General features: G+C 43.9%; 21 protein-coding genes across 33 annotated transcripts; 12 read left to right on the top strand and 9 right to left on the bottom strand.

Moving 5' to 3' along the window:
* Positions 1-8,483: 8,483 nt before the first annotated feature.
* On the top strand, positions 8,484-8,980 carry LOC120893611 (26S proteasome complex subunit SEM1). The gene is made up of 2 exons (XM_040295604.1): positions 8,484-8,673; positions 8,796-8,980. The coding sequence occupies exons 1-2, from the start codon at positions 8,586-8,588 to the stop codon at positions 8,915-8,917; spliced, it is 210 nt and encodes a 69-aa protein (XP_040151538.1). The 5' UTR covers positions 8,484-8,585; the 3' UTR covers positions 8,918-8,980.
* LOC120893610 (snRNA-activating protein complex subunit 3) lies at positions 8,969-11,231 on the bottom strand. The gene is made up of 3 exons (XM_040295603.1): positions 11,118-11,231; positions 9,405-10,309; positions 8,969-9,341 (listed from the first exon to the last, which is right to left on the bottom strand). Exons 2-3 carry the CDS (start codon positions 10,224-10,226, stop codon positions 8,994-8,996), a joined length of 1,170 nt encoding a protein of 389 aa, XP_040151537.1. The 5' UTR covers positions 10,227-10,309; positions 11,118-11,231; the 3' UTR covers positions 8,969-8,993.
* On the top strand, positions 10,845-15,833 carry LOC120893609 (ubiquitin thioesterase trabid). Of its 5 annotated transcripts, none has more exons than XM_040295601.1 (6): positions 10,845-10,918; positions 11,510-11,855; positions 11,982-13,463; positions 13,523-13,979; positions 14,062-14,210; positions 14,291-15,833. In XM_040295601.1, the coding sequence occupies exons 2-6, from the start codon at positions 11,611-11,613 to the stop codon at positions 14,307-14,309; spliced, it is 2,352 nt and encodes a 783-aa protein (XP_040151535.1). In that variant the 5' UTR covers positions 10,845-10,918; positions 11,510-11,610; the 3' UTR covers positions 14,310-15,833. The 5 variants fall into 5 exon arrangements, with proteins under 5 accessions (XP_040151535.1, XP_040151532.1, XP_040151533.1 ...); XM_040295598.1 differs by lacking the exon at positions 10,845-10,918 and adding an exon at positions 11,056-11,172; XM_040295599.1 differs by lacking the exon at positions 10,845-10,918 and adding an exon at positions 11,057-11,172 and having other exon boundaries at positions 11,513-11,855.
* A 903-nt stretch (positions 15,834-16,736) lies between these two features.
* On the bottom strand, positions 16,737-18,575 carry LOC120897621 (neuropeptide-like protein 31). The gene is made up of 4 exons (XM_040302633.1): positions 18,401-18,575; positions 17,785-17,860; positions 17,118-17,213; positions 16,737-17,043 (listed from the first exon to the last, which is right to left on the bottom strand). The coding sequence occupies exons 1-4, from the start codon at positions 18,413-18,415 to the stop codon at positions 16,898-16,900; spliced, it is 333 nt and encodes a 110-aa protein (XP_040158567.1). The 5' UTR covers positions 18,416-18,575; the 3' UTR covers positions 16,737-16,897.
* Positions 18,576-21,208: 2,633 nt separating this feature from the next.
* Positions 21,209-90,853, bottom strand: LOC120898711. Of its 4 annotated transcripts, none has more exons than XM_040304917.1 (19): positions 90,767-90,853; positions 84,822-85,594; positions 44,685-44,841; positions 43,230-43,528; positions 38,833-41,759; positions 36,052-38,453; positions 35,301-35,964; positions 29,772-29,849; positions 29,518-29,700; positions 29,245-29,435; positions 28,798-29,148; positions 28,639-28,730; positions 25,214-25,436; positions 24,791-25,138; positions 24,176-24,726; positions 23,949-24,088; positions 23,756-23,877; positions 23,470-23,684; positions 21,209-23,387 (listed from the first exon to the last, which is right to left on the bottom strand). In XM_040304917.1, the coding sequence occupies exons 3-19, from the start codon at positions 44,753-44,755 to the stop codon at positions 23,104-23,106; spliced, it is 9,141 nt and encodes a 3,046-aa protein (XP_040160851.1). In that variant the 5' UTR covers positions 44,756-44,841; positions 84,822-85,594; positions 90,767-90,853; the 3' UTR covers positions 21,209-23,103. The 4 variants fall into 4 exon arrangements, with proteins under 4 accessions (XP_040160851.1, XP_040160850.1, XP_040160852.1 ...); XM_040304916.1 differs by having other exon boundaries at positions 90,627-90,807; XM_040304918.1 differs by having other exon boundaries at positions 24,791-25,135; positions 84,822-85,620; positions 90,627-90,807.
* Positions 25,472-28,617, top strand: LOC120898712. Its single transcript, XM_040304919.1, has 4 exons — positions 25,472-26,620; positions 26,704-26,898; positions 27,544-28,003; positions 28,090-28,617. Exons 1-4 carry the CDS (start codon positions 26,451-26,453, stop codon positions 28,540-28,542), a joined length of 1,278 nt encoding a protein of 425 aa, XP_040160853.1. The 5' UTR covers positions 25,472-26,450; the 3' UTR covers positions 28,543-28,617.
* Positions 90,854-95,367: 4,514 nt separating the features above from the next.
* LOC120893448 lies at positions 95,368-96,820 on the top strand. The gene is made up of 5 exons (XM_040295349.1): positions 95,368-95,547; positions 95,691-95,833; positions 95,928-96,188; positions 96,250-96,300; positions 96,373-96,820. The coding sequence occupies exons 2-5, from the start codon at positions 95,720-95,722 to the stop codon at positions 96,454-96,456; spliced, it is 510 nt and encodes a 169-aa protein (XP_040151283.1). The 5' UTR covers positions 95,368-95,547; positions 95,691-95,719; the 3' UTR covers positions 96,457-96,820.
* A 754-nt stretch (positions 96,821-97,574) lies between these two features.
* LOC120894268 (ubiquitin-conjugating enzyme E2-17 kDa) lies at positions 97,575-103,382 on the top strand. The gene is made up of 4 exons (XM_040296754.1): positions 97,575-97,874; positions 97,977-98,560; positions 100,984-101,269; positions 101,370-103,382. The coding sequence occupies exons 2-4, from the start codon at positions 98,517-98,519 to the stop codon at positions 101,493-101,495; spliced, it is 456 nt and encodes a 151-aa protein (XP_040152688.1). The 5' UTR covers positions 97,575-97,874; positions 97,977-98,516; the 3' UTR covers positions 101,496-103,382.
* Positions 103,383-103,876: 494 nt separating this feature from the next.
* On the top strand, positions 103,877-105,541 carry LOC120896646 (beclin-1-like protein). The gene is made up of 2 exons (XM_040300914.1): positions 103,877-105,183; positions 105,248-105,541. The coding sequence occupies exons 1-2, from the start codon at positions 104,024-104,026 to the stop codon at positions 105,360-105,362; spliced, it is 1,275 nt and encodes a 424-aa protein (XP_040156848.1). The 5' UTR covers positions 103,877-104,023; the 3' UTR covers positions 105,363-105,541.
* Positions 105,542-107,198: 1,657 nt separating this feature from the next.
* On the top strand, positions 107,199-123,414 carry LOC120893646 (proline dehydrogenase 1, mitochondrial). Of its 5 annotated transcripts, none has more exons than XM_040295657.1 (12): positions 107,199-107,323; positions 108,212-109,414; positions 115,290-115,411; positions 116,916-117,002; positions 117,094-117,284; positions 119,538-119,602; positions 119,689-119,867; positions 119,935-120,109; positions 120,194-120,355; positions 120,448-120,639; positions 120,717-120,894; positions 120,973-123,414. In XM_040295657.1, the coding sequence occupies exons 2-12, from the start codon at positions 108,956-108,958 to the stop codon at positions 121,176-121,178; spliced, it is 2,016 nt and encodes a 671-aa protein (XP_040151591.1). In that variant the 5' UTR covers positions 107,199-107,323; positions 108,212-108,955; the 3' UTR covers positions 121,179-123,414. The 5 variants fall into 5 exon arrangements, with proteins under 5 accessions (XP_040151591.1, XP_040151588.1, XP_040151589.1 ...); XM_040295654.1 differs by lacking the exon at positions 115,290-115,411 and adding an exon at positions 115,881-116,002; XM_040295655.1 differs by lacking the exon at positions 115,290-115,411 and adding an exon at positions 115,881-116,002 and having other exon boundaries at positions 107,220-107,316.
* Positions 123,415-124,255: 841 nt separating this feature from the next.
* Positions 124,256-126,152, top strand: LOC120893649 (peptide deformylase, mitochondrial-like). The gene is made up of 3 exons (XM_040295661.1): positions 124,256-124,565; positions 124,672-125,472; positions 125,542-126,152. The coding sequence occupies exons 2-3, from the start codon at positions 125,089-125,091 to the stop codon at positions 125,854-125,856; spliced, it is 699 nt and encodes a 232-aa protein (XP_040151595.1). The 5' UTR covers positions 124,256-124,565; positions 124,672-125,088; the 3' UTR covers positions 125,857-126,152.
* Positions 125,880-139,419, bottom strand: LOC120893645 (SH2B adapter protein 2). The gene is made up of 5 exons (XM_040295653.1): positions 137,997-139,419; positions 129,980-130,111; positions 129,653-129,886; positions 128,352-129,563; positions 125,880-126,804 (listed from the first exon to the last, which is right to left on the bottom strand). The coding sequence occupies exons 1-5, from the start codon at positions 138,489-138,491 to the stop codon at positions 126,487-126,489; spliced, it is 2,391 nt and encodes a 796-aa protein (XP_040151587.1). The 5' UTR covers positions 138,492-139,419; the 3' UTR covers positions 125,880-126,486.
* A 787-nt stretch (positions 139,420-140,206) lies between these two features.
* Positions 140,207-140,738, bottom strand: LOC120893651. The gene is made up of 2 exons (XM_040295663.1): positions 140,643-140,738; positions 140,207-140,561 (listed from the first exon to the last, which is right to left on the bottom strand). The coding sequence occupies exon 2, from the start codon at positions 140,530-140,532 to the stop codon at positions 140,302-140,304; it is 231 nt and encodes a 76-aa protein (XP_040151597.1). The 5' UTR covers positions 140,533-140,561; positions 140,643-140,738; the 3' UTR covers positions 140,207-140,301.
* Positions 140,739-140,802: 64 nt separating this feature from the next.
* Positions 140,803-144,023, bottom strand: LOC120893644 (gamma-tubulin complex component 3). Its single transcript, XM_040295652.1, has 3 exons — positions 143,854-144,023; positions 143,502-143,686; positions 140,803-143,428 (listed from the first exon to the last, which is right to left on the bottom strand). Exons 1-3 carry the CDS (start codon positions 143,936-143,938, stop codon positions 141,134-141,136), a joined length of 2,565 nt encoding a protein of 854 aa, XP_040151586.1. The 5' UTR covers positions 143,939-144,023; the 3' UTR covers positions 140,803-141,133.
* A 201-nt stretch (positions 144,024-144,224) lies between these two features.
* LOC120893650 (alpha-ketoglutarate-dependent dioxygenase alkB homolog 6) lies at positions 144,225-145,175 on the top strand. The gene is made up of 2 exons (XM_040295662.1): positions 144,225-144,439; positions 144,513-145,175. The coding sequence occupies exons 1-2, from the start codon at positions 144,410-144,412 to the stop codon at positions 145,164-145,166; spliced, it is 684 nt and encodes a 227-aa protein (XP_040151596.1). The 5' UTR covers positions 144,225-144,409; the 3' UTR covers positions 145,167-145,175.
* Positions 145,176-145,284: 109 nt separating this feature from the next.
* LOC120893648 (mediator of RNA polymerase II transcription subunit 28) lies at positions 145,285-147,513 on the top strand. Its single transcript, XM_040295660.1, has 4 exons — positions 145,285-145,482; positions 145,588-145,989; positions 146,060-146,294; positions 146,394-147,513. Exons 1-4 carry the CDS (start codon positions 145,420-145,422, stop codon positions 146,423-146,425), a joined length of 732 nt encoding a protein of 243 aa, XP_040151594.1. The 5' UTR covers positions 145,285-145,419; the 3' UTR covers positions 146,426-147,513.
* LOC120893647 lies at positions 147,510-149,762 on the bottom strand. The gene is made up of 2 exons (XM_040295659.1): positions 149,447-149,762; positions 147,510-149,364 (listed from the first exon to the last, which is right to left on the bottom strand). The coding sequence occupies exons 1-2, from the start codon at positions 149,504-149,506 to the stop codon at positions 147,601-147,603; spliced, it is 1,824 nt and encodes a 607-aa protein (XP_040151593.1). The 5' UTR covers positions 149,507-149,762; the 3' UTR covers positions 147,510-147,600.
* A 2,048-nt stretch (positions 149,763-151,810) lies between these two features.
* Positions 151,811-153,359, bottom strand: LOC120898267 (cytosol aminopeptidase-like). Its single transcript, XM_040303872.1, has 3 exons — positions 152,962-153,359; positions 152,351-152,875; positions 151,811-152,231 (listed from the first exon to the last, which is right to left on the bottom strand). The coding sequence occupies exons 1-3, from the start codon at positions 153,357-153,359 to the stop codon at positions 151,811-151,813; spliced, it is 1,344 nt and encodes a 447-aa protein (XP_040159806.1).
* A 111-nt stretch (positions 153,360-153,470) lies between these two features.
* On the bottom strand, positions 153,471-162,000 carry LOC120908565 (E3 ubiquitin-protein ligase COP1-like). 2 transcript variants are annotated; one of them, XM_040319726.1, is made up of 4 exons: positions 161,903-162,000; positions 161,575-161,816; positions 161,170-161,282; positions 153,471-157,864 (listed from the first exon to the last, which is right to left on the bottom strand). In XM_040319726.1, exon 4 carries the CDS (start codon positions 157,180-157,182, stop codon positions 154,726-154,728), a length of 2,457 nt encoding a protein of 818 aa, XP_040175660.1. In that variant the 5' UTR covers positions 157,183-157,864; positions 161,170-161,282; positions 161,575-161,816; positions 161,903-162,000; the 3' UTR covers positions 153,471-154,725. The 2 variants fall into 2 exon arrangements, with proteins under 2 accessions (XP_040175660.1, XP_040175661.1); XM_040319727.1 differs by having other exon boundaries at positions 161,170-161,285.
* Positions 161,935-163,485, top strand: LOC120908566 (THO complex subunit 7 homolog). The gene is made up of 4 exons (XM_040319728.1): positions 161,935-162,384; positions 162,450-162,570; positions 162,637-163,305; positions 163,389-163,485. Exons 1-3 carry the CDS (start codon positions 162,375-162,377, stop codon positions 163,223-163,225), a joined length of 720 nt encoding a protein of 239 aa, XP_040175662.1. The 5' UTR covers positions 161,935-162,374; the 3' UTR covers positions 163,226-163,305; positions 163,389-163,485.
* A 5,439-nt stretch (positions 163,486-168,924) lies between these two features.
* Positions 168,925-221,081, top strand: LOC120896357 (protein Optix). The gene is made up of 5 exons (XM_040300405.1): positions 168,925-170,357; positions 172,040-172,158; positions 173,244-173,493; positions 218,491-218,774; positions 218,926-221,081. Exons 1-5 carry the CDS (start codon positions 170,065-170,067, stop codon positions 219,771-219,773), a joined length of 1,794 nt encoding a protein of 597 aa, XP_040156339.1. The 5' UTR covers positions 168,925-170,064; the 3' UTR covers positions 219,774-221,081.
* Positions 221,082-274,295: the final 53,214 nt, after the last annotated feature.

Here is a 274,295-nt window from a genome sequence, read left to right on the forward strand (position 1 = left end):
GACCATTTAAAAAAAAACGTTTGGTCAAACCCGATGTCTTCTATCCGCAGCCAGCGCGATGGAAGGCATAAACCAATCGATCTTCTCATGTCGGGGTGGCGTGATTTGATTTTCCGATTCTTCTTCTATGCCTCTTTTTTTTTGGAACCGCCATAGCGTTGCAGCAATCATATATCCCATCGCGCATACACTGTTCCGTCCTCTATATGTATCTCCTTTCCACGCATGCACAGACCTAATCCCTCCATTACCACTGCCACTTTTAAATGGGATTAAAAACGTAAAGTTCGCTCTTATCACGTGAAGTGCACCGTGTGCATGTGTTGGTGTCTATAGAGGGTACGCGAGGGATTCCAATTAATAAGATTTATTTGACCACACTAACGGTACTCCGGTAGCCTTGTACGATTTTTGTTTTGCCTCTCTCTCTCTCTCTCTCTCTCTCTCTCTCTCTTTCTCTCTCTATCTCTCTCTTTCTTTTTTTCTCTCTCTTCCTCGATGTGTGTATCCCTTGCTGTTGCTTTCTTCTCGTTTCATCCTCCGCTGATTTATTTAGTAGCTACTTTTATCCCCGTTGGCTGGAATCGTCCAAACATCCATAGGGATAGGAGAAAAATCAAATGGAATGGATGGTTCGGTCGTGTGTCTGGTTGGGCCCACGAGCAATGGGCAGCTGTACGCGCGAATGTGATCCCTTTTAGCTTAATTGGAAGAGGTTGTTGTTTTTTTGTGTTTTAAGCACATGCTCCACGGATTTTTAGAATTTTGCAGGATACCTTTTAAAAGATTCCTGAAATTTGTACGAATCAATCAGAACACTTTAACAACATCCGGCTTGCTAAAAAATAAGGATTTAGAAAATTAAAGGTTTTAATGTTGTTAGTATGTAGTACTTTTACAACACAATTCTAAATCTAGTTTTTCTATTTTAAATGACCCAATTGGTACGCGAAACGACAAATAAAGTATAACCTCCACATTCGTTATAAACTATCGTCCGACACATGGAAATGTCAGCTGGTCTGAACTTTGGGATGGCATAACATAGAACAATCAAACACGGCGAAAACAACTGTGGCCAACCGTAATTTGTGTTCCATACGACGTCCTCACCTTCCTTCCACTCTCGGCTGTACTGCACGCTGTACTCTTACGTTGAAATTTTTGTGCGATCCTATCATACCCACCCACTAAGTTACCCACCGAGATGAGTGTTATTTATTATGCAGTGCATCATAATGCACATATTGTGTGTTTATGTGCTTTCACGCCAACGTTTGCCAATGAATAACATTTTATCTCCCATGAAACCACCGTGTGGTTAGTGGATTCAAAATGTTTCAAATGCGTTTCACTGCATTTAACCATTATGCGTATGTTTTTTTCGCCGTGTAAATAAAGCAACATTACCAAAACAATTTGTTTGATTCTTATCGTCATAGTTCTATTCCATTCTAAATTTGTTAGATTTATTTTTAGATAATAAATCAATTTTGTGAAAAAATAAGAAATGAAAGAAAACTACGTTTATAACAAAATTTGTAATAAAAATTAGCATTTATATTACAGGGTTTTCCAAGCCACTTCAATGTTGGAACTGAAGATTTCAATCACGTTAAACAAATGCTGAAGGCTGCACGGGCGATTTCAAGTCTGGTAAGCCAATTCAAAACACAAAGTTTTGTATTCAAAATCGTCAAAAATATTAGTCGTTATGGCCATAATTGGTACACTTACCCTAATTGGATTGTAAATGTTGAAGCTTGTTTGGTATGAATAACGAGCGATGCTGTCATACTATCTAATTCTGCATTTAATTATTGAATTATGTACGAAAGAAAAATCCCAATCAGATGTCTGAATGTATAATTATAATTGAAAGATAAAATCAGCGTGTTGCGGCCCGGGTGAACCAAGAAGCTCTGATTTGTATAACCTTATTACATTTATTACTATTATTAGTAAAGGTTTAAAAACACAACAGGAGCATCTGACGTTCTACGATAAGGATACCAGATAATCTCATTTCCTAATAAATACTTTCGTTAACGTCCTGTCATTCGTGGTTATAATTAAATGCTAAGTTTATTCGGGCTATTCCAGCACAACATTAGCATCAAATACTGTATTTTTGTGAGTATGACGCCTCTCGTGTATTACATTATCTGTATTTTGAAACAAATTCATCAACAGATTGTTTTTCATCCAGGGAAGCGGCAGGACTTCCTTTCAGAGAGTTTTTACTGCTTGCGAAAGCTTACATCATGTTGTTGAAACTAACTTGTTAAGCCACCGAGGATATTTTGCAGTAATAAATAAATAAATAAATAAATAAATAAATAAATAAGCACTTTTACCTCCACTTAACACATTTATGTATTTTCAGCTCTCCATCATATTTACTTCCAACACATTCCATCATGCGTATTCACAATGGAATGTAATATTAAACATGTTGTTTATTCATTTTTTTCATTTTTATTGGTTTCAAATCTACTACACGCATATGACATAACGTAATCTTTAGCCAATTTTTATAAACAATAAGCTCATAATCAGTTCAAAAATATTATACATTTTGGAATTGGAAAAATGAACATTCAAACCCCCCAATGAACATGCTATACGTGTTCCAAAAAAAAACATTATTCACCGATGGAGGCGCCCGGTACTTTTTGACGAATCATGCACACATGATTTATACGAACAATAACGCCCGACCAAACACCAAGCGAAGAATTAAATAAAATCCCGGAAATCCCCCCATCCAACCATGGCCAACCCCGTCTAGCTTCTAGGAGCACGGACGTGCCGAGATGTACGATAAACATGAGAGGATGCGTTTAAAAAACACCAAAGAACATACCGCGCTCGTCCCGCGGGCTCAATTTCGGAACATGAATTCGTACTTTCGCAACATTTGTGCCACAGTTCGTGTCTACATAATTCAGCGCGAGCGAATCGAGCGAACCGAATTCCCGCACAATACTGCCAGATACCCCTCCACGTTCACGTTCCGCAAGGTCCCGCCTCAAATGGGGCCATGTTGCCGGGTTTTGCTGGTTCCTCCAGGTCGGTCCGATTGTGCCAGTGGTGGGTTTATGATTGATGTCTAACATTTTACCGAGGACCCACATGCAGGGCCATTTTATTTGAAACTTTCACAACAACGCAAAGAGAGCGTGGGGCGAGGGGATAGATGGGATGAAAAATCTCCATCTTTCTACTCGGCCTTTTCGCCGGAGGGATAATGACACGTGGTCAAAATTGTTTTCCGTTCCCGCGGAAGCGCTGAAATGTTGGCATGTTTGCGCACCTCGGTGGCGGAAATACGCAACATTGTGAGTTTGTTCGAATTCCTGCGCGTGTCCACGCGGCACGTGATCTGATAGTCGATTCCAAAACAAACTCCATCCCTGTGAAGAAATCGGTTAAGCGAAGCATGTTATGAGGTGTATGTTGAGTGCACGTTCAATTCAATTTTTAATGCAACAACAACGCGAGGAAGTGCAAGCATCCGAGCAGTGTTGCTGCAAAATGTACATACCTTGTCCGACGTGAAAATGTGGTCCACGATCGATAATTAAACAAACGACAATACCGACATGCGATTTGATTGTATCTGATTCAAACATTCCTTTCCTCCTTTGTTGCTACTTTTCACTTGTAAAACCAGTCATCCTACAAGGCAACATGCTTCTTTCACACAGTGTTTTGGTTAATGCCCAGCAATTTCAATTTACCACTTTCAGTTTCTTTTTTATATCTTAACTGAATTAAAACAAGCAGAACTCACTGCTGCTACTTGTATGCATTGTGTATATTCGCTTTTCTTCTTTTCGCTCAGAGGTTGATTTAAAATCACTCGATTCGACAACATAATGGAACTGTTTGGACACTTAGAAAAAGGAGGATTTTGTTTCGGCGTACATCTTAATTTATTATCAGGATTGCTGTTCTGCTATAAATATTGCTAGCGTGGAGGGACATTTTACTAGGCTTTGGTTTTGTGTCTACTCAGTACGGAATATGTACGGAAATAAATAGGATTTTGTAGATAGATATGCTTTTATCAAGTATGTCAAAGATGCATGTTTTGCGTAGTAAGAACGGCATAATTATATCTAATAGAAATTTCAGAACAAAAATAATATTTAGACTTTTGTTTAAACGAAATTCGACGAAAAAAACATTTTCCCCGCGAGTTGGCCCAAGTTGGACTGGGCTTAAAAAGTAGTCGTCATAAAATGTTTTAATCATACAATTTTTTGTCTTTTTCACTCTATAATTATATTATAAAGAGGATCCTCGCTTAGTAATTTTAATGCGGTCCATCGACTTACTCGCACTTCAACGAAATATCCGCTGTGCGGAAAAGCTTTTTCATTAAATTTGCCTGAGTATTTGCAAAAAAAATCGTTTCCGAGATGAAAAGAATGCTAGTGCAAAGTGAACATATTATTGTTATAGATGTAAAACATCAATCTGACCACTCAACTAAAAAAACCATTTATACATTACAGCAGCTGTTGAGAGTATACTCCGCCATTTTCTGGTTTGTATTCTCAACAAACTACTACACGATCATACCATACTTATTCAACTAGAAGAACCTGTCAAGTTCGTCAAAGGAAGGAACTGTTAAATTTAGAAAACCTCCTTTCTCCGAATCCACGTATAAGAGGTACCGCGTATCTCGGGGACTAAATAATGATTGCAATATGGAAAAAAAAACTTGCATAGAATACCTTCTCTCTCGCTTTGTTTCCTCTGCAATACATAAAACCAATTGTTAATAGGATAAGTGTTGCGATAAACTTGTATCAAAACCGTACAACCTCCTGTTTGAAAAAAAGCAACTCGCATTTCAGCAATTGCCCCGTCTCACTTATTTCAAAATGAACGGTAGAGCAACACCGGATCGGTATAATTCCTGCGCCATATAGGAGTGAACCGTTTTCGCGGAAACACATTGCTGATTGCAGGGGGGCTGGAAAAATTGCAATTCGTACGTCCGGTTGGTGGCTAAGAAAAGGCCAGAGTTTGGTCGTAAACTTTTATTGAGGAACATAAAACAATTAATACCATACCGTTGCCACGAGGTCGGCTGCCCGCTACACCCCTGGCCAGGGTGGCTACGGCAATTGGGAAATGGTTGATCATTTTTCGGAAATGAGTTTTTACGCTCAATACGGACAGAGAGACTAACCGCTGCCATTACTCTAGCAGCTTTCCGTGCGCGACGGTGTGATTTGCCACGGGCACCAAGTTTGTCGATTTCGAGTTCCGCAGTCCGTAAAACCTAAATTTAGTTGGCGAAAGTTGTTTCTCGTTGCGGAAATCATCTGCCACCATGCCGGGAATATGGTTGCTTCGTACGATCGGTTCTACATCAGGCATATGGAAAACAATAGTTTCCGGCGAGGTATGCAGAGCCCCAGGTCGGCAATTGCATCGCAAAGTAAAGCAAGATTCACTACGCTTGACGCACCATATCCCATGCTTGCATGGAACCTTTATTCCAACATATCTGTGGTGATATAGAGCGATTGAAACAATTCGATTATGTGCTGAAAGCTGTTGATTGGGTTTTGGTGTATAACAGACAATTCCTGCTCCTGATGACATCTTAACCAACGGGCTTTAAGAAAAAAAAAGATAAACATGAAAGGTGATTAGATGTTTCATGATGATCAGTAGGGTCTATTATTATTCGCCTTAATGTTTGATGCCATATTCTAAATGGTTTAGAAACATGATAGTTGTGTAAGTACAACAACTAAAATTTTATTGCTAGTGTAGGTAAGTAAGAAAAATAAAAATATGGTAATAATTGGACTATTCTCAGTTTATATTTCAACTTAAAGTGGCATTCCAGAAGGTCTACAGCATATACAAGCTTATTCTATTCTTTACTAGATTGATTGAGATGAGTGGAGAAATTTTACTAGATTGCTCTTTGCAATATATGCCTAGACGAACTCTCAGAGATGTCCTTAAAATCTTCTTCTTCTTTTTTTTTGGCACAACAACCGCTGCCGGTCAAGGCCTGCCTGTACCAACTAGTGAAGTGGACTTGGCTTTCAGTGACTTTTTGTTACCGTAGCAGGATAGTATGAGGACACGGTTTATTCGGGGCTTGAACCCATCACGGGTATGTTGTTCAGTCGTTCGAGTACCACCAGACCGGCCCAAAAAATATACCTATAAAATTAGAATATTAGCCAAAAATTAAGGAATTCATTATAAATAATCAAACGAAATTATTTATTCTAGCCTAATTTTATTTAATTATGTATTGTTTTCATATTGGTCCATCAAATTCGGTTGCACTGGCATTTAAATGATTTTATTTAATTAATTTAAACACATATTAGTGATTAATGTTTCATAGCAATCAAACTGAAATATTTTACTTAAAAACTTCAAACCAAATTATCCCATTCAATCCATTTCCCGCTAGTGTTTTGATGTCGAGAACGAAAGGCTTGAATCAACTTTGGAAAATATCAAACTGCAATAAGAAGTGGTATAACTTAGTTACAATGTAGCCTTGATTTCTTTAGTAATATTCAACTCGATGTTGAGACATCTTGATTGCAAGAATATAATAAGCCTGATATATATATATTTGAAAACATAATTGTAAAGGAAAACTGATAACATTGCCTGAGATAAAATTTATTTACTGTTGAATTATCCTAATTTAAGGATATTTTGGGAAAACTGCTCATTTTGCATGTTAAAAACATGCACTTCTTTAAATTTTAACAAAGCTTTTCTGACAAATTTCATACTTGATTTTTGCAGAACGGTTTACAGTTCATCTCACATTCAGAAAAGGATATTTTGCTGTTCGAAAGATGCTATAAGCTGCCCATAAAATATTTTTCGATTGGTTTTATAGCAAGATAATTGTCAAAAATCCTTTTTATACCAGCAGCACAGGGTAATTTTAATGTCACTCACAAGTAAAAACCCCTTTAATGTTATGTTATACGATTCCGCATAAACTTTATGTTTACAAACGTTTTCAGAGACACGCTGTTTAAATATTATTCGAGAGGTTTTGAATTTCCGCTAGTTTTGGTATTCTAATTTAGAGATTGATTTAAATCGATGTTGTTTATTTGTTTATTTGTAAATGTTAAGTGATTGGCCATCATTGGCCTTATCACTGATCTTATAAACTAAACTTATGATAACATAAAGCATCACGGTACAATGTAACATCAGCACAAAATAAATAACACAGAGTTTCACAGCAACAAAAACAGGTTAACTTAGGGAATTCCAGTCAAAAGAGTCATAATGTGCATTAAATCTGATAGCCATCGCAGTTAAAGGTTCATTATCGCTATATGCACGTCTAGTTTGGTCAACTCTTAGTAGCCTAAAGTTTCTTAAAATACGAGCAGGTACGTGAAAATTAACTCTAGCTAAAAGGTCCAGTGAATCTATCTCTCCTAGGATGATTTTTTTCATGAACAAGATTTGCGCCGTTTCGCGACGAGTAGCGAGAGACTCCGCCCATAAATTAAACACCGGGCATGATAACTAGGTCTCGCTGCTACGTTACACCAGGGTGTGAACCGTAAGATATTAGAAAACACGTATATTACGTATATTAGAAAACAAGTACAGGGTTTCTCCAGATACGCTATTAATGCCCCAAATAGCCAAAGTTGCTTAAGCAGCCAATTTTGGCACGCTATAAATCGATGCTTGAAATTGAAAAGCATTTCGCATTGAAGTTATGCATCGCTAGAACTAGAACGGCGATACGATTGTTTAAATACCCCAAGTGCCACAAATCCACTAAACGACCACTAAACGGCTTCTAAACGACTCAAGTTCTCTACCTAAACGGAATATAGAAAGACTTCGTTTAGCAGACGGCAAACGACTCATGCATTCTAAAAATAGCGAAAAAGCTGGTGGCACTCTCTGTTGGTGGGATATTCCAACCAGTTGAGCTTCATCGCTTGGAGGAGACCTTACTCATTTCCTCTGTACTGTTGTATGGTTTTGCATTGAAGTTATGCATCGCTAGAACTAGAACGGCGATACGATTGTTTAAATACTAAACTCCAATGGAAACCACCAGCACTGAAGCTAGTGAGATTTGAGTAATCAGGAAGTTAGAAGGCTTATAGGTCATGATAAGATGAAACTTGTCGAAACACATTGCAAGAAAAGGATAGCAATATAATGATGAGTTGTAATACGCCATCTATTGATCAAACCAATGAAGCTGTGGAGCTTTCATTTTTTTTTTCTATGGTTATTGTTGATTATATGGTGTCTAATTTATAATCTATTCCGGGGACTAACTGTAATTTTATAATTGCAAACAAAAAATGTTATGGCCGAATTACAGCTATTTTTCCCACTATGCAAGTTTGAATGAAATCTTTCCTCGGTACAAGATATATAAAGAAACGAATGAAGCCAATCCTACCTTTCCTACCAACCTTGCAGCAAGCGTGTCACAGCTGTCAAATTTGTGTACGCCAAAATACGCAACTTCATTGTACCGTCTGAGTCATTTTGTTGTTTTAATAAAATATTCACCAAAAAGCATCATGTCGGACAAGGAGAACAAGGATAAACCTAAACTTGATCTCGGTCTTCTGGAAGAAGACGATGAATTCGAGGAGTTTCCCGCCGAAGGTACGTATATAGTTGGTTGGTTCGGTTCACAGTAAGCGCGATTTGGGTTGGTTGAGGTCACGATGGACTTCCGGAAGATTTATCATTGATTGCCTTCGGAACTCGTTCTTTCCCATCGACAGACTGGGCCGGTAACAAGGAGGACGAGGAAGAACTGAGCGTATGGGAGGACAACTGGGACGACGATAATGTTGAGGACGATTTCAATCAGCAACTACGAGCCCAACTCGAAAAGCATAAGTGATTACTGTTCGGTCGTCTGTCTCGATAACGCCGAAAATCAATAAATGTTAAATTAAATCTCCAATTTGCGTTGCAGTTTATTGTGAAGTAGATGCTTCTTCGCTGTCTGCGTCCTCGTCAGTACGAACCATCGTGAGGGTGTACCGGTGTAGCTCGAAGTCTCCTATTTTCTCTCCATCCTCAGTGTAATGGTACGTCTCGAGGCAATTTTCACAAATGTAGGCAGGATCAAAGATGTGTCGAGTGCTGTTCTGTACTATATATTGCGCCTGACAGTGGCCACAGATGTTGCAAGGGACATCTCGAGAAAATCCGTAAGAGTTCAGCCACGGATATCGGGATCGCGTCAGAATGTCTGTCGCCGCCAACAATCGACAATCGCTTATCACGAACAGATGCTCGCAATTTCCTTGGTGCTGATACATCTGAAATAATAAAACGTCATCGTCAGTGTCTGGTAAGCAATGAAGCAACCAAGTGGAGCTTACCTGTGGATATCCCAAGCGAAATTTTAAATCTCCAAAGCGTGTATCTTCCATTCGTGCCGTCTTCAGCTCTCCGATCAAAGATTGTCGATCGGCCCACTTCCGGATCACCCCCGAGTAGTCATGATTTGCATCATCCCGGAAATCATTGTAGAACGTGTCGTGGACGAAAAAGAATCCCGATTTCGGTGGCTTCTCGGTCGGTTCCGCTGTTCTATCCCCGCTTATCTCATAGAACGGCCCCGCATCGCAGTGGCAGAATATTTTGTCCTTCAGTTCTGTCAAGTACTGTGAACTAAGCACGTAATACTCTTGACTAAACTTTGGGTGGCCCAATCGTCGTCCTGCTTTGTATTTGAAGGGCTCGTAGAACCGTACAACCAGCACCATTTCGCGGAACGGTGTCAAATCCTTGCGCGTTTCCAAGTCCTGCTTTCGCTCCATGTATTTGTGCCGGTTGTATCGCAGCTTCACGTCTATATTGCGCTGATCTTTCACGCTTTTGCGAGCGGTTACCCTTTGCACACAATTGAAGCGGGCGGCTTTAGCCGGCGTTTCCGCAGGTTTCGGCCTCGAGCATACCTTGTGCGGGAGAAACGTTCTCACGGGTACATCTTTCGAGCTGGACAGTTGGCCCACGTCGACCGATTCCAGCAGCTTATCGAACTCTGCAATATTGCCGTCCAGACCCATCGCTTCCATTATATCGTGATCGGACTCAACTATCCTGTCCAGACGTTCAGGATGCAGTTCGTTCTGGAATTCAGCCAACGCATCCCATACGGATATCACTTTCTCCGTTCTTGGACAATATATATTTTCCATCTTGCTTCACTATTGTTTGCGGAAGGATTGCGGAAGCCTCGCCAACAGATTCACTTTTCCGGGTCGATTGTTCTGCAAAGAAGCTGGCAGGCAGCAAAAAAATTGTCAAAATAGTTGAAATGTCGGTTTGTTTACATCTGCATCGAACTTTGCTACTTCCAGGGGTTGTCAACCCTTCAACAAGAAGTCGAAAGTTGTAAAAACGATTCTTTGTTTGAATAATAAGCATGTTTTGTAATACAACATAATGGGCGAAATAAACGACAAAAAATTGAACACATCACCATTATGTTTTGTTTACTCAACAAACCTTTCCCGACAAAAAAAGCCTAAAACCAATAAGAAAAACTATATCTCAAAACATTGAAGGTGTTTTAAAATTTTAATCTTTAATTGTCAATTATTAACTTAATGATTGAAAATAATAATCTATTCGCGAGGAAATGTAAAACACAAATCCACAAAATATTATAACTAATTTCACCCGTTATTTTGAACCGGAAAAACAGCTGTCCTACACACCGTTGCCTTGAATCGCTCGCTGAATTGCAGTAGCATTTGCACCGGGCCAAAATTACGTAAACTGTCAACCAAAACCTTCAACAAACAGGAAAAAGTCCCAAAGCAGAATGAATACGATGATTTCGTAAATAAATCATCGGAATCGCAATAATACTACATGGATTCGAGGTGTTCGTGAAGTTTCCCCTTTTTTCCTTTAACCAGTAGTTCTAGTGAGCGCAGTACTTTCGTGTGCTCGGTGGTGTGTTTTCTGCTGGCAGTCGAATCTGTGAATCGTCGTAGTGGCGCAACCGTGCTGGGCGCTGAATGGCACAATAGCTGAACGAAAAAGTGTTGGCTAATAACGCTCGATATTAGCGGGTTACTTACTGCTGGTGTCCGTACGTTTAGGTGCTATTTTTGTTCGCTACGCCAAAGCAAACGGGTCAGTTGGTTCCTCCAAAGCCATACGTGCAGCGATGAACGGACGCATGGCTTACTGAATTTCACTAACATTGCACAGATTTTACTTTGGTTGGTTGTTTTTTTTTATTCTGTTTACTTGCAAACATCAGTTGTTTTGAGCTTTCGCGTTGTCAAGCCAGTGTTGATGATGTTTACTTCCCCCCCAATATAAACACACACGCTGCACCAGACATAGATCACACGCACTCGTTCTTGAAGCAGCTGATTGACCCAAATCGTTCCCGTGCTACCCAAATTGTGTGTGCAATCTTAAACCCTTCATATTCGGTACTATTTCTCTGTTATATTGATTGCAGCAGCTGGCAACCGGTTGGCAACGTACGAACGACAGCATCCGCGAACGAACGCAACTGGCTGCTGGTGAGGAACGCTAGTACGTGCTTTTTGGCTTACTAGTATGTCGGGTTCGTCGTCTACGAACAAGCTAGATCATCAACAACAAGAGCAGGAAACTGAACAGCAGCAACAGCAGCAGCAAGAGCAACAACAGCCGCTAGATGAAACACAGCAGCAGGAGCAACAATGTCCCCAGCAGCAACCGAAATGGGTGTGCGAATACTGTACGTACGAGAACTACCCGTTGTCTCTTAAGTGCATCATGTGCAAGGGTCCCAAACCACTGCTTAAGGAGGACATATTTCGGTACGTATCGATGCTAACCCGTGCGCCAAAGCGCGTTCCTCCATGGGAGACCTCCATGAATGATGAACTTTCACTCCCGCTCTCACCTCTCTATTCCATTCTCTTTTCGGTTGGTGTTGTGCGCAGCCTTAGTCCAACGCAGCAGCTTAGTGCGACGAGCCGATCGAACCCAAATCTCGCCAGCGGTGCTGTAAAATCGCCTTCGATCACCGAGCTCGACTCTAATCAGCGATGGCCATGCTCGGCGTGCACCTACCTGAACCTACCCCACACCAGGCGCTGCCTGCAGTGCGATACCGTGCGCAAGGAGGACCAGCAGGATCATCAGCAGCAGCACCACAACCACAACCACCAACAGCAGAAAGTGATAAGCGAGTACGATAGCATTAGCGAACATTTAAACGCAATGAATATTTGCCGAAGTGGTCCCAGCCCCGGAGAGGACGGTATTGTTTCAACTAGCGGCGCAGGTAGTGGCAAGCGCAATCGGAACAATTCGCCCGCTTCGGGCGGCTCGTACGGTTCCAGTTCGCGTCTGGGGACGAACGCAAACGATGGCGAACCGGCGACCGGTAAAGGCTGTGCGAGTGATGCCAAACACTCACCCTCCCCAGTGTCCTCCTCGCCCGTCAGTACGATGAGCCGAGCGGTGGCCAGCTCCCCGGTCAACGCAGGGAAGTGGTTCTGCTCCGTGTGCACGTACGAAAATTGGCCCAAATCGCTCAAGTGTTCGATGTGCTTGCATCCCCGTGATTCCACCACCAGTACGGTGGGCAGTAGAAGCAATCAGGCCGCAGCGAAAGCGTCACCCGAACACGACGAAAACACCATCAATGTGGCTAGCAACATTATGGTGAACAACAAGCGCAACCAGCAGTTCGTGGGCCATGCGGACTCGATCAACAATATGGATGCGTGCAAGCAGGAACGCTACCTGCAGCTGCTGCGCCGGCAGCCGGACTGGGATTGGCTGAACGCTTGCGTGGGCATTGCGGAAAACAATATCGGCGCGGTGGAAGCGTACCTGGAGTGTGGCGGCGATCCGAGCCGAGCCCTCACCTCGGCCGAAGCGTTCCTGATCAGTCGCAACAACTGTGCATTCGATGTGGGCCACACGCTGATTCATCTCGCTATACGGTTCCATCGGGATGAAATGTTACCGCTGCTGTTGGCGCAGATTTCCGGCTCGGGACCCGGCATCAAGCGGGTGCCGGCCTACGTGGCGCCCGATCTGGCCAGCGACATACGCCGCCACTTTGCCCAGTCCCTCCGAATACGGAAGGCTTCGTTCAACTGCCAGTTTGTGAACGAGCATGCGACGTTTTCGCTGCCGGCCGACATCGAGGAGCTGCCGCTGGTGCTGCAGGAGCAGCTGTACGAGGAGCTGCTAGACAAGGATGCGCAGAAGCAGCTGGAAATGCCACCGCCCGCCTTGAACTGGTCGCTCGAAATCACCGACCGGTTGGGTTCGCGGCTGATGGTGCTGTGGAATCGCAGTGCCGGCGACTGCTTGCTCGATTCCGTCATGCAGGCCACCTGGGGTGTGTTCGATCGCGATAACACTCTCCGGCGGGCGCTAGCCGATAGTTTGCATCAATGCAGTCACATGTAAGCTGCGGAAATAGCTCCTCTTGCATCGCACTAACACCAAACCAATGTAATTGCAGATTTTATCCGCGCTGGAAGGAGAATGAACTGTTCCAGGCGGCATTGCTCCAATACACCGTGGCCGAAATGCAACTGGAGAAGGATTGGAACACGCTGCTGTCGCTCGCTAGTCACCCGGGCTCGTCGCTAGAGCAGCTGCACATTTTCGCCCTGGCACACATCATGCGCCGACCGATCGTCGTGTACGGTGTCAAGTACGTTAAGAGCTTCCGCGGAGAGGACATTGGATTCGCCCGCTTCGAGGGTGTCTATCTGCCGCTGCTGTGGGAGCAAAGCTTCTGCATCACTTCACCGATCGCACTCGGCTATACGCGCGGTCATTTTAGTGCACTGGTTCCGACCGAACCGTACTCGCGAATCGATGCAACGCGCGACGACCGGGAAGACATTACCTTTCTGCCTCTGATGGACTGTGAGATGAAGCTACTGCCAATTCACTTTTTAACAAAAAATGAGGTAACATCAGAGACCTGCTTGACTTTAACAGAGGCGTGTGCGCTTACTAAAATGTGCAATTTCCATTTCCATTTTTTTACAGATTGGTCGCGAGGAGATGTTACTCCGCCAGTGGCTGGAGGTGTGTGAAACGGAGGGCGGACTGCTCGTCGCTCAGCAGAAGCTCCACAAACGTCCACTATTAGTCGCTCAACTGCTTGAGGAATGGCTTAACCACTATCGTAGAATAGCGTACGTATGATCTTTGCTTTCAGTCTAAATGAAACATCATCCTTAAAACATATATCTTCCGTCGTTTGTTCCCGTTGCAGGATCTCGAGGCTGTTTTAAATTAGAAATCGTTTACATGTGCTACTGTAGTACATTATTTCGGTACATTGCCCGTATGTCCGGCTAGCGTAACGGATGAGTGCAGGCTTTAAAATGTAAAACAACAACAACAGCAGCAACAAAAAACGCTTACGAGCTAATCTTTCCCTAGTCCTGTTGCACGGGTCATTTTGGAACTGCTTATATCAGTGATTCATCCACCATGGTGAGTTAGTTGTTGTAGTTTTGTGTTTGATTACTTCCCCCGATTGCTTCCGATGCTCTAAGCGGGCGCAGTACGCAGAACACGAATGCGTGCATTTGCCCGCGCGGCGGCAAATATTACTTTCAAGCTCCTTTCGGTGCATGGTTTTGTTTGGTTTGGTACAAAGTGACGCAACACGGCAGCAGAATGTGTTCGATTGTCACTCGTGAAAAATTAACGCTGTGAAAACAAAACAAACGCAAATCTATTCGTAAATCGTTCCGTTGTGAACGCTGAAAATATCATGTTACGACAAAAATATCCAGCACGTAAATAGCTGGCAAGGTTACTACTCTATTCTTATCCAAATCGTATAAAGAGAGTATATTTTTGTATCCCCTTTTTGCTCCCCAGCAATAGTAAATTCATTCCTATTGCATGTTGGCGTGATGGGTCTTTTAATCTTGACCAGTGTTTAACGTCCCGTTTTAACATGTTTGTTCAAGCTACTAAAGTATCAAGTAATCCCTTCATGTAATCGGTTTGGTGGTGCAGTTGAAGCATCCTTTCATCTTACTTTTGTGGCACAACATAAGCCCATTATTTGCAACTGGTATGAATTTTTAACTAAGTTACCGGTTTGAAATCTAAATGATCTACGTTTTGTGGATGGCATGTTCCAACGGAGAAATGCATATAAAAGTCCTCCCTGCACATTCTGCATTAAAGTCAATTTTCCAGTTAAGAAAGAAATCGTGTGCGTGTATGCCAACGAAAAGAAGATGAGTTTTTTTTGCATCTAATCAAACAATGTCGTTTCCCTTTACGGTGCGTTTGGGAGAGAGGAAGTATAAAAAAGAACTGTTAGTTTCCGTGCGTGCATGTTCAATACATTATAATAACAGTAGATAAGCTAATGGAGAACGTTAAGAAGCCGAACAATAATATAATGGATTCATTATTCTAACGAAATCATAAAGCGAACGGCAGTGTAACGGTGAAGTATAACGTAGCCCATGATATAGTTTCGCTTAGCACAGTGAGTTATTACAATTTCGAGCGGCTATAAACGTGTAAGGATGGCAGAATAGATCTAATCTATTTGAGGCGACAGTTTTCTTTCGTACTACCTATTAATGCCTATTGATACCACAAACATACATACACACACACACACACACACAGATTGTTGAATATTGTTAAGTTTCAAAGTGAAGTTCGTTTGCTTTCTTGGGTTCAAAACTGGTAGAATGTGTATATAGTTACGTTTTCAGCTAAACACGCAACACCTGTATGAAGCATATATTTTAAAATAAATTATTGTTTGCTCACAATGTAAACCACAATGTCTGTTTTGTTGCGCAACCGGTAAGGATGTATGATGTTAAGAAACGTTTTGAAAGAAATTATGATTGTTGTTTGAATCGACAAACAACAAATAATCAGTGAACACTATTCAGTTTAATCTGGCACTAAAAGTATTTCACTAATGAGTATTTAATGATTTTCAGCTATTATAAGTCCCTCCCATTGAAGTAACCCTTACACGACTATGAACAACAAAACGATGATCTTGTAAATTTGTTCAATTGATAGGATTGAATAAGTTGAGCTATCTATATTGTGAGTGATATTATAGATTAGCACCATGTCCGCTGGAAAGCCTGGATATAGAAGAAATTTTATCCATTTTATGTAGACGATAAAAAGACTATTCAGTGTTTCCAATTCTGTTTAATGTCATCAATTCTATATATCTGTGATGTTTAATCCTCATAGTAATTGCTAACAATACTTATCTACTAGCTGGACACTGCAGTAACAGCAATCTTCAAATCACTTATTGAAGTAAGGAATAGGCAATAGGAAACATTAACTGTAAGGCCAGCAGCAACCACAGAACCGAACCGTAGAACAACCAGAAATGTGCGTTTACTTTTTCGTTTTGTGTGTTTTTATTATTGAAATAGCTCTAAACCAGTTCTCGTCCAGATTTCATCGTGCCAAATATTTGTAGCAAATCTGCTAAAATCTCAGAGCCACGGTTACTCTCAAATACCGCAAATCCCGTCCGTCTGTCTGGCCTTGCGCCATTCATGATCGAGCGACCTTGACCAACAAATTCACCCATTAAACGGATCGCCCCCGCATCAAGAGCAAACTTGGCCGAAACCCGTTATAGGTAACATTACTATTAAGGAAAGTGGTTCCCGTCTTTTGAATCGGCAAGTGGACAAAGCAAGTTATTGTGGCGTTTCGTTTGAAACGGTACTTTATTTTAACTCAGTGAAAGACGTACAATAAACTACGAAAAAAAGGGATTCGATTTATCACATGTTGTAGGCAACCAGGGAACCTAACACACTAGAACGCTTAAAGATGTAACGATACAGTGATCAAACCTTTATCGGAAATAGGGTCGAATTCCTCCATAGCCACCATATCCACCATATCCACCGTATCCACCGTATCCGCCGTACCCGCCGTAACCGCCGTATCCACCGTATCCACCGTTGTATCCTCCATAGCTCCCATATTTACCAGGATATCCTGTGTTGTTTTTTTAGCAAAAAAGTTATTATAATGAGGTTGAGCGTACCTTATGTCTAATGCATTCTGCTTACCGTAACCATAACCGTACGGCTGATATCCACCTCCATATCCTCCGTATCCTCCATACCCATTGTATCCGCCATAACCTCCATAACCGCCATTATATCCTGGGAGTGTTAAGTAAACAATACAGAATTTAATATTAACATTAGTTAACTCGATTCATTCGATTGGTGGATTGATTTGTTTCTATTTTACTAAGTCGATCCATTTCAGTGTTTAGTGGGATCGGGTGGAATTATGGCAGAGAACAAACACACATACAGGCGGTCCCCGAGATACACGGTTAATGGGGACCGAAAACGGTCGCAAAATACCGCGTAAGTCGAATGTCGTGATTTCCAGCCAAAATGTAACACTAAAATATACACTAATTTTCGTGTAATTTTGCAAGTAAGGGGTGATGTTAGCCAGTTAATTATTTGATATGATTCTGAGTATTTTCCTATGGGAACAAAAATACCTTCAAGAAAGTTCTGCAAATTTGTATGCGTTAAATGACACACTAGGTTTCATAAAAGGTATCAGCTTACACAATACAACACACAAGGCAGATCAAACAACAACAATTCCGTAAAAAAATATGCCACCGTGGGAAATCGCTTTCCTACCGAATTCATCAAAATACACACAATCGACGGAGATACGAATTCACCACGGTGAATCAATCAATATTACCTGTTCCACCCAGCAGTCCGTATCCGAAGGTGGCGGCCGCGCCGGACACAATCGCAACCAAAACGAGTAACACAACCTGTAAGCAAAGCAATCAATCGAAATGAATAGCAAACAGTACCAAATGGTCAGTTTAATAATTTCAATAATGGTTGACTTAAAGCGCCATGTATGGTCCATTGTTGTTTGTTATACCCGTAACGGTCGTTTTCTATAGTTAAAACCAAATTTAAAATTTTAAACCGTCCAGGTTGAAATGCAGAAACTGATGATGTGTTTCAGTGTTTTTATTTTTTTTATTTTTGTTAAAATACAATTTGAGTTTCTTAATCTTGTGCAAAGAGTTTTTTCGGTGTACTTATTGACTTACTGACATCACATACTACACTACTTGTAATTTAAACAAAATTTATCTTGTTGGACTGACGAAAATCCACGGTGTTAATTTCTGTATCTCTGTTTTAGTTATTTTTTTATCATTCTGAGAAAAGTTTACTGATAACAAAAAATAAAAATTTGCAAAAAGATATTTTAACCAATTGCATTACATAGAACAATGCTTTTTCGTTACATCACGCACAAACAATACTACACATTCACTACACCTAGCAACACTTACAGAAGCTCGTAGCATTTTGTACGTTTCTCTTTGTCCTTTTGCACACTTAACACTGTTTCAGTTCAGGGAGTTTAGTACAAGTATGGGCACTGGTGCCGACACGCACAACGGTTCGACGATTCTACTTGCGATCGCAGTAGTAGCTCGATCTCGACTACGCACCCGTTGCTGGGATGCTTTCGCTTTTTATACACACCACCCATCGCAAATCTCCCATCATTGTGTCTCGTGCAGAGAACGCGTTTAACACTAGAAGCTGGGAGAGATGTAAAGCGCGGTTGGCGCATGATCTGGCCATCGTAGTGGTGTGGCGTGGCGCGAAAAGCAAAAATTCACACATGGATAGGGACTAGGTTACATTTGGGAGCATGTCACTGTTCTCCCAAGACGCAACAAGCGCTTAAACACACACAGACACACACACACTTCCGTCCTCCTAAACCGTGGTCATCCCCTTCAGACATCAGTAACTTATGCGTGTAAGGTTCGGTATCATTTGCCTTCATAGACTACACCACCTTCTTTCCTTTTCTCATTGCGGTGTGCATTTGAATGGTGCCAATTCAAAGCATTCAACACGTGCGGACACTCAAACACCAACTGCGTTGCGTATACGCAACAGGTAGCCGATGCTTCCTGCAGCTATGAATCATGCGTTGAGCATTGTTTACGGCCCGTGCTCTACCAGGTGTGTAGTAGTCAGACACAGTTGGTCCACGGTGATGTTACGGTCCAACTATTGGTGGGTCAAACTTTCAGTAAGGCGGAACACAATGATCACAAAAAAAAACAGGCGACCAACCACGATTGGAACACAAATTGGTGTCCAGGGTCAGTTCGTAACCTTCAACACCAGCACTACTCTTCGGGCATAAACAAGCCGATCTGTTCCGGTGGTCTGTCCCAATGCCCTGCAACGAGTCTTTTTGTAATTGTCAAAAAACAGGTGCAAAGTTTAACACGGCCTCTTAACACCTTCGGTAAGTTTCGGGGAATATTTACTGAAATGACTTCGACACTAATCACACACGATGGTTCTGCATGCCTTCTGTATTAAAGATGGCTCTTTTGGAGATAAGAGGTGAACTCTAATTCAAGGACTTTATGGAAATGTAACCAAACACTTAGGTACGTGCAGAGGCTACGTAAATTACATCCTCCGGGAGGTGCTTCTTCATTAGCAGGAGCTTTATTCAATAGAATGTATTGTTAACTTCTGGCTTGTCTAGATACACTGTCCCACACATTTGTACACTGTCCTCCACATTTGTTAAGCCATAAATCATAGTTGGTACTTTTGCTAATGAATTGCATGTTTTCACACAAGTGGTTAGAATAAAACACAAACATGTTGAACGATGTATGTTGTTAGTTGTGTGTATTATAGGTTTTATTATTATATTCTTTCAGTTGTTAAACTCTTTATAAAAACTAAACTACGTGCCAGTCTACACCTAACTTAACTGTGTATGGTCTTATTTATATATTTTTAATGTTTTTACCCGCAACATGATCTTCACTGCATATAGATGACTGATTATCGAGTGATGAACACTGAGTATAGCATGTATCATGTAATTCAACCAACAAACTTGTGTGCTTTTGTCAATGTTCCAATTTTTTTTTCTGGAAAGCGGTTTGATCGAGATGTTGTTCTTATTTCATATTCGAGGCATCACACAAGTTATGCTTATCCTCCTACAGAAAGTAAAGAAATGATAAAACGTAGAAGAAAGAAGATCAGGATTGTTTGGGTTAACTGCATAGCAGCGCCAGGTATAAATGTCGATAAATTCGATCCTTCAAACCACACGCAGTTGACGATCTACCGTGCATGATGATACAGTTTTAATATCGTTGTACATATTGCTAATACTTTTATAAAACTATTTGTTTGCCTTCCTCATGCAGCTGCTTACCTTTGACCCAATTCATCTCACACCATCACCACCTTTGAAGAGACGATAGACAATTATTAAAACACCCACGCTTATCAACACCAAACCGGCAAAGTAAGGTAAGCATGGCATCTGTTTCGTGGTATCCAGCGCTTTCGCACATGGTAATGTTCAAAACACGAGACGTCCAGTGTGGAATGAAAGCTGGTAGTAGTAGCGCGTTCTTCATACGGCCAAGGTCGTGGTGGGTTAATGACATTAAAATTCAAATACCTCACACCCACTGGTATGGTATGGACAATAGCGCCCAGATACATTATTAGATGTGGTTGTTTGGGGGAGCTTTACTAAACCATACTGCAAAAGGAGTTGAAAGCAAAACTTATGTTAGTGTAGCGTTAGTGTAGTGTAGCGTAGCGTGTAGGTGACACACTATTACCATAAACTGAAAAGCCTTGATAGTGAAAATGTTCCTCAAAACTGCACAAAAACTCTAATATTGCATCGAGCGACAAATAGTGCTGGCCACCGGCTGCAACCACAATGCAGAGAAAACAATTACGCTAACGTTGCATTTTCACACGCTTAAATCTTCGCGCACAAGAGTGAAGCATTCGAATGGCGCGGGTACGTGTCTGCGGGCAGGGGGTGTATATTTATGACACCCCCGATGGCTGATGGTTCTAGTGACGCTTTGACCTCTCTCACACGGCCCAAATGATGTCACGGTAAGCGCGACCGTCGCGTTCTTATTGAAGATATATCGCAAACGCTTTGTACGACTCAAATCGAACATGCAAAACGTACATGTATGCGGTAAAAGGTAAGCTCAAAGTTGATCATATTTTGGAAAATGGGTCATCAACGGATTGTCATCATTTTTCAAATATTCACATTTCAAAGCTCTATGCACAAAACGAAGATCAATTTCGACAAAATGTATTTCGCCGCCCTTTTTCTTTTTCTTTCTTCACTTTTGCTGGTCAAGTATCGGGTATAATTGTAGTATAAATCGTACTATGGTGCTGGCTATTTCACGGAGGGGGGTTTCTTTATAATATTCCTTCAAGTTTCTGTTGCTTTCGCCACTTGGTTATGGGTGACACTGTACATTAAAAAAACACGATACAAGAAACAAAAGCTATATATCGCACAAGTAAACGTAGGATTTCATATCATGTTGGCTAATTGTTCGGTAACGTAGCATGTTTGTTGTGTTTACAGGTGAGTGTTTAAATTACTCCAAAAAAATAAAAATGATAATAAATCTCCACACTAGTGCTAGGACAACACTACTACTGACGGAGCAAAGCAGTTTGCAAACACTAACAGTCAGAATTACATTTTTTTCTTCGTCACAATAATCTTGTGAGTGTATTGTTAAAGGGAGTTTTAATATAATGTGTCTATATCAATATGTTTACACATCGCATTTGTTTACTTTTTAATTCATCTATTCATGCTCGAAATTGCAATCGGTGCAGTTTTCGTGTTATTATGGCGTTACAAATGAATCATCATTCTGGAATACTTTGTATGCGTAAGCAAAACCCCAGCAGTGGGTAGTGGGTAGGGCAATTCTTTACGTGTGCAAACGCAGCCATGCTGCTTGCCTTCACCGCGATGCACTGCTACTCGTACCCCCTTATCCAGACGTGGTCCGTCATGACTTGATTTGCTGGGTTTTTTAAATAAAGAGCTGCGTGTAACAAAAAAATAACGTAACGCACAGTACGAATGTTCTACCTATATTTACCATTACATTTTACTTCGGTTACGAATGTATACACACATTGGCCAGTCCCGTCTGGCCGGGTACAGGCTCCTGATGCTGCTTGGGGTTTCGGACTAGCGGACTCTCATATTTACACCACACCCGAGCTGAAGTGCAAGGCTTCTTCCTACACACTTCCGAATTGGCTGTTAACTGATTCAATTTTGGATTGGATTGGCGCCTATGACGCTCATCGTCCATGTTTCTTGCTACGTTCCCAAAAGCACGTACGATTACTCATCGGGCCGCGTATGTGTTTTTACAATTATAAACATGGTTTATAAATAGTCACGGTACAGTGTTAGGTGCTAGTATATATATATTGATAGTCTTACACACTGTATTATGTATTAGGAGGGAGGGTATGATCGATAGTTAAAATTGTGCACAGATGACGCTCGATACACGAAAGAAAAGAACGGAAAAGGCTTATTAGATTATAGCAGCGGAATATCTAGCGTTGATGCCGGTAACTTTTATCTGTTTGCAATAGGCTACAATAATACGAGGAGGATTCTATCTTGGCTAATACACTCAAAAATAAAACGGGCTAAGCACGACGGTGTACTTGGGCGTACGGTAATATTCGCACAAGTACACTGGAATAGTGCAGTCAGCGCGTGTGGCTAACGAACAGGAACCGGTAACCTGGTGCGGGGCGAAAGCAACCCGATGCACACACCTTTACCTTTGCCCCTTGGGTGTTTATGCACAGTTAGTTGACATCATCGTGTTCTTATTGTCTTGTGGCATTAGCAACTGTGCTTGCTACATGCACTTGGTTTCAAAATCGTTAAAAAAGGCTCCACGTACCGCACCGTGTGGCGGTTGGAACGGGACCTAAGCAACACAAAATGGCAAAACAAATCTGCAAGACCAGCTTGCAGCACAACAAAACAACAAATTGCATCGTCACTGATGCCACCCGGAGATACCTTTTTTGGAGCCTTCGTAGTGCTCTGGTATTCAAACAAAGGTTACAAAAGAAAAACAACAAACTAGTGGAACGAGTCACTTTTCAGCGCAGGATTTCACACCTTCCAGAGCAACAGGTGATTGGTGCTGTCTTCGCGACCCGCCACCTCACTCAGCGTGTTGTTCCCTGCGCTTCGGAAATCCTCGTACCCGTCGCCGCCGGATATAACCAGCAGGTCTTGCTGTTGGGACGCTTTGTTCGACTTTCCACCCGGCTGAGTCGATGGTCCACCGCCAGACGGAACGCTTCCTTCCGATGCCAACAGCTCCGCACTGTCCCCGTCCGGTGATTCGACAAACGTCAAAAACCGCACATGCCCCGTGTGGCCGTGAGGAAGACCTGTGGGAGAAAAATAACACCAGAGATCCGTTTAGTCACTGACAGAAAACCTTGCAATGGTTGGTACAAAAAACCCGCGCACCTGTCACTGCCGGCATCGACGATCCTTTGGCAACGTTGTGAGCGCCTATCGTGAGCAGTACACCGGCACTGGTGCCGACCCAGATTAGGTCCTTGCAAGCCAGCAGCGAGGTCACCCGCAGACAGGCTGCTTTATGCTGCCGGATGATGTCATCACAGTTCGAGAGCATCTTGTTCACGGAGGGGGCTAAGTTTACCTCAAAAATTATCTCAAAGCTGCAAAAGAAAGGTTAAAGCGGGGAGTGAGAACATGGACAGAACTTTGCAACGGTCAGCAACCGCTGTACCTTTCGTGATGGCAACATTTGATGTGGGCAGAGTTCTGCACAGAAATCCACACATAGTCGTTTAATACTGTCATATTTGTGATTGGCTTGGAGTCGTTCGATATTTGAATTTGGCTGTCGATCTGAGAAGTAACAAAAGCACCGTTTAGTACAAGCACACTTGTCTTATCCTTTAAAAAAACACCTTACTTACTTGTAAAGTTTTCGTGTTTAATACTTTTATAGTTCCCTGTATTGCGCACCACAGCTTCCCGTGTACGTTAAGCAGCTTCACGACGGGATTGCTCACTGTGCCGACTGTCACCGTCAGTGGAGATGAGACATTCCAACCAGCTGCAAACAAAAGGGGGAAAGAAACATTTCAACCCGTAAGATATCAGTTACTCCCATCACTTTTCCAATTTCTACGACGCTACTCACTTCGATCCCTGGAATACACGCAAATATCACCATTCGCGAGGGATACAAAGACACGATTATCTAGGTACAGGATCGAGTACACTGCACTCACGTGCGGTATCTTTATCTTGTTCTTCTTGATCCGAATGTTGTCGGTGCAGTTGTACACGTGTATGCAACCATCCTCGGTGCCCAGCCACATGGTCGATTGCTGATTTTCCGTCTCCTCGGCTGCGTTCGTGCTAGCCGTCGAATCCTGCTGTCGGTGGTTTGGCGTTAGGGAAGCGCTGGTAGCGCACGACTGATTCGACGCAACACGTTCCGGCTGACTTTCGGCGTCCGATTCTTCACTAGAACTGCCGGAATCGAGCTGAACGTTGGAGTCGTTGTTCGTTAACGCCCGTGGTGTACTGCTGCTACTACTGTCGGTCGATTTGAACGAACCCTTACGTTCGGCCACTTTGGAAGGGGAGCTGACAACGGTGGCGTTATTCGGTCTGTTCGATACGCCGCTGTTAACCGATGCATCCACGATTGCTATATTGACGTTCAGCAAGGATGAGTTTGGTACACTGAAATAAATAACAGGATCAGCCTTACGTGTTAGGCTTTATCCAGCAATCCTCATTCGCTTACCGTTCTTCACTTGCCGGCACCGACGAGACGCACAGTATGCGTGCATTGCACACACCGTTACAGCTCGTTACGGACGGTTCTGGCACTAGGCTGAGTACACACACTTGACCTACGTATCCATCGCTGTTGCACACCCACACGTCCTTCTGCACGCCGAGCGTCGGTGAGGCACAGGTGAATTGCAGACCGGCCCGTGTCTTGCGGATCGGCACGGATACGAAAAACTCCGGTATTTGGCATCGCTCCACACTGTTTGCCAGTTTCTGCTTAGCCTCCGCAAAGATCTCCTCCCACTGGGTGCGTTTTTCGGGCTTCGAAAACACTACCGTCATGTTTTGGATACCACTGCTGCAAGATCAAATTAGATCAGTGAACGTCGATAAATAGGCTACGAAGGCTGTAGACTAGTTGCGCTTTACTTACGAAGTGTTCCACGTCAACTCCAGCACATTCAGCTGCGCATCGTTGGTTTGGCGTTCTGCGAGCTGGCGCTGAATTTCACGCTGCAGCTCCCGGATTGCCTCCTCCAACGACCCGTGGGGACATCGTAAGCTGGCGGTTAGGTCGGAAATCTGGATCAGCTTGCTACTATCCTCGGTGAGATGTTCGATCTCCTTCATGATGCGTCTGACATTCTCATCTTTAGCTAAAATGATTTAGGATGATAACATAATTTAATAGTTGTTTTCTGTAATTTCCAAAACCTTGACCTTCTTTTCAAATGTATTTGAAGTTCTATTCGATTTTCGATGCCTGACAAAATCAAGGAATTATCAAGGATTTAGTAGTCACTCAGCGATGTTCAGTCAATCATATAGAGGCATATAGCCAGATGCCAATGAAACGAAATATAAACTAACTTAGATAAGTTCCAAAGACGATATAGAGCCGACACCACAACCTCTACCACCCCATGTTGTATATTAGGATCATGTTTAATAACAATCATCTTAATTTCAAATTTGAGACCAACATTTAAAGAATTCAACGGTATCCACAACACCAGATGTGGTTCAATTCATATACAAACTATGATTGAGAAACTGAAATGGACAGATGGTGGTAGAAATATAGCAAAAAATGATTTCAACTGAGATTTTAGTGTCAGAAGAACAATAACACAAAAACTTCGTTCCGCAATACGCGTATGTTGGATCTATTGTTTACGCTGAGAGTAATAAACTGCTGAAACAACCAATAGACGTGGAGTCGTACCACGTTCGGAGCCATAAATCATCAATCCAAGAAATCGGACCTGTGTTAGTACATTCCATGCTGCACTTTCTATCGTTACCAATGGAACACCGCATATCAAGATGCGACGATATACCGCAAACGCAAACAGTATGCACACAACGCACGTCATGTAAACGGCGCCGTGAGTGCCGCAAAATAAGCCTTATCAATTCCATTGATATGACCACGTTCGGTACGCCACCATACCGGAGGGTGGCAAACCGCTTTATCTAGGTCTAGTTTTTTATAGTATTCTTTAGCCCCGTTGGACCTACGGCTGCAGCAGCCCCACGATCCAGCGGCAGTTCGTCTGCAACGCTCCGGCCACCATCACCTGGATCGTACGAATCTAGTGCTTAGCTCAGCATCGGTTTCCCTCATCCTGCACTCCGCTCTGTGCCGTGTTCCGTAACGCGATTCCGACATGCCGAAAACCGCCGAAACTAAGTTTGTCAACTCGCTCTTCCTGACCAACCTCATCCAAACGCAGTACGGTGAGACGGAGGTGAAAATCAAGGCATACGATGTTGAGCCAGCGTCGGCGGACATTAACGATCCCTACGCAAGATCGTCCATGAACCGGATCCTCATTAAGTGTGTACAATTTGTGTGCAAGACATGAAGCAGCGTTTTCTTCCAGCACTGACATGCCCCATTCTTCTACACCTCCTTCCCAGGTACACGTCGAAGGAAAACCCCACCGAAACGGTCATTACGTTTGTGGCGAAAATTAAACCCACCGAAGGGCTGCTAGTCGAGCAGTTCAAAAAGGCCGATGTGTTCGAGAAGGAAATTCTCATGTACAAGTCGGTACTGCCCAGCATGGTAACGATGATTGCCAAGCTCGGTAGTGTTATCGAGCTAGCGCCACAGTAAGTACAGACACATAGAACTGGAAAATCTACTGCTTACCTTCCTCGATTGATTTAGATCGATTCGAACGCTCTACGTGGAATGGTCAGCTGATGCGTTCTGCAGAAGCCATTATATAATATCGTAGACTTAATGATTAGACAAACGATATGGTCGCGTGCATTCAGTGCTTACGTTTGAAATTGTTCGCTCCAGTACAACCCAACAGGCGAACAGGTCATAAACCGTATCGGCGTGCCATTGAAAGCAACAACAAAAAGAACTCTATACGCGGACAATCTTTTATTTTGGTTTTGTGTGCTTGGTACAAAGCATATCGCTATCTAGCAACAGATAGCCGACAATTCACAACTACCTCTCACTTGGTGATAAAGCGGCCGTTACGTTATCGGATATCGGGAAAATGAATAGGCGCATTTTTGGAGCGCACTGCCCAATTGGCAATATGATGACTAATCATCACATCAGATAGCAGCTGCCGAGAAGGATTGATCGCGAATGTATAGCTTGGAGCATCGATATGTCATGCTTCAGCCCTATCAAGAGTGATAGATTAATGAAATAATTTATTTTGTTAAGAAACGACTATCCGTTTCTATAAAAATATCCATTAAAATTTTAAAATTCCTTTTTCCCTGTCACAGACTTATCTACTCATCGGAGACACCGTCCGATCTGGTCGTGCTCGAGGATCTTACTGCGCGCGGTTACAGCGTGGAGAACCAAACGCTCGGCCTTTCATACGAGCAGAGCAAGATGGCGGTCGAAAAGCTGGCCTTCTTCCATGCTGCCAGCGCTATGATGCTGTCGGAAAATGGACAAGCGTTTCCCAAGTTTACCAAGGGTACGTTCCACGCCGAGCACAAGGATAAACTGAGCTACTTCCCCGATACGATCCGTATGGTTGGTGAAATGGCTGCCGAGCTGGACATTAGCCAGCCGATGGCGGACAAGCTTCTGAAGCTTCCGGCAAAAGCGCTGCAGAAAGCAATCGAAGCGTACGAAAGTGATTTCAAAGGATTTAAGGTGCTAAACCATGGTGACTTCTGGACCAACAACATTCTGTTCAAGTACCAGGGTAACGAGCTGGTGGATGCAATTTTCGTAAGAGTCGTTACCTTTTACTTTCGGCTAGTCTCTAGGCGACTTCTTATTAAATTTTTATTTTTTTTTTTTTGTTGGCAATACAGGTGGATTTCCAAAACTGTGTCGTCGGGTCGCCAATCATCGATCTAGTATATTTCCTGGCTGCCTCACCCGCACACGAAGTGCTCGAGAAGCATCGGGACGAGCTGGTGTACATCTACCACGAAACGCTCGTACTGCTGTTGCAAAAGATGGGTTACATGAAGTCCATTCCCTCCTTGCTCGAGCTGCAGGTGGAGCTGCTCAAACACGGCTCCCTGCAGGTGATCTACGCCCTGACTGTGTCGCCGTTTATGCGTACCAAGGATGCACACAATACGCCTCCGATGCAACCGACCCTGCATAGTCCCAACCAATCCACCAACGTAAAGCAGGTTCTGCGTGCCCATGCTCCGAGCACTGTAGCGCAGCTTAAGGCGTACGAAATGGTTGGCTTGCTCGATTGGGGAGCCAACGAGAGCAAAATTAAGGGCCTTATGTCGCGCTTCCAACGTTAAGACTCGCGAGAAATGGCTTATAGCTTGTCATTCAATACAACGGCGGAAATAAACGCAAAGCTTTTTAGATGTGAATGGCGTTGGAGTTTTACTTACACTTCACAATTTCCAAATCGTCCAGCGAAATCTTCGTGAGATATTTATACTTGTTCGTATCCAACGTCGACGCAACGCTACCCGGACAGGTCCTGGAAGAATAGTGTTAGATCGGTGTTTATATTTTATCCCCCACAATAATCCGCTTCTACCACTTACATATTGGTTTTTCGTATCGTTCCACTCCTTCGCTTGATGCTCGTTATCACCAGAAGGTCGTTGAAGAGAAAAAAGCCACGCTCTTTGCGCGTCACCTGCCCCGAAGGCATCGACACCAGGTCGAACAGCAGGAAGGCTCGCTCGGGCGTCACCAGGTCGTTCATTCCCTCAATCACACCCTCCAACTCGCGCAGTGCCGTTTCACGTTGCCCATTCTCCAGCGCTTCCTTCTCCTTGCAGTTCAAAAACATAAGTATGTCGTGTACAAGCTTTAACGCTTCCTGCAGCGGCTTCTGGTCCGGGTGTGTCACATCCGTGTGCTTAATCAGTCTTGTGAAGATAAGTTCGTAGCTGCGCAAAAAACAACAAAATAAACGGAGCAAAAAGTAACGATTGTTAGCCGCAGGAATTCTTACAGAAGTCGACCTTCCCCGAAACGTAACATACTTTGGAAACTTTTGCACGGGTTTGATCAGCAGGTTGTCCAGCGAGAGTTTGCCCTTGTGTTCCCGGGCCATGGCTTCCAGAAACCTTGCAAATGCGGGACACTTTTGTCGCGCGCTACGGATTGCATCCTTCGCTCTATTCCAGTTGTTTACGAACGAGGTGTACGTGTCGAGTATTACCGGTCGGGAAAACTGGTGTATGATGTGTATCGAGAACCCAAAAAGTGGTTAAGAGTGCTGCCCATCCTACTCGCGTGAAACCGATCACACTTACCACGTCTACGAAAGCGTCGCCAATCATTTGCATCTTGTCCCAGGAGTCCAATCGGCGTCGCAACTCCTCCAAAAATCGTTCGTGGATGTTCAGAATCGCTGGAACCATAAAGAATATCTCGTCCACCGTCTGCACATCTACTAGGCCAGCATTTTCCGGAGACTTTAGTTGATTAAGGTATTTCTGCAAAGCGCAACGAATTAGTTGAAATAGGTTATATGATACTCAGTGAATCGATTGCAGCCGCTACTTACCAGTACGATCGTTTGTAGCGATTCTACGTACGACTTTTCGGTGTTGAACAGCTCCACCACCACATGAGTTCGTGTATCCTAAGAGAAGAATGGGGAAGGAGACATAGAGTGTGTGTGAGAGAGAGTGTGTAAGAGAAAATAATAAGCACACATCACATATATGTATTAGGTCAGGCTTCCTGCCTTTATTTACAACTTGACAAGCCGAACGATTTGGTTAAACTTCGCTCGAGGACCGATTCGGATCCGAGACTGAACTACAACAGTCTGTCGACCCACCGATATGAGGAACGGTAAAATCGGTAACTGAATTAAAATCTCATTCCTGTTAAAAGCTTTTCATGTAGCAGTAATTGAATTTCCTTCACAACTTTTCGCTACGGCTTGCACACGCTCGGCCAATGACAATGGGGCGAGATTGGAGGTGAAGGGATCGAATCGGTCGGACGGATTGATGTGTAACACCGGGACCCGCTTTGTACCGGGGAACGTAACGAGGGCAGCATCCAATCAAGCAAGCAAAACGGAAGTGGTTGAGTGAATTGATGTATATGGATCGATCGATGGATGCATTAAAGAATGGGTGCATGATTTGGATGTCACACGAGAGAGCAGCACAATCCAGGGCCACTAAAACAGCACCACGATCAAACGGGCCGCTGGCTATATGGAGCGACCGTTCTATTGCACATGAATGGTTGACAAACAACAACAAAAAAGCATGACCACGGGTCAAGCTCTTGCCCGTGTAGCATGACGGGTGAGGTTTTGTTTTGTTTATTAATGATAGTAAAAAAAACCAAGCTCAACGATTGCACCACGTAACTGCAGGCTATTATAAATAGCTTTAGAAAATCAATATGAGTAAAATTCAATTACAAGTTGGTTCTTTCGTTGCATACACGAAACCAAAAAATCCAGCAAGAACATTCAAAACACTTAATTAGCGTTTCAATTATTCACTTATTTTTGTCTCATACAGACTTTTCTCAGACACAAATTTAAATCAATTGTGCTTTCCATTACAGTATTTTCCATTGTTTAATCCATTTTGTCTTACTTACAGTTGTACAGGCCAACAAGCAATACGTAAATTTATTCATAAAACAAATGGTTAAAAGACTCATTTATTAAACAGCTTGAATATTTCTTCAAGATAATATCATGCTTTAAATTGAAGGATTAGAGATACAATAAACATTCCCATCATACGAATTGCAATAACACGTATCCAGTACGGCAGCCACTTGTTGATACCGTGTAGTTGCGACTTGCCATGTCCCATATTAACTTCGAACCCAGCGTAGCGATGCATAAGCCTGTCTGTGGGGGAGTGCCTTGGGCGGTGCATCATGACCCCGCATGGTTACGGTTGCTTGTGGCGACAAAACGTCACAACGGGCGTTATTATTGTATAAATAGCGCAAACTATGTCAACCACCCCTTCCATCCTACTGAATTTTACCACGACCTTCGCCTGTCAACGTTCAAGTTTTGAAATATATATATGCTCCGAGAATGCACCCGTTCCCAGAAGTTGGCGCAGGTTGTGGGACAGATGTGAGGAAATGTGTTTACTGGAATAACGATCACAACAAGTTCAACAGTCACAACCGTCCATTTGCGCTTCTGAGACAACGATTACAATACATCAGCATCCGCTGTCCTTGGGTTCACTTACATTATAGCAGCTGATAACGTTGTGCCACATGGTGTTTTCCGAAGTCGACTTTGGCGTCCGCTCGGGATCATCCTCCGAATCGGAACAGAAGTTGAGTGGCATCATTGTGTATAGATGTGTTACCGTCAATGGTACTATACGAGCAAAGCATCTAACGTGCAATATCGATACGGATAAAGAAACGGATACAGAACAAACGATGCACTCAACAATTATTTCTCGTGAAATGGTTGGTATTTAAGAGTTCATTGAGACGTCAGACACAACTGTCTACACACTAACAAATCGGTTTTGCATTTTAAACGAATGGTTTCAGTAGTCCGCGTAATAGATGTTGCACCAAACCTTGGAACAAAACTGTTATGTTGAATCAACAAAATTCAACAACATTGTGGTATGCTAGATGGACATGTTTTCGTATCGCGGTTCGCTAGCTGCTGGAAGCACTGAAACACACGCACATACGCACAAACGAACGCACCCACCAATATCGACTAGCTTTACCCCCTTGTACATGTCATTTTGTTTGTATCGGATCGCACAGGTGTATTCTATCTCGGACCAGCTTCATCGAACGCTGCTACCTAACGCTAACGTAACGCACAGCTAAATTTCACAACACACGCTTAATCTTGCCAACAGTGCATCTCGTTAGGGGCGAGGGAGAGTCATAGGAGCCAGTTTCCTTTTAAGCCATTTGCACGCTAGAATCACACTGGTGCTTTGGAGCACTTTGAAGAACGGCACATTGTGATAGCTCCTATTCAGGAAAAGCTGTTTTGCCTATGATCAGTCACAGTGCCTAGACTTTTTACACTGCTGTGCACTGGGTAGAGCGTCGGATACGATCTAGTTTGTAGAGTGTTACAGCGTAGAGCAGCACAAACAGCTCCATACGATACGTAGCGTCAGGCTATTCTAGAAGATGACCAACCCTTCCCACTACTACATCATCGTACAATCGCTATGGTAACGGTTCGGTTAGAACAGCAAATAGAAGAATAAAACGACTGGTCTCCAACAGTTCCCTTTGTGAGCGGGCCGCTCCATGATGGAGCGCAATGACGATGGCCTTGGCTTCCAGCATCCACCGACTGCCGACTAACTGCTGTCAGGTTCGATGAGATACGTGGACGCGACAGTAACAGGAAGGATTTAAGGATGTTCGTCCCAGAGCGTCCCTTAAGCTTTTCCATCAATGATGCCATCAATGGATCGGAAAACTAGGCACCCCCTCTTTTCCAGGGAGTTGCTGGACGTTTTTTTCCTTCGACAGGGAATTGTTTCACGCCATTTTTGCACCACACTACTTCCGCCTGGTTACAACCGCGAAAGTAAACACACGTTCCCTCGAAGCAACTCGTGAAAACTGCGTTGTATGGTACGCCGAGACACTCGAGAGTCAGAGACTGGCTGGTATGCTGTGCGTGAGTCTGAACGTGTGTATGTATGTGCGTATGTGTGTGTTTCATCTTTTCCCTCTTACCAGCTTCCCACAACATCCCGACGCATGGTTCGCTCAACTCCCACTTTATCTTTCATATTGCTTTCTCTTCTCCTCCTATCATGCCTGTAATCTCATGCTCTCTCTCTCTCTCTCTCTTTCTTGCTCGCTCTATTTATTTCTCTCTCATTCTCTCTTTTTATTTTCTACCTTTTTTTGTTTTTTTCCTAGCACACCCTCACGCATACGCGCGCACACACACACGTGCTCACTTCCCATCCCGAGACGATCGGTTTTTCTACCAATTTCCAATCCCACAGTTTTCTCCCCTCTGTAGTAGTACCAGCGAACGAAACTGCACAGTGGGCATAGTAGTGTAGCATTCCTGCCAACCAGCAGCGCGCTCCAACCTTCAACACGCGCCAAACGTTGTGGCTTCGCTTGTTCAATGTTCAACTCCATCCATCAACTGTCCCGCAGGCCACGCCGCCGCCTCTACGTCCACTTCCCGGGGGGCACCAGAAGGGTTCGCGCTTATTGTTCAAAAGAGCGCTGTACCAACTCGAGTTTTCCATTCATTTGCTCTTCTCTCGCAAACACGGTGGTCTGTGCTCTATATCTCTGTGCTGGGGGAAAATCGGCTAGCAATGGGTTGGTGAATTTTTCATCGAAAAACACATCACGACCGGCTCGGTCTCTGGCGCTGTTTGTCGAACTGACAGTTGATGCTTCTGATGCTCGTGCAGCTTCTGCCTGTGCACGGTACCAATACAAATCGAACCATTGGTATGTGTGCGTTTGGCTAATCTATTGGCTAATGGTTCATTTTGGAGCTCGGAAAAATGGAAAATAACTCTGAGGGAAAAAGCGGCACACAGCTAAAAACACTTGACATTCAAGCCATTCCCTTTCTGTACATAAATCACACGCTAAGAAAAGGATAATGACCAACTTAATTTTAAAACTATGAATAGTGTACCGAAAATGTTATGATATTCTAAAAAGTATAATTATGAACAGAAAGCGTTGGGCATTCAAAAATATTTTTGAAGTATTTTTGAATGATCAAATAAACACACCAATCCTAGAGAAGCCACATACATCTCGTTGGCGATGACAGACGTTTCGTTAAAAATATCTGCAAGTAGTAGCGCTCGAAACCATCAATGAAATGTAGCTTGTTTGCTTTTTTCACATTAGAAAGAGAAAAAAACGCCGAGGTACTTTTCTGCGTGCTAACTTTTCCATCCCTCCCACTTCTTATGGTGTGAAAATGAATTAAAAAAAAAGAAGCACACAGTCATCATTTCCCTACATCGTCGCACATCGTACACATGGCGGCTCAGTCTAGTTTTTCCCTCGAGCGAAAAAAAAACCTACCACTCATTGTGAACCCTCACCAGACAGCTACCAAAATGTCCAGACAGCTGCGAACACAGAGACAAAAAATAGTTGTGCCGTGCCGAAGCCAGTACTTGTTGATTGGAACTCAAACAGCAACCTTTCTTCATCGAACATGAAAACATTGCCATTGCGCATGACCCGCGTACATGCTACAACACCGACACACGCATACGCCCTGAGACGTGCACACATTCGCCAATGGTGGTATGTTTGGTGTGTGCAGTTTCCCTTATTCTCCCGCCATTGCGTGTCAGGTGGTTCGCAAACGTGGTGGTAGTAGTGTAGCCGAAGCGAACCAGGTTGGAACTGTTAAACGACATAGCATTAGCGTACTTGCGCATGAAATACCAACACTCTGCGTTGCACAAAAACTTACTTTTGTTTTGCGTACGCGCGCCATCTACGCCAGAGGTAGTAGCGACAATCACGCAACCACTTCTTACAAACGACCAAGCGTCTCCATCTCCATCGCGCAACGAACGATGTGTGAATGATAGGCGTTGGTAAATGGTGGCAATAATGATGATGATGCTGATGACTAAGACTGATGCTTTGGTTAGGATGGTGTTTGTGTATCTGCGTGTGCGACTGTACTGAATAGAACGTTACGATCGCTCGTGCCAATGTCCTTCCTCTTGGGTAAAACTGACCACAACTGCCATTCTGTGCCGTTACGCAATTATTCATGAACAAAACATGGTTCAACGATCCTTCAAAATGTTACTGTGTGTTTGAGTTATTCACTATAGTCAACATAAATCACTATAAGTGATTTAGATAGAATCTAAGATGAAAAATAAGAACCTATTTTGCAAAAAAATGAATTTGATAAGATAAGATTTTGGAAGCAAAACATGAATTTACATAAACTTTAGAAACTTTTTTCTACTTAGTTCTTCTACATAGATATTTTCGCCAATTTTTCAAAAACCTATGGTTCATGTGCTTAATTATTTCTGTTTTCCACATTGTCCCATAATATAAACCAAAAAAAACTTACCAAACAATTCAGCACCGCCGACGGTAAGGCATTGCTGGCATTTCCTCCACTACTTCCACGACCACCGCCGCTGCCACCACCACCGCCCGTTAACTGCTCCGTGATGAGCTTTTCGCTCGAGCCTTTCAGCAACTCCGCCAACAGTTCCGGCGACGCAGCCAAACCTTTCGGCGTTTCGGGCGTGTTCAGCAGCGTAAAGCTGCGCTCCGACGGTGTACGACTGTTCTGTGACAACCGGACCTCATCCAGGCTGCGCTTCTGCTGCTTATCACTTGCACTCGAGACACTGCGCTGCTTGGTCGGCTTTTCGTGCACGTCCGAGCCGCCGCGCTTCAGCGACTTGTCCGTGAGATGGCTGTCGAAGGAGAACTTTTTGCTCTCCAGCTTACCCGCACCGGTCAGGGACTTGTCCGACTTGTCCGAGTCCGTGCTGCGTTGCTCTATATTGCAAAGGTAGCGCTTCGACGGACTGGCGGAATACGAGCTGGACGAGTCGGACAGCTTCGACGGGCTCGACGCGGTCCGTACATGCGTTGGCACCGGTAGATTGGCGCTTGCTTTACGTGGCTTGGAGCCGGCCTTCCCGGAATGCCGATCGTTCGTTTCGTCCATTGACTGGCTTCCGGCGCCCCGATTCCTGGCCACGCTTGGATTGCCACCTTGGCTGTTTGTAGACATTGAAAAAAAGAGTAAACATCGTTAAGAATTTTCACATCTGCTGGCATCAGTCAGAACTGAGTCCTCGACTTACCTTTCGTTGCGTGTTAGCTCTTCTAGGATTTCGTTGTACTGCACCTTGCTGGTCGGTTTCTTCATTTCCGCTTCCAGCATCTGTCCGTACGGTCCACGCAGTGGTCGTTTGGAGTAGCGGCGCAGATCTGCCTCGGTGCCGCCCGGTGCCGGTGACGCGCTGGTACGATCACGCGACGAAGCACGATCGCTCTCATTGTCCGACACCGAGTCCGAGCGCAACAGAAGCGTTTTTAGCGTACGCACCGGCAAAGCCGGCACGGGCAATGTATCATCCTTCTCGTCCGAGCTCTGGTACGTTAAGCTCTGCCGGCGGTTGCTACCCTTGGGCCAGATCGGTTTGCCCGGATCCGAATCGGGTGTGGTCGGATCTAGCAGATAGCGCTCGGGGGAATGGACGGCACTCTCCCGATCATTCGCATACCCAACAGCATCCTTCCCGCTGAGATCGGTAAAGCTTTCGCCGCTCAGATCCAGGCTGGAGTCTTTCTCGTTCACCTGCCCCAAATGTTGCGGGTTCCAGCTCACATTGACGTCCTCACCCGCCGTCCCACCGGCACTATCGTTGTTGTCCGACTCCAGCTCGTTGTTAGCATCGATTGCCGGCCACTGGATGTAGATACCTTTCCGGCGCGACTTTCTCGACTCCAGGCGTCGCTTTTCATCCACATCGTTCGATAGGCGCGAGTTCTGCGGATCGCCCATATCTTCATTATTGCTGTGCCTTTTGCGTACCTCCACTACCTCCACCTCGTTACCATCGCCCAGCACAACGGACACCTTGTGCGTCGAGCCGCTGCCGTCCACGATCGTGGTAAACTCGTTGCTTTCCGGCTCTGTACAAATGATAGACACCGGCGGAGTGCAGATCATCATTCCCTCGTCCGACCCATTGCTTCCTTCGTTTGTGTCGGCAAGGTCAGACCCGGCGCCGTCCTCGGACAGCTCGACGCTTTCCTGCGGTTCAATGATTTGGGGCGGACTCTCCACGGTAATCTTTTCCGCGTGAAAGTTTTCCTCCACCAACGGTTCCGGCTCGGCAGTTAAAACTGGTTCGTTCACTGCGTTCTCGTTCACTTCCTTAATGCTTCCCAGACAGTCGGAAAACTTGCCGTACTCCGTCGTGGAGGCATCTATCCACTGCTCCGACGGCCGTGCCGTGCTCCACTCGCTCACCACACAATCGTACACTGGCACCGGGATTAGGCAGGTTGTGGCCTGCTGCAAGCACTCGTCATCCTTGGACAGGGACGTAGGCGTGATGGGAATGCCTTCCTCCACCAGCGGCTCCAGGACCATTTCTGATGCCTGCAGCACACTCAAGTTGGCCTGCTGCTGTACACCGCTGCCCTCATTTTCCACATTCTCATTGTGCTCGGCTACCGGGTCTTCTACGATCGTTTCAATGTCCGAGTTACGATTCGACGCAAGATCCTTACCCCCGTCGATCCTGTCCTCATAGTACCGACCGTAATCGTCCAGCGGAGCTAGATTGATGTTGAGCTCCGTCTTTTTAATCGTCAACTTTGCCACATCGGTATCTTCTGGCTGTACCGATGCTTGTGGTTCTCGGTCCACCTGGCCTCCACGAAGCTCCGTAGGGCTGCAGCTTCTAGCCGCCTCGACCACCTTGCACGACTGGCGCGGTATGGTGTTGCTATCGACGCTGGTCTGCTGCTGGTCCTTGCTTTTCAGGATGCTGTTCTTCAGCGCTCCCAGCGCCGACCGGATGTACTTGCCCGAGGAATAGTCCACCTGGGAGAAGGAGGCACTCCGAAACGGGATCGTTTTCTGCGTGTAAGATCCAACTATCGTACGAGACTCGGGCCGTGACAGCTTAGCAAACAGTTCGTCGTCATCTTTTGGGCCCGCTTCCGATTTGCACTCGTCTGCGGCAACCGATACCACCGGAGGAAGCTCGCGTAGGTTTTCCAAGTTTGAAGTGCTCACGTTCGCCCGCAGGTTGATCTGCTTGTGCTCAGTCAGCGGTGAGCTAGGGGTCGACATGCGCTGCCCACTGCCGTCTCCGAAGCGATACGGTATGTCGACGGAGCGTGATTCTTTCGCCTTGAGCAGCTGTGATTCCGGTGCCGATTCTGAGCCGTGAAGGAAGCCAGTATCGATAAGACTAGACGTTGACAGGGCCGTGTTCCGCCGATCCAGGGTGCGCTCCACGCTGTGAGCATGCTTCGAGCGCCGCGGAGGTGGCACTGGCGGTGCCCGATTGCCCTTCAGCAATTCCGTTAGCTCTCGGAGCCGTTCCGTTTTGGTTGCGCCCGTCGCAGCATTGCCACTGGTGCCTGCTGCTCCACCGCTGCTTGGCTGCTTGTCCGCTGAGCTCGAAGTGGTCTTTTTAACTAACCTTTGCAAACGATCCAACGTATTGTTGCGTTTTTCCATTATCTAGGGAAAGTAGCAAACGAGAACAAAACATACCAGAATTAGAAACGATTTCACCATTCCTCAGTGTTATCCACACGGTGCTAAGACACTCTCAACAACATCAATAAATTACACACGACACAACGCTACAGATTGTCCCGCAGATTAGAGGTTCTTACATAATACAACGAATATTGCACTGTCAACGCACAAAATCATCGGTAAAGATCACTTTTACAAACTTTTTTTCATCTGCCAGCTCCACTTCTCCGGTAAGAGGCGTCTCCATTCATAAACTATGTAATACTTTCACCAAAACACTGGTAAACTGTACACCAACCGTTTGATCCGTTTTCAGGCAATCACGTATGCTTCAATCACGCCCGAAAACACAACTTACCGATCTGTCGTTTGTACCGCCAGTCGCAACATGGAATTGGGTATTGCTTCTTCCAAAGCAGTTTAACCCAGCGTGGTGTGCAGGCGAACTGTCCGGCGATGAACAGGCAGAACCGTACCCCAGCGTCCTGACCGTAGCATAAGACGACGAGGGCGGGTAGCAATCATCCGTCACCGCGCGGTCATACGGCGTCTGCTCGCCGATACCACCTGGTCGTCCGGGTTCGCCACCAACACCACCACCGACACAGACACTTTTCACAGCGCTATTATTAGACAACACTGTAGTATATTTCTGCTGCTGCTGCTGCTCTTGGTGCTGTTGTTGATGCTGTTGCTGTTGCTGCTGTTCGCTATCACCGTTACTACTACCCCTATGGTAATTGTTATTACTATCACTGCGTCCACTACTGCCGCCTGTTGCGCTCAGCCGTCCACTCTCACTGCCAACGCAAACTTCGCCACCGTTTTCCGAACCGGGGCACACTACCGCCGAGCTGCTGGCCGAGCTCGTATGCAAAGCGCCACCAACACCAGCCACTCGCAGCTGTTCACCGTGCGGTGCCGCTTGGTAGTCGTCGCTGGCGTTACTGTCGTGGCGGTTGCACTGCGTACGATACTTGACTGCCAGCGGCTGCTGCGATTGCCACTGCTGGTCACTATTGCGTCGGTGCGATTCGGCACTGTCACAGGCGAGCGCTAGCGGCTCCACGCCACTACTACACACACTGCTCAGCTCGTCCGAGGACGAGCCGCTGTAATTGTTACAATGCGCGAACCCGACAGTGGCACCACCAACACCAACACCGCGCGCGAACGGTTTGCGACCGTCCGCTACGGTTGGCCGTGTGCCATCACCCGCCGCCCCGACGGCTGGCGGCGTGGTTGGGTGGGCCGGTGCGCCGGCGATGATCGACGGATGCTGTTTGCGCTGTTGCGTCCTACACTCGCGCTCGCAATCGGTGCCGTTGTTGATGTGGATGTCGTCCCCAACCGACGACAGATCGGACGAGTCAATGAAACTAAGATCCTCCAGTTCATCGATCGGACGCCGTTGCGTGCGGCCGTGGGTGCCGCCAACGGTCGGCGTCCGGTTGGCGTCGGTGCTGCCGGTGCTTGTCGCACCACCGCCCCGGTACGATGGCGAGGCGATGACGGCCGCCGTACCCGTGGCCGCGCTCAGCAGCTTGTTGCAGTACTTGTTCAGCGATTGCAGGCGGATTTCGTTGATCGCATCACTGCACTTGAGATTGCGGGCGCTGCCGCCGGGGCTGTAGCTGCCACTGCCGCCCAGCACCGGGAGCGATGATTTGCGCGTCACGTTCGGTCGAAAGTATAGCGCTTCTCCACCTATTTCGTCCCGCACGCACCCGTTCTGCCTCTCCGCCCGGCCCGTCTCGTCCAGCTGGCCGTACTGCAAGCGTCGCGAGTGATTTGCGTTGCGAAACGATCTATTTCTGCCGGGACCGCTCAGCAGCGGACCGTCGAAGAACAGCTGACCGCAGCCACCAACGCCGGCGGCGGCGGCAGGCGATCTGGACGCGCCCTTCGTCGGCGAAGCGTACCCGATCGCGTCCGACGGGACGCGATGGAAGCTGTACGATTTCACCACCGGCAACGAGGACGGTGGCTGCAGTACGCGACGCCGCTGCCCGAACGGCGTCGAAATCGGTGGCGGATGGGGCTGCAGCGGCGAGGACGCAGCCGGAAGCTCGCAGGACGCAGGAACATGCGTCACAGCGCCACCGACAGGCGCGTGCTGCGGCGAGGCAGCCCGCGGCGACACCGACGAGGTGGAGGAAAGCTCGTCAGCACAAAGATCACCAGCGACGCTCCCGATCTGCGCGAAGGAGGGAGTTTGCTTTATGCTACTTCTGGCACCACCACTATCACCAACACCACTGTCCCCGTACCGTGAGCCAACCACAGTTCTGGTGGAGCTCGTTCCACCGCCGTGCAGTTCGGCGGATATTTTCCTTTTCTCGAAATTATTTATGTTCACATCGGTTCTATCGCCCTGCCCCTGCACCTGCCAGCTTGGCTGCGGCACCGGACGCTGCTGCTGCCGTGGTGCGTTTTTCGAATTTAAATTTAAATCATCACCCCCGTTTCGATAGTCACTGCCACTTGATATTACACCGCCGTACGGACCGATGTCGAGTCTGCCGTTGCCACCAACAATAACCAGCGCCGAAAGATCATCATCAACATCGGCATCATCTGCATCGTCGAGCTCGCTGCTTACGTTCGTACCGCGGGCAGCTTCGTGCCGTCCATTGCTGGCCCTCCGATGCTCTGGTCCATCGTGACGATCTAGGACGGTGGCAGCAAATCGCTGCTGCTGCTGCTGCTGCTGCTGGTGTGGCGACTGCTGACGACCACTGCCTGCATTTTGATACACTTCACTCGATACAGGCGATTCGTGCGAGTTTTCCTGCCTTTGCGGTTGCTGGTTCTGCCTTTCCCGCCTTTCGCGCTGCCCACCGTGCTGTTTCTTGTTACTGCTTCCCGAGCCAAAGCTGTTGCTGTAGCAGCACACCACTGCTGAGCATCGCGGTGAGGTATCTTGCTGCTGAAGCTGACCCACCGTATCCTCGAACAGTTGTTGATGATCGCCGTTGCTTTCCCGTTCCGCCTTGTGGTGAATGCCGTTGCCGTTGTTGCTCGTGCTGCGGCCGTTGGTGTTGTTGCTACTGGCGAGTCCACTCCCGTAGTTTGGTTCGTGCACCGACTCTGTCCCGAAGGCGTAATCGTCACTTCCGCGGTCGTGCGATTGCGTTGACTGACTGAAGCTGTTCCCGTTGGTTCGACCAGGCGCCAACGGTGGATACCTCTGCTGCTGCTGCTGATGTTGCTGTTGATGGTTGCCCTCCACTCCGGCCAACCCAGCCGATGCCGATGCGAAGGGAGATGATTTTCTATTCTTAGCTGGAATAACAACCAGAACGGGAGAGAGAGAGATTGTGAGCGAATGGGAAAGATAAATAGAAAAAGAGAGTGAATGTGAGATGGGGATGGAATGAAAAATTGAGAAAATTCTACACCGCTGACGTGCTTTTCCACAAAAATTTCACTGTGCGCGTGTGTGTGTGTGTGTGTGTGTGTGCGTGCCATGCATTTCGTACGTTGGATCCTTTTCTAAGCGGCTCCATGCCGGCAAACGTGGCGATTTAGCATGATTGACCGACTGAACTAGCGCTTCGAAAGAATGTTACGGGGAGGCTGCTAACCATGACGAAACGGAGGACGGGAGCCGGTGTAAGCGGTGCTCGGATCACAGAAGCCAGGAGTAAATGATCTTCCACCGAACTTCCGCTGGAAAGGAAAGGTCGTGCATCATTATTGGCTCGCCTGCGCTTCACTGCACGCGCTATATTTACACTTCAATGCCACGCTGAAGCTGCATGTAGCGAATCTTTGACCGGACACGTTCCGACACCGACTTACATGGTGCAGCTGTTTCGGCCACCCGATTCCGTGAAACAATGTCACACGCAAATGGGCCAACTAGCGGCCACTTTCACGCCCCATTGCCTTCAGTGTTGCAAAATGGTTCAAACGGGGGCCGACAAACCACGGTACACATTTTTACTCAATTACTGAGTGTGTATGGCTGTATGAAACGACATTTTGAGCAGATCTTTTCAGCACCCTACTAATTTACCCTCCCAACAACTCACCACCCGATGGCGTCTATTTGTAATCTTTGTCTGGTTTCGTGTTTGAAGTTGTGTGTATAAATAAGAGAAGAAAAAAAACATACCACCGGGAGCGCATCTCGAACGCGCTGCGCACTCTTCAAATTAAAAATAAAGTAAATTCACCCACTGGAATCATCAGCATACACCCGAGCGTACACCTACACCAATGGTTCGCCACACGCACGTTTCTACACACATTCACCGTGCAAGCCACGCTAGTAGACACAGCAACGATCCAGCGATTGGAAGTGGTGGTATAGTATTTCCCGTTCTGCCGTTCTTACTCACCAAGACAATCATTACTTTTGCCAGCTCGCTTTCCGCCCGTGATCGAAGAAGATAAACATGCCAGCGATGGAAAGCGAACGGAAAAAAATAAATAGAAACCGAATCGGAGCGATGGGCGGAGCGGCATCGTTTCGACGCGCGGTCAGTGGGGTAGGGTCGACGTTTAGATCGTAAAATTTAATTTTAGTTTTTCTTCCATCCACTGTGATACGGATTTTCCATGTGTAGACCGGCAAATGGAAGCCAAACGGTTCACACCGTTAACGGGCGCATCGTTGATGATTGGCGTCGTCCCCGATGGCGTTGGCGGCATAAAAGCATCCTCTTTAAATCGTTTGACCTCGATACGATCCCGCCAAAAATCCCAAACGCACCCTCGCGTGCCTTCTGGGAGGCCCATCTTACTCACCTATGCTACTAGGAACTGGCAATTTGGTACGGGTGTAGCTAGTAGTCCAAGGCATTTCCACGCCGCCCGAACCGATGCAGCAGCAGTTCGGTTTGTCTCCATTGCTGCTGATGCTGCTCGTTCCGGCTACGCTGTTGTCACCGTTCGTGTTCTCGTACGAGGTGACGGACGTGCGGGGGTTCGCGTCGGGAAATTCGGCCATCGGGCTCGGCTTTCCACCGTCCAGCAGTCCGGCATTGGATAGGCGAACACCATAGCGTAGCGTGCCGAGCTGGATGTAGTCATTTTCCGGTATCGCTCTGTTTGGGAGAGAGAATGGGAAGCATGAAAGTACGCAGCCTAATGCATGTAATTACTCCGCAAAGTATGCAATACGCATTGCAGCTTGATCAGTATTCGAGCTGTTCGTCTATTCGAGTACACTTTGCACCGCATGTTGGCATTATGCGGAGTTTTTCAAGACATTTCGCAATGTATGCTGCGTATTTTGTCGTTCATGAAACTTACTTGTGAAGCTAATGTGAATTTTCAAAAACTAATTATTTAGTGCATAAAACGAGTCGTGTGTCAAACAACACATTATTGTTTAGTTTAAAATTCTCCCTTTAAGGCTGCGTTAGAGCTCCAGTATTATTGAACATGAAATTTTGAGTTTTTTCTGCTATATTTCATTATGTTTTACCAGAATATTGCTTATCACAAAGGAAACACAAAGGAAAGAATATTCAATTTCCCAACTATTTAGTCTGTAAAACATATTAAAATATTTGAATAAATACATTTCCTTGTGATTCCCCGCTGACCATTATTTTTTCACCGTGAACAAAACAGGTTTTTTGATGTACGATAAGCCATATTCTGATAAATATTCAATGAAATATAACAAAAATCAAAATTTCACGTTCACTTTCACGCAAGGTCTAAAGCGACCTTTACCATTTTTGTACATGAAATGTGAAAAAATGTGTACAATAATGTAGCAAACTTGGACGGGTAAAAATTTACATAAAACCAGTCCAAATACCTACTAGGTGTCTAAAGTTTCGTGAGGGACAAAATATGCAGCCCACATTGCAAAATCACTTGAAACCCCTTAGTATTGTGATTATTTTACATTATCTACACTTTAATATTTTCTATTGCAACACAACATGTAGTTAATGTAGTAATTGCTTATATAAGGCTTACATTGCTTAGTATAAGGAAAATAAAGATTTTTAAGAGAGAAAGCGCCACATCTACAGTTAAACCATGGTGTCACTTCCCACAACAATTGCGTTAGTTATGGATGGAACAACAAGAAAAACTCTATTTAATCATGATAATTGTCATTAAATCGTAAACATTTTCCATTCTACTACCTATATGACTACAAAAGTTTCTTTGCCATTCGATAGCCATGAACACTTGAAAGAAAACGCCAACGACGCTCCTATCGATCAACAACACACTCACCTGTTCCACATAGTCGATGGAAGCGCTTTCATGTTCCTTCCCAATTTGTCTGGTTGCGGTTGGCTGGTCATATTTTAGGCGATGTTGCATTTTGTGTCATTACGGTCTGGAGCTGCGGGGCGGTTTCAAATTCTGAATGCTTCTTCAGTTCTTCAGTCTGCAGATGGAAGAAAAGAACAGAACAAAAACAGTCGCACCGGTTAGCGGGATTGTTGAATTTATTGCATTTCCGTAGGTTGAATGCAATTATTGTGTCAGATGGTTATAAAATATGTTAATTACTTTTGCAAAAGTCGTGGAAATGTAATGCAGAAGTTATTTGTGGATCTGTAGAATATATAAACTATATTTTCAATTAGAAAACAGTCGGTGTAGTTCAATTTTTGAGACCATAATTCGAATTTATGTACACCTAATACAAGCTTTCAATATTCACCAAAGAGCAGTAAAACCAGTAAGTGTGTTGTGTCATACAGTCAAAGCATTTTTAATTAATGAAGCTCTTGCACAATCAGCACAAAGCTCCATACCGAGTGAACCTCTAACAAAGCTTTCAACAATTGTCATTCGTGTTGTTTTCATTTTAACAAACGAACCAAAAACCGATCGCCAAACGAATTTACGCCCATTAAATAAGTCCTAACATTGGACTAGACAAATGAAACAACGGCAACAAACAAAATCCAACGGATCATCACAATTCTTCATCAAATTTCAAACCCTTCTGGCAGAATTTTAACACCACGTATGCCCCCTTTCCCCGATCGTGCCACGAAACTGCGTCACCAACACTGACTGTTTCTCGTGGCGGCAGTGGAAACGACTCCTACGGGCGAGAAACCTGAATCCGTCAGCAGCCACCGAACCGCATCCAAACGATGACCGAACGCTGGTCAATATCCTCCACCCGGGCTGTACGCTAACACACGCTGCAAACCGGCCCCGGATTCGGATTTACGCCATCTGACCCAGCCACAGCGTTTGCCGGTTGGTCCTACAGGTTCAGAAGCACTCACTACAATTATTAATTTCATCTCAGCCACTCAGCCCCAGCGCTCCCTTTCTCCACCGGCGCGCACTGGGTGTGTCGGCAAAGCTGTGCACATTTCGCCCGCCTGTAAGTGAAAGAAATGCTCCACTTACTGCAGCACCTTGTCCATATTTCCATACGTCGATCGTGCCTTGCGTTACCGGCTTCACTCACTATTCCGGCCGGTGGTAAAAAGATGTCCGCCTGTCATGTTGATAATCACACGGTGCGCACATGCATAATATGGGATGCAAATTTTATGAATTATTGCCTCCTTCCTATTGCGCACCCCGTCATCAACAGATCATCGGTTGCGGGTGCGCATGTACCTCTCTGTGTGTGTGTTTATATATGTGTGTGCTGTGCGTGTACACACCCGCACTCCACGTGCTGCGCTGTGTGTTCAACATGCGCAGAAAGAAATACTTTCCGGCGAACGAGTAGCGGAAAGGACCGAGGCTCGATCGCTCGCTCACTGAAAAGATCGCACAAAAAATTACCCCTCCACCTCCTGCACTACCTACACACTTCTCCTCTCACCATCGGCATTCGACAAATATTGAATGTTTGATTTAATTGAAATTAATGGCCCCACTAAGCGCCCCTGCTACGATGATGGAATGGTGTTGACTGCTCAATAAAAATGACCTGCCGAGAGTAACGACGCGACCACGGCGATGTTGTCGGAAATAATCGGTTCATTATGGTGGAGGCATTGCTTGCGCACCTTCATCCACAATCCCCTCCGGGATGCCGAGTACTGCCCACGCCTCACCCCCATCCCCAACAACTCTTCTATTTCAGAAGTGGTGGATCGGGGGAAAATGGAAAATGCGCCCGAGCTGATCTAGCCGTCATTTGCCAGGTGAATCACGGACTCTGTTAGGTATGCAGTTTTTTTCTGTTTCGCTTTTGGACTGTTTAAAGCCTTCTTTCGCGATACCACTTGATCGTATTTTTACCGGATCCCAGGCTGCACGGACGCGAGCGATCAAATGAACCATTAACGGCCACCATTTCCAATCAGTTGCGCTTTCTTCTCAAATGAAGTACACTGCTTAATGTCCCATTCTGGTTGCGGTTTCAATCATATTTTATTCTGCTTTTGCTGTGACGAGGTGGAACGTGTGTTTACCATTGGTCGTTGGTAATCGTTTTGTACAGGAGATGAGTTATTTCATGAAACCACTGTTGCCCGCTTCATGGAATGTGCAATGATGTTAACACAGTTATCGAAGTTTAACATCCGAAAGGTTGAGATATTTCTTGATAATTAAATATAGCTCTGAAATTTCTTTGTTTCCGCACGGTCAACTCATTATGCCACCTAAACTAAAAAAAGTGGAATGAACTTAATGAGCCACATAATGTAATAAAATATCATAACAAACCAAGGCATGCGGCAACATCTTACACAGTTTTCCAGCTAAGTTTGTAATGTGAACGACATCATTCAAGTTTGCAAGTTTTTAATAATGCTGTTTACATTGAAAACTGAGCCGGAAAGCAGTGTAAGAAAATAAGATTGAACAAAGGGCTATGTGTCTACATTTTCCAGTAAAGTGACAGATTTTTGTATGTCGTGGTCAAACAATCAGTTTTCGAATGACGCTCTTTTAAAATAATTTTCTCAAGAGATCAACTCTTTTCTTCATATGACTGCATGATACGTTTGACGAACACACATGTACATCACTACGATTGTGAGTATACTTTTTGGATCGTTTACTCATATCCATCAGATACATGTAGAGCAGCTTAGTGCGATCATCTTCATCGCACACTACAACCTCATGCCTGAAAGCATCATGAACATGTGTCAGCTGAATATCAAGTTAGAAACTCTGTACCTTCTACCAGGCGCAATGTTAGTCTCCATCTTCATCAAACAGCTTAAAACGCAAAACTAATTGAAACTACTCACAGAAAGCATTCTCATTACTCTCAACAATGCTTCCGATGATTGAGACATTTAGATACGCTCTTTTTTTTACAGTAACAGTGTTATGACCACCGCCTCCAGGCGTTGGCCTGGTAACATCCGATCGTCACCTCACACACCAAAACAGCCGACCAGCTACCGGAGTATCGTGATGGCTGCGATCTCATCGCAAAACTTTTTCGGCTGGCAGGTTCGAATGCTTCGATCCCACTCATCCGATCGTATGAGCTCATGCAATACGGGACGCCTGTTGCGTAACGCTTAAGTAACAATGTAGTGAACATTTGGCACTAAATCGCCGATAAAATTAATCAATCTCTTGCCCATAAACTATAAATCACCTTAGCGTGCCCTAGACGCCACTTTCGCGCACATAAATAATGGGAAACTTGCGCGGGCTGCGGGCGGTTGCCATCCGCTTGCGAAACCTCACCGCCGGCTGCCCAATGTTTTGCTGTGCATCAATGCAACGGATCGGCGGAGCATAGGTTTGACCACCTCTAAGCTTTCATGTTGAACCGTCACTAGAGCTGCCACCACACACCGTGGTCGCCGCCAACGAGTCGTCAGGCAGGCAGGCTGCCTTTTTGTTTACCGTTGCCGTTGTGAGGTGGTAGTCGCCGTTGTTGTGGTTGTTTGGTGTTGTTGTTATTGTACCTTCATCTTTTACTCCTCCCGTACGCCGCGGGACCCACACCACTGCGTACGAGGGGCGCGAGCGCAAAAGGAACGGATTTGTTCGAGCCGAGCGTTTACAAGTTGTTCGTAAGTTGTTTTATGCTGGCACGAACCTTTTGTTATTGCGATTTTTTTTCTCCCTGTTTTGTTTGTTTCCTTCACTCCGATCGCTGGTACTTCCCACGTAACCACGCGGAGGAACGAGACGAAGGGGTTATAAAAGTTGGCAAAAAAATGCATCTCACGAAGAAAAAATAAACCTGATAAACCTGGGTGCACAGTTTGGAGAGATTGAGTTTATTTGTTGTGTGTATGTGTGGGATAGTGAAATTTTGGGCAATGAAAACGTTAATGTTCAACGAGCACATTAAAATGATAGTCAATAAAACTACTCATGATGATACAACGGTTTTGGTATTTTATTTAGGAACTAACATTTGATATAAGTCTTAGTTTTGTAAATCCTTAAAACACCTTCCTTAGAATCATATACGTAAAGTAGCCGATAAGGATTTTTTTTAAGAATGTTTAAGTCTTATAATTTGTAAATCAAGTTAATCAATAAAGAGTAGACATATGTTCAAAATGGTTATGATAAAAGCGAAATTTTATATTGCCCGTGGAATTCACAATGATCTTTGGATAGTTATTCAGTGTAATAGTTATTGATAAAGCGCTAAAATTCACTTATTAGAATTCTCTTATCGTTTTTGAAAGAATTTATTACAATAATTACACAATATATTGCATTATTTAGCCATTATTTAGACATAGAAACGTCTTTAACATCACCCAATATTTCATCAACCAATGATCAAAATGTAATTTCAAAATAAGATTAAATTACAAAATGCAAAATTCAAAACCCCAATTGATTTACTTATTCCACAAAATGATGGCAACGTGCACAATAATTCAAAAAAAACAGAATGGCACATGCGTGTAAACTGGCGCACTTTGTTTGCCCAGGCAGACCCATACAACCCTCCCAGCACGGACCAACGCTCGGACGGAACATCTGACACGAATCTGTCAGCGCAATCGTTGCACTTCAATTAGTTTACTCCGGTGCACACCCACCATTCACCGGCACTCATCATTGTAATCCTAACCCGGGGCGGTCACTGTTCGTACAAACGACTGCTTCTGCCTCAAATCCCAACGTCCCTTTCCCTAACAACCCCGGCATCAACTCGAGTCACCACATCAAAATTCCGTACCGACGATGCAACTTTGTTTATGAGCTCGCAGTAAACGCATCCACCTTAGTAGGTTCGTGCGATTTCATCACAGTTATAAAAATTACTTCTTCCCTCCACATCCTCATATAGCTGACAAGATTCCACCCAATATAACATATTCTCCACGGCATTACACATTGCCGCCCGCTGTTACAAAATGTATCCTTCCTAACGACAAGACCACGACAGCTGCGCTTGTTCAATGTTTTGTCTCTCCGGGTGAATGTATGTGTGTTGTGTTACCGATCCCCAACAACGCATAGGAATTTTGACAATTACACCACAAACTATCTCACCCTGAAGGTAAACATTCTTACAGCCGCGGACGGGAGGAAAATCAAGATCCGACGCAGTGGTACGGAACGTCATGGCAGATCGGGTTACACACGCGCGCTTGGCAAGGTAAATGGCATTTGGAGAGCATTTCCATTTCCATTTCGTGCACTGGTACGGCGGTGACGGATGTACTTCGAAGGGCTCGTATGTAAACTGCTTTAAACGGGATTTTTCTGCCTACGACGGTGGGTACAATGCTTCGCCCTTTCGAGCCTGCAATGTTTGCTGACGGATAGGTTTCGTGCTTTATTTCCTTCCGAAGCAAATGGTACCTTTAAACGGCGTTCACTCGTGCTGCGAGGGCGTTCGATAGGACCTGGGTGATAAGAATACGCTACCAACTATGCGATTCTTTGGCTGTTCATTAACAGAACAAAGCGCTGGTCTTCTCGAGCCGGTCGGGAAGGGACGGGTTGGTCACGATTTAGAAGAAATTGCTCATGTCGACGTGAGAAAAGCTCTAATGAGCATTAATGAGCTGGTGTGGAAAAATGAGGCTATTAAGCTCGGCAGTAACCGAGCGCACTAGATAGATGGGATGAATTAAACGCCCCAATTTGCAATTATACAATAACTTTGGTTTTGAGTTAGCTATTATCCTTTCTTTACTTGTTTAAGTATCACATCTATTTTTTAATCAATTACTATCACGCACAGACATTACATTACAACTCGTACGACTTAACAACATGCCCGTCATGGGTTCAAGCCCCAAATACGCCATACGTAGAACTGACTATCCTGCTATGGGAGGTTATCCAAAAGTCACTGAAAGCCAACACGACAAGTGGTACAGGCAGGCCTTGACCGACAACGGTTGTTGAGCCAAAAGAGGAAGAAGAACTATCACGTACAATGCACGGAACTACTTCACTGCAAGCAAATAATGTTTTTAAGGGTGATGCCAATACCAAACAACCACTTCTATTCAACTAATAAAATGTCAAGTGGCGCCTAGGTAGGAAGCACGTCAAGTATTGTGATAATTATTGCTTAAGTAAATATCGATTGAGTAAATATGTCTCAAACCAATATACAAGCGTGCTGTTCTTTGATCAGACCATAACGAAGACCATGTTACCTTCTTTCGATCATGGTGGTCAGGAAATTGATGAGTAATGGGAAATGATTCATAAAACACATTCATTCTCACCCGAAATTAGGCCCAAACATCGATCAAACGTCATGGGTTCAAGCCCCGAATGGTCCGTGCCCCCATATGTAGGACTGACTATCCTGCTATGATAATAAATAAGTCACTGAAAGCCAAGCAAACTAGGCAGGCCTTGACCGACAACGGTTGTTGTGCCAAAGAAGAAGATCGATCAAACCATATGCACAATATGCCAATGTTCGCCATGAACACAAATTACGAAAAGATTGTTCTCTCCAAAAAAGGAAACCTTATCTGATTATTCTCAAATGGATGAACAAGTAGAAGAAGAAGAAGATACGAGAATTATTTATTTGTTCATCGAATATGCGACATAGCTTTTAATTTCTTTAATATTTACTTTACTCCTACCACAAATTTGAAACATATCAAAAACATTTCTGCATTTTCATAATGCATCAGCTCTCATATTGTTATACAATAGACTAAATGAAATATCTTTGACACAATACAAAATAATATGCTTAGTTTCTTCTTCCTCTATCTATATGTTTCTCAATTTTATCTATAACTAGACCAGTTTTATTACATAAAAACTGTATTACATGCATCATTGTGGCGAAGTATTGAGTAATAAGTTGTACACATCAATCATACGATTCAACAGTGTGATGCTGCACCGCTTTGTTTTGCATAGGTCCACACCCAAAGGAAAAGAAAAACTCACCCCACAAAACAAAAAATGGCACACACGAAATCGATATAAAATCAATTCGAACCATCATTTCACCGGGCACGAGCCTTCAGGGGCGAGCTGGGCTTTTAAACTTAACTCTCGGGATGTTTTGCGCCGCGTAGCATCCATGCCCGCAAACGAACACTCCAGCACAACATAAACAGTCGATTTTTTTTTTGCTGCCATCGTTGCTGCCCTCTGTTATGCACCAATAAATTACTAAAACTAGCCCAGGCGTGCAAAACCTTTCGAACCAAATCACGGTCGAAGCCGATCCGTCAAGAGCGTGATTCGCTAAACCGGAAAAGCTTTTTACCGAGCTTTGGCGCGTTCGACTGTTTTTTTTTTCACATCCCATATTTTCGTTCGATCGTCTAACAGGCTCTGGCTGTCTTTTAGCAACAGCTTTATCGTTCGCGTCGTGTCTTGTTCACACGCTCGTCATCTGCTTGCTGTTTCTCTTCTCTTTCCTCTCTAAACATTGCGCCGTTTGTGCCCCCGGTGGAAGGAACCGGGGGGAGACACCCCATTCATCCTCAACCAGTTTGTCTAGTCCGTTTAGGAGCAATAAAAAGAAGCAACCCGCGAAGGAAACGCAGGGCTCCTCAGCAGCAGGAAAGCGGGCAGATTAGGGAGGGGCGGTAACAAAGTAATAACCGATCCGGCCGACCCGAAGCCGGTGAAGTCGTTAAAAATTTTCCAAATGAGTTATGTCGAACATCTATATGGAGGGATATTAATTTTTGAACTGTTTCTTTTCACCTGCGCGATCCGTTGACTGTTTTTGCACACGAGCAGCAAAAAAAAGCTCTCTATTTTGTTGAATAACCATGGGCGGCATGGCTTTACAAGCATGTGTATTAAAATCACCCTCGCTCATCACCTATGCTCGTTCGCGGTTCGTGTGGTACATACCACCACGCTAGGCGCATTGCGTGGAGCTTCACTTACGGCCACTTACGCGCACAAATAAATTGTGCTTACGATTTCACTACTCACAGCCACATGATCAACATGTCCATCGGTCCCGTCACTGTTTTGATTAGCCGCGGTTAGGTGTGTTTGTTGATTTTTATTTAACATAACTGACCTCTTCCGGCTGCTTCACAAAATTCAGCGCAAATTTTCCCCCATTGCTTCCACTTTCCACTTCCACCTTATCTACCACCTGATATCGCCTCCGTGCGTTTGATTGGTTTTCCGCTGGCGGGTAATGAAGTTAAAAATCCGAGCCCGGTCCGCAACGAACGGGACTGGCCACGTCGAAAACATCTATTTCGCCTCGGAACAACCGTAATAAAGATGTTTTTGCTCCAGTAGGTGCCCTTTTCATTTGCCCTTGACCGGTGGGTGGGGTGGATCACCGGGGTCAAAAAGAGTTATTTATGCCCGGTTAAAAAGAGGGGACCAGGGTTGTACCGGTTCCGTCGCAGAATAGTTAAACTCACGGATACGATGACAACACAGCGTTCCTGAGTTCAAATCAAGCCTTGGCTGCAAACAAAGAGCTCTGGACTGTTCGTAGCCAACAAGCCAACAGCCAAGTAGCTGTTCGTCTTATCGCAGCATTGGTGGTTTTAGAAAAGAGTAAGTAAGAGAAGCAAAGAATCTATACAGAAAGAGGCGAAGTTCAATGCACTTTGCTTACTTCCCTGAAGGATTGTCTAGAACAGGAAAATGCTCGTAAAATTGTATCAAATCATACCACACCTATCACACAAATGATTTAATGACATCCCCTACCCGCAGCGACACTAGTTCAAACAACATCCTGTAGATGATGTTGTTCGTTTTTTTCAGATTCGTTGCCAATCCCCCCATTCGCGGTCAGTTTTAGGAGTTCATCGTAATCAAAGCTCAAAGAAGCAAACATTCCCGACCACCAACGAAATGGGTCAACCGATAGGGATCCGGTTAAAATGGTTTAATTTTTACTTTTATTTTGTTTTGCGCTCGCCTACGCCTACGCTTTAGAGGCATCGGAATCATGATTGATCGCCTTCAATCAGCATCATATTGAGCTATTAAACCGAACCGGGTGATGGATTCGATCAAAAGTCATAAACGTCGGTGCCTGATCAAACGAAGCAGAATCGCCTTGGGTGAAGATCAACAGCAGCAGCAGCAGCAGCAGGATGAAAAAGGTTCGCCATCATATATTGGTTAGATTTGCCGATCGACGAACAACTATCTTTGCACGGCTGATGAATAAAAACTTCAAAGGCGAAAATGTTTGAAGCGATGCGCGCAGGTAAACGCTTTGTGAAACAGATAGCTAGTTTTATTGCGGCTTTTTATTCGTAACGATCTATTAGGGTTCTTTTTTTGTGCCACCGAAACTATACGGGGACTTGATGTGTGCGATCGAGAAATAAGTCATCGAGAAATGGTAAAAAATATGTCCAAATGGCGGCTTAAATGTTTCTAACCGTTATTTCAGACTCGAGGAACACATTTATGGACAATTTTTTCTTTCAAACTTGCTGATAAAAACAAACACTTAGCTATTGGCCTCGCCATTAAGAACTATAATTTCCCGTTCTTGTCTTTTCGAATCTCCGACACAATGCTTTGCACTCAAAGGTGACGCTTAAAATATAGCTCAACCTTTCAACGGCATCGGAAACTGATCACTTAATCTCATTCGTGCTTTCTGCTCCCCATGGCAGCCACTATCGGCGAACTACTGGAACGATTGTGAGCAACAGCTTCCAACACAAAACGGTCGCACACCATTACAAAACTCTCCCCCAGCACTCGGATTGATTCACGAAGCTGGCCCCGTTTTGAAAAGCTTCTACCGCGCCACAGGCCAAGAGACACACACACACACACACACACACACATACACACAAACACATAAGGAAATAATAAATCATTCCATTTACCCGCCAACATTGCCTTAACACCGATAAAAATCGAAAAACATGGTACATAAATAAAACCGAAAAATGAATCGTACCCTTGATTCCTGCTCGCCTGCCCCCACGGTAGCATACAGCATATTTACGACAAAAGTGAAGTCAATTCAACGGTAGGCAAGCAGCCCGCCAAAAGCCCTCAACTTCCTCCCTGTACGCGGTTGGCAGTATCTTAGGAAGTGGCGGTCGCCTGGATTCGCCCCTACCACAGCCTCACCCCGGAACCGTGTATGTTGGGCCACAAATTTGGCTAACAATGCGTTTCATTCGCGCAAACGCCTCTCGATTCGCGCGCAGACAGAATGCGTGCAAAAGGCCAGAAGCCAGAAGCCGTTAAATGATCAGATTCAGGTCTCCATTCCACGATCGTATGGCTCCGGCACTTTTTTCCGTGTTTTTTTTTTTGTTGCCGTTGTGCTTGCTTCTGTATCTGTAAAGCTGCCAGTGGAAAAAGGTTCGGGTCCCAATGAATTCGGTGCCCGACTTTACGACCAATCTGGCGGGCGCACCAAAATCGCACAATGTGGAAGAGAGAGATAAAAAAGCGAGCAAATAAATGCTTGAAAAATGCCACCCAGCGACTCGCGTTACCCGTACCGGCGGCGGCGGCGGCGGCCAAGTACACGCGGTGGACTGAATTATCATCACTCGACACGATGCCCCTTCAAAGCGGCTCATTTTGCCAATTCATCTGTGCTACTGTGGCATCGAACTAGACCAATTTCCCTTGGCGCATTATTTTCATACCTCCCAGTGTGCCATTAAAGCAAAAAAGCTCTCCCAGGTACAGCAGACGCCGATAACTGGGGTTTGAAGGGTCGCGAAAGACATCAGAGGCGTAATTTGGCCCACAATCGCTGCCATTGAGTGTCGATGCGTTTTGAGTTTCACTGAGCTCTTAATAGGTTTACTTCATCTCTTGCACATTTTTAGGGAATAAATGAGAGCTTTTATCAGTGCAGATGTTGCTTATTGAATGAAATTTAGTAACATTTTTATGTTTACGATTCACATATTTTACATATTTTACAGTATGTTCTGTTCCACCTTCAATGGCACCTTGATTCATCTTAAATGTTATAAACAAGTTCTCTTTATCTGTAAAATAGCATCAAAGCGCAATCATACCATTGCCCCTGCAACAGCACAAAAATCACTGTGAAAAAAATATCGCCCAACATTATGCTCTCCTTTCAGCACGAGGAACCGCATCGTATTTCCATTGCTTCATTTGCGGGAACCCAACATCCGGTGGCCACACGCCGAGCCCATCGACAGTACCATTCCGGGCACACTGTTATTAAATTAGCATATGTAGCGCGTACCCATTTAGCGTTGCAAGCCGTAATCAAACAAGCATAAAACATAAACATAAACTTCGATAGCATTTTTGCTGTCAGCGGTTGCGACACCGGCAATCTGCCGCGTCCGAAAGATCGCGCTAACGGGCGGCCGGTATTCCGGGGAAAAGGGTGAATCGAGATGGCAAGACCACAACCAAGCAGAAAAGAAACTGCAGCGAACCGATGGTTCTACGCGAGCTGCACTCGATTCGGAACGGATCGGTACCGGGGTAAATTATGAGCGGGAAGGAATATCGCCATGTACGGGACAGGAACAGGATACGATGCACATACTTTATGCATTTATAACAATTAATACGCACCGTGGCCAGTATTGGCTGCGCAAGGCAATCACACAGCCATCCCGCCCCGAACCGTTCCGATCGGTGTCCGCCGCCAGAGGTGACAGAGAACAGGACAGTATGCATTTCTGCAACACGGGGACACTTTACGAGCCTCGAGTCGTTGGTTGGGAACGATCCGAGCAAACAGGCACCACCCGTGGATAGCCAAAATTATGTATTTCGTTTAAGATTCATATTCATCTCCCTGCTCTCTCAAAGACGTTCGTTTCGTTGGCGCATGTTGGGCCGGCAAGAGCAGTGGCAAGAGGTGCGTCCGTGGTCAAACAAGAAAATGAGTAAATTTCATCTTTTTACCACCATTGTCGGACAAGGCAGCCTGGCGGGGATGTACCTCTCATTACACCGCACTACATTGCATCCAAACAACCGACATCATCAATACTGGAGCGACCCCCTTTGCCTCTGGCCCGCACTGTATGCCGTGTCAAATGCAGCATTGCAATTGGGCGCAATATTTCACCGAAACACAAACTTGCACCAAAACCAGCAGTGCCAAAATGGAGGGAAATGCCGCTCGTTGCTGGCTCCGAAGACGATAGAAAGAGAGTGAGAACAGAAACATAGAGAAAGATAGCTCTACAGCCAAACAACAGCGTGATTACATTAACCGACGAGCCAAACCGCCGGCTGAATGTGCCGTTGATGTATATTGAACGGCAAGCGGGCGGTAAGATGGCACACGGCCAGAAACAAAAACAAACCCAACCAAAACCAAGCAACCAGATACGGAGGCCCATTTTAAGCCCTTGCTTTCTGTACATATCACCCCGTGTTCCTTACCCCACCGGGTGGTTTGGGCAAGGACATAAATTATCGCGCACCCCAAAATGTCTTACTTTGCACTTTTTTTTCCTCGAAGACGTACGGGCGGGCAATGGCACATGGGCGCTGTTTTCTCCCTCGATGTTCTTGTTTTTTGGGGCATATTCGCCGGTTGCTTTACATTTTATGTAGTCGCTGATACTTCATGCACTTTTTGGAGGTCTACCTTTTCTTTCACTTTGGTTGAGCTGAAGCTTTTTATTCGGTTGCATACAATTGTTCCGTTTTGGATTTTTTTCTCTCTCTTTTCATTCTGATATAATGGCCGTATTGGTTTTTGTATCGGATTGTTCTGTTAATGATCATCATGGGCAACTCCGGTTTCATGCGATTCGTATTCAAGGCAAAGTGAAAGCAAAAGCAAAAAGGGAAGACATGCACACAATTTTTTATTACATTTTTTGAGAAATAAACATCAGCACGAGATATTTGTGTTGTGAGTATGAAGGACTTTTTCTTAAAAGTGTATTAATGTTTCAAACTTAAGCGTGTTGTCAAAAGTCATTCAATACGAATTAATAATTGACAAAATCATTCACGGAAACAGCCAAATCTACTCTCTATCGAGCCTTGTTTTCGGCAACCTACAAGCTAGTTTTAACAACCTTTGTGAAATATCGACCACATTTATCAACTAAAAATAAGCCAAGCTTTGGCGCAAAGCAGGAGGGCAAATTGTTCCCTCGTTCCCGCACGCAAAATCACAGCACAGATATGGCTACGCAGACGAACGCGTCTGTTAGATTTCCCTGTGGAACGCTCGGCTCCCACGACCGAAGGAAAGCAACAACACATCCACAGCTCTTCCATTGTGACCACCCTGCCGCAACCCAACCAAAACGGGACGGCACATTTTTAACGCACGCAAACACATCGATACTCCACCGCACACCCGGCACTGGAGATCGCGATAAACCGATACCGAAGTCGCTGGCCCTCGAAGGTCGCGGTTTGCCGGTTTGCCCTTCCCTACTCACGTTTGTTGCATTTTTGTACAGATTTCGGAAGGCGTCGCCGGCAACTAATAGGTTTATGGGATGTTTACACTAAATCCTCTCGCGCACACTCTCGCCCCTACCAATGCGCAGAAGAGAAAGGCGCGAGCGCGCGAAGGACGTCCCCGTTGCTGCTTTTCTTTCCCGCGATCGCAATCACGATCGTCCGTAAGCAGGCATCGGATGCGCACAATAACGCGCCCTTCGGTCTGAGTTCGGCGTGAACATGAACGCGCTCGAAACATGCACAACGCGAGCAGAGATGCGCACATTCGCTTGCGAGGAGCAGTGCGTGTATGCATAACCGTTTTATGGGAGGATTACCCGTGACCAAAGTGCGAAACCTGTAATAAAGTAAAATAAAATAAATTAACACAATCGATTTGTCAGCCCGCGTCCGCCGGCTGAGGAAGCGGTTTCACACTGGCCACGGGGACGGGGGAAGATGAGATTTCAGAAGTGATATAAAACACACGCCGCTCGTTGGTTCGCACGGCGCAGCCCTGGTTTCGATAGGGCTGCCTAACGCAGAAAAGGATTAATCCGTGCATCTCAGCAGAGGACTCGCTCCGTTACCGTTAGCGAGTCGGTGGCGGAAAAGACATGGGATCAACGCGATCAACTGCATGGAAAATAGAAGGTGTTCAAGAGGCCCCGTTTCGTGCGGCGTGCACTGGTGGAAAACCATGCTCATCCGTAACGATCCGGAAGGGTCGAACTGCCTTTCAGAAGGATCATCATAATTTATTAGAATCTCCGTCTCTTCCCCTATCCCACGGATACCTCGAGTCCCATTGTAACAAGCCAAACGGGACGCAAGCGGTGATGGTGATGGTAGTCAGGTGAATCCCACAAACCCACACATAACTCAATCGAGCGCATTCAGTCAAACGGAAACGTACTCGCTAACGGCATTCGCATCCGGGAGTACCATCCAGGCAGGGTCGCTCACGTGGGTGCATATATGCAGGTGAAAAACAAGCGTTACATCGGCATAATCAATTATGGTACTGCTTGTTGGAGCCCGCGTGCTTCATCTTGCTCGCTATCTTACTTTCCACAGTTAGCAGCTCCCACACACTGTGTGCCGTGCCTTGCTGATGCTGCTGTTGGTAGCAGCAAAGGGAAAGATGTGCCAGTCGATTTCGATCAGCTTCACCTGTGTGACTGTGCATCAAGAATCACCTGTCCGAAAGGGTACAGGGCAGCTTCCACAATCCGTATGTCTGTGTATGTCACAATGGAACACAGCCACCACCGAACGAACGAACGAAAATGCAAATTTAATCTACTACAGAGGAACTGGAAATGCCTCAGTGCTGTATTCTTCAGGGTTTCTCAGGCCTCCTTCTCGTTCGGTTGGACCGCGGACAGAAGGGTTGCGGGATCGTTTCGCGGAATTCTCGGTACAAGCTCGCCAACATCATTCCACGTCCTCTTCGGGGAGAGTTTAAATCCATCGTCACACGCTGGGCCAATATTGCTGTCCAGTTCACGATAGGATCGATTGTAACTATTTTTTATTTCCTTTCCTGCCGTTTGTTGTTTACTTTATTCCTGCCGGTGGTTGGGAGCATCAGCAGAGCAATTAAATGTGAAGTGAAGAGGACAACAAGCACCACAGCATGCAACAAAGAGTGCATTGACGCAAGTTTCCATCCCGCTTAGTGGAAGTGGTTTTAGCTGATTGAAGTGGCTAGGGCTGCTACTATGTAAAGGAAGCTGGATTGGAAAAGGGTGTAAGGAACATACTTGTAATATGTATCAAATCAAGCTTGTCAACATACACACTGTTTATGATAAACAGTTCAACGAAGCAACCGTTATGTAAACACACCTGTCACCTGATTGTGCCCAAAAGTCATCGAAAGCCTCAAACTCCCATGTCGCTGGCCCCTACAGCGTTGTAAAGTCCGATTTGTCTTGGAAGAATCTCGTACACCTTACGTAGCCCTTAATCGTGTTTGCCTTTACATTGCCTCCATTCTTGTGGTTATTTATGTCTGCTACCACAGTTCCACATGCACTGCAATTTCCTTCACTTGAACTCTGCGCTATGGAGGCAGAAGAAAGAATTGCACAACTCATGCATGACTGGGCAGATCGTTTGGGTTGATGTTTATTTTATTTGGCACCGTATTACAGCCCAACGGGCATATTCATTGGTATTTTTTTTTAATTCTAAGCACAATTTACAGTCAAGGTAATGACGTGTGTTACTGTTCAGAAAGTACACTAGACTTAAAAAAAACCTTCATTAATTTGCATTTTCTCGTGTATTTGTGCATTGTGCACGCCCCGCAGCTTGACAGGTACTTGCAGTTAGCAGTGCTCAATTTTGCTGCTGCTTTATTTATTAAATGATCTGACAAGTCAGGTTGCAAAAGCTACAGCCTGAGTTTTTCACAATTCCACGCTACCGCGTAATGCCACCCGTACCCACTTGCCACTGGATGCATCTTCAAATCAATCCACTCCAGCTCAATCGATCCATCAATCAATCAGTGCGGCTCTGATTGAGTCGTAATCTACGATCTACACAACAGCACACCCCACCGATCGACAAAACGATCGATCGGGGGAATTGATACGATTTTGCTTCCCTCATTAAATTCAATTCCACCTGTTTTTGGTTCTACTGCTGGCTACCATCAGGGCCGGTCGCGGCTTGTGGTCCTCTTCCGTTTTCTCCTATCCAGCACCGGGCGCACGCTCGTACGCAACAACCCCGATCGGGGTGATTTGAGTTGCAATAAAATTTCAACACTTCCCCGATTGGAACGAGCAGTTCGGGTAGCCTTAAATTGAGATGTAGTTTGGTGGTGCATTCAGTCCTGTCAATAAATTTCTCCCCCGGGCATCAGACGATTAGGCCGGTTGGCTGATGGAGTGCGGTGTGTGTATGTGTATAGTTTGTATTTCCTCTTCGGGCTTGTTGTTGTTGCTTTGTGTTTGGTTTCAGTTTCGTTCCGTCCCGAGATACAAGATAAGCGGTGTTAGCTGTAAGGAGCGTTAAATTTAAGTGTTAAACATCGAGCGTTGGTGACGCACTTTTGGAACGCGTGGCCACACTTTCCTATCGTTAACGGCTGGCGGAAAGGTGTGCCCCGGGAACGGTAATCGGCTGTAGGATTCACAGACGTCGCCCCCCAGTGGTTTGGTTTGTGTTAATTGGATAGGTTTAAATAATTTCTTCCTTTATTGGGTGCTGAAAAATGGAACCGCAAGTTTTCTGCCTCTGCTTCGCCCGGCAAAGGCGAAAGCCACGAAACCATAGGCAGCCGCCACATAAATAGGAGCATCAGTGTCGATCGTCTGGAGCTGGGTCAAAATATTATGATCGTTACCAGCTTTGGCACGTTGAAAATGTACATACAAAAACGTGGCGCAGTACTTAAATGATTTAACAAGTTTATGACCCTACAAAAGTGGGTACGAAATAGTCAGTTTAAATTAATAGCGGATGAATTTGCTGCAAAATTCTTTTCTTTCCACGGCCCTTGGATAATGCATCATAAAAATGGAAATCATAAACACAAGATCTTGTCTAATCTTAAATCTTTAATTAAACTAATAAGGTCGAGTAAGACTTCATTGAACACAAATCGTTTCTGGCTGCTACAACAAATTATATTTCTTGTGTGCACATAAAGAATAGAAAAATATTTAAAAAAATAAAAACATTTAATATACATATTATATATATTTAATAATATATAATTATATTTAAGACTTTTTAAAACTGTCAGTAAAGGAATCGAACCACTTTTGACTATCGAACTACAGGACTAAATCCTTCTATAAGATTTTAACTTTAACTTTAAAATATTCTTGCAGAAGATCGTTTATAAACGCACATTAATAATTTAGGTAAAATGTTAATAAGAGAGCTGTCGCTAGTTAAATAAAATTGGAAAAACTTTTTTTGTACAGACTTTGATATTATTGGACTTTGATCCTTTGATACAATAGTATGAATTATTTTTCCTCCAAATGAATATGTATACTAATTCTCTATGTTCTTGCATTCTTCTTATCCGTTAAATAATAAACTTTTCAACGCCATAAATAAATATAAATATATAGGTATTCCTCGATATATGCTATTGATGCAGACTAGAAACAATCGTGTATCTCTAATATTCGTGTACATCAAATATCGAGGTTTTTAGTGAAATTTTAAAGAGTTTTTGTGTAGCCTTTTAAAAAGGGTTTTGAAATATAACCAAAAGTGAAATTATTTCGTATTTTATAATTGATGTGTCAAGTCAATACAATTTGTTCAAAGAACTGTCAAATGTAGAATATCGCGTATAACGAAATCTACATTTATCAAGTAGGTTCAGCTGTTGAAAAATCTACAGATTTTATCATTTTATTCACGCCATTTATGCATTAGTACAGCGCCTGCCACAACTATATGGACAGTCGCGATTTGGGGAAAATCCGAAAGAGATAGATAAAAATAGTGAATGTATAAGTTGTGCAGCGTACTATATAACATCTTCGTATGTTTTTTTTGAATTTTTTAAAATATATTTACACGTTTTATTACGAAAAAACAAATTTATGGTCGTACCATAACTATAAACGCACTTCAAAAAACAGGTAAACCGATCTTTAGTTGTACTAATTATGAACATACGGAAAAAGGGAAATTCTCGATAAAATGATGGTAGATGTTGATGTAAAGTATCTTGTAAGTAACATGTGATAAATATGGACTGTCGCGTTGTTATGAAGAGTAAGAGTTGAGATTAAGGGAAGCTTTAGCATCTTTAGGGGTGGCAGGTTGATCGAAATGCCTAACATGATTCTAAATACCATATGGATTGCACATTGTGATTGAGAATAAATAATAACCCATGAGAGAATCCAAAATGGACATTTTGAGAAACAGGAACAGGAAACGAATGAATATGTATCACTGTACTTTTCATACTGGAACGCATACGCATACTGGAACAATCCTGGGAATACAGAATCAGATGCTTTTGGGTAAGTATACTCATCCGAAACTCTCTTGCGTAGCCTTGCATCCGGGCCATTTTAGCCATTTTCAAAAAGTGACAAATCGTCAACAAATTACGCGCTCGAGCAAAGCGCAACAAGACATTTGCCTCGTGACATTACAGCCCTGTTTCCTTTCCCCATAGGTGTGAATCAATTGGGATGCATTTGTAGCGCGGGGTGGCAATTATGAACGCACCACTTCTATCAACCCTACCCCTAATCATCCCAATAGTAGGTAGTCGCCGTCATCACATGTCGACCCGGGTTGGCGCCTCGCTCTGCGCATTCACATTCACTTAACCAGCGCCTGATAAATGGAACGTTGCACACCCCTTGTGCGCAATTGCGGTCGACAATAAATAGCGTGTTTACTCTGCAATCCATCCACTCCTTAGGCACGCATGCAAGCACACACACACACGACAAAGCAACGAAGCAACCCGACTCATAAGTCACCCCCTCTCCACATTGCGTGTGGGTGGTCAGCGCACCGGAGACAAATGCAACAGAGGCCACAGAATGGATTGTCAGGGCCCCGCAGCGAATGTGATTTCACTTTCGGCAAATGGGCCCGGCGAACAAGAGTTCGATTCTCCCGTTGGTTGATGGTTGATTACAAACACCCGTATGAGGTGGGGAAAGGGCGCGAGAAGGCTGGCAGACGGGTGGTATTGCATGCTGCCGCCACACATCGAACCAATCAGCGGACACCTTCGATGAAATGATTCAGTGGTATGCAAATAATGTTCGACCACCGGACCCGTGCACCGAAGTCGTGGCTAATTATTACTAATTCAGTGACAATTATTTAGATCACTGCCAATGGAAATAGAAAGTACGTGTGTATCAACGATCATTTTTCTCCCTGCCCTTCAACTCGCTCTCACACGCTGGTTCCATTTTCTCCTGGGTGGAACTATTTGCATGTTAGAGATTTTTTTTTGCTTTTTTTAGTTTGTTGTTTTGCGGCTTTCTGTCTCTTGCTTCCTCCCTTGTTGCTTCATTTATTTATTTACTTACGGTATCGAAATGCTTTGCCTCTGCCGAGAGCAGGCAGCGTACCTTCATCAAACAAACATTGGATATTCTTCATTGATCTTTCTTAAGGCGATTGGCAAATGCTCCTAGAAAGTTGCGCTAAAACTTTTGCACTGTCCCCGGGGTTGGGACAACCGAAGGAAGTAGTTTCCTCACATGCTTTCTGATTGCCACCCTCCGGAGCTTTCCACCGGCAGCACAGCCGGCCTACATCCGTCACACGGTGCGCGACAGTGCAGCATGCAAATGCAAAAGCACGAGCACCACGCTGGCCACGATGCATGTCACTAGGGAGGTCGCATAAGCGTGTACGTACCAAATGATTGAATTATGATTTTATTGGCATGAGTGGATCGCACTGCTTCGAGCGAGAATGGGGGTTATATATTTTGTTAGCATTTTATTCTCCTGCCAGCGCATTTCTGGGGGACTTGGCGTACCAAAGCGAGCGTTTTGATTCCGTTATTGACAGTCCGGTGGTACCACATAAACTCAGGTCACATTCTGCACTCATACACTCTGCCATGGACCGGTAGATGCAGCTCTTTGCTCCCATCGGAGCATAATGGCAGCAGTACAGGGCCGGATCTGCATTGCTTACGAACGAAAACCCATAAATTACATACTCCGCCTGTGGAACGCGTTCAGATTGCGGGGATCGCCTTTTCGAACGGCAATGTTGTGAGCGCATTTCTTGTGGGGTACAAAGAATAAAACATCAAATCAACCTGACGCCGACCGGCGCATCAGGTTGTGTGCATGGTTGCACAAGTGTGTTGTACAAGGTATTCGTGCTGTGCCATGAAATAAGGCATACCAAATCGGTTTAAAGTATTGTGAGGAAACTTAGAGTTTTTTCTGAAGTGATACAGGCAAATTTCACGTTCTTAGAGACAAATCGTATATATTTTTAACCACCAGCGTGTAGAATTACCACCCTTTGTTTACTGAACTGTGGCAAAACCGAATCAGTCCTCAAACTCCTATTTATTTATGCTCATCTTGGCCACTAATCTCATCCACACACCGTTTGCCGTCGTCCACCGCACATCCTAACCGCATTTCGTCAGCTCTATGTGTTTTTTTAGTCTCGTCCCTTCCAAACGGCTCTCGTAGTGTTAGAAATCGAAGGAAATAAATTTTCCTCAAGCCCTCGCTGCACCGAGATGCGAGTCGCATCGCCGTGATGTGCTCTGCAGCACTTCGGCCGAAGAGGTACACTCCGCTTTTGGCTGCCATTTATCGTGCAGTTGTGAGACCGTGGCGAAGAACGAACCGCGGGAGAAAACTGCAGCCCTTGGTAAGCCTGTTCGCCATGGCCGCATGGCATGGTAAAACTTATCGAGTGATGATGTCAGTGCACTCTTTCCTATGCCCGGACTTTCCTGTTCTTTCCGGCTCCCGGTTCCTAGAGTTGTTGTTTTTTTACTCATCACAACACAACGGGCGCGAACGAGCGAGCGCGAACGAAAACAGTATGTTTTCTCAATTTGTAGTAAAATTTATTTTTCACTTTCTTCCGTAATTATTTTCCATTTATTTTATCTTAATAGAGCTATTAATTTTATGGACAGATAAGCAGCACTGCCAACGCTCCGGTCCTACCAGTCACTCAGCTCGCAGCGCAATGCAAGCTGCGGCTCATGGAACGCATCGGGGATTGTCCATTTCTTCGTTTCTGTTTCTGTGTGTAAGAAAGTGTGTGTGTTTTTATTTTGTTCATTTTTGCACACATCAGCTATCCAGAGTGCAATCGGTAAGAGAGAAGCCAATTTCGCCAAGTGCTGCTTCTGCTGCTTCAGTGTGCAGACACAAACACGGATCGAAAGGTATAAGGGTAAGAGGCAAACCGGAAAACGACGAGATCGAACGGAGCGGAAAAATCGGTACATTTTTATTTTCGATGCTTCTACTGTGGGTTTCGGGAAGTTGGTGATATTGGTATAGAAGGATCTATAGCGACAACGTGCCCTGAAAATGAATGTCAAGAGATCAAATCACGAGATTTTTTCCCCAGGCTTGTTGCATTTTGGTGCGGCATTGCCCTAGCGTTATTGTTATTGGATTTAAAATAGCTTTATAGAGTGTATTAATGAAGCAAAACACAATATTTTTATGGTTCTTGGCTATATCCATAATTCAGATTTGATAAATATTGAAGTTCCATTATCCAAATTATTAACAAAATAATTCTTTCCATAGTTGCATATTATTCAACAACATGTAATGCTATAATATAACATAGACATAAAATATTTCATTTACCCTAATAAAAACCCAAGAACAAACCACTTAAAATTCTTCGTCTGTAGTAGGTGGAAAGATCTACCCATACCTCACCATTACCGAGCTGTCCTGATTACTTCCTCTTATCAACCGCCTAATAAAATCGCCTCCAACTACTGTCAGCTAGCAGTAAAATCTACATCAAGCGTAATCCCTGAAGTTGATTCTAATTGAATGTGTCAATCTTAACCGGCAGACCTCCTCCAACCAGGTAATTCAAGGCTTGCGGCTCCGTCGTGTACTTGCGGTTTGGGTTTATTTTGTCTTTCTAGGCATGGCCATTCCTTCATCCTTCGCGAGAGCCTCCTTAACCCACAGCCCCAGCTGAAATCAATCCTCTCTAGCGCTACAGTGAACAGGGGCCTTCTGATTCGCCACTTGTTTCGCGACGTTACGGATGCAGTTGTAAATCATCGCACGACGAGACATGACGCCACAGAAGAAGACTCCCTCAGGCTGCAATCGGTGATGTGTGTCGGGTAATGTTTCTTCTATTTATTTCTATTTATTGCGGATCATAAAAGATTTGCTCTCGCACTGGAACGTGTAAAACATCATGATGTGATTGGATTGAGTGTGAAATTTTACACATTAAGAGCTTAAGCTTTCCGGACGAGGCCGACGCAGGATGAAGGCTTCCCAGATAGTGGAGCTTATTTTTGTCCCTAGGCGGACACGCAGTCACAAAACATCCGCACAGCATTACGGCAAAGATAAGATACCCCAGTACGCTTGATTGATTCACAATGGCACACAGTTAATGAAAAATGTTCCATTCCGCTAAGGAATGCCACCACCGTCACCATTTATTGTGCAGCCCATCCGAGTAGCTCAAAAAGCCAATAAGATATGCAACGATAAGCTGACAACGGGATACCACGACAGGGATGCAGCGAGGTTTGCTAAGACCGTAGTATCAAACGTACTCATTTCTCTCAGAAGTTTACCACAATAGTAGTGCAATTCTGGTTCTAATCTGGTTGTCACTACAATAGCACATTGCTCTCCGATTGCTAACGCATCTTAGTCCATACGTTTTTTTTTTTGCGGTCGATGTTCACCTCAGTACCCTTCCCTCACCGAACGTCTCAAGCTTACCTTTTGTAACCTCAAACTCAATACGTTTCATCCGATGCAAATACGCAGATTTATCTGTTGTTACGGGGATTTTGTTACATCTAAGTAAAGCACTCCACTTTTACACGCGTGTTACTTGCCCGAGGTTTCCTCCGGTTTTTCTTCTTTTATTTGGATGACGAACAAGCCACATGAAAATAATACCTTTTGTCAGGGTCATTGCAGAGCATGTCCGTAAAATACCCTACCTACACCATCCATTCGTGCACCCATGTTCCAAAATAGGACTGAAAAAGGTTTATTTCAAATTAAAATTACATTCTTTTTTCGCGCTCTCCCTTGCGGTCACCCCATCTAAGGCAGGTGGATTGCATTAATGTAGAGTTTTTTTTACTTTCGTTTTTCGGTAGAGAGTAAAATGCATACTGTTTCCATCCGATTCGTAATGAACATTTGTGTCACTATTAATTTCATTGTCGCTCCTACTCTTTTCTCCATTTCAACCACCTCCAACCAAAACAGATAAGGACGGTAGTGATTTAATGTCGTTAAAGAAACATCATTTAAGGTGATAAGTGTGGTGTAAACTGTGCTTAATACACTTTTTACAGCTCTGTTAAGCAAAGCATAAACGTTTTACAGATCTCTTATAAAATTTAGCTGCAGTGTGAAATGAAGATATATTACCTTTCTTTGCGTAACGTATTTTATATCACAATTGTTCTCGAAAGTTGTCACATCGCTGTACAATAAACAAGAATATTTTTATCCTAATATAGTGAGTCAGACATAGTCACTATAGCAAGTTGAAGCAAATTCGTTTTGCAAGCAATCTTTGTCATTGTAAGATGTCACATGAGCTTTGTATTTTGAATCACTACAATTCCTTTGCAATGAGCATGGATGTACCAGCGGGACGGAAGAGATGTGTACGGTACTTGTATCACATCACTTTACTTTTACGTAATACTTTGCCACAAAACAAGCAAAACCACTTGCCGGTCAGAAAAGGAAAGGCAACCAATGCACGCGCGCAACAGTTGTCAAGCAACGCGGTGTCATCGGGAAGCAAGTAATGCGAGAGATAGTTTTGCTCAGTGTTTCACTGAATTTCATTATGCTCAAAAACTGGAAAATACTTGCTGTACGTTTGAATAATTTGTTCCCTTATTATTAAAGTATCTACTAAATATTACAAAATTTACTCAACCCATTTATTTGTAAAGAAAATCTTAACGACAGGCATCACAGTGAGTAACGAACACATTCGCACTGTGCTCTCAATTTCTCTGGACGGTAACAGCAAACGGGCCAACACGATTGCAGGGATATGATGGTGTGTACATGAGGAAGTTCGTAACTGTAGCTTTGGGCATCGATAGGCTTTGAGGCATGCTGTCAGTACGCTGGAACCGACCCGTTTCTCCCAACCGAACCATCGTAGCCATCGAAAAACGAACGGCACCGCATGATCATCGTGCAAAGGAGGATGCACTGAAATTCAGCCAGTGCATGGCTCCACCACCACCCGGTACAAGTGTCATTCGGTCGCCGTCACTTATTTCCCTTCGCTACAAGCGCACCAAGAACAGCGTTCGTAACCGAACGAATGTACTCTGGCTCACCATCATCATGTCGTTTCATGTCGGTTTTTTCCCCTCTGAGTGCTCACCTCCCTTGAGCATCCCTCGCCCCCTGACCTGAAGGAGCTTGGCAGATTGAGCGGTTTGTAGCTGAAAGCCATTTTGCACTAATTAAAACATTTTAGTACTTTTGCTGATTTATTTCAGCCTCGCTTCGGGTTTCGCCGTCGAGGGCGGAAACCGGAGGTAGACAGTAAAAACGTCGTCCTCCGCCACGAGGACGCACGATGATTAAACACTATCGATGTTACCGTTAGCGAATGGCCATGGTTGCGCCCCGTCCGAGATCGTAAATTCATAACGAAATGAATATTACTCGACGGCTCGTTTTGCATTTTACCATTTCGGGTTCGTTCGACGCCCGTGCCCCATCGCATCGTCCTTCGGCACCTTATTTTGCGTGCACTGGTGCAATGGTGCGTTGCGTTCGAGCCAATCTTAAGGTTTCATGCCACCGATATCTTATTTGGGTCGGTGTTATTACTCAACGATACATTCGGCCTCTTGCTTCCATCCAATCCAGTGAGTGTGTTAGATAAGCGTTGATTAAATGTATTCAAAAATGGTAGAGCTGGGAAAGCATTCCCCTCTAAGTGTCACGAGACTTTTAACATACGCCTCAAGGTATGTCGGTATTAAATGACTACAACAAAAAAATCATAATCAAAATTACAAGTCAATCAAATGCTCATTTGCGTTAAAATACAGCGAACGTGCGCAGACCGATACACATCACGCATTCTTCAAGAAACGTACCAGCAACAACACGCCGGCAGGAATGTAATAAATAGTAGCAGTATCGTATTTCTGGCGTACCAGCAAAAAAAAAGCGGACAGTTTGCTGGCAGCAAACGGTCAGCATAAATCAATCCCAGCACCCAGCATACCTAGTGATTGCGATGCCACTGTGCCCTGTGTCTGTGTCTGAGTGTGTCCAGGAAGAGGCCAGGAAGAAGATCGCGGCTAAAGTTGCTGCTGTTTATTTCTCGCAACCACCACCAGCTGTGCCGGGTGAATGCACCCGTTTGCTTCATTTGCATACATGCTTCTTGTGTGATTGCTTATGCTCTCGAGCTACATGTTGTTAAGAGGTTGAAAGAATAATGCTATGTTTTGCTCATGTGGCTCACGATAGTACATTTTGGCGATTAGCCGTGTGGCACATTTTCTTTCGAGATTGTTATCCGTGAACGATTATAAATGGGGATGAAGAAGGTTTGCATAAAATTCTTATCAAAAAGTATAAAACACATACACAACTAAGTACAGAGTTCAACGCGTAAGAATGGGACCGCATTACACTTATTAGGTTCCATAGGATATATCCTCTCGATACTGCTGTCTAACGTAGTGTTAAATCACCAACAAGTCGCAGAAATGGCAATCTTTTCTTACACGAAATGCATACACGATAAAGTGGAAAACTATTAAACTCCTTTTACCAAAATTACCCTCCAGAGTATTGATGTAACCTTAGCAGCTGTTGTCATTATGAGGATACAATTTTTTCTATACCATTCGATCATGCTTCGAATTAAACCTACATTACCCTTTTGACAACGTCTGGCTCCATACCGTGCTCCATATCAAACCGCCGGAACACTTTCTTCTGCATGACCGATTAGAACGATCATTGAAAGGGACGGCGGATGGCATTTACTGTTCCGCACTAATAACACAGGCATGCTGCCGTACGGAATTCAGTCGAACCCTGTGACCAATCGGTTGATCACAAATTCGACCACCAAACCAGCAGCACCCAGCCCGGCTGCTACATGCGGCGTGCAGGAACAGAGCGATCATGAACTTCCAGCACACCGACTACCAAATCGCCGTTGCGAATTGAATTGGTCTCGCGAATCTTTGCCAACACGCGTCATTGTCCGGATGGAGCACCTTCCCGAGCAGGCCAGTTCATTTGCTGGAGCCCGGACGAGTTCCCGGCACCTCGGGCAGGGGCCCTCCCGTAACCCCCGTCAAACGTGCGGTCAATCAAGCTGTACACACGCGAAACACGCCTGCAGGTCGCACAGGTTCGCAATGCACTACCCGCGGGCGTGTTTGCGCGTCTTGATGCACCTTAGATCACCGAGGATTAGGCACACGGCGCACAACAATAACGCCCGCAAGATATTGCAAACCCGCCGCCGCCGGTCGAAAGGGCGGAGAGTGTTTAATCGGATTGGTACCCAGTTGGTGCCGCCAAGGCGGTTGCGGTTTATGCTTGTGCAGCCTCGGCGGTTCTGAGCTGCGGAATGACTAGAGTACCCTCGACCCCAAACTATACCTCCGGTGGAATATTGGCCAGAGAAGGAAGAAAGCAAATTGCCTCGTTCGTTCCTTGTCGTTCTCTCTCTCCATCTGTTAATGTCACACGGTATCCTCCGGGTTTCACGGGATGGGGGCCAGATCCTGCACGCGGACCGTTCTTCCCTTTTCACTCTAATTGGCAAGGAAAGAAGATTAGAGGAAATTGCTTTTGACACGCCATCGAAAACAGCAGATGAAACCAAATCGTTTAGCCGGACACATCTCTTGGAATGCGAGTGTGATGTTGAAGAAGTGCTTCGCTTGTTTTGCTTGTTTTTCTTATGCGGATCGAAGGGTGTTGTTCATTTTTGGAAAAGGTGATAAAACGGCTTCTACACTCACAACCACATCAGCCACGCGGGGTGTGCGCGCGCCCCAAGTTTGCGTATTTTTGTTATGTTTTGCAACGCCGGCAAAATTATTCGCGTATTTTTAGCATACCGCAGACAGATCTCGCACACAATCATGCTTCTTCGGGCGTTTTTTTTTTTGTTTTCGTTTTCCTCCACCAGGCCCCAGCCGGATATATGCTTTGTTGTGCGGCGTACATTGAGACAAAACCGTGTATTTTGCATACCATTTTCCCATGGTAGCAAACGTGCTACCCGGTGTTACTAGAGAATGGAACGAAGCAAACTGCTTTGATCTTTCATCACCTGGTATCACGTGTTGTTCGTTTTCCGCCCCGTTTTCATCTATAAATACCATAATTTATTCGACTCTGCGTACCGCCAGATTGTGAAAGCATGTTTTTTCTACTTCTTCTTAAAACTCCCCACAGCATCGGGTTACTTTTCCCTATCAGAATGGTCCGCTTTTTTGCATTAAATTAACCAGCTAAAGCACTATCCACTGCACTCACGATCCTTGCATTTGTTGACGGTTGGGTTAAGGGGGTACAAAGCTCATTGGCGATACGCGGTGCAAATGTCACGAACACAATGCCATTCCATGGCGGGGACGCGCTCTGCTCGGTAGTTAATTATGACTCTTGTTGTGGCCATTTTCGGTAGCGAACACCAAAAACCCCTGTTCGTACCAGTGCCTCCATTTCGTGTGTAGGGCTGGTTTTCCGCATCCTTGAATATGTATGAGTTTATGTGTGTATGTTTGTATGTACCGTTTGCACGGATGCACAAATCGAGAGTGAATTCACCGGCCACAGGAACACGATATGTGTGTTTGTGCCGCTATGTGTCTCTGGTTTGAGAAACAACATCTCCAACAGCTTTTGACATCATCGAGTCTGAATAACAGCCCGCGCAAAGGGGTATGGGAGGCCTTGAAGACTAATGTCCCGCTCATAGCCCTACAATTGCACCGAAGGAGACATTCCGGCGCGTACACAAGCAGAGAAGCGTCCCGCTTTCTTCACGCTGCTCTGTTTCTAGTGGCCATTTGTGTGTGTGTTTGTGTGAGTGTATGCGTGTTTTCGGTATCTGACGACAAATAAAGCAACCGGATACCAGACCCAAAATAGTCACCAGTCGTTACGTCGGCTCGAGTCCCACACCTTGCCCTCCTGAATGCCGTACCTGTCAGGTCCACGGCGAGACGTCCATCGCAACCATGCGATCGCATGCGTTGAGCGGTGTTGGCGTTGAAGAGCTTTGAGTAGAGCAAGATTTGCCGTGCTCTGAATTAGCATAAAGATATGTCAACTGGCCGACATTACAGACTCCCTATTTGGGATCGATTGGTTCGCGATCGGGCGTTCGGGACGTTTCGTCATGACAACAACGCTTCACTACAACGCCACACATTTTGGGAGGCGCCAGCCAACAATCCGACGAGGTCGCTTCCGGCTCCAAAAATATGCTCCAAGTCAAGGTCTTGCAGCATTCTTGCATACCAACCGTAACACGCACCAGCGAGCACAGGCAAATGCCATTTTACACACAAGATTCAAGAGATTCGCCCATCCGAAAAGGGGCGACTGTTTAGCACACTATTTGTCACCGCCCCAGGCTACACAGTCGCCACCTGAGCACACTGCGTGGCTGCGTCATGTGCAAAAGGGTCTCCCGTTGGGTGGTTTAGAAAAACGGCAGACCGCGCTTCTAAAAATATACAATCTGCGTGTTTTATTTAGCACTCAAAATTATTCCCCCAAACCCCTGTGCCGCTCCGTGCTGTCCACGAGCGAATGCAGAAACATGCTCTAAATTAACCTCTTAAATAAAGTGTGTTAGACGGTGTCACGATGTACCACAGCATCCCACCCGACGGAGCATATTGCATCCGAAGCACGATGACCTGCTCTGCCTCTGCTAGGTCGAAATTCCTGCACGGGGCGTGGAGACGCGCTTCATTCCATCTCACCAATATGGTGTGGATCAGTATGGCAACTTCACTTCGCCAGGCGCGAGTGAGTCGTGCGCGCACTCATTTGCCTGCCAGCCGACGGACAGCTCACATCCGGAGCCGTATCTCCGAAGCCAACGCAACAGGGCGAAGGAGGAGCACGGGTGGCGCGTTTTGGGCCGCGCGCTTGCGTGAGCAATTATCATTTTCATCGCCATCAACCCATTTGCTGCCGTTCCATTCGGACGGGTGTCATAAAAAACACCAAGCTGATCGTCAAATGGGACGCAACGATGTCTTAATGACCGAAATGGTTCTCTGCCCTTCCCTTTGCGTACCACGGCGCGGTATGTTCCCACCTTTTGCCCACCGAAAGGTTTCTACCACCACTTGATCAACCGGTAGGACAGATGGACAACTGAGGCCGCTTTTACCACTGCCTGCCTGCCTCCACCCGTGTACGAATAAGACTGGCGATGCGATGCTCGTTCCTGGCCTGAGCTGGCTGTGGAGCATGCAAATCAGGAAGCGACCGGCGAAGAAACCAGAGGGTAACGGCGACCAGGGCGCCAGAATCTGCCGCGACTGTTCAACGCAGTGATTCGAGAGCTCTTCTTACTAGCAGGTTGTCCTCATAAATCATTCGCGTGTTCATCGGTGCTGTCAGATTTGAACATAACTTACACCCCGGTTTTCAGGTCGCGCTCGCGCTGGAACGGGCAGGAATCGCTGCAGCAGCCACTGACCGCGTTCGGTGGCCGGCGGAATGTAGCCATAAAGTCACCACCTTGCCATGGGCAGCATGCTGCCCAGCAGCTTATTAGCTCCCCGCCGGGTCGGCATCCGAAACCAGCGCTCCAGTGCGTTCAGTCCGGGGCCGTTAATTCAATTGCGACGCTCATTCATCAATCAAACGGTCACCGGCGGTGAACCGTCGCACAAAGTATAGGTCCCGGTGCCCGAACGGGAACAGAACGAAATACACACACTCGGGCACTCCAGCTTGCAGTGAAGGGAAGTGCGGCTCGCCACCGCATCCACTCTATTTCGCACACACCCGCGCCCGCCCATTGGAGGAATTTGTGGATTGAGGGAACGAAATTCTTGCCCCAAATGTATTGCACTCCGCGCGCCATGTTCTAAAATTTATTACACGCTGCACCCTGCCCAAAACCGGACCTGTGCTAGTCGCCGTACAGCAGGGTCAGCTAGAGCACGCGTAGGGCCTGCATCTGAGTCATCATCGCCTGGGACAAATTGCATAAATATTTGGTAGATCTTTTAACCCTTTCCTACCCACTACTCAATCGCTGGTTACACTCTCGACCGAGCCGCAAATATGGCAGGGATGTGGAAAGGAATTAACGTATGGTCAAGTTATGATCTTCAGCATCAACAACCTCATCATCATCATCAACACGAAAAAACAAACAAATAGTTTTTGGACGCGGGAGACAGAAGGCACGTGCAGATGAGACAACATGCAAAAGGAAAACAAAAACCAACACACTGCGAGAGAGAATTGATTGAGCGCACGGTTCAGAAAACAGTTCCCTTTCGGGTGATTAATAACCAAACGCGCGGGTATTGAAGGCATCTGGAACGTAATGCTGCTCTAGAGGCTGAAGAAGAAAAAAAAACAACGCGAACTCTCCCGCATGCCTGATCGTGGAGATCGGTTCGATATGTTGTGATATGCCGTGTCATTAAAATATTCTTATCGCTCGAAGCGTTTTTTTTTTGGTTTGAACACGCTGGGTGTCGTTAGCGGTGTGATGCGGCGAATTGAAACAGGACACGCCTGGTCATCGACACGAACCTATAGTGATGATACTGATCGAGCGCAATAAATCATAAACATCAGTTCGATTAACCTACACAGCCGAATGGTAGTTGTGTTGCTGACCGATTACTGCATCGGGCGTCGAATAGAACATGCTCTAAACACGCATGAGCATTTGTACTGGGAAAGATCGATTTCTTCTCCACGTCGTTCAGCGGCTAATAAAGGGCAACTTTCATTGGATATCATGCACCTGATCAAGATGAACATGATGTGAAACAGCAGGGAACCTGCTGTTGTGAAGCATCAAGCATGATACGCAGAAAATGATCACCTTCATTGCTGTCGAATAAGAGATAAATGAACTTATAAACGGACGACTAGTACAGTGCCGGACAATTTGAAGCTTTTTGGTCACATATGTATCACACAAGTTCTAAAATTCTCACGGTTTTCTAGAATAGACCCAGGTTTTAGAAATTATAATATAAATAAATCTTATGTCAATTTATATATTTAAATTAACATTATTACCGGTTCGCATTTTCACATTTGATGTCACGTATTGGTAAAAATAACATTTAAACTTTTTTAAATGAAATTCAAATAATAATATCTGACAAAAAAGGCCTAATAACATTTCACTGCTACCTCCTACCTACTGCTCCTTTTTGAAGATCAGATCATATATTGAAGGTTTTAAATTATTTGTTATGTATCTGCAATGAATATCTCTTTGTGGAGAGTCAAACCTGAAGAACTGTAACATCAATGTTCTGTTTATTTTGTATTACTTTTTTGCAAGAAATTAAACTGATCTTGTAGGCTATAGTCGGTCTGTGACCCGTACCCAGCACTAGATGCATCGCCAGTTTGCTTACTCGCCACCTGATCGAAGTGTTCCAAGGCTAAGGGTGTACCGTCAACGTCTCGCGAATACTTTAGTGCATCTCAAAAGCAAAGAAAGCCCACCAGGCAAACACTGATAAACTGGACAGGACAATGCATTGCACATCTCGCAAGCTATTCCACCAAGTAAACTAGCTTATCAGTTACTGCCTGTACTAGATACTAAGTGACACTGAAACACCCCTAATCACTATTGTCCGCAGCTAGTTTGTGATAAAGATATCCCTTGCTCCGCTTCATCCGACCTGTCTCTGTGTGCGTTGCTAAACGTTCCAATGTGTGTTTCAACAAGTTCACGCTTCCGTTAACTTCTAGAATAAACGACTATACAGAAATGCATTGAGATGTTACAGCACCCATCAAACTACAGACCATCCACACAGACAAAGGGCTGACAATGCGGCTTATATGACCCTTTGCTGGAATGTGGTCGCACCGCACCAGGTTCCTTTCTGCGTGCCAGGCAAATGTTTGTGCATTCCAAAAGTTACGACCCGCGTCACACCGCTTTCAAGGCTTCGCGGGGCAAAATAAATATGTTTACGCGTGCGAAACAAAACGTGCCTCATCGCGCACACTTTCAACGTTGCGCTCTGATCCGAAGGTGTTCCCGGTGAGGCTTCAGTGAGGTGGCGGATTGCACCGACCGATCTGATAGTGTATGGTGGAGGCGTACCGCTTACAGGAAACCGAGAACCACAGTCGATCGCGCTAGGCGCTCTCAACATCCAACACCCAAGGTGTGCACGCGAATCTTCTTAATCACGCTAGCGAAACGTAAACGTGCCTACCCGGGTGCGCCTCATTGCCCAAAGATCAACCGAACCCGACGATCCAGCTACGATGACTATGTGATGCAGTTTTGCTATCAACTGCCACACTTCGCACTCGTTAGCGGTACATTCTTTTTTCCGGGTGCCGCCGTCCACTCCCGGGGCCCATTAAAACCGAAATCTCCGCACCGGTGGGGGCGGTATTATTTGCATTAAAATGGTCGTCCCCAGGGAGTCCGGAGGTCCGTCTGGCGAGCCTGGCGAGTTTCGCTTGGTGCGCCTCCACCCGATCCGTCGTCACGTGTTGACGTGCAATTGCGCACAGATTTGTACGAGGCGCGGATACTCTGCGCACGGCAGGATCTGGCACAAAAAAGCCCAAGCCTGAACGTGCCAGATGAAACGTGTTGTGAATCTTGAACCAGTCATTTTAAAGTGGCGGCCCGCCGTAAACGATCGACGACAAACCTGAGCGGCGGCAGAGCGAGGACAAGTGCCTTTCAGGGCCCGTTCCTTTCTTCGATGGCCTTCACAAACTGCAGCCAGCGCAGGGGCTCCTCAGCTCGGGGGGAAAGGACCCGAAGCGACACTCGAACTGTTGCCGACGTGGTTCCTGATGTCAGGCGTGTGTCGGCAGGCGCAACTCCATCCACGATGTACTAACGAACTCAACCTTACCTCACGCAGCTCACAACATCAAAGCTCTGTCACTAGGCTGATATGGAGGTTTGGTGAGGGCTCATGCACTTTTTTTGTTAATATATTCCTTACAAGATCACCGAGGCATACTTGAAGAACCTCTCGCATAAAGAAAAGCCACATTCTCCTACTGGCGGGGTTCAGCCATACACAACTTCACGCTGCTGATTAATACATAAAAACCCGTCCGTGCCCTTCCCCTTCCCATGCAATCGATAGTGCATCGCACAAACATGAGCAAACACACAAACACACCACCCCCGATATGGCACACTTTGCATTCGAAATCGTGAAAGGGCCCCGGCTCAATAGCAGCCACTCGGCGCTCGGTGTCAATTACTGTTCATTTAAAAGCAATTATTGCCAAACTACGATGACATTCGCAGCGAAGGTGCGAACACCCGTCCATCCGAAAGGCGTACACTGCACCAGGACAGACACTCGGCCGGAACGTACGCCAGGGACAACTCTCTCAGGGCGGCCAACAACACCAGCGAATCCAAAGACATCCCAGACACCTCAACACCAGCCGGACGCGTGTAAACGGAATTAAACGATGCATGTTATTTAGGAGCAACCAAACGCACCGCCAGTTCAAGAGGAACCATTGCAGAAGTGCAACAAACAAACAAAAAACACGACTTGAGCGCTTCCGGCACACACTCAAGTCCAGGCGGGACAGACAGCCGATGGCCGATCCTTGGACAGGGAATATGCAAACTTTCGATTTCACATCGGGATGCACTTTTGCACCTCGTGATTGTCGGGCAGGCCATGCAATTTTCTTCTTCTTTTTTACTTACTCCCCCGTCAACTTTGTCTGCAAATATATGAAATCCTCTCCTCATGAAGGTTGAGCAATGAAGAAGGCTCTCAAGACCCATACCACTAACTCCCTTCATCCGTATCCAAGCGGCCTCTGAAAATCTTTTAAGCTACAACACAGTGTGTACTTGGCTGATGTTTTCTCTTGAAGAACCTTACACGAAAAATAAATCTTCCATTCCCTACCATTCCCGGCACCACCCGCCAGGGCTTCACAGGCAAGAGCTGCAGCAGGTAACATTCAGATTGTGCACACCACATGGCTCGATCTACAATCCCACCGGCCGTGCACTCCATCCGCCGCGCCCCACCGAAGATGATCATTGTTAGATTGTTTAATAAACAAATATCAATACTAAATAGACGTGCCGCGGGATGTAACAGATTTATGCACCACAGCGATGCGCCTTTTACCTATGGATCGGCAACACAGTCGCACAGATAAAAATAATAATGATAGCGCATACACGGCCACGTCCCTCCGCTGCATCGTGATCATATTTCATTCGGTGCAGTTTTATTATTATTACTGTGGCTTTTCTCTTAGTTTCGCATTGCTTTTGCCCTTTTCCCCTCTTTCTTTCCCGACTCCCCATTTCCCTTCGACCTTAGCTGTTACGGTCCTAAAGATCGCAGCGACAAACATTTATACGCACACACTCACGCCAGCTACGTTGGCATCTTTGCAATAGTTGCAACAGTCTCTCATTCCGTTCCGGCATCTTTCGCGTATGCCCCTCTGTGAGCCCTGTGGCAATGCTTTGTTTTAGCCCATCGGTTGCTTCTCGCCTTTTGACTTGCACTTTATTTACTGCGACCATTCCTGCTGTTCCTTCTGTTTTCAATGGGCTTTCGATGGCCTATTACTTACTTGCAGTTATGCTACTTCTTCACTGCACTACCGCTGCTGCCGCTAACGAAACTACACCAGATATAGCTTGAACGGTAGAGTTAGTGCAGAGGAATTATATCCAGAAACTCCATTGAAGGGCGAAACAGGAATCTAGTGTTCATCAGCCCCTATGCACAGTGTCGTCTGTATGCAGATTAATGCGTACGGGGCATGTATTTTGCAGCAATAAAATAAAATAATACTTATCCGAAGAAAGTGTGCAAAGATATCAAACAACAACTGTGGAATTGGCTTTGTGTAGCACCAACAGCGGAATGAAATTCCATAAACAATTATTCCAACTTTTGCAGTCACAGTTTAAAGAAAAAACAACGAAACAAACAAACAAAAATTAAAATTATTATAATGCAAATAGTTCCTAAATGCAACATTTCTCGATTGCATATAAAACATGAACTGCACTGTTCACACAGGCAGATATGAAATCTCCTCCAAACCACGGCGTCTGCAGGCCATTTTTTCTATGCTCTTTTTTCTCTCGACACATCTTCACGTCCTCCCTCTCCCCTCTTGTCAAGTAGCTAAGCCCATGTAAGCGGAGATTACTTCACGGCGGAGAGGAGAGGATAATTTATTTATTTATTTATTCAAATTTACTATTTATGACTTCGTAATGATTGCATCCCGATCTAGTGCTGCTGCCGGTGCAGCCATCCACCCCAGTGCAACGAGTGCACTTTGTGTCTCAACGACCTATCGTGGGACGGGGTGCGGGTCTTTCCCCTCGAGCGCTATCTCTGGTGCGTTTTGTGGGAATTCATGTTCGGTTGCATCCTTCCGCTTCCTTTGCTAGCCTTTCCCGTGTATCGCATAAGTGCCCATTGTTGCACCGTGTACCTAAGGCACTGAGGCACTACGAACTACCATGATCCAACATTACCGCCCCCTCGTCCGCCACCGCCCTCCAGCAAGTCGGGGCAATATGCAATTTTATGCAATAGGCCACCGTTTGCATTCCCGGCATCGGCTCGCCAGAACCTGTACGAACTATATGCGGACGATGCTGACAGGCGGCAAATGCAGCCAGCATCCTCCGCGTGGGCCGCACACGCTAGAGAAGCAAAAATACACGGACCCGAAGCGGACACCTGAATGTCGCTGACTGGTGCTCCTGGAAGCCTTGCGGGCTTGGAAAAGGGCGTCATGTAGGCGTGATACATCGGTGCATGTACACACTAATGTGGCAAGTGTGGTCCGGTGCACTGTTGTCCGGTAGGTATCAACGTGGCCCCACCATCCCCACCATCGCCAATCCATTCTCAGGGATCTCACGTTGCACACACATATACACACACACACACAACCGTGTAAGCGCGCGAGCATAGACACAAGGATGGAAGCCCGGCTGTGCAATTGATAGTCGCCGCGAGCAGCAAGATTGCACATTCGGTGTGGAACAACAAAGGCTGCGATTAAAATATACAATCACACACCGCAAGGGTAAGATAGTATGCATCGGCATCGTGGCCGCGCAGCAGTGGGCTTTTGCGTCCGTATGTCTCAATAATTTTGTTTATTTTCTTTCAACTGGCGCCCTCCCGGTGCCGGCTCAATGTGTTGGAGCTGAAGAGCGGGAATAGTTTGCTGCAGCAGACCATCCTGTTTCAATTACGAAACAGCGGCGGTTGGCCAGAAGAATAGACTTTCTGTAAGCTGCACTACTTTGTAGCAGGTCGGCCAGGCACTTAGCAGCTAAATTAGGGGTTGCAAGAGAATAAACGCTTTACTTCATGAGCAAACTTATCTTTTTTAGGATACAAGATACAATACAAGTAGATACGAGTACAAGAGAAGTCGAATAACTTTGTAGTGGGATATCTTAATCTTAACTTTAATTTAGTTTAGTTTAATTTAACTTTAACCAAGCAATCTCTAAATTTCTACGATTTTTTGCCGGAAAGTCCTATATTTATCAAATAACTTAAGCCTCGCCGCTAATAAGTTTTCAACTTCTTTAAAATCTTCATATATTGACATAATAATTACAAATCTAAAAATATACTCAGAATTTCGACAGTAACAACCCAATAAGGATAAGTGCAATTGGTATCAGAATTTAAATTTAAAAGAACCATTTTAATATTTTGGTTTGAGGAATATATTGTAAGTAAAGATCTACCCAATAACAAGTGCAATGGGCAGTAACAACCCAATAAGGATAAGTGCAATTGGCATCAGAATTTAAATTTAAAAGAACCATTTTAATATTTTGGTTTGAGGAATATATTGTAAGTAAAGATCTTATTTTTTTCTGCTCCGAGCAACACATTTTTTTTTTTTCAAAATTTGGCAAAGAATATCTTGGAGTGCTCCAGTGATACTTTATGGCTCCCACGGTCACATGGCAGATCGACACGAACGCTACTGCTCCGGCGAGGGTAACGCCAAGCCGCACACAAATCGTCCCAGATGACACTGACCGCAATAAATAAGGATATTTACCACCATGTCTCAATGCCACCCGCCGGTACCGCATCTGCTCGCCCACCCACACGGTGTCGCGCTTTTACGCTGTGTCTCTGGTTCTCTCTGTCATACCCAAACAAAATGCTCCGCACTTAGCGCCTCGGAACACAGCCACTGGCAGCAACGCGGTAGCCGACAGTTTCTTTCTACTTCCTTCACAAAACCCCTCTCTTGCACACAGAGCACGCACTACAGGGGAGGTCTGTAAATAACGTTCTTAGTTAAAGATTTGTCAGCATTACCACGGACGGTAACATGCCGCGTCGGCAAACATTGCGATCACGGCCGGGTCCGCAATCAGTGGCCGCTGGACGCTGGGCTGGACGAAATGTTGATGAATCGTGGCCTCACCGAACGCTGCACCCGAAGTGCAATAACATTCAGAAGTTGAGTGGAGATTTCCTCCCGTACGCTTTTGAACAAAACGGTAAACACCCGCGTGCACGTGTCCCGCTGATTTCGAGGAGCGGGGAAGGTTGTGGCAATTTTGAAAACCAATGTTAAGGTACCTTCCAGTTAGTTCCGGAGATAAGTCCCCAACCCTGCCTCCCTGAGCGGAGAGGGAGGAGCTCTTACGCTTTAATTCGACGTAGAAAATTAACCGTTAAACAAACAGACAGCTTCAGCCCCGAAAGGACCGGATCTTCTAGCCGACCGATTTGCCAACTACAAAGCGGGAGGGGAAAAGGGGAGCAAAACACCCCGCATCCTACTGCCACGAGCGTGAACATCTTGTTTTGATCGATATCCATCGGTTTTATTTGCTTACAAGATCTTCATTCCCCTCCTGTCCCGTCAAGCAGCGCCGCACAACCGCTCACCTTTGATCTGCGTCGGGTGTGACGTTGTTTGATCAACCGGTTATTAATTTCTTTTATGCTTCGCCCGAGTGCGTCGTTCATGCGCATGATGCTTAGCTTCTGCTTAGCCATGCTTTCGAATGTCATTCAACTAGACATTTCTGCCCCTTCTCCGCTGCCCGACATTTCTCGAGCGTTACCCCAATGTCCGCGGTCAGGCTGCTACGCGGCACACAAACAAACATCCAACTTGCTTCTTGCAGCAGTTTGATGTAACGAATGAAGAAAGGGAATTAGAAGCATAATCCCTTAAACCATTTCGTTCCGCAGACCACACGAACACGGCAAGAGTGGCTCTTGGAGATTTTAAACATTTCGTTAAATGATGTCCCAGAATGTCTGCAGCAACGGTGGATTCCCTGAAAAGTCCGTACAACTTGAAGAATGTGTTAAAATTTTACGTTTGTTAGATTTTGTTTGTTTTGTGGATTAAAAGAATAATGATTCTACTGTTTGATAAATCCAATTCTCCCAATCACCAATAGAAGAAAGAGGGGTATAAAGGTTTATAATCTCATTACGGATATGCTTTATATCCATTAAAAGCCACTTTTCAGCTACATAACAGGTCTGAACACGTGAGCACAAACAGCAAAAGCTACTCAAATCGGAGCAGATCAATACTAGGCTCCGCTCCATGCACACACACACACACACATACACGAGGCAATCGTCAATCGTAATCTCCTTTCCATTCGAGTGCATAATGAACTTCCCAAGATACGATTTAGTACCTTACTTCTTCCACCGACGTCCCGCTCTACATACGCAGGGCTCCGATTGATGGCAAACGTGAAACGATCAAATGGAGTGAGGGCATAAAATGCCCGCCAACACAACCTTTCCTAGCCAGAGCCTGTACGAACCTTCCACGCAAGCCAATACGCTGGCCCGAAAGAGCGGGATTAGGCGGCCCTTTTTTTCGTGGCAAATAAAAGCAAAGCTAGATAAACATATCATTGGGTGGAGAAGGACGCAGGCGGACTCTACACTGGGATGTAGATCCGTGGAATGTGTCTCGCTGAAACCCATCCAACACACCCGGAGCAGCGGCCACGGCTCGATCAATCCCGGGCAGCAAGATCAGCTCACCGGAGGTCGAACGGATCGAGTCCAGTCAATTCAAACTCAATCACTACACACACTGGTCCATTTTGGGACGGTTCCATACCCGGCCCAGACAGGCGTGCTCCCCGTGTGATGCAACTCATCGCCATGATCATCATCAACACCAGCAACAGCAACAACAATAACAACAACAACGATGCCTGTACACCAGACGATGCTCAAGACAGTTCGTTTGGAGCGGTTGCGAATGGGCCGATCGCGTTACGCATCGTCCATCGAACGATCGTGGCGCACCGGACGGGAGAGTGTACGTACCCGGCACATGAAATGGATCACATAAGCAGCACGGTGACGCGCTAAGGTCAGGATTTTTGTGCTGTCTCACGATTAAGCCATTTCAGCTTCACCATGCCTGTCACTGCCATCCCCACGTCCCTGCTGTCGACCGGAATAGCGAAAGGGCCAGCGCGAGGGCGCACGCGCTCGCACTCATCTGCACACACGGCCGACCGACCCGGCCAGCATTCGCCGGGCGCATCCGAAAACGTGTCGAACTGATCTGGCCGGGCCGATAGTAACGTATCAATTAATATGAATTTTCAACCGCGCCGCCCATAATTGAATATTAAAATTAATTATCCACTTACCGGACTCTCCCGCGCGAGCCGTTGGGACCTTTGGGTTTCCAGCGAAGCTGCTCTTAGTCGTGTCGAATACGTTCAGCAGGAGAACAAAAAAACTCTTTCTCTCTCTCTGTCATACACACACACACATACACACTCACACGTATCTATAAGGCAATGGGCCAAAGCAAAAAGGGTAGGCATGCGCGTGCCAGTGCACCGTTAGGCGGGAGACTCGGCGCGCTCCGTTGAAACAATCCTTACACCTTGACGCACTTCCGCTTCCAAAAGCCGCACTGCCAACCGAAAACTCCACACGCCAAAGACAGACGCCACACAAACACTCACACATACACACGGTTTTTTTTTGCGCCTATGGTTACTTTGCTTCACCTTTGAGCCCTTTCACCGCCTGTTCACACTCTGCTCACTGGCCGTGATCTTTCACTCACTCACTCACTCGCGCCCAACGGCTATTCCATCAATACAAAAACACAAAACCAAAAAAGCTTCGCTTCTCTTCACACACGCACTCGCTGCCTAGGCTCACTTTGCATGATACTCAATCATAAAATCATCACCATTTCATGCCCACCAGCGCCCTTCGCGTGTGCGGATCGAACCGACACATCACTTGGTGCGGGAAGAAATTCTTTCGAAATTGCCTCCGGGACACGGCACAGCATTCCAAAGGGTCACCACCAGCTGGAGGTCACCTTTTTTTTGTTCACCCCGAACAGGATGATACACGATGGAAGCAAGCGTTGCTGGAGTTAAACGTTACTGCACGCTGTATACTGTAAGAATGCACAAACTGAGTATTCTGAAAGGAACATTTAAGTTAAACGGGTATGATGATAAGGTCTGTAAATTGTTTTAAATAAATTGGTTTTTGCTGATAAATTAGTCACTCCTTTTACTCTTTTAATAATATTTCTCCAGAGCTCTTTGTGCGGCCATTTACTGTTGCGCATTAATTCATTTTCTACTCAGTTTATTTATCGACATTGCTTCTACTTTTCCACTTCCCACAGAAGCTTGCTGTCAAATATTGCTAAATCCGGATATCTTTTCTTCCTTAACCCGGCTTAAGCACTCTTTACACTTCAACACCATATTTCTCTTTCGAATTCAAGTCCTTCTCGCCGGCCAAACAGCTACTTTGCCCGGTGCAAAGCGACCCCCATCCGGCAAGCGAACCAAACAATGAGTGAGAAATCGTCGACCAAAACATGTTGAAGGACACACAACAGCCGCTCCCTGCCAGTGTAATTCCCACACACCACACTCGACAACCAAACGACAATCCGCCCCGACTGTGCACAAATAAAAGAGTGGCCCATTAATAATGTATATGTATTCATCAGCCAAAGGTCTATCGATGATCCAACCAAAGCGCCCAAGGGTTCGTTGTTTGCCGCTTTGCCAAAGTTTGTTCTATATATGCCCGACCCCCGACTGTCTCCTAACCCGAACCCCTGTGGAACACTTTGGATGTTAGGGTCCAGGTTTTGCTCGGCATACATGTGTGCGCAAATGCACGACTTACGGACGAGAGCTGTCAGAACTCCCAGAAAGAAGGATAAGTCGGAGGGGCTCGGTCTACCCAGTGTTCCAGCGTCAGCGAATCGGATCCATCGGGCAGCGGAGAGGACACTCCACTCGCGAAATAAATCCGGCTCGAACCGGGCTATCACGGATTGCTGTCAGGATGTGTTCCTCCCGATCCCGATTCGGGGGATTTTTCCCTTACTCCACACACACTCCATACTACCGGGCCAATCGTTTCGCCAATTCAGCTTTGATCTTGCGCAGCATCGCGTTGATCGGGTTTCTCTGATCGAGTGTGTCCTCTTTTTTTCATGCCTTTTTTTGTTGCTTCTTTTTGCTGCTCAACTCTTTTCACACGTCTTTTATCATCATTCCTCCCAACGCCATCCCGGTTGGGCCACCCAGCCGCCCTCCTCCATGGCGTCGTTTCGCCCGGTAGACAAATTCTGGCAGCAGCTTCCGATCGATCGATCGATCGACCACGACCAGCTTGGGACGTTTTGGGATTGGCGATTGAAATTTATATCGCGATCAAGATATCAGACTCCCGCTTCCCGTCACTCTTCATCAGCCGATCTCTGGCGGGGTGAGGGGAAGCCGGGGACGGCGGGATTTGAGTTGCTGATTGTGCTTCAGAAGAATGCCATGCATGTACTTAATCGCTTTAACGCGCGCGCCTGTGTTCCGTCCCCTTCGGTTTCACTCACCCCGTTTTGGACTGAACGATTGATTGGCAGACGTTAGTTCTCATTGATCTTTTCTTTACGTTGCACTGTTTTCACCTTATTTGTTGATGGCTCATGGTTTTCTCCACTGCTTTGACGTTCCAGTTGCCCCCTCTTCGATGGGGCTCAAATGGATTTAACTGCTAATGAGAGCGCGATTATTATTTGCAGCCAATAGGTTTAAGCACCCTATGCTCCCGAACCAAGTGCCACCGAAACGGAGCTGAAAAAGCGTGGTAAGCGACAGGTCCGGGAAATTGCACCCAATGCGCCAGTGCGCGTCAATTGCTTCCGGCTGCTGCCGGCAATGCTTTCCGTTCGTTCGCACACCGCGCTCGGGCAAAATTTGTATGCAATTGCTCCACTTGATGATGGCAATGATTAGAATAAATGCATCGAGCGAAAGGGTACTTACGGGCTAAACGGTTTCCAAAATGTTGCTCCCACTACAAAGCCCACTCCCTTTTCGCCTCGCAGTAGCAGGTGAAAACCCTTCTCCGAAAACCCCACTCACACGGTGGCCACAATTACACGATGACGTAGGCGACGTGTTGCCGCGTGCTCGCCGCAGAAGAGCAGCGATATTTACACTGATTTGGCATGACGCCAATATAAAAGGAAAACACATTCCAACCTCGATCGAAACACCTACCGAGGAATTGCGTAAGCACGTGATCTTCGGTTCGGTTCTGTGCGCTACCTTCCCTGTCCCTTCCCGCCCACTTTGGAACCATTTGATCGCGTACGAATTTTCACAACTCCACCCAGATTTTCCGCACCACTCGTACTCGCACTCGTCCACTCGACCGTCCGCAGCAGACACGCAAAACCTTCGCACATTCGGGACCACGTAATTACGCGTCCGCTCCATCCAGGTGGTCGGTAATTACGAGAATAATCAATTCCCAACCAACTTCTTTGCCCCTCCCCCCTCCTCCTCTTCTCCTCCCCCCGCCAATCCCGGGGAAGACTTTTCGCTGGCCCAAAGGTACACTGTTCGGAAATATTAATTCCAAACTTTCTTCAACTGGAAAGCTTTATGAGCGGACGGGAGAATGGAAGATGATGTAGGAAAGCAAACACAAGCGAACCGGGAAGATCGTCTTCTTGCGGGCAACGGTGATGAAGCTACCGAAAAAATTAACCACAATTGCAAACCATTCCGAAAACGCCGTGGCACGAACGATATCCCAAGGGCCACGCGGGGTTTGATGCCGCTGGAGGCTGCACCATTTCGTGCACCTTGTTTTTGTGGTGTAAGTCTGTTCTGGGACGGCGTGGTAAGGTGAGGCCAGATTTGCCAGGGTGGTGATTTGCTTCTGTGATTCGTCGCTCTGTGTGTGTGTATGTGTACTTCTTCCCCTACTGATCTCGCGAAGTTACCCATCAATTCCAACCGCAACAGCACTGACGGTCACAATCTGCTGACGAATGAGATCAACCCAGATTCGGTTTCGTCGACGTGGAAATTTTTCTCGTTTTTTTTTGTGCTTGCTTTAGGCTTTGAACGTTGAATTGCTATGGCTTCTACTGGCCCTGTTTCCACTGTACGTATTCTAGTGCTTCTGTTGCAAGGTAAAGTGGCGACTATTTGAGTCATCAAGACAGCACATCAGCAGGTGTTGGATTGGATGTCAAGAAGTTACAGATTTTTTTTCCAAGGCACACTTTTTATAAGTTTTACCAAACGATACGATGCAGCTTAGCTAAAACCTCCATTTCCAGCTCCATTTCGCACCGGCATCAAACACGATCAGCAATGTTACCACCAATATTTAAGATCACTACTTCCAACGCCCATTCCAGAAACTGGGGCAGTTAATCACCCACGTTTTGGTCATTTGACATCTACATATTCACGTTACAGAGATCGTTTCACACGAACGGTTTGATTCGTTTCAGCAAATCCACCCAGCAAAATCCGGGCGCAGAACACTCCACCAAGCGTCACTAGAAAAACGAAAACATCGCGTGGACCATGCGGTTCTGGTTGTTTCCCTTGGAGCAACCACCGAGCCCTACACAGAAATTGGTGCCCGCACGCGAATACGGTGCAAAATGGATCTTAAGAACGCCCCAAGGCAACGATCAGCCATCGCCATCATCAACATTTTCATCAAAGTCACCAGCTATTCAGGCCTGAAGACCAGCTTCCTTCCTGAAGCTTCATCGCTCCAGATCACTCCACTGTTGTTTCGGATGCCCATGCGGTCGGTCTCTCAATGAGCCGGACTGAAATTCGGTACAACACACGTAAACAGCAAGAACTTCAATCCGTTGGTAGAGAGGGAAAACGAAACGACGACACACACTACCAGCAACGGCACAAAAGGCTCAAACCAAACCGGCACCGATGCAGTTTACCTTTAACGCTGCGGCACGATGTCGAAGGCGAATAAGAAAAACGAGCAACCTGAGCGTCGGCCCGAAACGGCCTGCACTACATAAATCTTAAAACCGACGCTGCGAAAGATGCTGCTGCAGCACTGCCGCGTTTTTTTCCCGCGACACGGTCCCGCGCCGCGGTCCGTCGGGGACCGTCGGGGGACGCCGCGATATCAAGAATCGTTCCGTGGGCACAGGCTGTGTGGGGCGACGCACAGCAGACGTCGATTGTTTCACTTTTATTTTACGGACGGTTTCGGGGAGCTCGCGCGAGCCCTGCGCTCTCTGCAACCTTACTGCCGGTTCGTTTCGTGTGCACTGTTTTCGACTTAGTTTTTGTGTACTTTGGTTTGTTCTTATTTTTGTACTTCAGATCTATACAATTCTTATGCTCGTGGTTTTTTTTTCTTCTTTTTTTGTGTTGCTCCCTTCGTGGCGGAAAACCCCGGCAGTGGTTTCTCTTTTCCTGCTTCAAGTTTTATTCTTCTCTTTTTGTTTTGTCTTGCGTTTTACTCTCCGCGAACAATCTCTATGCCAAGTTAGGAGCTTTTATGCTGTTATGTATGAGTAGATTTTCCATCAAACAAAAAGAGATCATTTTTTGCCCTGATGCTCCAAACTGTGTGTTGATAAATATTTAAAGAAGTAAGAAAAGCCCTAAAAGTCCTCGTTAGCTCTGCATAAATTCACGATTCGTCACACGCAAAGTAATTCGACCATAAAGGTCCGTTTTTGTCAAAACCGGCGTACGTTTTATTGCATTTTGAAGCGCGCAAAATTTATATTCAGCCGTTTGTAACACACTCCGCAAATCACCGCACGCCACCAGGGAAGTGCTTAACAAAAGCTCACACCAGGTCGAAAATAAGTACGCACAACTACACGTGTGGATGGGCCGCACTAAACACCATAATTTACAATTAACGATCGCCTTTTGCACAATCACTGCGACAGAGGGCGCACAGAACCATCACTGGGATGTGGGAGGAGGAGAGGGTGGTACCTTTTTCACCCACTCCTCCCCCCGACGGGAACACTTCTAATCGGTGGTGCGCTCCCTGTGTGTTGCGATATTTTTATTTGTTATGTTTCGTGATTTTTTCGTCTGAGCAAACCGGGAGCAAAACTCACTTACACACACTGATAAACACACAAATACACAAAGTACCAATCAATTTAAAGATGCCCCGGCATGCTGCGTAGTACCGAAAACGCACATCGTCTCCAAGGTAGAAAGCAGTGTCGACGCGAAGAGGTGAACGGGGAAAACGGTGTAGAGAACATGAAAACGACGAACCGGCAACTAACCAAACCGAGGAGGCGCATAACCAACCGCAACGAAGCGTTCGATAAAACTGGCGGTTCGATCGCGCAGAGCTAGTTGCGGAACATGCGCTAACGGCTGGTTCGCTCGCGAGATCATTTTTGAACTGCAGCGATTCGTCTCTTCACGCTCGCCGTATTGCGCGTTGCAGGGTTCGTTAGTTGATAAACGGAGTAACATTATGTCATTAATCTAAGTTACTCAACTTTCGGACCTGCGTAAGTAACAAATATGTTTTTACTTTAAAATCTGTGAAGAGTGGCTTCGTAGAATTAACTAGTGACACATGTACTATTTCAATAATAGATATCTTTCAAATCTCAAACCTAAACTCAATTATGCGGTGTGGGGGGGGGGATATGGAAAAACCAGCAGGCGGCTTAACCATGCGCATGAACTTGACGGCTGTTAAATCGCGGGGAACATTTATCGCGATAATCAGAATTACAAAAACATTAACATTTCTCGAACTATTATCAGTGGAAATTGATAAACCGACAATCATCCGATCCCAAGCATCGCGAATAATAGACGCTCTACTATATTACAACATATTTTCATCTTCACCGAAATCTCATGTTTTGAACCGTGGTATAGCTCTCATATATTTAAGAGAACTAATATACGATGTGGAAGAAATAAAAAAATATGGTAATAATAAAACTATTTTTGTTCCAATTTATTGGTTTGAGTTGCGTATACAGTCTTTCCCCGTGTCCCGCACACTTGAGCTACGCGGATTAGAGATACATGATTTTTTTCAATGTTTACAATTCTTATGTCAAATCGATGCAATTTTTTCCGACAATTGTCAAATGAGAAATAAATTGCTTTTATAAAAATGGAGTCGCAATAGGATTCGATGCAATGGAATGCAATTAACAACTTTTTTTGCTGAAAACGTGGTATTTGACTTACGCTAAAATCGTGGTACGAATTAACATTTCCCGTGAAAGATTTCCCGTCAGCTAAATAACGGTATTTAAAGATTTATAATATTATTTTTCCGGCACTGTCAGCCTGATCTTATACATTAAAATATCAGAGTCATATACATTAAACAAAAATTAAATTTGAGGCTACTGGGTATGGCGACACTAAGCTCGAGCTACATGGTCCGTGTATGTCCTGTAATGTAGGATCATGTAGTGTTCATCTATGTAGCATTTTGAGAGACTGGGGATTTTAATATCCTCTCATAAAAAACCGTATTTTTCTATAAATTTCGACGTGTGCAAGATAGGGCACGTTGATTTTGACTCTTTTTCTCAACGAATACGAAAGGAAGTTTACCAAATTTACAATTTACATGTTAGTACAATTTGGACAAAATCAAAGTTTACTGTAGACATTCGACCAACACCAACAAAATTATGATTTTTTTTTATTCGATGCGTGCACCTGTAAAGATGAAATCCCCTGTAGTAAAACTAGTTAGACACAGAGAGCGAGCGAATGAGAGAGGAGAGTGAACAGATCATTCACGGTGAGCAGGTTACCAGCTTGCTCAAAAATCTTTTTGAATTTCACTCTTTTTGGTTCAACTGCATTGCCGGTGGAGAAGAAAAGCGAACGCATCACAGTGTGCAACACCCAATGCATTTGGCGACGGCACGATCATAGCCGCTTAGAATCACTCCTCTATCTACGTTTTCCTTCTACCTTTTTCTGCTCGTGATATACAACTGTGTAGAAACGGATTTTTCAAACCACCATTGGGCGCAACGTACACATATAAATCTCTCAAACATGATTCCAAGAGGTGTCAACATATTACAACCCATGTTTTAATTTAAGCAACGAAATTCTAGAACACAATTATCTTAAAAGCAGTGCGTCATATCACCTCAAAAAAGGAACGATAAAATAAAGAACATGGGTAAGCTACATCAGTTTGAAAAAAAAAAATAAGTGACCTGTATCAACATCATTGTTAGTATCGCTGTTAATGGGGAGTGGGTTCATTAAACAAATGGATCGTGATCATTAGTATGCAAATGAAATGGTTCAATCTTAAACCAAATTTCGATTGTATTCTGAGCTTCATAAGCTGCTTCGAGCGCCAGCCGACTAGAGCTCATTCTTTCATATTTATCCAGCACTTACAAAGGAATAGATGATATAAATTTACAGACTAAATTTCAGTCTGTAAAATATAGCATTACATCGAGGAATACATGGTAGGACAAAATTAGCAAACTGCGCAAGAAAACCAACAAAGCTTAAAGCAAAAAAACTCTAGCAGATGCATTAGTATCGACTTACCCAACGCAACCATTAGCAGTAAAGGTGAGCACGTTCCACTCTGCGAAGCTTGCGCATACATTGGTGCTCTTCATTTCGCAGTATACGCAAAAAGGGCTGCACCACACGCAATCGCGTTCTTGTGCGAATATTTTATGCTTCGCGTCCGATCATGCGTTCTGGCGCTATCCCTTCACTGGTCGACAGCGCTGCTACTTTGTAGTGGCGTGGAAGATCTAGACCTCGATTGTCCTTTTTGATAAAGGCTCTAGACGCGCATCAATGATATAGGCCAAATGTTAACTGATACTTGCTGATCGTACTGCTGATCTTTAGCATTTGCCAAATATCCCCTAAAAATATCTATCACTACCTACCAAACCACGGCTAAACCTGTGGTAAGAAGGAAAAGAAATACGCAAAAACATGCTAACCGTATCATTATGAGTGCCCAATTTTGGGATGCTCAGGCGGTAGAGTTTAGCGCCCGTTGGCCAAAACAACACCGCTATAGCCACCGTGACGTGGTACAAACCTTGTGGCACTAAATGGAGAACGGAATTTCGTTTACGATAATGACCGGTCGCAAACCTGTGCTTAAAGTTTGTTCGGGCGGACTTCAAATATTCAAATTGCTTCCCACTCTTGGCACCCGTACCCGATGCCGTGTAGTGGCGACAGAGGTGACATGCACACCGATTAGTCGGATCGGATCGAGCCGAAGGGTTTACCTTCTAGCAATGGCAACTCCCGAACTGCTTCCAAAATCTATCCCTATCTTAGTGATCCATACATACCTTGCCGAGAGAGTCTTGAGGCGAACGGTGATCGGATTGTCATTTCTTCTTTGTACATCACCTTTTATCGTCTGCGGGACTGAATGATTCGTGACTTTGTAAACATATAGAAAATGGCAGTAAAGCATACAAATGGCCGATAGATAACAATAGTTTCATCACATCATCTCCACTGTTTGTGAAAGCTGAAATTGGATCATGACACAAAATTCGACTTCTATGGAAAAGGGTGAACCCTTGGGAATGTTGCACCTCCGCCCACACGCGATGGGACTTCACAGTGTATGATAATTAAATCTAGCGTACAAAAAGTTCTCAGGGTTCGATTAATTCAAATAGAAAAAACACACACACATCAAAAGAAATGAAGTGTATTATTTTCATTTTTAAACAATGAGTGCAAAAATTGTTACTGTCAACAATTGTAGCGCATAGTATTGTTTTGGATCAAATTGTTTTGGGATATATTTTCTTGGCGTATATACATTTACCAAGCCTATCAATTACACAAATGTGACCATACGAAGAAGCTCACATTCTTGAAAGGATGGGAGCCAACGCATTATGAAGCGAAAGCTATCCATATCAAGATCGGCTTCACTATAACAATTCAGCACTTGCAGCAGTGACGGGGCTACAAGAGAAGACATAAACACCACAAACATGCTATTGCAAAGAAGGAAAGGCAGAATAAAATTATTTTCTATATTCTCATTCTTTTCCCTTTGCCAATAAAATGTTTTATCACAAAATAGCGTAAACGAAATGCGTAAAACTTTGTCGTTGGAAGTCAATACTAAGTCAATAAAGTCATAAATGTAATAAATATCATCCAGAGGGTGACCAAAAATTCTAATCAAAGGCACTGGACACTTTCCTGTTTGTTGATGCACATTCATGCTACGCTTGTGGTCTTCTGGAATACGAGCGGCTCCCTGCTCGGATCGATTATCTTACAAGATTGTCACAAAAGGAACGCGGGCAACGGGTTCAATGGCTAGATACAATGAAACAGGAACATGAAACTGTCTAGAAACATGTAGATGTCGACCGGCGAAATTCGTTTCAAGAGAATTGCACAAACATCCCAAAGAACTATCACAGCTTTAAGTTATCATACATCCTAGTTCGTCGTCATAAATTGAGTCAACAGATAGGGATTTGTTAAGTTATCCAACGGATGCATCATTTAAATTTACTAATGTTGAAAAAATTTCAAAACTGTTTATTTAGTTTAAGTTGAAAAAGGTACAATTAAGTCAATTGATTAACCATGAAATTTAAATTTTTTTAAGATACTATCATTATCTGTAACCAACAATGTCATCATATTAAAACGTTACTCAATTCTTTATCAAAATATAAAATATCAAAATAATAATGCAAATAGATTTTATTAATTTCATGATTCAACTGAATGTTTTAGATTTAAATCGAACGAAAAATTACCTCAATTCAAAAGATCCGAGCAAATAATTACCCGAGTGTCCTACCCCTTGTCCTACGGCTAGGCGGATCTGTCAAACGGAGAAACAACATGTTTGACAGCTTCGATGCAGTTTGGTTGTTTGTTTGCGTTGCGCTTTCTACCTCCGTAATTACGTCTGTTAAGTTGCTAAATATTGAGCAAAGTTAAAGTAAAACATAACTCCTGTACACCGGAAACTATTCCTACCTAAAGATACCAGACGCTGCCGGCAACGAAACACTCTCCTCATCCTTTGGTAAGTGTTTGCAATGAGCGTCCATCGGTATGGGCGTGCCTTCTCGACGTGCCATTAAACGCGTAATGACGTCTGGCGCTTGGGAAGTTATTTTCAAACAAAACGTAACTTTCCAACTTGTCGCTCTGTGTGTTTGATTTCAGATCACTTGCTGTATCGTAAAGTTACAAAAATGGTCTGGCTAGAATCTTGCTGGTCTCCATTTATTTGGACAAATTCCGTAAAATCGGGAAGCTACGCAGTGGCCGCTTACACCGTGGCTACGTCCATCGTGTTGATTACAATGGTAAGCACATGTTGGTTTTTGGTGGTTGTATGGTTTTATGTAGCAGCTTTCATTCTTTGTACTAAACTGTTTCGGTTTTATGTCCCGTTTAAAGACAACATACAACTTGCTCGGAGGGGATTCATCGCAATTATATTCTCCACTGTTTGAGACGGACATACGCGATTCCATGCAGGTTGTCGGAGGATTTTTTATCCTGTATTTTATTCTGCTGATTCTTTCCGCTGGAGGAGTTTGCTACTCATTGAAAACCACAACCCGTGGTTGGATGCTACCATGGCTGGCACTATTCGGGATCGCCATTCTGTTCCAGTTTGTGTTCGGCCTTTGGCTAATCGGAGGCTATTACATTTATGTGAGTAATTTATATCACAAAAGCAACGGGCAGTACGTAAAATTATGTTTATTGTTTACAGCTGCAACAAACTTTATCGAGCCTTATTCTTTGGGTATGGATGGCCTACAACGTAAGTATAGTTATAAAGCTTTATCAGCAAATCAATCTGCTAACGTTGCTTTCTTATTCCTTTATCCTACAGATTTACTGCTGGATGTGCGTTTACTCACAATACCAAATATTTGAAAATATGCAATCTCCCAACATCGAACTACTGATGCCTTAAGTATTCCAAACTACGACCACACAAAGGTGGACAGAATCTCCCAAATGATTTACCTTTTTCTAGTTTTTTTTAATCATTCCAGTAAGAACATGCATGTGCATGTTGCGCCTTAAAATGAACTTTACCTTTACTAGTGCAGTAGTCTACATTTGACGATTTTTTTTGCATTTGTGTGCACCAATATTATTCCATTTACGTAGGTACAAACGTATTAGGAATATAATAATGAACGTTAAGCCCTTGACAAATTAAGAAACACAAACTAACGTAGAACTAGATAGTCGACTGAGAAGAAAAAGTACCGTCCAAGTATAAAAACATACACAAATCTTTTTTAAATAAAGAATTTTTTAAGAACACAAAACCGATGCTTGTTAACTTTAAATGTATTCTGTTGTTGCAACTTTTAAAATTGCCGAACAGAAATAGCTGAAAACGATGCATTTAAGGATTCTTTAACGTTTGCCCTTTCAAATATTTTGTGTAACGTATGTAAATATGGATATTGTTGGACCAACTGGGGTGGTCTGATGCTAAAAAAATGGTTGGAAAACATTACAATGGAATGCCGTTTATCCGGGCTCATCAGGACTCCACATCGCCGAGATACTCGAATAATATGGATTCAAGTATGCTTTTTAATATCACAAATTGTGTGTTTTTTTATTTTCATTATGTTTAGGAAAAACTTAGTTAGATTTTTTTAACTTTATGTAACTTAAAAGAAAATATTTGAAATTTGAGATTAATGTTAATGTTTTCAGGTATGATAATGTGCTCTGATGATAGTTTATTTTCCTCAGCAAGCAATGTCACTGTTTGTGCAGAATCATTTTTCAATAACGCGGATATACGGACAGCCGGAAAAAAGATACCCAAATAAAAGGCGTTACACTGTACCTCTTTTTTGAATAACATACAAATGTATTCTTTTTGAAGTGTTCGAAACCTATACTGTGGCAAAAACTTCTTTCTTGTATCGCAATTAAATTTACTCGCTCCTTTAAATTCTTTTCGATCTCCTATGTCATCCATAGACAGCCATCGCAAAACAGTCTGTCATCCCGTCTGACTCAGCCTGTCAAACGCCTATCCAATATGGCTTCGTGTGAAACGCCATGAGTATTCCTTCTCCCTCACACAGCGAACTGCAAAAAACACCTCACTTGGCAAACAATTTACGCGTTTGTGGGGTTTTACGCAAAAATTGGGTAGATTCTGTGTGTGAGCGATCCACGGTTTGTTTCTGCCTTCAGTTTGCCTACGAGTGCGCGTACACATTGTGATATTTTAGCGTTTAGGAGCGAATCGGGCAATAAAGTCGATGAGTTTGGGGGCAGCGCAGCCAGCAGCAGTAGCAGCAGCAGTGTTCATGCAAGTGTGGCATATATGACGACGGTTCAAAGAAATAGAAGCTGGTAAGCGCTGCGACGGCGGGTCGATGATTAACCCTCCGCCACGATCTGGCCATTGACTTCTCATGCGTGTTTCCGTCTCTCTTCGGTGTGATCTTTTTACAGTTAATATTTTCGTTACCTCGGTGCAAGATACTGTCCCTTTGTAGTGCGAGAAAGCTCCCCCGTGAGTTTCACAGTGCTGGTTGTCCGATACGCGAAAGCCAGAGCTTACATAAATCTATAAACCCGCACATTCGGCCAATCTAGACATCAGCCAGCAGAAAGTGTACAAATTTTCCCGTTTTGGGGACGTCCCGATTAGAGTGGACCAGCACAAAACAAAGCGATAAAAAGGGATAATCCAGACATCCACCCCATTGGTACGGAGCGACGGGAAGTTGCGGGTAAGGGAGCCTCGCCTAAATAGGAAGAAAATATCCAACCAAGCAGCATTACACACGTGTGCGTGAAAGAGACAGAAACAGACTGTTCGAGAAGCAGCAGCAGCAGTAGCACCGAACCGGAAAAGAAACACAGCACCACTTCCAAGCAACAGAGCAGCACTAAGGAAAAATACTAAAGATTTTCTTTCGGTAAACACAAAGATCCTGCTGGGTTCATAATCCTTGGTTGGCTTTCTCGTAGAGCGACCCCGTCCAGAAAATGTCCACGCCAGCCCGCAGACGTCTTATGAGAGATTTCAAAAGGTAAATTTGCTAAAGGTTTCACAATGAATGTGTGTGCTTGTGAGTGTGCCTGTATGCGTATCCTGGTTGACGCAACAAATCAGTCCATCGGTTTAGTGGAAGGTTTAAGAAAAAGCAAAATAGAACAAGTGCTAAACAGTGCCGAAGATGTGCAACCAGAAACAGCCAGCCCCTGTTTCAGCAGGACAAACGATTCGGTGTGCATCAAGGGGCTTGGGCAATACATGTGGAAGTGAAATCGTGCCACATACAACTAAAAAATAATCGCGTTTACCGTTGTCATAGCAGTATTACCGTTTATTATCCGGTCTACTTTGGCCTGGCAGTTTTATCCTGGTTGCCTCGGCAAAATACGGCTGACTGTGGTATTGGGTATGTACGGTGGGTGGGCGTTGGAGAGTGGATGGAACCGAATCCTTGTTTTAATGTGAAGGGGACACATTTTGACTTCTTCCAAGGAGGTAGTATTCGATCCAACGCGCGCCCCGCGTTTTTTTCTGTGTGATATAAATATCCACTACAGTCGAACGAACTCAGACAAGCAAAGAACGGTGCGACCTTGTAGTAACAGTGTGTTTTTTCACCATCGAATCCAACACACAAAAAGGATGCCCTTGGGTTGGGCAAATGAACGATGAGCATCGCGCACACCGTACCAGAAACGGATAAAACAATACACGATGGCGTTTACGCGAGTATTTGTGTATGTGCGCTAAGCGCATAAGCAGCTGTTTAAAAGGGCATGATAGTGTAGTAGTAGATAGAGATGCATTTGTATGAGATTGATACTATTTCACTAGATATCATTATTGACGATGCAAACAAACACGTCTTTATACTTGGCTCTTTATACTTGCTAGGGTCATGCACTTTTATCGATATTATTCTATTAGGCGTATAGTCCCGTCCTAGTGCGAACCGCGACAGGGCCCTTCGAGACTTAATGCATTACCAAGCAGCCGGATAAAGTCAATACTAGGGGGGGGGGACGTTCTATCTTAGGTTTGAACCCATGATGGGCATTTTATTGAGTCCTTCGAGTTGACGACTGTACCACGGGCGATTTTATCGATATCAGAGGCAATTAGGGACTACATTTGGGTGGTCTTACCGCGTGAGGCTTCGTCAACTCCAATCATTACTTATCATCTTGAATCATGAATCAACCATTCTTATTGTTCTAGAAGTATAAATGTCTTTGTTTATGTTTGTTCCCGCATCAAAATTAGTACTAGATGCCTCTGAAAACAATAACCAACCATTCACTTTGGCAAAGACATACTGACACCAAAACCAAAAAATCAAACTAATTTCGGCACACTTTGGGTGGTGCCGGTTGGCATAGAAGAAAGAGGGGATGGCTGCGGAAACCGCTGAGTCAAGGAAATGCGATGACGCGGATTACTTTTTTGCCTTCCCACTCACCGTCTTGGTGAGATAGGTTCAAACCATCGCGTCCGTGCGGAATGACCACCAAGCTAATCCGCACACGCCATCATCTTCTGCAGATTCACTCTCAGCGCCGGAAAGCGGTGAGAAAAGATGCTCACACGGCAGTTGCGGTTGGTAAAAGTTTATTTTCGTAGTGCACATACACATAGGCCTGCAGCAAATAGGTGTTCGGCTGACAAAACGAAACAAAGCGCGAGTGGGAAGGGAATGATGTACAATAAAGCGGCCAGGGAATACGCTGTTCACACACCGCGCAGCAATTAGCACGAGAAATAGGAAATTTCAGATGTAAGGAAAAAATATATTATTCAAACAGTACCTAGGAAAGGATACATCCAATGACGATCGGACTCTAAACAACTTGTGGAAATGTAGAGCGAAAGTGCACGCGTTGTAGGTTGATGGCAAACATAATCGAGTGAAGAAAATTATTCCATTACCTACCCGTTATTCTTTCATTACGCAACGTAGCCCAGAATTGGCGACCTATTCTTGTGGTCAGAGAATGCCGATTTGTTTACGTTCTGGGTCGGAGAATGATGGAATACAAGCGTCCACGATGCTTATCGGCCATAAGATGCATCGTGATGGTTATAGTAGTAGATTACTCACTCTCACCCTCACCCTATGTCCCGGATTTCAAGTTCAATTTCTATCAATATACAATGTGCTCGGCTTGTATAGTATTGCTGGACCCACTACCACATTGAAGTCGGTCGCGTCATTGAGACTGTGTCAAGGAACAATTGTTAAGCCCGATCATGCCCTTCTGCGTGCAAGATCGATGCTTTAATGCTGGCTGATAAGCGCCTGAGTCCCTCTGACCATTCTTGCCTTGATCCTAAGAGTCGTTGCATCATTGTTGTGCAATTTCGAGCGATCTAACATGATACAATGGCTATAGAAAGGCATACAATTTTAGGAAACCCTTGTATATGGCACGGAGTAATTGATGTTTCTATTCATTTCAGGCTTCAGGAAGATCCACCTACCGGCGTGTCCGGTGCACCGACCGATAACAATATTATGATTTGGAACGCTGTGATTTTCGGACCACACGACACACCTTTCGAGGACGGTACGTTCAAGCTAACGATAGAGTTTACCGAGGAGTATCCCAATAAGCCGCCTACGGTGAGGTTTGTGTCAAAGATGTTCCATCCAAATGTGTACGCGGATGGCGGTATCTGTCTGGACATTTTGCAGAATAGATGGAGCCCTACATACGATGTGTCAGCTATACTAACATCCATTCAGGTACGTCCCTGGTCCACGATGCATGCATGAAGTGGGAAGTTTCCTAGTAGCGCGTTATAATTCATACATATGCTCTAACTGTATTCGCTTTGCTTTGCAGTCTTTATTGAGTGATCCAAATCCAAACTCACCGGCCAATTCGATGGCAGCGCAGCTCTACAAAGAAAATCGCCGGGAGTACGAAAAACGAGTGAAAGCCTGCGTCGAGCAAAGCTTTATCGACTAGCCCCGTTCCCATTGCTGTCTTTGTCCTCTTCGTCTTCGCTATCGTGTCCATCATTGTCCTGATCGTGTCGCCCTCCGTTTTGAACCGGTGTTCCGAGATCATCAGCCCCGCTGCTGTACGCCATCCGATGTCAGTGTTGTGGATCGTAAAGTGGGTACTTTAGTGGATCTCTCCCTGAAAACTGCTCACAGTTCGTGGCTCCTTACACCGACGATGATGTTTCGGTAACTTTTCTTTGGCAGTAGATCACGTTTCTTCTCCGACAGTGCTGTCCTGAAAAACGCATTCTCTTGCCCTACGATGTCATGAGTCATTGCATGTGTAACGAAGCAAAAAAAAAAGAGAGAGAGGGAGTTATCAAACAACAGGCGTAGCTGTAATATCATCATACCTCCCAATGAATTGCTAAAACACAGATACAGATTCCGAGTCTACTCTGTAGACGATGTGAGTTGCTTTCATACCTGCTATACGTAAAGCTATATTTTCACGCAATATTGAAGCAAAAAATTAAATCATACAGTTCATCAAATCTATATTGCGCATAATTTTGTAACAAATCATGTTAAAAATGGGGAAACAGAAATATACATTTACCCGTTGGAATACAATCCTCGCCGATGGTAGAATGGATCTTCCCCTCTCTCTCACACTCACACAAACACTTTGATGTGCGGCAATGCGACTAATTATCAGCCAAAAGAAACCTTTACTTCCATTGTTCTTTTCTCCAATGTTGGCTGTAATTAAGCTATGATTATTTTGGAACAGTTAATGAATCTTTCCAATGTCACAATATACCCAGTTTAGCATATGTTTTGTTGACACATGCTTTGATCTTCTATCGGCAAAATTTACAAAAGCACAAGGGCCATTGTGAATGTGTATGAGGGTGCGTGGAATAAAGTGAACGTAATTAAGTTCGAATCCTTGCTGGATAAGCGAGAGTGAAAAGTGAACATGTTTTGCTGCTAATTACGATACCTTTAATTTACAAAAGATAATATATAAATGCAAATTGTACTAATTGAACATTATTGGAATGAATCATCAAATACCTGGTGAAAGAAGGTTTAAAAAGTGTTAGTGAAAAATTGTCGTTACGGCAGTAAATTTATCATGGAATAAACTACAGAACACGATTAACAGCTTTGCCACCGTCGGCAGATGATGACAGCAGTCGTCGGCTGGATTGGAATCGCATCCGCAGTACACTTTTTTAATTTACAGATTCATTTACGCTCTATTACACACTGGTGTTATGCATACACATGCTCGGAAAGGGTGTACGCATATACTACGACATACTACTGCACATAATACACTTACCGATAGGTAAATATCGGCTTCACGAGTGGTAAAAACGACGGAGACAGCGAGGGGAAGCAGTGAAAGGTTCGCGCAAAATAAAGGTGACCTAGGATATGTTATGGTGAAATATTATAGTACTGTCTAAGCATTATTATATACGCGAGGCGCGAAAACACTCGACGAACAAACCAGGGAAAGATAGCAATGAATGAGCTCCGAGCGGGTTTATATGAAACATAATAATTACATTGAAGAAAAGCATAAAAGAACGCAACTTTACAACTATCGGACACTCTCACTAGAACTCGACCTGATACTGTGTAATAATAATAATAAATAATGATAAAGAAAAAAATAAGAAACACAAATTGAATAAACGAAAGGAAAACATGATGATGCTAAAATAGTGCATACAATTAGTAGCTGACGATGAGAAGCGTACAAGAGAGCACGATATTGAAATGTGAAGCAACATAACTCTTAATAGCAATTGTATGTGAGAACAGCCGCTGGGATTCAGAAGCCAGCAAATTATAACGAAACTAAACAAAGAAAAATAAAGCGTATTAAACCTTATCGACGATGGGGGGTTGGTCTTTTCTTAGAAATATGGCGAAAAATTTGGAACTGAATCGGTACAGCATATTTAAGATTTGCGCTAGCACTGCATTTTTATTTTCATCATTTCACAATTTGATTATATGTAATACATTTTGTGTGATTCAAAGGCTCTATCACAAAAAACGATGAGTGAGTCATCCAGTTTTGTTGTTGAAAATTAAATAATAAATTATTATGATGAATAATCGCTGATCTTTCGATTATCTTATTTCTAGCAATATGTACTTCAAGGGAAGGATTGAATAGCTCCTGGTGTAGAGCTGGAATGCCAAGCTCTTAGTTAAAAAGCGAGCTAAACGGGGATTATTGAACTGGCGAGTTTTTTCTTTAACGGGCAATTTGAAAGATTCCATGAACATCCGTAGAAGCAAATCGAACAGTAAGTATTCAACTGTGCGCTATATACATATTTTTGCTTTGTTTTTATTTGTAGTCAAAATGTCAAACGAAAAAGGCCAACAATATTTTCATTGCAAAGAGAAACGATAAAAGTATCCCACATATCGCAAGTCCCCTTACTAAACAAAGAAAGGGTGCGCATATTTATACAACCTAGCCATTTCCATCAGTTCCGCCAGAAAGTGTTCTTTTGTAGCATGAATGACGCAAAGGTAAGCGTTAGCTTTTCCTGCCAGCGATGCATGCAGCCCATTCATGTCGACGATACATTCGCCAGCCTGGGCGAGCATACGCTGGCGGAGCTGGCGCTACCGATCAACTCCCATCTGGAGGTTGACCTCGAATCGCAATCGGTCAGCTTTGACCACTTTGTGCCGCCGTTCCGTGTAACCGATTCGACAAATGATACCAACGGGTTCATGTTGCTGTCAGACGGCCAAAACAAGGAGTCGCTCGGCCACAGCTTGCGGGTGAAGGCGGAACTGTTCGATGCGCTATCGAACAACTCGGAAATCGATCATCCCCTGTGCGACGAGTGTACCGATACGTTGCTGGAACTGATGGACAAACAGCTCAAGATCGCCGAGGATGAATGGAACGATTACAACAACTATCTGAAGAAGCTGGAAATGACGGACGATGTGCCAAACATTGAAGAGCTGGAGCAGGAACTGGCCGGCCTGAAGGAGGACGAAACACGACTGCTCGAGGAGCTTAGCAGCTTGTCCCGCGAAGAGCAATCCATTCGGAAAGCGGTCGAGGAGCAGGAAAAGGAAAAGCAGCGGCTCGAACGCGAGGAGAACAAATACTGGCGCGAGTATACGAAGCATCGCCGAGACGTAATAACCACCGAGGACGAGTTCCGTTCCCTCGAATGCCAGATGGCGTATGCCCAGAGCCAGCTAGAGAAGCTGAAGAAAACAAACGTCTTCAATGCAACCTTCCACATCTGGCACTCGGGACACTTTGGCACGATAAACAACTTCCGCCTCGGGCGGCTACCATCGGCTCCGGTCGACTGGTCGGAGATAAATGCGGCCTGGGGTCAGACGTGTCTGCTGCTGTCGGCCTTGGCACGCAAAATGAATTTCACCTTCAAACAGTATCGCCTGGTACCGTACGGCAACCATTCCTACATAGAGGTCCTGGGCGAAGGTAAAGAGCTACCGCTGTACGGGAACGGAGGATTCCGTTTCCTATGGGACTCCAAATACGATGCGGCGATGGTTGCATTCCTCGACTGTTTGCAGCAGTTCAAGGAAGAAATTGTCCGCCAAGATCCAGACTTTTGCCTGCCTTACCTAATGGAGAAAGGAAAAATCGAAGATGCATCGACCGGAAGCAGTTTTTCGATCAAGTAAGTAACGAAACACCAGCTTTGCAAACACTCTTTACTATTCCTGTCCATTATGTTTTTGCAGGATCCAATTCAACTCGGAAGAGCAGTGGACCAAAGCGTTGAAGTACCTGTTGACGAACTTAAAATGGGTGCTCACGTGGGTATCGTCTCAGTTCACCGAGGACAAGCAGCGGTAGAACTCAAAATACCTTCCCTTTGCCCCGTGCAAGTGCGAGGCAAACTGCAGAACTTTCGTGATATTACTTCGTTGGCGATGGTCCTCGTCGTGTATAGATAGAACAAAATACATCCACTATGTATTGCATAACTCTCTGTTGCGTTAGTGATAAATAAAAGTTAAACCATGAAATTATCATTGGTCTTATTATCAAAAGCTTATTTCATTTCATTTCATTTCATTTCAAGTTTATTCAAATTGTCAGCCTGATGGTTTCACAATTCCTAAATCTAACTAATTCCTAACTTAACCTATCTAAATTCCTAAAACTAAAGCGAACTTTTGAGCACATGAAAAACAAATATTAGATTAAAATACAAACGTAAGAAAAGAAGAGTAAATAATATTAGATATGATAGTCGGAAAAAAGAGGATGAGAAAGTTAAGAGAATAGGGAAGAGTATAAGGGAAAAGGATTATAAAGAATTATAAACGGGGGTGGGGATGATCTGTGCTAGTATTAAAAGTGCGAACACATAGGAGAAGAGGCTCGTTGGAACCAAATGTGGTGTGACGAGAAACCATGTTTAGTACCACTTATGACAATACATGTCGCGCGATTTTTCCCACAATCGCGATTAAATTATCGATAGGCATGTTTAGAGTAAGATTTAAACATATGTTTTATTTAAAAAAAAACGTTGAACTAAGTCTATAAAATGTTGTCCTTAATAGATGTGGTCTGCGGCAAATGTATTTTCAAAACCAAGTGGTCCACGATCCGAAAAAGGTTGGAAAGCACTACTCAACATACAAAAAGTCAGTGTTCGAGCTAGGTGAACAGGTCTTCGCAGTTTTGCCCTTCACAGCAGTGCTCGGGCTGTCCCAATAGGATTCTTACAGGAAATATCTCATTTGTTCTACATCCTTCGCTTTGAACGCTGCCATGTATTTTTCTGTAATACGTATGTATGCAACATTTATTTTCAACAATTTATAACAATTTTGCCAATTGTTGATAAACTTACAGAGACCTGTAAGATGTTTCAATTGATTTTTTTTAAATTTTGACCAAAATTATGATTTTACGAATTTTTGTTTTTTTAACGAATCGAAAACAGAAATAAAAATGAGTGTAATTGGTTTTGTTCCAAATTGATAGTATGTATGCTATATGGTGGGAAAGATGCACCTAGAATAGTTGATTGCTTTTGAATTTTCTAAATATTGCCAAAATGTGTCCATCAAATGAGTGAAGCGATTTTATTAAAACTGATTTTCAAAACAACGAAATGACAATGCACAGACAATCCAACAGTGAGTACACCGAAAATAAACACAATGCATTTTTTTGGCCACTTAATGTTGTCCACCAACACAATCGCACACCAGCGCGAGCTCTTTGGCGGCCATCTTGAATTCTCAAAACCCCTCACAACGCCTTTCAAAAACGATCGCCAGCGAGGGAAAATCGCACCGAATTGGAGCGTTGGCGAACTCGCGAAAACCGGTTTTTGTCCTACGGGCCGCTCTGTCAGTCTGCTGTCCCACGAAATGAACGAACATTGCTCAGCGGATTGATTTTGCCTCGTTAAGGCAGCGCTCTGTGAGCTAGCGATAATGGCACATGATATCGGTTTGGATATTGGTTCTTGACAAGTATTTGTGTAATTTATTAAATCTTTTTTGTTCACTTAAACACTAAAAAATCTTAAAGTCTAAGCCAATTCCTTCATTTTTCACAAAAATATTGTTTTTTATTGCAATTAATGGCTGTTCTACAAGACAAGAAACTGATGCCAGAGCACAAATCGAACAAAGTTTTGCTTCTTGCCTGACAGTTGTCGTTCGACAACTGACAGAGCGCTGCCTAAGCCACCAGCCGAAAGAACGAAAGCGAGCGCACAATTTTTCCTCGCGAGTAGAGCACCGAGTCTGCCCAGTCTGGACGGTTTGCAAGTTCTACTTCCTTCGTGCGTGGTAAATTGTTAAGCTTTAAACTTGAGCCGTTTTGCTACAAAGGGGGAGAGAAAACCAACTACATTAGTGCACTACTGCAGCGAAAAGTTGCCCAAACGGTTCTGCCTGAAATATTGCCCTAATCGGCACGCTGGAACAGGTGGCAGTGAATATAAAATTAGACACTCGTAAATTTGCTGACACCGATGGCAATTCGGTTGCCGGGGAGTCCGTTTCTCGCATTCGTCTGTCGATAATCTACAGCTGAGGTTTAGTTGCAAAGTTGTACTTACTTTTCGATGTGCACAATAGAATAGTAATATTTTCTTTTAACTTGAAAAGGGACGAACAAACACCAACGTCCCAACAGTGCGAAAACGAATATTTGATCCAGACGGGTTTATTGCCAGTTTTGCACTGCTCGAATGAAAATTCACTCTAGTTTTGTGGTCTATTTTCATACGATGCAGCAAATGCTGTTAGTTTTCCATCGGCACGGAAAAGAAATATTGGAAAATTTGTTTCATTTACGTAATTCCGACGCTGGTAGTGTGCGTCGCGTATAATTGCGCATGTGTGCACGTGCGTCTCTGCTCGACTGTGTATATGCAGGCGAGCGGATGAATTTGCACGCGATTGTGTAATCCCGGTAATAGTGAGAATATTCTTGGCCGCTCCATTGCCAATTGAGCGATTGCCGCCGGCTGCCCCTCGTCCCCGTACACCTGCCGGCAATTGTACCCCGCGTTTCTTCCCGCAACAACCGTCCGTCGCGAAAAATGCGTCGCCCTTCGCCACAACGAAGGACGGCGCTTCACGCATTATCACGTGCTATTTTCCGTTGGTGGACGAAAGATGGATTGAGCAAGCAATGTTCCAATGCCTTCCTTTTCCGTCGTCTCTTTACAGGATTTACCGGGAAACAACAGAAAGCAGATTCGGGGCTTGCGTTAGCACTTGCGAAAAGAAGGCTAAACACCAGGAAGAAAAATCGTCCTCGCCGTCTTGTGTCGTCGTCGTCGTCCCCCCACCAGTTTTCCAGTTCGCCTCCGTTGAGTGACAGAACAGTGTCAGTGTATTGGTGTGTGTGTGTGCGCGTGTGTTCGTGTGTGTGACAGCAAGGATCCGTCGCCTACTTCGCCGGTATTTCGCCGTCTGTGTGTGTGTGTGAGAGAAAGAAAGAGGGAGATAGTTTTGGAGCACAGAAAGTGTGCTCTACTTGCGACGTGTGATTGTGTGGCGCTGCACATCCTTGGCTGGGTCACATTGGTCCGTTCGTCCTGTGACGCAAAAGCGAACTGTGTGTTGTGTTGTGGCCCTAACAGTACACACGTGCTGCCCGCGAGTGTGCTCCCATTGTGTGTGCGGTGTGTCAATATCCTTTTCCTGCTGGTGCGTCCAAGTCAAGTTTGTTTGAGCTTGTGCAAAAAGTGTCCAACCAAAAAAAAACCGACGTGTGCGCGTGCCCTTTTCAGTGTGTAAGTGAGTGCAGCTGCTGCCGGTACGAGTAACACGGGAATTATAGCATCCCTGCCTCCTCCGAATACCATCTCAACTGCTCTTAGCCCAACAAACTACCCGGTGGGGTAATTTCGGTGCAAGCAGTGCTCAGTACGTACGCAACCCATCCATCCGGCCTTCCTCCGCATTACCATGGCCTTTCTCCGTACGGTTTCGCGCTGTAACAGCCTGGTGCCGCGCAAGGTGTCCTCCCCGTCGTCGACCGGCACGAACGGATGCTTGTCGCACTCGCGGTCGGAGCAGTTCCTGCGACAGTACGGTATTCATGCGGCCAGTAACCACCGTGGCCAGCTGTCGAGCGCTTTGCTGGCGGCGCTCAACCACCGGCTAACCCTGGAAGGACACCCGTCGCTCGACGGAACGCGTCGCTGGCGGTCCACTACGGTGGCGGCTCCCTCGCCCGTCAGCACCGGTGCCCGCCAGCGCCAGCAGCAGGACAACAATCCCTCCACCCCGCAGCGCGATCCGCTGGACGTCAGCTTCAACGATCCGCATGCGGCCTTCAAGAGCAAAACCACCTTCGAGCTGATACGGGCGTACTTCGTGTACGTGCTGTGCTCGTCCGAGTTTTTGGTGGAAAACAATATGAAGGTAAGGACGCGCTTTTGGGGACCGGCCCGATGCCCAGACGAGTCCAGTGTTCGGTGTGGCACTCTTGGGAACGACCCCCAAAGCCCGCTGCCATCCCACGAATGTAGAAGAGTTTGCAAAAGGCGACCAGCTATCCTTCATAATCTGTACGATTTTAACACCGGTCTCCCCCCCCCCCCCCCCCTTTCCCGACACCATGAATGCCGTGCCAGAATCATTTCCCTTCGATTTCCTTTCCACAAATGCTGCCGCTTGAACACGCTCTGTGTGTCCCGTTCGTGTAAGCTAACAATCGACCAAACAGAAGTGAAAATCCGTTACGTCAAGAGTCACTCGAAAAGGACCGTCTGGTGTGCTCTGGGGAACTTCAAAACGAAGAAATACGGTTTCTTCGCTGTCAAGTCGGCTTGAATCATAATCGATTTCAGCACACATGAATACCAACAACGAGGCGGACCATCCCTTCAGCACACTTGGCCCCATCCTAAAGATAGTCCATTACATCCTTACACCGGATCGTTTCCCTTTGGCGGTTATGCATGTGATCAATAGCGCGATATTCTGGCACATGCACAGCCGCCGAGCGTTCGCGTCACATTTAGAACAAGCAGCAACAGAATGGGACTGGCTTGGCTGTGTATACAAGCCCCCTCGCGTTCGGTCATTTCCTTCCTTTGTTGCTAGGGCAGTTCAATACTGCACCGAGGCGTTGCATAATCGTCCTTGTTGTTTTGCGATCGTTTACATTGCAGCTAATTTGAACTGGTGCCCATTATGCAAGTTACGCTACAATGTTGCACTGCTTTACAAAAAACAGCCGGTTACTAGTAATCAGTAGCTGAAGTACGGGTTTTTTTTTAAGAAATAGCTAACAACTCGAAGTATTACTCCAATAAATGTGGCGAATGTCAGCTATGAGACTCAGGACATTTGAGTACCTGTACACAGTAGAAATTCGGCCAGGCTCTACACATCAACAACTACCTCCCGGTGAACGCGTGGGTCAGGCAGGAAGATTTGAGTGGCACCGCCACTGAAATGTGCTAAATTTATCCAACACACACTCTGGTGTCGGTTGGATAGTTTAAAGAATTTTGCAAGAAAAAAAAATACGAGAAAAACACACAAAACACTAGCTAAACAAACCCAGTTTCTCACGCGGTGGAGAGGGTTTGTCTTGCTAAGATGATCTATCACCCTATTCTGTATAATGTTCACACACACACACACACACACCAAGTCGACAGTGAATGAGCAATAAATAAGTGCTTCAGACGACCGGGTAGAAAGAAGGCGACCTGAACACATCGCACAAAACATTGCCCGTGCACCAGCTGCAAAGTTGGCAAGATGTTGGCAAGCAGCGGATCGCCACCGTGTATTGCTCGCGTTTGAAAGTCTCGTGCTCATGTTTGGCGATTCGCATGAGGTGTGCGGGTTGACCTTTTTTCTCAATCTGCCACAAGTCCACTACACATTCGTGAAAGAATACCCACCGGCGGTGTATTTTTGGCACACCGTTGGGGTGTTTCCCATGCCTGTAACGATGGGATCCACGAAGCACGAAAAGCAGGGGACGCGGACAGAACAGGCTCTGTGCTACTGGTGGGTTTAGGCGCGTCACGCGATTGCAGAAAATTGCGAATCATGTGAGTGGACAGCACAAAATTGTAACGGTAGTGATGTTTTGCTATTTGTTAATTTCATTAATTACATGAGCTGCACGATGGATTGACATTGTCCAGCAGAATGATGAACGTTCACTCAATCGGTTCTCTTTTTTACGTTCACTTCGGAACGAACTCAATTAAATTCAGCTCCGGCTTTCGTGCAAAATTGATCAATTTTCCTATCATTCAACGAATGGTATGGCTGTATGCGACACACTTTTATTCCCTGGCGCACGGTAAACGATGGAAAATTGCTAAATGAGCAATATCACATGATAGTGCCGCGACTGACGGCTGCTTGTAACGGCTGCCGCAGTACACCACCCGCGTGTTTCACTGGTCACCAAACAATCCTGCCATACGCGAACGTGTGTAAACCCATCAACGTGGCAGCAAGGGATTGATAGAAGCGGACGTACAATTATGCTAAAATTATCATTCACTTCTAATGCCCACATTCGGTTTTTTTTGCTTCCACGTCACGCAGGTTGTCTGGCGCCTTGGGCTGGCGACGCAGCACACCGGTACGCACCGGTGCTAGGACGACGCACAATTAATTTACATGTGTCCCTGGATCTCTCACCAAAACAGTCATTCAGCTGTGTGAAATGGTGAACCCGTACACACACACACATTGTAAATGTTTTTCGTCAGCCCACGCGCGTGTTGTTGTTACCCCGGGTTCAGTTTTGGCACAGGATATCATGAAAATGTGACAAAACAACCACATCTCCGTCCCATCTCCCCCGTCGCCCCATTTCACAGAAGGGATGATACGAAATGGTTGGTTATTTTTGTTTAGCCGAATGAATGAACCATATGGAAAAGCGATATTACTGCCAGCGATCACGCGATTAATCCATGCTCCGGAAGCCATACTACAGTTTGGATAATAATGAAATTTACTTCAAGGAGCAGGACGCATTCGCGGAGCGATTTGATTTCGTTCAACCAATTTGGATGTATTGCCCACAACCGGCAACACACACGTACGTAAAGATACGTTTGATAACGAGTTGCATTTTGAAATGTAAAACATAGTTGCTGGTAGTAACACTCCGTACACTAAACATTATCTAACGGTGCCAACTAACCTTCCCAATGATCGTTTGCAATAAGGAAACGTAGCTGAAGAAGCATGTCAAGTGGTGTTGGGTTCTATATTTAAACCTGGTGCAGTCGACGGGCAGGGCATCACTAGGCAGAGACTCTTGCCAACAGCTGAGAAACGTTCAAAGTTTGGCAGTTTGTATTGTTGCCGCCGCCGCCGCGCTACACATACCGTTCACCAAAGTGGAGAGGTCAGAAAGACCAGTGAACCGGAACCACCTCAAACCGGTGCGAATTCGGCCCCAAGATATTAGTGTTGCTTAGCACAATTAAAGTCACTTTGCGGTTGGACGCACGTGAGCCGTGATCACATGATGATCATCCATTCCTCGATGCAACCATTATGGCAGCTTTAAGGCTCTGTCAATGGTTTTGCAAACTCCAAAGTCAGGCCTGAAAGACTGGACGTTGAGCGTTAAACGTTTCGACAAACAGGGAGGTGGAATGTATTAAGTTGTTCGCTGGTAGCCGAAAGATATCCCCGCCCCCCTAAAGACAGCTTCGTGACCACGGGCCATTATCATTTCACAATCAGTGCAAGGTCTCGGTTGCGACTTGCCGATTACCCGGCCACAATGCGCTAGAGTTTTATTCCATGACGTGTGGTGTGTTCAAGCTTAGGACGACAGATCGTCATGGCTGCACACTGCGTACTCGGTTGTATTAATGGCGCTAATTAAACGTGTTTAACGTGCCGTCGGTAAAAAGGGGTATAACTGACTGTGTGGCGCACATCACACCTTCACGGGATGTGGAACAAGAAATTCTTGGCAAACCAGTGAGGCCAGTATGGTGCTCTACATACAATGTATTGGTGCTATTTACAAAACTTTCCGCCCGTGACCGTCATCTAACCGCGAATGCACAAGTTGATGGACATCTAAGTCGGAAAAGCCTGCCCAAACGAAAGTATTCGTATGATGATCTTACATGATCTTACTGTATGGTCAAACCAGAAGCCAGATCTTTATCTTCCAAGATTTGAAGGGTAGGTCCGATAATGGGGCCATCCGCACCCGCATGGATAAGAACATGAGAAGCGCGTAATAAAATAGTGCTGACCTTGGCAATGCACGCGTTCCGGTTGGTGGCGTTAGTGATGCGGAACCTTCGCTACTAGCGCTTTTTGCAAAGACGCATGCGGTCTCTCGTACTATTAGAGGCCGGGGCGGACGATCGACCAAGCAACGTGCCAGAGTAGCTGTGAGCCGCACGCGCTAAAGTAGTATTTGTCAACTGGCCCGGTTAGTGTTTGTGCAACTGGGCTATAGTTCCTTTAGATCGTCCGCGTCACTTGTGCCGCCGGGTGCCGCCAGCCCGCACCAATCGCCCCCGCATAGTTTGGATCCCATCCACTACAACTTAGTTGCATAACCTCGCGATCGGTATTGCACTTTTTGTTGCAATGGGCAGTTTCGCGGGAGGAAATGTGACGTGGGAGGATTTTTTATCTGTCATCAGCTGGCAACTGTAAATGGTACGAACACATATCACTTCCACCACACCCATCGTTGTGGAATATTGATCGTCGGACGGAGTGAACTGCTAAAGTCTCATTACTAAGTGCTCCATAAATTCCTAACGTCGGTTCAATGATTCATGCACATAGGGCTGGGCTGTGCTCTAGCAGGTTTCGTATTGTCGGGGATTCTAATTTTGAACTATATGATAAATTGAGAATATGCAAAAAAATTACAAATAATATTTGCAATACCTACGCTTAGCTAGAAATTATTGTTATAATAGTTACTAAGCAATAGTTTATACCTGTTTCTAAGCGGTGAGTCAAAACATTAGCAGAATGCGTTAGTCTATTGGTGATGACAATCGTGTAAGCGACAACTGTTCTTTGCCGTCGTGCTATATCTAACAACAACCGTTTCCAGCCAAATGCTGTTCAGTTTATTTTACGAGCTTCCAGAATTTGCCTTTACGATCGTGTCGTGTCTGAGTGGCGCGCATTGTCCAAATGGCCAAAATCGCTACGGATTGAATGCAAATTGTCCTGAACTTGAGATGACATTGAGGATGGCACTCTTGTGGCTTGATAAAATGAAACTACCGTGAGTGTGGACACGTTTGCGCGAATGGGTTGGCAAATTCTGGTCATTCATTTTATGTCCTAATTAAAATGATTCGCGAGTTGACGAAACAGGTATCAGTAAATCTCGGTCGATTGTTCGCCGCTGCACGATCCCTAATCTGATCCCAATTTAACAGCTTCCCTGTATCCTTCTTCTTCACACTACCCGAACTCTTCATAATCTAACCGACATGCAGTGATGTATTGTGTAACTAACAATTGACCAATGTCTCTTCCTTTCTTTTTCTTTGTCTCTTACTCTCGTTTCATTATGTATGTCACATTGGGCTTTTGCCTTTACTCTTCATCGAATCTTGCTGCACGAATTTCGGAACTCAAAATTATACCAATTGGAATGATATGATGGCAAAATTCACCGTACCTGTGTTACAATGATCCTTACCCCGCATGTTCGGCCCAACTATCCCTGGGAATCGCTCGAAAATTCAAAATGATTCGATACCAAATTGTGCCGCGCATGTCTATCATTCTGCATCTCCGAACCCCGATCATCGTTGCGCTGCCATCATACGAAACACACAATTACGCCATTACCAAAAAACGGTCGGAACGGACCGATTCTTCCTTCATGCGATACTAAACCTCCTCAAACGAATGGCGTGTTGGTTATATATTGAAAATTGGAAAAATTATATTGGAAATTGAACACAATACGATTTGGGCATTGAAATTGGCGTAATATAAAACAAAAACAACCAAACGAATGATTTGGCAATGCGCAAATGCAATGATAACCAATAAATTGGCAAAAACAAATGCAATATAAAACATTTAAAACAATACACACAATCGTCGACCGTTTGCGTGTTGTGGTTCGTGAATGGCGACCGTATCCTTGTTGCATGGAATACACTACTACCACCAAAAACCACCTGCCACTTCCGACTCCATCTGCGCACGTTCTCACGCTCATACGAACCCAACGGCCAATGTGTAACGATCATCACACCATCCCGCGCTCGCCTTGCGCAAATCGCACGTGATTTTACAGCTGATGAAAGTCGCGCAAACAATTCTCGGCGAAAAGCTCTTTACGCTGCTGATGAAGTATACATTCTATGGCCATTTTGTGGCCGGTGAAGATCAGCAAAAAATTGTCCCAACACTGGAAAGGTACATGTAACCGCTAGCGAATAGTTGTATTTCTAATGGTATTATTTTTTCTTTTGTATCGTTTTTTTCTTTCTTTTTTCATTCTTCACGTTTGTTTTCGCTTTTATCTTTTGTTCAACGGGATCGATGGTTTACCATTTACTTTTCGTCCTACAATATTTGTTGTTAAACTACAACATGAAAAACTTGTGTTCGCAAAATTTTGTCTACAAAAATCTCATCCTCCCATTCGCTTTTTGATTGGATTTAACAAACAATTAAATATAAACTCACACATATGTACACAAAACTCGCATCCTCGAACGCGGCAATGTGTCTCTCTCTCTCGCATCTGACTGATTGTGGATCATCAACTCCCCCGGCGGCCCCGACCAACCTGATCGTTCCGGAATCCGGTCGTATCGGCGGGCTCCCTCGATGGTTCCACCCGAACGGTTCTGCGTCCCTCTCCCCTCTTCTGGCCCGATAGATCATGAAACTGATGCGAGCCATTCTCGGCGACCGGCTGTTTGTCTATCTGATGAAGCAGACGTTCTATGGGCATTTTGTGGCGGGCGAGGATCGTATCCGGATCGTGCCAACATTAACAAGGTGTCTCTATTCCTACCAATTTCTATACGTTTCCCGTTTGTGATTGCGACCTTTTGTAATGAGAAAACGAATGCATTCAGGCAAAACATTTCCACTTACACGACGACCCGAATGCGTTGGATGCGCGTTTATTGTTGGCTAACTGACTTGTGCACTTGTTCGTGATTCTTTCATCACACCACACCTGTCCCGCACTTTCCCTTCCACGTGCTCCGGAAGAACGCCTTCTGTGGCGTGAAGCACACGTGTGCGTTCCATCCCAAAACTCCTTGTTTAGTGTAACCATCTTGTGTCTTTACGTCTGTTTAGTACATGTATTGTTTACCATCAGTGCCGTGTTGATGTTTGGACCATAATTTCGTCTGACGATGCAATACGATTTTTGACGCTCACAATTATTTATTTTCCCTTCTGCATCGTTCTTCGTTCTTATATCGTTTTATCCATATACAGACAGTACAGAACATGGCTGTATGCCTTTCATTTTATGTGTATAAATGGGCACATTGCGCAACGTAAAGTGTTCAGCGTGTTTGTTACAGTTTAATTTTCCTGAAATAAATTATTTTTCATCTAATTGTAAAAAGTCATGTACAAGACTCTGGTGGCAAGCTCGAAGAAAATAGTATGTTTTTGAACTTCGATAACAGTTTGATAACCTCATGAATTTTATGTTGATTTCAATAGATATTTTGTAAGAAAAACACCCGGAAATTTAGTTTTCATTCCATGTATAGTTGTAAAGCATCCATCTTGAACTTATGTACATATAATTTCTGATTACATAATTTTGCATAGATGTTTTGTTTTCATAGTACTAACAAAGATTATTCACGGAAAAATAGGCCCACCCGAAAATTCTACCACAAGTACACATATGCTAATCGTTAGTTTCCTTCAAAACATATTTTAGATTGCGTTCGTTCGGTGTCAAACCGATTCTTGACTATTCGGTAGAGGAAGATCTGTCCCAGGAGGAGGCAGAAAAGCGCGAAGTTGAGTAAGTAGATCGGGCCTGCTCCGGGACGTCTGTCTCGTGTTAAAGGTGTCACACCTTTCTAATATCCAATTGCATCGTTCGCCACTTTCAGAGCTTCAGTGTCGTCCGCGGGAACCAACCTGTCGGAGGACAGTGCTGACTCGCTGCCACAGTACAGCGTCGATAAAACGTTCGCCGATCGGCGATACAAGGTGCAGAGTGCCAGGACGTACTTCTACCTTAATGAAGCCACCTGCGAACGCAACATGGAAACTTTCCTCGAGTGTCTCGACGCGGTCAAAGGTGTGTATAATGGTCACGAAGACAAGGGAAAGGTTTACTTATGAAAGCCTTGTTCATAATATTTTGCAAATGTGATAGACGCTAATAATAACTTACACAGACACACAGACACACACTATAGATGTGGTGCAAAAATATTGTACCTGATTATGCAACAAAACCCTTTTTACCTAAAAATATAACCCTTCCTTGGTGTCACATGATCGCGTTAGCCTATCATTAAAATCGATTGTCCATCAACAGGTTCGTGGCGTACGATTTGGCAAACCACAGGGTATTACAAAAAAAAAAACTAACACAAATGAGAACCAACTTGTGCGCACATGGGCTCAGGGCTTAAAACATTTGCTGACCGGCACCGAATTTGCAACGGTTGCATAATGAGTGCTTCATTTTCTTCTTGAATCGAGCACAGTGCGATGATGCACTCGCGGTCCGGTCACCGCCCGAACGGGTGCACAGCTGCAGCGAGAATATTACTGGTCTTACGTACAGCCGAATGCTCGTCGTTTTGTTGGCCCGAGAAGCAATAAAACAAACAGGAAAAATAAACTGGTGCATGCTGCAGCAAGAGAAACCTGACAACCGAGTCTAGCGCAACTTTTACCGATAGAAGAGATGACCACGTTGCATTCAGCAGCGGGTCGCTCTGCTCCGCGGATTGGAATTTTATTTATTGCTCCACCTGACGGCACCGGAGCGTGATCCAGCAGATGGGGAGAATGTAGCCGGTGTGGTTGCTTTCTCAGCCGGTCGCTCGTGATTTTCTTACGCTTCACTTCCTTCCGGTGACTTCTGCTTCTGCTGGAACGTCAGGGGCGGTTGCCGAAAATGGAACAACAGTAATGGTGCGATCGAAAATGCTGCACATCGCGCCCCTATCGCTGCTTCGTTTTGCTGAGAAAACGACCAAAATTAATAGGCTCTGCGTGTTTGCGGTGGAAGCCATTTGATCGCAAAATTCAGACAATGCCCTTGGGCGATGGCGAAACGTATACTTTTTTAGAGCAGGACAAACCGGCCAGGGTATCTCAACTTTCTTGTTGTTACATTTTTTGTGTTCTTCCTTAATCAAAAAAGAGAAACACGTTTTTTGTACGTCTGGACACACGGGGCCCGCGGTGTCCGGTTGGCGGCGCATAAAACCTGATTTTGCGATAGTGTTTCTGCCACTGACCTTCTGAATTGCCATTGACCGGACAGTGACTATGAGTGTGCGTGTGTGCCAGTGTCCCAAGCAATTATCTTTTGCTTCTTTACTTCTCTGCAGAATTTCGTACCATCGCTTCTAAAATACACTTTCAACGTAGATTTCATAGGATGAAGAAGTGTTTTACGAGACGAAAGTTTATTTGTCTATATGTTTGATTTAAATTTTTTTTGTTTATTTATAATGAATGTTTGAAATGAAATTTACAAAAAAAATCATATGTTTCCTTGACCCAATGATGGATAAAACAACATACCAAATACGCTTGTTGAATATTTGTATTACAGTTGCACAAAATGTAACGCAAACTACAATTCCAACAGAAAATGTACACGTCACGTGACGCCGCTAGATATGTTGCCCAGCCCACCGTATAAAACAGACAGGCTTTACGAGCGATATCGCGCCACCAACCACTGTCTGCACCTGCCTGCACGCTGTTGGAAGAAGGAAAACCATGTTCACGAGGGGCTCGGCCATCATTACGTAGGGCCGTTTTTTTGTTTGACGTCATTGTAGAGCAGATATGCAGCATTGGTCGGGAATGTTGGTTGCTTAATGTTGGATCACGCGCTGCAAATTATAGCCGAATGATTCAGAACGTTTTGCGTTGTGTATTTTCTCGACTGTCGATGGCCTATTTCAATCCGGCGGTGTGTGCGAGTGGGCAGAACATGCCAAGCAGTGTGCAAGCATGACATACAGGGCACGGCCGGGGACAGAGTGATGGAAAATCGGGGGGAATTTTCCCATCATGTGTGTGAGTGTGTGTATGTTTGCATGTGGGTGGAATTGAACGATGGTCACTCTCGTAGTGTCACTCTTTCGCTTCTTCAGCTTGTAAATTCTGGTGAGTTCCATGAGTCCCATCAACACGGTGGGTGCGTTTGTACTAAAACGCTCTAAAACAGTTTAGAACGAATGTGATGGATGTCGATTAAAACATTTAATGTTAATAATATACATATTCTTTTAATTTGAGTCATTTTACTATCTTATTTAAAAAAAATTCAATTCAAATTTGTTTCCTCATCCATTTACAGGCGCCACATTCGGTACTGGTATTACTGCTATTAAACTTACTGCCCTCGGTAGACCACAGCTGCTAGTACGTATTTTGCACTCAGAGACGAGCTCTCTGAAATCCCTTCAGCATGCAATTCCTTAACGAAAATCCGATTCCGTCCATTGCAGCTTCAAGTGTCGGAAGTAATCATGCAGGCTCGCCGCTATATGATGGATTTGGCCGGAAGTACCGGGAACATTTTAACGCATCACAAAACCATTCAAGATCTCGAACGCTATCTCGGCAACGTTTCCGATAAGGCGGAGGTAAAGCAGTTTTTGGAGAAGGTGACATCCGACAAAGACGGGTAGGTGCAGCGAGAGCCATTTTTGTTTTTTGCAAGAAATTGTATCAACCATCATTATCGTCCACAGCATTCTGCATCTGTTCCCGTGGACCGGTATTATTAACGAGGACTGTCAGCTGAGCGAAACCTTCCGCGTGCCGGACCCGGTTACCGGTCAAATGCGTCGCTTGATCTCAAAGATTCCACCCAAAGAAGAGGAGATGTTCCGTAACATGATCAGACGATTGAATACTATTGTTAAGGTGAGAATTGTTTGTGGCCGAAAGAGGATGTACCGTAGCGGATGGGATAGATGTAATTTACTATTTTCTCGCTTCTGTCTCCAGACTGCCCAAGACCTTGACGTTCGTATTATGATTGACGCCGAGCAAACCTACTTCCAACCAGCCATCTCTCGAATCACACTCGAAATGATGCGAAAGTATAACACCGAAAAGGCCATAGTGTTTAACACCTACCAGTGTTATCTGAAGGACACGTACAAAGAGGTAAAGGGACAGCAGCAGCATTTGGATGCTTCTTTTCTTTCTCTCTCTCTGTCTCGCTAAAAGATGATATTTATGATACTCTACCTCGTTAGGTGTGCACGGATCTGGAGCAAGCCAAGCGTCAAAACTTCTATTTCGGCGCGAAGCTTGTGCGCGGAGCGTACATCGAGCAGGAGCGTGCCCGCGCAGCCGCACTGGGCTATGAGGATCCAACTAATCCCTCCTTCGAAGCAACTACCGAAATGTACCACAAGACGTTGACTGAGTGTTTGAGACGCATCAGGGTATGCACAAAGCAGCTCCTTCTACAGGAATGAGGTTGAACTAACTAAATCTGTTTCTTTTACGCTAACCATTGCAGATTCTCAAAGATGCAAACATCGATCCGAAGAAGATTGCCATCATGGTTGCATCGCACAACGAGGATACGGTTCGGTTTGCCATTGAGAAGATGCAGGAGATTGGCATCCATCCGGAAGATAAAGTGATTTGCTTCGGTCAATTATTGGGCATGTGTGATTACATCACGTTCCCGCTCGGTAAGAACCCCCCTGTCTCGAACGAACCTTCACCGCTAATCTGCTATCCTTCCTCTCCTACCATTTGCCACGTGCCAGGTCAAGCCGGTTACTCGGCCTACAAATACATCCCGTACGGTCCAGTCAACGAAGTCCTGCCGTACCTGTCGCGACGAGCGCAGGAAAACAAGGGCGTGCTGCAAAAGATCAAGAAGGAGAAGCGCCTGCTGCTGTCGGAGATCACCAAGCGGCTAGCCAAGGGGCAACTGTTTTACAAACCGAAGGGCAAATACGTTCCTATCTAAGCAGGTGCGTGTGTTGTATGCTTTCGCCGTGGTGACGGATGGAGCCGACAGTAGTAGCACTCTACCGCAAGGCAGCACACCTACACACGACGCGCGAACAAGGCTCGGTTAGCGGTAGCAGCAGAATTGAATTTAATAACCCTCTGAACCTCCTCACATCCCCTTTTCTCACGTGAATAGTTATTCGTGCTGTTTTTTTTTTTTTTTTTTTGATAATAATTGCGAGCATCTTTTAACAACATCCCTTACGTAAAAGGAAAATAATGGAAAAGATGCAAACACACACACACACGCACGCGCGCAGATACATACAAGGGTGATGTTTTATACTGCCAAAGTATTCGCCCGTAGTAGTTATGGCAAACGTAGGAACCGTAACCAAAATCATCCGAGCCCCGCCGACAATGTGATTTTTAAACCGTTTGACACGGAACAGCGGTGTAAGATGTTTACGTTTACGTTTCTCGTTATTTTTTTGTTTTGCTTCAGCTACTTTCCCCACAACACTTGACCGATGTGTGTCGTTAGATCGTGCACGTCGTGATTTCGGTTCAATGTATAATGTGCTCTCCAAAATGTGTGTGTGTATAGGTTTGTTTGTTTGAATGACGAACACAGTAATGTTTGCCCGAAATTGATTGACTACGTGCTATTTTTCATCTTTCCTTGCTTTATGTTTGGGGAAAGACTTTTGCCGATATGTGCGTTGGCCCTTCCTGAGTCTGCTACAGTTTATGATATTGAATCTGCCGTACACAGCGTAACTTTGGTTCAGTTGAGCTACCGAACGGTCCTCACTTTAGCATACCTATTTTAATATTTCAAAACGTAGTAGATTCGAACGCTGCACCATAATGGCGGGTGGAGAAGGACGCGCTCAATTGTTCGATCTACTCCGATATATTTCTTGCCCAAAATCCGTAACTATCCGTAACAATTTGCTCATGTTCAGTGCTGCGACATCTTACCGCGAGCGTGTGTGTGCGTGTGTATGTGAGGACCGTTTTTGCGGCAGGACTGGCTTCTTCAGGACGTAATGCTCCGGTGAAGGCATGACCCGGCTCGGATGATCCCTGTGTATTCTGGTGAACATCATCATTGAATGTTAGTATTATATGCTTATTATGTGAAGACAGGAAAGACAAGAACGCGCAACGGTAGGCAAATTTTAGATACTCTAGAATCCAGTGATGGTTACAGTGCAAACCAGCAACGCAAACACTCACATTTACAACCACCAAACCAAACGTACATGCACACACATACACACTTTGAAAAGTGCTGACAATAAACTGAGTATAACAAATTCAACTAAATGTGAAGCAAAGGCATTCGCCAGAGTAAGCTGAGTGACAGATGTGCGCTTCGCCCAAACGCATGTCCAACTGGCGAAAAACACCCTCTCCCCTCCCAGGTAGTGAGTGTGTGTGTGCGTGTGTATGTTGTATGTGATTGAACCAGTCAACGGCGTTTTATCGAGAAATAAAATCGACCTCCTCTCTGGTGGAGTTGGCGAAATAATAGAGCAAAATGTTAGGCGAGAATTGTAATCATATTTAAATGTGTGAATCAAACCACTATTACAACAACAACAACAACAACAACAAAACATACCAAACAACAAACACGAAACGAATGCGATACAAATATTTCACAACATGTTCTAAGTAAATGTTTGCATGTTCCAATATGTTCCGTCTATACCGAGGGAACTGAAGCCGATGAGGGGAAAACAAAACAAAACAATTATGGTAATTACCGATGCTAGTGATGAATATTATTAAAAGGAAAAGATAACAAAGAACAAAAATGGATCTGAATAATGAATAAGACATACTATCGAGAACCTATGCTAAATGTGCACACAGCAGCAGCAGGAGCAGCAACAGATACAAGGAGAGAAGGAAGGCTTGGGATGTTAATGTTCTCACGTATTTGAATGTGTTTGTAAGGTTTGAAAACAAAAAAAAACAAAAACAGAAATGGGCATATTGTATCGTGTGTATTAGTCCGACGAAAGTGGGAGTTAAACACCCACAAACGTCGCAAACGTCGTTGTCTCTCGGAGCGTTGATACTCAATTTAAAATCGAAGGAAGAAACCCCCACCCTTCCCAGAAGGGGGGCGCATGGGTGTAACTGACAAATGTCCTGTTAATTAATTGCAAACCTCTCTGATCGTACGATGTGTAAAAATTCTGAGACAAACAATAAACATACTGAATCAGAACGAGCAACCGGGGGCACCGCGAGATGTGCTGTAAATTTCATCCGAACATTTGAAAATTGCGCCAAACGCGTTGAGCATGTTAAATGTTGCGCCAATGGTGAACATTTGTAGTGTTCCGCTTGCAAAAGGGCTACACAAACTGTATGTGGTAAAAAAAAATCATGAAACTAAAATAACACCATGGTAACATTTGTTATTTAGCTTTGTGCAGTGAAGTTGATGACTCGTGTTACAACTGCTTTTTTTAAGTATTTTTTGTTAAATATAAAACAATGGCTAAACATCGACGCACAAAAGAAAGATGAAAATCATTATTCATGTATCATAACTTTCTTTCCTTTAAAAAAAAATCATATCTTTCTCAAGTATGTAGATTTGCAATACAGAGCACATATAGAAAAATATTAAATTATATAATGTTGCAAAGATACAGCGCTTTAATTATCCGCTTTAAAGCGCCACCCATAGTGCGATCATAAAATAATCCACCATGCGTTCCACGCGTTCGATATCTACGCTCCAATTGGAGTTCATGTGCCGGATCTATGAATGAAAATTTGCCACTCCATCGTAGCGGAATATTTTTCAAAGAACAGCAAAAGCTTTAAAACCCAATTCCTGCAATTGTTCTCACACACCGGCAATCAGCCCTCGACGCATGGTTGATCAACGTTTGTTTACAAAACAAAGCAATGCGGTATTCTTCGAATGACGTTTAGCCATGCCGTTCTGCGAAACCACGTGTATTGTTAAAGTGTGTGTGTGTATGTGTGTGTGTTCTAACGAAGGGAGATCGGTGTTTGAACATCGCTAGAGCAGCATGCACGCTGGGCAGACAAAAGAGGGTCGAAGCGGTGTCGGAAAGTTGCACAACATCAGTAGGCCGTAAGCTGACGGTTCTACTATTAAAAGCCAAGTGATGAGCTGTAGGTTATTAGTGAGAGCCCTGTGCCCTCTCTCTGATTATAACTTGCTCGTCCGCCTTTACCTCGCCAAAGGAAAAAGGAGGATTCGAAGATCTGATGGCTTTCTTTTTAACACCTTATAATATAAATACAAAATATGTTTCACATTGTCCATGTGCATTACCTAGGAAATGTAATATCTGACGATTAAAATGCTCAGTTCCATACTAATTTGTTTCAAATTTTTGCCGAGGTAACCGATGCTGTATTAATTGTTATATTCACGTAATTCAGCGCACTCTTGTTGAATCGTCAACTAATGCAATTGTGATCTATTTGCCTAATAATACATTAAAAAGATAGTGCCCGGGTGGTTGCAGATACCCTGGTCCCGAATAAAGGTCCTAATGCGCTTCGATTACGGCCATGGAATCTGTTTATTGCATGCACAAGGAGTGTAAGTAAAAATAACGACACCTGGCCAGCTCTTCGACCTTCGCATTCCCGGGTCAAATTACGGCCAAATTATGCCGAAGCCATCACAGCAACCATAGCTAAAACACAGAAATTGCGCCTCTCCATTGCGAATCCATAGAACAATCCCCACAGGGTGCAAATATCCGTTTGTCAACAAACGGCCCGGCACCCACGGAACAGATGATTTTGACAGCTAGCCCCTCGAACGGCTTGTCAACCCGTGTTGTCTCGCTGTAAACATTATGTAAACAGTTTTGTGCCGCATTCGCGCACCGGTCGCACCCGCAATTGCACGCAAAATGGTAACGGTCCCGATTAAAACATGCATCCGAACACTCAGCACCACCAGCCGGATGGACAAATCGTTTGCCAAGTGGTATCGAAGTTTGTGGCAACCGAAAGGCAACGACGAACCACCGTACGATCACATCGTGCAGCTAGGCGATCCCGTACTACGCGTGCCGGCCAATGCAATCCCCGAGAAGGAGCTCCAGTCCGCCGAAGTGCAGTATCTGGCCCGACATCTTACGAAAGTGATGCGAGCGTACCGGTGCGTCGGATTGGCCGCCCCACAGCTGGGCCTATCGTTGCGCGCCTTCGTGATGGAGTTTAAGGACGAGCTGCGGGACCAGTACACCAAGGCGGACTACAAGCTGCGCGAGATGGAACCATTGCCATTGACGGTATACTTTGCAGTGCTGCTTTCGAGCTAACCTTTCCTAGTCAATCGCTCAATTCTTTTTATTTTTTAGATTCTTCTCAACCCCGAACTGAAAGTGCTCAACTACGAAAAGGTGATACACACGGAGGCGTGCGAAAGTGTGCGCGGCTATCGTGCGGACGTGCCCCGGTACCGGGAGATACTGCTGCAGGGCTTCGATGCCACCGGCAACCGGCAAGAGCTGCGACTGAGCGGCTGGAATGCCCGCATTGCCCAGCACGAGATGGACCATCTGAATGGGATCGTGTACACGGACATTATGAATCGGAAAAGCCTAACCTGCACCTGCTGGCAAGCGGTCAATGCTAAGAGTGGGCGCATTCAGCTATCGTTTGCCAGCAAATAAATCGGCCACTTGTTAAGCATGTGTTCTGTTTGTATGTGTGTGTATGTCTTCCTTAAAAACACACACACACGCACACCGGTTAGCTGTTTATTATGGTTATTGCACTAACGTATGAAACGAATGAACTGTGGGCGCACACAACAAAGCAACATGAATTAAGCCCCAGAGGTTAAGGGGGAAGGGTTAGAGATTTGTGCTTGTGGTTAGCATGGTTTATGGTTTGGTAACGAATGTACGATTATCTAAACGGTAACCACGGCTACCAATTTGTCAATGAACCAATGATGTAGCGTCAATGTCTTTGCGCTTTATTCATTTCCCAACGATGGCGATCGCCAGTTTGCTCGGTTTGATCGATCCCGCTCTTGTGCCACGAGCGTTTTTAGGCTGCAGTTAAGCTAAACCAAATGAGTAGAAACACTACAGTAAGAGGAAATTGTTGTTGGCTGTTAGTGTAAATTTAGCAAATAATAAAACCAACAAAAACCACTGCAACTACGCAAGGTGCTTTATAATTGTGGCGAAAACAAAAACAAAACATGAAACAAAAGAGCTAAGAAATCATAAAACCATACATCATCTGGTAGAGTTTCGACTGCAGCCTAAAAACAAACGTGGACAAATTCACGTTCAAACGTAGCTGTACTGATTATCCACGGCCCGTTGACCGTCCTCGCTAGTGCCGCCGCCTGCTGGCTGCGAACCGGCGGCCAACCCTTGGTTCAATCCGCTCGTTCCTGGCTGTTGCTGTAGCTGCTGCTGCTGTGGCGCATGAACGTGAATATGCTGTTGCTGCTGCTGCTGCTGTTGTTGTTGATGTTGCATCTGCTGATGGGAATGGTGCAGATGTGAGCTCATCTGCTCGACCGGAACCGTTTGCAGCGACAGCTCTAGATCGCACGTCTTGATCCGCACACTTCCGTTCAGCGTGATCGCTTGCGTTGGCAGCTGCGTAAGAGCAGTGGGGCGTCGTTTGAAATTAAATTAAGAAGGAAACAACCCAAAGCAAACCACCAGACAAAAGAGAAGGAAAGAGAGAGAGAGAAAGAGAAAATATGATCAGCAGTATGATCTCTGTAGTTCTCCGCTTGGTGCCGGCAAACCGGAAACCGGGAAGATATCACACTCTCTCCATATAAACTTAACGTTCGTGTGTGTGTATTGTAAAAGAGTTTTACATCGGAAACGGTTAAACGTTTAAGGAAATCTTCCAATCATGCTTATGCTAAAGCACAACCCGCACAGAAAGCATGCTTCTTCGCAGAGAGAGAAAAAAAAAGCGCAAATACATTACCATGAATGCACATTCACATTCACAAGCTACGGACATGGTAAGGAATGATATATGCTCTAACTACACACGCATGAATGTAAAACACAGGTGACAGAGTATTGTGATGAAGACAGCGAAATGGAAAACACTTACAAAAATTGAACTAAGTTGGCAACATTTTAGTAGAAACCGAATGCGCAAACTCTAACTCTACAAAACATTGGGCTAATTAATTTAATCAACCCAATGCAGAACGAAACATAACCAAGTTTGGAGTTTAATGATGAGCTAACGTTGGGAACAAAAAGTTGCTAAATTCCTCTGTTTTTCGTATATTTAATTTTATACATCGTTTCCAATCTGATTCGACTTTAGAAAAGGTTGCATGAAATAAAAGCAATAAAGACGAAATGCAAGTATAATAGCAACGTCCATAAAGATGGAACGACAGAGATAAAAACGGCGAACGAACGATACTGTGAACGGATTGTTAAAATATGTACAAACAACAGTAGAACAAGAACATTTACGGCGAGAGAAGACCTAAAAGAGATAAAAATAAAAACACACAAAAAAGAACTTCTACAACGAAAGAAACCACATACAACATAGTGGAGCATTGCAACTTAGAAGATAGAGACACCAAAGAAACGAGTGTGTTGGCCCACGCACATGTCATCGTAGTATTGGACCGTAGAAGTAAAATACAACAGTAGAGCGCAGCAAACGGAAATACCTCTGAGAAAAATTGCACATTCCAACATAAAAAAAGACAAATAATACGAGCAACAGCAGTACGAGCTAACGAGAGATAAAAAGAAACGAGAACAGCTCGAGATCAGAAGCCGGATCAGCAAATGGACACACATGTTCAAAGCACAATAGTTTTGTTTAGAACGTTTTTGTTTATGGTTGTGGATTTTGGCTTCAATTTGCTTCAGTTTGCGCTTTTCACTGTTCCTAGCAATGAAACTGTAACTTTGTTCTGGGATGTGTGTGTGGTTGTGTGTGAACCGTTTGTATGTGTGTAACCGAGTGTGTATGTTTTCGCATTTATGTTTTGTTTTTGTTTTCATGATTTATTCGCTTTCCGAAGGATCGATTGGCTGGCTTTCTCCGTCAACTTTAAAGGTAGGGCAGGTTTGGCTGCTGTGTATGTATGTGTAATTGTGTGTGTGAGTGTGAGAATGTTGCCGCTTTTGCTGGGTAGTTAATATCTCACATGTCTTGGGCTGGTTTGAGGATTGCTGGCCGCCGTGCTACTGCCGCCGGTGGCCCCTGTCGCCCCGGCCATCCCGCTGGACGCATTGGAGGAGGAAACGTTGGAGGAAGCAGCACCGCCGGTCGCGTTATTATTACTGCTACTGTTACTACTGCCGATCAGCGTGGTCGAGTAGTTGTTGCTGGCTGCCGTCTGCGGACCGCCCTGCAGGCCGATTACCGATTGCTGCTGTTGCTGCTGCTGTTGCTGTTGCTGCTGCTGCTGCTGCGCGGCCTGTTGCGTGAGCATTTCCTGGTGCAGCGGGGTCAGCACGTACCCGGTGAGCGTCACATCGGCAGTGCCGCCCGATTCCAGCGGTATCGGGTGCTGCCGGAAGTGCTCGAGCATCTCGGTGATCGAGGGAAACCAGAGGTGCTGCACCCGGCACTGGCCCAGATCGTTCAGCGTCATGCGCAGATGCTTCGCCTTGCCCTGGAAGTTGAACGTGAGCACAAACTCGCCCTTGCGCGTTTCGCTCTGCCGCACTAGGAACACGCCGTGACTAGAGGTGCCCTCGCGCAGCACCAGTTGGGCGGCATCGAACCGGGGCAGCGTGCCGTGGAACCACGGGTACTCGTGCATCATCGCGGTCAGGTCGGTGTCGTGCTCGTGCGACACGTCCAGATCGTTCTCGGTCAGCTCGAAGTTGCTCGACGACGATATCCGGTCGTCCGGCCGGCGGGGAGGCAGCTCCGGTGCGCTGGCAGCCGTTAGGGAGGAGTTGTTCGCGTTCGCTGTCTGGCCGGTGGTGGTGGTGGTGGCAGTGGTACCGGGTACCGTTCCGCCACCAGCCGCTGTACCGACGTTCCCGCTCTGGGCCGTGAGCGATTGATTCAGGCTGAGGTTGTTGACGTCCGCGGCCAGGTTCGATGTCAGTCCGGTTCCACCACCACCACCGCCGCCGCCGCCGCCGTGCGACATTGAGGTACTGAGTGTGGCGATCAAATCCGAGCCAGCCGCCGCATCTGACGGTTCCGAGTTTGGTTGCGTGCTACGCATGCAGTAGCGTATCGTGGCCAGCCAGCTGCGCATGTCGTCCGTGTCGCGGGCCTCTATGACGTACTCCAGGTTGTTGCCGGCCTTCAGCACGAACGTGTTCTCGTGATCCGGCATCTCGAGCGCCGTCGTTTCGCGGGCCTCCGTTATGAGAAAGCAAAACACACCGCTCCGGGGCTGAAAAGTAGGACCGAACGGGTGTACGGGATGGTATTAAAATCTCCACACTCAGCCCAAAACTTCCCTTCCCCCTTGCTAGTTAGTACCTTTTGTGACTTTGGTGGTGAGTAAAATTCCAGCATGTACCCCGAAACCGTTTTCACCAGCACCAGCTTACACTTTTCCCACTTCTGCGAACCGGGCTGGTCGAGGTTTTCCGGTGACAGGTAGTTGACGGTGCCCTCCTTCCGGCATTCGACCACGATCTTGGCGAGCTTGGTTTTGCTCGCCCGCCGTTCCGACAGTTCCACCTCGTCGGAGTGTTGCTTGTGGAAAAATGCCTACACGGGGTGGAGCGGGGGAATACACGGAAAAGAGGAAAAGAGTTATTTAAGAGCGATGGTCGAAGGACCTCGATCGACGGGAATACTCACATGAATCACCTTGCCCTTGCGGAGCCCTTTGAACGATAGTCGGCGGAAGAACGGTTTGTGGTTGGTTTTTGGCGAATCTGTATCCTCGGAGTAGTCGCTTTCCTCCGGTACCGTTGCGGACCCGTTTCCAGTCTGGAGAGGGCGGTGATAAGAGAGAACAATCCATGAGGTGTTTATACATACGTAGAACGTTTGTTATTTGTTACTATGCATTTTCGTACAATTCCCTCCCCAGGTCATTAGTAGTGGTGGGAGTTCGAAATCAAACCTACGCGATTTCGATTCCGTGTTCGGAATCAATTCCGGAGCCGATTCCAATTCTGAATTCCGATACCGGAGTTGACTCCGGAGTCGATTCAAATGTTGACTCCAGAGTCAATTCCGTAGCCGGGTTAATTCCGGAGTCGGCTTCGGAATCGGAATCTAGCAGGGAATCGCAATTTGCTCCGGTGACGAAATCAGGATTGACTCCAGAAATGGAATTTACTTCGGAATGAGAATCATTTCTTGAATTGAAATACGAAGTTTCAGAAGCGAATTCAGTCCAGGAATCTCCATGAGAATGGATCGTTTATAAGTAAATTTTAATTCTTTGCAGCTAGCAATACGTAACGTCATTGGACCCAAACGCCAATTCTTATGGTGATGCCAAAACCGGTTTCGATTTCGAAGCCAATTCTGATTTCGGAGCCAATTCGGAGCCGATTTCGATTCCGGAACCGATTACGGATCCGCTCCAGAAACTGATTCCGGACCTACTATCCGGAATTGAAAACTTTGGAGCTAGCTTGGATCGATTCCAACGAAAACTTAATTTCTCCCATCACCGGTCATTAGAGCCCCTGTGGTGTCTTGGTTCTTGGCCCAATTGGAACCGTCACCTTCTTTTGTTTGTACTGGTAGGCCGCAGTGGCAGCCAGCCGGTTGCATAGATACCCCACCACCCCGCACAAAGGTGGACGGGGTGGAGCTGCTGATAATGCATAGAAACGTGAGTCTCTCGATAGAGCCAGAGTCAGAGAGGCAACCAACAAACAGGCAAACCAATAAAATCATCAGCTTCAATTTATTTCAAGCTCCTAGCTGTGTCCCACCCGCCAGCTGCGTCCAACGCCCAGCCCCGGCGGCCACTATACTGTCCGTCGCCCCAGGGAGCAAATTAAATCAGACAAAACAACAACAACAACAACAAAACAAACAGCGGCAAACAAGACGCTTTAACATTTGCACTCCACTCGTATAAATCATTTGTTGAAGGACGTGTATGGGTTGATTTTTGATTGAGCTGCAGATGCGATGATTAAGGTTGTTTAGCGGCGGTGACCCGGGACGGCGGTCCAACAACACTGGTACGAGATTTGTCTTTTTTTGGGGACCAAAACGCTTTTAGTTAGCTATTCTAAGGTTTCGCTCCCTCGTAGCTTGTGCATCAGCATCATCGTCGCGCTAAACATGAGATCATTTTAACGTTTTGCTTAGTTGTGTGTTCCCATCACAAATGTACTGTCGAGTAAATAACTTTGCGAAGATTAAAGATAAGCTTTTAGATTCACTTTAGAAAAAAGAGCAATCAACCGTTACGGGACAGACAGCACGCGGGTCCTTTCCGATTCCGACCAAATACTTTCTTCTTTTCAATATGCAAATTAAATGCGAAAGATGAAATTTCCCGTAGTGAAACGGAATTCCAAAATAAGTTCTTCCACATAACGGTTGGAAAAACCCCAAACTCTCTACTCTCCACTGACCTTGTTATCATATTTAAAAATGCAAAATAAATATCCGTCATGAAGGTGGCGCGCGATCAGCACAGCCATTCAGCAGGTGATGACCACGAGATCGGATTTCGATTGTGTCCCAACACAGAAAAACGCTGCGCTGGATGATAACATTCCTGCACGCCCTCGAACGACCACCAAAGGCCCCGAACCCGGTACGATGGCCACGAATCTTCACGTGTGTTTGTGTGTGTGTGTGTGTGTGTGTGTGTGTGTGTGTGTGTGGTGAAGAGGATGCATAAAGCGTAAACAACACCCCACTCGAAGTTCATTCCCATCGGGGTTCGGTGTGTTTGGAGTGGGTCGAGCCGAGAGGCGGCTACTAATCTGAGTGTTGGTAGGCCCACTTCACCAGCATTCCTCTACACACACACACACACACAGACACACCCGAACGAAGGCGGCAGCAAGTGTAGCGACGTGAAAACCACACCAAATCAACACAGCCACAACACCCGCGTCTTCCCCCCTCCCTCCATTAATTCATTCATTGGGCAAAGGTGGGTAACGGACTAGAATGGGCCCACCGTGGAATAGCGCGAAACGAACAGCCGGCGGACACGGGGGTTGGGTGTGTTCATTGGCGTTTTGAAATTTATGAATGAAGTTCCAGCGAGCCGATCGAGGCGGGAGGGACGGCTGGGAACGCTCCAACCTGTCCGTTTTAGTCGCGCCAGGTGGCCATGTTTGGGATTTGGCGCGTAGTACAGTACCCGCTGCTCAGCGAGCGTGCGCGCGCGTGGTAAACATGCAATACACGGTAAAGCGCCAAGGCCGGCAATGCGGGACACAAGAGGGGAAACCATCCCATAGGGGTTACTAATGTGCTGACCGAAAAAATCGCGGACAGGAATGGGAGAGGTGCCCGTCAACGGTCACACATGCACATACCAGCACGAAGTTCAGGCTGTGTTGATGAGTCTATACCCCCTTGAAAGGCACATTATTGGTAGGTGGTGGCGAGAGACTAAATTACTGAAATTACTACTGAAACACAAAACGATCTTCAATTCTTGCTTTTATACAAATTGACTCGAGACGATGATAAAAATTAAAGAAGAAATACAGTGTACTTTTTTTTAAATGCCTTTAGCTTGAATGTATATTTGTGTTGAATCATACAACAACGTTGTAGTGTTGTTGACTAATCGGCTTTGAAGTGGAAGTGCTTACCAAAAGGCAAATATTTGTGCTACGATTTATTAACAACAAATTATAACTAAATATTGTTTCTTAGCTAGATCAATAAGACTTCGGCTGTAAACATGTCCAGGATGAGTAAGAAATGAAATAACGATATAAATCAAAAATACGCATAGCTTTGCATCAACAATCTCCAAAACAACACAACATTTGCAGCGAGCAATTAGGGGAAAGCGGGGCCAAATCGCACTGTTAAGGATTTTGCTCTGTGCCTCACTGGGTACACAACCACTTTGCTCAGATATTTTGACGACAATCGATGCTTCAATGGCTTGTTCATGAAACAAAAATAGGAGTAGACGTATTAACAAAAAATATAAATATATAAAACGAAGTTAAAAAAATCAACTTAAAAAGTCGTGAAAATGTTTAGTGCTGGGTAGAATAATCTTGCTATGGGGCAAAATGGACCACAACATTGAACGTTAGGCTTTGGTTTAAGCTCTTGCATCTAGGTAGAATTGCAAGAGAAGATATTTAAGTTTTACATGAAAGTGTTTTGTTCAATAGTTTAGGAAATTGCCGGAATATTTCATAATTCACGTGTTGTCAGTATTTTTACTTCTCGATAGATTATACATATAGCACAGGTTTATTTATGTAAAACAAATATATTGTAGCGAACTTTGCTTACACACCTTAGCCACATCAGCCTATCAATACATACCGACCATTTGGCCCCAACCTGGAACGAACATTTTGCTCAACATTACATTAAAATGATTACTTTTTTCACGTAAATCATAGAAAGACATCATGTGCAGGATACACATCCTTTTTCTTCTTCAATTACAGTGAAATCTGTAATAAGATAGATGTAGTCTCTTCAAGATAAATTGTTTCTTTAAGATGAACATTTTGACGGTCCCATCATATTCCATACATTTTATGTATCTTCATAATGAATGTCTCGCTAATGCGACTATCCTTCAAGCTGCATATGTGATTTGGTTGAAGAGGCGAAAGAACTCCGTTAGAGCCAAAGCCTCTATAAACTGTACAAACAACGATTTGGCAGCCAAAAGTCTCTTAGATGAATTTTTGGACGATGGTTCATAAAAATATTGGTCTAAGGAGGCCATGTTTTTTCCCGTAGTTTTTTGGATACTTCATAGCCAAAGCTTCATCAGTTTTCCTCAACGTGAATATCTCTCTATGGCCCGGGTCTATGAAAATGTTGCGGGAACATTTGTTGCCAAATCGTATGGACAATTGACAGTTCGTCATGTTGCTCATGTTGCGGGAACATTTTTGTTGCAGAAGAAACAAATCGATTTGTTTCATGTTTATTTGTAGCATGAAAATTTCCAAACATGTTTGCATACCAAAACGGATAATTTCTTATTTCTTAACGGAGATTTCTTACGAAAGTTTTTTTTCGAGACGGTCAAATTAACATCGTTTTGATCAATTATTTTATTTCTTAATTTATACATTTATTCATAAGTCTTAGGTTCATAGTGTGCATCTAACATTGCATTTGATGTTTTTCTGCCATCAGAAGACATTTTCAAAGTGTTAATTTGCCAATAATGCAGGTTACCATTTCGCTCCACCTAACCAGTTTGCCACGCTTTCACTTACATTTGTCATGAGCTGTTTTCTTTTCCCCAGCGTGTTACAATCGTTGTGTCAATGTTGTTCCGGCATACTGTTTACGGTTTTCCTATTTGTACACCCGCCTGGAAAATTACTCCACCGGTGAAATATCCAATTACATTTCATTCAAACCCGTGTTAGCAACAGCACACACACACGCCGGGAGTGACGTGGAGTGCATTCTCCGAAATAAATGCAACAATGATAAGAAGACAAAAATAGACACTTTGCTATACCCATCGTCATATCGCATCCGTGTTTGTTGCTTTTCCTTCCCTGTGCTCTTCCCCTGTGCTTTGGCGTGATTGGTGGTGGATTGGCTGGGGCGTTGATTTGATAACTGGTCCCCCGACCGTGAGCAGGCACATGCGGGCAAAGTGTGGTAAACATTTTTTTTTGTTGTTTTTTTTTCGAGTGTTTTTGTCGCGGATGATTTCGTCGCAGCATCCCAAGAATGCTGCAAATTGTTCTGTTTTTTTTTTCTTTTTTCTATGTAATTAGCGTTACAACAAAACGCTTTGTGTGTTCAAATGCACCGTCAGGTTAGCGTTAGCTCCAGCTGGTAGATGTAGATAGGCAAATAATTAGAGATAGTTCTCGGAAACTGTATCGCTTTGCCGTTATCGTCGCACGCCAAATAACACGTGCCTACTACTACTCGTCGCTGGTGCTTTGAGGACATGTGTTCTCTCCGTGTGTGTGTGTGTATTTTGGAGAGGATTAATGGAACAATTATTTGAATTGTAAATATTACAACCAAGAGCATCAGGTAGAGAAGGCATATCAAGTTGGATTTGTTTTAGGCAAGTTTGATGAAAGAATGCCTCAATTTGATAATTAGAATAACATTAACTAACCGCCATAATGCCTTGGGCCAGTCTGGTGGTTCAGTCGTCAAATCGTACGACGTAACAACATGCCCCCGTCATGGGTTCAAGTCCCGAATAGACCGTGCCCCCATACGGTAGGACTTGATTATCATGCTATGGTAACAATAAGTCACTGAAAACCAAGCTTACTTCACTAGTGGGTACTGGAAGGCCTTGACCGACAGCGGTTGTTGTGCCAAAGAAGAAGATCCGCCATAAACTGTCAATGATTAAGCTGCTCTACGATTACGAAAGTGACTGACTGTTTGCATTCATCAATTCAAACGTAATTGATTTGAAGAAACTTGTACCATTCGAAAAGCGTCAGTTGGCTAAAGGACGGAATTTGAATTTAGATTATTATTGTAATTGGCAAAACAAAAAAAGAAAACAAAAACGAACAAACTGTTTACCCATTCTTCTCGTGCGAGGGAGTCAGCTCATTCGTAGGAATCCATCCACCACATTCCAGACAACCGCCCACTCGAGACGACAATGCTCTGTGTATGTATATGGTCGGGTTGGGCGTAAGGACACCCATTTTCGGTATTAAAAAAAGCTCCACTCCACTTGACATATTTCTCAGTCCCGTATCCGTATACAAACAAAGGGCCCGGACATACACTTCTATGCCGATCCTGTTTCGGTCGATAAGAGAAGATGTGTAATCTATTTACACGGCCCACCTTCGGCCCCAGTCGACGTTTGCTCAAACGGAGAGTGAGCGATAAAGACAGAGAGAGAGAGAGAGAGAGAGAGAGAGAGAGAGAGAGAGAGAGAGAGAGAGAGAGAGAGAGAGAGAGCTTTCTTCGCACACAGAGGTTGCGTGGGCTTTCCTAGAAAGATGGGACCCGCGATGAGAATGGGTTGAGGATGGGCTATTAGTAGGTTCTGCAAATGCAACCACAGCCACCCCGATGACGTTAGCGGACACACCCTGATGAGAAGGTGGCAGGCGGACACGGAGTGAACAAATTCCATACTTCAAGGAACATTAATACAAAGGAAAAAAAGTGTAACATCCCCCCCCCCAGTAGGAAACGAGCAGGAAAGCTCCAAACTAGTGATGGGTAAAGTTGGTAAAAATCCGGAGTCGACTCCGATCCGACTCAGATAATTTCGGAATCGACTCTGGAAGGTAGGTCCGCCCAGCATTATCCAGAGTTGTTCGTAGTCGTTTGGAATCTTTCGGAATCGCTCGGAGTCGTCCGGAGTCGGCCATAGTCACTGGGAGTCGGAATCATCCGGAGTCGTTCGGAGTGGTTCGGTGTCGTCGGTGTCGTCCGGAATCGGTTGGAGTCGACGTCGTTCGGAGTCGACCAGAGTTGGCTTTCGAAACAAAGGTCTGTATACGAAGTGCATGTGAGAAGTGAACGACAAAAAACACAACGAAATGAAATGCCTGATCACAAGCACATTACATCGGACATTAGACGACTTCGAATGACTCCTTCTACGATCGACTCCAGCCGACTCCGATCGACTCTGGACTACTCTGACTCCTGTCGACTCCGGACTCCACACGACTCAGACTCCGGACAGAACTAGTGGTTCGGATTTAGCCGGAGTCGGAATCGGACTAACTACAGCCGGAGTCGAAATCGGATTCGTGGGTGCTCTCCAAAGAGCACATCACTACTCCAAACCAAACCGTTTCCAGGGAGCGGAGATACCGCCGGGCAGGCGGTTGTGGACCGGGTTGCTTTGTTCTCAAAAGCGGCGTAGGAGATTAGCTACGAAAATGTTATGAATGAACCCCGGGTACTATGTAAAACATTCGAGCCTGGGTGCTGTCGGCCGGGGTTACTGCCTCCCGGACATAGCCCCAGGTCAAGATGGGCAGGCGTATAGCGTCAGTGTGTGGGTGCGCATTGATTACAGTCAGCTCTGCTCGTGTGATCAATGACGTAGCGCGGCACCGTTTCGGTGGAAGTTGGCGGAATGTGGGGGGTATTTGTTTTGCAAGTTCGAATAAAAAAGCACACACACACACAGACCGTTTAAATGCTTGATAAACGAACTGCAACACAGTCTTAAAGCAATTCGCAGGATGGAAATAACAAGTAAGGCGAACAATCGTTTAAAAAGTTTTCACAATTTGGGGACTAACAAATGGGTTGGCAAAGAAAAATAAGCCCCATTCGATGGAAAGTTCGATTTGGCGATGGTCTCCACTTTATCCCCTTCCCCTATCTACAATGACGCATTCCGATAACGTGCTGAACGTGAAGCTTTGCTAATTGTTTTTTGCCTGAATGTCTTCGCCTAAGGGTAAGGGGAGATTAGTTGTTGGGCCAGTGAGCACACGTCACGCTGTGACAGTATCCTGGTTACGGTTGATGTATGTGTTTGTGTGTCTTTTTCGTATGTGTCACAGACATCCTTTCGGCTTGGGAGGCTGTGTGCCTTGTTAGCTACGATGGTCCGCGACATGTTACGATTTTTGTACCATCTTTCGCTAATTGGACGTCACGTAACACTGCTGGGGCTAGCGCAGGGAAGTCTGGACGACGTTGGTCCCTCCCGAAAAAGAAACCCTCCGATCCCCCCATCCCCTCCCCCACTCACCTTAGGTTGCGCTCGGCGGCGCTGAAACTCGTCCTCGAAGCGAGACTCGAAGCACTGCACGAAGCGCCGCATAAAATCCCGATGGGAGATCGTGTGGCGGGCCACTTCCGGCAGATTGTTGGTGACGTAATTTACGCACGCCCGGGCAAAGTCCGCCGAGGCCGCCCGTGCGTGACGCTCGCAAAATTCCGACCACGTACCGGCGGTCGGCGCCGCCGTCAGCGTCGTCGTCGATGCGGTCGGCGTCGGCGTCATCGATCCCATCATCGCCGACGACGATGCCGTCCCGACGGTAACCGTGCTGCCCAGTCCGCTCTCGCCATCCTCCGCGCCGGTGACGCCTACGTGCGAGGCGTTGCCGGCATGCGACACATTCCCAACACCACCTCCTCCTCCTCCACCCACGCCACTTGATATTTGATGCTGTTGCTGCTGCTGCTGAACTGTCACTGAGCTGCAAAAACTTTGCTCACCATCTGTCAGATTGGCCATCATTTTTGTTTATTTTTCTCCCACGCTTCTCTGCTGCGCCAACCAAAGGCTGACACACGCACGCACCTACACGCCGCACGCTCTCCTCTGCTGGGGTGCTGCTGCACCACCCCCGGGGATATAGACACGCACACACACACACACACACACGCACTAGCTTTCACACTTTTCACCAACAACATGCACGGCGCCACCCTTTGGCAACACACACCTAGCTAGCCAGCCAGCCAGCCAGCCAGGATTCTGGCCCTTCTTTCCCAGTAGGCTCCGTGCGGATGATCTCAGCCCTTCGCTTCACTTCACGCCCCAGACCGCACGCTGCCTGCTCTGGGGCACCTGGACATAGGCGGGAATGTGGGCAACACGAGGAAAGAGAGCACCGAGTCGGGTGGGTGGTGCACGCTAGTCGTAACAGATTGCTCACTCTTTTCACTCAACTGCAGCAGCAGCGGCAGCGGGGAAGGTGATGTGGCTCACAAAAACAAGCTCCGCCCGATGGCCATCGTCGTACGCACAAGAGCATTCTTCCGGGCCTCCCCCCCGACACAGCGCGATAGTGCGTATTGACGATGACGGCGATGATACGGCAAACCACTACGATAGGCGGTGCAGCATCGGGTGGCAAACGAGTTACAAGAATATGCTCTGCTGGTACTGGTGCTGCGAAGCGGCTAGATTCTTTCGCTTTCGCTGCGAGAAGCACTTCAATTTTCACACCAACCAACCGACTGCACGCACTTGCGGCCAGTAGACATGTGTTCGCCCACTTTAGCTAGACGACACCACCGCGCCACAACACTGCATGCATTCAACTCGTGATAGAAATTTTAATTCGATGTAGATTTTTTATTATTCTGTCTATTCCCGTGATGTTGTAAACTTTTTTTTCTAAGCCCGTGGCTACACCGCACAGCGGGACGCCTGTCTGGACCGTTCTGGTTGACGGTTTGTTACAAAACATCACCCACGGTTTAACTAACCCTTGTGGCTGTGCACTCTATTGCAGTGAAAATGGTATCCTAGCAGCTCTCTCAAAACTTTTTCAATGTTTCATAAAATTAAGAGTGTCGTGCAAATGTTTCAAAATTTCTTGCTGTGATTTTTGAACATTTTCCCACAACCCAATACATTTATATATTTATCTTGGCATTGTTGGTAGCTTGGTAAAACAATTGTTTTGTTATTTTTTTTTAATGCGTTAAATACTGTTCAACATTTATGGACAATTGTACAATTTATTATTTAATAAATTGTCAGCAAATTTGGTTCATCACTTCACCAGCGTGCATCGCGTTTGCTTCGGCGGCTGTCAACAGTGCGAGATTGTTTTGGGGGCACTGTTTTTCCTTGCATTTAACATAAATAAAAATGTCCTATCCGGCTGGAACCGCTCTGCGCTTTCCCATCCTGTTCGGGAGTATATTGGTCGGGTTTGGAATGGCGTTCTACAACCGGTAAGAAAGACCGTCTCGTATCGTACCCGCGCACCCACGTTTGCGACACATTATGAAACGCTAGTTGTTTGTTACGTTCTTCGTTTTTTCATCAGCGATAAGTTCATGACCGGGCTGGAAGAGGAGCGTGATCGGCTGAACAAGGAAGATTTGGAAGCGAAGCAAGTGCTGCTGGACAAGATCGACGCGGTCCGAAAGGCGCGCATGCAATAGGTGTTACTTCGAGCTAGTCATTTCCCATCGCTTCACACAATAAACGCTATGTACAGATTTTTACATCAGTAAACACATTTATTTAGATCTAACCGAGCCGATGGATGGCATGTGTGTGTGTTGGTTGGTTGGGTTGGTTTGCGGTTCTAATCCTGGCGGATGCGCGCCGCTCGGGGATCATCCGGACGCATCACAACGTACGTCAGCTTGTACCGGCGGTTATCAGCGTCCTTGCGGTAGTAGTTGGTCAGTCCCACCACGCTGAGCCCGATTCCGATTAGAGCGATCACTGACGAGCCGACCACCTCGGGAATTTCGTTCCACCCGCGCTTGAAGAGTGCCGTCAGGCCGCGGCTAGCCTGAGAAGACGCTGCCATTGTTGCGTTCCGGTGGAAAACGAGCCGTTCTGGTGGGAATTGGAAGGATGTTGAATTCAGAAATGCCTATTTTTGCACCCAATTTTCAGCTAAAAACATTCGCCACTCACTCTATTCACGTAATCGTGTTTTTCTTTGCTCGATATTTCACACCTTCTGATGTGCTGTCAGCGTGACAGCAGGTCGCCTTGTACCAAGGTGCATAGACAGCTGGTGTTCAAACTCGCCCATTTCGAATTTTAACGGACATGTACAATGAATTTGTATAAATATGGGAAATTCTAATCCATTTATTTAAACTGATCAACGAAAAACTGAGTTAAACACAAATTGGCACCACTGAACGGAACTGTAGCGTGAGGAGAGATATATAGTACAACGGCCGAGTCCAGGCCATCTATGCCCGCCAACACGACCCCTACATAATATCGCAGCAATTATACGTCGCTAGCCAGGAAGAGTGTTTATGGATAAGCATTGCGAATGCTTGCTTTCGAGGTGGTTCTGCAACCCGCAGGTCGGGATCGGGCAGTTCCGGCCGGACCAGCAGCTCCGCTGATGTTGTTTCGCTCGCTGACCATTCCTGCCATGCCTCGCTAGATCATTTGCGTGCAAAATTGTTCGCCATACTTTTGCGCATATGCTGAAACGTGAGCGGCACGCTCAATCGCTCATCCCGGTGCTTGTAATACTCGTTATAGTCCAACCGCATGCACAGCTGCGGTAAAGATTCGATGGGCGACACCGCCAGCTGGTACAGGAAGTGGCCGACCGAGTTTTCGTACTCCACCCCGATCGCAATGAGCGCTTTCTGGCAATGCACCAGCTTCGCCTCAAACTCCTGCTGCGCTTCGTCCCGCTCCAGCGCACGTTCCGCGTTCACGCCGTACGTTCCCTTCGCTTCGCTCGATTGGATGTACTCGTCGAACTCTTTGCGCGCGTCCAGTTCCCGATTGCACAGCTTGTAAAAGTTCATCTGCCATTCGTCCAGCTTGCGCACCGAGCTAAATATCTGCTCCAGGCAGCTGCTGAACAGATGCGTCGACTGGTCCAGGAATATGCCGGTGCGAATGCGATCGAGAAATTTATCGTGCGCTTCCAGCACGTCGTCCAGCGCTTTCGCCTGCTTGACCCGTGCGCTGAACTGCACCCACGAGCACTCGATCACCTCGTACAGTATGTAGTACTGCATCTGCGTGATGATGTTGATCATTTTCGAGCAGTAGCTCTGCAGGTGCTGCTTTATCAGGCCAATGTCGCTAGCGATGGGCTTGAAGCAGCGCGTGCTGAGCATGTGGTTGCGCCAGATGCCGTACAGGATGAACTGGAACCGCTTCATGTTCCACAGCTGCTTGAACAGGGCTCGGTAGGTGCACTGGACGGGCTGGAAGATCGTCCCCAGCGGACCCTGCACTTTGTACGTCAGGCAGAACACATCCCACCCGGTATCGCCCTCGCAAGGGCTGAGGAAGTGCACGTCGAGATAGCTCAGCACGGCCGGCTCCTCCTGCTCGTCGGCCGATTTTCGCACCGCAGCGGCCACAATAGAGAACAGCTCCTGCTGGTAGATGTCTTTTGCCGGACGGTCCAGTTCCTCCTTCAAATTTTCCATCAGCACATCCGCAAAGTGGCCCAGCCCGAGCAGCAGATAGTCGCGCATTGCCTTTAGGTGATCGTAAAGCTGATGGGGACCGAGCACGATGTCCAGCACGCGTTTCGAGGTCTTCAGGTACACGCCGTCGATCAGCACGTGCAGCTCGGTATTGCTGTGCGGACTGTACAGGTAGTCGAGATGCTCGTTGAGACACTTCTTCAAATCCGTCCGCTCCGGGACGGGCTCTCGGTCTTTGCACACTTCGCGCAGAAAGTTGATGCTCTTCCCGATCACCAGTATCTGCTTTGCCAGCGTGTCCGAGATGAAGGACGGCACCATTGAGCTGCGCAGCCGGAACTCATCGTGCCAGAGCCGGTTGTACCCGACATCGGTCAGCTCCTCGATGAAGAACTCACAGTGCGGATCGACGATCTTACCGTCCGTTAGCCACTGCGAAAGCATCTGCTGCAGCGGTATGCAGGCCGACTGCAGCAGCTCCCGGGAGATGGTGCGCACCATCGGGTCGCCGTGCCAGATAAACTTGTGAATGGCGGAAGCGAGAGCGCCCCCCTTGACCTCGCGGCAAGCGTCCGAGATCAGCGCCAGCCACTGTAGCCGTTCCATCGGCTCTACGAGCCACACCATCGTGCGCATCAGCGTCATCCGCTCGGCACCATCGCCCGCCTGCCGCTGGCGGTCGAGATTCTCCTGCAGGTTAGCGATCAGCCCGTAATAGTTGGTCAGCTCCTGCTGCAGTGCGGTAATGTAGCCCTGGCCAAAGTTTCCCATCAGGTACGAATCGCTTTTGGGGTTAATGAAGCGGGACACTTTGTTGTAGAAGAAGCCAACCTCGGCCAACCGCAGCAGCATACCGGCATCGCAAGCGTTCAGATTTCGGCCGTGTATGTGGTCGAGCTTAAACTCCCCCGAAACCACGTTCTTGCGCAAATACTTTCCCTCGATGCCAGTGCAGGCGTAAATGACGTCCTGTATTAGCAGATCCTCAAGCTCGTTGCGGTCTGCAATCTGCAGCTGCGCATCGTCCGCTACCAGCGCTTTGGCGTCACAGAGACTGCCGGTGGATCCGGTTACCGTGCCGCCGGACCGTGATTTCATCAGCCGCTGACTTCCGCCAATGCCCGAGTCCACGCTTAGCTTCGAAAACACGCTGTCCAGCGTTCCGGACGCGAAGCCGGCATCGTTGCGCAAATCTACCTGAAGCCCGCTGCCACTTGCACTTTTGTCCGAATCGGCCAGATGAAACAGGAATTCCAATATCGGGGTGCGCTGTTTGCTCTCGGTCTGAAAACGATTAAGAGTGTAAAGCGTTTCACTATCATATTCTCCACATCCTCGTTGGCGCCTAGAAAGTTACCATCGATATTAGCTCCTCGTAGAAACCATTAAACACATTTACGCTTGCTTGACTCCTGGACGCCAGCAGACGGTTAATGCGCGCCACTATCGTCGATTCGTTCGCCGCCGCTGAAGTACCGCCATGGTGCGTAATTGAGTTTGGTTTGTTGGCAATCAGCCGAGTAACTTCTTTCAACACATCGTCTGTAAGAAAGCAACAACAGAAAGAGCGGAATCGTTAGCTTTCTCCCGCTTGGCAAGCGTCACCAAACAAACCAGCTGCCAACATGACGCTCCCCGGAGAGTGTTTGGATCGTGCTTGGAAGCAAACAACCTCGACAGCTAGGTGGGAAACGCTGGAAATAACTTACTTGACCGGTCTCCGGCGAGATTCTGGCACAGCTGTTTTAGCAGTTCGTAAATGACCGGGAAGTTGGGCTGATGGTTTCGGTTCATTTTTGCTATTGATCGGGTGCGAAACACATCCGCGGCGCCCTGCACTGCACTGCTTTATTTTGCTGCCAAAGATGTAACAATGGGATGCCTACACGGTAATCGTAATGACAGTTAATAGGAATTAATTATTTTTAACTGTTTGCTTCTCCTTTCCTGTCATGGTTGTACCAAAAGTAATCTATTTTTTTACATAGTTACAGCAAATAATATCGAAAGACACATCAATTTGTAAAAATACACAAAAACTGATATATTTTTTGAATCGTAACGGTCCATTGGGAATCCCAGTGTGAAGCAGCAAGTCACAAAAAATAGCTCACTTTGTGCAACCGTGTTGAGATAGAAAAAAATTAAATGCCAGTGCATTGTTTTGAATTCACTTGTTTTGGAATGCCTGCCTGATTCTCTCATTGCGAAAGGATTAACAATTTGTTTCAACTGGCAACGCGGTATCAAATACGCTAAAGCAACATGATTTGGCAGAACTTTGCCGTGCAAAATGTAAGTGTGTATTTTTGGCTCCAAGCGCTTTCATCACTTTTCGTGTCTTATTCTTGCTTGCAAATGCTTTCAGTGTCCACCGAGTATTTACTACCTGCCCGACTTCATTACAAAGGAAGAAGAGTGTGCGATAATGCAGGCGGTCGACAAGACACCGAGGCCCCGGTGGACACAGCTGTCCAACAGACGGTTGATAAATTATGGTGGAGTTCCTCATCCGAAGGGAATGATAGCGGAAGATATTCCGGTCTGGCTGCATCATTACGTCGAACGCATCAATCAGCTGAATGTGTACTCGGAAGGCATCAAAGCCAACCACGTGCTGGTCAACGAATATCTTCCCGGCCAAGGCATAATGCCACACTTGGACGGGCCACTGTTTTTCCCCACCATCACAACGATCTCCTGCGGCTCACACACAGTGCTGGAGTACTACGAGCAGACGGAAGATGCAAGTGGACAGAGCGGCAGTGGATCGTTAGTGCGGCAGCACAAAACGAGCATCCTGCTGGAACCTCGAAGTTTGCTGGTTGTAAAAGACGATATGTATCACAAATATCTTCATTCGATAGCAGAGCGGGAAGAGGATACAATTGATGCCAGAGTAGCAAATCTTTCGTTGGTTAGCAACGCTCACGCAGGGGACGTCTTAAGGCGAGACAAGAGGATATCGCTAACAATCCGCCATGTACCGAAAGCGAGTAAAATGAAAATAAAAATATTTTAACTAAAGTTAACTCGGATTGTGTACAATTGGCCTCCGAAGCAGAAACGTACATGGTCCAACGTCACACCATAACAGTATAAACCTTGAAGGTAAAACAACCGTCAAGATACCTTGGGGATGCGGACGTCAACAACACAAACATTCATTGTTTTCCCCTGGTTGTTTCTTGCCGCTGCTCGCAATCGATAAAACAATATTCCCATAATTTAGGTTCCTTTGCTGACCTCGACCTGCCCGCAGCCGGGTCGCAGTAATGGCGTCCTCGTCGAACGTTGGCAGTGGCAATTTGGTGGACGAACTCGAGGAAGCATTTCAGGTGGGTTTTGCGTGCCTCAGTGCCGCCAGGCAAGGCATGGTGCCGATGAAAATTATTGTGAAAATTATTCAACTCCTGCTTTTTCCTCCGCGCAAAAACTTGCAGTCGTGTATTCACGCGCTAACGAAGGAAGAATCAGCCACTGGAATCGACAAGGATGAAATCAAGGTAGAGGTGGATCAAACCACGCTCAAGTTCATCGATCTCGCCCGGCAGATGGAAGCGTTCTTTCTGCAGAAGCGGTTTCTGCTGTCCGCCCTCAAACCGGATCTGCTGCTGAAGGAGGAAAACTTCGACCTAAAGCAAGAAATCGGCCGAAAGGATGAGCTGATACGCAAGCATTACGAGAAGATTGAGTCCTGGAAGCAGTTGCTCTCGGATCAGCAGAACTTTAACAAACCGATCCAATCGATGCCGCCGGACATGCGTGGCAATCTGGCCGGTGGTGCACCCGGTGGTGGCCCTGCCGGGATGATAGCAAGCGGCGGCATGAACCTGCCCATGCAGGTAAGCACTCCCGGCACTACGCGAGCTTGATGTTGCAGCACTAAAAAGGGCCATAATCGTAACCTTCCAGATGCAGAGCCAGCATCAGCAGCAGCAAATGCAGCAGATGCAGGTGCAGCAGCAACAGATGCAACAGCAAATGCAGCAATCGATGCCGATGGGCGCCTCCAATGCGCAAATGTTTCAGCAGGGTGGCATCCCGCGGGGCGTCGGACAGGCGGGTGGGGGCCCCGGTTTCCCCCCCGGCGCTGGGCCGAATCTTCAGGGCCCGCTGGCTTACTTGGAGAAAACGGCTAGCAATATAGGTGAGCCAACTGTCCGGATCGGTCCTACTGGTGGTGTACGCGAGTTTAGGAGACGGGCGGTGGAGTTAACGCAATTCTCGATGCTACTTCTAATTCCAGATCTAGTGGGCCTGGGAGACGGTCGAAGGTGACGCGGGCGGGGCAGGGGACGCGGTAGAGGTCGAGGCCGTGGAAGAGGCCGTGGACGAGGTAGCGTGTCCGAGTTTCACAGCGGCTCACTCACCTGAGACTGGCGCGAGCGGTGGCGCTTCGTGCCCTCCCCTCCCCTCTCTCTCTCTGAGTTCGATTGCTTCTTCGTCTACCGTTTCGTTGTATGGTTAAGGCCCTCGACAGACATCAACCGTTGGCGATAACACAGCTAGGAAAGAAGTTAAGGCATCAAAGAAAGTACAGCAACAGTGCAGCAGTATTTAGCAGCGAAAACAAAAACAAAAACAAAATCAAAAAGGTTTCCCATTATAAATTACAGCAACTACTAGGCAAATCAGCAAACCGTACTTCTACGGGTAAACGTGTTCGTCGGTAAAAAAAACAGAGAGCCAGACAACGTGTAACACCCAACGAGCTCACCCGCAAACCTACCAGCACGTTTGGCATACACCCACCAGCAAACATTCCTCGTTGATCACTTGCGCCAAAATTGTCCCTCTTTGTTATCTCCATCGCTCCCCAGTCCCTGTAATTATGGTGTACAAAAATCAAAACTAACACACATACTAAACGGTGCTTTTCCCCCGGCGCTTTCACGTGCCACAGAGGACAGCGCCCTTTTTCTTCCGTTTTCTTAAGTATAAAACATGTATAGGAAAAGGACTATTATCAGCAAAAGAAGATAATATAGCGATCGTGCCTTGGCATTTGCAATGATCGTATGTAAAATGTGTGCTCGCTTTCTAATCGATCTGTTTCTTTCCCCCCCCTTCCTCGCGCAATCGGACGGATCGCTCACGTCGTGTTGACAGATTTCCTCAAAACACGGTTTTTTCCTTTTAACCTTCATTCAACTTTCCCCCAAATTATTCGAATGTAGTGTTTCGTTCTGTTTCCCCGTTTTTTGGTCCACCCGTTCCGGAGTCTTTAGGACGATCCTCGGGGTGTAGATCGCAAGAGATGCGCTGCGAAATGGAAAATAGAACCAACGGGTTTCACTGCTTCCTAAAACCCTTAGCACGAACAAGAACATGGAACAAGCCAAAATAATAAAGGAGTCGGAAATGATCGAAACGTGTTTGATTTATTTCGGTGCTGCGGTGATCAGCGGGTAAAGGGGTAAATATGTTCTCCCAAAAAGAGTGCAAAACATGGCTTAGGAACTCTGCAGCTGGCGATGCTTTGGCAGTGTGGGTTTGCGCTGTAAACTGCGATCACGCCGGATCATCTGCAGACGTTCTGGCGTGGTAAAGTTTACGAATATGTCGTGCAACCGGTCCAGACAGGAAGCAATGTGCTTGCCGGCATCGCGACGAAGGGCTGCAGTAGCCAGGTTCGTGTCCCTGCTCCGCCCCGTATCCTCCGACTGTAAGCTGATGATGAAGCACACAATATCGGCGATCGTGCGTTTGATGCTTTGCACTTCGTCCGTTTTGAACAGACGTCTCGTTAGATAGCCCCGAGCGTAAGCATTGATAATGGTAGCCGCCCTGTGCTGCTGCAGCTCCAACATTCGCTGTGGCAGAAGACTAAACTCTTCGTTTCCATTGCGGTCCGGAGTGCGGTTTGCTGTACGGCGGACGGATGAACGGATTGTCCTTCCAGCATCGTTGGTGCACGATTGATTCCCGGTCAACGTAAGCTCACTGTTGTTATTAACATTCTCCTCCGAAGTTCCGTTTGCCTGGCATGTTTGGTAGGCGGCGTCGTCCGTATCGGTACACGAATCGTAAGACACATCGCACAGCGACAGTTGGCTTACGCTCGAGGCCGTATGAAGGTCTGGTGTTTTGGTGCGAACGGTCCCGGAAACCGACATGCTCAAGTGGTTCTCGCCGTTGCCTGCCAGCATACCATTGCCTTCGTCGATCGTGAGCGTTTTCGCGCACAGCGCTACCAGTTCCTGCGTTTTTTCGCGAAAACTTTGCTCCAACATCAGCCGTTCCTCCTCCTGCCGCTTCAACAGCTCCAGCATGCGCTGCTCGTGCGTGGTAAGCGCTTGCGCAACACTCTCGAATGCGCGCTCGGAGACTCGTCCGGATCCAGCCGACGAGTGGCTAATCCGGCGTGAGGCAGTTTTTCGTTTCGGGCGGCATTTTGCCGGATCCGTGTCCGGTTTCTTTTGCTCTCCGATTGATTGATTAACCCCCTGCACTACAGATGCAACGATTGCGGATTTGACGGGTGTATTTTCTCTGTCTGCAAATGCATTACGGGCTGCCTCGATTGGTTTGCTTTGATCGGGCGGGTTTTGATGCTGTTTGGGACTATCCGTCGACTGAACGACCGGATTGACCCGGGGACGATCAATTGGCGTGGAATGACCGACTCGTTGCAGATTCATCAAATCTACACTGGGCTTCTCCAGGTTGAAAGTGTTTGATCGTACCAAAGGAAACCATGGCAACGCTTCCTCGGACGATGGTGTAACTGTTCTTGTCGGCGACTGCCAGGACGGTTGCTCTGGATCAGATTGAAACCTTTGGGTGGACAGTGAGTTGCAATTACTTGTATCCTTCTCATCCGTTTCCTTTGTTTCGAGGGTTCCTTCTTCTTGGCCGCGCCAAACTTCATCCGGTAACAATTTCGGCGAAGGCGGAATCACAGCAGACGTACGTTCCAGAACATTAAGCGATGCAATTGGACCAGCATCGTTTGCAACTTCTACAGGAGTTATTGTTACACTCTCACAAGCTTGTGCTTCGGCAGTACTTTCAGATGTTGGACTGTGTGCAGTGTTACTCGCGTCTAGAGTCGATACCGCTTCTACATCCTTGGTCGCACTGTTGTTTTCATCGACAGACTGGGAAACGACACAGTTGTTTACGGCCGAGGCCCTTCTCTTCTCCTGCAGACGGTTTTCAATTTCCATTGCCTTCTGCCGGTAAATAGCCACAGCAGCACGCACCTCATCGTTAACCTGTTAAGCGGCAGCAGTGGAAACTTACATATAAGGACCAATCTGTAGGAACAGTGCAAAGCGAGCAAAAAACTATTCTTACCAATGGTGGTAGTATGGGGACACCATCCAGCTTAAACACCGACACAAAGTTACTCTCCATGTTGTAAACTACAATCAAAAGCGACAAAAAAGCAACGGAACACGATAAAGCCGAACAAAGTTTCTTTCCAGCTCTTCAATAAAGTTTTGGCCCCGGGGAGGAGACACGTTTCCCGGACAACGGTGTGTAAACAACATAAACAACTTTTGACTGCGCTGCGGTAACGACAACGACAACAGCATATTGGCGGGAAACGGAAGACTGATGACAAGCGTGGTTTTGTGAAGGTGCAAGCGAGGCCAGCTGGGTTATATTTTGATTGTTCAAACAGTATAGAGAGATAGAGAGAGAGTGGAGTATGATGGTTGCCACAAAGATGCAGATCAGAATATATGTTTGCTGTTTTTACTATTTTTCTTTTAATTTCATAAATACATTTGTTTTGCGAGATTTTGCGTAACGCTCGATTTGATTTTACCAGGTTTGATTTTGATTTTAAACAGAACGGTATTAGGCCTAGAGCCCTTTGATTACGCTAAATTAAACTAAACTAAAATTAAACTTACTTATCTGCTTTACACTATTAGAGCAAGAGCAGAAGATAAAAGAAGAAGAAAATCAAAAGAAAAGAAAGAGAGAAAGAAAAAAGGTGCTAACAATTCAAGAAAGTGCCCTTAGAAGGGGGAAATCTGATGTTGCGCATTTTTCTTTAAGGCGACCTGTTATCTCATATATTGGATGTGTACTGGTTTTATCGTACAACTCTTCTAACCTGGTCCAGCGAGGGGCATCCGCAATGGATTGTTCTTCCTCCCACAGTTAGTTGGTGGCCAATCGGGTTTAGTAGCTGATACCTTAGCCAATGTGGGACAATCATGGCTTGGGTCTTCGCGTTGTTGATGCGGATTCTCCATTCACCAGCATAACCCTGTAGTATGTCCAAAGAAACGCTGAGCGCCGCGTCTGAGTTCTGCTGGTGTTCTACCCTTCGTAGCGATTGCCGTGTCGTCTGCGAACAAAAACAACTGGGCACCGTTAAAGTCTCTATAAAAATCAATTTAAAAAACTGGGAGCCCTTCTGGGAAAAGCAGGAAGGTCCGCCGTGAACAGCAGATGCAGAAACGGACCCAGAACGCTGCCCTGGGGTACGACCGCCGTATCATGCTGCACTTCCAAAGTATATGGGCCGATGACAACATGGAAGGTGCGCTGCTGCAGGGAGTTCTTGATCAGCTTGACCAAGAATAACGGGAGCTTGAACTGATACAGTTCATGGACAAGCCCATCAGGCCACACATTTTCAAATGCTTTTCCCACGTCAAGCATAACAACAGCGTTGGAACTCGCTTGTTTTGCAGTCGAATCAGCTGGTGCGCTGTTGAGTGCCCGGACCGAATATCCAAACTGTTCTGCCGTAATAATTTGAAGATCGTTGACCAAATTGATATGTTTTTTTTTTTTTTTTTTTTTTTTTTTTTTTTTCTAACAGTTTGTTGAACTTAGCGCGCTTAGCAAGCTTATCGGTCGATCGGTCACTGGATAGAAGTGTTGGATCCTTTTCGGGATTCTGGATTGGGATCACTTTAGCGCGCTTCCAGGCTTGCTGGAAGATGTTGAGTAAGAGACAGCTGGGTCATTTTGCAGATTTTTGATGAAAATATTGAAGATTCCATCCAAGCCCGGGGCCTTCATGTTTCGAAGACATTTGATGGTACCTTCAACCTCCGCCACGGTGACACGCTCTTCGAGTGGTAGAGTTGGAGGTGTATTGTATGCATTATACTGCACCGTATTTTTTTTTTTTTACCGTAATATGTTTTTTCCCCAAGTTTTACGCTAAGGTTGTCACAGTATTTTTTTTAATGAACATGGTAGCGCTTTTTAAGCTCATTCAAACTGTTCTCAGACTTTTTGTTTCGGATATGAATGTGCATGCCGGAAAATGAAATAAACGAAAAAACACAGTCCTCAAGTAATTATGCATTGACTATTTATTAACCAACAACCTTTGCCACATTTCTAACAAATAAAACAAATGGTTAGCATGTAAACAAAAACCAAACGGATGTATGTTGGGTGCTATTGCTGAAAATACTTCGCTTGATCGATTGAATAATATTTAATGCTGAAAAAGAAGTGATGCTAATGTTAGCTCGATGGCAAAACAAAACCGAGTGCGGGTAAGAAACTACCACAGCGCACTGCGTAACCTTAAAATGCATACGGTTTATAGAAGTAGTCCACCGGAAATGCTATCCACAACACTGGTGTTGTACAAAGTCAGTAAGCCTGTAGAATCGTCACTAAATGCAACGAAGAAAAGAAAAACAAACAAACAAACAAACTGTTGCTTCATTGCCTGCTTTAAGCGCTACCCGCCTTGGTAACGAACTCGACGAGCGTACGCATCGGGCGGCCCGACATGCCCTTCGACCCGGTGTAGCTTTGATCGCTACAATCGCCCATCACGCCGGCGATATCTACGTGCAGCCACGGTGTACCCTTCGGCACGAACTCGCGCAAGAATGCAGCGGCAGTGCAGGATCCGCCGCCCTTGCCCTTGCCCAGGTTGTTCAGATCGTAACCGTTGTGGTCGCACATCTGGTCGCTGTAGTGCTTGAACAGTGGCATGCGCCACACCCGATCACCGGTCTGCGAGCCCGCCTCGTGGATCGTCTCCCACAGTTTGTTGTTGCTGGAAAACACGCCCGACACGCAATCGCCCAGCGCTACCTTGATGGCACCGGTCAGGGTCGCAATGTCCAGGATGAACTTTGGATTGAAGCTGCAAAAAGGGGAAAACACATGCGAAGCACACCACACACACCAAGTGGTTTGTTAGTCGAGATGTTGACAAGAAACCAAACAAAAAAATGGTTTAAATTTAAACCAGTTTAAACTTACGTCGAGGCGTAACATAACGCGTCCGCCAATATAAGACGCCCCTCGGCGTCGGTGTTATCCACGCAGATGCTCTTGCCATTCATTGCGTAAACCACATCGCCCGGTTTGGTGGCCGTGCCGCTTGGCATGTTTTCGCACAGCGGCACAAACCCTTTCACGTGCACCGGTGCCTTCAGCTGTGCCAAGGCCAGTATGGTCGACACCACGTTCGCTGCACCACCCATGTCGGCACGCATCTGGTCCATGTTGGCGGACGGCTTCAGGCTGATGCCACCGGAATCGAACGTGATGCCCTTGCCTACCAGCGCCACGCACTGTTCATCCTGGGATCCACGATACGTCAGCTCCAGGAAGCGTGCCGGTTCGTTCGAACCGTTCGTAACCGAGAGGAACGAACCCATCTTTTTCTCCTTCGCCCAAGCTTCATCGTGCACGACGACCTCGACGTTGGCAGCGCCGAGCCGTTGCTTGACGGTATCCGCGAAAATGGTGGGCGTCATATGGTTGGCCGGTGTTTCCATCAATCTAAATGGCGACGATTGCGAAAGCGGATTCATTGTTTTACAACGCACAAACCTATTCACACTTCAAACGAGGATGCTAATACTCACACGCGGGCAAAGTTTTGCGCCTCGGCAATGATGACACCCCGATCCCAATCGGCCTTCCCGCTGGCATCCTCCGCGAAGCTTACCGCGGGCAGCGGCGTTTGTTTTTCCTTGCTCTTGAACGCCTGAAACTTGTAGTTGGCCAGGGTGGCCCCTTCGGCCGCCTGCTGTGGATGCTCCATGTCTTCCACGGCGATCTCGGCGATCTTGTTCGCCGACAGGGCTCGGACACCGGCCGCGGCCGCAATGCGCACGTTTTCCTTCGCTCCATCGATCTCGTCCAGCTCGTCCCATTTGGAAGCATCGCCCAAACCGGCTACCGCTACCGCTGGAAACTTACCGAGCTCCCAGAAAATTCGCGTTTGGCCAGCTTTTACCGGACCGCAGCTAAAGCAGCGCATGGTAGCGGGGGGAGAAAAGCACGGAATTGTTAATCTTAGACAATGTTTCAACATCTCCGAGCGGTCGGCGCGTTATGGTTCAACAACGAAAAAACAAACAGACGCTGCTCATTTAGACCGCTTGAAGTACGAAAGAGATTTTAACGGACACTTTATTTCGCTTGGTTAAGGAAAGAATCAGCTTCAACTGTAATATGAACCTAATTAAATTAACTTAAATGGACGAAATAGATGTTAACAAATTCTAAAATTGTATCGCTAGATTCTAAAACATCAATTAATCCGGAATAGGAGTTGTCTACTTTTTGTTGCATATTTAACCCGATCGCATTTCCAAAAGCCACGACGTTCGCTACACATCCTTCTACATGTATTTCCTACTGTACAAAAATAGCAAGTTCTCTCTTTGTTTTCTCTTCCCTTACTCCTGCCTTCCGGTTGCTCATGCAACAGTAAATACGTCCTCATAGTGACTTATATTCTTGGAAGTATAGTTGTACTGAAAATAAACTGTTGGCACCTCTACACAGTAGTCCACCGCAAGACTAGGACGCTATTCGAACGAGTTTGGTTTTGGGAAGGACGCAGACGCATTAGCAAACCACTTTCGAATAATTTTAAACAGCCTTAGCAATAAACTGCCTAAACTATCAAATGTATGTCTATCTTACATATTCAACTAACGCATAACAAGAGCACTGCAAATAAATAGATGAAAAGAAAGAAACTATTTGCTCACAGAACCGAATGCTCATCATACGATACTGAATTTATGTTTGTCTAAATTGGTATGCTCGAAAAAAAGAGGAAAGGAATGCCTGTGCGCTAACCATGGAAAGCAAGGATGTGTGCTTAGTCTTTCTTGAACGGTGTCCGAATGCATTGCTGAAATGAAAACGTCATGGCTATCACACACTCTTACACGACGTTAATTGCACTGGGTGATGCGTGTTAGCTAGTTTGCTAACTGTCTAAGAACAACGATCTAAAATGGATTTTCTCTGCTTCTGTGCGTGCTGTGGAATTAAAACACGGAACACGATCATGGTACAGGGCGCACCTACGGCATTTGTCTTATTTTCTTGCTACGAAAAAAACAAAACAAACAAACAAAAAACAACCCACGCTTGGATTGAAACGTGTCTATTCACTAAATAACGTTTACCTTTTTTATACAGCTATTGCAATCCGTTATATAGTAGTAACCTATCCTATTGCATTCATCCGCTCCGAAGCGCGCCTCAACCGTTTTCGCTCGCGCGCTCGTCTGCATCGAAAATGAAAGCTGCTCACGCAAACCCACCCAACTTACTGTACCACCCCCACACCCAGAGCCACCATCCTTTGGCAGCGAAGCAGTCGCGGTTTACACTATTTCCAGAATCTTAATCACGCCCTCACTGTTCCCGGCAATGATGATGTTGCTCTGCTTGCGCCAGCAAACAGCCGACACAAACTCGTTCCCCTCCGAATTGCTGCGCTCCATGTCCGTCGACTGGAGGCCGCTGGTGCGCGAGCTGCTGTTGCCAATGCCACTGCTGCTGCCGGTGCCGGCGGCGCTACTTCCGCCCGTACCGCCGCTCCCGCTCGTGCTGCTGCTGGAAAACTTCAGGTTAAACAGCTGCTTGGACAGACCTTTGTAGTACACGCAGAGCGAGTTATCCTCGCTGCCGCACGCCAGATAGTCGTTGTTCGTCGCCAGCCCGGCAAAGTTTTTCTCGTTAATGTGTCCGGTAAAGGAGCGCAGACAGAACGGCGGCGAATTGATGTTCCACAGCTTCAGCTGGCCGTCCGTACTGGCCGACACGATTTCGTCCGTGTTGAGAAACTTGACGTACGACACCGCCTTCCGGTGTCCCTTGAACAGGCAGAGCGGCTGCTTGAGATTGCGCAGATCGTAGTAATTGACGCAGTGGTCCGCCGTCCCGAACGCCAGATGGCAGGAGCTCTTTGGATTGAACTTGACGCAGCACACGTTGGCGCGGGCCTCGATCGTCGCCACGGAATGGTCCACGTTCAGCGACCACAGCTTCACCCGCGCATCATCCGACCCGGACGCCAGCAGCCGCGTGTCGACCTCGTTGAAGTCAACGCACCAGCAGCGCTTGTCGTGCTCCTCGAACGTTTTCGTTCGCGTGCGCGTCAGCACATCCCAGATCGTGACAATGCCTTCGTAGTCGCTGGACGCCAACACCTGCTTGAAGTAGCTGTTCCAGATCACGCACGAAATTTTGCTATTGCAGGTCATTTCGTTGATCGGATAGTTTATGTCGACCGCGGCGTCCCGTATCGCGGTGTAGTAGTCGAAAATTTTGATCCGCTTCGTAACGCCCGCGATCGCAAAGTACTCGCTGTCCTTGTCGAACTCGATGCTTGACACGATCGTCGAGACGTAGTTGGAATCGTTCGAGTAGTTCAGCGTGGCCAGCGGCCGCAGCGCACTGTACTTGGAGAACTTGATCAGGCTCTCCCGGAAGGTGTCCAGCGACGAGCGGCCACTAGACCGCGTGGTGTCTAGATTGGATTGGCTGGACGCGTTCGATGGCGCCGCTGCCGCCGCCGCCGACGGATGCACTCCACCACCCATCAGCCGGTCGGAGCTAAAGCTGCCACCGCCGATGCCTGTCCCCGTGCCGATGCTCGCCCCACTCGAGGTAGACCGCTCTCCTACGCCGAGCGAATCGGAGCTGCACGAGCGATCCTTGCCGAAGTACAGGTCTTCGCTGCGGGCCGCAAAGTAGCATTGCACGAAATCATCAAAATGCTGATACATTCGCTGCTTGCGGGCCAGAAAGGATGAAGGGTTGGACGAAAGTGATCCACCTGAAATCGAGCCACCACCACCATGGCCACCCCGGCGAGCCCCGTGCAAATTGAATCCCTCGTACGATTCGGTCACATTCGAGCACGTGTCGTCGACGAGCGACCGGTTCGACGGTACCGTAATGTTATCGATCGTGTCTATGATTTGTATGATTTCCCGCTTGATCGCAACCACGTGCTCGTCCTTTTCGTCCCGCACGCTCTGCTCCACCTCCGCCACCGTCGGGCAGCTGCTCTGCACATCCTTCAGCACCTTCTCCACGTCCAGCAGGTCGCTTCGAATGAGTGCGATCTCGTTCGCAATTTGTAGCTGCTGCTGCTCCTTCTGCTTTAGCAGATGCTTCAGGAATTCGTGCAGCAACCGGTTCTGGGCGGCGCAGGATTCCGCCTCGAGCAGCGTTTTGCGCTGCGTCAGTATCTCGAGCATCACGTTCACGTCCGAGAGGGACAGCTTTTTCGATTCCGTCGCCAGAAAGTGCTTCAATGTGTCGCCTTCACCGCCAGCGTTCGCGTCACCACCACCACACGTACCGCCCGTGTGGAACTGGGGGGAGTTGTCACCGGGCTGGGAGGACTTGTGCCGATGCAGGAGACCACCACCACCGCCACCGCCCCCGCCTTTCAGCCGATGCTTGGTGATGAGCTCGTTTAGCAGAAAGTTCGGCACAATGTGCTCGTGGGACGCGAGCGGATAGTTGCACTTGGGGCACTTTTTCGCGACGTCGATCGAACGCGCTATGCACTGGTGGCAGAACGTGTGTCCGCACCGCGTGATGTACGCCTCGTTGATGATGTCGAAGCAGATCGGGCAGAGGAAGTCGTTCGTCTTGTCGTCCACGCTGGTCGGGATGCCGTTCAGGGTGGCGAGCCGTTTCTTGTTGTTGGTGTTGCTGTTGCTGCTGCTGCTACCGCTGCTGCTACCGGCACCGCCGGGCCCACCGCCCGCACTACTACTGCTGCCTGCACCGCCTCCACCACCACCAACCGTTCCTGAGGACATCTTGGTTGAATCACTCTGTTTGAGGTAGCGGCACAGGCGTGGATACTAACAACCATCCGGCAGAAGGCAAATGCAATCGTGCGCGGGAATCGTTGCCCAAAAAAAATCACAGCGAGTGATTTTGTTTTTTTTTTCACTGATTTTCTTCTCCCTGGTACCGCATGAAAACCTTGCAATATGAACGATTAATCATTTCACCACACTCACTAACGCACTAGACAAATGTTGTATAGGGTTAATCGATAGGATAGATTAGAGCACTCAAACACAACTCGCCTACAGATAGCGCTGAACAGAAACGATTGTTTCTAGCCGGAAGTCACAGTAAAAGCATATCGTACGTAACTCAAACCCGAATCACACCAATAAACTTTGAAACATTTAAAAAAACTGAACTTATTAAGACGATTAAGCTGTGCAGTGTGTGTTTTTTACAAATAAACAACATCATCTTCGAATGGACAAACTGCGTTACGCGCGACGTGTATATCCGTCGTACAGTTGAACTGTCTGTTATCTTTTCCTATACACTTTCACTATATCGTATGCGTGTGCTTTAGAGAAAGTCGAGTTCTCTAAAATGAATGTTTGCATTTTTCTCGCGCACTGTGCTTATTCGCTTTGCTTTGCTATCGTTTGCAAAAGTGTGCACCAGGTTGGGGCTTAGAACATAACAGTGGATCTGAAACGAAAACACAAAGGCGAAAATAAAGGGGAAAAGTATTGAGCTGTTGCTTGCACGTCTGATCTTTTCAAAAAGGGAGGTTTGGAGCTGCGTTCTAGAGGAAATGGAATAACACAACGCGTGGCAAAAGATATGGGTGATATATCTCGAGTGATTCTACTACAGGAGAATTAAATACAACCGGAATGATGGCTTTTGAAAGCGATTAATTTAATGTCAAATAACATTTCCACCGGCTCATACAGCATCCATCACACGCTGCAAACATGTGCGCTGTAACGAACCCGCCAAACAAAGATAGCGATATCCTCCACCAGTATAGATAAGCGTGTTGCACTAATTAAGAGTAGTTGCAACGCGACACATCGGTAACACCGACGTCCTAAACAGGAACCAATCTGTGCTCCATCCGCCCCATTCGAAGGTCTTTTAGAATCAAATTAGATAAAAAGATAGAAAAGAGAAGAGCGTTCTTTTTTGACAGAAAGAAATAGATAGCAGTGCAAAAGCTCAAGAAGTTACTATTTTCGCTGTGTTCACATTTTCGCTGATCACACTGTATATACTTTACTTATGGGCCAACATTCTAATCTTCATCAATGCTTAGAAAGGGAAACATTTCTCCTCAAAAGGAACGATGCTGGTAATCGGTGCCATTTTTGTAAACAATTGCCGAAAGCTCATTGCTGGCAAAAAGATATTCGATCACAAGTATTAATTGGAACAATAATCCACAACTTTCTAGCTTTCTAGCTTTTAACGAATGTCGAGAAGCTTCAGTCGACAAATGCATTGCTCTGTGAAGAAATAATATTCATTATTGTACTTTTGTACCGAATCCTTCAATCAGCAATTGTATTCAAATTAAAATCAGCCAATCGTACATCAAGACGCATTGACGCAGCAAAGAAGATGCTACAATATAGACATACAGATAGGATATAGTCAGTACAGACAGGACAGAACATTAAAGACAACGGAAACAGATTTGGAAATGAATTTGGCAAAACCTATACCGCTGCCGGATGAGCCGCAGCATCAGCCATAAAAAACGGTGCTCGCCATGAGCCACATGTTTGCTGAACAATTTGCACAGCACAAATAGAGATCAGGATTACGATCAGGAGTAAATATGGATGGCAAACTACCAAATGTGCTGGAGTATCGAATTCTTTTCTACCATTTTTAAACCATTCATCAGCCAACCCCACACAGTGGCCCGAAGCGTGCGAAGCAAGCCAGGTAGATAAATAAATGAATTTGCAGTATCCTTTTATCCACCCCGGAGGCTACTTTGGCGCACATCATACACATGCTTGTCGACCTTAAAACCGATACCCTAAAAGTGGTGTTGTGGGGATGAGGGGTTGATTTGAATTGTTTCCAAAAAATTGACCCAGCCTCTGGAAGATACATTACCACATGCGACATACACTTCGCCTGCATCAGGTTTAAACCCGGCATTTCATTTCACACATGCAGATAAAAAAATCGATTCGGTACGGGTACGCCAAGCGGACCTTCACCGCCACCAAAATGTGATATTTATTGTCGTACTGTATTCAAGTGCAGTGGATTTAATAATGCACAAACAATACGTAGCACAATTGGGCGAGGGATTATGACTTCTGACCCATATGGCCGGAAATGCAAGATACGGCTTTTCATGTTCACATTCATTCTTGTAGTGCTTGGCGAACTTTAATAGCCATGACGCGGTACTAATAACCGTGCACCGGCTGTATGTCACACAGGACAAAAAAAAACACGGAGAAGAGGAGAACACAGCAAACAAAACGCTGTCCTCGATTTGAAAATTGAAAAAGCCACTTTGTTGTTGCCACTCATTGCGATTTTCCAGCAAGTCACGAACTGTCCTTCAACTGTGACTTTTCCCCCAACGCGCTATGAAGCAGAAGGGGTTGGGTAGGAGAAGCGACACAAGCAGCCCGAGGTGTGTGTAGGGAAAGCGTCTGCTGGAAGCGGAAATTTGCCAACGAACTTATCGATATTAACAAGCACCAGGACATTGGCGGCAATTGCACAAGCCGGGAAGACAGAACAGACGATAAAGTCTCTGCTACCGGGTATATGGTACGCTTACACGCTGGCGTTACTAACACACACACACTGGCCGATTATGGGTGGTAGTGGCACTGAAACAAAGCAGGCCCGTGAAACGACTCGGCAACGATTTTTCGTCGGTGTGTCGCGTAAATGCGACGACGATGGTGCACATGATGCTAATGATAACGAAACACAAACGGAATAATGGAAGGAGAGTACGAGTGACAATAACGATTGCGCTCTGGTGCGCTCGGGGTAAGCAAACTATTTTTAGGTTTGACCCCGGACACCCGGCATATGCCCGCTTGGCGATCGATATGCGACGAAATAGCCTGCATTCCCTGCCTTTTGGCAGGATGATCCCACGCGCTCGAAAAGTGATTTTCGCAAGGATAGCGAATCAGCAGCCATATGTGTAAAGAAATTCAGTGCATGCTTGTGCACATTGTACGTAATCTTCAAAGGCGTGCAAACATTGACACTGTGGGATAGATTAAAAGTCTGTTACCAACCATCAGCTACCATGATGCAATGTAATCGCAATGCTTGAAGTTGCCCACTAAAGTATCCTCCTGGCAGAGTGACTTTCTTATCATTTGCACGTTCACTAACGCAAAGACAAGTTTGAACTGGGCGGGAGATTAGATATGGCAACACGATTCTTTTACCAGACCAGCATCCCTTGTAGCGGAAAGATAGAGCGGCGCTAGGTGTCAACGTTCCAAAGCGCATTATTTTAAATAACACCGTTCAATTCTGCATTTGGGGCTCCATCACTGGCGGACATATGCCGCATTATGAAAAGAAGAACGAGGTCACACGATAGCGATTTTCGGTATCATAAATCCTAAACCTAAAATACATTCGGCAACTTTGCCCAGGAGAATTGGAACGGTTGTGGCGGTGCTGCCGTATCGGAGCTTTTGTTTTGAACAGTAAACGACACTAAAGGGAATACGGATGCAACTCCATTGTGCACTATTAGGGACAGCTACACAACAGTGACGTTTGAGGGGAGATATTTAGGTAATGCAACTTTACACCAAGCAATAGGAGAATGAAACACATAGCAATAAAATAATAAGGAATGAAGAGCTGACAGAAAAAAATGTGCGATAAGATAGGAAAAGTGAAGAGCGATTGGAACACAGAACAATAGGAAAGTGTTATGGCTAGCGCACCAGTCGGGACGGGGAAACTCAACCCCAGCAAACATGCATCCTCCATATACTTACATATTAATCTGCTCCAGCAACTTTCCAGCTGTTGATTCGTTGTACTTTTGAGCGTACGGCGTAAACTTCACCTCATCCTTGCCCTCGGACGAGTAAACACCCAAAACCAGACCCTGCTTCGGTGGTGGGTGATGCGTCCGCGGTTAGCACGTTCGCCGTCACGGGCCCCCGGGATTGTTGTTGCGTGTCCGTGGCAACGGAAACAGCAGGTGTCGACGTCGTCGGCAGTCGTCGGAAGCGCCCGAATGCCACAACCGGATGGGTTGGGTGGGTGTCGATGGTACAGCACGGTACGGTTGGAGAGCCCGGGTGGAATGAACGAATGAAGGAGAGGAAAGGTTGAGAGGTTAGCAACAACGCGCACTGCCACTGGGCCGCAATAATCTTCTACCACATGATACGTACTTTCTTCGACATTGAAGCGTAGCTGCGACTCCACGACCGTACCGAATTGATGCTGCCTCGAACTAAAAATGCCATTTAACAAAATTTTAGATAACAGCAAAACAGACTCATCCAATCTAGTCTTCTTCTTCTTCCAAGCGAATAGGTTATATCTTCCTACGGTACCGCTACAGGGGAGAGATCACACTCCACAACCCGTACAAATTCTACTGCACATACACTGATACTAGCTAATTGGATGGCTGTAATTACAAAAACATTACAAGGATTTGTTATTTGCAGCACTTTTCCTAACTATTATACAATTAACAAGCTGTATTTCGTTTACCTGAAATGTACCGACGAGGGAGATGGGGTGACTCTGTAATCGCGTGGACAACTCGGTTGGTCTCTTTTTACCAAGCTCGTGCTGTCACGCGACCGAAATGTCAAACCGGAGATCGGCTGTCCTCGAAAAACGTCTAAAATCAACGGTCATTATACCAGTTCATGATGGGCGAAATAGAAACAACTTCTTATATTCATATCTACAAATTCTATGCAGTATTCGTTCTGAAGCATTCAAATTGATGTAAAAAAATCTTTCTTCTGCATATTTGCCAACGAAAATCGTTTGAACGAGCCCACTTTCCTTGGGCCAAAATTCGACGACGACGACGTTTCTGAAGGGAGCAAAGGGTAAACAAAGTTTGACATGTTTGACGCTGTACACAAACAAAAGCAAGCGCGCTGGTTCCGTCCTGCTAATAAAAATAGTTTTGCTAGTAAAAATTGTAATATACGCTCGTAACGCTGCTATAATGTCTGATGGTAAGTAATTTGTGATTTTGTTACTCAACAGCATATTAACGTTTTCCTTCCGTATGGCATTGCAGAAGAGGTTATCAAACGCCGGCTACAAATCGATGGTGATGGAACCGGCGACGACAGACGCTTGAACGATTTGCTGAAAACGTTTATCAAATGGTGTAATTCGAACGATGCTTCAGACAACAGGTAAGCAGCGTTGTACAGAGCGGAACAGAGGGCAGGTACAAATAACTACACTTTCCTTCCCTTTAGTCAACCAATATACGATCGGCTGCTCGCCCAGCTAGCACAGTGCGAGTTTGACATGAAAAAGTCCGACTTTTATGCGACGGTGATGCAGCAGGAGCTGAAAAACTATGCCACCATCTCGGACACGATAGAGACGGGCATCGAAACGGCAAAGGCACAGATCGTACAGAGCAAGCAGAACCTGGTGCTGGCCAAAAAGATCCGCAAGAACCGGATGGAGTACGACATGCTGGCGAAAACGATCAACCAGCAGCCGGATCGTAAGAAGACGGTGCAGGAGCTGGAATCGTTGAAGCAGAACCTGGACCAGCTGAAGGAAAACAGAGCCGACCTGGAGCGAAAGCTGGAGACGAAGAAGAAAGACTTCAGCGTGCTCATGCGCTCGATTGCCGAGCTGCAGAACAAGCTGGATCCGACCATGTCGGCGACGAGTACAAGCGCCTGCGAGGAGGAGGCGATGGACGTTGCTCCGGTACCGATCGTGGAGGAGAAGATGGCGTGCGACGAGCCGCTGGTGCTGGAGGAGGAGGACGATGCTGCCAGTTCGGATAATGACGAGGTGATCCTATCTTCGCCTGAAAAACTCACTTAATAAGAAATGGGAATCAATGTCGGTTGGAGTGTATTGTCGTGTTGTGGCATTGTAAGAAATACAAGAAGTATGCAGATTTTGTAAGTAAATTGTAAACTACAATTCCATTTCGTGATGTTGTGTTTCTCAATGTAAATGAAATCCCCTTCTTTTGATTTACCAGAGGTCCGAAACCGAAACGCTCCGATACTATTTGCTTTAAATTGTTTGCATTGCCTTTATCTTTTCACCAAAAATTCGGTGACTGCGTTCGAAGCGAGCAAACAGTAGTTAAAAAGGATTATTACATCTGAAGATACCACTTCAGAACCGGTTTGGAAGGGGTGAGCGGAGTGCTTCCGCGAGCAGGATACGTATACGGATGGAGTAGCACCTGCAAAACCAGCCCGACGTACCCCATATATGGAACTGGTAGTGCTGTTGGTGATATTGGTGCTGCGTGCCTTCATCCACACCGGAGTGGGTCGGTCGTATGTGCCCACTCGTGGAACTTTGTAGCAAGTTGTTGAATGAAGTGGCCAATGGGGTTCGTCCCGGTCGGTCGCCCGGTCATCATCATCATCATCGTGCTTTGACGCTATCCGAATCCGACTACTTGATTCCGGCACGATGTTTCCGCTGTGATGAGATTTCATCCCTCAAACTCGTTTGTCGGTGTCCGGTGTGGGTAAGAAGAACTTAGTTGAAGCAGTTTGGTTGAAGCACTTTCTGTGGTACAAAGATTTCTTGCTGGTCGTTTCTTCTGGCTACTCTCCGTAGGACACAGGAGAGAACGGCAGGGGGAGCTGTCGGTGTACAAGATGGAGTAGTGTTTCGCTGTAAAAAAAGCTCGATAACTTCGGGCAGCGAAATCGATTGGCTACGGAGATCGTGTCGGAAGTTTCGCTTTGAACGTCCCACTTGGTGTTGGCGCGTTTTTCTTGCGCATTTGTATGCGACCCGTACTAGTAGAGAGTAGGTGATGGGGAGATGCTTGCTTGAGTGGTACTTGAGCCGTGGACGAGAATCTGTTGCGTCGAGTAATTGTGGTGCCCGGTTCGTGGAAAATGGTAGCCGGTAGAATATGTTGCTCGAGTGCACTGGGGCAAGTTCTTGGAAGGCGGGAGCGTAAAAGTTAAACCACATCCAACGGTAATTGGTCATCGATAGGTAGACTTTCTTTATTTTATTTTCATGTCGTCGTTCATCCACCTTTTGCACCGCTGGGCATTAAAGACATAATTATTGCTAGCAATTTTATCAAATGTCGAAACAAGTGCTTCTTATCACAATCAATACTGCCGTAATATCTATTAAAAATTACGAAAGAAAGATTAAATAGTCATTATCGTTGGTTTCCCGAACCGCCGTGTTACACCAACAGCTTGTCGTTCTCGCATAGTCTCCTCTCCAACCCCCGGTACAGATGTTTCATGTCGCGGTGACTACTTTTTGCTGGCAGCAGGAGTCACCCATCCGTGCCAGGCTGACTTGCAGCGCGGTCGGGCCGGGGATCTTTTGACCTATCCACTTACCGCGGTACTGTGCCGCACGGTCGACAGTGTCAAATTGGAATAGGAAATGATGTGACAAAACCAAACAAGCAGCGCTCGTTGACGCCTTCGCTCTCTGCTGCCCACCCTCCCCACTCCAACACCAGCAGTGTTGTTGCATTGCCCGTGCGTTTTGCTGTCGAGATTCTACGCAAGCTGGCTCATCCCAACTTTTCTCGTTCAGTCTACCGCCGACGGTGGTATCCAGCCACATTGGGCACCATTGGGACTCTTGACTTGAAGAAAAACACTTTGAAATTCGATACAAAAGTGAGAAACACGGCAGTGTCCTCAGCATCACCTTCCCGACCTCTTCCACCGCCGAAGCCGAAGAGGTGAGATTGGATTGCGAAGCGAAAGGTTAAAAATAACTGATCGTCCCAACTGTGCGGCAAGGGTTATGACACATTTTAGAATGATTGGTCGTTCGGCGCTGTCGGCCAAAATGTCGGACGCCCGCATTGGGCTGAAGGGGTGTAAATAATGGCGCCTGTGAAAAGGAAGCGAGTTTGAATTTGAGTATGAACCGAAAAAGCTGAAGCTGGTGATAATTTTATGCCCTGTCTCGTTTACAGTTTGGGGTCATTTGGATGCAGCGCGGTGGAATGGCAACAGGGAGCAAATTAGTACGAATAGATTGGAGTTTGCGTAATGCTGATAGGGTGCGGGAATTTGATAGTGGTATTTGTTAACGGGGAAATGGCTACCATCAACCAAGATCAACCAGAATTATATTAAGAGGCGAATGTCAGCCAAAAGGCCTAAAGCCCCTTCAAAAAAGAATGATATACAGTTTAGATAGTTTTTGGTTGATTTTTCCACGAACATATTTTCTCATTGTTTTTATTATTTTTTTTTCATCAATGTGTGTATTATTGTGTTAGATGAGGTAGATTTATTATTTAAGAAAGAAAGGCCAGTAATGAATTCAAGTTTTGCATTACAATGAATTTTTAGAGAATAAATAAAAAACTGAGATTCTTGGGAAATATTTTGTTAAAGAGCATTGAGTGCTTTTCATTCTATGCTTTTATTGTCTTAGTTAAATTCTTCATAATTCTTATTTTTAGTACAAATTCAAATGTTAAAAAAGGAAGCATATAAAAGTGCAATCCAAAATAATAAATTGTAAAAGAAAGATCAGATAAAATGTACAAAAAAACTCAGTTTTCAACCCTCCCATCTTCTAGCCCGCTTCAGATTTAGTAGCAAAATAGCTTCAAATAGTGAATAGGAATCGTTCCTAAAAAGCAATGTAAGCCGTAAAAAACTCTTCCTGTCTTCAGCTACACAGCTACTCAGTACGGTGTAGTACAGGCAGACAGAGGCCATAATGAAAACATAAGGCCACATTCAACACTAACTCAACCCTATTTTCGAGAAGCTTGAGAAAACATTTTCAGAAGTACGTGAAAAAAGAAGCATCTGATACGGCGAGCATGAGAACAGAGCCTCAGAGTGTTTGAATGCAAAGAGCAATGAAAGAAAACATCACTTGCTTTGGTTCATTGGAGCTTGTATAAGTGTAGCTGTTAGTGTAGTACGCTGGTGTGTGCGGTTGCTTCCTCCGTGCGACAGTGTGATATATAGGTACAAGCTTGCTTTATTAAAAAAAGACAAAAAATATAATCTCAACATACCAAAAAATGGGTAACAATATCCTTCCTTTACAGCTCGCAACGACCAGGTGGCGTAGTACCGTATATACTAAGACCCGGATCGCTTTCCGAGTACGCGTATCCTGTTTGCCTCTCAGCTCTCCTTCGTTTCGTGCTCACTCGTGTTGTATGAATGCGTGTACGTGTGTGCGTGTGAGAGAGTTTGTAGGGTTTTTTTTGCCATTTCGTTGTTATCCTGACACTTAAGGGCTGGTTGAAACGGTGGCAAGCTTTCACTATGTATACGCTGGGAGGCGTCCGCTTCATCGATCTGCTCACTTGTACATGATCCACGCCGACGGGGATGGAGTGCGATGGCAGGATATAGTTCGGTCGTTCGCACCGCGCTCGCCTTGATTGCTACGGCGATGTATATGCTGGAGAGTCGGCCCAACATGATACTCATGTTTTTGCTATGTATGTGTGCTATTCTTTTGCAGTCCCTGCAGGGCATAGCACCTCCTGATAGGGAGGTAACGAAACGGAACGCATCCCCATGTCCGTTGTGTTTGTATGAGCTGATGAACAGGAAATCAAGGACCCCCTTGGGAGTGGAAGCGCTGAGCCATCGACTGCACTGCAATACGGAAATGCCGTCGCCCTTTTTCGGGGACGCTCCGAGGGAAGGGTCGTGTGTTTTCTTTTTCGCTCTGCCACGGGCAACACGAGCGAATTGGTAGTGTATGGTTTCATGTGGCTCCTGCTTCCTACCGGAACTAGCGTAGCGTAGTGAATCCGGCTCTCCGGTGGGTATTGAGCAGAAAAATGATGGTAAAGTGGTACTAAATAATAGAGCTACTTTGCAAAAGATCGTGTAATTTCAGCATTCTTTACCGTAGAAAGTTTTGCCTACCCGAACTGGTCTGCACTAGCTTGGGTTTTTGTGGAGGTGATTTCGCTTATGGATCCATTAGCCACCGTTTGGAATGAGTTTAGTGAATTAAATTTCACATTAAATGGCAGGGCATTAAACCATTTGGAAAAGTGAAATGCATGAAATGTTTGAAAATAAACGTATAAAAGATCATTTTATGTAAAAGATCAACCACATTTCATGTACCATGGTAATAAATATATGTTTTGTGTAAGAATTTAGCATGATAAAACCGTGATTGCCTCGGTAGTATTGAATAGATGTTAAAATTGTTATAAATTATGAGCTCTTGTTTAAAAAGATTATAACATTAAACAAAATCTTTTTTATAAATCACAAATTGTTATAAAAAATTGTTAAATTTCTAAATCAAAACCATATAAAATTATTTATCTTATCTTATGCACTTTTGTGCTACAGGTCCCAGGGCTTATTTTTCCTAGTATCATTTTCCTGAATTCTTGAGAGGCATATTATAACCGCAATTGTCCTTTCCCGATCTTCCCTGTGTGTAGATGTGTGTGTGTGTGTGCGTGTGTATGTGAGAGAGTATTGGCTAATTTCAACCGTGTCACTATCCCGGCAACGGACAATGTGTGTCCTTTTGATGCTCGCATTCCGAGGCTCACCGGTCTCGTTGATGATATTGATCCGCACTGTATGCTTTGCAGGGATAGCACGGGACCAGACGCAAGGATACTGCCACAGCCCAGGCCAACTATCGGTCCAAGCTGTAAGCGATCCATTGTGCCGGCGCTGCTTTCCTCCGCTGCGGCTGTTCCAACCACGGTGTGACACTTTTGACCGTCGTTGGCACATGTAACAACAACTGTATATAACCCCACTCCTCCTGAACACACGCGTCATACTACTAACATGTTTAAGCCTTCTATGTTTTTTTTGTTTATTTTATTCTTTCTACTCTTTTCTCAACACTAGGCCACGCCTACAACGATGTAATTTGAAAGAAAATACTACGCTTATGAACAACCCTCACAGAAATGGGTAAGAAGCTTGCATGAAATATTTCACTGCACAGCGTGTAATGTTTCAAGGAAACGTTTCAACGGCCCATTGGTGAGCGGTGATTGGCTTGTTCGTTGGGCTAATCAGCGTACGGCAGCAGCACCATTTTTCGTTGCGCGATGTGTGTTTGTAGGGGGTTGTGCGTTAAGCAGGGTGTAGAAATCGAAAGGGTGGGGAAGCTTAAAACAGAGTTTATGTACTGAAAATCAAATAAGATATCAGTAGCTTTACAAGGTTCACTCGCTTGTGAATGATAGCGTGTGTCGCACATACATACACACACACGGAGAATCGGATCGCAGTCCAGCGATGCACGGATAGAGTGTGTCAAAATAAATACACCCTATTAGAGTGCAGCCGAACACAATAGAAGAATAGAGACGCATGAGGCGAGATGTATCGCCGTTTCGCCGTCGACTCGCTTCCAGCCAACAGCATCCCGCACCACACGTATTGGCGACGTAAGCGAGTGCGCTAGATCGCTCTCTCTTTCTTTCCTCCTCGCTCACTCGCTCCGCCGGTCGAGTCGTCGACGAATCATCTCGCACCGGAGCCCGTTTGCGGGACCGTTTCGGGGTGTGTAGTTTCATTCTCATTCGCTCACTGCACGGGAAGGTGATTGCGTTGCACGCGCGTCTGTTCTGCGTTTACGTAGTGCGTATACCAACAAATTCGATCGGTACGGCCGAGAAGGTAGTAAAGCAACTGTAGCCTGTTCGAAACACGTGCTGAATGGTGCGCTTTTCTGGTTCGGCCTATTGTTTGTTTCATTACACAAAAATACGGAAGATAGATGCGAATCTTTCTGTAACATCGTTTCACGTGCGCGGCCAGGAATAGTGTGTTGGTGGAATAGTGTTCTTCTAGCATACGACCATCCGATTTACGGCAGAACTTTGCATTGCGGTGGTTAAAGTTCAAGACGCAAAGATAGCAATGGTTAAATGATTTGTAGAAGTATAAACAAAATTGTGTGTTTGTGTAGTTTTGCCGGCGGTACTTTGCCGCTTTACTCTGGTTTCGGAAGCAGAGAAATGGTGTTTTATGTGACAATAACGATGCAAGCTGTTGCTGTATACCAAAAAGCCCTCAACGAGTAGCAAATGTGTATAATCCGTATCCATGCCTGTTAGTAGTGTAGATCGCAACCAACTAACTCGTCGGTGTAGAAGAAAAACCTCAAATGAAAAACGCGATTGTCATATCGCTAGTTGCGGGCAGATAGTGCAAGCAAGTGTTTTACGGATCGTGCAAAGAGTTAATGGAAGTGCGGAGGTTTCGTGTGTGTGATAGATCCGGCGAGATGCGCGTGAGGTAGTGGTACATCACATAGATTCGACAGTAGTCAACTTTTTGTGAGTTTTGTCGGTTGTTGTATGTGTGTTTTGAGTGTGATTTTATTCAGCCCCCTCCACTATGAGTTGGTATGAGGAAACGGGTTACGTTCAATGTACCTCTACAAAGTGTTGCTGATTAAAGTGGTTCTAGTGGGCAAAGGGCAGTGAGAAAGTGTCCGTTCGTGCAATGTTGACCGATTAGGAAAACCTACAGAAATATCCGAAACCGAACATCACCTCAGTGACGGAAGGAACCGATAGGGAACGTGGTGGGTGGAACCGTATTTCCCGTGGGAGAGGCGTGCTACCTCACCTGGGAAGGAGCAACGCACAACCAGCACGGCGGGCCGCGGCATAACGCGCCAAAATTGCGCCAAACACAAACAATCTGGCGGTGGTCAGACAACCATCCATGGCCGTCGGGCCACCGACGGGAGGATCTGGCAATCCTCCGCACCCGGCACCACCGGTACAACCGCATCCGATCCTCGCGCCCAGCCCGCTGTTTGCCTTACCGACGCTTAACTTTACCGCGTCGCAAGTTGCGACCGTCTGCGAAACGCTGGAAGAGTCTGGTGACATCGAGCGGCTGGCCCGGTTCCTATGGAGCCTGCCGGTGGCACACCCGAACGTGACGGAGCTCGATCGCTCCGAGGCGGTGCTGCGTGCGCGTGCTATCGTCGCCTACCACACCGGACATTTTCGGTAGGTTTTGCGGCACAGTAGAAGAGTTAAAAGTTAATAGTAGAGTTAATCGTTTGAGCGAATTGAGACACTTAATATCATTCTTGTCGTTTTGAAGTCAATTTTAAACTTTTGACATTAACGGTCACTAAATAAAAACAAAAACCATAATATTTTATAATTTCAAACAACAATGCTTTTAAAATTGCTCTAAAACAATTTAAAAAATCCTTAGCAATAGTTCGGCAACTTTCGCAAGCAATTGTTCGGAATCTTTCGTAATCAAAAGTGATAGTACACTGAAACCCAAATTGAAATTATGAAATGATTTGAAGCTTGGAAAATAATATTCATTTGTCAATTTTTTTTAATAAAACAAAAGTAAAGCTAATACATATGCATCAATTTGTAATATGTGATGCAGAAAATTAAATAAGATCTACAAAAGAAACGAACAATTAGATATATTTGAACTTAACGTGAATTCGCTTAATATGTGATGCACTATTATAATATGCACATACTGGTGTGTAAGTTTTTTGGGGTATGAATATTTCTCAACCTCAACCTATCTCGATTATGTTTTCACTACGGTTTGCTCGCAAACCAGCAAGCTGGGGGGAGGCAAATTAAATCATTTCACCCATCGTCCGGCCATGGCGAGTCCGATCATCATGTGCGAGGTATCATATCGAAACGCTAGCTGGCAGCAACAAATTAAATTCTGCTGTAAACTCGCATCCAACTGCATTGTTTTCCTTGCCTGCTTGCCTTGTCCCTCCTGCTGTTTGCTGTGCAGTGGACAACGCACGAGAGCGGATAATTTACGCGGGTGGAAAAATATGGCATATGTGCGTGTGCTTGTGTGTGTGTGTTTCTGTGCGCGTGTGCTTGTGCAGAAGTGAAAAACTCGCGTCTCGATAATCGATCAATTTCGTGCTCCAATCATTTCGTTTCGATCGATCGATCTTCCGGAGGAATCCAAATCCGAAGAATGAAATTTGTAATAATGATCTCCAAATCGGAAGATTACCATTTCCTCCCCCGGGCGCTCAACGAGCTAATCGGGTTGACTTTTCGTCCAATATTTGGCTATGATGGACCTACAAGGAGAAAGAGAGAAGAAGAATGATGCTGTGCAGAAGGCCGAAAGGTATGGCAAAATGCTAGCGAGCTACGGGCTTCGGTGTAGAGATCGCGCTAGGTTACATGATTGACGAGCGAAAGGTGCTGGAAGAGGCCTCAATTTTCGATAAATAATTTAATTAGCCTGTTATCCCCGCTTGCTGAAGTGTGTGCCTTGTGTGCGATTTGCAAATGATTTGTTGTTTTTCTTTCGTTTGTTACAATTTCAACTGAAATGAATGGTGGCTAAATTGAACTGTGTGTGTTTTTTGCCGGAATGAGCTAGAAAATTTTTCTTTTTTATCATAAAAACATAAAATAAAATGATACACACAACACAGCCGTAGTAAACAGGCTTCGTAAATGATGAGCTACAAATGCAAAATACAGAAAAGTAACAAGAGAGCTTCATACCCTACCGCTATTTCTTCTATTATTATTGACCAAATTAAATCGATGAGCAAAGTTTTTTTTCTTCTAGACCTGTTAACTCCAGTAGGCCTCCAAAAAACATCGTTTCTTGTTTCGTTCAGCGAATACGATAGGTCCTGCTTATATTCTACCTTTTTGTCTTTCAGAGAGCTCTACTCGATACTGGAACGACATAAGTTCACGAAAACGTCCCATGGCAAACTACAGGCCATGTGGTTAGAGGCGCATTATCACGAGGCAGAAAAGCTGCGGGGACGACCGTTGGGTAAGCATGATCGTGTGTATTCATGTTGCAATTGTGCTAGTGTTTGTGGCTGTTGTGTGTCGAATGTCTTGAAATGTATGAAATGGTGTCAAAACAATGAAGCGACTAAATTTAATACTAATAGCATTGGTATTAGTGATGATCTCTTGTGAAGACGGTAGAAACATAATGGCAAATGATTAAGGAATTGTAACAATTGTAATAAGCTCGAGAAGTTTTATTAGAGTTAAGTATGTTTGAATTGAAATCTGTAAAAGAGTCTAACAAATTAATTTTCGCTATATATCATAACTTTCCTCCTGAAAAAAATATATAATAACTTTCATTTAATTGTTGCAATGTTTGTAAAACACATTATTTCATGTTTGTTTCATATGTTCGTAGAAAATGGAATTTTACATTTATCATTCCTTTAGTCTTTATGCAAGGCAGTAGCAAGTTGATGATGAGCTATTTTCTCTTTTTTAAAGAACAGAAACGGATATGCTTTATTAATTGATCTGTCCGATTTCCTCCAGCTAGAGTGTTAGTGGATATCGATATGACACTCGACTCTTGTCCTATGACACTGTCTGCTACCTCCTTGGATTTGCATGCATAGAACACAACAGCTCCCAACGACTGTATTCCTATAGGTAGATGCAAATAACTGGATAATCGACGAAACAAAAAACAAAATCCACCAGTAATGAAACCATTTGCATACATACACGAGCGGTTAGGGTTTTTTTGTGGTGTGTTTGCACATTTCATGACATTCAATACAGACACACGTCTTGGCAGAAAAAGTAATAATTTGTCGATTTTTTCTCTTCCTTTTTTGCTCCCGCTTTCCCTACGGTGGACCGCTTTCCATTAATCGACTTCTATCGGAAAACGTCGTCAACGTGGACTTTGGCCGCGACGGATTTGATTGCTACTGGCAAATGGATTTCTCGTCCATTCTCGTCACCGGTCACAAAATCGCTTCCTTTCACGTGGCTTCAATATCCGCTCAAACCGGATGCGGCTATCCTCGATGGGGTTGTAACACATACAATTACACACACACAAAACAACTCGTTTTTGCCGTTGGCAACGTCCAGGACCAGTCGATAAGTATCGCGTCCGGAAGAAATTTCCGCTTCCACGTACGATCTGGGACGGCGAGCAGAAGACGCACTGCTTCAAGGAGCGAACGCGCAGTTTGCTTCGCGAATGGTACCTCCAGGATCCGTATCCGAACCCGACGAAGAAGCGCGAGCTGGCCCAGGCAACTGGCCTCACTCCGACGCAGGTGGGAAATTGGTTTAAAAACCGACGTCAACGAGACCGTGCGGCGGCAGCGAAAAACAGGTAAGTCGCGAGTGTGATTTTTTTGTTGTTTTGTCTATTTGGTTGAGGTTTCTACTTTCCATCTCTAGTACACCTTCCGCGCAAGATTCATTCGGTATGGTAATGGTTCTGATGGATGGTCGTTTGTGGGCGATGGAAATCCATTTTTAGTGTACGAGTTTCCTTTCTAACCCGTTGTCCGTTTGACGTTGTGTGTTCGTCTAGCGGATCAGTGGAGGATACGCTTGTAATTGAGCGGATATGTAGATGAAGTTCATCGTCTCGCTTGTCTGCTTGATAAGGATATTGAGGGTTATACTCGATCCATTGGCACAAAAACAGTATGGTCGGTTTATGTTATGAAACAGTGCGACCAACAAGAGAAATAGTAAAATAATTTGTATCATTTAAAACTATACAGCAAAATGCTTTCAAAGCAATATTTTTTTCTCGTTGCTATAAAACAATCATCAATCTTGGGAAAGGAAAAGTGAAACAAGAAGACTTGCAATTAACATGTAAGGTGAATGTTTAAATTTCTTTAAAAAAAAGAAACCCATTATGCATGGGAAAAAATTAAATAAAGCTTCATTATAATTGAACGTCCTATTGTTTGTCGCATTTAGTCACTCTGCTGGGGAATGGGGCAAAAAAAGAGGAAACCAAACCAAACCAAAACACCATTCAGTGAGCGTGTTCTGTCAAGTATGGGTAGAATATACCGACGACCCATTATCCGTGTCTCCTTCGGCACAGTTGCAAAATAGACCAAATGTGCAAATGAGTATAATTGAATTTCATTTCAATCGGCCAACACCGTCTAAGCTATCGTTGCCCAGTTGAACTCGCTCATGACAGGGAACGGTTTTGATGATGTACTGTCTTGAATCAAGTCCTTTTGCTTTTAATTCGTTTAAAAAGAGACGAAACACAACTTCTAGATGTAAGTTAATTTTAATTAATTTTTTTAAGAAGAAATGTTTTACGTTCGATTCCTGAATGTTTTAAATAACACAAACATTAGTTTGGCACAATTGTTGAAAGCCCAGCCGGAGAAGGCCATACAGCACGGGCGTGTGAAAATGAGCACCAGCTCTGTAAATTTGCATAATTATTCACACACATTAAAAAAAACCAAATTGTTGACAGTCGCGTGCAAAACAGACACTCGCATTGGAAGTAGTGGAAGATGTAGTAGTCATCGTTTGGTCAGAAAGTCCAAGGTGGACAATCGACCGTTGGACTAGGTAAACAAATCAATGAGCAGTTTAAACAACACTCGGACGAGTGAAATCTTCATTATCACCTTGGAGTGGGAAACGATCGCATTGTGCTTCTATTTTTTAAACCATCAACCCAAACTGAGTCTGAGGGATTGCTGTTTTTGTTCGTTACTAAGGGCTGGTAATGAAGTGGCAATAATGCCTCCGCATTAATTTGATGTGGCGTTATATTCACAGTGTACATTCAAATGTGTTGAGCATAATCTAAAGATGCAAGATACAGTAAGTAGGAAATGGAATTATAATACGAAATTTAAAAAGAGAAATTTAAATAAAGGTTTACTATTTGCAAACAGTGCAATAATGTAAATTAAACTTCGTATTCTCAAGCGGACCATGGACGGGTAATGTTATCTTCCCTTCCGAATTGAGCCATAACCAGAAGATCTCCATCTCTCGGTATCAGGTACACCTGCAAATCGTACTCTCATCAGCTACCAGCTACCAAAAGGAGTGTAGAACTGGATGCGCAAACTATACAAACGACCACATCCGGAGTGGACCATTCCCGCATGCGAACGGGTGGTACCCCGAAAGCTGTTGTTTATTTATGACTTAGAGGTGAGGGTAGGGCAGAGCTGCCGAAAAACCGCAAATCATTCACACCCCCTTTCATTCAATGGGGAAGTGCAGTTTTCCTCCTCTACCTTCTCTGACTTTTACTCAGTGTGCCATTTGTTAATCTCGGCTATTATGCTGTTTCTACCGGTGCTTCTACCTTAGTAGGAAAGAATTTGGCACCGTTCATTCTCCGTGTTCCCACTTCGGTAGCTTCTTCGGATCAAGAACTGGAAGAGATTTAGAAACCTCAGGCAAAGGGTCGGCTGCTTATATCGGCAATCCTCAGGTCAGGGTGTCTCGGCTGGCGATCGCAGCGAACGGGGTGGAATGTTTTGGGAAAGTCCGGATTAAGGTTAGTTCCTTCCTGTAAATATTGTGACTATTAGGGCAGCTTTACGGCTAATTACCAGGCACTCGGCAGCAGCACGGCGTATCGGTCCCGACGCATGGCTGACCGAGTCACCAAATCGAACGACACCCAGTACAAAGGACAGCCCTGGTGTTTGTGAATGGTTGAACGGTTGTAGGAAGTAAGTCTGTGCTGGGTAGGCAGATCGAATCCCGTCTGGAATTGGTCTGGAATGAGTGGTTGCCGGTCTACCTGTCCACCTTGGGGCTAGGGGTGTTTTTAACGTAAAGCTAATGATGATGGTTGTGTGCAGCAATGGCAATGTTTTGATTGTGCATTATTGTGGCGATTTGTGGTTTTACCCTGGGGACGACACTGTCGCCTAATGGTAGTGGTGAACATTGTGTGGAGGATTATCGAATTCCTTCCACCTATCGCAGTGTCTCGATCGTTTCGTTATCGATCGGCAGCCATCCCTTCGACTAGACAGGTCCGAACGGCAACGGTGAGGTAAGGTAAAATTATATGCTTCGTTGGAGTCATTTTTATTGTAACGGAAGGGATGGTTGGATACTACGACGAACGAAAATTTCACATATTACTGATAGTGAAAAAATGAGGTGACAGAAGCGTATTGCAGCATGATGTTGAAGTTGGTTTAAAGGATAGCAAAATTACTTTAGCTTTCACTTTTGATTACTATCTCATTTAATGAATCAAATTCGACAAGAATAGACCATCTAATAATATTGCGAAATGAATTGATCTGACCAACATTGGATGGATGGATCGTTGGATTTTTTTGCTACAATAAGCTGCTTCGATCTAGTAGGTACTTCATATTGATGAGTTGCTTGTCAATTTATCATTATGATCATTTCAATCATAAAGAAATGCGAAGAATGTTTACTGCGTGTAACGCACTGTTTGCGAAAACGTGTTATTTCATTCGTGATGTCTCTGCATTGGACTGCATGATGATGAGACTTTACATCGATAAACTTGACCGTTGTGCTTCTTCTCATCTGATAGTTACGATATTATCACAGATGATAGATATTGATGTGTTTCATTGAGCAATCGCGATACGTGTGCGTTAGCGTGAACGCTTTTCACTTCCCAACCCTCGCCGATACTGGTAGCTTCCCGTACGCCGTAAAATGGGATGGTTCACCAATGACAAACGGTGGCTGCATGGGGCTGCATGGGCTAGCCATGGAGCCGGTGGCAACGGTGCCATCCCGGGAGTCCGTCTTGAAACGGCTGGCATCACGAGCTTAATTCACCTTTTGTTTGCTTATTTGTACTCTTCAACAGCTCAATTTTGTGTAACATAATTGATTGGAAATAGCTTCTGAATTACTGGCAGATCCCCATCATCGTCCCTCCGCCCCCTCCCTTTACCAACTTATATCCCATGAATGAGGTTCCACGCGAACTCGTTCCTGTCCATCTCTTTCGAGCGAGATGGTGCTCTGGTGTGTTCGTGATCGTGATGATGCCATTGAAGGAAACTAGAGGCCAAACTCCTGCTCGACCACAGCTCGAACGAAATGTCCGATGAATGCTTGCCCGATGGTTTGATGGGTTTGGCAATTTTGGCAGCCAGCCAGCCAACCATCCATCCATTCCTAGTTGGGTTTCCCTCTGTGTGGCAGTGTTACGATACGAAGATGTTAAAATCTTGAAACTCATCTGCCCCGGCAGCGCGAGGGGAGTCAGCGGTGAAAAGAGACGAAAATGGTTTCAAGGTGGAATTCGACTGGGAGAGATTTTCGATATCACAAACCATTGGTTGTACGGTGTGTGCGGAGTAAACGGTTGGGAAATTGAATGAGCCATAGAGGGTACACGGAAAGTGTACGGTGATTCAACCCCGCTAACGGATGTGGATGGACGCGCGTGACGTGAAGGGAGGTGCGGTCCATTTCTCGAGCTTGTTGGACACACCCGCAGATGTGTAGAAGCCAGTCAAAGTTGAAAGGCCGTGCTGTGGGTTTCTTTTGCTGATGATGCTGATCGTAGCGGTAATCGTTTGGCAATGATTCCCGATCGATTTGGAACTGGTTAGAGGCTGATTAGGATGAGCTAATCTGATGTTGGTTGGAACTATCATCCTATCCTATGCTAGCTTCTTAAAGGAGAATGAGTTGTTTGTTTGTTTGTATGGCATTGTTTTATTTGTACCGATTTGTATCAATCTCGTCCTATTTTGTGGCAACGTTAGTTTACACAAGCGTATTGCTCTCTTATTTTCCTTTCATGTAACCATAATGCATTGGAAAATATCGTGCAAGATCTTTAATATCAACTTCGATGAAAAGTTTAGGCAGCTTAAAGCTCACTCAGGCTGGAGGAATCTATTCTTAGAAACTATTAGGTGAGCAATGGACCAAAAGCAACGAAAAGACTCAATCAATTATATGCTTACGCGCGTTTGTGTGTGTGAATGTTGAGACGGACAACACTCGCGCTATCTACGGGCGGGTGTCGAGGGAAACCGATGACGCGATAATAACGCGATCGACGATGACTGTGGATGTTTGCGTTGTGTTGAAAACCCGCGCTCATTAAATGCTATAATCTAAACAAGCTATCGTTTTAAGAGATTTTTTCTTTCAACCCAATCCCCATTTCAACTTAGTGGACTGGGTAACCTTGCTACCAGTCGTGTTTTCTATCTGCCGAGCCCCATCGAGACGTTTCATTTAGGTTCTCGCACTACAGATGCGCGCTACTGTGTTGGCCTGCTGTGTGTGAGCGCGTATACGATTGTTCCAACTTTCCTTCCGGCCATTCACAGGCTAAAGGCTGGTGCAGATAGCGAATGACTTGTGGCAATTTTCTCATGAAATTATTAGTATTCAAATGCATGAGGATAGACCGTTAACTGTATTTCGTTCGCATGGAGGATTTTGGAAAAAGGCCATTTGCCTAATGCTTGGGCAGTAGAAAGTGTTCTTGAATGAGTGAAGGAGGGCGATGGGATACAATTTTTTAATGACCATCAATGCTCTGTGCAATCATTTGGTCGATCTCAGCAGTTGTAAGCATACTACATCGGATATTTTTCGATCTGTGGAGTATCATTAATCATCGGAATGCTAGCTACTGGATCACAAAGTTCGTTTTCCCAGGAAGTAGTTGTCATCTGTTTGAAATAAAGTTGAAATGTGATTAACAACAGCTGATTTGAATCTATAAGTTTTCTGTAAAGATGTTTATCAACGAATTGGGCAACATAAATCGAAAAAGGGAAATTTGCATAGCTGTTCGCTTCGTCCCATTTGAAGTAGGGCGCTCGTTAGTAATTGAGCGATTGAAAACGGCTTCAGCTGAATGTTGGTTTATCGTGTCTGTGTTACAATCGCGAGCAATCGCCTCTTGTCAATTGTACATAACAAAGTTACGACGCAGTGAATGCGTTCCTTGAACAGGATTGCTTTGGAGTTTCGTTCGTAGACCAGTAGTAACCATACTGTGCACACTTTGACATTGATGGTGGGTAAGTTAATTAAAATGGCAAACTCGCAGAGATGGGAGGATGTCTGTGATTGGGCACGGTGCTCGTCAGCGTAACCATTGCAGCGTCGCTGGTTGGATGTCTGCGGCAACCGGTGATCTAAGTTTAATCGAGCTCAATTGGTAATTTAGTAGTTTAAAATGTGGGATTGCTGCCCGGTTCGCGAATGACGAGATCAATTGGATTTGGCTTAGTTCTGGGAACTACCGGACAATGGTGGCGTACACAGTAAATGCATGCTGGATCGAGAATCGAGTAACACATGAAATTCATTGTCCGTGAATAAGGATCGCTTTGGATATGGTTTCGTATGGGCAAGAGTGCAAGACATTCGTTTAAAGTTTGCCGCCGGTTGTAGCTATCGACAAGCTTATCGTTATGCGCCGTGAGTTTGTCGCAGTAATCAGAGTCTGGTTCGTAGTATCCCTGTTATGGTCATAGGGATAAACACCGATTCTTGGGTGGCATTCTTCGGCAGTAAAGTGACGGCACGCCCAATTACAAGGCAAAATTATGCTGCACCTCTCTGTTCCGATACCGGTTTTCTGCTGTACAAATGAATGAAACTGTCACTACTAATTATGCGACCGTTAGGGATCGAACCACGGGTTAACAGTTTTCCTTCCTTTGCAAAATGCTGCCCAATGAAGTGATCAACTGCGAACTGAAACCGCGTACACACTAAACATGGCTCGGCATGGCAAGTACACGCATTCCGGGGTGCCGAAAGTGTCGCAAAACATCCTGTCCATGTTTAACGGCGCGTCCCGAGCTTTCCGAGCAATCCGTACCATCGCTGATGCTTCTAAGTGACGCGGTTTGAGTGCGCCCAGGTTCAGCACCACACCGTGCAAATACTCCTAATGAGGTAAAAGTATAATTGCTCAACTTCTATAATTAACAGCGTTTATGGTCAAGCGTGTGCTGCTGTGCGCTGCGAGCGGACTGGCTGGCCACCGGTTACGGTAAAATGATAATAATAATAACAATAATCGTCGTCATAATTCTGGTCCACCTAGTTCAGTTGTGCCCGCAGTTGCCCGCAGCATGAGATGGAGAGCTTTCAGGCCTGATTTGGCGCTGTGCTCGCGTTACTCTCGTTTCGAGAGGAAATATCAACACTCATGCATTATGCATGATGTTAGTCATGTGGCCATGTCACAGGTTCGCGTCATTTTTATATGTTCTCAATTATTTTTTATTGTGCCGAGCTGAAACCGCTCTGGCGTATGGCGCCCGGTTCAATCGGGTTCTGTAGCACGGGATCGTTTCTCATTTTTCTCACATCCCGCGTTGTTTTGCCGATTGTCGGCCGCCCGAGAGTGGAGTGCGAATAGTGTCCTGAAGGGCTAACTGGCTATCCAGTGGTTATATGTGAGTCGTTAACTGTTGTTGACAGTTTTGAAGCCCATACAGTATGGCTCCCTGGAGCGCCGAACGGAAGAAATGTAGCGTTCCGGAGTGAAATTGTTTGCCCATGGTGATGATGATTTTGCTTCCTTCGCACTTTTCTTGCAAGGATTCTAATGGGACAGGCAACAAGTGCGGGGAATAAACCTCACAAAAGTATCGATAATTAGGCGTGCTAATTAATTCTTCTTCATTTGGGTGTATGGATCCGATGGATCTCATTTCATGGGATATGTTGACGAAGAAGTTTCGTACGTTGGTTGTTTTTTTTTTACTGTGGATGTTCCAGAACATGTGCTGCACATTGTGACAACTTACTTTACTCGAGACATTAAGATATCGTCCTGTTCTCATTTATGAGTGAGCGTTTAAAGTGGTGCAGGGTTAACCACAAAGTTCTGGTTTGGTTTCACATTTGGTATGATGTACTGTTGAATGAAAAACAAAATAACGAACACATGCGTCGTTGCAAGCTTACCTCCATAAATGGAACACATGTGCAGCAGCTTTCCGCTGTGGTACATTTCGAAGCTTTTGGCAGTTTATTACTGATGAGTGTAGAAAATTTAGCGAAAACATAAAAGTCATTAGAACCGCCGCTGAGGTTGTTGTACAGGACATGACAAATGGTCAGAAGTAGTATGAGAAAAGAAATAAAAACATAATAAAACAAAATATTGGCCTTTGCCAGCGGCCCGTGCAACAAATGCTAACGATCGCGCGGTTGGATTATGTTTCACTTTCATTCGTCGCGCATTGACCGTTGGAGAGGAACACGCTCTTCCTCTTCAGTGCAGTTTAGTTAGCTGTAGTATTTTTTTCCCTCAATCCCACCCGTTTTACAAGTAACGGTGAGGAAGAATGAGCGGTTGATATTTTAATATTTTTAGAGCATGAAACCTTTTCATTAGCGGCCGCAAATGAAGCTTTAACGATTTGTAACGCATCCCACCCGTTCATAGCTGCCGTTGAGTAAAGATTGTGTTTGAAACATACACAGGGTGTTGGGATGGGTGTGAAGGACCTCATAAAATGTTCAACGAACTCACTGTGGGGACGTCGAGGCCAGCTTGGATGAGAAAGGGCTGACAATGTATTTTTGTTGGTGTCTTTTTCGGAGGAAGATCATTAGCGTAATTTAAACGCAGTAAAATTTGCTTGAGCGTGGTGCGTGTCAAACATTCTCTTATATTTTTTGTGGACTTCATACAAATAAAGTGTGGACTTCATCATAAAAGAAAATCACATTCGACATTATTGAACATATTTATTTTTCATGTTTATAAAATATTCGTTTATCATGGTCTAATTTACAGTAAATGTTGTCATGCAAATTTGCACAGTTTATGTTTCCTTTTTTCAAATGGATTTTTTACATAAAGCTTTTCCTTTGGGAAGAATTGGATAAACGCAAATTTTGCGTTAATGATAATGATTCTAACACTTAGCTGCGTAAAGGGTATACATGGTCGGGCATCATTTGTAGCTATCACATGTAGAACATTTGTTTCGAATGTTTTTTTTTTCGTACGTACGTTGGTTCGGTTTGGTGTGTTTTGACGTGTTCTTTTCCATTGGAAGACTTTTTCCTTTTTTTCAAACCATTTTTTTGTGCTAAGGCTAAAAACATTACACACATTAAGCAAGATTAAACTCGTTTACTGCTTCACTTTGGCCATGCTGGTATTTGGTGTTATTATCGCTGTTTGTTGTTGTCAGCATTATTTGATTATGGGTGTAATACGCGATCAACACCAACATCAGTGCCAGTAATGTTTGGTTGTGTTCGCTGGTGCAGGGATGGCAATAGAAAAAAAAATTGAAGTCGAACCGATGGGGCAACAGTCTCATCACAGAGAAATGAAAACGAGGATAATGAACGCTGCGAACAAACGGAAAATGCAATCAAGTGCATTAGGATGTGTGAGATGGACGCTCCAGGCGCGAACAGTGCATTAGTTCCACGCTCAACTTTACCGTATGTTAGACTAATGTAAGCAATGAACACTTAGGGGGGGGGGGGGATGGGAGCGGGGCGAGGCCGTGATAATGATTGGGGGTTGGTTGCATATCGGTGACAAAGCTTAAAATTATAATAAGCGGTTTGAACGGACTAAGTGACACCGGTCCGAAGTGTGATATCATAACGCATCTGCATTAGGTGTAATTTGTACATTTGCACATTTGTCAGTGGCCAAGCGGATAACGTTTCGTTGATGAAGGCTTGGTTTTTGTTTTCAGATCATTAGGCTGATGAACGGGCAAATGCATAACGGTTGAAATGTTTTTTGAGTAGAGCTGGGAACATATGCATCCCGATTAAATTAAAATTAAATGATCTAGAACGTCTTATGGTGGAAGCAACTGATCAGTTTTAAATAACGAATGTTTTGAATCTACAAAATGGTGTCGAGGAAAAATAGACCTAAATCCCTACACCTTTATGTCCAAAACCTTGTATCCTTGACGACTGCCATTACATGTGGCCGAATGCACGTCAGAGATTAAGGATCGGTTCAATCTGACCCCAGAGTGGGTTATAGTTGAGTATTGCTCTTTCATCAAAACATACGCTTCCGATTCTAACACTACGTGCTAGGGTATTATATCGGATTTCTCACTAACTTACAGCATACATTGGAAAGTTGCCCACAGGGGCTTTCAATTTCCCTTTTCACTTTTCGTACGCAGGATTTTCACTAATCACTTTCTGATGAAGACATTACCGTTTTTTCCCTTGATGGTTTGTGTGGGTCCGTGACAAGCCTGTCTGGATTTCGTTTTTCGGGTGACAGCGGTTGCAAACAACACGATAAAGCAGTCATCTGTGAATCGAACCGTCACACCATAATGGCAGGGTGTCAAAGCTACGCCGATGAAACCGCATCAACGATAGGATCGGTACCGTAGCATCAGCTGGTGGTGGGATTTCGACAACCGAGGCGTCCCAAACCTCAGCTGACTTGTTTCAATAGAGCAATCACAACGGTGCGGAAAGCTGCTCATTACTTAATACACAAACGCAAGCGAGGGGCAAACAAACAGCAGCCGGACTGGTTCGCCCTGGTAGCATATTGTTGTTATTTTGGGTTTTGATGTTACTTTAATTGCTAGGATAAAGCAACCTCCGGTGCTACCAGTGTTTGTGTGTGCGTTGTTGTTCGATCATGTACCGGTTGTCTTGCGAGTGCATCCAACCATCGCTAAGAGCCATCGCCGAGTGGCTTTTGGGCGGGAGCCGTGGTGCTTAAGGATTTTGTTTCCACTTAGAGCAGATAAAATGGAAGCCCGTGGAACGACGAAGTGGTTCTGTTTTCTTTTTTGCACGTCTCGATCAGCTGGAATGATTTCTTCCCTGCGTGGTCATGCCTGAAGTCGTACAATACATACAGAACAAAATGTAGAAAAGTTGATAAGATGCTTCCGTGGGCAGCGCGGGGTAAGATAATCTCGTGAAACGCATCGGTAAAAGTACCATCGTCCATTGCGATCCTCACTCGGGAGTCGTCTCTTCGGTTGCGGGACGTTTGGGTTTGTGGCAATCCTTATTACTTCACGGTATCTTGATGCGCCAAGTTAGCGTGCTGGTTGAGTGTGTTTTTCTTCTATATTTATCCGTGGCGTAAAACTTACCACCAATCCCACTCTACCCCACTCTACCATGCGTTTTCCGCAGCTACATTGGTGAGTGGGATTTTTTCTGTTGTATTTCGTACTTGTCTATCAACAGGTTCAAGTATGTCGGCAGCTCTTTTATCTAGCCACTGCTCACTCCTGATGTGTGTCTTACACCCAAAGCAACCAACACGATGTGATGGTTGAATGATAGCACGGGGAAAACACCAAACACCAAACATCAACTGACTATTGAAAAGGGGTGTTCTTTTTACCACTTGAGATGTTTGATCATCTATGCTTTGGATTCAGAGTTATGAACAATGAATGATACTGTATTAAGCTCTTTAAAGTTATAATTTAAAAAATACCATCAAGCCGAAAACAGCAGCATCGTTCTACAGCATTTATTAAACAAATCATATTGCACTGTATGTACTCGCAGTGGCCCGCTCGTTCAGGGTGCAAAATTGTTGCCGATTGTATCGTTCGCTCAAGCTATCCTATCCAGTGATTGATTATCCCGTCGGCGAGATTTGCATCACTAATGCACGCGTTACACCCTGACATTGGCTTACCGAGCGAGCGAATAGAGTAATTAAACACTCACGACGTATACGATCAGACCATAATGACAGCGTTGTACAGCGAGAAGCGTTACAGTAAGCTGAAATGGGTTTAAAAGCCTTTTTTGTCGCTCCTCCCCGTAGTGCTTTTATTGGCGACTAATTTGATACGATCACTTTTCAACGCTCGGTCCGCAATAATTCTCACCTTACTGGTGAATCGTTGCTGCACGCTGTCGCTCATTACACAGGTTCACAGTTGCAAGATCAGTTTCGTGCCGGCGATGTACCTAATTTGTAGACACTTTGTATCGTGTCGGTGGAAAGGTCTGCAATTGGCAAGCGATTCCTGGGTAGCGACTTCCATTTATCACTGATCTCACCAGCGATCGAGTAATGTTCTTTGACAGTGGCTGGAGAGTATGATGGATCATAACGTTCTGAATGTGGGTGCTTACACAAGCCTGCAGTTTTTTTTTACATTCTAACAATTTAAGTTAGGTAAGGTAAGTGAAGCACTACACATGATAGTTTGATGGCTTTATTAAAGTTTAATAAGAAAAAAAGTGTTGCCAGTCCAGAACTTCTCTATCGTTTTAATTTTATTCTAATGATTCAACAGCATCGTCCTTCCCGCGTGTATCTATGGTGTCAATGTCAGAACGAATTTAATAAAGGTAAGATGAATTGATAAAGGTCCAGAATAGAGACCTCCCAAATTAGGACCAACGGATCGGTAACAGGCAGTCCGGCTACCATTGTGCGCAGTAGCCGCTTGGTATCAGTTTTTTTTCAAATGGCAAAACACAAAAGCGACATCAGTCAAGTATTCAAGCCGAGAAACAAAGTTACGACCTCCAGGGGTTTGCTGCTTACGAGTGGTAAAACCCTTAGCAAAGCATGCGAGGTTGCGAGTAGATGATGCAAACCGTAGCTGACTGGGCATTGGCAAAGAGATAGAATATCACGTCACTTACGATTAGTCGTATGGAATGATTTCACATTCTTGGAATTAATCGGATCCACAAGCCATTCGATACTCGGTGGGGCTTGGTTGATTTTTACCACTTAAGGTAAATTACGTTTTGCGTTTGACAGGTATGGTACATAACTTAATATCATTTGTTTACTATTTAATACCTGATAACAGTGAAAAGCAAACAATTTTGATACATTTTTTTGCCTGCATGATTTATGAATTCGTAACGGAATTAAACTAGCCCATATCGCATCGCTCTGAAGGGTTCACCAAGAGATTTTTTTAAGTCATCGATACTGTGCCACCGAATGTACGAAGACCTCCTGCTGGTCGAGCCTGAATAGAAGTCTCCCCCACCCGCTTTTATATAAAAAAAAGTTCAATGTGGCCGTGCGGCGTGCCGTGGTGAAACCTTCGCCGCAGGGATACGCCAACTGGTAATACAATATCGGTCGTGTGCGGTAAATTTTCTTTTGCCCAGTCGGGCGTAAAATATTCATTTAGTTTGATCGCCTTCATCAAACCCTACGGCCGAAGGTTGCGGAGTGTTGTGATGGGCATCAAGGCAAAGTGAGCGACGCCAGCTGGGGAAGAGAAAAAGTGAGAGAAAAGGCTTGCAAGCGGTTATAAAGCTTTTGCGACCACAATTTTGCTCACGGTAAGGGATACCTTCTGGTGTTTGGTCGGCTGGATTGATTTGCAGTTCAAATTCGTTCCTCTTCCTGCGCGTCTCCATACTCCGATCGGTCACTGATTTCTAATAAGGTTCTCATGTATCGCACCCTCTCACCACCGTCAAGCGGAGAATCAATGTCATAAATCGGGTGGTTCTACCATGCTGGTAGCTATGTTTGCGGGCTACTTCGCATATGCTCCTCCAGCCGCACAGGTTTGGTAATGGTGTCGTCTTAATTGGTTGAAAATGACTTGATGGGGGAATGGATCAGTTACAAAGAGCCATGCGGGCTCGGTTTTGCATACATAACCTGTTGGGGACTACTTGAAAAGGGCTCTACTGTATGGTGGAGTAGTAGGGGATAGACTGTGGGATAGACAGGGTCAACGCAGGGATGTTCGGTATGTATTTTCTTGGGCTAATCTTTGACCGGCGCCGTCTATCGTTTCGAGAGCTTATTGAGCCGTTTTACATGACACGCTATGTACCTTTGCGTAAGGGGAGCCAAATCAACAGATGCTACCGTCTAAAGTTATTCGCGGAGGTCTTTCATTTCCGTTAAGGGTTTGACAGATTTGGGGATTTAACATTCAGTTAAGCAATTTGATACATTATCAAGGCATACGGTGAGGTATTACTTTTAAGGGCTGAATTTGACGCACTGGCCCAGTGCATAACAGTGAATGGGAGTAAGGGATTACTGGCGAAAACCGATACATAAAGTGCTTGATAACAATAACAGTTATTAAGATTGAATATCCTTCGTACAATGTTTGAAATTATTATTTCTTTGATGAAATATAACTTTTAAACATATGAGGAACCATTTCATTTTAAGGAATTATTACAGCGCATGAGCGTTTAAAATATGAGCAGAAAGAGTTAACCAATTTAAATGTTCTGAAAACGATGTTGATAAACGATACATTATGTTGTCGTAAAATCGTTACTCTACCTCGAGATGAATTCTTGATTTCAAGAGTCCGATACGTTTGTTTTGTGGAATCAATGGCGCCAAACATTCGATACGATGACAATGCATTTTGGATGAGAATCTTCACATCACTTCAGCTCTGTTGCAGATTGTTTTGAAGAAAAATAGTTCAAGCGCAATGAAATAAATGTTTCGACGATGAAAGCCTGTTAAGTTTTGGTTGGAGATATTATAATGTCGCATTCTCTTTTTGTCATGCTAGCACGTTCCGTTTTGTTCTTCCCCTATCGGTAACTTATTCGGGTTGTGCTCAACGAAGAGAGATTGTGAAGGATTTGGAACAATAGCAGCCACAACACTCACCACATCAACATACGGAGCCCAAGTGTAGCCTTCAACAAACAAGGGATGGTCGTTGAAATGAATACAAATATGTGCTTATCGCAAGCAGGAGCGAACAACAGAGAACTGTTCAATGGGCAGACCTAACCGTCGTGCGCATCACCATGCGGTGGTCTGGCAGACATCAATTCGAATGAAAATATAAGAGCCTGGTGAAGTACCAGAAGCAGCAACTACAGTGACTAAGCAGCTTCACCATAATACCCGCCTCTATTGCGATCGATTCCTTTTCGGATCCTTGGAATGGAAGGGCACACGTTGTTTTGGCAAAAAAAGGAGTTTGCTCAACTTCGGTTAGGACTTCGTGAATGCTATTGACGAGTTTGAGTTTCGTTATTTTTGAGCCTACATTATCGACTCTTACATAAACGCATTCGGTTTATCAGTGTCAATAACATATAAATTAAACGAGAGAGCAAGAGACGAACCTGTGCATTAACGACCATGATCTTTATGTAAACTCTGTAACCGGGGTTTAAATGTTGCACAAGATGGTGTTGCACTTGTGAGATGTATTTTTTTTAATGTTTGGCATCATGAGCAGATGTTTAACAGATATTTAAATTCTCTTGTAAAACGATGAAGCTTTTAGCAACTGAAAAACATAATATTTATCGCATTATAATTCAACATCAACATCGAAATCTACGATGCTTGACGATGCTACGGAAAGAACATAATAAAATATGCATGCCACTATTTTTCATAACTTGCAATTTCATACCAAGAAATAAACACACTTACATTTTGGGGTTGCACTACGTTATGTTTGCTGATTCAACTTACGCTTTAAAAAAAGATACAGTAATATGTGATATGTATCAATTTTCCCACCAGGCATGAGATTACAATTTACACGCTGGTCATTTCGCTCATGCGCACGAGATGTATTCTCCTGTCATATCAAACGTCCGTCGTACGTATGGCAGCGCGTGACAAGATCGTATCGATCTCCAAATTAACCAACATCCCTGAATACTTTGCTAGTAGCAGCAGCATCACCATCAATAAAGGCAACAGACAAGTGGTAACGCGTCAGAGAAGGGCAGGATGTGTCAAAATTTCAACAGGCATTTATAAATCATTAACGATACTTACCAAACACATTGGTGCAGATGTATTGTACTGTTCCCTTGCCTGTCGTTTCATCATCTCGTCCTCGGTCCGTCTCACGGCATGAAGCAGGGAGATTCCTTCATCCGTTCTGTACCGTTTTGCTGAGTTCGTTTTGACAGAGTCAGAATAAAACACACAATCACAAAAAATGGTACCAGCCCAGAGTGGCCCAAACTGGTTTGGCTGGTGTCTGTAATGTTTGAGATGACGTGTGGAGTCGGTTGTTTGTCCAAGGCGATTGTGCTAGCCATTCACTGCCGTGTACACATGGCTACGAGAGAGAATCCCCACTGACTCCCGGCAGACAGCGGAAGATAACCGATTACGTGCTGCATATTAAGAGTATTCAAATTTGTTACTCGTGTCATCCAATTGTTGATGAGGAGCATGATGACGATCATGATGATGATGATGAATAATAAAGATATATCTCATTTCTATCCTTGCCAAGACTAGAGAGATAAATCTTTACGAAACCAGAGGTGATCCGAGTGATTTTGACAGTCAATCAATTATTGGCGCGAGCTACAACAAGTGAGAGCTGTGAATTTTGAATATTTGGCGCCTCAACTTCAGTTCCATGGTTGATCGGATTTTGAACGGTCTATAGCTATGCCCGTTTTTCTAAGGAGTTAAAGGAAAGATAAGAACAGAACAAAGTCGAAAAGACAGATCGATATGTTCCCAGGCGTGTGGCGATGGAGAACAGTCGCGTAGAAATGTCTGTAGGATTTGTAGCTAATCCGGTTCGAGTATTTCTGCGCCTCTAGATTATTGGGTCGGCTCACTGTATGGGGCGTAGCGGAAATCTTGTTAATCAAATCTCACATGCGCGAAGCGGTAGTGATCTGGGCATGGAAATGCGAGATCGGGTAGGGTTGGACGCAATCATGTTTCCCGTTCGGATGTCGGATGGAGAAATTGAGCGATCGTTCTGACTGTCGTGCTCTTGCACAACAGCGAACACGCTGTCAAACCCGATGTCCTCCTCGATTAGAGATGGTACTGGGACCATTTTCCAATACCGTTGCTAGACCTGCACCTCTCCGTAACAGTCGATTTTTGTTCTGGCATTTCTTCTGGCACTCTCGCGTGGCTTTCTTTCTGCGGAGATGGCCTGGGCTGGACGATGGGAAGGATATGTAGGGGCAGTAAACGAGTAGAATGGAAGAAAATCATTCATCAATCATTGACTTATGATACATCTTTATGATAATGCTTGAAACGAAGCAATCGGATGGATGCCTGGAAGCCCATCGTCATATTACCTGGTCGAGTTGGAGTGCTTGGCACGGTTTTGCGTCAGTTCCATGTGAGTTCCTCCACATGCACTGGTACAAATCGTTTGCCTGGATTACCTTTGGGTTTGTCCTCGGGCCCGAAGCCCACGTCAGTTCTTCGTTGGTCGGTTGGGTCATGTGGAGATTGTTATGAAGATGGAAATTAACAAACAACTTTATTATTATGAAGAAACGATTAAATAGAATGAGGTGTACTTTTTCCATCTTCTTCACTCTCGGTCACAACACTGACGCCCTGTAGCCCATTCATTCGCCACTCTCGGTAGACATGGTATGAATAAGGGGAGCAGTGAAGGATGGCGCGGAAAGGACTTTTCGTCGAACTATTGTTAAACAGGAATGTGGAAGAAAGAAGAAAAGTAGAGTTTTAGAGTGCTGTAGTATAGCAACGGTAGCTCCCGTGATGGCTATTTCGCCCTTAAATGCTGGTCCATTCTACGTTGTTCATGTAGAGCTATTTTTTCCGGGATTCTGAATTCTTGGGGATTTTATTATTGCGATGCCTTCCATCGGTGTGCTTTGCTGGTTGGTGCATTTTCTTGTACCATGATAATGAGAATTCTCAAATGGATGTATTTCAGTGGAAGTGTGTCGGGTGTCCTCTTGGCAATGGCCAAGAACAAAATAAAACAAACTCAAACCCAACCAATCCAGCCGGTCTGAAAGTGGAACCGCGTGCACAAACAGATGCAAACAAATATCAAACAAGCAACAGCGTCCACTTTAGCCCATAAGATGATGGAAGTTCTGGAAATGATCCATGACGATGGAGACGGTGACGACGGCGACGTCGGCGGAAGCAACGACGTCTTTCACGAGCGTGAAGTCGTTGAAGTCATCAGTATCGTTGTTTGAAAGTTGGGAAGGCTGCTGTGGCCCCATTATTACAGTAATTTGTCTCTAAGCTTCAGGGTAGCATTGGCATCCCAGGGTCTATCTAGCTTTCCGCTTCTGCTGGGAGCGGCGAGCATTCGCTCGAATGGCGTACCATGTCGACCATGCAAGAGTCATGGACGACGAACTGCTGCTAGATTGCGTCTGTGTGTTTTGTGTTGGGCTATCCATACATAGCGCATTCCCATATCGATCCCCTAGCGATGAACGGCGGGCGTATGCGTGGATATGTGTCTATAATTACATTAATGTGACGGGTAGATTACGATCTTGACAAATGAAGATTTTTACACCGCTGATGGACTGCAAATGGATAGGCATCGATGGGGCGGTGGCTCCGGTAGATTGGTGCACGGGTGCCTGTCATTTTCGAGCACTTGAAGCGTGGAGATGGTGCTACCGCTGGGTGGCATGTCACACGGGTCAGAAATTTGATGATACTGAGGTACAGTGCAAACATGAAGATCTTGGGGTCTAGTTCTGGAGCGACGGGTCATTAGATGTTGTTCAATTTCGGTTGGACATTTTGCGTTGGTAGTGGTTTGCATGCGTTTAATGATAAAATTAGCTCAAGCATAACCTACAACTTTACGGAAGCGAGGTGTATATTTTAGCAGTTTATCAGAATGTTATGTTGAATGTTTAGGAATAAAACTATTGTATATGAGTAAAAATAAAGTGTTTTCACTCTTCCCAAGGCCTCGGTACATGAACCGAAAACTCCTGGCAAAAACACAAAAGTCTGAAATCTTCAGGTAAAAAAGATTTCGGGTCTTCTAGCCGCGTTTTCGGCACCACCGAGCACACAAACCTACCGTAGTTTGCAGTAAGTGAAATCTTGCTGTCATTCCTATGGCTCTTGTTTATAAACAGCATCGTGCACGCATTGTTTTTGCAATTGTGAAGAAATTTAACTGAATGAAAATGGATGCTCTTGAAATGCGTGAAGAGTGGTTATCTACCGGTTACTCGCATTTTTGGTTATGATAATGCTCTATTTTTTTTACTCCTGAATAAAACAAAAAAAAAGCTCTATTTTTTTCCTTTTCAAACTTACATTGCTGTCATTTTGAGTTTTCGAGCTCTTGTCAAAAATATTTCAGATGAAATCTTTGCGAGTCTCGCCGAGCTTAAATCTTTGTGATGTAAAGTTTCGCTTAGCAACCCCTCTTTTGATAAAAAAATGTTGAAATTTCAATTCATGTATCGGTGCCTTTAGAGAATGTCAATACAGTAGGTTAATAATTTCCCGCGGCCACGAATCAAGAAACTAAGCATACAATGGAAAGGTTCGTTTTTTCAGCAGATCCTGTGAGAATATTACTAAATAGTTAAGTGTAGAATCTGTTACTCATCTCAGCAATAACTAAATGGCCACTATCCATAATAAAAAAGTATCCAAACGAATTTTCTTCCGCATCCAATCCTAAACCATAGCTTCTAGTATTTAAGGATATGAAGAGAAACTTAACTCTAATTGATTGGAACACTTGAGCAATATTTTGTCAAGCAGCTTTCGTAAAGTGTACTTGACGCTGGCACTGAGCCGGGTGCATTCGGTTTTGGTGTTTTCCTACGCGCGAGCCAATTTGGGGTGGTGGCGGTGACAATGAATGATGCTAAATGAGAGCCGTCGCGAAGAGCATTACCACAGCCTTAACACTAGGGCCAACGTTAAAAAAGGGTTGAGGAAAATATTTTGCCCGTTTCGAGGAGTTGCATTCAAGTGCACTAGGTTCAGAACGCTGGCTCTACCCTTTTTTCATGTTCATACGCATTTGGACGTCATTAGGAGGGGAGGATTGTGCGCCGTTTGAGTGTAATAAACGTAACAAATTCTTCGAGACGTGGTTGTATTTTGAGGTTAATTTCTTTCCCAGGTTTTGGATGCAATTTTGTTGCGGTTGAATATTTTCAACAGTGTTTTTTTCTGCGCCAAAATGAAGTACCTCTCACGAAGTAAAGGAATTGATTTTTAGAAACAATTTCCGTTCTTAAGATGGTAGCGTTTTGTAGTACAGTGTACTTCTGTTTAAGACCTGGGAAAATGAGTTGTGGGAAAATTTACAGAACATATGTAAAACTACTGCGTGAGAAAAACGAGACTTCACAAAATCCCACTTGACGTATGAGAATTGTACAGTACAGTGGAAGCAATTATTCGGTGTTCAAGACGTTGTAAATAGTGAATGGTTTGTTGACGATAAGAAGTCGTTTGAATTATATTTTTTTCCAAACACTCTATCATGAACGTTTTAACAACTTCATGTAAACATCGATGAATTGCGCCGTCATTGATCGGAACTAAGCAAACCGGATGCCCTATCATTGATGTCACGCGGGCCGTGCTCACAGGGGAGAAGCACGCCTGTGTTAGATTGTTTTCACAAGCGTATTTTATTTGAGCACACAATTTGAATGAGACTCCTTAGCGCCCTGCACGCCACGCGGGTACGGTACAGTTCTTCAGCTGTCCTGCCGTTTTCCGCGCTCGGATGGCTTTTCGCTTTCTTTTATTCGTTTTTTTGTCGTTCTCTCGAGCCGATCAATTTGGTGAATGATGCAAACTGTTTACTTTGCATCAGCAACACCAACAGTGAGTGAGACAGTAAAGAGGTTGGGAAAAGTTGTTCTCTTTTCGGGGTAGCTTTACGGTATGCGCTACGCAGCAACATTTTCCACACACCAATGCATTCGTTTCTAGCGCAATCGTCCCAGGCGATGCTTCTTTTGAAAGGCGTTTCTTTTTCGCTGTTTGTGCGACAGCACTCCTGGGTGGGCATTATAAGAGAAAAAATAAATAAACAAATGAACTCACAAATTTGATACAATTGAATTAGTGGAGTTTGTCTTGGTCCGAAGCCAAAGAACAGGAGCTACCAGCTGGTCACGGAAGCGTCGATCATGGGTGATAAGGAATAGCAAAGAAGTGGTCGACTTTTATTGAGCCCGTTGACGCGGTGGAAAAATGTTTCCTCGCCGTGAAGTGACTGTTTGCTTTAAGAAAAGAAGGTTTATGACGTGATGACGTTTTAGATTTTCCACTGGCTGGTTACGCGTTCGTGCTGAGGGGTGTCGAAGTTCCACTCTACCACTAAATCGGAAAAACCCGTACGATGAAGGCGACAGCTGATCGATTGCTGGTGTTGTTAGTGTTTTGTTATTTTATCTTGTGCCACCTATGGATCCCAGCACTTCCCCCTCCCCAAACAGCGATGGGTGCAATTATGGAGCAGCGTATCTTAAGATCGACAGATGCACATCAGTACCCGATGCCCATGCGAAGGATCGCCCTTGACGTAGAGTGTCATTTTTTTTTCTTTACTTGGAATATTGTTTTACGTCTTATGTATACATGCGTGTGTGGTACGCGTGCGGTAGGTAGTTCGGCTGTACGTACGAAGAACTCAAACGATGATCACGTATATAGTACCATATGGAGCACATGTGGCGTCGTTAGATGCAAAAGTATCCAATGGCTCCCATGTTAAACACCGTTAGGAGCCATTCGATCGTGAAGCAAAAGGGGTTGAAGTTCGTGGAAAACATTGACAGCCGATTTACGCACATGCAATGTTTTATATTTTTCTTGGACTATAACTTTATTGCAAATGAAAAAAATACAATAATTTCAACTTAACCATGGAACCAGAAACTACTTGAATGTAGCTTTGTTCATCAGTATTTTTGGCCTTTAAATGATGTTAGCTTAATCAACACGCTGCACAGGTCGGTAACTTGATAATTTACAAACATATAAATGACACATTCTCAATCTGGACAAGTGGGACAAAATATGAATCCTGTTGTTTCTCTCCTATGGTTAATAAAGCATGTGTCTCATCTCGTTTGCCGTACATCGCCGTCACATATCTGGGCTGGGTGAAAATTAAACCAATGAAGAATAGACCACCTCAGAATCGGATGGTGATATATGGTACAATGTTATGGCTTACGGTTGAGTGCTTAGATGTCCGCTTTACAGCTGGTACTTAAAGGCACAGTAGTCAGTACACATCGTTGCAAGTAAGTAATCGTCAATAGCTATGCTTCGAAATGGCTTGTCGCAACATAACGGATCAACAAAAGCGTGAACGGTGATTGCTGGAGAAATTATCGCTGTCATATGTCCGCGTTATGAATGCTTCATTTGATTCGCTTCGACGCACATCAACGCTTCGAGAAAGGGAAGGGCGCGTAGTTTATGTTTAGAGAACTGGTTTTAATTTTCGTCTCATTTAGCACGCTGAATTAAGCTCAATTAAGCGATATAATAACGTAGGTTGGCTTTGTAAATCATACCGATGTAGTTTGTTGTGCATTAAAATTATATGCATTTGATCTGGCTATCACGTAATTATAGAGAGACTAAGTGCAATGGTTCTTTATGTTGTTTAATGCGGATTATTTGTGTCAAGTTTTTTTTAAATTTGAAGTCACATTTGAACAAGTGCTCCATACTGTAACATAAAGCTGCAAAATTTCGGATTTCAATATCTTTAAACGCTAACTACACATAAAACTACCCAATTCATCAACAAAATCGCACATTTATCAGCTGATTGTGTCCATAATAGGTGGTAATTTGTTAATGTCCTCCCCAAAATAGTGATTGATGTGAGACCCCGAGCAAACAGGCGCTTGATGAGTTGTTCTATTAATACGATTTGATCCTGTTTTGATTGATGAGCTACCAGACGAAGCAGGTGGCGGAAGTAAGGAAGAGTTTTATAAATAATACCATTAATCCATCGACCAGTTGCGGGATGGTCCTTTGTCTATTGCAACATTTGTTTTGTCGGTTGCTTGATCACGTGTGCGTTGTTCTCACTGCGTAAGAGAATCAACACATCCAACACTTCCACATTAAATGATTGAACGGTATAAGGTGCAGTGGAAGATATAGAGAAAAATAAGAAGGCAGTACATTAGGCATCGGGACATTTATACACCAGTTTTGATATCATGCATGTATGTAAACGCCGGTACGGAAGGAGGAAAATATACAAAATAATAAACTTGCAACCGGGCACATTGATTGTGAACCGATGGCGTGAAAACGAAACACATGTTAACGCGGACTCATATCCCTTGCCTTCATTCCTGCTTCGGTCACAAATGCAACAGCAAAACGCAATGTAAGTGTGTTGTCGGCATTTGTCAGTCGTGTGGTGTAACCACAGGTTTAATTCGATTCATTCGGGCACACGCTATCGCTTCATTAATCATTTGTGCCATGGACCACCAATATCTCTCGGTGCAATCGGCAGCAAGCGGTTGGGAAGGTATTTCAATGACAAAAAACACATACACACAAGGCGATTGATACCTACAAAGCAAGGGATCTGATTGTTGAGGCTAAGCGTCGTTGAGGTAAGCTCAGTGTCGAACATAGTTGTGTCTACTTCTTGAATGTTCGTCCAGAATGGATTTGGTGGCAATTGTTTGTTTTAAAATTGTTTGGGCTTTAGATGTGAACCATGGACAGCGCTTACTGTTGCTCGCAAACAACAAAGTTTATAGGTTAGGATGTTTATTTTCGTCCCATACCTGTTTTATCCTGTATAAGTGGGGATGCGTTAGATTACTTGTAATTAGATGAAATTGTGAGGATCGAATACATCGGTTTTAGTTTTGATGGTTGTGGTTATTATTCTTTTAAGCAGGCAAATAAGCTAACAAGCTCTAAGTTATATGCTTAGTAGTTTTAAGCCCCATTGGTCAATGATGATTGGTAAAAGATATATGAAATGAAAGTTTCATTGTCTACGGCGATCATTACGGTCAGCTGTCGGCTGGTGGTTGGTGAGCTGTGGCTTAATTTTTTGAAATGGCTCATGAAATATTTGCAATCGCTCGGCAGGATCCACTCGTCTCAGTTCAGCGGCGGCGCGTTAGCGCAAAGCAGAATGATGCAGCAACTTGTGAACTACAACACCTTGGTGCAACAACAGCTTTTGCTTGCCGGATTCATGGTTTGCAAGTGGTACAATGGTCGTTAAACACCCGACAGGTTCGGAGAAGTGGGGAATAGTGCAAGCTTGCCATCCACACCACGCCACGCATGCCACGATCGGGCGATCCGCATCGCGGTGTATGCCTCGAAGCCAATGCAGACGAACACTTCACTGTGTACACAACCGCTTGCGGCGAGTCTGGTGGGACACGTTGATTCATTAATTGCTAATGGGAATGCATTTTGATAATGCATCACATGACAAAGAGACTTGTAAGCGAATAATCATGGCGCAGCGAGGGAGTGAGCGCGTTGAATGAAGGTGTATGTGCAGGTTGGAGCAGTACACTCACATGCACCCGTGGTGAATTATATATTATTGACTCGTCGGTGGGATGGAGTGAAATGGACACGAAATGGCACACGAAATAAAAAAGGGGCAGTAGGGTGAATGAATAGCCGAAGCTTTCGAGGTGAGACCGGAGGATCCGGATATGGATCGGTGCTCCAGCTGAGGCTCGGTGAAGTTTCGAAAAGGGAAGCAAAACTGTTAGTCATAGGGTGCATGAGTGAACGAAAGCTTCCGCACGACAGTTGGCAAACCTTCCATGTTCGCATCAATACAACCGAGACGAAGTGCAGCACGATTTGCTGAACCTGAAGTTGCGCCTGCATTGAGTGCTCAGCCTGTTTGTGTGTGTGTGTGTGTGGAGTGCGATTCCAAAATGTAGGAAGTGTTGCATTAGTATGATTATGTGATAATTGAAGGCAGTATTATAGGATTTATCATTTATGAATTCGCATTCGGTGTGGTTTTTCATGTTGCTGATGATGATGATCACGATGTACGCATGGCCTGATGATGTACCAGCTACAGGCTCTTTAGCTATCATCCTCAGGTGTGGGTACGTTAGCCCTAGGGGCGAGCTACATGCTGGAACGAGCTGCAACGGGGATGGTTTGCGGTTTAGGGCAATGAATTGGCAGTTTCTTTTTCAACATCAGCTCACGGAAGATGATTCTTAGACGGTGCCTCATTGACCAGTAGTGCTTGGAGATGGCTGAAGTGTGGTCACAATTTAGAGAATATTTATAACATTTAGTAATTTTATTAGTCAGCTTCACCCAAATGAGCATTAGAAGTTTTTATGTTGTACGATATTGGTAAATAAATACCGTATGATTTAATCTGCCGATCGTCTACGCATCCATAATAGCAAGATATAAGTTTACACAAAACTTACATCGGTGTACATTTCAGTCTACAGTAAGTTGTTGATCGTGAACGTTAATGACATCGTGGTATGATCCAGAAGCGAGAGCAATAGAGAAGAATTGTGCTGCACGTGCCAATTTACTAGTTTGCTTATTCAGACAGGCAATTGTTAGCATGTACAGTGCTCCATTTGCACATTTGGTTATGGTTGGGTGGCGCAAACAGCTTGCAAATGCACGGGCCCTCGGGGGAGTAATGTTGGGCCAAGCAGTTGCAGTAAGGGGAAAAGAAACTGTTAATGCATTTTTATCCCTTGACTACTGGATGAACGTGACTGCGCTGGCAAAGTGCACCATATTTTTTGCAGTTGCTGGTGCTTGTGCTGCTGCAGTTACTGCTGAGTGTCTACGGCGACATCCCTCGAGGGACGATTATTACAAGTTGACCGGAATCATTGTGTAATGGAAATAAATGTGTAGTGGTGGTTGGTGAACGGTTGAACATTAAGCAGACAGGTGTCTCCGCATTTGTAGCCACAAAATGGTGCCATTCCTACTGCGAATACAACTGTGTTCGTGCGTTAACAATTCAGTTTGGTTATTCTTACTAAACATACAATTCATTTCTTATTCTTACAGGTACGCAAGACGTGATATTACGCTAAAACGGAAGCATCGGAAACATCGATTGCTTTCCGTATAGGTAGATTCCGTAAGTATTGCTGTTACCGTAAAGGAAACACTATCACGGACGTGACATCCTGCATCCTTGGATACAGTCGTTTTAGGGTAGCCAGCAGGTCAGATTTATTAGAGTATATGACGGTCAGGCTTAATACGGGGTTATGATGACGGCATTGCTCAAAGTTATGATGTTAAAAGGTACAAGCGACATCTGCGGACACTCAATAAACTTTTATTGAATGCCTTGTTGCCTACTGCATCAAGGATGATTATAAAATCATCCTAAATGATATGGTAGTTTTGACTTTCGTGGAAAACTTTTGCGGAACTCTATGGTTAAGCTATCGGAAACATGAAAGTTCTTTTTTGTCGGTGACATCACAATTACACATTTTACTACGATTCGTCATCAATACGAATGTTGGATCACGTTTTGCCATTCACTGGACTGGGTCTTAAAAAGCATTGAGATTCTGTTGAATAGTTTTCTTCCGAACAGGCTTATACTGTTTCAGAGTTACGAGAGAAAAGTCACCTCTAGTTTAGTTTGTTTTGGCTAATCTTTTCGAAGAATGATGAACGTTGCTGTAGGATTGTTTAAAATTATTTGTAAAAATACGGAATTATGACGCATAAATACGTCCAATTTAATCTGTTTCTTTTGATATATAATTACACCATCTTATGGTGACTGTACGAGATCGTGAGCATCGGATTGTTTTCCGTTTCATGTCCAGAATAGAACTCATCCAGTTGATACATCTGTATGGTCCTAGATGCTACACTTGATATAGAAAAGAACATAGGACAGACTTAATCTTTTTAAACTTTCCTATACTGAACCTATCCTTTTATTTAGCCACTGCGATGTCTAGCTACAGCAATTCGTTTTATTTGGGCGGAGATAACGCATCTACAATCCGAAATTTGAAACTCCGTTCCAAGCTCATTCCTTAGATTTTATTTTAATCCCTGTCAACTTATGATCACGATCATCAAACAGGATCCAAAAGCGGGTTTCAAATTTCGGGTGATTTTAGTTTTAACACACTCCTTAAGGTAGTTCGCAGGTGTGAGACGAGAACAGAAACACATTGGCTTGGCTTTGTAAGTTTGCGCTACGTTGAAAACATCTCAACTAAAAGATAACCTAGCGCCGTATGCGAGGGTGTTGAAACTTAAATATAATGCTTGATGTTAAGCTTCTACGTGTGAAAAGCATGATTCGGTTATCATTTTAAAACCCAAATGTTCGACCACCAACTGTGATAAAGTAACACATTCTTGTTTTTTTGGTTCGGTTTACTTTGTACCCTCCGCTGAAAAGGAAGTGAAACTTAAGAACTAATGAAATATCCGACAAAAGTATTAGCGCGTCTTGTATGGTGTGCAGTAATCTTTGCATTAAGACGATGGTTTTAAAAATTAACATCATTCCGCTCACATTGAAAACCAGACGCGTTAAGAAACGCTATGTGCCGAGCGGCTGTGGCTTAGTGGAAGTATTAGGAGAATCAACTTGCACGGCTGCTCTGGTACTAACGGTGACCAGAAGCGCGGATAGCTAAATGGCCTTAGGATATTAGCGCCAGATTAGGAAAAAAGAAGCGAACGTTAACTTCGTCCGATGGGATTTAACAGATTTTTGAGTACGATGATGATGTGCTCGAAGAGAACGAGAGGAAGAGAGATAGGAGAAAAAAGGGGCAATCAAGGTTAGAAAAAGGTAGAGAGTATGTAACATCGATTGTAGACTCATCGGTGGTCTATAATGTAGTTTCTGATGGGGAGTTTAAATTCATCCGTAATCGGTCTGCCTCAGACGGCATTTTCGATGGTGTGTTCGTACACTCCGGAATGGTGAAATTTGAACCTTTTCAACCTTCAGCATGGTCTTATTCCTCTCTGTATAAAGTCAGTCATGAACTAAATGAAAAGGGGCTGGCTCCACGGTATGGTGTAGCTGCTGGTGGGCTGCTGTTTGCTGCTACCGTTAGGCTCAAGCGAATGATTATGCTTTTAGTCAGTTCATGAGAGCTGATGGCTTAAATGGAGCAAAACCAAATCTAGTGGCAAATTTTAGAACCCGATGCTGCAATATGAATTGAGTGGTACGACAAAGTCCAAATCCGCGGTAGGCCAGGAAATGTATACCACTGTGCCCGGGAAGGTTATTCAGATAATTTAGACCGTAAGGGTGATGTGTAGGATCATGTTTCAAGTATTCGCCGGATTTAGCTAGCTGTTATCGGTTGGATGATTTTGTTTTGTTACTTGATCTTAGACCGGGGTGATTTCGACCCTTTAATGCGGGCCATGGGCCTTTTCGGAGTTGCTAGAAAGCACCGTTTCATCTTACGCTGGTATTGATAGGGAGATATTACACGCTAATCTGTTAATATGGTTAGACTGTGGCTGGATGTGTTATGCAGAGGATAAAGGGCATATTAAGCATATGTACAAAAGTTAGCGTGTGAATGTGGCTTTGATGAGGCTTGCATGAATTTTACTAATTAATGAAGGTATCAACAAGCCACCCGAAGTTCAAATGCATTTAAAATTTTGTGTATTCACATACAATATTTTGCAGTTTAAAATTTACAAGTGCTTTATGCAAAGATCATGAACGTCAAAATCAACATAACCAACGGCGTAATGGCTACCATCCGAACAATGCATCAAGTGTAGCATGACACCCTCGTATCATTTGCGCTTGCCAGATTAGTCGTGGCTAATAATGGAGTATCTCCATGGGTCGAGTTCGTTTGGCTGACGCTCAACCTTGTCATTAGCAAATCGTAATCAACTCCCGCCTAATCAGCGAATACCTTACCTTTCTCAGGACGGCCGGTAATGTCATAGCGATTGACATTCGACCTGCTTACCGACCATGTTAGCGACTAACCGATGCGGATATCTTCACATAGCAAAGCGGAACAAATTACGCTCAAATTACCACGTAAATGATTCTGTCTGTATATGTTCTATTGCGAAATGGAACGGCTTACGTTACCCCTTTTTTGTGCACAATCTACTGGTACCCAACATCATTCCTCCGAGTGATTGAGGTGAGGGATTCAAACTAACATTTTACAATACTTAATACTTCATGATTGGACGTTACAGGGGTCTTTTTCAAAGACATCGAGACGGCCACACAAAGCACTGCGAATTGAAACAGTCATTTTAAGCGGAGTAATTTTAATGCTCAAAAATTGAACCCATGTTCCTTGAGCCACCCCTACCTATCCTAGACGGCAACACGTGTCTTACATGTAGATCAACTTCCTGTGGCTGGGATGGTGCCCCAGGACGCACGCAGATGCCAAGATGCTGTAGTACTTTTATCAATCAATCGCTAATCCAGCATCTGAAACCCTCGCCTTCAATCCGGATCACTAGCCTGACTTCCAGGAATATTGTACGTCAGCGGGTTGAGGTGTCTTGATCCTAGGGGCAGACCAAGAAACGAGGATGAAAAAATCAAACGAAGAAAAAAGAAACAAGTCTCAACAGGCGCAACGCACACGAGTGAAGGTGTAATGTTTACTTTGCCATTTAAATCAGCAACTCAACACAATCTGCTTCACGTTTGACTCCCACCCGTTTACTGAGCGCGAACCAATTCGTACGGCTTTATCAAGTGTCTTGCTTTTTAAGCATAAATCCTTCCCCTTAACGTGGTGTATAGCTTCGTGTAATGTTTTTTCGTACCAAGTTCGGATTCTTTCCCCCCTCAGCATCTGCACCAGCAGGATGAAAAGAAACAAGCGTGCACGAGCGTGTCAGTAAAGAGCTGATGATTAGGCGATCCAGCGTGATAAGAACCATCGTTGCAAGAGAAAGGGATCCAACCGTTTTAGAGCACAGTATCCTTACTGGCGCTCTGGGACAGTGAGAAGATGTTTGAAAAACACTTTTCACGGCGTAACTGTGCCACGATCAGGTCGTAAAAAGTAAAGCAAATTGAATACCCTTCCCGTCGTCCGCCAGTGGTACAGCGGTCTTGGTGAATTCCCTCGGGACAGTTCCGATGGGTTGGGTAAATAGAGCGCTGCTCAATTTGGTACGACTCACCCTTTCCCGAATGACGATAGAAACGGGTCGACTTCCGACCGTGGAAGGGTAGCAGAGGTAGTCGAAAAGGCATGTAATTTGAATTGCTACAATGTCAACAATTTAAATTCGATAGTCAAACGACGGGAGTGTGTTGTCTCCTGTGCCGGTTGGTTTAGTCTGACAGGAAGACAGGGGCGTCGTGTGGCCGTAATTTGTCTAAATCATTATCCTTTTCGGATTTGGTGATAGAAAGGGGGAGCTGGTGGGGATGAGGACGCCGTTCGTTGATGAAGTCTAAATTTAAAAGGAAGCCAAAAGCACAGTGTTACTTGTAGATTTTGATTCTTTACTGAAGCGTATTTCATGCGTTGGCTGAGAAGTTAGGTTGAAAAGGTTGCGGTGATCTAGAGTTGAAAATGCTATCACATGCAAACATAAGAGCTGTTAAGGCTAAAGAAAAATAACTAATTTATATCAGTGAATTAGTTGTTTGGATCTAATATTTGGTACAATTACAAGTTCAATACTATTTTTAGATTCAATGGTGAAGTTATGTTCTTTATAAACTGAAACCGTATCCTTAAACACAAGCGTTGTATCGCTTCCTTAAATACAACCTTTTAGGTATTTTTTGGTTGGAAACCGTTATTCTCGGTATGGCATTACCAACTGTTTCCCTGCTGCGATCTCACGCTCCGTAAACGGCAATGCCAAGCGCATTCTCCGCAGCGACCAGCACTAGGCAACAGTGTATTGCTTTTCGCGCCGCTAGTAAATTGTTGGGAAAACACAATTTCAACCTAATCGCGCAAGAACAAAGCGGAAATCACCGGAGGTGACAACACGTTCGCGAGCTCAGCATGATGTCTTGAGACTGTAAGAAGAAAGCCTCAGCCAAACCAGATTTTCCCGCTTACAGTGTTAGCGGATGTTTCTGTCAAGTCGACGAAAAATTCCAGTACACGCGTTAACGGGGTTGTGGTGTGAAAATTTTCCTCCCCACAATTGCCACTGCCAGAGAGGTATGGGGATTTGAGAGCTAGACCTAAAGATACCTTTCAAAAGGAGGACACCAAAGGCTGTATAGAGTGTGGCAACCTCGGTGCAATAAAACAATATGCCTCCTGCCGCGTTGCTGTTGCTGCTGCTGGTTTACCTTTGATGCCTTGGCTATTGCCGCAGGTGGACAAAGTAGCTACAAATTGGCCTGAGCTGTTACCAGTGTTACCGGAACTAGAACGGAAAGGAGGGGATGTACAGCAAACGTCGGCAGCTCTGCGGGAGGTAAAAGATAGAGATCAATGAAGAAACTGTCAGCAGCATAATAACCAATAGCTGAAGGTGGCGGTATGTCTATTACCGTAGATTGAGTCACCGCTTCAAAGGCTGTAAGTAATTATTAGTGTTTCTAAAAACGCACTGCGGTGTCTTAGGTGTAATTTAGGAAGAAATAAGAAGGCCCGAGCTTAAAATCACTAGTAAAGGCATAGCAATGACAGAAAGAGAAATAAGAATGACAAGAAGAGATTGCAAATATTAAATAGTATTTTAAGCAAAAAAGGACTCATTGAACAGATGGCAGTATTTTATCAAAAGTGTCCAAAATATTCCTTGAAAAAAAAAATAAGAAAAACCAAATTGTATACAATTTAAGCTCCAAACAGTCACTGCAACTGACATCGCGAAGACCGGTCGAAACTCGATGGGACATAAATCATTTCGTAAAGTGTTTCCAATTTGGATGAGCTCCACAGTTTGTCAGCTCCGGAAAGGTATGGGGCAACCGCGGATCGTTTGTATCGGTTATGCATAAATCACTTTTTTATGCTCGGCCGGCGAGCTCCGGTGCATTCCGGAATACCATTCAGCGAGGTCCTGAGGAATGTCACATCATATTGGCGGTGGATATAACGGCAAGGGAATGCCACAGCTAAGGTCGTTACAACGTTCGCGTGCGACCTTTACCAGACGTTCTGGACGTGTTACGGGATGTCGTATGTAGTTGGGAACAAAATTGATGAGCCCTGTGGGTACTTCGCATCAGACTCGAGCGCTCCAAAATTCGTAGCTCCCTTCTGGGTTTTTTGAGCCGTAGATTCGATCAGTGTCGCTGCATACATTGTGTACACAGCGTGTCGACGCTCTGATGTCAAGCGTCACGCGCAGAATCGATCACACTAGGCTGATGGAACCGGCAAGATAACTAATAAATGTCTACCTTTATTCGGACATGCAGCATCCATGTAGCGACCATAATACTAAGAGCTGCATGCGTGTGTATTTGTCCGCGCTACTCGGACATTCTTCACTAGGCCAGTAGGGTTAGGTGCGAGTGCATCACTACTATGCAACATGCAGCAGTTTGTCTTGTGTTAAAATGTTGCCACTTGCGCCACATTGGCCCTGTAGGGCGCAACCTCGGCTCGGTTGATTGATGTTTTGTTGTCATCCGGACGGTATGTGTTCGGTTGTTAGGTTTTTTTTGTCTTTTTGTACAGTAACCATCCGGTTTGCAATCCGGTAGCTGACATTCCGCGACCACGCTTGACATGTGTCTAATCACACCGACAAACTGCTCGGCGCGCGTGCTCGTTATCGGTTTTGATTGCATGCGTGTCTGGGAGCAGGACCTTGGCTGAAAATAATATCGGGTTTTATGTTGCTGTATGTTATTTTTTGTAACACTCACTGCTCAACGTTGACTCAATATCAGACATATTGGGTCGCTATTAAGCCATTAATCGTTTTTGTGCAATATAATCAAAGAGTGAACGTCACCATTGTAAGCGAAGATTTAGTGTAATCGGAATTTTTAATAACTAAAAGGGTTTATTCTAAAGGGACTGTGAAAGTGTTCTCTAATAATGTTGTCCATAGTTGCTTATAATGTAATAAAAAAAGAAATTAGTTTCATGCAGTAAAGATTTATGTTGTTATAGTTCTTAAACAACAGTTGATTTATTCGTATATATTGCGTTACTATTTTCAATCAACCGCAATTTCATACTACTAAGATTTGCGGTTTTCCGTAAAGGAATATAAATCTCTCTGACCTAAAATTTGTTACTAACATCAAACATCATCCAACTTCAACAAGGGTGTTTATGCCAGAATCCTGGAGAATTGCGTTAATGGTATCTGCCGTTGGGCAGAGGGCTATTGTGTGACCATGCAACAGCGTAAACCGAGGGGTTATAGCAGAAATGTGCGAATAATCGCTTAAAACAAATCCTACACTACAGCGCACTCTGCTTTTAAATATGATTTTGATCTCACTTCTGCGTTAAGGAGTGAGAAATTAAAATCCGGAGGGTATAGAATCCCGAAAGGATCTTCCGTAATCCCACGGGCAAATTGTTTGTATACAGTGGATTATGTTACAGTTGTTCCAGCTATTTCCCTAGGAAGTAAAGAAAACTGAAAAAATGATAACCTAAACCGAATGCGTAAAATGTTGTGGTGTTTGTTACATCCTTCCATGATTAATGTTTTTCAATGTGGAATTTGTAGAAAACTTCGTACTCAAAATAAAAATAAACTACGTGATTGAGCGGTTTCCTAGGAAAATATTTTCGTTGATGAGGCTAAACCCCATTGGCTTTGCAACGTTACTTGTAAAGACGAGACATGGATTGTTCTGCACTGATATGCACTAACAAGTTTATGAAGACAGAAACAATTTCACCATATTTGTGGCAAACGCAAAAGCACAGTAATCCCAAAGTAAAGATTATGGAATGGAAGACAGTCGAATTGATGCTGTTATTGAAATTGAAGTCACAATGCCAAATCGACTTTTAGGCTAACGAATTTACATTGAAGGGGAGTTCTGTGGAGCCGTTACATGGAAAATCAGGTTGAATCGAGAAATTTGTTATTTGATAAAAATGTTTCCCATTTCCATTCGGAATTGGGCTCTCGACGACGAACCTAAACAAGAGGGTGTGTGCGTGTATGTATGTAAGAGGCATTATGCTTCGTCGCTTACGTTCTAGAAATGTGTAGGGGAAACAAAACAACTGAACAAGCTTGCTAACATGGGTACAGAACGCATTTGATGCTGAGTTTGAGTTTATTTGTATAAGGGGGATATTTGAGGAATGTGAGCGTTTGACAATGACGAGCAAGGAAAAATGCTTTGGCACAACATTTGATGAACAATGAAACAATTATGGGGGTAGTTTGGATAAGTGTTGAAAGATACACTAAGAAAAGCCCATCTGAGAATGGTGGAAGTGTGACCGTAATGATTCTATTAAAAACTGATTTTGTTAACAGTTTCTGTTCCTATCTTTTGCAGTGGATTTGAGTTGTCATTAAAAACAGGCTGTTCTCGGAAAATAGAGCAATGAATGCAAAATACATTTCTGCAACATAATATAAACGAAACCTGAAGGAAAAATAGCTATGCCGTTCCCTGAAATGAGTTCAACGACTTACATTTTGTTGTTGTTACGTTTGTGTGAGGAATTGTGTTTGAAGCAATTTTATTGAAGAATTTGGTCGTAACGCGTAAGCAACGATTCTGTATGACTTTATTATTGTGTATGTGTTCCGTTTGGCAGAAAAAAATGTGTCTTTAACACCGTTGCACCTTGCTCTACAAAGAGGAAGCGAAAAAGGCACAAACCCCGGACATAAAACCCTTTTTCCTTAAGTAGCAAATGAGGTAAGATAAAACGGGTAGAGTTGTGATGATGGCACCGCATGGTGTCTGTTTGTGGAGGGTATAATTATTACAAATAATCTTCCAGCAACTGGCCAGTCAAATTCTTTACCGCGCACCTTCACTTGAAAAAAAGTATTGCAAGCGCTAAAAACATTCCGGCTGCAGAATATTTGTCATTTGTTTTGTGTCCAGAGCGGCCGCAGAGTGCAATGGGCGTGGAAAACATGCAACGAGAGAAATATACAGATGCAGAGAAAGAGAGAGAGGAGGAGGAAGAGAAGGAGGGAGAGGAAGAGGGTGGCATGTTATGTGGCATTTGTGCAGCCACTAAAAGCTCACGTCGCGCCAAGGCAGGCTTAAAATATTTTTATCACTTTATAATTTTAACCTTTAAAAAATATAAACGTCAAAGGCCGTCGCCGTTCGGCCGTGTTTTGATGGCATCATTTTCAACCGCTTCGGTAACTGTGGCCCAAAAGACTTTCAAATAAACGTTCGATACATTCGGTGGTGCACATTCCTTAGTGCCCATGCAAAGGACGGCCCTTCGGGAAGCGGGAGAACAACCAGCGAAGGTTACGTATCCGTGCAAACGCAAAATGATTACAGTTCGCATCCTTGGGATGGGACAGCGCGAACAGAGCAAATGAATTTCCGTTTTAATTACTTTGCCGTTCCACTTGCCATGTTGGGCTGTTGGTGAGGTTGAATTTTTGACGTTTTCTGTGCAGCCCTCGCCCTTGCGCGGACGTGTACGGTATAGCGCGTAACCCCAGCGGAACCGAATCGTTAGTTGATGAATTCGAAATGGATAAAATTTTATTTTATAGTTATTAGTTTTCACGAACATGCGGCAAGCGATCGCGGCGCTGGTTAGTCCCGTTTAGGAAACAGAATTGATCGAACGGCTGGTGTGGCACTGTGAAGCGACGAGAACGTGCAACGTGTTTTAATAGACCAGGCTGGACATGGATGCAGCCGCCGGAGATAGGGTTCGGTTCCCGGCCAAAACGAAGGTAAATGGGCAATTGTCGCCATCGTTTAGATTGATGATGTTGTTTTGCCGGTCGTAAATTAGGTCGTTTGTCCGATATGTGCTTGTTTCCTTTTCGAGGAACGCAACCCAGGAGCTCCAGCTTGACCGAGAACATTAATGAGTGTGTTTGCAGGCTCTGGGTCAAATAGGAGAATCAATGTTTTGAGCCTTGAAGCTAAGGACGAGGTAAACTAGTTTTTATCATTCCTCATTGGCCTAAATGCATGTCTATAAATGCATTGTGTGAAAATAAAATTTATATCAAAGTTTTAAGCAAACTTAGAACAAATGTCTTAAGCCGTCCGTTTGTATGTGTGTATAAGTTCTTTCCACCTTGATTGAGAATTGGAATGTATCTGTATCAATTATACGGGGAAACTGTTTCGGTTTGCATCACGCAAGACGGTACACCAACGGCGCACATAAACACACACATATACACATCCACACTTGGTTAAATGGCTGGGCTCATTGTCAGACGAATGAATGAGTCAAGCTGTGGCGGCTGGAATTTAGGAATTTTTCGCATCATGTTCTACGCTGGTTATCGACCGCGGCAACATTTGAGCGGCAGCAAGCGATAATAACGCGCGCATAGTGGTGGTTCAGATAGCGACAAAAAACGGGTGAAATGCAACAACAAGGGATACACTCATTGCACCACAGCAGCAACGAAAGACGAATGGTACAAGAAATTAAATACTTTCGTTTTTTCTTGCACTAAAACGAGTAACATCTTTATTGAAGCTGGTAATTTTTTAACCCCACTTGAAAGTGTTGTGTGTTTGCGCGAAATTGATCGACTATTTTTATAACCCTTTGCTGTTGCTCACAGCCACACAGCAACGAAAATAATAATATTGTTAATGAGCATCTTGTAATAGATTAATTGCTAAACCGCGCTCAGCATGTATCATATCAATTAAGCGTTAGTTTCGGATCATTCCCAAATAGCCGATGCCTAATATCATTCCATTCAGCGTACTTTCTCCAAACGATCGAACCGTCAGCAAGTAGTAACCGTCCTTTCCGACTGGTATCTTCGCCAATTAACAGCATGAATTGATGCTGGCTCGAACCGTTTCGCGTAAGGTGTGATCGTGTTCCGAAGCAATTCTTTCGAGACACCTCTTGCCGCCCGACCCGGTTGCCCACCGAAGGGTTAATTACCCGACATTAGAGTGGCTGAATGGGCTGGACGGGGAGGTGGCGAGAGAGCGAGCGAGCGGCGGAGCGTGCGTGCGCGCGCGCTGGAAGCTCAACCGCGAGGCCGTACCGTGGTATCGTTTTCAAATTCACTCCTTTATATCGGTGCCGCCGTGTGAAGTTGTTTTAGGTGTTTTTCTTTTACGCGCCGGCCAGCAGCAACAGCCGCAGCTACAGCCGCGTTTGTGTTGCGCCGACAACGCCACCGAGGGGAAGCAATGGGGCCACAAATGTTCTTCCTTCCGTGGAGATGCGTGAAGGGTGAGGGGTGGTGATGCGGATCTGCCGTTGCGATCGTTTTTCTTTCCCGTGCGCATACCTTCGAGGCGCATCGGCGCGATACAATACGATACGCAATACGAATACTCTCCCTCGAGTTGATGTGTGAGGGAAGGGCGCAGAGATCGGGCCCCTTTGCTTTGATGCCACAATGTTGGAGCTTGCGGAAGATTCGCAGAAAGACCGAAGATGGAGGTCGAGAAGGGGGTGTGTGATGTTGCCAAAGGGGTAATAACTTTATGAAGCGAATTGTTGTTCGCCAGCGCGCTATGCAACAAACGTGTTTTGTTATAGGTTTGTTCTTTTCTCTCGCTCTCTTCTTCAAACACACACGTACGACTGCGGTCAGTAGGCAGCTCTTTTGGCGGCAGCATGCGTCCTCTAGTCGTACGATCCCGGGTTTTGGTTTCCCGGTTCCCGGGACGGTTGGCCAGCCGCTCCAAATCGCTCTCGCGGCACGGGATCGCCGTTCCCATCCCATGGTTCCGACCGGGGCCGCAATGCGATAATGGTTCTTCGAGCGCGAACACGCGGCAGGTATCGTCGGGATGGGGCTCCGTGGCTAATTATCTTATTAAGTGTAACAATAACTTAATTAATTATTTATATACGTTTCGATACAGCAATTGCGCCGGGAACAGACAAACCGGGCCGGGGTCTCGGTGGCGAGAGAACTGATCTGACAGTAGGAATCATGGTGCCGATGATACTGGCGGCTGGTCAATTTCCCTCACTCCCTGCCGACTCAAGTCCCCAGCACAAATGCAAGAGTAAACAGTTCGTAATGACCGTCGGACGGTTTTGATGGATGCATGAACTGTTGCTGCTCCCTCTCCTGCTTAAGATCGGTCCAGTGGGTCTATCGGTTCCAAAAGATCCTCCTCACCACAGTCGATGGTGGAACCCGGCTAATGACTGCCAGAGTGGCGCGAGAGCCGCAACGCGAATGATTGATCCGATGTGGTCAATGCGGAGTCTACCCCCCTCCCCCCCACCAGAAACTAACACCTTTTTTTTGTTACCCAAACTTAAAACACGTTAAGACGGTGGTGAATAGCGTAAAAGGGAGAAGAAACAAAACTCCGACCGAGAAAGTAATACGCTGGCGTGCTCTTCAGTGACGGTGAATTAACCGTGACCGGGTGACTCCGGGTCGACCGCAGCTACAAGATTTACCGACAATGTATGCGGTACAGATGCCGGACGGGGCCGATACTATCGTGGAGTGGTGGTAACCCTTGGCCCCGGCATTTGTTGGCCTTAGTGGTAGAAGATAATAAAGTCATTAGTGTGACGTTTCGAATGGCTGCATACGCCGAGTAAAGTTCTGCAAGTAGCCAAACCGGTATGTGTTTGGTGGTACACGTAGACGAACGGATGAGTATGTTTCATCTTCCTCGAGATGGGAAGAGCACGATTTATCGAATTGCTTGATGTTGTTTATGTTTTGTTTGATTTTGTTGTATATGTAAATTGAGTGCAACGTGTTTAAAAACAACGTTGTTGAAAACGAAAATACTCAAACTATGCAAGAGTGTGTTTTTATTTCGTCAAATAGATTTTTCAAGCATTGCTACATTGTTAAACTCTCATCAAAAATAGAATCACCTCCAGCAGATGGTTATAACTTTCCGGGCAAATATACTATGCCTAGACCCACTGTTTTCCATCCAGCGATGTAGAGCACTGGTGCACACCGACCGCTGCAGGGGAAGTAAGTCATCTAGCTCATCCTTTCGGAACAACTTCATTACCCATTATTCCTGTGCAATGCAGTGAAACGGTTAGATTTCCCCGAAGCATCATACAGACAACCGACTTCGTTGTGGCTTAATTCGATAACGGTTAAATTTGTCTCCAAGCTCTGTGCGGGTTGTATGCATCGTTCAAAGATCATTTACTACCGCTCCTCCGCCTGTCTGGTAGAACAGCAACGGCCTGCGGGCATCCTGGTCCGTTAACTTTCGACAAGGATTCATCGTGCATGGTGGACTGTAGCAGACTCTAACTCGTGATCGAAACCACACCGAGTAGGAACATCTCGCAAGAACTTCCGGGATGGGGATGGGACTGCAAGCGCAAAAGGGGAAAGCCTCGAAGGCAGCAAAGTGATGACTTCCGTCAGCTATGCGACCGTCACCGGGACGCGCTACCCCCAGCCGTCGAAATGAACAAGCTGGGATTTTAATTTTTCACGCTAATTTATATTCATTATTCGGTAATGCTTTAACGATTCGATTCCAGTGCGCGCGTAGGACGTTCGAGCCGCGGTGCGTGTTGATAAGAGGCGAAACTGTGCGGCGCGTTTTGCGTAGGCTGGCTTTGTTTGGTTGCTGCAGGTGCCAGATTGCTGCCACCGGTCTATGCAATCGGGAAGCCGAGGGCGTGAAATAATGGCTCTATTGTTGTACAAATTAAGTTTAGCTGTAAATATATTCAAATATTTGGCTAACCGGATGCTAACCGCCAAAAGGAAGCAGTTTCGTTCGATTTTCGTCACGACTATCATACGACTGTTGTTGTTGATGATGATGATGCCAGAGACGGTGTTGGTGATGCTGGTGTTTATGGAGGTTGGAAAAAACTCCAGCAGGGGTGTAAATAGAGCTGAGAAGAGGGAGTAAAAAAGGGACAATTGAGTATTATAAAATGAAGGGAAAACGAGAATCAACAATATTATGATTATTGAATCAAATCTGGCCGGAGCGTTTCGGGCTGAACGGTTTTGTATGGCAGTATGTTAGCCCTGTGATGAATTTGGGTTTGTGGGGGGGTTCGTTTTTTCCCTTTCATTTGATTGTGTACGGCATGTATGACTAGATGAGAAGCGAACTGCTTTCATTTCATTTCTCCTCCAGTTAACAGATATTACTGGTTGATGCTTGTTATATTTTGGAGCTTAATTTAACATTGTTACATTTGATGCAGTTTATATGTATGTTTTTATTTCAATGTTTCATTTCGAGCAAAGATAACATTTCAATGAAGCAGCATGTGAGCACGAGCTATCTTTCTCCTGCACGTGGCAAGAAGATCGATAAAATTTCGTAGCTCTGACCATGATTGAGACCGGTACAGCAATCATGTGAACTGTCTCCCATCCCCCCTCCCTTTAAGGGAATGAGATGAAAGGCTTCCTTTGCTCCCTTTGGAAGGATTTTTTGTTCTTCGAAGCACATCGTACTTTCGATATTCAATTACCCTTTTTCCCATCGTAACCGACACTTTGGGCTGCAGGGCAGAGAGCAAGATTTCCTTAACTTTATTACGTGTGAAACTGTCGGGATAGGGCTGTATGTCCGTTCGGGGAAAGAGAATATGATGTCGCTGTGCCGTGTGTAGAATATTTTGTTATTCGATATATTGGCCGTTGAAGGGATGTTTGGGGAGGGGATTGTTATTTGAAAAGGGTGTAAACGATGCGATAACATTCTGGATTACATCTGAACGGGAAGGATTAGCGTAAGAAATCTCGATGTAATATCCATTTTGGAGGAAACAATCGTTTTATTCAGATTCTTTTATATAAAATTTGGTGAAATGTCAAGCAAATAGAGGATTGTACAATAATTAACAATTCTTGTAAACTTATGAATTACAGTACCATTGTAGTATTGGATTTTGCTATTTGTGTTTGTCAACCTTTTACTGGCCCCAAAGCCCAAATATCTACCAACCATCTATTTAGTATTGTAGGCGTCTCCATACATATAAGGAATATTGCATCGATAGTAAACACTCCAAAGAAAGCAAGGAGACTTTTGCATTTCATATTGACCTGGTACAGTAATCTGTACCGCGGCAGACCGACGTGCACACGTCCGACACTCGAGAACCTAATCGTCCGTACGGAATTGTAAAGACCCATTATAGGACCGTGTGTTGTTGATTGATTCGAGAATGGTTTGCAATCAATCGACCACTCGAGCTTGTTCGTCATGTTGTCCTGCAAATCAATAACATCGTTGTTTGTCCCGACGGTAGTAATGATGATTGCAAGCAAGCACACAGATATCCTTCCCGGTTGGGTATTTCCATCGCCAAGGTACTTAACGGTGAACGGGCGCACTGGCGGGATGCCCTCCGTATGTAATATCTGTCCAGCCAATCTTGGAATGGTACAAATAGTTTCCTGTTGTCTTTTTGCTCTTTCTCTCTCACTCTCTCTCTATCTGTTAATAGTGCAATGAGGGGAAGGAAACGAAGGTCCCTGTTGGACAAACATTTCGCTTGCTCCATTTTGCAACGATTTACCGAACCGGGAGGCAGGTGGTCCCCGGAAGCAACTCGACGGTGAGCAAATATTTGGTGGCCTTCTTTGTTAACATAATCTGCACCGTGGACATACATGTATGCCATGCCAAGGTGGAGCAAGAGCATCTAGCATCGCTGATGGGAATCACTACAAATCAATTGCTTAGAATCGTTATATCGTAGAAATTACATTTGTGTATACAGTGTGTACGCCCCGAAGCTACAATTGGAAGTGGTTGTTGGATGCGTTATTGGGTTGTGATATTAACGCCAACCAATGACCACCACTTCCTGCGGGGCCTTGCCTTCCCCTGTTTCCGAAGAACAGTGTGACAATGCGTGTCTGTCTCCGTGTAAGTACTATTGGAACTGGTTTTTATCTCCGGATGCCCATTTACAGAACGGAGCTAGTGAAAAACAATCATAAAACACAATTTTGTTCAATAACCACTAACATGTGTTGCCCATTACGACGTCGGCCGAGACAATAGAGTGTGCGTTGAAAGCCGGTTGGCATGCTCATCATGACCATGAAGCCGGCTAACGAGCCTTACAGTGCGTAGCAGTATCGGACAGTACTAGTAAGGAATGATGCTATTGGGTGGCTTATGTTTTGTTTGCTTTGTTTTGCGTTCGGCCATCCATTTACATCGCCATACTTCCTGGCACTGAGGTTTGGCCTCGTATGCTGGGATTGTTTTCAAGGATGTACTACGCTGTTTGCGTGTTTGTACTGCTCACTTGCAATTTTATGCGTCGTTACTCGGGACCAAATCATTGTGCTGTCGTCGCTTGTGTAACTAAGTCCCATTGTGCTCAAGTCCTTGCTGGTGCGTGTGTGTGTGTGTTTAAATAAACTTCAACCCCTTTTTGTTGGCCGACGGGGTTTTACGCCGGGCGTTTCGCGGAGCAGGGGCCGGTTCAATTCAATTATCATTAAATGTCGGCGGTCGTACGCTGATAACCCGGGGGAGTGAAACTAAAGCCCCATTCGATGTCTATTTAAGCGTGCGTCGTCAGTGGAATGGAAACCGGGAAACAGTTCGCTGCTCGGAAAAAGGGGTTCGACGTGCTAAAACCACGTGTTGGTAAACACGAACAGCGTACAAAACCGCATGATGGTATTAGTGAGAATCCCATCAAATTTAGCAGATGATGACAGGAGGCTTCACAAGTTCCTTGCTTACGAGGTACGGAGCTATCATATTTAGTTCGCATTTCCTCTGCAACTAAACCATGATATGGCGGAGAGAGGGATAAAAGATAAACATTAACTTGTCCTTGAGAAGCGTCTGGTTGAAAGGGTTATTTCATACAAGAGATATAATATTTGCACAATCCACCAACCATCACCAACTGCCAGAGGGTGTGAAAAAAAAAAATCTCAAAAGCTATGGAGCCATTGTCATAATTTCTATGCTCGAGAGGGGTTGCCAATCTAATCGCTCCTTGTTGTGGCTCATTTGTCTTTTTGCTACTGCTTTTTGTGTGCCGAGCGTTCGTGAGTTGAAATTAGCATACCTTATTGAATTTGTGGCTGTTGGTGTTTATTTTGATTCCACCATTAATTGCACCAGTTTGCCAGTATCCCTGTCGTTTTCATTATTTTTTCTAACAAGAGGTGCTTAGCATTATCATACAACGCTCGTCTGCTCTATTTGCAAGCGTGTGTTGATTTAAACCGTTCTCGTGTATTTAAAATCGGCAGCTGACTAAGAGTAAACTTGTTGTTGCTCGTTTCATATTTGAATATTAATTTTGTCCAGTTTTGGGTTGGATGGGACTGCTATCGATTTCCCGCACAGAAAACGTCACTATCTATTTTCGACGAAACTTGTACCGATCGGGTCCTCAGGAAGAAGCGTGGGATAATGCAGTTTTGTGCTATTTAGTGTGGAAGTTATTCAGTTCGCTTCGTGTTCAGGATCAAAGTTTGGCTCGTCTAGAGTGCGTCAATCCGTAATTCGATCCTAGAGTGAGCCATATCAAAGCGTCATTGCTCAGAACCGATCTGGCATCTCCATATGACACTGAGCAGTGGCTGCTGTGCTTATCGTTCGCCTTTGACTTCTCTTGGTCTTCGATAAGTGTATTTGTTAATGTTTTCTTCACTCGAGCGGTGAGTGGAAACAGTTTGTTTAGGATTAGGACTTTGTTTTTTTTTCTTCATTGAGGTTGTTGTTGTGTGTCTTCTAAGTATGTTTTGTTTTTTCTTTCCCCCTCTTGGTCGTTGTATCTTTCTATGTGGGTTGATTGGGTGGCCAGAAGATGGCGGTGAAGACGGAGGCTTAAAACTTTTCTCTTGTCTTCTTTGCTGTAAAATGGAAGAATGCATTAAGCGCCAGCGCATCATCACACATGGTTTGTCTTTGTGCGTGTTGGCGTCGTTATGATGACGGATTGAGTTATTTGGAAATTTCAACCGAAGCAGACAGCTGTCAAACAACTCGTCCGTTGTATTGATACGGTGACAGTTTACTTCCTTGTTTCTTCCTGTTGTGGAAACGGCATTGCCTCGTTGATTTACTAATTTGAGGCTAGGCCATGCGCGTTGAGCTAAGATATAAATTTCAAGTCATTTATGCCAAAGTCTATTTAAAGCGGCAAATGGTATATTTGGGCGAAAAAGGTAGGTGAGCGCCATACTGAAGTATTAAATTTCTGTGGCACATTCCTTGGGAAATATCAACCACGTCCTGACCAAACAGTGCGTTGCCAAACATTAAACCACAAAACTACGGTTCTCAATAGCATATTTGCGTTTTCCGCTGCTGGAGGACCTTCTTCCTGGTACACCGGCCTGTGGTTCGCCCTTGACGACCATGTGCAACGCTTCTTCTCGTATTGGCGTCCCTCCTGCTTGTCCGTCTCTGCTGAGTCTGACGATGGCCGAGGTACATTACATATCGCTCGCAAATGCCAAGCAGGGCGGCGATGGTGTCTGCATCATTGACCGTGTGTCTGCTGTGGATCTTGGAGTGGGAAGAAAAGAAAGGACACCTATTAAATCGAAGTGTGTAAATATAGACGTACAGCATTTTCATTTCCGGCGCCATTCATCCCATCGTGCCCGAGGTTGTACCGGTTAAGATTCTCCAACCGAGAAACTCTGGAGTATGGAGAGTATTTCTATAGTACAAAGAGATGGTTTTAGCGGTGGAGTGTGATCCATTTATAGACCTTTTTTTATTTTTTTTTTCAAGGCACAGGTACTGAGTTAGTATTTTTGTTGTGGTTGGTTTGTATGGTTTGATGTTGTTGTTTACTTTTACATGAAAGTAAAAAATATACATAATCAAAAACTATACATATTCATAAATTTCGCGGTCGAATTATACAAACACTCACTTATTTTGTTCGATTTTTCTGGAAGCAATGAGGTATGAAATAACCCAACATCCATCGCACCAGCGTGTTACGCCTAATGTTGAAATATTGCACTTAAAGACAAAGCTGCTCACGAAGCGTACGGAAATCCTGCAATATGGCGTCATTGAGAGGGAACCTCGTATTAAAGTCTATGACATTGCAACTTCTTCCCCGGTCAGGTCCAGTTTGCCCGTTGTAGGTCGATATAACCTGACCCACTCTAAACGAGGCCTCCGTTCGTCGTTAGCTTCCTGTCCAATCCGTTCTTTGTACGTGCTCTTCGTCTGCTGGCACCTTACCTTGTTTGTCTCGTCTGAGAGGAAGATTATTGTCTTGGTGGCGTTTTAGGAACGTCAGAGATATTGCTATTAAGCAAAGGCATGGAAAAGTACGATGAAGGGTGAAAAAAATCGAATAGAAAGGCCACCAAGGGGTCTCGGTAAAGGGTGCAGCTAAATGCCAGCCCATCAATTGGGGAAGATTAACCGATTTTGAGACGCTAAAATTAGGGGCTAGCCCATGCGAGTGTTTCAACCGTGCACACGGACCAGGATCGTTGTATGGGACGATTATTAAATGACATGAAATTTTCTTTTCTGTGCTTTGCTCCACCTCCCTACGTATTGGAAATTTTAACCATGTTTCTTTTGTGCATTTCTTCTTTGGCTCTTTCTTGCAACAGACACAACCAGCCACCTCTGTCTGGTTCTGGATCATCCTCGTTGACGCCTAGACGGGGCGATGGACCACTGTCACCAACGGACACGGACTCCGATTCGGATATTTCCCTCGGTACACACTCTCCAGTTCCTAGTATGTCGATGCAGCACAGTCCCAGCTCGCTGCCCGGCTCAAGCGAGGATCGGCTGCACGATGAGCGGGATCGAGAGAAGGACTTTCGGAATAGTTTTGCCTCGCTGCATTCCTTCCGCTTTGGTGATCATCTTACGGGCGGCTTGTTACCTGGTAAGTATCAAATTGAATCAGCATTAAGGCATTAGTTGAGTTCTCATTTATAAACGATTTGACGATGTCTGACGATGTGTCCTGCGAATTGCGTGGGTATTGTGTGGAGTTTGATGTTCATAATAGGATTTTCTTGTTTTCTAATCGATAGGTTCGTTCAACAGTAGATTCATGCCTTATCGTCTGGGCGATCACTCGCCACCGATCAACACCCACTCACCCCCGATCGGTTTGACACACCTCCCACTCACCCCGACCGTGCTGCGACCACAGCCTCACCTGCCTCACTCGCTCGCCGTTAGTGCGGCATCTATGGCTGCATCCAGCGTGGCCAATGCAGGAGTCCTCACGACGGTCGTTAATATGAGTGACTCGCCGGGTAGCAATAGCAGTGCCACGACCGCATCCCTCACGAATGTTCCCACCTCAACTACCGCCACTACTCCCACCCTGTCCGGCGGCACGGCGAGCTCCCTGAAGGACCTGGCGCATCCCAGCGACCTGTCGTCGAGTGATCCGCGCCCAGGCACTCCCAGCTCGGTAGGAAGCAACAACAATAACAACAGTGCCAGTGGTAGTACCCCAACAGCCACTACAAACGGCAGCAGCAGCACACCATCCTCCTTAATGCAGCCAATGTCCCCGCTGAGAATACGGGTCAGCTCACCGTCGCGGTTGAATGCGGAGCTGCTGCAGCATACGGCGGCAGCCGCTGCAGCTGCAGCAGCGGCGGCCGCCGCCAATCAGCCACCCCAGCATCACTCGTTGCCCCTGCTTCATCCCCACCATCCGCTGCACGTGCACCATCCCCACGCGCACCTTCCGCACCATGCGCACCAAACGCATGCCCATCATCACCATGCGGCGGCCCTGACAGCGGCCAGCATGATGAACGGACTGAACGCTAGCGGCATCGTTCGGATCGTACCGGGCACCACTACCACCTCGCTAATCCATCGGCCCTTCTCACCGTCCCCGAAGCCGAAGGAAGCGTCGTGATAAACGGCCAATGAACATGACGTGTGATGCGGCTTGACAGGAGATGAAAGGGTAAAAACTGTCACCTTAGTGTAGCTAATGGAGACGCACTCGCAGGCAGTAGCAGTAGCAATAGCACCCAGCATCGCTGACAAAACAGTCTAGAGAAACTAGAGAATGTAACTATGGTAGCAAATGGTGGGCAAGGTTTCCGCAACGGACGCTTTTGAGGGTCAAGCACGCAAAACGCAAGGGAGACGACACATTGGAGCCGAAAATTACACAACACAAGCTAGCTTCCAGGTTTCTGCTTTCAGCAAGCTACACAACTGTATAATGACGTGCCCGTACGAATGGATCAATAGTAATGTGGGTAGCTTGTGGTGCATACTACTGAGCGGTGTAGCGTTGAGTTTGTTCAGGGTGAAAAATTAGATTCTCTGTGACAATGACTTCCTAAATCTATCACTTGTGGTGTTAGTACGTCTGCTTTTCTGTACTTTTTTTTTAATTCAAGGATGTCACAAATTCGAAAAAGAGCATGCGGAAAGTGTTTTAAGGCATGTTGCAAGTATCAAATTTATATTAGCCATTGGGTATGCTCCTCGTCTATGACGTAAACTGCTCGAACTTTTGTTGCTTTTGACTGAAAAGTTTCAGTTGAGCGAAAATGGTTTTGTCGAGGGCAAAGTATATAGTACGATAGTATATAACCATCAGCATCAGCAAAGCACATGCGCACTTGTGCATTCCAATAGAGCTGTCTATCGTTAACTTTCGTACTCCAGCAATCGCTCAGTATGTATTTATTGTTCACGTTAGCGTGAGGCTGGCTTTCCGGAAATGAAGCAAATTTGATTTCGGCTTAAATTTCTGTGAAACATTCGCTCCACTCTTCACCTTTCGTTAGCGTATTAAACATTGCTTGTATGACTGTTTCAAATTTTCTAATGACACAGATTTAAATGAGTGTATTGTTGGTACAGTGTATCACCCATTTTATGTGCCGTTAGTAGTGGAGTTATTTCGGTTCTTAGTAGAGGTCTATTGATGAACCAAATTTGTTTATTGTAACGAGTATGATGTTTTTGCTGCAAAGGTTAATAGCACAATCCAATAGCACTTCCAAGCATCATCAATATTTTGTTAACATATCTCAACTTTTATTTTTTTATTAGATCTGGTTTTCAGGATTTATGTTCAGGAGAAAGTAATTGAGCAAACTCTTTTTTTTTGTTTATTTAACCAAAAGAAACTACATGACAGGAAGGTGAAAGAGGTAGGAATATATGTGTGATTGAGAACTAGTTTTTGTGAAGAAAAAAAAAACAAAAAACAAAACGTGTAACACTAGCCCTATATAGCACATACAGGGAAATATGCTCAAAGATTTACAGGACCGTTAAAGCACAAGCTCACTGCTTGGTAAAATAGTGCAAAGCAAGCTTCCTAAAATGGCCGCCCACAACAACCACAGCTTGCGTACAGTGTTGAGGAATATTAGTTGAAAGTAGTGGAACTCGAGCGAGTATACATAATGGGAAATAATTTTGAAAGCACAAGTAAAATAATATAAATATTGTATAGTATATCATTAGCAGCATGAACAGCAACATGATTTATATTATATTAAAATGAACGCATAGTTTGAACACAACAAACATCGATGATATTGGATAGCAGTGGCATAGAGAACAATAAAACAATGCACATAGCAAAGAAAAATAGTTGCGTTAAGCCTGTGTTCTACTTTGTGTTTGGGGAAAATTATGCATCGTTGAATAAAGGAACAGTTATGCTGCAAATGCCAGAAAAGGCTTGACTACTGATCATTGTAAATTGCTTAGTATTACGTAATGCCTTTGTTGTAATAAAAAGTGCAGCAATACCTGATCCTTTAATTGTTTGTGATACATGTAAGGGGTAAACAAGCTTTTTTATGTTTCCTGTCTTTTTTTTCACGGTGAGTTTACGTGATGTTATTGAAATTATGGTAAATTATCTTATCCAGGCTAAATTAATACATCACACGAAGGACACTCACAATCAGAAAGTCTTCAAGTGATGCAAAACTATTGCAATATTTTAGTAAAAGAAATCAGCCACATTTGCCAAGGTGACGGATACAATTAGATAAAAATGAAACCAAATCATTAACGTGCAAGCAATATGTTGCTTGGAAAGCACTAGAGATATATCCAACAAAGCTACAACATGTTCGTAATACAAAGGGAAAAAGGGATAAAATTTATCCATACGTCGATCACCAATACAAACTGGCAACAAGGCAATGGTAATGATAATGACCGAGATAGTTCTGGTTCGAAGAAACAAAAATAACAAAGCTATGTGCTATCATTTAAACGACGAGCAAAAAGGGTAGTTTAAAGGGTAGGCAACATTAATTAAACAAACCAATCATTGTACATACATTGCTGCAATCAAATTATATTAATTATTACAAAAATAAATTTAATAATTAAATTGAAACAGTGGTTTTATGAAAATTGATATGAAGTCTGAAAATCCGAAAAACAAAACTATAGCGTAGAACCAGAATATTTATTTATCTGAACGGTAGATTTAGTTAAAGTTGCAGTAATCGTTATTGTTTTATTTAAAAATAAAAAAAAAGAAGATTTATGATTTAATATAAAGTAATAGATTTACGCGACTCTGTTCAGAAATAATGAATGTTTAACATGTACATTGATGAATTTTCAAATGCCGTCGGCAGTCGACAATAAGAATACTATTTCAATCATTTTAGTTTATTGGTTACACTTAACACTTCTTTTACATTGGTTCAATTCTGGCTCAATTTTTAATATCTCAATTTGTAACGTGAGTGATTACATGAAAATGGTTGAGAAATTTCATTCTAATAAAGGATGTTTTTCGTTGAAGGATAAGTATTGTTATATTGGCTAAAACCAATATAAAATGAAATATTAGCAATTCATTTACATTTTAATAATTGATACATATATTAAAATATCTGTACAGATACCAAGGACCAGAGATACCAAGGTGTATGCGATGCTAGTATCGATAACATATTGTTAATGATTAACATTACGACAAACGTATGTAACTATGCGTCCCATAAGACCACATTGTTTAAAACACTTCCAATCGTATCAGTGTCGCAACAGTCGGCCAAAAAACCCATCTTAATGTACCCAAAAATATCCCTTTCCCCTAAGTATGTGTACACACTTTGCCAGTTAGCTTGTGTTGCTTTGTAACAGTTTCGCCGCGGATGTACTACACCAGCCAACCGTGAGTATATAGACAAATATATAGTAGCTACACAAGCTGTTTCTGGGCGGAGCTAGATTAGGCCAATAAAGCAGCATCGGATTGCGTAGGCTTTGCGTGAGAAAACGAACCGAAGCGAATTCTGTTGAATGAAGCTGCTCAAGCTGTCCGGGCACGGAACACCAGTGCTGGGGTGTGAGCAAGAGCGTGAAGGGGGGGGGGGGTGTATTGGATACAGAAAAAAAAGATACACACGCACGCACGCCTGATGGCTGGGTAGCTTACGGCCAGCGACCATGGGCAGCAGTCTGCTGTGAGCCAAAATCATACGATGGGTAACGGACAAACAAGTTAAAAAAATAAATAAAATGAAAGAATAACAGACAGATGGAGCGAAGGTGCATACGAATTGAGATAATGAGCAAGGGTTTGCGATAAATTGCACGAACATGATGGCCGCTGTAAAAATGATTAGGGCGGTGTTCAATGGCAAGAAGTTTGTTGTTTGCGAAAAGCGTTTGCATTTGCAGCTTTGGTGGAGTGTTTATTTTATTTCTCTCAATATTAGCATCCTATAGCGCAAAAGGAAATGGAACGATAAATCAATCCGTATTGTAGTTACAGTGCGAATCTATGCCAAAGTATGGTTAAAGGGCTGTATCAGAAACAATGCTTCAAAATTACACATTTTTAAAAAATATTCACAATATAGGACTGCATTATACGCATTTACAACTTTTTGGTGCTTACTTACTTACCATAGAACTGTATTTAAAAGCTCCGTTCCGGAGTAGCATATGTTAAAGCTTCCGTATCAAAATCTGTCATCTTGAAGTACGAAACCGTTGCCGTATAATTGTAATTGCTATAGATCTAACGGTTTTTGTGTAATATTTCCTTACAATGTGATAGCAATAAATTTAATAAGAGCAAAGTATAGTTTTCATACTTTCATAGTAAACTTTTCCATCATCGTCAGCCTCATTGCTCCTGGCGAGGAGCCACAATAATGTTTTAATTTGGAGCACTCGAGAGTTCTGCGCCGCAGAAGTGTTGGTCTTTGCCCATTTATGAGCTATTGTGTGACGACCCGGGTGTGACTGTGACCCGGGGTGGAAAGTGAAAAACAATCGGCCCCAAAAAACCGACCGTACATCCATTTTGTTACCGGTGACATGATGCATGACGAAAATCTCCACCATCATCAGTCACACCGGGGTACCTATGACGCGGAGCTTTTCCGTGAAAACATCGCGCCGAGAAGAAACTGTGAACAGCAGCAGCAGTGCAGTCGCGTGTACCGGTTGGACGAGCGTGTGCGCTACATAGCAGTAGCTTCAGTAGCAAAACAGACACATTTCCCGTCATCACTTAGATTACAAATCGTCCTTCCGCGAGCGTAATCGCACCGGTAGCAATCTAAATTAGCCCATCCGTGGGGAAAAGTTGAGCTTTTATGTGAGTTTGTGTGTGTGTGTGTAAGTGTGTGTACTTGGTGGGCTCTCCCCTCGGTTGTTGTTTCCCTCTCAGGATTTTACCCATTTGTTATTTCATTCGCCTGCCTTTTTGGGGCGATTGCAGAGATTGGTAGCGTTCAGCACGAACCTGCCAGTAGCACACTGGACCGGGCGGGAACGCAAGCGAAGCGCGAAAATTAAAACGCTACACCAAACACACACACACACACACACACCAAAGGAAGAAATGTCAACAGAATGTTCACTCATCGCATTTTTTCGTTGGCAAGTCACGCTCACGAACAATCGTAATGACAAATGGTTTTGTGTCAGATTCAACGATCCGGACGGTTTTCACGCAATACATTTTTCCACTGATTGCTTTCTATTCTCTGTGTTGCGAGTTAGATGTCAGGTTGCGTTATGAGTAAAGGTTTACAAATGGGTCACAGGTTTGTACTTTGATTTAGTTGTATAAAATAAATGATCTTGCGAATTTAAAGTTCACTTCAAATAATTACATATATTTAGAAGCGTTGAAGATTCAACTTTAATTTATACCTAGAAATACGATTGACGTTCATTAAGAATATCAAGGAATGACGTTCATTAATGTTGATTTCATAATTAATATTTTACGTGAAATCAGTATATCTTCTTCTTTGGCTCAACAACCGATGTCGGTCAAGGCCTGCCTGTAACCACTTGTGTGCTTGGCTTTCAGTGACTAATTGATTCCCCCCCCCTCTCCCCCCATAGCACGATAGTCAGTCCTACGTATGGCGGCGCGGTCTATTTGGGGATTGAACCCATGACGGGCATGTTGTTAAGTCGTACGAGTTGACGACTGTACTACGAGACCGGCCAAATCAGTATATATGCTCACCAAAAGAATAAAACAATCGTGCACCAGTATACAGTGAATAAACCTTGTTTAATTTACCGGCATCGGCTCGAATACAACAGCAAGAGCAATCGATGGTTAGTTTGTGTCTAACAGTGTGAGCAAACGCACTTCCTGGAATGATTTCACTCTAAATAGAAAACCATCTGTAAGGACATGAAAGAAAAGAAGTCCCCAAAGTAAGGGTAACGGAAAGAGTCAAGGATAAATAGACGGAAATATTAAACTAATATCTTATCCAGCACGATTCAATCGAACATACTCTGAACGAAGGTGTCAAGTTCTGAACATATTTTTCCAAAATGGTTGATAATGATCATTGTGGTAAAACCGGGTACCGGGTGACGGGAAACGTGCAGTCGAATAAGCGTATCTGAGCAGATGAAACCGAGATAGATGAAACTGTGACACAAAGGGATGGTGTGAAAGATAAAAAGGTACGATTTTAGCAGGGACTTAATATCTGAAACAGAATTCATGATTTGATCAAATCATGCTGATAGCAATTGATATCCTGTACAAACGCAAGCCCGTTGCATATATCACATAGATCACTTGAGCTGAGATTAAAGGTACATTGATAATTATTTACAATTCATGAACAGAATGAAATATTATGGTTTATGTATCAAACGATCCATTCCATTGTATCAATTCCACAATTAACAAAAATAATTTTCAAATAGTATTATTATTGAGTATTATTATTTTAAATCCTTTTTTATTCATATGTATAAACACTAACGTAGATTTTTATGCACAGATAATCAACTTAAATATTATAATGCTTGTAAAAGCATGTTGGCGAAACAAACAGCATGTGTTTGGAGTATATTATTCAAATATGATACATAAAGTACAAGAGCTGTTTAGCATCCAATCAAGCTTGTGGGTTTTCTGTTGGCAAAAGTCCATCGCCAAATAAACAGCAATAGCAATACTCGTAAACCATTAACGGTAACGGATCGGGCACGGTAAATAATGTCAAATATCCACTTCAAACAACACGATGGCAAAGTGTGGCTAGCTATGATTCTTCTTTTTATTATAATTCCGTTGTGCCTAATTTTGGAGCAGCTGGCTCGCAACGGCGATTGTCACCGGAATGTCACAACACAGACATTTTAGTGCAATTTGTCTGCCTGATCGATATCTTGCGAACAAGGAGCACCCAGAAGAGCATAGGTTTCCAGATGAACCCTGATCGGTAGGCCATTTTGTGGACGATACGTTTCGAGTCCACCGTAAATCCCAATCCGAGCCAATAGGCATCGTGGACGAAGCGAGGACGAGAAGTGCAACAAGCACCGTATTCCACACCGTCACCGGGACTCGCTAGGTAGGGCTTTGAGGGTAGCAAGGCGTAAATAATGAAACACCTATGTTAGCCCCTTTTTTCCATTTGGAACGAAAACCACCCCGAATGCGTCGTTTGCTGATCCGTTGATGAATTTGAGACACGGTAGGACGAACCAAACGAACCACAGCAAACGCCACCAGCATCACTGATTGAAAGATAAATAACGAACGAAACAGTTACGGATAGGGACGGGCGACACAGAGGATCGTAGTAGGGATGGTAGTCGGGTGTGAAAGAGCAAAGCAAAGTAAGGAAGAAAAAAGGATACTCCGCACAAACCGCAGGCTTCATCTATTCGACACTCCGGTTGTGTTCCTCACGATGCGTTCGAATGCGTGTGCATTCAGCCGAGGCCCTGTGAGCGGACAAGCGAGTTGGCATAGTGTGGCTGTAGCTGTCGCGTTATTAAATTAGATCGAAAGATATCCGTAAAATCTGTTTATTGCAAGCACACCTAGGGACCGTTGGCTAGATGCGGCCGCTGAATGGGTTTTCCGACACGGTGCCCTCGGCAGTGAATACGTGCAAGCTGGGTCGGTTAGATTGCTAACGGGTTCAGCTGCATGCTGATTAGTGTCTGGCTGCTGAAAAAGGATTAATGTGGGAAGTGTATATTGATTGTTTTCTCCTTTTTACCCATATTGGAAGCCATTTATGGGCGAAACGTATATAAATATTACGAACCTTAAATCCTGGATGTTTTGTAGTAGTATGGTAGATGAAGATGAGTAGGTTTGTTCATTCAGAGGACAGGTTGTATCGTATACAGTTTTGTATTAGCAGCATTTAAGTATCAACGCAATACAATAGCTTCCGTGAAGATACACTGATTCACTGATACACTGATACACACATTCTACCATATAAAAAACGCTGTCAGCTTTTAGGTCAGTTCATGTTTGTTTTTAAAGTACTGACTGGTCACAATTGTTGTTACTAGTCAATATGTTCGTCCCAAGTAGAAATTTAAGCAACAGACAATTTTTATACTTTGATCATCGTTCTCGTTTGTGTTGTGCCAGGGATTCATTACTTTTGATATTAAACACTTTTAATGGTTATTCGAGTGTAATTGACTTGTTCTTCGATTTTACTAAATGTTAGCGACATTTAAAAGAATGTATGTATACCACTAGATCATAGGAACTCTTAGTTATATGTCCTTTAATTTTTGAGTAATGTATGTAGGCTACAAAGGCCAGATACTTTATCAAGAAATACTAAATAAATAATAAATAATTTGATGAATAATTAAATAAATAAATAAATGACTAAAAAGATAAATAAATAAATAAATAAATAAATAAATAAATGAATAAATAAATAAATAAATATGTAACTAAGCATCAATGACGGGTTTCACGGAAAACGTACTGAGCGGCCGCCAGGAGTCCTGTCGATTTGGGGGCTCCGTGTATGGTTACTTCAATATTTTCACTACCCTCCCCCACCTATAAAATATAGTATTTTGATGCAAACAATCAAGAAATTTGATTGGTGCATCTGTCTTAGGTAAAACGGGAAACTATATTATTAATTTGTTGTGTATTCAAAGTAAAAGTTTACAGTTTACAATTTACCAATAAATATTTAGCACATAACGAAAGGAACGTTATCATCTAAGAATCGCCACTGGCTTGAAGCGCCTTTTCCCAAGAAATCATACCTAAAATGACAAGCTTTATTTCATTAACTTGTTAATTTACACATAATATGAAGCAGATTGCACCGATCGCTCAATGATACTACTACCTTCTTCTTCTTTGGCTCAACAACCGATGTCGGTCAAGGCCTGCCTGTACCCACTTGTGGGCTTTGGCTTTCAGTGACTAATTGATTCCCCCCCCATAGCAGGATAGTCAGTCCTACGTATGGCGGCGCGGTCTATTTGGGGATTGAACCCATGACGGGCATGTTGTTAAGTCGTACGAGCTGACGACTGTACTACTACCTTAATCATTACATTTTTCTAATTACGATTTTTTTCTAAACTTACGAATGTTTAAATGCTTCAGTATTTGTACGTAGAAGAAAAAGTTTAAAGAGCCCATTTCTAACAATTAGTCCATTCTCAGCTCGCGATATTGCATTCGAAATTGGCTCTGTATCATTCTATTTGATCAGTAGTATGTGATCGAGAGGTTCTGAACAACAATACAACAAAACTTTTGTATGATTTAATGCACTGCTTACATTCCATTCGAAACAGGTTTCCAGCGAATTGCGAGTGTAACACATGATCCGACGAAAGCGATGGCGTCATAAAGCACCCAGACTAGTTTATCGACCGCAATCGACTAGCCTTAGTCGTACACGGTGTGTCTATTGCAAACGGTGCGATCGATCGTGATCGATCAAAACCAGATTTACTTAACCATCAACTGTTGGTGCGCGAGGCTCCTAAAAAGCTTAGTTTGGAGAGCGGACGTGCAAGCATGAACAGATTTCGAGCGCGCTTAACAAGGCTTGGCGAACGCTAGCAGCACAAAATAGATGTTTAATAATTTTGCTCAATGGAATAATTGATATGTTATTTATACTCGGTAATTTCCAGTGGAGGAAGCAATGTAAATAATAATTGCACCCAAGGCCTCCCAAACCCAAAGTGTTCGGATTGCGCAGTTCTTTCTTACCTGCTGGCGAAAAGAAGAAAAGTACGCGTAATAGTAACAGACAAACAAGCTCCAAGAAGCAGACGAAACGATGGAATGAAACTTAGGGTCCAGAAGAATTGATTTTTCCTCCCATGAATCTCAGGCACCCTCCGTCGATCCTCACGTGTTGAGCTCGATATCGCTCGCGATGGCGCCATCTCGCGCTGGCGTTCGCCAGAGGTGTCGCGACCCGCTTACACCTTCCTCAACTCCGGATAATCACCCGGAGTCGTGATTTCAAACATTCATTCGAATTCAGATCGATCATCTTAAGCATCGCTAGGAAAGGGGTGAATGCTCACAGACCCGCGGGTCAACCAAGGGTTAGAGAGGTTTGAGGGTTAAGAGCAGGGAGAGAAATTAATTTCTCAAACACACCACAACATTCTCAGGACTTCACCAGTCCTTTTCCCTCTCGCTAGCCTCCAGAATGCATGAAACACTGGAACAACAACAATAAAAAAGGACAGCACGGGACAGTGATTTGTGTGTTTTTTTTTTTGTTCGTGGCTCTTGGAGTCCAAGAGATGGCAGGAAACGAACAATCGTCGCCAGCCTAGGTTGATGTACGTTTCGTAAAAACAATCACGATTCCGCCCAGAATCAGTCGCGATTTTGACCGAAGATTATCGAAAGGCGTCCTTCAGGCCCTGTAACGTAGGGGAGCAACGGTTAGGGAGTTTTGGTTTTATGGAGATTTGTTTTACTGATTATGCGGTCAATTTTGGTATATTGAGTTGTAGTGTGCTGTCGAGCAGCCATCCCAGCACAGTGCAGTGATCCTCTCACGAGACCAACTGCAGGCTGATGATCGTGATGAAGCAGAAAATGTCCGTCCGAATGGCCGGCCGGAGTACAAATTTTGACCAGCTCATGGTGCTGCTGTTACTGCTGCTCCTTCGTTCACGAACCCCACAACCGAACTGAGTTGTAAAAATTGAAACATCATTCACCTCTTCCCAGGCTGCTTTTGGCTTTGCAGCGAGGTTCTTTCAGCTCGTCTTGCCACCGGGAACGCGGCCACACTCGCACCCCATGCTCCTCCTCACATCGCAGAGCGGTGCATATCGGTAACATGATCAATCAATCAACATAATGTCTGTTTTATTTTGTTTTGCCTGCGAGCTGCTGCCTGGCTGATAATTTCATTTATGATATGTTTGGGAAGGAGCATTCCAGCACATTAAAATGATCCACGGACGCGAGCGAATGCGGACGGAGCGTCGAAATCCGGAACCATTGTGTGCGGGTGTATATGTGTGTGAACAGAAATTGTGTGACACGACGGGTTGGTTTGATAATTTCATGAGTGCAATAGATAAAAACGAAAGAAAAAAAAACATTATAAAGAAAGTGTGTTTTGGTGGGAGTTTCCTAAAGATCTCTAAAGTAAGAATATCAAGAAAGAACTGCAGCTAGCTTCTTCGCAAAGAATTGGCCTAGGCAAAGTATGGATAAAATCTAATGTATGCGGCATTCAATACTCTACTCCTATTTTTTTAACACGAATATCCAACAAGCACTCAAAGTCCATTATCCTTAATCCAGCGAAGGCGTAAATCCTCTGTCGGAAAAATCCAGAGGCGAACGAAAAAAAAATAAAATAAAATAAAATTGATTAAATTCGCGTTCTTTCCTCGCCTAGGAAGGATATTGAGCATGCGTTTTTAAAAGTGTTTTATCTAAGTTAAATCATTGCAACACATACTTCAATCGCATTTACATAGTAAATTTTGTTTCCGTGAATGTTTATACATAGCTTATTGGAATAAAGTCCCAGGGCGAAGGCTGGAACATAGAGGAACATAGAAGTGGGACAAAACGGAAAACCTTCAACTTCAGAACAACGATGGGAAACGAACATCCCGGACAGAAGGTTCTTGGTTTATGACAAGGAGCAGAACATACTCTCCTTCCGCAATCTCTCGGATAACGTTGCTCTGTACTCCAAACAGCTCCAAAGGGGTAACGGATTGAACGGAGCGTTTGATTGGTGCAAAGATTCGGGTGCAGAACGGCAGGGGTTCGAAGGATGAAGATAGCTGTTAAGTACACACAACCACACAAGCGACAAAGTCCTTTGCGAAGCGCGACTAACCACGCCGCCTGGAAGGGCGCACAAACACTGGGGTAGACTTTCAATATGTTTGTTGATTTTAAGATTTGGTCGCGTTTAATATTCATCAAGCTGTGACCTCGGTACAGTTGTCGTCGTTGGCGGGATTTCGCGCCAGCTACTGCAGCTGAAAGGCTAAAGGCAAACAAAACTTCCCCGCACGGTGGCGATAAACAAACCAAAACACGCTGAGCCTTGATGAAGTCAGCTTTTCCGCTCAGGTTTTGGCTCGTTCTTGATCATCGATCGTATCGCAACGCGAAAGGGAAATATATTGTTGTGTGGTAGGAGAGTGCAATTGAGTGGTTGCAAAGGGAGGGGGGGGGAGGGTATGGCACGAGAAAGAAGAGTTGAGGATGATAGGAAGACAACTAAACCGGATCAGCATTCGACTCTGATTCGGTCGATTTACGTTTGTGGTTAGAGAGCGAAAGCATCTTCTGATCCCTAACCGTGGCTATTTCAGTTCCGTTTTGCGCGGTTCCCTCTACTGGTAGGGTGCATACATTTGAATGTAAAGTGATTGTTTATTTTATAAGATTGTTGTACAGTGTATGAAATAGCGCTAGGTCCGAAACTGTCTCGATACAGTGCGAGTTAGAAGTAGTTTTGTAGGGGTTTATGTTACGTTTGCGGAAATGACCTGATGTTGTTTACTGATTCTAAACTTGTTCTTCATTGATTGATTGTTTTTAGCGATTGATGGTAAAAGTATATAGTGCAAAGCTATCTTTCGAAAACAAAATACTCATAGTTATTCCCACTAAAAGACAGTGTTATCTGCGTGTGACCAACCCTTTGCCACTGTATGTAGATTTAATGTTCGGTGTCTCTGATGTGCGCATGAAGAGGAAATTATGCTTTGAGCAACACACAACAGTGGTAGGAATTGCTTACATAACGAATTACAATAATGATGTTTGGCGAGTGCTAACTGTACAGAATACATTACCATTGCAAATGAGCCGTTAACCAGAACTCCAAAATTTCGAAGCGAAGGGAAGCAGCTTTACGGAATGTATAAAACAATTGCGGTTGTAATATTTTAGAGATTATCACAAATAAAAAGGGTATGGTTGACAAGTTTGTTAATGTTGCTGTTTGCTACTACATGTTTAAAATAAATCTATTAAGCTAAAAGAGGCGAAAATAGAGAAATGGCACTACGAACACGGGAAGATCAAGAATTATAGCATAACGCCAAAGTAATCACTGTGTTAATCATTATTGAAACCTTGCTGATATTTGGTGATAATACAATATCATAAAATTAATTAAATCGTCATAATTTACGCGATTATACCAGTCTTTACATTACATATCGATTTTTGTAAAAAGGATCTACGATTGTTTTCCTGAAGATTGATACAGGAATATACAATTTGGTTTGTCAAACCCGTTTGTTAGTAGATTAAACCACTAGGTAAATGTTATTTGGTGCGAAGATAATCTTCATATGTGTAGATGATTTTTTTACAAACATCATAAAAATATAATAACACGACTGTACCATTTTACCTCCGGGGCGGCCCCGTGGTACAGTCGTCAACTCGAACGACTCAATAACATGCCCGTCATGAGTTTAAGCCTAGAATGGACCGTCGTAGCAAGGATTGACTATCCGGCTGCGTGGTTAATGAATTAAGTCTCGAAAGCCTGTATAGGTCGGCATGTCCGCGTAGGACGTTACTCCAAATAGAAGAAGAAGATAAAAATATAACCCTATTAATTCAAGGGAACTCAATAGTTTTATGTTAATTTGTCGCGAAAATGGATAAAAAGTACAAGCAAACTCTCATTACTTGGATTCAAGGAAAATTCAAAAAAACGTTGAACTGAGACAAATATACAAATAATGGTTAGGGATAAGTTCTAGTTGCACAATCAATCAATGTGCGTCCTTGGACCTGAATTTTACTTTACGCGAGAGATGTGTAAAGGAATACTACAATAAATCAATGCTTACATTCATTCTTCTTCTTGGCGTAACTACCTATACAGGCTTTCGGGACTTTTTGATTACCACGCAACCACATAGTCAGTCCTTGCTACGGGAGGCGGTTCATTCTAGGTTTTAACCCACGACGAGCATATTGTTAAGCAGTGCGAGTTAACAACTGTACCACGGGACCGCCCTCATTCAATGGTTTGCTCAAGTATCCAAATATTTTATTGACTAGGTGTCCGAATCGAAGGAATATCGAAAAACATAAACAAAAAAAAATTAGTTGTTGCCAGGTTATTTTGAAATAGAAGACGAAGGGAGCATTCTCTAAGCATATTGACTGTATGATATATTAGCGAAATGTATTGGTCAAAACCAAGATCAAACTATAAAAAATATACTTTTTAAAGACATGAAGTTTACTTTTTTTATTAGAGGAGTGCTTCTAGAGAATACAGTCACCTCAAGCATCTCATTTCTGATAGATGCTTTACATGTTTTACTGCAAATTATCCCGGCGATCATAGATTTAATGAAGCACAGCAATTTAAAGCATTTCTTCTGTATAAACTCATAAACTCATCTTGTACAATAAGCTACATTCAAAATCCTTTCCTTTTCTGCTAATGAATTTGTACACAAATGTTAAATTGGCATTCCCTTCTCTCGCATTATCACTCCACAAGTACGATGAAATTTCGCACGACCGTGCAATAAAATAGAGTTCACTCACAGGCACGTCTTTACAGCAACCACGAAAAAGGCCTAAAACCTCCAATTCGTTGGTTCACGATTCCGCGATTTGGAACCTGACACGAAGCACTTCGAGGGCAGAATGTTTAACTCAACGGCAGGGAAGGATCCTCGCGAACGAACCTCAATTGAGGCTAAACGTTGTTTCGACCTCCATCTTGATGTGCAGTCTAATTACACCCGAGAAGCCAATAATTCACTACTAACTATTTTTGCTAGCTACACCCGTTGGATTTCACCGTTTCGTCTCTTTCACGTTTGGCCACCTTCAAATGGGAGAGTGCCTTCCGAAACACCCAACTGCTCGTCAGCCAAATACCAGCTGCCCACCATCCAGTTCGACCTAATCGGGCGAGATGATTATGATATTTTAAGCATTGAGCTTGAATGACTCGTCGACTCGCCTCGATTTGCTGGGTAGGTAACAACGTGCAACAAACAAACTACTCCTCCTGCGGCTTACTAGCTTAGCGTCAGTGGCACCAGTTCGCGTTCCATATTGAGCGTTTGTTCGGTCGATAGAAGGGAGAAAAAACAAGACGAGAAATGTATCGTAGTCCATCCCAGTTCATCGTTTCCATATGCTCGACTGAGTAGGATCGTCTTCAGGTTCAGATGAAACGCAGCAAAAAGATGGCACAAGAATGAAGCATTCACGTACAGATGCATGCGAAGAAACAGTGAAGATGGATAATGTTGATGATCACAGCGGCTAGAAGGTGGTCTGGACAGACGGGGAGAGTCAAAACATCACAACAGACAAATTATTAGTTAAAAATCATTTAGCTCTCAATTTAGCTGATTCGTTTTTTTGTGTGCTACTGGAATTTAAATCGAACGATGAATTTCTTCTCCCGCGCAGCTGGTGAAGCGCGTACGAGCGAACGGACAAGAAACGAGAGCTCACCCAAATGCCTGAGCCACATGGGTCGGGCAACGTCTCATTACTGCAATCGATGAGGTTTTGTGCGTTTGTGAGTCGTTGATTGCCTGAGTTGTCCAGCGATTTCATCCCACGGCTAACGGACCTACCACCAGCGCAGGAGTCTTCGTGGCTCCGATCGTTGTTGTTCGGACGATCGTCGATCGAGAGGTTAACAGTTCGAGTGTATGAAGTGCTTTGGACGTTGCGAGGTACACCGGACCGTAGCGTATGGAATCAGTTATTTTTTCTTTTACTTGTAGGAGGCAGACTACCGACGCAACTGGGGCGAGTGGATGTTCTGTTCGATCCTTACCTATCGACTAATGCGAGAAGGGAGTTTTTATGTGCTGTGGTTATTAGAAAGTATTACCGATGGAATTTTAATTTATAAAAGCGCTAGAAAATTGACTCTAATTTCTCAATCGACATGGACGGGACCTTCCTGTCTCCTGTTATTTTTCTTTTGTTTCTTTTCCTACACTATTCTCGCCGATGACGATCACCCGCTCGTAGCACCACGGAAAGGAGCAGTGGCAATTTATGAAATGTTTTCTATGTCGTTATTGATTTCCCTTTTCACCCACCATACCCTGGCTGCATGCTGTATGATTGCGATGGGAATCAATTTCTTTCGCGATTTCCATTGAGCATTGGTTATTGCGATCGAATCCGAGCAAGGAACTGCTGCCCGTCGTCCAATCCCTGGACATTTTACACGTACATGGTGAGGGTTTGTTTACTGCAAACCTTCTGTCGATTTGCAATTGGAGTTGTTTCTTGCTCAGTTCGATTATCTTTGCAATCATCATCGATCGAGATGGGGTGAAATGGGTAAAATAAGGGAATAGACGATGAGTTAGGTGCTGATCGTACAATGTGTGATGCACGAGAGCAATTCGATAACGGTAGTAACGATTGGCTCAGTCCGGTGATCGATGTCTAGATTTGGATTATCATACTTTCTGATTTACGCTCCATTTTCGTTCGATTCAATTTATGATCGTGTCGATGTATCCTGTGCAGCCAATTACCGGACCCAATTACGAGGTGCTTTGTTTGTTAATGCATGTTGTGTGAATAGCTTAATAGGTTTTAGAGCGTCGAATTCGATTTTTGTCGAAGCTGTGGTTAGGAAAATATCCTTGGATAAGCTAGGTTTTACCATTTGGTGTGTTTTAAGAGTGTGAGCCCGAAAGTACAGTTGGTATATGTGGTAACATAATTGCATCTGCTTGGTTCAAGCGGCATTTTATCGTTCTTGCTGCCATTATTTTAGGAATAATGTGCTGATTGAAAATATAAAGCGCAACGCCATTCACTTTGACAATCCATAGGGAATGATTTTCAATAGGACCAATCATTGAATTTATTTCGTGAATACCAATGATTATTAAAAATGTGTAATCTTAGCGTCCTATGGTACATATTTTGTTTGTACTCTAACATTTTAAAATATGTTATATTAGATATTATATCTTAGGTTTAATAATATTTGCATGTACTTTATACATGAAGATCAGTATGTTTAGCGTCTAGCATTGTCTAACTTATTATTTTTGTGAAAACTGGTAGAAATGAAATGTTACATATGATCTTTTTTGAAGTAGTAGTTAATTTAAGTTTTTTCAAGTTGTGCATCAATTACCGCTTCATAAAGTTTGCTCAATACATGAAAATCATATCATAATAATTAACGTTATAAAAACATCTTTTGATTAAATCTTCAGCAGCATGCTTGGCCTAAAGTATGCTTGGCGTGTTGGATAGGAAAAATAAGAAGATATTTGTTATGTTATGATTCCTTAATTAAGTCAACGAGATGAGGGCAAACATTAGTACTCCAATAGTGGAAATTGTCCATCAGTAATAGCATCAAATTAACATAACTATTCCCAATAATTCTCAGATAACATGACCTCCCAGTGTAGATCAGCGCAATAAACAGTGATCGTGGGACTTCATCTTGCGCTAGCAGCAGCAAACGAACCTGACAGTCACTTTTAATTGAGAAGAATTAACAAATGCTTTGTTCAGTCAAATTAATTCATTAAACCCAAAACGAGTTTAAAAAGAAAATAAAAAGCCCTCATGGAAATAAACAAGCGGTAAAGGGTGAGAGGGGGGGAAGCATTACTGGCAGTAGAATCAGCCGGATGAAAACAGAGCAGATCAAATATCAACGTTCAAGCTGGCGGGTGCGGTAAAATTGCATTCATTCATCTAGGCAAACCGATTCGGTGCACAACTACTACCCATCATTCCGGAACTAAACAAAAAACTTCAGTTGTGCAGATTGTATCGTGATAAACCTTGCCCTTTCCTAATGGGAAAATAAAACGAACCACGCATTTGTGCGCACGCATCATACGCAAAACGGGATAGCATTAGCACTGCGGTATGCAAACCGATGTTGTGTTATTTCCGTCCCTCATGATGGTTCATTTCTGGACAAAGTTGGGCATGCCGCCTGTAAAAGAAGTATATTCTACAAAAAAAAAACAAAGTCTAATGCCTATCGCACTTCTCGGACGTCGCATACAGTGACATAGAATCCATTGATCGCTTTGCTTGCAATTGTCCCATTCATCATCGCGATCAGCATCTCCGGGAAAGGTGTAAGGAAAGGAGAGAAGGTAGAAGAGAAGATGGGAACAATGTCGAGTAGTATGCAAAAAAGAGGTTTGTTGTGTGTTATCAAAAGATTTACACCATCCTTTGTCTTGGTAATATCACTCTCAATTGGGCAAACGTTTATGGGCCCCTAATTCCCGGCACACTTGAAGAGAAAACAATAGGCAGTGAAGTAATTGGTCGTGAAGAGGGAAACTACGATCTGCAATGCGCTGTTAATGGTCAAAATTTTGAGTTAAATAAAAAAAAATGATGGAACCTATAATTTCAAAAACTTTGGAGTGTTCTATATTAAAAAAAAAGAATATTTGTCCTTTAGTCTAGTACTGTCCTTTTTTTATTAGCTAGATACAAACACTTTATGCTTAAGTGATACTTTGGATTTGTAATCAAATTTGTTATTGAACTTAAATCAGTCGTTACACTACTTGCATATACATACATATTAAAAACTGCTTATAATTGATCCGTATTTTGCAGGCTTCGTCAACAGTACCATGCATTTGAAAGTGCTCCATATCCACAAACTGCGCTGGGGGAAGATTTTCACATGAAAGGAAACCAACCCCAGGAAAGCCAAGGATATCTATAGTTCCAGTCAAGGAAAGGGGGAAAATATCACTCGCACGCTCATGCTTGCAGCACATTAGCTCATTTATGGTAGCCATACCCATAAATGAATTAGGCACCGTTGAAGTGCCTCTCAAGTGTCATTTCAATTTAAATGAGGCTAACACACAAAGCCCCAACACACGGAAGCGATTGTTACCTCAGCGGCAGCATATGGTTTTTGGAAGAATTGCACACATATAACAAACAAAAACAGCGCACGAAAGAAAAAAAAAATCATCCAGCAGGCCGGTGTGAAACGCGATGCCCGGCGATACGGCATCCGGGACATGTTTTGCAATGCGCGACAGGAGGACACAATGCGAATTGCTTGTAAAACAAAGCAAGCACACACGCACACCGTGGTTAATCCGTAATCAACAGGGCTTTATTAACCCTTATTAATTTCCGCTCCATTGTGTTATGCGATATGTTTTAGCGATGTGTTTTGTTAGCGTTTGTCTCGAAAGGCTCAATCGTTATGTTTGCACATTCGTTTTCGGGGCAGCTCGTTGGTTTAGCGGTCATGTGTTAATTTTTCCACGCACTCGTATGACAGTAGGTAAAGGATGGAGCTGTCAGAACAGTGGGTAGAATAAATCAAATATTCATTTTGTTATACTGCTTTTTTCTTTGCTCATAGTTGAAATGTTATCAACTTCTTAGTGTTTTTTCTTTACTTTTTAACATAATTTAGCTAATTATTCTTCTTCTGTTTTGGTACTGTTGCCGATCAAAGCCTATCCGTATCACTAGCGGGCTTGGTTTTCAGGGACTTATTGATTACCCATAGTATGATAGTCAGTCCGACGTATGGGTGCACGGTCCATTCGGGAATTGAACACATGACGGGCATTTAGCTAAGTCGTGCCAGTTGAAGGCTGTATTGTGATCGATCGTTGTGCATTCGAGCACCGTTTTGCGAGAGGTTCGAAACGGATTGATCAAACCCGGCATTTGATCATCCAGGCCAGCGGTCCGCAAACTTTTGAGGTAAAGGACCAAAGTCATTTAAAGATTGAAAACCGCGAGCAAGGTGAGTAAAATTTTTACTTTATTTTTAATTTACAACGTTCTAAATGTTTTAGATATTTTGTTTCTTAGTTGGTTCATGAAATCAAGCAACGCGATAGGTGATATTGCTATTATTCTGTAATCATATCATCAACGCAAGTTTTAAATTAAGTAAGTCCTATTATTAAATTAGTTACTAATTTTGTATTAGTTAGTCCTATTAGTAGCTAAGATTGTGTGTGTGATAAGTGTGATAAGTCATTACAACAAAGCAAATGTAATTCGCTTCTTGATGATCCTCTCCTTGCATGCTGTAAAAATTATTGGAGTACATTTGCTAACTATCAAAATGCTTAACGAATGCTATGTCACACAAATTGATAACTGAATTCCTCATGCAACAGTGTATTATCGCCGTACTCTTAAAAATAATTAACATGCTGCGCTTTAGGGTGAGAAGTTGCTATACGTTCTCGATTCACTTTTTTTGCTGCAGTAATGCGTTTCGGTTGTTATCGGCAAGTCTGTCACAATTGTTTTTGTATAAACGGTATAGTCTGAACTCTTCCGGGTTCAGTGCTATGGCGTGGATTTATTTGCTGAGTCTATTACAGTTAAGTTATGTATACGTTCTGTATAGAAGATATACAACACGATCACAAGACCAGCCAATTTTGCTTGTTGTCTTTTATTTTATCATAAAATTATCAAGAAGACACCAGAAACCAGAACACAACTTTGAATTTTATACTTTGATATTATTATTACTTTGCTTTGCTACATTTTGTAGACCTTGCCCAAAAAATATCCCGAATATGAATAATCCAAACAGTGCATCCAACATTCATCAGTGTTTCAATTCTATCTGAACTCTCCATACATTGTCGTTTGAACTAGCAAAGGGCAAAACTGTTCGGACCAGCTCCAGACAATTTCAGAACCAGCTCCGCACCAACGGCTCCAGTGCTCCTCCGAGGCAACGGCTCTACACCCATGGCTCCGGAGCCAGTTAAGAACCAATGGCTCCGCATTAATGGTGCCGGAGACAGTTATAACACAGTGCAATGAAGTTTCAAACGTGAAGAATTGTTGTAAAATGCAAAAGGTACTTTTGTTATGGGGTCATGTCCCATGGTACAGTCGTCAACTCGCACGACTTATAACATGCCCGTCGTGGGTTCATGCCTAGAATGTACCGTACCCCTGTACTGAAGGTATTTTGCTTGAATTTATTGCCTTTTCACGTGAATTTTGGAATTTATCAACGGCTCATAGACTGTTTTCAAACCAGCAAGGCATATATTTTGTTGAAAAAAAAAATGGAAAAACTGCCAAAATGCAATGAAAAAATTTGCCATTTGCTAATGGCATTTGATATGTCTATGGAACGTTGATAAATTCGAAACTCCGAAATCCGAAATCCGAAAAAATACCGTAAAGTTATGCCTCACGCATTACATGTATTTAAATTCGTTAAGATAAAAGCTTCTTATTAGTCGTTATATCATCTGTTATCCATTGAAAACAATCCTCCTTAATTCCAAGATGGTGTTTGTTTGAAACCTACCATTCGACATTACTTAAAACGTCTTACATCTAAACAAAAAATAATTAAATTGCCTTTAAGATGCAAAATATTAATGCGTCGTGCTATTTTGAGAAGCTAGACAGCATTTGTTTGATAAATTTAATTTTACTTCATTAAATCCATTTTTGGCAAATCGGTACCACTTTTTACTGGACGCGAACGCAACACAAACCCTATTATCTGTGCATGTTTTTGCACCAGACAAACTGATCAACTACGCTACAAGGAAACAAGATCTCCTGTCGGTCAATTGCTGCCCAGTTAATCTCATCTCAAGGGTAGCACCACTATACCATCCATTGTAGAAAGGAGCTGAGAAGGGAATCGAGAGAGATATCCTTAGGCTTAATTGAGATATTCCACCATTAATTATCGAAACAAATGACTCTTGCGTTGGTCAGTAGGAAGGTGCCGGACGACGGGTTGCGTACTGTTACCTAGTTATTATCCCGAAAGTACCGTGAAATACCACACCTTGGACAATCGGAGAAGTCAATGGAGAAGCTATCGCGTATCGAACAAATGGAAGCAAATCTTTACGCGTTCAAAGTAGCACGTCCTTTGTTTCGTTTTGCAGGAATCGATGGGCCAGGCAGACACGCTCGGTGTGGGTCTCGGTGGTTTGTTTTCCATTTTCTCCGGGATATTTATTTGAGTGCATTCGTTCGCCCTACCTTTTGGGGCGCTCGGATTATTTATAAAGGTAGTCGTGTGAAGCGGGTTGGCGGTTTTGAATCTCTCGGACGGCGCCGCGCAGTGGCGACGTGGGCGGACATGTTTTGGGTAACATCATAATCGTTGCGATCGTGCCAACATACCAAGCACAAGAAGGTACAACGATCAACGCACCGCAGGGGTGTTATTCGATCGTTCGTCTTTCTTCTTCACGCCTGGCTTGCTAAAGCTTTCTTCGGTCTCATTTTGGGGAAGGGAGGAACATTTGGAGCACACTTCGGACGTACCAGGTGCAGTGAGCTGATCGAGCATGAGAGTTAGGTCGTGATATCTATACCAACTCGATACGCACCGAATGATAAACGACATTGGGTGGAATTTGCAAAAATCCGTATCTTAGAAGTATAATCCATGCCCGTGCGCTTAACGTTTCTCCTTTGGTTGCTGCTTACTTCCTGCTAGCTCTGGCACAATATATGATCGTCATCCATCTGTAGGATAACTTTGTGTTCGGTTGTAGCCTTTAATTATCCGCGACGGCAACAGTAACCCCCCACAGTCAGCTATCGAAGCACCGCAAGCAAATCCTGGAACGCGAAATGGGTGTTAATAAGGGCTATAAAAGTGCAGTAAATTATATGCTTGCCGTAAAACGAGAAGTTATTCCCGAATATAATACTTTTGCGGCTGCTGGTATTTGAGTGTTTTTCTGTCTCCGAGTCTGCCACGCAAACCGGGCAAAGTTGGGTGTTTCGGTGTGTACGGTTTTAAAGACACGGTCCTTCGCATTTCTCATACCGAATCTTTAGTACCATTTAAAGTAAAACTGCTCATCCAACGCGAAGCTATACTAAAATCGGACACTTCATCATTGTGGACCATTGGCGGCATCCTCTCTTCTCGGCACTGGAATGTGAAGGCGGGGAAAGAAATTTGTTGCACGGTTAAGTATCATATTTAACATGACATTTTTACGACACTTGCCACCTGGTAAATGAAATTCTCGAAGCTTTGGCGAACCGGTGACGGAAGGCTTAATTTACGCTCCACGTTGCAAAGCATGATTCTTGTGAAAAATGAAATTGCACATTGGCACGTATAATTCATGTGCCTGAAATGTAAGACAATTAATCTACAGCTTCATTTCAAGTTGTGGTGTATTCGTATACAAGGATGTCTAATTTGATGCATATTGAAGCGTTTATGTAGCTGTCCAATACCCAAAAGGAAAAGGAAGTAAATATGTTACAAACGCTACCCTTCTGCATACAAATGTATCAATTCACTCGCTGCCATATCACCACGTTATTTGGACCGGAAACGTTTGACAGATAATCTGGCAAACATTAGACCACTCAGTGCACGGGTGTATTTTATCCCGTAGTCCCCGTTTGTCACCGTACCGTTCAATCCAGCGCAACATTGAGCTGCTGAGCCTAAAAGCGTGTTAACGTATTAAGACGAAACCAAAACAACTTCCCTTCCACCGTCCATCTGCAATGTTTAAAGGTTGCATTCGGGCCGTAAAGCATTCATTACCATAAGACCTTGGATAGGCTCGGTGCACAGTCGGACGGTAAAGAAAACATTTAAAAAGCTAGCCAACGTAGCATAGAGTCGGACTCCGGGATGGATCAACCCTTGGAAAGCGTTCGTATTGGTTGGAAAGCTGTGCATGCAGCACTCTATATCTATTACGGAGCGCATACCGGACGTAGGATGCGTCGAGCCTGGAGGCTGATCCAGATTCCGAAACCTACCCGCAACCCCGGGTGACCAAGAACGCTGTCCGCCCGGGAACCCTAATCCATAAAAATCACTCTATTAAAAACATATACGACAAAGGAAAGGTGCTACTTTGATCCGGATTATCTTTTAAGCAGTAAAATATCCCAAAGGTTTGTTATTTTGGTTTAGGTTGTTTTGTCGCATGCACGCTCCCACTCGTGGTCTCTTTCTGTTTCGTCTTTAGAATTCTCGCCCTTACTGTTATGACCACACTGCAAAGGCTTTGAATATCTGTGACTATAAGTTCATCGAGAAGTTTTTAAATCTGTTAAAATATTTCAAACATTTGATGGAAAACGGAAAATAGACTGCTTCACCCTCGTCATGCGGCCGCTCTAGGGTTGCTGCTGGTCGTGTCACCGTTAGTGTTGACAACAGGCTAGTGGCATGCTACGTACGATCTCTTCAGAGCAGTTTCGTCCTAAGCACATACACTCACACATGGACACCTCAGATTTGACCAATCGTGGCCAAAGATATCGACAAACAGAATGAGAAAGAGAGAGAGAGTGGGTCAAAGGGAATCACAATGATCAGTGCCGATAGCAAAACATTCGTATTGCTTGGAGTTGCTATTGCTGGATCATTATCCGGCTAATAGCTGACGGCATCAATGGCCAACGGACGATGCAGAATGAAAAGTCCTCCTAAGACTGTGGAAATAGATGTGTCGATTATTTTGCTCACACAGAAGGACTTTTGGAAAGGATGATTTGGTGGAAAAAAGCATCGGATCGTGGTGGTCGTGCTGGGAGAACTTTGAGGTATTTGGGTTCCATTGTGAATGCATCTGCAATGGGATAAACCCAGTCTAAACAAAACAAACAATGAGGAAAGGAAATTAAAAAACTTTAATATACATGCAATCCTAATGATCTGTAGGCAAGCGTTAAACTGTTGAGTAATATTTTAGCAAACATTTCGAATTCAGAGTGAAGTATTCCAGGGTAATTAGTTTGCGTACTGCTTAATCGACCCCTGTCTATCCCGAGTTACGCGGTTTTCGACTTACGCGGATAGTGAGATACTTACTAACTTATCCGGCGCTACAACCGTTTTGCGGTCTTGGCCTGCCTCAGCAGTGCCCAAAACCGTTCTCGGTTTCGCGATTCAGAGATACGCAGTTTTCTAAATTTGACCGATCATCTGTCAAAACTATACAATATACTTCGATCATATATCAAATGCAAAATAAATTGTTTTTCTGCCAAAATAGTTTAATCGCTTCTTCTTTTGGCTCAACAACCATTGTCGGTCAAGGCCTGCCTGTACCACTTGTGGGGTTGGCTATCAGTGTCTTTTAGATTACCCCCCATAGCAGGATAGTTAGTCCTACGTATGGCGGCACGGTCCAGTTGGGGCTTGAACCCATGACGGGCATATTATTAAGTCGTACGAGTTGACGACTGTATCATGAGACCGGCCTAGTTTAATCGCTTACAAACCAGAAATATCAAAATTATCTACATGAATCGTATTGAATAAAAGGTAAAGTGTATTAGTTAGATTGATTGCGCAAATGAGTATGAATCTCATGCCATCTTCTAAATGTACAAGATCCTCGGTAAATTTTGAATGAATTTTGAATCTTGGTTGCGTGCAAATTAAGATACCTCTAATTGGAAACACATTGGGCTGTCCTTTTTATCTCTTAATGCGGGAACATAATAAAAACTTGCGTCACAAACCTATTTGACCCGTAAAACTGTGTCGACCGTTATTCCATCAAAATATTTAAAGTGAAGAAGACGAGCATTCTCAAACTTATAGGATGTGTAATACAAAGTTTCTCATGATTTTTCGGATATTTCCCGTAGTTTTTTTTATTAATTTCACGGGTTATTCATCGTTTCTCATATATTTTTGATAGTTATATAGTTCCCACAAGTTATTGGCATCGTTCTATTGAAAGTCAATACGAATGATTTTTTTAAAGTCTGGGTAACGCTCAATAAATCGTGGAACGAATCCCAACAAATATGGGAACCATCAAAAATATTTCAGAAAACAATATAAAAACAAACACACACAGTAAATTTTGTACGAGAATTATGCAAAATTGTGATAATTTCATTGCAATATACTTTAAGGATGCTAATAACATATTGTTTGGAAGGATCGGCAACCCCTGTTTTTGCTGCATGGGAAGCAGAAAATATTGATCGTTGTTATATATCAGTTTTATGTATAGAAGTCAAGAACTTTCAACATGTGATAAAATATTTATCTTTGATCTATGCTAAGGCCTTTTTATTTTTTTACAAAAAGGAATTCTATACTGCTAAATCAATCTATAGAGGCATGATAGTTTTGTATATCATTCACTGTTTCTCTCAGCAAAGAATGTACTGGAACTGTAAAAACATTATCACAGACGATCGTCATACCATCAACCGATAGCGCACACTACCATTCGTCCTTACACGTTCGCCTCATGGTTCCTGGGAGTGCGCAATAAACTCACCCTGTAGTACCGGAGGAATGAGTTACGATAAAAGCAGCAAAGCACATAAAACTTCGCACTCTTAGCACCACCGGTAACCGATTCCATACGTCATCCTAATGATGGTCATCAATATCAGTTTATCATTCTGTCAAATTAACCATCCGGAGGGCCGTCTGCTCCTGCTGGATCCGGGTAAGCAACTGTTTCGGTACACTGGCAGGAGCGTTCCCAATCCGTTGTCCAGCGAAAGAAAAATAGTCGTGAGGCGTGGTAAGATTGCGCTTTGTTTTTGTGCAGCGTAAAGAGAACCCACAAAAAATGGGGAGCAAAACGCTCAAATTGAACATGAAACTGACCACGGGTGTAAGCGGGTGCCGGTGTCGGTGAAACTTTAAAGAAAACAGTCGAAGGCGCTTGCAACACCTCGCAGCATGTTCGTAGTATGCCGCAATATGCCACAGCGGATCCAAACGGGACAAGAAAAACTAATTACCATTGGCCACTGGGGTCAAATAATCATCATAAGTTATGCATTAGGTGTACTGCGGTGCAGGAGGGTCCAAGCACACCGAAGAGTCGGGCTGGCTCATTTTCATCAACCAGTAGTTGGAGAATCACTCGCGGCTCCCGCATGACATCTGCATTGGAACGAAAGCGGCAGTTTTAGATGAAACCGAATCCAACTCGGACGACGTCAGTGTGGATGGGGACGGACCCAACGCTCGAGGGGTCTCGGTTCTTTTTTATCCCCACTGGAACATATCCTTAGATCTCACTCAGCGTGCGCCGCATGCTTTTCGAAATGAAGTTGTCTGGAATTCAAAAACACGGCGTAATTAGTGAAATCATGCGCATGCGAACTGAAAGGCGACCGGTTTGCCAGTCTACATACGTATGCCTTTCAGTGTTTATTATTTTATGTACGGGGCAGCCAGGGCTCAATGATTCATTATTTATTAATACATCACTGTGTCTGTTTTTTATTGTTTCACAAACGTTCTTCAAGCATTTGTGTGAGAATGATCGAGCCCAACAACGTTTAACTGCTTTGTATTGTTTTTGTTTCGTGGATTACGATTTGCCTGATGTCTCTTGTATTTCATATACAGTTCGTGTGCTTAGCTTTGTCGTATGTACTGAACTGGGCCGGGTGACTTATGTTTTATAAAGTCATTTGTGAGATAACATTCGGCTTTAGTCTCAAACAAAATCCGTTGCGGTTATAATTATCCTTTGCATTGCAAGGTAAACGTTGTTCATTGAGAAATCGTACTGGTTTGATTAAGCTTCACTACACCACAAGCTTTCAAGCGGTAGAGCACTCTGTTTGCACGGAAGCGAAGAAGAAGGTGTAATGACGGAGGTGCCGTCGAAAAGGACCCTCGTAGCAAATAGTGTAGAAATGATTAATGAACGGTCGTTGGTTGGATGAATGAATGGAAGTGGAAATATTTATCGTTATTTGTCAAACGAACAGTGGCAGGCAGGCGGGATCTTCATCACGCTGACGATTGGGGGAGAACAAAAAAACTATCACACAACCTGTTTCCTGCAACTACAGTTGTTTGCTGTTGTTTGTGTGTGTTTTTTTGTATTGTATCAGTGTTAATGTTCCGCGATGTAAGCAGTCGTTTCTTTCATGTTGTCACTTTTGCACCGATATTTGGAGTACGACTTCACGATAATTACGTTGTGCTAGGAGAAATGTCGTATTAGATTTACGGTTGTGAATGAGTTCATGTGTGAATCGCTAGGAGAATCTTTCCACATCGGCAGGCAATCATTGGGTACCTGACTTTAATTGTATTTTATTTAAGACAATTAAATTAGGTATAATGGTTTTCTAAATACTCCAGCAACCTAGAGAAACAAAAAAGTTACATCGATTAGTAACGCCATTCTTCTCACCAAACTCCATGACGAATTGGGTTGCTCAAATGAATGCCCTGTTGATGCGATCGTTTATACGATCTAGCTGCTATTAGGATTCTAAGTTCTGTTATAAGGGATGTAAACAGTCGCTGAAAAGTTCGAGTGGAATTCGTTTGAAAACTATTGCCACCTGCCCTAGATTGCTTATAAGCTTTGAGACTGTTTTTCGTCCTATTTTCACTACCGGAGCAGGTGTTGTTTATGTTGTAAAATGATCGTACGTTGTACACATGTCAATCAATATGACTAATCATATTTCTGGGTTGCTGAATTTGGGGTCTTTTTTGTCGTCGTGACGTTTTTTGTCTTCTTTTTATGACTACAATGACTCTGTTGACTGGAATTCCTAATGTTAACCTGTATATCTTACGGTGATACTCTTGGTATTTATTTTGTGCTGATATTACAATGTACCTTCATGTTATTTATTGCTACCCTAGACAACTATGATAGTTTATAAGACCAGTGATAAGGCCGCAATGATAGCCAATCACTTAACAAATACTAATAAACAATAAACAAAACCATGTCTCGTGGAAACAAGAGGGTTTGGTCTATACCGATTTCAATGCGATATTTGACAGTATATCTCTATCATTACTTGTTGCTAAGCTGCAGAAACTAGAATACGGTTAAAGTTTTTCTTAATGTTTCTTCTACAACTGATTGTCTTGTCTTTTAACCATGGTTCTGTAAATTATCTACATGGTGTGCGCTATGTCATGAACAATGTTCTGCCTAATCTTTCTTTCGATCCTCATGTATCTCTCACTTGTATAGCCTCTGTGATGTCCATTCCAAATGTGTCTTTGTCTAAGGATTTTGGCATCTTATTTGATGCCAGTATCTCTTTTAGAGAGCGGACATGAGATACTTTTAGAGATACGGACTATGACATCAATAAGGCCAATAAGTTCATGTAGGAAATAAAATACGTGATTGTTGAGTAATGATCTTGTGTGATTAATTTCATTTTTTTCCTGCAGGCCAATAAATGTCTTGGTTATATTTGTCGAATATTCTCGATCCTCTATAGGTCCCTGTACTGTTGCTGAATCCGTTCCGTATTGGAATATGCCTGTATCATCTGGCCTCCTGTCAAAGTATCTGTTATAAAAAGAATTAAAAGGATCCAGAGGATTGAGCGGAATCCTTCGTATGCCGATAGATGCGCTCTATTAAGCCTAGCTAAGTTGAAGCATCGCCTCTCGGTAGCTCGGGCATCTTTCGTGGCTGACCTATTACTTTATACGATCGATGCTCCTTTCCTTATGTCTCGTGTACATTTTTTGTCGCACCTGACGTTATCGTTTTCGTCTCCACATACCTATACATCGTACACGTTTTGCTGGCAATGAGCTTTTATAAAGAGCTATTTCGTCTATTACTAGTGCCTCAGATCTGTTCGATTCCAACCTATCCCTTCCCGTCTTCCGATCGCGTCTTCGCTGCTGTTTCATATCATAATTTCCTTCCTCCTCTTTTCCGTCCATTTCTTACTCGCGACTTATTGCACGCTTTAATTAGTAAGCACCATTGCTGTAACCCAACGTGGCCGAGCAATTACCGTAAATACAAAATTAAATTAAATAAAGTTATAGCTTACATATTGTATCAAATTCTTTGTCCTAAGGAAATGTTTTGAAGATCGATTGTAAAACTTAAACGACTTCTAGATGACAGGGCTATTCAATTGGACTCAATCCATTTGCGTAGTGCTAGTAAACATACATGTTGTTTCATCTAACATATATTACATTCTACTATTATTCCTGTAGGAAATAAAGTATGTGATTGTTGAGTAATGATCTTGTATGATTAATTTCATTTTTTTTTCCTGCGTCCTTCTAATACATCGGCCAGCTAGGTCGTTCTTACGACAAATAAAAGAAATAAATTCAATTTTTTTCCTCATTTTGGGTTACCATCTTGACTGAGATGAACACGCAATTGCAAATCCTTAAATGAACCCAAAGCTCTTCAAGAAGCACTTCTGTTGTTAAAAAGAATAAGAAGACGAATAACCAGCACAATTATTTCCGGGTCATTATACGCTTTAAATTTACGACGCTCTATGAAATTCATTTATGTCCATATTAGGTTCTCAGCAAAAAAATGGGAAACTCATTTGTATTATTTATTTGTTGAACGCATAATCAATTAATATATTTTGAATTAGATTTACAAAGAAAAGATATCAGAACAGTTATAAAAATCTAATCATTATGGCATCATCCACAATAAAACCGCTGGTTCTTTTTGTCGCGGTAAGCGCTCTCTTGCGGGTAACTTTGGAACTGCTATCTGATTTCATTTCTCTTTCATTTTTTCTCTGATATTTATATGCTCATATCGTCTCTCATAGCCACGCCTATCTCTCATGATATCGCCATTTTCGTATGCTAGGCTACTTGCTCATTACATTTTTCTCTTTCACTCTAATGTATCTAAAAAAATCATTCTCACAATGTCGGACTGTAATGGCCGTCGGTATTTTTTTATTTACTGTATGACCTTCACACACTGATATCAGTTATAATATTGACACACGGTATTGTAATGCTGTAATATGATATTGACAATTTCATTCTATATGGATGCTCAACAACAGTTGCTGGTGATGTTTCATTGATTTTTGAAATACAGAAAGTTGATGAAATTTCCTATGATTACCATCATGCACAATTTCGGCAGAAAAAGATTGTGATGAAGATGGCTCACGATAAGTCTGTCTGCACGTTCTCACGTAAATTAACGGCTCTCGTTAGCGTTGCAGAAAACCGAGATGAAGAGCATCTCAGCGTGCTGCCTTGACGACAATTAAAAATGATTGATTTAGTGTCACTCCAGCTGTAGCATCACCGCCACGAGCTCATCGTTACGTAGGAAGTCGACGATGGCACTTCATCGTCGCAATCGTGGCTCTAATTATCATCTTCTTTCGCAAGTCTCAGAGGAGGATAAAAGTCGGTGCCACGTGAGAAGAAATTATTAGTTAAATTAAGTCGAAGCTGAAGAGCGGCGTAGAACCAATTTGAGACTAATTGTTCGATTAGATTGCGCTGGAGTATACCTTCAAATATCAATGTAAAATATTGTCCAACGATGAAGATTTATTCCAATGTGAATAACGTAATTTAAACTAAACATTGTACAGAGTTTGTAATGAAAATGTCTGTTTAACTAATATCTTATTTATTTATGTTAGTTCTTTGTAGTCAATAATTCATTCGATTATTTGGAGAGAGTACGCATTAATTACGAAATAATATTTGACATCAGTGTCCTCACTGTAACATTTTATAGATGCACCCAAAATAAGAATGAAACATTAGCGTAATGAAGAAAAGTCAGGCAGAAGTCAACAAAAGCAAAAACTTGTCTAGTCCGTCGGGCATGCAAGTAATTGAGCATCCATATCGTTCTGAAGTAGATTCGTTGATTTTCGCATCCACTTGCGATCACCCTTTTCTATACCATCTTTCACGCTAAGCCACTCGTCAAAATGACAGACATGTTGAAGCACCGTACTACTGATACTTCAGCCCGTACGTACGGTAAGAATGAGAGCTCTCCAGAGCGTGCAAGCGAGCTAAATTAAAACGCCGGAATCTTTGCTTTACTAGAAGTCAACGAGCGGTTACAGGACCGTAGTGCTCGTTCTTACTGCACCGATTCATTTGAGCTTTTATTGCTAGATATGTACGAAGACATGGTCGGATATTACGTTATGGTTGGTGTGGTGTTAAAATGCCACCTTTACTTAGATTTCACGTATCGTTGTGCTGGTAAATGTTGTTGTGGATAAGGCAATGATGAAAAAGGAACTAATTACGAATTTAAGTAGTAATATTATTTTAGCCATACAGTTTGATATGCTTAAATTTAGTTTACATTAAAAACATCTAGCTGCTTTGGCGGGTAGGTGTAAGTTATTTATTTTAATTCCATAAATGTTCATTTGTCTAATTTTATTTGGGATTATATGTTACTTTATATTTATATTTAGAGTTATTGAATCCAGAAAAGTTAAATTAGTTGTAAAAATATGAAGCGAGTTTATAACGATCAAGTAAATAGGTTAAGTAGCACAATTCTAAATCTAATTTAAATTTAATTATTTTTTGCTTAATATTGGTACACCAAACATAGGACTAGGAAATTTCTCTAAAATTCGTTTTTAAATTTTCCACTTAAAACCGTTTGTTGTTCTAAGTGCCATTGTTGAAGTTATTGTTACAAAGTTGTTTTAATAAAAATAGATGGAGATTTTTTTATTTATTTCAAAAACATTGCATGTATTTGGCCCTGAGAATGACGAAAGACTATTAAGTTGAAGTTATTTTCTACTTGTTTTGAATCACAAATGCTTCCAGAAATGTTTTTTTTTTTCAAAAAACATGAAAAACATTAGAATGGGCAATAAAAATGCACTAAATTTAACAAAAAAATATTCGTGAAATTAGAGTAATTGGGTTTTTTTGCTGTATATATTCTAAGTATATAAATATTCAGCATCTGCATTATTGTAAAATGATGATTATTTATACATTATTGCTATTACTAAAAGTATCTTAAATCATAAACAGCAGTAAAATTAGGTTCTTCAACACTTAACATGCAATGCATGTGCTTTTGCTCTAATCATTTGAGCCTAGTTTGATAAAAACGGCATTTTTGAAATGGCTTTAAACACCCGGAACTATTTACAACGTAATCGACTAACATTTCCGCAGTTACTGCCTTAATGAGCGTCACTCATCGATTCGCTTCAAAATAACACTTTCCGCAGCTATTTCATTTGTAATTCTAAAATATGGCAGTTGACAAACTTAAAAAAATAATTTATATATAGTCTAATTACACCCGCAGCGCATCAAACCCTCGATTGAAAAAAAAAATTGTCCCGCGGGGAATTCCGCACTGTTCCGGGGCGTTGATCACGTACAAAAAAAGTAAAGGCGAACACTCTCGTGCGATTGCAAAGGATAATTTCGTTATCTAAACCATAACGATTCCCATTCCCCGGGTGACGGATTGGAGAGGAGAAGTACGTTCATATGCTGGCTGTTGTTGTTGTTTCTGCGACATCATTCGCTTACAGCGCCGAGAAGGACATTATGGCGGAATCGGTACAAGTAGCACCACACCACACGGCAGGAAACCATTTCCATCCAAATCCTGGTCCTTACCACCAACCATCACCACCGCCACCACCATCATCGTCATCAGCAGCGTCACGTTCGGTTGTCTCACGTCCTAAAAAAGCGTCACTAATGCCTGCGTAACGATTGCCAACCCCATTTTGCGCAACGAGTCCCCGTGCAGGATCCATCGCTCAGGACTGAGCCGCGTGTTCAGGGATCTGGGAAAGAAAATGGATCAAATTTATGTAATAGGAAACGCTACCGGAAAACGAATGTCAATTATCCAAGTCGTTTCTGCGCAACATGCCCCGCCTGGTATCACGCTTGGTTCCAGCTCTCGATCCCGATACTTCAAGCCATGGGTTAGGGCCTTTTGTTGGACCATAAATTGAATTACCGAATTCATACACAGAAATCAGTCTACCGATGCTGTGGGGTGGCTGTCAGCGAGGAGGAGTTCAGGGCTACATAAAGAGAGGTCCGGGCCCAGAATGGATAATGTACGTCAACGACATCAGCCGACACCCTCCGCTGTGTCCACCGTTGAGTGCACCCACTCGCTTTGCTGGGTGCCATTGATATTTTCGGCGCTGGCAGCAATCCTACTTTGGCACCCCTGTCCCAGTTGGCACTCCTCGTTGGGCAGCGAGTCGATGTGATACGATTAGGTCGAAATGGAAGGAAACTTCCTGACTTTGTTCGTCCTGGGACGTAATATTGCCTCGCTGCATCGCCCCGACTGGTCCTTGGCATTCCTCTCCTCCTACTTGGCTCGTTATTTCAACGTTCTACGGAAATGGTTTCCATTTACAAAATGAAGTCAGAGTGCCTTCATTCAATATTGAGAACGCCAGACGGGCAGGAAAGACGTTGTCCCTCGCTAACGGACAGGATACCCCTGTTACGTCAAGGCAAAATGAGTATTACTCGCACGTGTAGTAGATTGAATTGATTCCGAGGTAGGTTGCTTCCACGAAATGTTGGTCGTAGCATGGGCAGCGAGCATCGACACAGCCCGAATGGGACTCAAGCCCAAAATGGTCAACGGATATTGAGAAACCAACCCGATACGGTGCTACCAAGGCAGACCGAGGAAGCTTTTATCCTTGCCTTTCGAAGAAACCATTCAAAGAAACGACTCATTTGGCAAAGTATCTGGATACAGACCTTACCGTGCACAACAAAGGATCATCGGTGCTGTTCATGCTTCGTTTATCATCTCAATCTTTCCTATCGGGATAATCCTCCCGGAAAGGTACCCCATAGCACCCACTACACTCAGGTTGTGAACAACTGAAGCACACACTAAGGCATCGGCACTGGGAGGCAGCTAAAAAATATTGAAAAACCACAATACCCGACACTCGAACGTGTGAATCGACACGCTGAAATATGAAAACAGAAACCTTTGTCAAAGACGACGACGGCTACCGAAACCGAAACGACTCGCCGCGACACATTTCACCACGATGGAACCACTCATTCTTCAGCCAGCGCCCATTGTGTTTGCAAATGGACTTTAAATGCATACAGCTCCGTAGAATGAAGGAGCCTGCGGGCATTTTGTGGCTTGCAATAAAGATCCGAGCGTTTTTGAGTGTGTTCTTTCTTTCCGTACCGATAATCATGTTACCAGGCTGCGCATTATGTGACAGAAGAAAAGCTTTCATTTCTTTTGCCACCTTTTGTAATACGAGGGCAATTCGTTTGATTGAATTAACCGTGCTCGGAAAAAGGTGTTTCGGTGATGCTCAAATGATTCGTACAGTCGCTTGCGGTACGTTGCGGTTGCTGCTCCAGTGACTTTGGTAGGGCCTACCTAAATTATCGTTAATGTGCTTACGGCATTGTATGGCACCAATTGAATAATGAGAAAATGAAAAACTGGTACAATCTGATCCTTGCAGATGGCGTTAGAGTGAACTGAAAAAACTGTATTTTTAATGTAAAGTTATGCACGCATGGGTGACTGCTACCGAGGAATAAAGAAGTTTGTGGTGATTTAATTCTCATTCTTTAAAAGTTAAGTAAAACTCACAATATAATAATATAAGTAAAAGGCTTAACAACATGCCCGTGATGGGTTCAAGCTTATTATGGACTATCCCTCGGTAGTAAGGACTGACTATCCGGTTGCGTGGTACTGAATCAGTCCCGTAGGATTTTACGCCAAGCAGAAGAGGACGATGAAGATACAAGTGTTTCTAATAGTTATACGTATAGCTCTAATATTTGTATTGAACTACGCAATTCAATTTCTTATAGTTCGCTATAAAATGGCGTCATGGTATTTGAAAAAAAAACTGTAGATCAATAATCATATTAAAATACTCTTTGTACGGTTTTTTTTAATGCTCCGCTTGCGTGATGGAATTATTTATTTTTTAGGAAATGTATACTTCAATGCACTTGAAATTTTCTATTAGCAATACGACCAGGACGTTTGTAGTAAAAAAATATATTTTATGGTACTTGGTAAACAAAGTAAAAACTGTACAAAACATGACAAGCATTACAATGTATTTGCTCGTTCACGAATTTTGATATTCCGTCAATCAATCAACCAACGCGAAAAGGGCTGCACATATCGAGGTAAAAAAGCTAGATCCTTCATTAGTATTCTACTTCCAACGTATCGATGCAGGCTCACCGAGCAGCGAGTTCTTGACATGAAAGCATCCGCATTGGTCTGGCTCACGTAGGCTCTCTCACTGCTTGGTAAAAGATACACAGACGAAGATAGTACGTTACCGGTCTGCCCTGTCAGGAGTTTGATCCACACGGACCAATCTCAATGGACTCGCAAAGTGGCCCCCGGTGGCCGGAATGGCGATTGCCATCCACCGAAGGGAATCGATTGTCCTATCAAGGATCAACGTTCGAGTATGGTGGCACAAAATCCCTCCTTTGCCAAGCCTACACAGAAGTCAGCAGAGTATGGAAGCCGCCTTTGAGTGCCACAGCGCAAAGTGATTGCGTTCCGGCTCTAGAGGATTCGGCTTGACTCGAGGGCTCAATATCGTGTATCGTGGTAGCTCGAGTACGATGAAGTGTTTCGTGCGATGAATAAAATGTAGTCATCATACGATGATCGATTTTACTTTCCGGACGTGTGCAAAGTATTCAATGGCCAAATGGATCTGATCGGTCGCGCATACCAATTATATTATGCTTAAAACTTTCAAATTCTTAAGGATAAATTAATTTAGATTTAAACATAAAATCTTTTGAGTACTTGATGTGACTTATACATTAATTGTATAAATTGAGCATACCTCATATTAGAAGATTATTTGTTTGAAACAAATACATTTCAATATTACTGACTTACTTTCATTTCTTTTATCACAAACAAATATAATACGCATAGTTTCCTCTGTTGAATTGAAACACGTTTACCCCAATATTGCATCTCGAAACGGAAGGAACGCGGATCACGTCTAGTTCGATGTTGAAATGAAAAACACCACCACGATAGCAGGAAAAGTATACTGTAACGAATCGAAAACGCTATCCAAGCATAATAAATACGTGCATCCTTTGTACACGCTGTGCTCCGTTCAGCCGTTCAGCAGTACGGCGGGAGGTGGCAAAGATGTGACCAGGATTGATATTAATGCTTCTACCACTTTGCAAAAAGCGTAAGCAACAATAGGAAAAAGAAATGAAATGAAGAATCTCCCCAACCCGTAACCGGAGGTTTGTAGATTAAAAATACATTTTCAATTTGTATCCGTTTTCAATGGTGTCGTCATCGCTGTCACTTTAGTCATATTGATCGGAGGGTGTTTTGCTGTATAGCTGTAGCATCGGAAAGTTGTAGAATGAAAAACTCCATTGCGAACAAGATGTATTGAAAATTGTACATAAAAATGTAATTTGAAATATCAAAATTTTGGAAAAGAAGAAAAATAAAATCGTCTTTATCGTACGATTATGATAGTACTAGATTCGGGTAACAGTTCAAGGATGGATTTAAAAATATCAGGTGGTGGACTCTAATGTATTTTGACAATTCGTCACTTGACGAAAGGTCCCCAGGATTCAAACTTTGTTTACATTTATTAAATTTGTTAATATAATTTATCTACCCCATTTTTTCGATTAAATATTCCTTAAAAATATTTTAAACTTTGCGAGTTCTTACTTAACATTAAAACATGGATTAAAGTGTGTTATTTTGTTTTATTTCGTGAATTTATTTTATAATTCATTATGTTTTCGACATTTTTGATGATAAAAATTAAGGAATCATTTTTTTTCAATTTTCACATTAATTCCTCATTATCTACAAGCCGCATGGGCAATTTACGTGCGATTAGAACTCTTACTCACATGATTTTAAATTTCGTGCATAAACAAATCATCAAATCTTTTGTTGATATACCTCATTTTTTCGATAAAATCAATAGACACACAAAAATGCACATAATAACAAAAAAAAACTGTTTTATTTGCTAAGCTTTGTGTGCGGAAACCAATGTTTAACGGTTTTAAAATGACGTAAAGTCCCTCAACTATGGTGACCCCCCAAAGGCCCTTATCCACCACCTGATATTTTTAATTCACCTTGGTAATAGTTTTAGATATTCTTCATCGATACGCACGATCTCTTATTTTATGAATTTTTTTTTATATGAACGTATGTTTGTTTGCTGTTATTATTTAATATACGATTTTATAAATCAATAATGGGTTTTATGTTTGAAATTGATCGCTCTCGTGGTACAGTCGTCATCTCGTACGACTTAACAACATGCCCCATCATGGGTTCAAGCCCAAAATGGACCGACCAATGATGACTATCTCTGCTATGGGTTATCACATAAGTCACTGAAAGCCGAGCCCATTAGTGATACAGGCAGGCTTTGAGTGACATTGGTTGTTGTGCCAAAGAAGAAGAAAACGTGTTGATTGATAATTTTTTGCAACCGATACATTGATAATGTGCCATAATGTAATAATGTACATGCGATTTGAATTTAATAAACCATAATATTTCATTGCCTCTCAGATGCTGTATGTAGGATGTAGGTCGCACAACATGTATTTAAAAAAAGTATGTGCAATGTGCATGAGCTGTGTGCATGTTAAATGTTTGAAATGAACCAGGCAACCGGATAGTCAGATGGTGCTACGGGGGAACGGTCTATTCTTAAACCCACAACGAGCATGCCATTTGGTCATGCGAAATAACAACTGTATCACGGAATGGCCTCCATTCGTTTTTTTTTAAATTAATATGTTGTCTTAAGAATCAGATTATTTAAATATTCTATGAAATAAATCTGTCTATTACTGAAGAGAGCATAAAAAAACAAACAAACTAAGCCGCGTACTTCAAATGGTTTTAAGATTGAAACGATACGATGTTGTACAAGCTGTAACAACAGTACGCCATTTTTATTCATCCCTATTGCGTAAACTGAAGCACTCACCCCGTCCAGATGTGTAACGCTGGCAGAAGAACGAAGTCAACAACAAAAGCGTGAACGGGTACGCCTGGTGTAGAATATTGATATTGCAGAAGGGGCGTTTGACGTGCTATTCGTAGGGAATTCAATTCCTGTCACACTGTGAAACAATATTGTTTCGTTGCCTTTTCCCAGCAATCAGAAGCACCATGATGATGCTGGAGAAAATTGAATTGTACATTGCAGTGGTGTGACCGGGAAAGAAAGTTATGCGTTGTAAAGTAATATAGAGATAAAGTATTTAGTATTAGCATTTTGAATATGTTTTAAGAAGTAATTCATGTTGTATCTAATATTGAATAAACTCGTTTTAATTTCCTGAATAATAAGAAGCTCATAAAATTAAACGTAAACTGGTAAGATGTTATTTTTTGGCATGACGAAACATTAACGCGGTAAAATATATTGGATAGTTACACTTTTTCTATAACTTTATGTTGGTATTTTGGTTTATTTTTTAATAATTTTTTTTCGTATTGTGTACCCGACGTAAGATATCTCTCTGTGTTACGTTTACGCTCAATCTCTTTCATTTTGTTTTTGAGTTTTATATATCTAACGATATGTATCTATTTGTTTTGCTTGTTATTTGTAATAAATGAAAACCTTTGTAAAAATTCAATTGTATATTCAAACAAATAAAAATTGCCTTAATATACGAGGTACTTAACATATGATTATAAATTGATAAACAGTTGATTAAAAGTAGTAGGTGAACTTAGTAAGAAATGCAATGGTTAAACTATTCATAAAAGACGAATCAAAGTTGTAAAACACGATAAATCTATACCTTTTAGAGTTTTACTGTCCTCTTCAAAGGTCAATCTTTAAGCAGTTGTGGACGAAGAATATTTCTGAGGCCCTGAGCGGTAACAACAATGAATTACTTATGAATGCTTAACTCATTATGCGATCCTCAGGCAACGGGGTACTCCAGAGGCTTGATCTAGTACATCTCAGTTAATTCAGTTAATCAATGATCTAGTATATTTCAATGTGTATGTTAATTGCTCTACTACAAAAAAGAGAAAATTTCAATATTCAAGGTCCATTAGCATCTCTTGAATTTGAGACTACTTGGTTCTAGAATGGATAGTCCCGTCGGCTCATGTAAAACCGGATGCAGTTCAATTTCCATCCTGATCATTCTCAAGTTGCTTTGTGTATAAAAAAATAAGCATTACATTGCATTAGGATGTCCATTTTTTGTATTCTTTCTCTTTCTTTCTTTCACAGCAACCGTTGTCGGTCAAGGCCTGCCGGTATTACTAGTGGACCTAGCTTTCAGCGCCTTATGAATTACCCATTGCAGGATAGTTAGTCTTACGTATGGGGGCATGGTCCATTTGGAGCTTGATCCCATGGCGGGCATGTTGTTAAGTCGTACGAGCTGACGACTGTACCACCATTTCGGCCAATTTGTATTCTTTATTTTCTAAAAAATCTAAGATCTAAGAATCAATAAATAACAAATAACAAATCTAAGATAAGACTCTGATTTTGAAAGTGTATGAGTCAGATTTTTTTAACTAACGCAAAGTAAAACATTAAATTAAAGTAGTACAAATTGGCTTATTACACAAAAGGAGCTCACAATGCCAAATTTAGCTTTACCAGTTGATCAAAAACTACCTATAGTCATCATAATCAGCCCGTATTCGTATCAAATGGTCTGGTCGGATGAGGTGGATCAAGACGTACAGTCTCGCACCGATTGGACTAGCATGATTGGCAGGTACTTGGCTATAATTTTTGACACTTCCAGTGTCGGCCGCTCGCACTAAATGGCAATTGGCAGCCGAAACTCGAAACCGGAAGCCAAAACGGCCAGCTGTCAAATAGCGAGTCACTGGTCACAGCGCAATGTTTTAGATCGGTCATCATCATTAGAGTAGCCAACTTGTGCCGGGCACTGGGAAATGCACGGTATACCACATAGATGTGAAATAAGGAGTGTTGCGAGTGAGAAGCCAGAATCCGGAACCAGACCAAACCAACGTGACCTGACTCCCGATGGTAAAGCTATTGCAGTGTACGAGCTTGGAATTTTTCCAGGCTTTCTACTGCACACCATCATCATCATCACCATCATTCATCAATTACTCTCCCGTGGTGGCCAGGTCGCACCCGAACCCACGCACATACGTGTATGCAACAGCCTGAACAAACGGACAGCACGTCGACGTTCGGCAGCAAATGTGCAAAGCGTATAATTTTCTGTTTCGCACGAAGAACCAATTTATTATCAACTATAATTGACCTCGTTAACAACAATGACGGTGCATGAATTCGTTACGGCACCCGCTCTTGTCTGTTCACCATCGTGTTTCTTTTTTTCAGCTTACCTCGCCTCGTAATCGAACCAACAGAAGCCACAGGAGCGCCGATCGATCTGTGTCCGTGATCGTGTGTTTCTCCTGGCGCGTACTAAGCGCTAAAGTGATGAAGCTAAAATTTATTTGCATACACAAAGCTATGGTGGAGCGGAGTTAGGAAAGAGAAAGTAGCAAAAGAGAAAAGCGCAAAACGATCAATATCTTTCTGGTGCACCGTAATTAGTTTGTTTACTAAACATTTGTAATGAAAGGGTGTGTCGCAGCACAGTATAGAAAATGTTGTTATTAACATTGCTAATCAGTCATAGGAACGTTGCTTGAACATGTCTTTGTAGTTTTGGTCGCAACTCATTTAAGTAAGTAACAGACAAAAATTGATTTTTGTATTACATGTTAATAACTAAATTGCAAATGGAAAGAGATAAATATAAATAAAGGTATATTGTAAATAGCCTAAGTTTTAACCGACAATCTAAAAACCTATTGACAATGATATTGAACATTTGAGTACAAAAATGCGATGATCAGTTATTCATTAAGTTACATGGAATACCAAAAGACTTCATAAACTTCAGTAAAGAATGTATAAATAAAATAAAATATGATCTCTTAAAAGTATAAATGAAATATATTTAAACGCAAGTCACAAAATACTAAGAAGAAGAAAAATAATTCACTTTTCAACTATATAATAGTCATACAACTGCGATAAGATCATGGTCCTGACAATAAAGATCATCACGCGTGCACTTTCAATTTCGGGGTTAGTCACGGCTCAATTTTCTATTGTGATGTTTGTTGCTTTTTGCTTGTTGCCACCGATGTTTCAATAGTGCTCTCCATCTTTTACTCTTTCCTCAGCTTCGCTTAATAGCATTTGTAGCTACAGCTTGCCCCCAGTGTTTGGTTGATGCGTTTCACTATTAGCTCTACTGCCCGTGACGATTGTTATGACTTTTATTTGTGATATTTGTTTCCGATACGATAGCACAAAACTTTGCCTCTCTGCCACAACGCAAGGCAATCGAAATTGTCCAACTGGTTGTCCGGCGCCTGGTTAGCGTTAAATAGAGCTTTAGTAGAAGTGCGTGGTGCGGAAAAGGGCCAGAGCTGCAGTGGTACCCGACAGTTTTCCGGTCATCTCATTCTTATGCCCTCGAGGCTCGGACGGGTCCGTCACGTAAGGCCGCCAGTGTGGTGCGCCAATGTTGTGCTGTGTCATGTTCGATGACGATGGCCATAGAATTAAACACTTTAAACAAGCGCTCGCTACCCGGAGCATCCGGAGTTCCTCTGGACCGTGTCGGCTGGCCGGCCGGACGGCGATACGAGGCGTTTCGAGTGGACAAATCTACCAGAGGATGGTGCGGTGATGCGACGCGCTTGTCGGACTTGTTCGAGGGCGAACTCGTGTTAAGTGGCTCGTGTTTTTACGGTGGCATTGAGAAGGCGTCCGCATCGTCTCCGGCCAGCTGTCTGTCCTCGCGACTGCTGTTACTGCTGCTGCTGCATTAATCTCGTGCTCATCAACACTGGAACCGGTTGTTGGTTTTTCCTTACCCGTTTCCCAGTTTTTTTTATCATCTCTCTGAACGCGGAATGAAGACAGAAAGAGGCGTCAAGTGGAGGAGTTAGTTGATGGTGATGAAAATGTTTCATGAGATGTAATTTAGCTGACTGGCTGCAAATGTCAAATGGCGATCAAAAGCCTACATACTATGAAAGTGGCGGATGGCTGAGCGTGTGGAGGAGCGAGAATTTAATTCGTCAGTAAAACGGACGACTTGTCTGTCAAAACATTCAATTTGTGTTATTTGAATGCATTGAGCATATCTGCCGTGGATCAAAACCAGGGGATGCTTTGGTCGTTAGGGATGGGTGGCCCATCAAATGGGACTGTGTTTGATCAATCAGGTTGCGATCAGGAATGGAGGAGAATGCGTAGGGACAAAAGCAGCGAGAGATGTGTGGTCTTTGTTTCGCATCTCTTAGTCATGGTGAAGAAAATTGTTTTCTTGAAGAGGTTTATGTCCTGTGAATCATCCAACATTTAGCTTTGTTACGATTGGTTTCAAGAAAGTTTGAGTAATATGTTTTAAATGTTTTTAAAGATTGCTGGAAAATAATATATTTTGGTGTCACATTAGAACAGATGCTACATCAATAGCTACAACGTTACATTTTTAAACATGTTTGTACGATACCATTAAATAAAGGGCTAGCTTTGTTTTAAATGAGCTGTTTTCTTTAATTGTTAGATCTTGGTACAGCGCCTTCGGTTACTATATGCCGGATATGAAAATCCGGAGGAGACAGATAAAAATAGTGAATGTACGAATTGTGCACTACTGCAATACTATTTTACATCTTTGTATATTTTTTACAAATTTTGGGATGATGATTACATGACTAATTACTACAACCAAATTTAGGGTTATAAAGACACTTTGAAAAATAGGACTTTATAATAACTAATGCATTTAAAAATATGTACATATAGCAATAGCATATGTTAGGAAGGTTTTACAGAAAAACATTATTGAATGATATTTAAAATAAAAAATATCACATTTTTTAGGTTTTATAAGTTTTATTAGGATAATTATCAAAATATATTGTTTAAGGTATCAATAATGTTCAAACCCCATTTTTTTGCAGTTAATGATTTATTTGAAAATACAAACCAGAGTATGTAAGAAGATTATCAAAAAATAATTTTAATTTGCCAGGATAAGGAATTGATAAGGATCTAATTTAGTGAATAACGGTTCAAAACTGTTTCGATCAAACAAAAGCGACACAAAATCCTCAACGATCTTTTAACAGAATCCAAATGTTTGCTATTGCTACATACATAGTTAAGGATATTAATGTGATATTTTTTCCTCTTACCACCTATCACTTGTTATAGCCTTTAAGTCGCATGTCTATGAGCCAAGTTTATATTGGACCGATGTCCCCGTAATCAGGACTGACTATCCTGCTTTGGCTAAATCAATAAGTTGGCCATGTTGGTCGAGCCATGATGGTTGTACCAACTTCAAAGACTTATTGCTTGTTATAGGGTTTAATTGGTTCCTATAAAGCTAACGAAAACAAAAAAAAAATAGAACGATTACAATACTTATTCAATGTATACATAAAATATATGCATAAGGCTTAGATCACTAGAAATAAGGCACTTTGCATTGCGTGTATCTTTTATGCCATTAATACGATTGAAAAACTTTGTTTGGATGAATCATATGTTTTATTATAATATATTTTTAAAACATACGAAACATATTCTTCTTTTCTACGAAGAAAATCTTGAACTTTTCTGTTTATACCTCCCATCAATCGGCGCACAGCTGCTTCAGTCACTGTTCTTCAGTAAATTCCACCAATTCCTCATTTGTATGATGTCCTTAGTTAATGCTCCTTAGTTACTGTTGCTGCTTATCGGGGACGTTACCACGAGCATCGGCTTTATAAAATTTTACCCCCGGGATTTGTTTGAAATCGGCTATCACGTAGGTTTAATCATCCTTCAAAATGCAACCATGCGGTTTGATCAGCACTTGATCGCACAGCTTCCGAGTCCGGTTTCTGGCCATTGTTTGTTGTTTCATGTTTCGATTTGGATGTTTACTGGCTCGAAAACACTTTAAACCTTCTCGGAGTCGGCTTTGCCGTACAGTAGAGCGGTGGATGTTAAGTTTTTCGACCAAATCGCAGTCCGAGATGTTTAGTTTAGCCTGCATTTTCCGAACTACTTTCGATTGCATTTTATGATTCACAGTCCCACTCCGTCGCTAAGTTGGCAATTTACGGGCAGTCGTCTGTGTCTCCTTGTACTTTTTAATCACTCGCACAACAGTCGACTTAGGCAAAGTCAATCGTTTTGCCAGCTCCCGAGATGACACTGGAGTAAGCAGATAGTTGTGAACAATCAGTTTTCGCTTCTCCGCTTGCATGTCGAATATCAGGAAGAGCAGGAAAAATTAAATTTACATGCAAAAGTGTAGCGTTTTTCAAAAGATTCAATTTTTGTCCATAGGGGGCACCACTATAATTGAAACAAAGTGCCCCATTTCTAAATGAACCAATCTTTATATTTAGTCTTAATTTTATCAATTGATTTGTGCTAAAGTTATAATGTATGTACCCGCAAATCATTGAATACATATGCAATATAAAACAAAGATTTATTATTTATTGTTTATCAAAATTGTTATTATTTCATCCATTAAATTTTTAAGTTTTATTGTGCCGCAGACGACACCCGTCAGCTCAGTAATAATTGCGTGCATGTTTTTACAGATAACAAAACAGATTAAAGAGGTAAAACGATTAGTCTGAATCGCATTTAAAGCACAACCACGTCTTTCTATCGATATGCGCCATCTGGATATGTTGAGTATGGACAAATCAACTGTCGTGGAATGCCAACTGTAGACCCATCCATTTTGATAATTTCTTCAAATTATCCATTCATAGACTTCATTCTTCACTCAACCATTTCGAATCCCTAATCGAAGATAGTACAAAAGCTACACAAAAATAAACAAACAAAAAACAAAAACGAGAAGCGTGTACCCCGTAATTTTACAATTAAGCCAAACAGCAATCATACGAAACCGTTAATCGAAGCAAAGCAAAACAAAACACACAAAAATGGTTGCAACGTGATTCTACTGTTGAGGAATAGATGAGGTGAGTGAAAAAGTGGTTCAAAAATATCACTTCAACACACCCCAGAGACGCCAGGCCACCCTGAATGTGGTTTCTTCTGCTGGCGTCCGTCCTGTCCGAAGACAGTCTGATTTCATCTAGCTTTTTTTGTCAGTGGGTGAGCTAAACGATCGTGTGCAATCGGTCCTGCCTGCCAATGAACGAGATCGGGCGGGCTATAGGCTATGCCACAAACTGTGCAAGTCATCCAGCTGCTACCTTTCAAGTTCATTTCACATCCTTCCCTAGCCAATTCGCGTGTAATGGAGAAGAAATGTTTTAAGTGATCATGGAACCAACGACGAGAATGTAGAACGACGGTGGAATTGATTCGAACGCCAGAAGGCAAAAGGCTGCCTTAAAATTGCTTAAAATCAATGCCATGTTTGGGTAAAGCACCGTTTAGTTGGTCAGCAATGTTGGTTTTGCTTCCTAAGAATACCTTTGTTTGCTTTTGTTATTTTGTGTTTTCATGTAGTCAACTCTTCTAATGGTCAACGATGTCTGCACTCTGGCTAGTTGCTTGAGAATAGATTTATGATAAATTTGAGCGATTATCCTGTGCCACATGGCATTAGGCACCCAATGAAACGATTCCACCTCAGCTAGGATTAAGCAAACTAGCGCATCATTTATTTTGAATCGCAGGACGGTTACAACCACATCAATATACATGTTGTACAGAAATATGTAGGGGAAGGCAGGTAAAGACGGACAGTGCGTGTAAGATGGACTCTACTCATAAATACACGATAAAAGTAATTATTAAATAATTCAACAAAATAGCATTTAAACTGAAGCTATGCCAACATGTTTGAAAACATGCGTTATGCTATTACTCGCTCGACGACGATGAGGGGCCTCACGAAGCCTAACATTTTGCCATGACTTGGACCACTTCAATTAACAAAAAGAAGAGGAATTGATATCATATCCTTGAGGAATAGATAAGAGATTCTATGGAATTACAAAGATCAAAAAGTTGAATTTTTACTTGGTGGAAACAATGGCTCGACCTATTAACAAGTCCATCAAACAAGCTGGGGTCGCGGACTTTCCGCAGAGTAATTTCCTAAACGGACGGAAAACAATTCTTCTATAATCTGGAACAACGGAAGCTGTTAGTTCTCGATTTTTCAATAATGCTTTTATTCTATATTCTACGATATGTTAGAAGCGGCTCTAAAAATTCCTAAATTCACGGCTGAATGAACCATCTTTGCAAACAGCTAAACATGTTTTATGTTGGAGGAAGGACGTGGAAAGAAATGGGATATATTCAAATACTGTAAAACTCATACCCTTCGTGATGTTCATATTTCCCATGTCAAGTGTTCGTCTTACCTGGACATCACAAAACTGCACAAACAATCATGTTTTTAATAAAAATTAACATAAAAGCAGTGGCGTATTTAACGGTAAGCAAAGTAAGCAATTGCGGGGGGCCCCGTCAATGAGGGGAATCTTTAGTCGATTATCTTTAGTCCATTATCTTTAGTCCCCCCGGAATCTTTAGTCCATTATCCATAACAGTTGATAGAATATGGCACTGTATTAGCAAGGAGGGCCCCGTGGGTGATGGACGTTGGGGCCCCGCGCTAGACGAACCCTAAGCACCCCCCCCCAAATTTAAGTTGAAATGTTACATAATCAAAGACAGATGCCGAGTACCCCCCAGTAATCATGTAAGGGGCCTCAACACTTCTTACTGCTTAGGGCCCCCGACACTGTAAACCCGCTGCTGCATAAAGGTAATGGAAACTTGAAAGATTCTACAAATTTTGTGATAAAACATGGGTGTAAGATAAGGTATGGACATTTTCTTTGTCGTTGTATTTATATATCCCAATATCTTTAACACTTTCCTTAACGTGTCCATCTTAACTACTTTCCTCTATCGGTTTTTTCACTATTTAGTTGTTGGTACATTATTTTATTATTCTTATTTATTACAGAGTGTATACTTGAATCCAGTTTTTTTGGCTTCTATTCGGAAATATAAAACATTATATTATCAAGTTATAAAACGAGTTTCAGAATTGAGAATTGAATCAAAACATGAGTTCTATGATATGATATTTGAAATGTTTTATTATGTTTTTGGAAACGTAATTTTATTACAAAATTTCCTTGACACTTAACAAAAACAGCATACTGTCAATAACTCTATAGCTTAAAACAAACTTTGTATAACGAGAAAATAAATTTCTGAAAATCCGGCAAACACACCATTGCTTCCACGACATTTGTTACAAAATGGTGGTAAATCTACAGACGTACCGCGCGGGGCAATGCGTTCAACTCAGCACGTCATCATGTTTCGTTATCGCGTTACAATTTATCGAAAAATAAAAACCAATCCTCCCCGCCATGTGGCACCCAGCCGCGTGACATGTTCGGTTTGTACATAGCATCTATTGCGATTGCCACATGTATCGTTGAATGTGTGTGCTAACGATGCGTATCACATTTTGGCGTATTCAATCGGAGCCTCAATGGGATGAAATGTATGAATATTAATAATCCCCTTGACTCGCTTCGTTTTCACAACGCGACTTCATGCTGTGAACGAGGGGTGAGAAACAATGCGCCAGTGTCAGTTGTACATGGTGCCGGAGGATGTAAGCGGCAGTCTGTAATAGAATTTCGACCCTTGTTCGCTCGATAATGATACACCATTCTCTGCTCTTTCGCACAAAAAGGATGGCAATGGTAGGGTGGAAAACAGTAATGGCGGCATCAATTCCATAATAGAGGTGGTAGAATGTATGTTTTCGTTTTTGGTTTGTCAGCAGTTATAAAAAAGCAGCAAAGATCATGCGCAAATCATGAGACCGATGAAGTACGAATATTCAGCAGCTGGGGTAGTGTTTGACCAAGCTGCAACTTGAAACAATACAAATTTAACTTCATATTATTGTAGTGTCTAGTGTTTAAGAAACTTTTTTTTGTAAATAGAATGATTTTTTACGTGAATGTATGTTTTTTTTTAATTTTTTATGGCCACCATTTCCCCCTGAAAAATATTTTAATACCCATTCAATCTCTTATATGTCAATAGCGCCATCTATTGGCAATGGAATGGCACTATAAATGCAACAACTCAATTTTTTTACGCTAACGTCATGAGTATGAAGAATACGAAAAATACGAATTTTCACTGGTTTCTCATAATTACTACACACTTTAATTGCGCTTGAATTGTGAGCTATGAAAACAGAGAATCACGTAATTATCGAATATGGCGGTTGTCATTGGCCTATTCAACTACCAATTTCATTGGCCCTTCGTTAGACTGACCAGACGGTACGTATTTTACTGTATGAAAGTTCCGTTTCGGAAATTTACGGTCGTATCCTTAAAACCCGAATTTGTACCGTTTCTCGATGTTCTGGGAATAAAAATTAAAATGTCAGAACTTTGTCGGAAATACCTACAAAACGGCATTAGAGTACATTGAGAAACAGAACAGTATCAACGACATAACAATCCAATAAACAGCTGTCCACATGCTTAATAAAATGCCAGATTTAGAGAACACTATTGTCCACCACTTGTTAATTGACCAAATATTAAATGTATCGATTGAACAAAGATGTGTTTTCCTATTCAGACATTGCTTAAGCATGTTTATTATTATTATTTTCTTTTTTCTTTGGCACAACAACCGCTGTCGGTCAAGGCCTGCCTGTACCACTACTTGTGGGCTTGGCTTTCAGTGATTTTATTGATCCCTTCATAGCAGGATAGTCAGTCCTACGTATGGCGGCACGGTCCATTTGGGACTTGAACTCATGACGAGCATGTTGTTAAGCCGTACGAGTTGACGACTGTAGTACGAGACCGGCTCATATTTATTATACAGTTGTTTATTGGACTGTAAAACTCTATAAGTTATCTAAAAATGTTAAGGTGAAGGAAAATCGGTTGTATGATCGAAGGACGTTAATAAAATAAATTATTGTGAAGGGTATTAAGAATTGGAACAGTTTCTTTCATAGAACGTTGGGTGCACGTTTTTAAGGTAATGGTAATTATGTTACTAAAGTACCCTGATTTCAAATACAGTGGTACCCTTCATAACGAGTATCCCTTATAAAGAGGTTTTCGCATAACGAGTAAAGCGAAATCAAATATCTCTCTTAACGAATAAAATTTTGTATAAAAAATAACATTTCGCATATCGATCGATATGATATTTTGTTCCTAGTTTTGAGCATTTCTTTAATTTTGATTGTCGCTTAGGAAAAATAGAGTTTCGATACTAAACACCATTTCGTATAACGCTATTGTCAGGAGAAAACGTGCCATATGCAAAAGTCTGTGGTATAAGGACGAGTGTTACTTGCACGCTGATTATCTGGATATTACTTGTTCACGAAGGGGAGAGTTTCCCTTGCTAATTGCTGCCACTTGGAGGAGTTTCGCTTATGGAAATCTTTATAGTCGTCTAAGTTGTGCTGATAAATATTTGCCATACATTTGTTTTAATTGTGTTTGAATTGGCTTACCAAGCAAAAAAACCGTGGCAGGTACCGACTAAAACAAATTAAAAATCGTTCAAAACAGTATTTTTAAAAGAAAACACTAAATATGTTCAAGAAAATTGATCAATTATAATGACAAAGAAATAGTGATCCAAAAATATATTCCAATTACTATAAATATGAAGACATATTTAATATTTTTAGATACGTATATATCCTTTTTTAGGCCGGTCTGGTAGTACAGTCGTCAACTCGTACGACTTAACAACCTGCTGGTCATGTGTTTCTAGCCCTAAATGGACCGTGCCTCCATACGTAAGGCAGACTATCCTGCTATGGTAATAAATAAATAACTGAAAGCCGAGCCCATTTTACTAGTGGTACAGGCAGGCCTTGACCGACAACGGTTGTTGTACCAAAGCAGAAGAAGTAGAAGAAGAAAAATATACGTCCTTTTTACCAGCACATTTTTAGTCCTTGAACAATTGTTTTACTTTTTATATAAATTATATATTGTAATATCCTGGAAATTTGACCCCTGATAAGACCATAGTGCCCAATATGCCGGATCAGAATATGACCATCACCGTGACAACTGTGCGATAATCTGAATGTCAAAATAAAGATCATTCGTTTACGGATCGTTGTACTGACAACACCTTCAGCCTTCTGTTTATTCTTCTACTTTGCGATTTTAATCCTTTGTTATAACTTGAACGCTTAATTCAAATTGGTAAAACTCGATGTTTTACATCTCAGAAGTGGGATACGTCTTATCGCCTGCACCTGCTTTGCTGTCCAATCCAGCACGGCACAAGATTGTGTATCGAAGAGTTTGTTTGTTTGTGTGTGAGATGACGCTACCATCTGCCATTGCAATGCGCAAAAACGAGAAGCTTCTGTGTGTGCTTGCCGGTATAGGCAGCCAATTCGATGTTTAGGCAACGATTTGCCTCATGGCTAGACCAGATTACGCCAGATTCACCAGCCACAACGATATCGATCCCTGCAACCCCAAAGACACCAGCCATCTAGCAATTGCATTTAGTGTGGCCGCCATCTTGTTCATCTTGCACGACAATGACGACACCGCCATTTAGTATGAATACGACCGCTGGCTATTCTTTTATCATCGCTCATACTTGGAATACTGGAAAAGCTTCGCGCATCACTTCTGTTATTGCATGTGCACCGCATGCCGTGTTGTCATCGCCTCCGATTCATCGTGTGTATTGCCTTCCACCACTTTATGGATTGACCCCGCTACCACCCTCTACCGCCGCGTCATGTTCGAGTGCTGTGGCATCGGTTGTAGCCTACTGAGCTGTTGAATAACAATCATCGTGGTGTCGTTCAGTATTCAGGTTCATCCTGATCGACATTGTCCTTATGCTTGGCTGTAACTTCTGTAAACGTCAGCAAGACTTCTGGAGGAGATGCCGATCAGCGGCAGCAGTACTTACACCCACTATGAGATTGATTCAACCGCACGCATCACATGACGACATTATTCAGGATCAGTTCTTTTCGATATCAGCATCGTCCTCATGCTTGGCTGTAACTTCCGTAAACTTCAGCAAAACTTCCGGAAGAGATGTTGGTCAGAAAAGCAGCTGTGATTGAAATTGACACCCACCTTGAAATTGACCCAACTTTACGCATCATATGACGACATCATTCAGGATCAACACCTTTCGATATCATCATCGTCCTTATGCTTGGCTGTAACTTCCGTAAACTTCAGCAAGACTTCCGGAGGAGATGTTGGTCAGAAAAGCAGTTGTGATTGAAAGTATGTGAGTTATTCTCATGCCAGCTCTGTTCAATAAGTATTGAAGATTTCTACAGTAAAGCCGCTCAAATTGAGGTCAATTTGTTTGTCAGGATAGCCGAGCTGTAATATCCTGGAAATTTGACCCCTGATAAGACCATAGTGCCCAATATGCCGGATCAGAATATGACCATCACCGTGACAACTGTGCGATAATCTGAATGTCAAAATAAAGATCATTCGTTTACGGATCGTTGTACTGACAACACCTTCAGCCTTCTGTTTATTCTTCTACTTTGCGATTTTAATCCTTTGTTATAACTTGAACGCTTAATTCAAATTGGTAAAACTCGATGTTTTACAATATGGAAAAAGCCTCCCGCATTACACGTTTTTTGCATAACGAGTGAGAATATACCTTCTTGGAAATACTTTTTCTTCTTTTTGTTACAACAACCGCTGTTGGTCAGTTTGTCTGCCTATACTACTTACTAGTGGGCTTCGAGTCAGTGACTTATTAATTATCCATAGCAGGATAGTCAGTACCATGCATGGGGACACGGTCCATTCGGGGCATGAACCCATGATGGGCATGTTGTTAAGTCGAACGAATTGATGATTGTACCACGAGACCGGCCCCTTCCTAAATGTAAAACTTTAGGGCCTTTTTGGATTTTCATAAGACCTTTTTGGCTCGATCAGACGACTGAACAAGATCGTTGCCAACGCGCTGACAGTAGCACATTTTAAAATTTGAGGAACAGATCTGAGATCTAATTAGCAAGTGTTTATAACTATTGTGGCCCATCCTGACTACGCAGTTCTGTCCACCTGGGCGCGCCACTCACCGACAGCAATAAGGAGGCAAGGAGGAGCAGAATAAGGCAGCGACGGGAGCGAAAAAAACACATTCGTGCGGTAGAGCTAGGCTAGGATCTACGGGCCCGTTTTACGCGATCCTTTGAGTTCGCTTGAGTTTGAGCGCGTATCCTATCATTTCCAACTTCTTTCGACGTTCGCCGTATGTAGCCTAGCTTTTGCGTCCGTCTAATACGCATTCTAATTATTTGTTTACGTTCTCCATTTTGGATTTTAAAGAAGCTGTATCTTATGGGGAGACGATCGTGCGTTGCGTCTATCTTGTTTCTACTCGCTAGAGATTGATTCATTTCCGGAATGGTTTAATTCTCCTATGCTAAAGTTTATTATAAAATAAATGCTGATTAAAATTTGAATAGCTGCATGAATGGTCTGAGTTTTTGTAAGTTAGTGTTTCTTCTAACTTGTTATTGTTTTATTATCCTTACCGGTTGCGTTATTATTTTTCTAGACTAAATCCTAATTGTTTGCTAAGGTTTCACGATTGAAAAGGTTTCATGATTTTTGCGGTTTGCTTGTTAAAGAAAATCGGTTTGAATTTAAATTTGAAATTTAATCTCACTGTTGGCGTTTAAAGATTTAAAAAATGTTCGTCAAAATAATTGATTATAGTTAAATCGTCGCGTTCTCAAAAAATTACATCGAACTAAACGATTTACAATTTACAATAACGTTTCCAAAATAAAAAAAAATTGTATTAAAGGACTTTGTAACTTTATTGAAACAAAAAAAAAACAACTATCAACTGTGTGGATAAAAAACCATGAATGGTTACATGGTTTTTAATCCATTCAGTTGATAGTTGTTTTTTTTTTGTTTCAATAAAGTGACAAAGTGCTAAAATGAATCATCTTTTTTAAACGTAAATACCTACTATGAAGATTTTGTCGTTGGAATCCCAAGCGCCACAGATTAAGCTTAAACGACTGGAAAATTGAATATCCATAGAAAAAAAAGAAAGCTCCACAGCTTCATTGGTTTGATCAATAGATGGCGTATTACAACTCATCATTATATTGCTATCCTTTTCTTGCAATGTGTTTCAACAAGTTTCATCTTATCAAGACCTATATAGCCTTCTAACTTTCTGAGCAAAAATCTATATGAATGGTCGTGTGGTCAGATACGCGGGTATCAACACCAACGACCATTACTCAAATCTCACTTTCTTCAGTGCTGGTGGTTTCCGTTGGAGTTTAGTATTTAAGCAATCGTATCGCCGTTCTAGTTCTAGCGATGCATAACTTCAATGCGAAACCATACAACAGTACAGAGGAAATGAGAAAGCTCTCCTCCAAGCGATGAAGCTCCACTGGTTGGGGTATCCCACCAACAGATAGCGCCACCAGCTTTTTTGCTATTTTTAGAATGCATGAGTCGTTTGCCGTCTGCTAAACGAAGTCTTTCTATATTCCGTTTAGGTAGAGTGCTTGAGTCGTTTAGAAGCCGTTTAATGGTCGTTTAGTGGATTTGTGGCACTTGGGATGCTTTTTAGTTGCACGCTCGATAGTAAGCTGACAGTTCAATTGAAAAGCATGCGTTTGTATGAAAAAACGTGCCAACTAAAAAGCACAATTTTAATACTTGATAGGAGATTGAAGTTGAACCAGTGTATAGTGAGATTATGTGTATGAAAAAATGTTCAGCCCTTTGTGTCTTCAACAATCGACATTGGCTT

The sequence above is a fragment of the Anopheles arabiensis genome, chromosome 2 (genome assembly GCF_016920715.1).
Source record: "Anopheles arabiensis isolate DONGOLA chromosome 2, AaraD3, whole genome shotgun sequence".
Lineage (NCBI taxonomy): Eukaryota > Metazoa > Arthropoda > Insecta > Diptera > Culicidae > Anopheles > Anopheles arabiensis.

Coding starts and splice junctions, on each gene's coding strand:
- LOC120893611 (XM_040295604.1), top strand. CDS start 8,586: ATGTCGGACAAGGAGAACAAGGATAAACCTAAACTTGATCTCGGTCTT. Junction 8,674..8,795: donor CGAGGAGTTTCCCGCCGAAG/GTACGTATATAG, acceptor TCCCATCGACAG/ACTGGGCCGGTAACAAGGAG.
- LOC120893610 (XM_040295603.1), bottom strand. CDS start 10,226: ATGGAAAATATATATTGTCCAAGAACGGAGAAAGTGATATCCGTATGG. Junction 9,342..9,404: donor TTCGCTTGGGATATCCACAG/GTAAGCTCCACT, acceptor TTATTATTTCAG/ATGTATCAGCACCAAGGAAA.
- LOC120893609 (XM_040295601.1), top strand. CDS start 11,611: ATGTCGGGTTCGTCGTCTACGAACAAGCTAGATCATCAACAACAAGAG. Junction 11,856..11,981: donor CTTAAGGAGGACATATTTCG/GTACGTATCGAT, acceptor TGTTGTGCGCAG/CCTTAGTCCAACGCAGCAGC. Junction 13,464..13,522: donor TTGCATCAATGCAGTCACAT/GTAAGCTGCGGA, acceptor ATGTAATTGCAG/ATTTTATCCGCGCTGGAAGG.
- LOC120897621 (XM_040302633.1), bottom strand. Junction 17,214..17,784: donor CGGACTGCTGGGTGGAACAG/GTAATATTGATT, acceptor TAACACTCCCAG/GATATAATGGCGGTTATGGA. Junction 17,044..17,117: donor GCCGTACGGTTATGGTTACG/GTAAGCAGAATG, acceptor AAAACAACACAG/GATATCCTGGTAAATATGGG.
- LOC120898712 (XM_040304919.1), top strand. CDS start 26,451: ATGCCGAAAACCGCCGAAACTAAGTTTGTCAACTCGCTCTTCCTGACC. Junction 26,621..26,703: donor ATGAACCGGATCCTCATTAA/GTGTGTACAATT, acceptor CCTCCTTCCCAG/GTACACGTCGAAGGAAAACC. Junction 26,899..27,543: donor GTTATCGAGCTAGCGCCACA/GTAAGTACAGAC, acceptor TCCCTGTCACAG/ACTTATCTACTCATCGGAGA.
- LOC120898711 (XM_040304917.1), bottom strand. CDS start 44,755: ATGACCAGCCAACCGCAACCAGACAAATTGGGAAGGAACATGAAAGCG. Junction 38,454..38,832: donor GCGGTACAAACGACAGATCG/GTAAGTTGTGTT, acceptor TACTTTCCCTAG/ATAATGGAAAAACGCAACAA. Junction 29,149..29,244: donor CCCGTGCAAAAGTTTCCAAA/GTATGTTACGTT, acceptor TTTTTTGCGCAG/CTACGAACTTATCTTCACAA.
- LOC120893448 (XM_040295349.1), top strand. CDS start 95,720: ATGGTCTGGCTAGAATCTTGCTGGTCTCCATTTATTTGGACAAATTCC. Junction 96,189..96,249: donor TCGGAGGCTATTACATTTAT/GTGAGTAATTTA, acceptor TATTGTTTACAG/CTGCAACAAACTTTATCGAG. Junction 96,301..96,372: donor GGGTATGGATGGCCTACAAC/GTAAGTATAGTT, acceptor TTTATCCTACAG/ATTTACTGCTGGATGTGCGT.
- LOC120894268 (XM_040296754.1), top strand. CDS start 98,517: ATGTCCACGCCAGCCCGCAGACGTCTTATGAGAGATTTCAAAAG. Junction 98,561..100,983: donor CTTATGAGAGATTTCAAAAG/GTAAATTTGCTA, acceptor TATTCATTTCAG/GCTTCAGGAAGATCCACCTA. Junction 101,270..101,369: donor CTATACTAACATCCATTCAG/GTACGTCCCTGG, acceptor TTTGCTTTGCAG/TCTTTATTGAGTGATCCAAA.
- LOC120896646 (XM_040300914.1), top strand. CDS start 104,024: ATGAATGACGCAAAGGTAAGCGTTAGCTTTTCCTGCCAGCGATGCATG. Junction 105,184..105,247: donor GGAAGCAGTTTTTCGATCAA/GTAAGTAACGAA, acceptor ATGTTTTTGCAG/GATCCAATTCAACTCGGAAG.
- LOC120893646 (XM_040295657.1), top strand. CDS start 108,956: ATGGCCTTTCTCCGTACGGTTTCGCGCTGTAACAGCCTGGTGCCGCGC. Junction 115,412..116,915: donor ATTGTCCCAACACTGGAAAG/GTACATGTAACC, acceptor AACATATTTTAG/ATTGCGTTCGTTCGGTGTCA. Junction 120,356..120,447: donor TGAAGGACACGTACAAAGAG/GTAAAGGGACAG, acceptor CTACCTCGTTAG/GTGTGCACGGATCTGGAGCA.
- LOC120893649 (XM_040295661.1), top strand. CDS start 125,089: ATGGTAACGGTCCCGATTAAAACATGCATCCGAACACTCAGCACCACC. Junction 125,473..125,541: donor TGGAACCATTGCCATTGACG/GTATACTTTGCA, acceptor TTTATTTTTTAG/ATTCTTCTCAACCCCGAACT.
- LOC120893645 (XM_040295653.1), bottom strand. CDS start 138,491: ATGATGGCCAATCTGACAGATGGTGAGCAAAGTTTTTGCAGCTCAGTG. Junction 129,564..129,652: donor CACCACCAAAGTCACAAAAG/GTACTAACTAGC, acceptor CCTACTTTTCAG/CCCCGGAGCGGTGTGTTTTG. Junction 126,805..128,351: donor CTCAAACCAGCCCAAGACAT/GTGAGATATTAA, acceptor GCTCTTACGCAG/CTGCCAACGCAAGCGATCAC.
- LOC120893651 (XM_040295663.1), bottom strand. CDS start 140,532: ATGGCAGCGTCTTCTCAGGCTAGCCGCGGCCTGACGGCACTCTTCAAG.
- LOC120893644 (XM_040295652.1), bottom strand. CDS start 143,938: ATGAACCGAAACCATCAGCCCAACTTCCCGGTCATTTACGAACTGCTA. Junction 143,687..143,853: donor TCTCGCCGGAGACCGGTCAA/GTAAGTTATTTC, acceptor GCTTTCTTACAG/ACGATGTGTTGAAAGAAGTT. Junction 143,429..143,501: donor ACGAGGAGCTAATATCGATG/GTAACTTTCTAG, acceptor AATCGTTTTCAG/ACCGAGAGCAAACAGCGCAC.
- LOC120893650 (XM_040295662.1), top strand. CDS start 144,410: ATGATTTGGCAGAACTTTGCCGTGCAAAAT. Junction 144,440..144,512: donor AGAACTTTGCCGTGCAAAAT/GTAAGTGTGTAT, acceptor AAATGCTTTCAG/TGTCCACCGAGTATTTACTA.
- LOC120893648 (XM_040295660.1), top strand. CDS start 145,420: ATGGCGTCCTCGTCGAACGTTGGCAGTGGCAATTTGGTGGACGAACTC. Junction 145,990..146,059: donor GCATGAACCTGCCCATGCAG/GTAAGCACTCCC, acceptor GTAACCTTCCAG/ATGCAGAGCCAGCATCAGCA. Junction 146,295..146,393: donor GAAAACGGCTAGCAATATAG/GTGAGCCAACTG, acceptor TTCTAATTCCAG/ATCTAGTGGGCCTGGGAGAC.
- LOC120893647 (XM_040295659.1), bottom strand. CDS start 149,506: ATGGAGAGTAACTTTGTGTCGGTGTTTAAGCTGGATGGTGTCCCCATA. Junction 149,365..149,446: donor TCCCCATACTACCACCATTG/GTAAGAATAGTT, acceptor GCCGCTTAACAG/GTTAACGATGAGGTGCGTGC.
- LOC120898267 (XM_040303872.1), bottom strand. CDS start 153,359: ATGCGCTGCTTTAGCTGCGGTCCGGTAAAAGCTGGCCAAACGCGAATT. Junction 152,876..152,961: donor GCGCAAAACTTTGCCCGCGT/GTGAGTATTAGC, acceptor GTCGCCATTTAG/ATTGATGGAAACACCGGCCA. Junction 152,232..152,350: donor GCGTTATGTTACGCCTCGAC/GTAAGTTTAAAC, acceptor CCCTTTTTGCAG/CTTCAATCCAAAGTTCATCC.
- LOC120908565 (XM_040319726.1), bottom strand. CDS start 157,182: ATGTCCTCAGGAACGGTTGGTGGTGGTGGAGGCGGTGCAGGCAGCAGT.
- LOC120908566 (XM_040319728.1), top strand. Junction 162,571..162,636: donor AACGATGCTTCAGACAACAG/GTAAGCAGCGTT, acceptor CCTTCCCTTTAG/TCAACCAATATACGATCGGC.
- LOC120896357 (XM_040300405.1), top strand. CDS start 170,065: ATGGCCGTCGGGCCACCGACGGGAGGATCTGGCAATCCTCCGCACCCG. Junction 170,358..172,039: donor TACCACACCGGACATTTTCG/GTAGGTTTTGCG, acceptor TTTGTCTTTCAG/AGAGCTCTACTCGATACTGG. Junction 218,775..218,925: donor TACGGGCGGCTTGTTACCTG/GTAAGTATCAAA, acceptor TCTAATCGATAG/GTTCGTTCAACAGTAGATTC.